Source organism: Mirounga angustirostris, unplaced genomic scaffold (assembly GCF_029215605.1).
Source record: "Mirounga angustirostris isolate CCGP_5_RB_7025 unplaced genomic scaffold, mMirAng1.0.hap1 SCAF_5, whole genome shotgun sequence".
Classification (NCBI taxonomy): domain Eukaryota; kingdom Metazoa; phylum Chordata; class Mammalia; order Carnivora; family Phocidae; genus Mirounga; species Mirounga angustirostris.
Window position 1 is genome coordinate 155,759,423 of NW_026991713.1, and position 288,358 is coordinate 156,047,780.

General features: G+C 43.7%; 6 protein-coding genes and 3 long non-coding RNA genes across 11 annotated transcripts in view; 2 read left to right on the plus strand and 7 right to left on the minus strand.

Moving 5' to 3' along the window:
- Positions 1–14,238, minus strand: part of LOC135364552 (transport and Golgi organization protein 1 homolog) — a 20,740-nt gene extending 6,502 nt beyond the window's left edge. The window contains exons 1-14 of the mRNA XM_064592717.1: positions 14,102–14,238; positions 11,440–11,505; positions 10,863–10,994; positions 7,382–7,403; positions 5,553–5,641; positions 5,242–5,319; positions 4,789–4,899; positions 4,115–4,178; positions 3,807–3,945; positions 1,715–1,816; positions 987–1,047; positions 843–878; positions 696–763; positions 478–572 (exon numbers count right to left, since the gene is read on the minus strand). Of these exons, the coding sequence (XP_064448787.1) occupies positions 478–572; positions 696–763; positions 843–878; positions 987–1,047; positions 1,715–1,816; positions 3,807–3,945; positions 4,115–4,178; positions 4,789–4,899; positions 5,242–5,319; positions 5,553–5,641; positions 7,382–7,403; positions 10,863–10,994; positions 11,440–11,505; positions 14,102–14,167 (1,129 nt within the window). The 5' untranslated portion in view covers positions 14,168–14,238. The remainder of the gene's footprint in view (positions 1–477; positions 573–695; positions 764–842; positions 879–986; positions 1,048–1,714; positions 1,817–3,806; positions 3,946–4,114; positions 4,179–4,788; positions 4,900–5,241; positions 5,320–5,552; positions 5,642–7,381; positions 7,404–10,862; positions 10,995–11,439; positions 11,506–14,101) is intronic.
- Positions 14,239–16,402: 2,164 nt separating this feature from the next.
- On the minus strand, positions 16,403–56,678 carry LOC123840738 (acyl-coenzyme A synthetase ACSM1, mitochondrial-like). The gene is given in 14 exon segments (XM_064590313.1): positions 16,403–17,527; positions 19,213–19,332; positions 20,219–20,318; positions 21,388–21,515; positions 28,415–28,516; positions 29,071–29,151; positions 31,870–31,975; positions 34,425–34,504; positions 38,136–38,295; positions 40,802–40,957; positions 42,515–42,707; positions 44,913–45,123; positions 55,070–55,272; positions 56,663–56,678. Coding segments are annotated over 14 exon segments (1,743 nt in total). The 3' UTR covers positions 16,403–17,440.
- Positions 56,679–68,332: 11,654 nt separating this feature from the next.
- LOC123842614 (acyl-coenzyme A synthetase ACSM2B, mitochondrial-like) lies at positions 68,333–105,303 on the minus strand. Of its 3 annotated transcripts, XM_064592709.1 has the most exons (15): positions 105,206–105,247; positions 104,594–104,675; positions 102,771–102,955; positions 97,522–97,732; positions 94,701–94,908; positions 93,295–93,438; positions 86,959–87,115; positions 84,717–84,796; positions 84,387–84,510; positions 83,128–83,208; positions 74,456–74,557; positions 73,415–73,542; positions 73,194–73,293; positions 71,961–72,080; positions 68,333–68,966 (listed from the first exon to the last, which is right to left on the minus strand). In XM_064592709.1, exons 3-15 carry the CDS (start codon positions 102,945–102,947, stop codon positions 68,862–68,864), a joined length of 1,737 nt encoding a protein of 578 aa, XP_064448779.1. In that variant the 5' UTR covers positions 102,948–102,955; positions 104,594–104,675; positions 105,206–105,247; the 3' UTR covers positions 68,333–68,861. The 3 variants fall into 3 exon arrangements, with proteins under 3 accessions (XP_064448779.1, XP_064448781.1, XP_064448780.1); XM_064592711.1 differs by lacking the exon at positions 104,594–104,675 and having other exon boundaries at positions 105,206–105,303; XM_064592710.1 differs by lacking the exons at positions 104,594–104,675; positions 105,206–105,247 and adding an exon at positions 103,213–103,351.
- A 16,174-nt stretch (positions 105,304–121,477) lies between these two features.
- On the minus strand, positions 121,478–241,963 carry LOC123840651 (acyl-coenzyme A synthetase ACSM5, mitochondrial-like). The gene is given in 21 exon segments (XM_064592736.1): positions 121,478–121,588; positions 122,001–122,111; positions 123,693–123,694; positions 123,878–123,937; positions 123,940–123,983; positions 124,077–124,204; positions 133,718–133,819; positions 133,964–134,044; positions 134,654–134,777; positions 136,485–136,564; positions 144,080–144,126; positions 144,129–144,232; positions 146,377–146,520; positions 148,737–148,944; positions 151,544–151,594; positions 151,597–151,753; positions 156,644–156,862; positions 158,765–158,836; positions 159,368–159,669; positions 241,382–241,540; positions 241,698–241,963. Coding segments are annotated over 17 exon segments (1,758 nt in total). The 5' UTR covers positions 156,848–156,862; positions 158,765–158,836; positions 159,368–159,669; positions 241,382–241,540; positions 241,698–241,963.
- On the plus strand, positions 171,910–205,925 carry LOC123840650 (protein disulfide-isomerase-like protein of the testis). Its single transcript, XM_064590314.1, has 11 exons — positions 171,910–172,108; positions 184,642–184,848; positions 190,660–190,793; positions 191,699–191,836; positions 194,735–194,845; positions 194,929–195,054; positions 197,801–197,998; positions 200,311–200,431; positions 202,724–202,902; positions 204,284–204,373; positions 205,603–205,925. The coding sequence occupies exons 1-11, from the start codon at positions 171,910–171,912 to the stop codon at positions 205,843–205,845; spliced, it is 1,746 nt and encodes a 581-aa protein (XP_064446384.1). The 3' UTR covers positions 205,846–205,925.
- LOC123842638 (uromodulin-like) lies at positions 213,910–219,822 on the plus strand. Its single transcript, XM_064590315.1, has 5 exons — positions 213,910–213,961; positions 216,075–216,851; positions 216,953–217,060; positions 218,538–218,632; positions 219,604–219,822. Exons 1-5 carry the CDS (start codon positions 213,910–213,912, stop codon positions 219,820–219,822), a joined length of 1,251 nt encoding a protein of 416 aa, XP_064446385.1.
- A 10,571-nt stretch (positions 241,964–252,534) lies between the features above and the next one.
- Positions 252,535–255,332, minus strand: LOC135364357 (uncharacterized). The gene is made up of 3 exons (XR_010411233.1): positions 254,965–255,332; positions 253,181–253,343; positions 252,535–252,588 (listed from the first exon to the last, which is right to left on the minus strand). It is a non-coding gene; the product is annotated as an uncharacterized LOC135364357 (long non-coding RNA).
- A 680-nt stretch (positions 255,333–256,012) lies between these two features.
- LOC135364358 (uncharacterized) lies at positions 256,013–256,401 on the minus strand. Its single transcript, XR_010411234.1, has 3 exons — positions 256,340–256,401; positions 256,193–256,260; positions 256,013–256,085 (listed from the first exon to the last, which is right to left on the minus strand). It is a non-coding gene; the product is annotated as an uncharacterized LOC135364358 (long non-coding RNA).
- A 6,353-nt stretch (positions 256,402–262,754) lies between these two features.
- On the minus strand, positions 262,755–269,663 carry LOC135364359 (uncharacterized). Its single transcript, XR_010411235.1, has 3 exons — positions 269,576–269,663; positions 266,344–266,475; positions 262,755–262,891 (listed from the first exon to the last, which is right to left on the minus strand). It is a non-coding gene; the product is annotated as an uncharacterized LOC135364359 (long non-coding RNA).
- Positions 269,664–288,358: the final 18,695 nt, after the last annotated feature.

Below are 288,358 nucleotides of genomic sequence, written 5' to 3' on the forward strand. Positions count from 1 at the left end.
GTGGCTTTATACCGATAACATTAGAGGAGTAAAATGCATGAATTTCATGGATTAATATAGGACTGTAGATGACGAATAAAACAAAAATCAAGGAACCTCCATAAAGAGTAAATAAATGCCATTTTTCTCCATTTCTTTTTTTCCAAAAAGTCTTCACCATTGCATCAAGGTGGGAAGGGAGCTCGGGCCCACAACTCCTCCAGGCTCAGCTCTTCAGTAGGTGGGTGGTAGAGGAGGTGGGAGGGTCTGCAGTCACGGGAGGGGCATGAGCTCCACCTGTCACAGGGACAGGTGCCCTGCGGCCGGTGGGCACCTGAGGAAAGCACCCTCCTGTCACCCCTTCAGACAACCCGCTGTCCTTAGGTAGTGCTTGTGATTCTCTCCAGGACACACAGTGATCACCCACAGGAACGGGAAGGACACCATGTGCTCTCCCAGCAGAGATCAGGCTGCTGCATTTCACAGCACGCTCCCTACCTCTCTGCACACGGTTCTGTGTCTCAGGTCTTCCCGGCATCGGTTCCTGCCTCATGGATCCCTCAGGCAGCATCTCTCTCCTCATCATGTGCAGTCTTGAAGACAGAAAAAGAATGGACGTCTATAAGAATGACACCACCATGTCCTCTACTAGACACTAAACAGCTTAGCCTTGACCCCTCAAGACGCCCAGAAAAAGGCACGTCAAAATCACACACCTGTGTTTCACATAGGCGTTCTCCCTCCTCTGCTGCACTATCTTCCTCTCCCAAACCTGAGCCTTGATCTGGGGGAGAAAAACACATCCACCTTCAGCTGTGCCGGACTGGGCCCCAAACGAAGAGGAGGAAAAAGAAAACACTTACCCAATTATCTAGAGCACTTCTCTCATGAGCTGCGATCTGAAAAAGTCAACACACCAAGAGCCCATGTTGGGGGATCGAAGGGCCACTTCCATCACCTGCAGGAGGCGCTAAGGGGCCAGGAGGTTGGGGCACAACTCAGGTTACCTTGTGTTGGAAGGTGAGCTCTGCCTCCTGCAGCTGATCTTGCATCTCTCCAATTTCTTGCCTGTGAGTTATAAGTGCTCTCGTCAGATAACACCCAATATTGGCTGTGATTTTAAATCATCTGCCCACGTGGCCATTCTCCTCTTATCTGTCCCCTCATACAATTGATCCTCACACAGGAAACACTTTTCACATGGTTATAATGTACAGTAGGATCAAAGCTATTGTTACCTCTTTTCCGTAATCATTTTTCTTCCCCTGCAGGGTGCAGAGTTGACATAATTTCCTTACCCATTTTCAATCTCGCCCTAATTTATCACGTGACAAGGGTGCCATCAAGTGTGCTGGGCAACTTCTATCCTCGCCATGGCTCCCAGGGCGGCAAAGACCAGCGCCATCAGATGGCCCTGCCGGGCTTATGGGTAGGATGCATCCTACGACAAACTGCTTTCCTCCAGATTAGGACAACTGACACCACCCCCAGGGACGATGGCGTGGAAGAAGGCTCCACAGAATCAGGCCAGCGCTGGGGATCAGGACATGTTTAGTAATGAAATTGCTTTGTTCTTTCTAGAGCTTAACTTTTTGTGTCTGTTAATTCTCTCCGGATATGCCTCTGAATTTTTGTTTATATTACATGTGAATTGAGTCTAAACAATGAAGAAAAGTTAAAAATACAAAGTGAACAGGGATTTCAGGAGCCGCTAATATTCAGTGTCTGAACTCACTTGTACTTGTCCGTTGCTTCTGTGATTCCTTTCAGATTTTCCATGGCAGCGGACAGCTGACTCTCTGTTGCCTCCAGGTCACAGCGGGTCTTTGCAACCTTCCTAAGACAGGAAAGGTATAGACATGGTCCAGTAGCCAAGGTCCAGAAGTTCTGCCGTCATTCCTCCCAGCACACTGGATGGCCTAGATTCCAATGTCCCTCATAAATGCACAGACTGACAACACAAGGAGGGAAATGAATTGAAGGTCCCATTTAGGGTTAAAGAAAAATCAAACTCTGGATGCTGCCAAGTCCCTTGCAATCGGAGCTGTCTTTACACTTCTCTACTTCATTATCAACTCCTCAAGTAACATTGCAGCTTGTGTCCTCTCAGAGTTGGTCTTTTGTCAGAGACGGTGAAGGCTCCTTTCAGTTCAAAGTGAAAAACCAAGCCTGACCAACTATAGGATGAAGCAGGGGACCATCGTTAGTCGTACACCTCCATGGGGAGCCCTGATCCTCAGACCAAGGCTGTGCCTGACAAAATGAACCCAAAAGGAAGCCTTCCAGAATATGGCTTCATCAGCATGGCAACTCACTCCCAGACATCTCTGGGTCTACAACTACAACCCCTGCCTCCTCCTTTGAAGAGGCCAATCTTAGTACCAGCAATATGTCCTGAAGCGCAAAAGGCTGTGAACTGTCACATAGCCAGTGTGTTATCTCCACGCAACAGATTTCAGATGGAAAACTATCAATTGCATGGAGTCAACCGACTTTAACAAGACTGAGTTCACTGATAGTGAAGGCAGCAACGTGCGATGCTTAAAAAGGCTGCTTTGCTGTGCTGCCCTCAGACTCTTTTGCTCATGGTGTTGATTTAAAGGGTTTCAAGAGGACACCTCATTTCCTCAAGATCACATGCCAAAAGACTCTTAGAAACTGAGTCAAAAGCTCCCGACAGAGAAAGACACATGCATTTGCTTCTGGTCTCTCAGGCAATCCTTCAGCAAATGCTTTCTGGAGCGGCTGTAATGGAGTGGCTCAGTTGGAAGGTGTAGAAGACAGAAAGGTGGTCAGGACACTGTACCCACCCCCAAAAGAAATTTCCAATGAACTGAACCAAGATGCCAGTGACACAGAGCAGCCCCCATCCCCGCTGTGGGAAGGAATAACACAAAGCTGAGTCTCCAGGGAAGACAGGGAACAGTTTTGCTTTTCAACGTGAATGAGGGACTCTAAGGTCCTGATCTCCTCCTGAGAAAAGAAAGGAAACACTGGACAAAAGAGCAAACTCGTGAGGGAATGCACCCAATTTCTAAAGAGTACATGAAGAAACACGAGAACCAGATGGAGAAGAAGGAAGCCTAGGAGAAAGCCAGCCTGGCAGTGGGAGCCAATCTCCCCAGGACACATCAATACATTCTGGAACAGGCAAGTGAACTGTAAAGAAGCTGAACAACTTTATGGGCATGGGCTTAGAAGGAAACGAGTGAAGTTCAGGGTCAGCCAGCCAAGGTGAGCCCTAGTGAACCCGCAGGCTTTGGCTGGGACCCAGGAGAGTTATACCTAAAAAAATCCGGTGGATGGGAAATACCCTGGCCTTCTTAGGGACTGGGCGACAGTGAGTGATGTCAGTTGTATACTGGATGAAGGCATCCAGGACTGCTGGAGCCCCAACCCACATTCCACAAGGAGACTCCCAGTGTTTCCGCAGCAAGACAATTCCATTTTTCTATCCCCATTATTGACCCAAGGCTCGTACTGAACCAAAAGTGACTGAATTCAGGGCTAATAAGAACATGTGATGACACGGAAACCAAAAGGACAAGGCAGACAGACCCAGAGGGGATCCAGGTATCAAAGGTTTTAAGGAGGGTACCTTCCCTCTTCTACTCCAAGGAGTCACACAACAAGCGTGACAAGCAGTCAGAACACAAAGGGAAATGCAGGTCACACACATCAAGGCAGCAAGGGCAGGCACAATTCTACAGAATGCATTTGGCAAAAATACTCTAGATCCAATTCTAAAAGAAATACACTTATCTAGACTGGCCGTCACCTAAATTCATACAATAGTATTGGTGACAATTCACACAAGAATAGCTTACTCTTCGGCAGCCGCTTGTCTTTGTTTAGAGAAATCCACCACGATATCCACTTTCCTCCTCAGCATTTTCAGTTCGGCTTCTTGAGTTGTTTTCAAAGAACTCAGGGCATTGCAATGGTCTTCCAACAATCGTCGACATTCTGGAAAGGATGAGTTTTCTTTTGTGTGTGTATGTGCACATGACCGGAGAACTTCGGTTTGATAGGGAAAGGAGAAGGGCAAGACCTTGAAGGCAGGAAGGCATTCCTTCCCTTCCCAATGCAAGCTCATTGCCACCATATGCGGATTTCTTCCCCCAAAAGAACATACCCTGCAGTTCTCGTTTTTTGGCCCTAAAGGCTCTCTGCTCTCCATCCTCGAATGCATCTTGGGCCTTCAAGACAGATATGAGAAAAGACATTCAGGAAATCATGATCACAGAACAACGTGAGGGTGTCTGACACCCTCCTCCTGCACAGGATCATGCAGTGCAACAAAGAAAGCCCTTAAGGCATAATGGAACAAGGAGGAAGTAAGCAAAGTGGAAAATAGTTCACGTCAAAGAACTCACAAATGACTTTCTTAGTGGCTTTCCTTCATATATATATCCACATACATACATATATACACATCTTCCCCTATTCACATTGAAAATGCTCTGTTTGGCATTAAGAGACGAAGGGACTGCACAGTTGGGTCAGCCATCGCCCTTCATCGCTCAAGTGTCTTGTGGGGATTTTCTACATATCTTGGAGGGCAGGGCTGAATGATGTGATCATTACCTCGCTGTGAAATCAACCATACTTCCTAGTCCTTATAAGAGCAAACCCCATCACGGTGGTTCTAAGTGAAATCCCAGCTCACTGCTCCGTAGGAGTTTCAGTTCCCAGAGGCCCACTCTCTACTGTGCTAAACAGCAAGCGAGGATGCTGCACTCATCTCACCCAGTGAACCAAAAGCCTGCCGGGGCCACATTAAGGTAAAACTCAACAGCCAGCTCTTACCACATCCTGATTCTTGACCTTCTTCTCTCTCTCAAATTGCAAGTGAGCCAGTGCCCAACGAAGGGTGTCATTTAAATTTTCATTAACTTCGTCAACCTTTTCGATGTTCTCCTTCAACAAAACATTTTGAATGAGTAATAATAATTCATTCCTTGGGGCACCTGGGTGGCATCTGGGTGGCACAGTCGGTGGAGTGTCTGACTCCTGCTTTCGTTTTGGCTCAAGGCCTGATCTCAGGGTTCTGGGATGGACCCCTGCATCAGGCTACACACTCAGCATGGAGTCAGCTTGGGATTCTCTCTCTCCTTCTGTCCCCTACCACTCACTCTTTCTCTCTCTCTCAAATCAATCAATCAATGTTTAAAATAATAATAGTGATAATGATAATGATGATAATTCATTACTTTTATTTCTGTTGTTAGGACACAATTCAGGCAAAGAAGGGATTCTTACCTTCAATTTAAGAACTTCCTCAGAGAGAAACTTATGTTCACTCTTAGTTTCTGCAACATGCTTCTTGCCTTCCCGGATCTATAAAACATATGAAAAAAGGAAACAGAATTCCAAAATAGCATCGTGTTACACAAACCTATCTACTAATGTGTGACTCCTTTCAAAATAGAGAGGCAGTGCTCTACATTCGTGAAGCTTCTCTTGAATCAGGACCATTTCTGGATCACATGAAATAGGTCAATAGGATGAACTACAAGAGGTGGAAGTAACCAAAATGAAATCACAAAAAGTATTTGAAAAGGCACTGATACCTTCAGCTCCCAAAGGGATATTTCCTGAGCAAGCTCCCTGTTTTCTGTCCTAAGTCGATGGATCTTCTCATTTATTTGTTGTAAGGTTACTAAAAGGAGAAAAAAGAATCGCAAAGATAATTAGCAAAACGAGTGACATTGAATAATCCCAGTGTATGAGCACCAGAGACACATTCTCTGACACTCGGGTGTAACTAACTTGTTAGCATTCCCATTGTGCCCTAAGGAAGCAAGTTTTAGCAGCATTTGAAACCCAAGACAACCTATTTTGGGGAGATTCCTACTTAAATTTTTTTCAAAGATAGAGAAACGCCCTCAAATGTCTTCTACGTTTACTCCCATCTGTAAGCACCAGTCTTGGAAAATGCAATCACTGCAAATGCTGATGTCATCCCCAGATATGTAACAGAAAAATCAAGCATCCTGTCAACTAACATTTCTCTCCTCCAATGATTAAGGTACAAAAATAGGTCCCTGCCAACAACCCAAAATGAACAAAACCATCCTTTGCTCCTGCTCAGCGCCATGTCCGTTTCCAGATCCTCCTTGGAATTCCACACAAGGAAAGCTCAAAATGGCAATTGAGTGACAACTCCAAGGCCTTCAGTGACTTTCTGCTGCTCACAGATTGCCTGTCATGAACCCTAGGCAGGGGCTCTGGAGGACAAGACCTTTGGAATCAAACACACTCGGGTACAAACTCCACATTACAGTCTCTGGAGGGCCTGGATAACTCACACTCCCTGGAACACAAGCTTTTCTCATCCCAACATGAGAAGGTTACCCTCTACCCTGACAGGAAAACCACACTCATGAAGCGCCCTATCACAGATGGATAACACATCGAAGGTCGAGAACACAGACTCCTCTAACTGGCTCCTAATTCTCTCATCTTGGGGTACCTGCGTGGCTCAGTCGGTTAAGTGTCTGCCTTCAGCTTGGGTCACGATCCCACATCGGGTCATGATTCCACTCTGGGCCCTGGGGTCCCACATCTGGGTCTGCACTCAGTGGGGTGCATGCTTCTCCCCCTCCCTCTGCCAGCCACTCGGTCTGCTTGTGCTCTCTCTGTCAGATGAATAAACAGAATCTTTTAAAAAATAATAATTCTCTCATCTTACCTCAAAGTGCAAACTTCTCTTCTAGTGGCCCAATGTGAGCGCTCTCCTGCCCTGAGATCTCTCTTCTCACCACGCCCACTGCTGCACTCACAGGGACGAACACCAGCATTCGAGGGTTTGCTATGTGCCAGGCAGCCACCCTGGCCGTCAACAGACAGCACCGTGGAATCATCACAATCCATGAGGCCCGACACGATACATCAGCCCCACTGGCACACGTTCCTTTCCACTCATTCTCCCCTGGCAGGAAAGGCTCCCTCCACTTCAGACTCAAAACCATGGTTTAAACCTCTCTTGTGACACACGCTCTGTCTGGCAATATGTGGCTCCTTCTCTAAGTGTAGCCTGCTTGTTAGACTCAAAGAGTGTTTTCTCATCTTGACATTTCGCCAAGAGCCAGGTCATGGCATAGTACTCACTCCAGACCTCAGGCTCCTATCATCGCATGCCTCCTAAACATGTCTCTGCAAAATTACTCTTTCTATTCTCCCTACTCCCATGAGGTATACCTCCTCCTGGTCTCCTAAGAGATGGCAACACCCTCCACATTGTCACTTAGACTCCACATGGGAAAGAGAATGATTTTCAGGAGTTAACAAGTCACTTAGACATCAGAAGTCACCATATTTACCCCTAGTCGAATTATACCCACATCAAACACCGGTACTGAGAATTTACGACAATGAAAACTAAAGCCAAAAAACTTACCTTCATATCGCCGAGGCTTTATCTAAGAGAGGAAGAAACAAAATGAAGTTTGATGTCAAAACGTACTACTAGGAAAAATCTCTAGTTCAGGTCAATACCGAAACAGTCATCCAAGAAAATTACAATCATCATTTTGTATAGCAGAATGACTTCACAGGATTAAAAAAGAAGACAAAATTGGAATTTCCTGATTAAGTCATCATAGTTCACAATCCATTTCTGATAAGGAGCACAAAGGTATATAACTTAGTTTTGACCCCAAAATCTATTCACATACTGTGAAATGAACGTTCAACCTGTTCAATTCTTGACAGCGGACCATGCAGACATTTAAAAAAATATTCATTAATTCATCATTTCCGTAACTTTAATGCAACCCGATATGCACACTGAGTTCAGAAACGGATTATTATAAGATCCTGAAAGAAAGAAAATGGAAGGAAGGGAGGAAGGAATGTAGGAAGGAAGGCTGGCAGGTGAGCAAAGCTCTGACAAAATTATGCCGTTTTCCTTGTCCAGAAAGCTTCTCTGAACTATTACTAAGGGTTGGCTGTTTGCTGAATTCACACACAGTTATGGCACATCAGGTGCTATGAAGTTTCCCAGACTGCTACAGAGGGTCATCAAAAAGACAGAAAAGCCATCGAATGAGAAAAAGAGTGGCACGTGGCGAGAGACGAAGCATAAGCAACAAGAGAAATGACAGCGGATGTTTCAAAAGAGGGGAACCGGGCTATCCAGATCGAGTCACCCTGATAAATTATAGCTTAGTAAACTCTAGGCAAGACCCCATTTTGACACCATTAACATATTTCCCCATTCAAAAGTTTTACAGGATGAGGAGAGGCTGAGGCCCGCCCCCAAATCTTGCCAGGATATTGGAATATCACCATGCTATCAACAAGCCAGTCATAATAACGTTGTTAGAGGAAAGTCCATCAGTGGAGGGCAAACAGAAAACCATGGTGATTCCTGTAACTTCACATGTTGCTTAGGAATCTCTGAGTTGCTCTGGCCCTTGTCACCGAGCCCCACAGGAAGGGGAAGTGAAGAGACAGATGAGCACACCAAAGACGTCATAGTTTTGTTTTCCTTTTTTTAAAAATTTTTTATTGTTATGTTAATCACCATACATTACATCATTAGTTTTTGATGTAGTGACCTATGACTCATTCTGCATAACACCCAGTGCTCCATGCAGAACGTGCCCTCTTTAACCCATCACCTGGCTAACCCATCCTCCCACACCCCTCCCCCCTAGAACCCTCAGTTTGTTTTTCAGAGTCCATCATCATCTCTCATGGTTCATCTCCCCCTCCGATTCCCCCCCCTTCATTCTTCCCCTCCTGCTATCTTCTTCTTCTTTTTTTCTTAACATATATTGCATTATTTGTTTCAGAGGTACAGATCTGTGATTCAACAGTCTTGCCCAATTCACAGCGCTCACCATAGCACATACTTGTGTTCCTTTTGAAGGGAAGGTTTCTCCATTGGCAGGGAGAGGGGGGAGATTCCATTTAGAAATAAACTCAGAAGTTTTCTGTTCTTCTTAGAAAGGTCTGCCTTCAAGTGAAACTATGTCCCCAGAGCCTAACTGGGCCTTTCCCAAAGACTACGCAATAGAGGTGAGGGGGAAAGTCTCAACTCCAATGCAATCGCCTCCCTGTCTCACCTGGGAGTAAACTCAGTCTAACCCCAGACAGATGAGTAGACAACCTCACCCTCACATCCTATTTACCTCAGTTCCTTTACCAGAACAGGAGATCTAGCTTTCAACACAACCATACAAGGCATACTAAGGGTAAAAACCACGACAGCAAGCACTAGAATCACACTACCTAAGGCATCTAAGGCAGAGATGATGGCATTGGCAGGTTGGGAATTTCAAGTCCCTTCCATACCTGATATTGGATCTAAGCAAAAAGGGGGCAGTAGGAAGAAGAGGTGATGAATGTAAGCAGAGATATGAAACTCTAAGATTTTACCGGGATTCTGGACAATACCATAACAGAAATCAAGAATGCCTTTGATGGGTTCATTAAGAGACTCAACATACCAGAGGAAAGAATCATTGTGCCTAAAGAATTTCCGGTAGAAACTTCCCAAAAGAAAAACAAAGACAAATATTAAAAAGACAGCACAGAAAATCCAAGACCAGTGGGACAATTACAAATCGTGTAACACACACAGAATAGGAGCAGCAGGAGAATGGACAGAGAGGTAGTTGAAGCAATAATGACTGAGGATTTTCCTAAATTAATATAGCCACCAAACCACAGATCCAGGAAGCTCAAAACAAGGAAAGCAGGATAAATACCAAAACAAACACACCAACAACTAACGCCAATGATGCCTAATCCAGAATGTTCAGTCACAGGTGATTAAAGACAAAGAAACAAGTCTGGAAATCTGGAGCAGGGCTTGGGTGTGGGTGGTGGAAGGGGGAAGGAGAGCAGTAACCCTTACCCAAGAGGAATAAGGATAAGGACTACATCACACTTCCGAAACCTTGCCATCAAGAAGGATGAAATGTTTAAAGTGTTAAAAGAAACATCCAACGAGAAACCTGTGGCCAGTGAAATGATCCTTCAAAACACACTACAGAGTAAGGAAAACCGTCGGGGATAATGATGGGCATTACTTCAACGGTAAAGGTGTCAATCCTCCAAAAGACATAATAATTTCTCATGTGCATGCATTAACAACAGAGTGTCGAAGTACATCAGGCAGAAACTGAAAGAATTGCTGATGGAAACAGATGAATCCCTATTATAGCTGGGGAATTCAGAACCCTCTATCAGTCATTGACAGATCCAACAGATACAGAAATTCCATGAGAATACAGGTGAACTGAAAAGCATCACCAATCAACTGGATCCATTAACATCTGCAGAATAATCCATTCAACAACCAAACTAAAGACATTCTTCTCAAGTTCCCATGGAACATTCACTAAGAGAGGCCATATTCTGGGCCATAAGATACATCTGAACGACCAAAGGAAAAGAAATCACAGGACGTATGTTCTCAGACCACAAATGACTCAAACTAGACATCAAGTACTGAAAGATAGCTAGAGAATGACCAAAAAATGGAGATTAAACAACACACTTCTAAAGAACACATGGGTTGGAGGGCAGGTGGGTGGAGGGATGGATGAAAGAGGTGAAGGGGATTAAGAGTACACTTATTGTGATGAGCACTGAGAAATGTATAGAATTGCTGAATCATGTTGTACACCTGAAACTAATACTACACTGTTGGCCAATTATGCTTGAACTTAAAAAAAAAAAAAAAGAACATATGGATCACAGAAGGCACTGCAACACAAATTTAAATCTATTTCAATCTAGGTGATCATCAAAATTGATGTATTAGAGGGATATTTCTATTACTGAATGGATATAAAAGGTCCAATAACTATAAAATTTTCTGCTCATTTATGAAGAACAGTATATATAAGCTACTTTAGTATACTTACAGCGAGGATGGTTCTCCAGATATAAATGAGAAAGACACAAACTCCCAAGGGGGCAGTGATAATGGGAAGTTTCCATAGAACTCCAACCCCATCAGGGCCAAGAAGGAAACGGTCAGGCACAACATGGACAAGCTGAAATAACACGTGAGACAATGAGGAATCTCAAAGATTTACAATGTCTCTGTCCCAAACAATCAACTTTACAAACCCTCCACCAGCCTCCCCCAGGTAAGCACACCTCTCAACTGCCTCCCCATGGAGGAGAAGGAGCACAGAGGGATTACAAAGGAACAGGGGCAAACTTTTGGGAGTGATGAGTGTGTTTACTATCGTACTGTGCTGATGGGTTTCCCTGTGTTTACCTATGTCAACTATCAACAAACTGTATTCTTGAAAAAGATGTTGTGATCATATATACATTACATAACACTGAAGCTGTAGGAAAAATCTAATAGACAAATCTTAAGAGATTTTATTTTGCCTATAAACACATGGCAAATAAATTTTCTATAGCTAACAGAACTTAAGAATTTATAAGCCAACATAAAATAGACAAGATAAGTAAATGTAAACTTACAGTAGGTAAGAAGTCACTGACTTCTATTGTACATCCATGAAGGACCTGGATAAACTCCTCTGGAACCTTTCCAAAAATAGGCCCAAAATTTATGGAAGAATGAGAAAAAGCAAGACTAAAAAATGTACTAGAGATATAAATGAGAATGTTCTATGGACAGATGTTTATAGATCAGGACATGAGTGAGAGAGAGACAGGAGGCTTCTATTAGAAGAATATGGGATTATTATTTCAACAAAAATAAATTCGAATTACTGTTTAGTTTCTGAAAACAGTGATGTTTTCTTTCAATGCCCACTTTGCTTCAGAATCACAGCCCAAAATGTCAGATTTCAGGGGTACATAAAGATTTTCATAATCAGGTGATCTTGTTTATTTTGATGGTGTCTGTGACATTTTAAATTACTTGAACACCTATCTCCAAAAGCCAATGAAAGGCATTCATGTTCCTATTTCTCAGTATTGTAACTAAATCAGTCAAGAGCAACTCTAAAATTTGATTTTTAAAAAGATTTTATTTACTTATGTGAAAGAGAGAGAGAGAGAGAGCATGAGCAGGGGAAGGGGTAGAGGGAGACAGAAAAGAAGACTGCCGGCTGAGCAGGGAGCCCAAGCAGGGCTCAATCCCAGGACCCTGGGATCATGACCCAAGGCTAAGGCAGAAGCTCAACTGACTGAGCCACCCAGGTGACCATGAAATTTCATTTCTAAAAGAATACAAAATTCCTGGATATGGACACCAAAACAAAGAACACATCTCATTTTACAAAAACTGGAGTTCCAAGTATTTTAGGAGACAAGACGCTCACAATGCAATTCCTACTAATTCACACCAAGCTTGAATTTTGTGCAAACACAACTCTCTAGAAAGTACCCCTGAAATCTATAACATTTTCATCCTCAACCCTCACAGCTGAGGTCACAAACATGTGTGCTGGTGGGAAACATACACGGTCTTGGAACAGCCGCTGTCTGAAAGAGAACATTAGCTATCTGCTCAATGGTTGATCATGGGGATCAAATGCACAAAAGACAGAGGCCATCTTGTCACAAATGGAAAACACCCCCAGTTGTGGCCACGTGGTACATCTAGCAGCTGTCTGGATGCTGACCAGTAGCTGACTCTTAACTAGATGACATCCAATGGGGCCAATAACACTAGGTTCTAACAGACAATGGCCATGAGCAGGTGGAGGAGGGAAATGCGAGACCAGGTAGTTTATGCAAGAGCTCAGAGATGAGGGAGGGTGAGAAAGGCGAAGTGCTCTATGAGATGCAGCCTAGGCAGAGGGGAATATTTCCAATAAAGACTACGAAGAAATTCCCTCCATTGAAGACTCAAAAGAAACAGAATCGAGTCTATTTTGACTGGAGGTATTCATGTGGGATGATTCTGCCTCAACACTAGGGTCCTTCCTGACTACTCCCACTTTGCAAATCCCTCTCTAAGAATCTGGTGTAGGCCGATCTAAAGAAGTCTGCTTATTTCTAGAGTGTTCCCTGTCTGTCTCTCTCTCCTGAGGGTAAGGGTTTTCTTTTTTAAGGAGTGAAATAGTCACACTAGGAACCAGGTATTTCTTTATATTTGGACAATCCTAAGGACATTCAGGAGCTTTTGACTTTGGGGAAATCAACACTCTGTACACACTGGGCCAAAGAAAGGGTAACAACTCATTCACTTCCTGATTACATCAATCCATCAGATTTTCCTGTGACAAACGTCCCAGCGAGATGCGGTCACTTAGTGTCTGCTGGGCTTCTCAGGGCTCCCACGGACCTGGTGGGACACAGAGTCCCTGGGGACAGCCTCCAAGGCCAGGAGGAAAGGGCTGACTCCGAAGTTGTTACAAGTCAACCAACCAGGAAGCACAGAGCACAAAGGACATTTCACTGTTTAACACTCAAGACCCAACACCAATGCTTAAGATACCACTGTTCCCAGGGCTGCCAAACTTCACAAATATGAACAATGTGCTGACATGAAATCAATGTAGAAGATGGACCCTAAACATACAAGGCTTGAAGCAGGATCTTCACTGGGCTTCCAGGAGCCAGTCTAATGCCCGTAGCTCCTATAAATTAGCATTCCCGACATTTTAAAAGACAATTTTAATGAGATATAATGTACATATCATACAAGCCCCCTATTTAAGACAAAGAGCTCAATGGCTTTTCATATCTTCTCAAATCCTTCCTTCTTGCCACCATTACCCTAGTATTTGCAGGTTTCCATCCTGCCAGAGCTGCTCTTTTTGGACCAAGCAGCACAGACAGGACCCAGAACTTGATGTGGACGGCTGTGGCCACAGCCCCTTCAGGCTGACCGAGAAACCTGCCCTGTGGTCCTCGGTCTTCAGGAAGAACAGCAGTTCTTCTGAAGTTCTCACCAAGAACCCCATGAAAAAACTATTATTTGACCACCATGTGAAAGAACCCAGTAGGAATGAAGACACCACTAGCAGCTTTGAGTCACCGGGGGGCTCAGGCCGTTCAGTGACGACGTCTTGGTTTGGATCAAGTCATGGTCTCATGGTCCTGAGGATGAGCCCCTCTTCAGGCTCTGGACTCACTGCACAGCTGGCTTGGGATTCTCTCTCTCCCTCCCCCTCTGCCCTTCCCCCCACACCTGTGAAGATGCCAGTGAAGTGCCATGTTTACTCACATTTGGGTTTGGGGAACCGGGACACCGCAGCAAGAGCACCAGGAACAACAGCCTCTGCACCTTCATGTCTTGGTCCTTTCAAGGGGTGCTGGGGCGTCAGGGAGGAGGTGGAGATGGGGGGTGGAGTGGAGGTAGGGGTGGGTGGGGTAGGGAGGGGTGGGAAGGGGTGGGAAGGGGATAGGGTTTTAATGAGGGTTGGGAGCAGGGTAGAAATAAAGGGTGGGATTGGGGAAGGCGTTTGTCAGGAGAAGAAGGGGTCAGCGACGGTGTCAGGGTCAGAGTAAGTACTCGAGGGGAGGTTCAGAAAGGGTAGTAGGTCAGCAGGTTAGTAAATCACTAGGTCAGCAGGAAACAGTAGCAGGTGAAGGGATTGGAGGAGGATACACTTTTCTCCAAGCCTTCCCCTGGTTGAACCATTCCTTAGCAACCCAGAGGCTTTATACTCTCTCTCAGCCAATCATCTGCCTTTGCCCCTGGTAGGTCATAATGGGCACCCCGCGTGACCTCATATTTAAAGAGCCCCTTCCCAACTGGCGCCCCACCACGTGCCATCCCAATAACAGGTCCTCTCTGGAACTTTGGCCATCCTTCTTGTTTCTGCTGCCTCCCAACCCAGGTCCCTGTTGCCCTCTTCTGGGCGCTATCTCCTTCCTTCCAGAACTCCCATCCTAGAGCCATTGGCTGAACAACATATAAAGCAAAGGAGGACAGAACTGCAACAACAAGCAAATACACAAGCAGAGTGGGAGGTTTCAACCCTCTCTCAGTGACTCAAAGCAGACAGAACATCCATAACATGTAGACCTTGAGAGCAAACCATCTGAATCCCACAGCTATCTCCGTATGTCTGTCCACATCCATAGACCACTGTGGAGGACACATTAACTTTAGGCATATAGGATACACTTACAAAAATGCACCCGATCTATTTTGGTCATAAGGGACATTTCAATATGTTTCAGAGGCATGAAATCACACAGAGCATGTTGTGGTAATATAATGTGCTAGAAATCATGGATAAAAAGCTCACTAGAAATTCCCATATGTTTAGAAATTGAGAAGTACCTCTACAAATAAAATAGGAGTAAAGAAATCCCAAAGAAAAAGCTACATTGGAACCGAATGAAATAAGCATGACAAAATTGTAATCAGATATGTCTTCTGGGCTGGTATATCCTGGGATATTAGTATGAGAAGACCGAATGGCCTCAAAATCATCCCTAATTGACGGAGACATTTGAACACCTCCAACAGCGGTAGATCTGTCGCTTATCTATGTGACCCTGCTACCCACTAGCTTGGGCTTTACGATATGAACCTCACAGGGGAAACAATCCAAGCTGACTCTCATGGGATCTCTTGGGACCTCCAGGAATGAGAGCATTTTAAGAGAAAACATTCACCAGCTTCTCTCCTGGGGGATCCAAGACAACACCCAGAGAGCTGGCAGCCCCAGGTGTGCTGGACGGGGAGAGCCAAGCAGGTGGGCAGGGCCAGGGACCCAGGTGACTGGACAAACCCCCTGTGATCATCTCTCTTGGGCCCTGTCCTGAGCCGAACCTCCTAAACTGTTTCTCTCTAGGACTAACACAATTAGTGTTATCTAATTGTGAGTTAATCCCAACTCATTCAGGCCCAAGGCAGCTGAAAATCAATGCTCTACAAACCACCACTTACTGTGTAAATTTCTTGTAAACAGGAACCATTTCAGCACTGCTAAAATAGGAACGCAGTATCTTTAACATAAATATAAATATATTTATATAATTAGCCATAAAATATAAAGAAGCCATAGAAGACACGCAAACGAAAACAAAACAAGGATAGCAAAACATTTGTATTAAATTCTGTTTAGAAGCTGCTGCCCGCCTCCAGAGCCCCAGAGTCGGGTGGTCCTGGTTATAGAAGGAGAGACCAGCTACAGAAGGGGTGGAGTCAGACTATATATATATAGGCCCAGCCTATAAGGGGGACTAGGGAATTCCAGGAAGGATGGCCGGGGTCACCCTGATTATAACTGGAACAGGGAGCAGGGAAGAAGAAGCAGTGAACAGAGTTTGGGGGCCTCGAACAGGTGAGATCACTCGTGGAGGTGAGGAAGTGTCCCCAAAGCCAGTGTCAGCCTCCTGTCTACGAAGCCCTTCGTGGCCCCTGGAAACAGGGCCGGGAGCCTAGAGTGTGAGATCCAGCTGTGCTGCTTACCAGCTCTGTGACCCTGGGCTGCTTTCCTTCAGTGAGCTGGGGCGTCCAAGCCTGTGTCCATAACTGTGCTGAGGACAAGAGGAAGCCCCGTGCTGAGCACCTGTGGACATTAGCATCATCATCTCCATGGGGCAAGTGCCTTCCCAGATCCGGTGCCTCACGTCTCACAGCTGTTCAAAGCAACACTGGTGACAACCAGAGGTCCCTCCTGTTTCAGGCCTGTGCTAAGCCCTGCCCTTTGCACACATCATCTCTCGGGCTACAGATGGCAGGAGGACCTCATAAAGTGTGGGGAGAGCTCCGGGCCCCTGGGGAGGCTGAGGGATTCCTGGGCCCTGGGAAAGGGTGAGTGATTGGGGGGCCCTACGGAGGGCTGGGGAACGGAGCTCCTGGGCTCCATGGAAGGAATGGGGGATTGGGCACCCCGGAAAGGGCTGGAGGAGTCTTGCAGGTTTCCTGGGTCCCCACAGGGCAGATCCCTCCCACACCTAAGCTGGTGCAGGCTGGGACCTGGAAGCAGCACCATACAGAGGCAGCGGGTCCATGGCATGCTGGATGGAGCGGTGAGGAATGGTCTGGCAGGCAGGTGGAACCACCAGGCTGGGCTGCCCTCGGTGCCTTCCCCCTTCCCCAGCCACCTCACTAGCTTGGCCCTGACCTCACCCTCCAGCAGGGCATGGGCAAGCCAGGCAGAGGTGGACACCTGGGGCCAAGGAAGGGTCCCTCCCCAGACCTCTGTGTTGTGGTTGTTGAACAGACAAAAGGAGTCACCCAGGGCCCCTGGAACCAGGGGGGAGAATCTGGCCCCAGAGTCCTCTCCAGTGGGGCTTGGGGAGAATCATGGAGGGACCGCATTTAGCTCTGGTTCATTCACAGAATCAAAGCACAACACAAGTCCCCTTGGATGCTCATGTCCCTTTATTACCCCAGCTACATCCTGGGCGCTCACTCGGGGACTTGGAAGCAGGAGAGTAATGGATAGTAATTTAAAAGAACAAAAATGCTGCAATGTGAGCACTCCTGATGCTCTTAAAATCAATGTCCAACACTCCCCTCCTCACCCTCCCCATAGTGAGGAAACTGAGGCAGCCAGGGATTTGGCAAAGAAGACACAGTGGTTTCTGAGGGTTTTGCTGATTACATCTGACCAAACTCCTTTTTCCGAAGGTCACTTCTTTTAATCTCGCCAGTGACGGTTTCGGGCAGCTCTGAGACAAATTCCACCTGGTCAAGGATAAAGCAAACCCATCCCAACTTAGTCCTGCTGTCATTTCTTACCAATGCCCCAGGCTCCTCCTCTGCCCCTGCACAGTCCCCCAGACGGGCTGGCACCATGTGGTGGCCCCAGTAGGCTCCACCAAGGCATGTCAGGGTGTCCCCTGACCCGGGAAGTTGGATGCAGCCCTGTGATGTGCTCTGACCAGTGAGATGTGAGTGGGAGTGAGGCGTGCCACCTCGAACAGAACACTTGAGACCACTGGGTCTGGCATCCACTCTGTCCATCTCTTCTAGCACCCGGCAGTTACCTATGGTGGGTGCTCCTTTATCCTGGTCCCAGGAAGACCATGCGGACATGTGGCCGGAGCAAGAAAGATACTTCCCTAGTAGGAGCCACTAAGACAGGGGCTACTAGTTCCTCACAGGAACATCAGCCCATCCTAACTGGCCTGCATCCTCCAGTCTACTCTCTAGGAGGCGGCAGAGCCTTACATGTGAAGGACGAACTCCGTTTTCAGATACACTGGGTTTGAGTTCAGCTCTGCCCTTTTCTTCACTCCAACCTCAGGCAATTTACTGTGAGTCTCTGAGCCTCTCCCGTTTCCATTCTGTCAAATGGATGGTTATACCATCTCAGGTTTGGGGGGATTAAATGAAATAACACATGTAGAGCTTTGAGTCCAGCGCCCGGCACACATGTTCAATAAATATTAGCTATCTAGCTTTGGGTAAACACTCAGAAAGCACAGCAATGTATTATTACAAAAGAAAGACACGTTAAATTTTTGACCCATGTATCCTTGCAAACGTGGTTTTTCAACAAGTCAGATAACATGTATATTTATTCACAGCCTGCTTTTGTCTCTTAATAATATATTTTTGTGATGTTTTTTATGTTACAAATAAGAGATCTGCATCATCTTTTTAAATTATAGGACAGCATTAATTACCACGAATAATTTAATCATTTCTCTATTGTTGGACATTTTCATAGTTCTCACATGGCACTGAAAACGAGGTAGAAAAAAAATCTCTCAGAATGTATTTTATGCTACAATAAATATTATTTTGTTACCTTTTGTTTGTTATGTATCTATATATGTATTGGGCTTCAATTTAGAATATATTTCTTACTACAAATAATGTTTTTTAAAAGTGTGGCAGTTGTTGACTTGAATGTCTTTTTCTTTTTTTCTTTTTTTCAAGATTTTCTTTTTATTTATTTGACAGAGAGAGACACAACGAGAGAGGGAACACAAGCAGGGGGAGTGGGAGAGGGAGAAGCAGGCTTCCCGCCGAGCAGGGAGCCCGATGAGGGGCTCGATCCCAGGACCCTGAGATCGTGACCCGAGCCGAAGGCAGACGCTTAACGACTGAGCCACCCAGGTGCCCCGAATGTCTTTTTCAAATTGTGAAAGATTTCAAATATCCTTCTTGGATATTTCTAGGCTCTTGGCTGATTTTTTTCTGTAGGTTTTTTGTCAGCCTTTTTGTTTTCTGACACAGGATAGAGGTTTCCATGATTAAGATGGATCTCCCCTAAACCCCTAAGTTGAATGCTTCTTCAGTAGAGAAAAATGCTCATTCCATGGGCTACGTAAGCTCCACCCCAGCCACCCCAGGAGATTTGGGGCAGCAGAGCCCAGGGCCCACTGGACGGGACCAGGCCCCATCCCTCTGCCCTCACTCACCTTCCTGGGGTACTTACACGGGGCTGGCACTGACTTCACATGCTGCTGTAGCTCCTTGGTGAGCTGGTCCCGGTCATGGGAGAGGAATTCCGGAGTCAGGACAATAAATGCCTTCACCACCTGCAGCGCAGAACCAGAGTGGAGGCTCAGGGGGAGTGGCAACCAAGTGTATAGTCTAAAAAGTAAATGTGTATTAAGTAAATGGAAAAACAAGTTGACAGTTGAGCCTCTGGAAAAGAACAGGACCAGTGTCCATACTTCCAATTTCTACTCTCTGCCTTGGAAAATTACTTCACCTCTCTCAGCCTCCATGTCCTTCTCTGATGTGGGGACAGCACGGCTTCATTCCTCAGGGCATGGCTCTCAAGATTCATCGAGATCATTCATATAAACCATGAAGCTCGTTTAAACTGATTTTTATTCCTATCATTATCATCACCATTTTCCCTATTATTATAGGTAGAGTTCTGTGGGCATTAAATCAATGGTGGTGATTAACTACGTTCCTATTATTCATGTCGCGTCTACAGGGCACAGGGCCTTGTCCAGAGTAGGTGCTCAGCACACAGTGAATCAATGAATGCTTGCTCTGGAGCCAGACTGCTCACATTCCCATTCTGGCTCCACCACTTGACAGCTTTGTGATCAGGCAACTTATTTAATCTCCTTATGCTTGTTTCTTTCCCTGTAAAAAAGGGTCTCAGAGTCCTTAATTAATGAGGTTGCTGTGAGGGGGAAATGAGCCGGCAGGTAGGAAGGGCTCAGAAATTAGGAGACGGGCAGCAGTAGCCCCAGCTGCAAGCCACATTCACAAGCATCATTTTCTGTCCCACATGGTTGAGGCCACACTGCTCTCTGGTGGCCACACAGTGTAAATGCACATGCACACCCCGGGGCCCCCCTCCACCCGAGGTCCAAGGTTGGAGAGACAGGACCAGGAGGAAGGTTTCCCGGCACCTGCCTTGGTGCCCACACACAGACACGATGACCTCTGTGTCCTCCGCACCTCCCTTCGAATTGGGTCCAGGCTGCTCACCAGAGCTGATTCAGCCACAGCCGGGTGTTCGGCCAGGGCATTCTCCACCTCTGCGGGCCCGACGCGGTACCTGCGGGCTCCTTCTTGGCTTCTGAGTGGCTGCCAGGGCCGGGTGACCCAAGCCCTCAAGTCTCATGTTTTGGAGGGTCACCTCGTCCCTTGTCACATAGGATAACTGTCACAGGAAGCCAGATACCTGTGCCCTGGCTCTCTCATGGGCCCCAAACATGAAGAATGGGCACTCCGTGCTGAGAAATACAACACTCACATGCTCCCCAGAGTTTCTCACCTCACTGCCTCTGCTCAGGGAGGAGGGTGAATATTTAGTTCTCCCCGAGCTCTGGGGCTGGGCTCAAGCAGCTTCCCTTGGCATGAAACCTACTAGAAGCCTCAGCCTTTATCTTAAACATTCATGCAAATTCTGCATACTCTTCCCCATCATATTAGCATGTTTTAGAAATTTAAAAGGTAAACACACTCAACTTCCCTGAAATAGCCAAGAGAACTTGTTACTCTGGTATAATGTGTCATTTTTTTTTTCTTTCCAAATCACGTGAAGATTTAGGGACAACTGACTTGGAGCCAGACAGCTTTGGTAAATCTGGGTTGTACCCAGCACTCTGAAACTTTAGGGAACTTTATTCACTAGTCAGTAACCCAGTTCCTTCATCTGTAAAATGGGCATAACTGCATCTACCTTCTAGCACTGAGAGCTGAGTTATATAAAGCACTGCAGAGTGTGCATCCCCATAGTAAGTGCCCCATAAAGGTTTATGTTGTTGTTATCTATTATTAAAATTTTCAGTGATTGTTGTGTCCCATTAGAGGAGCCAAACATAGAGGAAGCTTCCTCAACAATAAGGGCCTATGTAACGTCTTCCTTCCAAATCCCTTAAATTGCATAATGTCTCATTATGGTTCGCCTTGCAGACCTTCTTGAACTACATTTTGATAGACTTTTCTGGATGCAGGGCTTGGGGGAGGTGCACAGGTATCCCCAGAAAGGGGGCCCATAGACAGAGCTCTGTTCAGAGTTAGCCTGAGCTAACCATCACCAAGCTTGGATGAATGTCAGAACAAGCTAGATCCCATGAGGCAAGTGAGGGTGATGCCTCCCGGCTCAGGTCAGACATACCTACCCAGAGGCTTTGATGATGTCATCGTTCCTCCCCAGGAACCAGATGTAGCCCTCTTCATCCATAGTTGCTCTATCTCCAGAGTTGTAAAAGTCCCCACACTCCACTTTGGCTGTCTTTACTGGGTTGTCCTGCAAAGACAACAATACCCCTTTGTTGAAGGCAACGAGTTTAGAGATGATGAGCCACAACCTGGTGCTCAGATCTGGGTCTGGATCCCGCTCCTGGCTCTACTTGGCACCTGGGCAAGTTTTGTAATCTCTCTGAGTCTATTTTCATTATATCCAAGTACTCAATGAACACTACTTGTCAATTAGTGAACAATATTGAGCCAATTTTAAGGATAAGTTTTTAAAGTAACAACTCACTTTTGTGTGGCGCTCTAGTATAATAAAATTTCCACTAGAACATGGACCCTGTGTATTTTATTTATTGTTCTCAGCTTAGCATTCACATAGTGCCTGGACAAATGAGAGGTTCAATACACTTTTGTTAAATGAATTTCCTTCCCAAAATACTACCTCATCTGATCCTCCCAGAAAACCTACAAGGCTTTTATTTTTCTAATTAAACTGTTTATTTTAAGATCATTGTATATTTGCAGGGTACCTGGGTGGCTCATTCAGTTGGGCGGATAACTCTTGATTTCTGCTCAGGTCATAATCTCAGGGTTGTGAGATCGAGCCCTGTGTAGGGCTCTGCACTCAGCATGGAGCCTGCTTGAGATTCTCTGTCTCCCTCCGCCCCTTCCCTAACTAATGCACACATGCATGCATACATGTTCTCTCTCTCTCTCTCAAATAAATAAATAAATCTTTTTTAAAAAGATAATTATATATTTGCATGCAGTTATAAGAAATAACACAGAGAGATCCTGTGTGCCACTTACTCAGTTTTCTCCAATGGTAGCATCTTGCAAAACTACAGTTCAATATCACAACCAGGATACTGACATTGCCACAGTCCACCAATCTCACTTAGATCTCCCAGCAGTTTACTTTTACTTTTTTGTGTGTGTCTACGTGTATTTTATCAAATGTGCATCCACCACCAGAGTCAAGTTACAGAAGACTCCCGTCATCCTGAGGATCTCCTGTGTTGCTCTTTTATATCTACACCCATCTCCCTCATCTTTTCCCTCCCTCCAAATCCCTAAGCCCTCGGCAGGGACTGATCTATTCCCTAGTTTTATAATTTTGTCACTTTAAGAGTGTTACATAAATGGAATCCTAGAGTATGTAACCTTTTGGGACTAGCTCTGTTTTTATTTTTTTCACTCAGTATAATTTTCTGGAAATTCGTCCAGCTTCTTATGTTCATCAATACTTTGTTCTCTTTACTGCTAAATGGTACTTCATGTTATGGATGAACCCCAGTTTGGGTGTCAACCCATTGAAGGGCATCTGGGTTGTTTCCAGTTTGGGGCTATTGTGAATAAAGCTGCTCTCAACATTCATGTGCAGGTTTTATGTGAGGCTAGATTTTTATAGGCCATAACAGAAGAAATGAATGCTCAGAGAAGCACAATAACTCACTCAAAGTCACCCAGCTGGTCAGTGGTAGGGTTGGTATTTGAATTTAATTCTTGCTCCACAGCCTTTGTACTCAACCACCAAGTGTTTGCACTCAAACACTCAATGTGTTGAGATCATCCCTCTCATGAAACATGAAATGATTTGAAAAAGGTCCCGGAAAAAAAAATTAAAAAAAAAAAATTGAATGACATCCCATTTTAGGTTCCCTTCCAATTGTTCTGATTGTATTAAGGAGACTCTCTGACATGTTTTTAAAAGCTCTGGAACTACCAAGAGTAAGTTTCAGGACTGGAGCTTTTAGTGGGAACAGGGTTTAGCTAGAATTCAAGAAAAATTGTTTTGTTTGCATTATAGTTATAGTTATAATTGCCTTCTGTTTTTGGCAAATCATACTGTTTTCCATTTGTGATACTGATTAACTTTTTAAAAAACATATGTTTTATTTTTTTAAAAGATTTTATTTATTTATTTGACAGAGAGAGACACAGCGAGAGAGGGAACACAAGCAAGGGGAGTGGGAGAGGGAGAAGCAGGCTTCCCGTGGAGCAGGGAGCCCGATGCGGTGCTCGATCCCAGGACCCTGGGATCATGACCTGAACCGAAGGCAGATGCTTAACCACTGAGCCACTCAGGTGCCCCCAAAAACAGATGTTTTAAAGTAAAATAATGATTATTGTGTGCATCTGTTCTAACCTATCTGGGGGGCTGCCTGAAGGACAGGTGCAAGGAACTCACTTTATGTAACTCAGAAAAAAGCAGCAGGCCCGGCTCATAGAAGCTACCAGGCAAACTACAAAAGTGAAGTTGCCTGACGTAAGAGATTATGGGTGGAGATATACAATAGACCATCAAGGTCTGGGGGAGATGCTGGAGTGAGTTTTGGGTTTTTTTTTGTTTTTTGTTTTTGAAATTAGGATGTTCAAGACAGCTATATGCATGGGGGAATTAAGACAGCCGTGAACATGCCTGGGCAAGATGCATGCTCAGCAAAGTCCTGAGAAAACCTTAAGCTTTCATCTCAGGCTTGATCCCTAGGCTCAGAGCAAGTCCAGCTAAGTGGTGAAGGAGTATCCCAGCACAGAGCCAATCTGCACAGTGGTTGTTCTCTCTTCTTTTTTGGTTGGTGATGTTTTTCTTTGTTCATTTGAGCTCCTGCCCCTCAAGGAAATCTCTGTCAAAACATTAACTGAACACGAGCTAAAGGATCAGAAACCTCAGTAATCACACATGACAAACAATAGTCTTTAAAGAATTTGCAAAAGTACCACAACAAAGGACTACTATAGCCTTCAACAGTCCAAAATCAAAAAACAAAACAATGAAACCCCAGCAACCTCAACCCCCAGGGAAGTGGGAGAATCTGATTTCTAGAGTTCACTCATATGTGGAATTTAAGAAACAAAACAAATGAACATTGGGGAAAAAAGAGGGGAAGGCTAAGAAACTGACTCTTAACTGTAGAGAACAAAGTGATGGTAACCAGAGGGGAGGGGCAGGGGGATGGGTGAAATAGGTGATGGGGATTAAGGAGTGCACTCCTTACGATAAGCACTGGCTGATGTATGTAAGTGATGAATCACTAAATTCTATTCCTGAAACTAATATTGCACTGTATGTTGACTAAGTGGAATTTAAATAAAAACTTGGAAGAAATAATAAGTCAAACGTGTTAAGTGATCAAAAACTAAGAGAAAAAATGAACAAAGAACTAAAAAACAGAAAAAACTATATATGGACAAAAGATATTAAAGAATGATTCTATTTAGAATAGCAACAAAATGAATATAATACTAAGAATAAATTTAGTCAAGAAAGTGAAAGACGTACACTGAAAAATAAAAATTGTTGCTGAAAGAAATGAAAGAAGGTATCAATAAATGGAAAGACATACTGTATTAATTGGAGACTTAATATTTTTTTTAAGATTTTATTTATTTATTTATTTATTTGAGAGAGCGAGAATGAGAGAGAGAGAGAGAGAGTGCACATGAGAGGGGGAAGGTCAGAGGGAGAAGCAGACTCCCTGCTGAGCAGGGAGCCTGATGTGGGACTCGATCCCGGGACTCCAGGATCATGACCTGAGCTGAAGGCAGTCGTTTAACCGACTGAGCCACCCAGGCACCCTGGAGACTTAATATTAAGATGACAGTACTACCCAAAGCCATCTTCAGGTTCAATGCACTCCCTATCAAAATCTCAGTGGTATAGAAATATTCATCCTAAAATTCATATGAAATCTTGACGGATCTCAAATAGCCAAGACAATCTTTTAAAGGGAGAAGAAAGTTCTTCTTTCCAGGGAAAAGAGCTTACACTACTGATTTTTAAACTTACTGCAAAACTACACTACTGATTTTTAAACTTACTGCAAAACTATAGATTTCATATGAAATCTTGACAGATCCCAGATAGCCAAGACAATCTTTTAAAGGGAGAAGAAAGTTCTTCTTTCCAGGGAGAAGAGCTTACACTACTGATTTTTAAACTTACTGCAAAACTATACTGGAAATAATCTAAATGTCTATTAAGAAATTGATGGATATACAAAATATGGTACACCCATACAAAACTGGCATTAAAAAAAAAAAGACACATAGATGATTGTAATAAAATAGAGAACCCAGAAAGAAATCCTCACATATATGGTCAATGGATTTTAGGCAAAAATGCCAAGACCATTCAGTGGGAAAAGTCAATCTTTTCAACAAATGGCACTGAGAAACTAGGATGTTCAGATGCAAATGAATGCAGTTACCTTATACACCATATACACAAATTAACTCAAAATGGATCAAAAACCTAAACACAAGAGCTAAAATTCTGAAACTCTTAGAAGAAAACATAGGGGGAAGTCTTCCTGATTTTGGATTTGACAATTATTTATTGACTATGACACCAAAAGCACGGGAAACAAAAGAAAAAAATAGATAAAATGTTCCTCATCAAATTTTTAAAATTTTACTTGAAAGGACACTATCAAAAGAGTGAAAAGACAATGCACTGAATGGGAGAAAATATTTGCAAAGCATATATCTTATGAGGGGTTCATATTCAGAATATATAAAGAGCTCTTACAAATCAACAACAAAACAAACAACCCAATTTTAAAAATAGGCAAAGGACTTAAATAGACAGTTCTCCAGAGAAGGTACACAAATGGCCAATAAGCACATGAAAAGATGCTCAACATCACTAGTCATTAGGGAGATGAAAATCAAAACCACAATGAGACACCACATCACATGCGGTAGAATGACTATTATACACACAAAACAAACAAACAAACCTGAAAATAACAAGGATTAGCAAGGATATGGAGAAACGGGAACACTTGTACATTGCTGATAGAAATATAAAATGGTGCAGCCACTGTGGAAAACATTTTGGCAGTTCCTCAAAAAGTTAAATATAGGGGCGCCAGGGTGGCTCAGTCATTGGGCGTCTGCCTTCGGCTCGGGTCATGATCCCAGGGTCCTGGCATCAAGCCCCACATCGGGCTCCCTGCTCAGCATGGAGCCTGCTTCTCCCTCTCCCACTCCCCCCTGCCTATGTTCCCTCTTTCACTGTCTCGCTGTCTCTCTCTCTCTGTCAAATAAATAAATAAAATCTTTAAAAAAAACGTTAAATATAGAATTACCATAAGATGCAGCAATTCCACTTTCAGGTATATATCCAAAAGAAGTGAAAGCAGGAACTCAAACAGATACTTGCACACCAATGTTCATTGCAGCATTATTCACAGTAGCCAAAAGATGGAAATAATCTAAATGTCTATTAAGAAATTGATGGATATACAAAATATGGTATACCCATACAATACCATTCAGCCTGAAAAAAAAAATGACATTTGGTCACATGCTACAACATGGATGAACCTTGAAAACATGTGCTAGGTGAGATAAGCCAGACACAAAAGGCCAAATGTTGTACAATTCCACTTAATAGAGGTACCTAAAATAGGCAAATTCTTAAAGCCAAAAAGTATATTAAAGGTTACCAAATGCTGGGGATATGAGGAGGAGGGGGGAGTTATTGTTTAATGGGAACAGAGTCTCCATTTGGGATGGAAAAAATTTCTGCACATGCATGGTGGTAATTGTACAATGTTGTGATTTACTCAGTGCTGCTGAATTGTATGCTTAAAAATGGTGAAAAGGGTGAATTTTATATATTCTACCTCAGTAAAGAAAAGAAAGGAAAAAAGCAAACAAATCTCAGTGGAGGAGTGACAACATATAGTCAAGAGAGCATGTGAAATGGGGTATATATCTACACAGGTGTGGGCATAGAGGAGGACATCTTTGTAAAATAAAATATGTTACTTCCAATTTAAAACAAAACTGATGTTGCTCTGGACCATCCCAGTTTAATTTAGCCAGAATCTCTATGGTTGGATCCAAGAATTATTTTTTTAAATCTCCTCAACTGATTCTAACATACAGGCAGGGTTGAGAACCACTGATCTATATATCTGTTACTCTGTTTATTTCCTCTTTTATCCAAGCCTAAAATCGTGCTACTGTGAATTAAGGCTAGGGCCTGCATTATTTGCTTTTGGTCAATAACGTCACAAAAGGAGCAGCACCACCCACCCCCAAGGCCATAGAGTGAGGCCAACAGGGACACCAATGGTTGTTCCTGTGGAGAAAGGAGACGGGTCTGAGATCAACTTCAAGGTCTGTCCACTCTCCCCTGACCAATCTTGGAAGCTGAGAATTTGCCTGGTCAAGAGTTTCAGGTTTCTTTAGAACCTGTCACAGTTTTATGTAATCCCTGGATTTCTTACGTAGGGTTTGGGAACCAAAAAGATGTGGGTTTGAATCCTAGACCTGCCATTTATTTGACGTGGGGAAAACATACAAAGCTTCCAATTTGCAGTTTCTTCCTCTGTGAAGTGGGGGCACCACTGTCCTCTCTGGAGGCTCAGCAAGGTTAACAGATTTGTGCACAGCCTGTTGGTAAGTGGGACTGTAGGATTTGAACTCAGTCAAAGCTTCCTGCATACTCAACCTCAAGAGATCATTGGACAGGCGCCTGGGTGGCCCAGTCGTTAGGCATCTGCCTTTGGCTCAGGTCATGATCCCAGGATCCTGGGGTCAAGTTCCACATCCGGCCCCCTGCTCTGCAGGAGGCCTGCTTCTCCTTCTCCCACTCCCCCTGCTTGTGTTCCCTCTCTCACTGTGTCTCTCTCTGTCAAATAAATAAATAAAATCTGAAAAAAAAAAAAAAGAGAGAGATCATTGGAACCCAAGTCTGGGGTGCTTCTTTCTACCCTGTCAGCACTTAAGTGTCAGATGGTTTTGGACAGGAAAGGATGTGAGAACACACTAGGAGCTTAGAGATTAATTAGAAGAGGCTTCATTGAGTTGGAGTGACTGAAGAGAGGTGTGAAGAAGGCTCGTAGTACAGAGTTGTATCCACCCCCTTAGTACCCACACTGCTCCCTGAAGGGATTTGGGGGGCCTGGAAGTGGGCAGGTGAGGATCACCACTTACTTCATAGCCCATGAAGAGGCCAATGGGCTTGGTGGGCTTCATCCTGATGCCAATGTTGCCTTCAGTGTTGAACGGCAGGCTGTTGCCCTTGTCGTCAATGATCTGGAGCAACAGGCCTGTGGATCCCAACCTGCAGGGACACCCCAACACGCCGGCCCCACCCACACAGTACCTGACTATTTGTGTGACACTGGTGAGAATAAATGGGGGGAGGAGCCCTGTCAAAAAATAGATTACAGCTGTCAGAAGACTTTGAAGTCAGGAAATGGTGAAACCCAAGTTATGGGTCTCCTGGTCTCACGGATATGCAGACGTGGCAAACGTGTCTTCAAGCTAGAAAACACAGATCAGGGAAAACTAGAAGCACCAGCTGATGGAGAGAGCTGCCAGGGCTCCCTCCAGGTGCTCTGGTCCCATCTGTTGTGTATGAGGCTTCCGGCTGCCAGGCTGAGCAGCATTCATGCCCAGGATACTGCAGTTCTCAACTGAAGCCTCCCCAGGAAATCGGCGGGAAAACAGGAGGAGAGGAAGAAGGACAACAACTGGGGTGGGGGTGGGGTGGAGTGGGCACAGCTGGTTCTGTCACCTGGTGTCCCACAATTGTTCAATCCCAGCTCAGCCCTAACTGCACCCAGCAAATGCCTTTAGGACCAGACCTGGACGTCGAAGGAGGGGATGCCTTTCCCGATGGAACCCGGCTTGATCTTCATTCCACGGAGAGTGACACAACTTACTCCCTATTCATAAAAGAAAGAAAATGGGGTTGGCCAAAGAGTCCAGGCTGATTACAAAGCATTAAGAACCACACACAGCATCCTCACTCATCCATGTCATTCGATGCTATGCAAAGAACCCTTATGGGGAAGCTAGAAGGCCCAGATTCTAGGTGCAAGGCATGGACCCAATTCTGGTCAGCAGATATTCACCACACCTGACATAGACTGGGCCTGTGCGAGCTCCTGGGGCTACCGGGTCCACTGCGAGGGGCCAAAAAAGAAGCAAAGGGGTGAGCCCGGGGCTGTGGGCATGTAACGTGAGGTGTGGAGTACGCACTGTATGTCAGACATGTGTCCGTTTGCTAGAGGAAGGCCATGATATCATTTAACATTGACTCAGGCTGTTAAACAGTGATAGGAACCCTGTCTCAACGACTCAGAGCTGTGCTGAGAATATTCAGATTGTGTTGTCCCCTCTGCTAGGCAACTGCCCCACCCCCATTTATCCTCCTGATGAACTTTATTCCTCCTTTATGGTACTCTAAAATATCTTTCTAAAGCTAAGCTAGACCAGGATTTGAATCTTTTTTTTTTCTTTTTAAGATTTTGTGTGTTTATTTGAGAGAGAGAAAAACGAGAGACAGAGTAGGGGTGGAGGGGGACGGGCAGGGGGAGAGGGAGAAGCAGGCTCCCCAGCTGAGCAGGGAGCCCAATGTGGGGCTCAATCCCAGGACCCTGGGACCACTACCCAAGCCAAAGGCAAATGCTTAACCGACTGAGCCACCCAAGGATTTGAATCTTGACTCCAGCTATGTGCCACTTAATCCCCCTTCATCTTCTCTGTAAAGGGGTAATTATAACACTTAGCTCTCATAGTACCTGTGAGTGTGTGGAAAACTCTTCACACAGTGCCTGGCACACCAAGTTATCTCCATAAACAGTCACAACTAGCTATTATTCTGGCCCCAAGAAAAGTCAGTTGGGACATTCTCCTTCTGTAGTATTTTTTCCCACACTTCCATTGTAGCCAAGAGAGCATTATACTTCTTTTTTAAAAAATATTTATCCATTTATTTTAGAGAGATAGAAAGAGTGCAAGAGTGCTTGAATGGGGTTTGGGGAGCAGAGGGAGAGAGAGTCTTAAGCAGACTCCCCGCTGAGCATGGAGCCCTATGCAGGGGCTCAATCCCACGACCCATGAGATCACCACCTAAGCTGAAACCAGGAGTCGGAAACTCAACCCACTGAGCCAACCGAGAGCTCCCAATTATCCTTATTTTTGCTTGTCTGTTTCCCTCAGTGAATAACAAGCATCCTGAGAATAGAGACTGCCCCATTCATCTCTACTACCCTAGTATCTAGGGCAACACTTACTTAAAAACAAGAGTAACAGCAAGGTGAGCATGTACAAGAGGTTGGACATTGTAGCCAGAGCTTTATATACTTCCTTTCGTTTCCCTTATCACAACCCAGCGAGACTGGGTTATATTTCCATTTTGGAGACAGAGAAGCAGAGACTCTGGAAGGTTCAGTGCTATGCCAGTGGTCTTGAAGCTTGTAATTGGCAAGCTGAGATTTGAACCGGGGTCTGAGTTCCTGAGAGGGAAAGCTCTTCCTCCTTTGCTATGTTGCTGCTCACAGTACAGGCATGTGGAAAATGTCCCAGAGATGAGTCAGTGGCTATGCAAATACTTTGTGAAATACAGCACCACCTGGGTATGAGGCAGTATTCTGTTGTTGCAAAGAGTTGATACAAAGGAACCTGGATCATGGGTATATTGTAGTTCTCATCCCACCCTCCTCCTTGTCCAAATATAAACTATGAACCATACAAGAACTAACCTAGAGTCTTAATATTTCTTAGGCCTGGAAGCGGACCAATTAACTGATGATTTAAAAGCATATTTTTTTTTGCAAAAAAGTCAAGACGAGTATGTGAATTGAGGCTAAAATGGTCATTTTGCTCCAGCTCCTGAGATGGTAGTCGTCTGTCTGTCAGTTACAGGGATAACAAGGAGGCTGGGGAAAGTGGCCCAGCAACAGAAATGACTTGAGAATTGTGTTGGAAGATACCTGCCCCTGCCCCTACTATCATTAATAACGTTTTTCTGGTTTAAGACATGCCTGATACTCTGAATGTCCTGTCACCTGGCTAGTCAGTGATGCCTTTGGGAGTCACACTGTGTGTGTGTGTATGTGTGTGTGTCTGTGTGTGTGTGTTGGTATATACAGAAAGTCTCTGTTCCCTCCCCCACTCTAGCTAGTGTCCCACAATCAAACCTGTGTGCTGTCCACATGAGCATCCAGAAATGAACTTCTGGGGCCAGCTCCTGGCTGCCTGTGGTTGCCACCCTAGGAAGGAATGAAGTAGGCAGGACTTGCTGATGGTGGGCTCCATGTTACTGGAGAGAACCTCCCATCCCGCCACCCCTCCTGGGCTCCCTAGAGCTAATGATCCCAGGGATGGTAGCACCATGTCCTTACACCCCTTTTCAAAGTTTTGTCCAATAGTTTTCAGGACATTGGCCTCTTGACAAACTGATGAGCTGTGAATTGTCTTTGTGCAAATTGATTTGGGGCAAATTAGCCTAGAACTCTGAAGCCTCCCATTGGCTTCAGGCAATGTGTGAGCAGAGTGGGGCCTCTGCATATACATGGTTCAGCTCGTCTGCTGGGCTCAGTGGCTCAGCACATCCTGACTGATCAAGAAAGTACCATCTACCTACTGTTTCTACCTACTGTTTCTGACTGTCCGTAGACCTCGTAGAGCAGAAGACCTGTCCGTTTTCTCCACTGCTCTTGATCCTCTGGCAGCAGAGAGTGCTCCAGGGTAGGGAACCTGAGACTTAGGGGAAGGCAAAGTGACAAGAGAACTTGCAGTCAGGCCTTGGATGTTCTGCCCCAGGCCCAGAGTGTTAAGAGCTCAGAGCCTCGTCATCTGGATCATTCATGCTTCTGCTTCCTCATGTTCTTAGTTGCCTTTGGGGCAATTTGCTGGTGGTCAAAGCCAACTGGAAGTCACTCACTTCCTGTCAGTTCATGTTAACTCTTCTGGCAAGGGGTGGGTGGTGGCGGTGAGGCTAATGGGTTTGGATCAAAGGTTTGGATCAACTTTGGAAGTTGACATAAAAAGATGGCAAAGATGTATTTATCAGACCTTGTCTTCACACTCTCTGTGGCCATGAGGGGTATTTTATAAACTGTAAGGTGGTAGGGGATAAGATCCCAAGAGCATGTTAGGATGCTAACAGAACTGCATTGCCTTCTCTGAAGGGTAGGGTCATGTGAATTGAAGGGCTTTTGTATTTCTGAGCAGAGAATGCAAGTTAGAGGGTAGAAATGAATTGCCCAGGACATCAAGGAAGACTGGGATGTGTGTAGGAAAGGAGAGAAGGGTTATGGTAGCAGCCCTGAGAGAAAGAATTTCAGAGAGCCAAAAAGTTGGCTGTGAACATCTGTAGTAGGTACATTGCATGATGTAAATCCTCTTCTTCATTTTTCCCCATAAAATTTTCTGCTAATAAAAAAACAACCACAAAATAATGATGGATTCCCTGAAGGACGTGGGGAGAAGTGATTGAGGTCTGAGTACCAGGTGGCCTGGGGCTGAGCCGGGTCAGCTCTTGGGGATGAGAGAGGTAGCAGACATCTGGTTCACCTTCTCATCCTCATCACCCTGTCCTGGTACATCAGAGTCAGAGTCAGGGACAGGAGGGCTGAGGGTGCCTTCTTCATTTTTCTGCAGCTTTATCCAAAGTAGGTAAAATGGGCAGATTCTCTGATGCAGTCATTAGCTATGCTTTGGTTGTATTTTTACTGGGTTTGGACAAAGATCATTGACTGAGGAATGTTCAAAATGTAGCTTAATATGAGCTTTGAAATACAGATGGAAACAGGATCCAAACAGCTTGAGGCTTCATGAATAAAATCAAAACTGTGTTTCAGAGTTAGCTTCATAAGGGTAGCCACAGAACACCTTAATATTTTAATTCTATATTTACGACATGTTACTCTGATTTTTGAAGTAGCCGTTTTAATCTCAGACTCTTTAAAAGATACATAAATGCCCATAAGTTTCAAAGAGCAGATTTCAGGTTAGCTGAAATTAACCTGCAAACATGGGGAAATGCAAAAATAAAACTCTACAGTAAGATAACACTATATATCCATCAGATTGACAAAAATTAAAAACTCTGACAATAACAAATATTGCCAACGTTATGGAACAATGGGAATTCTCCTCTCCTGCTAATGGGAGCATTTCAATACTTTGGAAAATCGCATGGTAAAATGTCATGTCAGTGTGAACTAGCAATTCGTCTTCCAGAAAAATGCTACAGAAATGCATGCTTATATGCACCAGTGTACATGTACAAGAATTCAATGCAGCATTAATCACTAATAGCCCCAAAATGAAAACTACCCAGTGTCCATTAATGGTAGAACAGATAAAAAACACATCATGTTTTTATACAATGGGATATTATACAGCAATGAAAATTAACTACAGCAACATGCAGCAACATAGACACATCTTAAAAACATAATACTGAAAAAAGAAGCCAAATATTACAGAGTAATATATGATTACACACATAAAGATCAAAAGCAAGTAAAATATGATAATTTGTTTAGGGGTATTTCCTTAGGAGGTAAACTATAAGGGAAAACAAGGAAAGGAATACCATAAAAGTCAAGACAGTAAATTCCTTTAGGGAAGAAAGAGGGCCATGAAGAGATCTCTGGGGTGTGGGCAATATTCTATTTTTCTGATTCAGTGAGTGGTGACACTGGTGTTTTTCAACAATTCATTAATCTATACATTTATGTCTTATGTATTTTTCTGTATGTTTGTCCTTTCATAAGAAAAAGTTTAAAAAAGAATAAACGCACAATGATGCAAGGCTTACTGAGTGTTTCATTTGGATCTTGGAGTCCTGCTTTAATGAACTAATTATCACCACCAACAATTATCCCCCCCCCACACACACACCCCTCAAAGACCACAGTTAAAAATAGACCATGGGGGGTGCCTGGGTGGCTCAGTCGTTAAGCGTCTGCCTTCGGCTCAGGTCATGATCCCAGGGTTCTGGGATCGAGCCCCGCATTGGGCTCCCTGCTCTGCGGGGAGCCTGCTTCTCCCTCTTCCACTCCCCTGCTTGTGCTCCCTCTCTCACTGTGTCTCTGTCAAATAAATAAAATCTTTAAAAAACAAAAATAGACCATGGTACATTGGATTCCTTAAATTCCTACCCAAAGATTGTTATGACCAGCTACCACCACTTCTACTATACCTGGTAGAACTGTGCCGTAGAATCATTTGATATACAAATGGCACAGCAAAGCAGTGGGTGATGGGGTATTTGAACAACATCTAGAAAATGAGAAAAGAAGGAATTTTATTTTTATAATAAAGATTTAAAATATCAGTTAATTATTAGCATTTTAATTCTGATCTCCCCTCTAAGGAGAGCCCATTATTTATTTAATTCTTTCAATAGACCTATACTGAGCATGAATTTTGTACACGCCATGCAACAGACACTGTCGGGCGAAAGCAAGAAGAGTAAGATAACATCCCAACTGAGAGTAGGTGGTAATAGAGGAGATAAAACAGGACTCATATGGTAAGAAGGAAATTGGTAGATGTCATAAGAGAGATTGGAAGAAGGAGAACAAAGCAGAGGGAAATATTCCTTTTGAATGGATAATCCAGGGACCTCATGGAACAGGGGGCATTTAGTTGGGGTATTTAACAAATGGAATGGTGTCTACAGGCAGAGGAAGGGGGGGAGGTTCTTGCAGATAGAAGGAGTAATAGGAGTAAAGTTTCCAGAGTTGAAAAACATTTAAGTGAAGTCAAATAATATGGTTTATTTAGACAGGAGAGGAACAAGAAGTAAATTTAGGAAGATTGGGGTTAGTTGGAGCCAGATTATATAGAGTCTAAAATGTCTGGTATTCACTGTTGTTTTACTAGAGGTGGGAGTCTTTCAGTTTCAGATCAGGGTGGAGATACACTGGGAGAACAAGGAACACTAAAGAGGAGAGAATGTGGGTTTGGGGTCAGCCTGCTTGACTTCAATCCTGTTACTAATTCCTCTGCAACTCTGTTTCGTCATCTGTAAAATGAGAATATCTGTATCTTCCACACAGAACCACAGGGAGGTGTAATGGGTACTTGGGGGAAATCTGCGTCCACTTTCAGTCCTCTTTCTGAGTCCAATCAACTCTCCCTCCCTCCCTCCCTCCCTCGCCTCGCTTCCTTCCTTCCTTCCTTCCTTCCTTCCTTCCTTCCTTCCTTCCATCCTTTTTCCAGTATAATTAACATACAGTGTTATATAGTTTCAGTTGTATAATATAGTGATTCAACAATCCTATATATGACTCAGTGCTCATTAAGGTAAGTGGACTCTTAATCTCCTTCACCAATTTCACCCACCCTCCCACTCACCTCCCCTCTGGTAGCCATCAGTTTGTTCTGTATAGTTATGAGTCTATTTTTTGATTTGTTTCTCTTTTTTTCTGTGTTTGTTTGTTTCTTAGATTCCACATGAGTAAAATCATATATTTGTCTTTCTCTGACTTATTTCGCTTAGCATTATACCTGCTAGATCCATCCAAATTGTTGCAAATGGCAAGAGTTCATTCTTTTTTTTATGGCTGAGTAATATTCCATCATATCTATGCCTATCTATCTATCTATCTCACATCTTCTTTATCCATTCATCTATGAATGGATACTTGGACTGCTTTAATAATTGGCTATTGTAAATAATGCTGCAATAAACATAGGAGTGCATATATCCTTTTGAAATAGTGTTTTCATATTATTTGGGTAAATACCCAGTAGTGCAATTACTGAATCATATGGTAATTCTATTTTTAAGTTTTTGAGGAACCTCCATACTGTTTTCCATAGTGCCTGCACCAGCTTGGATTCCCACCAGACAGTGCATGAGGGTTCCTTTTTATCCACATCCTTGCCAACACTTATTGTTTCTTGTGTTGTTGAGTTTAGCCATTCTGACAGGTGTGAGATGATATCTCATTGTGGTTTTGATGTGCATTTCCCTGATGACGAATGATGTGGAGCATCTTTTCATGTGTTTCTGGGCCATCTAGATGTCTTCTTTAGAGAAATGTCTGCTCATGTCTTCTCATTTTCAATTGGATTATTTGGGGGTTTTGTGTTGAGTTAAATGGACAGTACATCTTTAGGGAGCGCCTGGGTGGCTCAGTCATTAAGTGTCTGCCTTCGGCTCGGGTCATGATCCTGGAGTCCCGGGATCAGGTCCCACATCTGGCTCCCTGCTCAGCAGGAGGCCTGCTTCTTCCTCTCCCACTCCCCCTGCTTGCGTTCCCTCTCTCGCTGTCCCTCTCTCTGTCAAATAAATAAATAAAATCTTTAAAAAATATAAAAAATGGATAGTACATTTTTAACTTAACACTCCTTCTTTCAATCAGTATCTCTCATCTTCAATAAGAGGAACTGAAGCTAAAAATGTTATCATTAAAATCACAAAAGTAACAAATGAAAAATAAATCAAAATAATTAAATTTTCAAATGCTGGTGTGTGTGTGTGTGTGTGTATGTAAATTTATAGAATTAATACTTTGAAATAATTCAAGCTTAAAGCACACTGAGACTTTGGGACACCCATGTAGTGGAGGTGGCGGGGGGAAGGTGGATTCGGTGTTTTTGTTTTTGTTTTTGATTTTGTGCAGCTTTAAGCCTCAAGGACTGGCAGGATGTGTGCAGTAAACAATGATAGAGAGGCAAATATTGACATGTGGCAGGGAATAAGAAATGGAAAATGCAGTCTGATGTGCTGGAGGGATCATCAGATGGACTTGGGGGAGATAAACAAGGGGGAATTTGCATGGAGGGAGAAGACTAGACCTAAGGCATAGGTTCAAGAACCCCCTGAATGGATGCACATGCTGGTGAAATGGAAGTAGAGGAGATTGGTTAGAAGGAAGAGGAAGGGTGAGGGCAGACCCTTGGAGGACTGCAGTGTTCAGGAGTAAGCTGGGTGAAGAGGATGTGGCTGCAGCAAGTGGAGAATGTTCTATAGAGTAGTTTGATACTAAGGGAGGAAAGACAGGGTTGGTCCAGTGTGGAGCAGGGTGAAGGGAAGGTATTTTTTAGGATGGGGAACCATGAATATGTTTATGGACTAAGGGTACAGAGTTAATGAAGAGCAAGAGGTTGAAACTATGGGAGAAAGATTTAATAAATGAAAGATTAATGAAGAGGGGCAAAGTGAGAGATTAAAAATACAGGAGAAAAGATTTAATGGATGGGAGATTAATGAGAAGGGCTCCTAAGAGAAGGACAGAGAAAAGAGCAGACTCCACAGAGGTTGTGGGGAGGGGACTGGACTTTGAGAGGTGGAGGGGCCTGTGTGCCAGCTCAGGACTAAGCACTCCACACACTTCACCTGTACCATCTCATTTATATTCCAACAATTTTGTGATGTAGTAATTATTAAAACTCCCATTTTACAGATAAAGAAACTGAAGCTCGGGGTAGCAAGTAAACCACAAATAAATGTTGAACGTGGGATAAGAAACTAGATTTGTCATTTTCCAAGGACTCTGTTTCTAAACACTTCAATAAATTGAGCAACAACAACACACACACACACATTCACACACACACACACCAGCTACCTGACTCTGGCAGATCCAGGATACCTGAGCTTACTCTGGTGGCTTTAATTTCTTAAAATGTGTTTTCAGGGTCCCAAGTCCACAAAATCTGATCCATAGGCCTGGGGGAAGGGCTTGGAATCTGCATTTTCTTCAAGGTTTCATCCAATGTGATTTAGATACAGTGATGGATTCAGTGCTCCACACTTTGAGAAACCCAGAACCAGGGTTATATTGTGCTTATGGGACCCTCTGCTAAATAAAATATTTTTCAGCAGGGTCCAGCTTTTGAGTTTGAAACATGAGTTTCTTCTAGGAGTTTGTCAATACCAGAAGGTTAGTCTTCTTACCTGTTCAACAACCTTGGGGTCAAACTGGGGCAGATGATGGATAAGGAGTGTAGCCCCTGCTGTCCATGGTTCCAACAGGCACCCAAAGACTGCCAGAATCCAGCCTGTGTCTGAAAGGCACCAGAAGATATCAGATGTCTTCAGTTGCAGCAATTTCCTGCTAACTCCAAAATACAGTGGCCTCAGGTATGTGATTGATCATGAGAGAATGTGATCAAGGGCTGGGGACTCTGGTTTTCAGGTGGTGACCCACCCCTCATTCTCAGTGCATGTGGTTTGACTGGGGCTCCAGACACACTCCCAAACCAGGTCCCTAGAGTATGCCAAATCCTATTTTCCGGCATGTGTGCCTTTAACTGGTTCAGTTATAATTATCCTTAAGGCTGGGAATATGGGGACAAAATCTGTAGCTCTTTTCTTGGATTTGACTCTGTTACTGATATAGTCCTAGATAATGTTGGCCATTTGGGGATAACAAGAGATAATAAGCCTTTCTGAGAAGAGCATCAAAACACAGCAGAAACAGGGCTGACAGATGGAGAGATGAAAACCTAATCCAGAGACTCTCTAGCTATGTCTGAAGCCAAACCCTGGAGTGCCCTGCCTCATGATCCAATAAATTCCTGTACTCATTTTTTGGCTTAAAGAGGTTTAGATTGGGCTTTCTGTCATTTGTGATGAAGAAAGACAAAGGGAGAAAGAGGGAGACAGGAAGAGGGAGAGAGGGTGAGAGAGAGACGTAATTCTTAATATCTCATCTTGGCAAAGGACTGGAAACAATTAGACAATAGGCAATAATTGGAAGGTGGAGTGGAGAAGGTTTCTCATTTCTATACCCTACCTTACTGCTTCTGCATAACTCCTTGAGAAAACACAACCTTCCCATTAGCAGGCAATGGCTTTGAGGAACTTTACTATTAATAGGGAAGGGCAATCCACCCTCCCTCATCCCAGCTCTCTTAGGATTGTGGCTCACCCGTAAGACGTTACTAGCTAGGAGGATCTGTCTTCTCAGCTTTAGACCCACTACCCACTGAACATCTCTTCTGGGGTGTCTCTCAGGGACCTCAAACTCACTAGATCCTAATCTCTCCTGACTCCCTTGGACTAATTCTTTCTCCTCCAATGTTCTCTGTATTTTAGTGAATGTCATTACTGTCCATGAAACTGTCCAAGCCCAAAATCTGACAGTCAACTTTGACTGGCCCCTCTCTGACTGGCCCCTCTCTTATCTCCCACATCTAGCCAGTAGATCCCATCCATTTTACCTCCTAAAATCTCAAATATGTTAACTTCCTTCATGTCTCTGACACTTTCGCCAAGCCACCACCATCTTGGATTATTCTAAGACCCTCCAAATGGTCTAACTCCATTCTGATTTTTCCCAACCCATTCTCCATATTGCAACTACAGTGATCTTTTATCTTTTTTTTCTTTTTCTTTCTTTCTTTCCTTCCCTCTTTCTTTTTCTTTCTTTCTTTCTTTCTTTGTTCTTTCTTTCTCTTGAGAGAGAGCATGCATGTGCACAAGTGGGAAGTAGGTGGGAGGGGAGAGAGAGAGAATCTCAAGCAGGTTCCACGTTCAGCACAGAGCCCAACGTGGGGCTCGATCTCAGGACCCTGGATCATGACTGAGCAGATGCTTCACTGACTGAGCCACCCAGGCACTGCCACAGTGATCTTTTCAAAACACAAATCTGATCAGGTCTTTCCCTTGCTAAAATATGTCGCATTGCTCTAATACCTCCTCTCTCTCTCTCTCTCAAAACAAACAAACAACTCTCTAAACACTACACTAAGGCCCACAAGATCCTACAAGATCTGGGGCCCTGCTTACTTTCCCAACTCCTCCCGTCTATCCCTTACCCCACACTCTGAGCACCAGCTACCCTCGAATCTCAGTAGTTCTATAAATGCTACTTTTTATATCTTTGTGCCTTTGCTCTTGTTATTCAGACTGCACAGAAAGAACTCCCCTTCTTCCACCCCCATTCCTCCAGGGTTTTGCTATTCAGTTGTTATCACTGTATAACTTTGCATCAGCACAGATAGCCGAGGTCCACCAGAAACCTCGTGGTGCCCTCTGGTCTGGTTAATAAGTTAGGAAATATATTGAACTTGTTTTGGTCTGAATATTACTCTGGTGGAGGGGCAGAGGGGAGAAGAGGCTTAGTTTAAAATTGATTAAATGATTAACCCAAGGCTACAGCTTCAGCCTCCATGATTGTTTGTTCTAGATTAGGGACAGTGGCATGGTGTGGCTTGGTTCCAGGTATTATTTTCCCTAACAGCTCATAATTGGGTAACTCCAAGTTTCATTTGTCCATTACTAGGGAGAGGAAAGGACCTGTTGTTTCAGGTTACATTGTTAGCCCCTTCTGTCCTTCCCCACCAAACCCTGAGTCAACTGACAGGGACACCTCCTGTCAAGGTGTTCAAGCAGGACCTAAATATGCCTTTGTCATCAGAGGCCTCTGTCAGCAAATGGTTAGGATTCCCAGCATTCTCAGATTTTCATCAGTCTGAACCAAAGAGCACAGAAGGGAGAAGCAGGATGGAGTCAATTTTGCTTAGAGCTCTTTTCCCAACCCACATGTTCACTCACACACATGCACACACCACCCCAGATGTGTGGCCCAGCCCATAACTCAGTGCCTTCTTTCCTACCTTGAAGGGAAAGAGGATCACAAGGCAAATCCATGACTGTGTTTTGCCATCTTGGGGAAGCCTGTGGTCCCACTTGTAAAGAAGATGGCCATTGGGTCCAGAGTCTTTGACTTAATACAGGTATGATCTGGGGAGGCTGATCTGCAAAGGCATTCAGTACAAAAGGGGAGAAGTCCTATTTCCTGCTTTTCCATCCCCAGAGAAGCAAAAGGAACAATATGACGCTTGGAGTCAGAAAAATGGAGGTTTCTAACACTGGAGGGGAAACCAGTTCTCCCAGTGTTAAGGATCAAATGGAGTTTGAGAGTGAGTTAGATAAGTAGTCTGACATCTCTTCATTTAAAAAGGGGGGAAATACAGTGGATTGCTTTGCATGTAACAAACACTGAAATAGCACTTCCAGGCAGTGCTCTAAGTGATTTACAAATAAGAACTCATTCAATCTTCAGACCAACCCTAAAAGGCAAGTACTGCTCTTATTGTTCCCATTCTGTGGATGAGAAAACTGAGGCTCAGAAAGGTTTTTCATAACTTGCCTGAAGACATGTACCCAGCAAGTGGTCCAGCCAGGATTCAAATTCACTCAGTTTGATCCAAAGACTATGCTCTTAATCACACTGCTAAGCTTGTTTTTTACATGAACCAACTTAATAGGAATTTCACCCCATAATCTTGGCAATGAGGGGTGGGGAAGAGGAAATGAGGATGCACATTTGCCCTGGTATAAGCTTGAGATGGAAGGTAGAATCTGTAGGGTACCCTAGTGTACCTTGATTCTTGGGGACTTCTCCTAGATTGGGAGTCTCTTGGGCTTATAAATGCAAGTTCCCTATGGTGTTTGATTGGAGAAACTGCAAATGATCCCAAGGCTGCAGGACACACTGACTCTTGCTGTGATATGATTTTGGCAATTTCAGGGAGTTTTAGAGAATATTCTTTATTTACACCATTTTCTTTTAATTGTCTGACTTTAAAATCCAGTGTAAGGCGTGACTTCAGTGTGATATTTGCCTTTTGAGGCTGAAGTAAAGGACTTTAAAAACTGAGGGGTTACTTCAAGAAAACAAACCCAGCATGGTTTGTGAGTGATATGAAAAATGCCTGAAGATCTACAGAATCAGAGTTTTGGAGGTGGAACTGGTCTTACTTACCTCCAACACTTCCCTAACCTTTCCTGCAAGGTGTCCCTAAAGTTATGCAACCTCTAAGAGATAGAAAGCGTTTGCTCCCCAAACTGCCTGACAGCCACAGCCCAATTTTTCTTATAGTCTCAAGCTTTCCCTTAAAAATTCATCCCTTAATTTTTCATTCAACCTCTTCATATATTTATTTTTTATATAAACATAATATTTCAGATTCCCTACCTACAGGAAGACACAACACAACAACCCTCTGACTTTATACATCTCCTTTACACAGGGTTGATAATACTTTAGTGACAGAGGCATGGAAGTTCAATACCCTTATTTTACAGATAAAACAATTGCATCCAAGAAAGGGGAAGGGACCAGCCCAGGGTCACCTAGCAAATCAGTGCTACTGTTTTAGTTTAGTTTAGTTAGCATTCTGTGGGAAGAGAAGGTTTCTGCCATCAGACCTGGTGAGTCTCCTCCCACTGGTTGTTTGTCTACCAGCACTTGGGAGTGAATGGCCTTCTCCTGCCCTTCCTTAGAAAGAACATTCATCAGAACAGAAACTCAATCAATGATCGTTAAGTCCAGCCACCCTTGATGGCTATGGTCAGACACCAGGAGCTTTGTTTTCAGAGTAGGACACTCGGAAGCTAAAGAACCCACCTCTGAGGCAAGGGTATCTGTGGTCACGATGCCCTTGGCTTTGGACACTTGTCATCGGTAGAGAATGTCCTTGGCCTTCAACTGGATGGTTCCTGGCATGAAGATTATTCCTGGGAATGAAAAAGGAAATTTGGGGTTTCAGGCTTGGCTTATTTGCATAGAAATCCACTAGCCTCTTGCTGTGCAAAGTATGGCCCATGGACCAGCACCATCAGCACCACCTAAGACACAAAATCTCATGCCCCATCACAAACCTACTGAATCAGAATCTGCACTTTAACAAGGTCTCCAAGCGATTCCTATGCACACTGAAATTTGAAAAGCCTGCCCTCACCTCTACTACTCTAGATGGATCTGGCCAGTAGACTGGTGGATCCTACTTTACACAGGATCTGGGACTAAGCATGTAAGTAGGACGGTGTCCCTGACATCGGGATTAGCTGCATCCCTACCTCCATTTTTCTCATCTCATTTCCCCCTCTGTCAGTCCCTTGTGTCATCTTGAATCTCCTCTCCTTCACTCTGCATATCTAAATTTAACTACATTATCCTTTGAACTGCCCTGCTTTCCCTTCCATCTTCCATCACCAACAATTAGTTCAAGTCTTCATGTGCCCCTGTTGGGTTCTAATCTCTCCACCACGTGGGTTCCCATCTCTCCACCAGGTGCCTTGTCCTGAATCTTCCTACTACCCAACTTCCATATTGTTACCTGTTCACGTTCCACAGAACACTGACTTTTCCCACTCCGCTTTTCTTCTCTTCACCAGCACCTGTACCCTCTCTCTAGGAAAACACCATACTCTCCCCAACACTGAAGGCACTGCCCACACTCTACCTTTCTCTCCTGCAAATCTATTCACTATTTCAATATGGCTGTTCTTCACACAGGCTTCTCCTGACTCCTGCCTTCTGCCCATCCTTGGAATTCTCTTCATTTGCTTCTATCCCTCTTTAAATCTGCCTATACCAGAGGGCTAAGCTCATGTCTGGATTTCCCATGGGCCATCTCTTAGCTCTACAGATGACATGGCTTCTCTATACTCTCTCTGCCATTGCTGTTAATTCTTCATTCCACATGATCTTGATGGATTAATCTAGTATTTTATTGGTGAGAGACTATATGAACATGCATTATAAAGCAAATCAAAAGAGAATCCATGAGTCCCACACCAACTCTAAATTATATAAAAAGATAGGCAAGTAAACAGGAAAGGGAAATAGCCACAGAATGCTAACTAATAAATGTAGAAAGAATAATATGTAGAAAATTTTCATATAAAATGACCATAATATTATTCAATTCAATCAAGAATCATTAATGGATTCTCAAGTCATAGGGTGAAAGACAACTGGAGAACAGGATATTCACACAGTCTCATAAGTATTACTTACTAACTATAAAGGGACAAGATGCCTTGCAAAGGTGTTTGTAAATATCACTGATGATAGGACAAACCAACTTGATGTATCCCCTGATGTAAAGCACTGAGATAGGCAAATTGTCCTTTTAGTACTCCTACTAAAAATGTTTAACTGAATGTAATCCTGAGGAAAGAGTCAGAAACACAAATTTTGTGGGATCTTCTGCAAAACAAGTGGCTTAGACATTTTCAAAATATGGTCATACAGAAAAGTCCAGATTGAAGGAGATTGAGGAGATGTGAAACTTAATGCAATGCATGATCCTCTATTGGATTTTGGATTCAAACAAAAAAATTAAAGAATTTTGTCTATAGATGTATCAGTGTTAGATGTCTCGTGTGACAACTCTGTTGTGGTTAGGTCAGGAGAATATCCTGGATCATAGCAGATGCATACTCCGGTGTTTATGGGTGTTTATCTGGTGTTTATGGATGTCACAATGTCTGCAACTGATACTTAAATGACTCAGTGTGGGAGGAGTGCAAAATGTTAACAATGGATGGATCTTTATTTTTTTTCTTTTTTTTTTTAAATTTAAATTCAATTAATTAACATATAGTGTATTATTAGTTTCAGAGGTAGAGTTCAGTGATTCATCAGTCTTATATAACACCCAGCGCTCATTACCTGATGGATCTTTGAAAAAAAGAATGAGACTATGCAGGAGAAAGTGTGTGTGTGGATGATTTAGAGAGTTGTGACGCTGTGTTTGAGGGTGTGTAAGTATGAAAGAGAGAGTGAGTGAGAAGGAGTAAAAGAATATTTGAGGGAGTCTGAGAAAGACAAAGACTGTGCAGAATATGAAAAAAGATAGGGGAATATTAATATTTCAGGACCAATTCGCTCTGGGCCAGACCTAAAGTCTGTTGGGGTCTCTTTCAGTCACTGACCTGCTCGGATGCAGCCTATGGCCACCAGCCACCACTCAGGCACTCAAGGCAGAATCAAGGCTAGACGGTCTCCCTGCTGCAGGCCACAGGTCTGGGTGAAGACATTGGCTGCATGGCGGGATAGGTCTGTCAACTCTCTGAAACTCCACTTCAGTTCATCCCCTTGGTTATTCACCCACCACAGGGCTGGGTTTGGACCGCTCTTGCCCTCCTGGTCAAGATCATACACCATGTGTTACTTCCTACTTCAAAGGAAAAGGGCACTTATTTGGCCAATCTACTACCAAAGACACATTCCAGTGAAAATGTAGCTCAAGGACTGAGATCCCATTTTAAAGCATTTATAGAACCAAGAAAAGTTGGGGATAGGGTGTGATCCAGTGAACTTCTTCTGGTCTACTGTCACCACCTCCTCTAGAGTCACATAAAACCATGAATAGCCTTCATGTCACCTATTAAAGCCTTAAAATTTCATTCTCCCATGTGTCTGTCTTAGTTCCATATGGACAGTAGGTTCTCCTCTGTGCCTCAGTTTTCTCATCTATGAAATGGGTACAATACTACCTAGAAGGCAGTAAAGTTTAAATTAGTTATTTAAACAGGTAAAGTGTATATGACAGTGCCTGGCACATCGTAGGTGCTCAATAAAATTACTATCATTAGTATTACAACAGAACAAGAGACTAATCTAATTCCTGAATATTTGGGGGAGTTTATATTTAAAATTAAGATACCTCTAGAGGTGAAATAAGCAAGAAGACAGACCTGGAAGCTCCCAAGTAACCCTTGTTCCCTCACAGAAACATCAGGTAATCAACAGACTAAAATAGCTTTGTAGGAACTCTAGAAATAGTCAAGGATCTATGGCAACCAACAAATGTCCAAACGATAAAAATTCATATTCAAAATGGTAAGAAATTTCATGTTGTTTTTGTTTACCTTTGCCCCATCCCCTCTCTGGTGTTGTGAAGTATGATCGGGGGAAGCCACCCGATTTCCAGCCCCTCCCTTGGGACAGAAGAAAAGACTGGAATTTGTTTCAACATTCTGGCTTGTCAGGACTGGTTTCTGCCTCATCTGACTTGGGAGCTCAGATAGGAACGGTGACCCAGTTTGAATAGCAGTTGGAGGTGTCTGAAAGCAGTGGCAGATGCCACAATGAGTGGAAACTGTAGACCGTGGCCACCTCAGAGAAAGGGGGGACAGGGCGGACTACAGACAGAGGAAGGCAATAGAACATCTAGGGCCCCAAGAAGAAGCACGTATGAGACTTTTAAGGAAATTAAAACATGAAAAAGTAGCAATGTATTTGGTAAAATTGAGAAAAAAGCACATGCATAGGCCTAGGAAAGACAAACGCCCGAGACCTTAAGTTTTCATATGGTTAGATTACTGAAGGCCTTTCTCTGCAAAGAGCCAGCTGCAAAGACAGAGACTGGCTGCTTTTTTCAAATATCCAATTTTCAACAACCAGATCACAAGGCCATGTTGCCCATTTGAAGGAATAAAACAAATCTCCAGAAACTGACCCTAAAGAGACACAGGTTTCAGTTATTAGACAGAGACTTTAAAATGATTGTCTTAAACCTGCTGAAAGAGCTAAAGGAAAATGACAAAGAACTAAAGCAAATCAGAAAAACAATATATGAACAAAATAAGAACCAAACAGAAATTCAGGATCTGAAAAATACAATAACTGAATTGAAAACTTTACCAGATGGATTCAACAACAGACTCAGTCAGACAGAAGAAAGAATCAGTGAACTTGAACACAAGTCATGTTAAATTATGGAGTTTGAGGGGCAAAAAGGATAAAAACAATGAAGAGAAGTGTGTAGAGCCCAAGGGACATAGTATATAAACAATGAGAGCAATATACACATTATGGGAGTCCTAGAAGAAGAAGAGAGAGAGAGAAAGGAGCGACGAGCTTATTTGAAGAAATAATGGCTGAGGAAAGGCAAAACCATATTTGCATTAAATACAGGTTTATATAGTAGTATTCATTCATTCATCCATCCATTCATTCATTCATTCAGTATATGGATATACAAATACAAAAGGCTCAATGAACTCCAAATAAGAAAGCCCAAAGAGACCCACACAGAGACACACTGTAATCAAACTACAAAAGCCAAAGACAGAAAGCAGCAAGAGAAAAGTGACTCATCATGTATAAATCTTTAATGAGATTATTAGTGGGTAGCAGACCAGAAGACAGTGGGATTATATATTTAAAGTGATGGGGGAAAACCTGTCAATCAAGAAATTCTATATTCAGCAAAACTGTCCTTCAAAAATGAGGGAAAAATTAGGTCAGATAAACAAAAATTGAGGGAATTCCTTATCAAAAATTGATGGCCTATAAGTTCATTTCTCTATAAGAAATGCTAAAAGGAAGGGCACCTGGGTGGCTCAGGGGTTAAGTGTCTGACTTTGGCTCAGGTCATGATCTCAGAGTTCTGGGATCAGCCTGCATTGGGCTCCTCAATCAGTGAGGAGTCTGCTTATCCCTCTCCCTCTGCCCCTCAACCTGCTCGTGCTCTCTCTCTCATAAATAAAAAAAAAAAAAAAAAAAAAAAAAAAGAAATGTTAAAAGGAGTCCAAGTTGAAATAAAAGGACGTCACACAGTAACTTGAATACAAAAATATAAAGTTCTTTGATAAATACATGGACAAATATAAAAACCAATATTATTGTAATTTTGGTTTGAGACTCCAGCTGTTACTGTTTTGCAGTATTTAAAAGACAAAAGCATAGAAAATAATTATAGTTCTATGTTAACTTAATATATAAGTATGTGATTTGTGACATCAATAACACAACATGGGGAGCTAAGAGGGAGCTGGAAAAGATTAGGGGTTTTGTATGCAAATGAAGTTGTTATTAGTTTAAAATAGATTGTTATAACTTTAAGATGTTATATGTAATCCCTATGGTAACCACAGAAATTATCTACAGAATATACACAAAGGGAAGTGAGAAGGGAATCAAAACATATCATTACCAAAAAATCAACTATAGACAAAGAAAGGCAGTAAGAGAGGAAATGAGAGACCAAAAGCTATGACATCAAAAAAATAATTAACAATATGGTAATAGTAAGTCTTTACTTGTCAGTAATTACTTTAAATGTAAGTGCACTAAATTCCCAAAACTAAACTAAAATCCCCAAAAGACATAAATTGACAGAATGAATTAAAAAAAGAAAACAGAATCCAACTATATACTATCTACAAAACTGTTATTTCTAAATGATGGAATATGATAAAACCATCCAAACACTTTCAGAAATTGTTTTGGAATAAAAATTTCACAGTACAATATTAATTTTAAAAAGCAATACTACATTATAATCCAAATGTATACAGTAGTATCCATTCATTCATTCAATATATATTTACTAAATTCTCATTATCTGTTAGGCACTGTTCTTAGACCAAAGGATACAATGGTGAACAAGACATACGTATACACACATATGTACATGGTTTTAAATATTTTTTTAAAGATTTTATTTATTTATTTAAGAGAGAGAGCAGAGAGGGAGAGGGAGAAGCAGACTCCCACTAAGCAGGGAGCCCGATATGGGACTCGATCCCAGGACCTGAGATCATGACCTGAGCTGAAGGCAGACACTTAACCAACTGAGCCACCCAGACACCCTGGTTTTAAATATTTACAGCCAATTATCACTTTTTGTTTAAGTAAAATTTCTTATTTTCCCTCAGTTTTCTATAATGAGCATGCTTTTTAAAAAGATTTTATTTTTTTAATTAATTTCCAAAGCATGTCCAGAGTAAAAGTGCAGGCAATGCAGAATCTTATGAACAGAAAAATTTCTTATAAATAGAAAAATGCCTTCAAGTGTCCCATCACATTTTCACTACTTGAAGGTCAACACTGATAATTATCTGGTGTATATTCTTCCAGCAATTTTTTTCCACATATGTGCAAACCTGATCCCACCATATTTGCCCCATATGATTGGAACAAAAGAGTGTACCTCACCTGAGATAAGGTAAGGTTAATATATATGTATATTCACATGTAAGTATTCATATTTATGAAAAAAAACAGTGTTATGAACAATTCTTGCCCAACAGATTACAGAATATTTAGCAAGTGTAATGACTAGTTATGTACATTACATGAGGGGAGCAGAGTATGTAATATTATTGTAGGAGTTTTAAAAATGATGGAAAAGCTGGTAGAAAACATTTGTTGCTCAGAACTCAGGCAGTATTTTAGACGCTAACTCTTACAACTTGAAGAAGATATTGCTTACACGGTGATGGATTTTTGTGTTAAGGATTAATCTGATAATGTGATACTCACATAAAGCTGTTTTCCAAGAAGATAGAAACACCCTCTAACCTTGGAGTTGAAATTTAAGTTTTATGTGGTAATGTTTGAAGCCAAAGGAAATTGTGAAATAGTTTCAAAAGATAAAATGCTTAGTATTTAACTTAGCAATAAAAAAGATGAACAACAAATACACAGCGATAAATCTCAAAAACAATAATGTTGAATCAAAGAAATCAGACACAAAAGGGTGCATCTTGTATTATTCCATTTCTATGAAACCCTAGGAAAGAGAAATATAATCTCCAGTAGCAGCTGATCAGTGGTTGCCTGGGGCTCAGAGCCGGTGGGGTAGGGACTGACTAGGAAAGAACAAAAGGAAACTTCTGGGGTGACAGAAATGTTCTAAAACTCCAAGTTTACACTAAAAAGGTGTGCATTTCATTCCATGTAAATTATACATCAACATAGTTGATTTAAATAAACAAAAACCTACATAGCTACTCCTTGCTAATCTCTAACTAAAATATACTTTGAAGAAGGAAAATTGGAAAGGTAGATCAATTACTTTCAGTATTCAAAAATGACATGATTCTTTTGGAATATCAAACACGTGAGAGGGGCACCTGGGTGGCTCAGTTGGTTAAGTGTCTACCTTCAGCTCAGGTCATGATCTCAGGGTCTTGGGATGGAGCTCCATGTAGGGCTCCCTGCTCAGCAGGGAGTCTGCTTCTCCCTCTCCCTCTGCTCATCCCTGCTGCTCATGCTCTTGTCTCTCTCAAATAAATAAATAAAATCTTTAAGAAAAACACACACACACACAAAACAAACATGTAAGAGTTTATGGCCTATAGAAAAAATTGCCTCCGTCTTATTTACAATGAAATATAAGTTGAAATTCAATGTTTTCTATAAAGTAATGATGGAATATGGTGATATTGATAGACTAATAGAATTTATATATGATAGATATATATGATAGACTAATAGAATTTATATCCTAATTGACATAGATAGAACATTTTGCCTAATAATGATATAATTCACATTCTTTTCCATTGCATTTGGAACATTTACCAACCTCAAAAAATCTCAAAAGTTTAAAATAGAGTATGTTTTCTGACCACAGTGGAATTAAGCTAGGAATCATTAACAACAAGGAAATGAGAAACCCACCCCCAAGTATGTGGAAACTAACAATATGTTTCAACATAATTTATCAGTCAGAGAAGGATCATAAGGCAAATAGAAAATATTTTCAACTGAGTGATAATAAAATATGACATATCAAAATTTGTACAATGCACCTAAAAGGAATGCTTAGTGGAAATTTGTACTTTTAAATGCATACATTAGAAAAGAAGGCAGGCCCCAAAGCTTCCCTATCAAGAAGCTGAAAAAAGAAATCAAAGGAAATCAAATCAAAGGAAAGTAGGAGGAAGGAAATAATAAAGATAAGAGTGTGCATCAGTGGAATGGAAAACAAATAACACAACTGAGAATCAGTGAAGCCAAAGCTGGTTTTGAAAAGATAAATAAAATTGATAAACTGCTAGGAAGACTTTTCAAGGGAAAAAAGAGAATAAAGATATTAACAATATTAGAAATGAAAAAGTGTAAGCAATTACAATTCTTTTTTTTAAAAGATTTTATTTATTTGTTTGTCAGAGAGAGAGGGAGAGAGAGAGCCAGAGAGTGCAAAAGCAGAGGGAGCGGCCAGCAGAGGGGAGAAGCAGGCATCCCCCTGAGCAAGGAGCTGATCTGGGACTCATCCCAGGGATCCTAGGACCCTGGGGGATCATGTCCTGAGCCAAAGGCAGATGCTTAACCAACTGAGCCACCCAGGCGTCCTTGCAATTACAATTCTTACAGACATTAAAATAGCAACAAGAGGAAAAATATGAATAATTTTATGCCAATAAATTTGACAACTAGTATGAAATGAACAAATTGCTAAAAAAAAAAAAAAAAAATTCAGCTCGCCAAAACTGATAGAATCAAAATCTTAATAACCTTGTATCTATTAAAGAAGTTAAATCCATTCTAAAAGCTTTCCTGCAATGAAAACTCCAGATTTTATGTCTAAAAGTTTTGGTGTGCATACTAAGTGTATTAAGAGTTTGACTTGAAAAACGAATGCTTTTAAATAAGTTGAGATAGGGCGCCTGGGTGGCTCAGTTCGTTGGGTGACTGCCTTCGGCTCAGGTCATGATCCTGGAGTCCTGGGATAGAGTCCCGCATCGGGCTCCCTGCTCGGCGGGGAGTTTGCTTCTCCCTCTGACCCTAACCCCTCTCATGTGCTCTCTCTCATTCTCTCTCTCTCAAATAAATAAATAAATTCTTTAAAAAAAAAAATAAGTTGAGATAATCTTGTTTTTCTACCAGCAGTGCCAAACTCAGAGGCTACAGGGCCTGGGCAAGTAACATAAATGAGAGAAGCCTGGCCACGTCCCTCTGGGATAAACTGGAGAGCCAAGTGTCTCTCAACGGGGAGCAGCCATTCAGCTCTACCAGATGATTGTTGCAATATAGGAATGAATGTTTAGTATTATGAGATGTGCCTTTACAAAAGAAACCCCAAAGCCCGATTCTGGTTCCTGTACTCTGTTGCTTTCTCTGCATGAGGGCTCCTTGGGCCAAAGCCTTCCCTCTTCGCATCTACGTATTTACAACACATCCATGAGAAAGTTAACAGCCCATTGCTAAAATACAACCAAGTTATGGCCAGACACCAACATTGCTTATCTTGTGCTGGCTGTGCAGGGAGCTGATGCATTCAAATTCATTCAACAAATAGTTAAAGGTGCCAGGTTTGTTCTACACGCTGGGGATACAACAGTTAACAAAACAGTAAAAATTCCACTCGCTCATCGAACTTACATTCTAGTGACGCTGAACCTACTCGTGTATCAGAGTTACAAAACATATAGACTTTTTGTGAATACCATGGAGGATTCCTTTATGGGATGCTGGGATAAAAGTCTAATAGTTTTAAAAGCACATGAGGGCCCTTTTATACTGTACAGGTTCTAGGAATGTTGCTAAATTCTTGTGTAAAATTACAGAATTACGGGCGCCTGGGTGGCTCAGTCAGTTAAGCGTCTACCTTGGACTCAGGTCATGATCTCCGGGTCCTGGGATCGAGTCCTGAGTCCTGCTCAGCAGGGAGTCTGCTTCTCCCTCTCCCTCTGCCACTCCCGCCACCCTGCTTGTGCTCTTGCTCTCTCTCTTTCTAATGAAAAAAAAAAAAAATTCTTTAAAAATTACAGAATTCAATTTAGGAGCAACAAAAAACAGAGTCACTGACTCAGAGAAATCTAGGCAGAACTGTTGAAAAGTAAGGAGCTTGGAATGTTTGGCAGTTCATAAATTAATTTCTTTGGGGAAATATTATGGGACAAAGAGCCAGGCGATATGGGGTAATGTCATTCATCTGTTTGTGGATGTTTTTTCAGCTGTGTGGCTAATATCTATTTGACTCTATTTATTGAGCAATGTTTAATATTAAGGTGCATCAAGGGTGGTAGGAAGAATTTGTTTCTTTTATGATTTTTGTCAAAACAAACAAAATGTAACTCCACTAACACTATATTCACCTCTCCTAAGACATGAAGCGGGGAATCACTGTCTAAAGAGAAAAACTGAAGAGTTGTACATTTTGTTCACTATCCTATCCCCATTATCTAGAATAGTAATTGGCACATGGTAGGGGCTCACTAAGTCTTAGCTGAATGAATGAATGAATGGATGAATGAATGAATTTGGACAGAATGTGACCTCTTGTGAACAGATTTGGGAGGCTGCTCCAGGAATCAATTAAAGTTGTGTGTACTATCTTAGGAGCCTAGAGTAACAAAGGATTTAATTTCCAAGAATAGTCAGGGGTTATAAATTGGTGGTCTGTATTCCATGCTTGGACATATGTTGTTTGGCTTACCAGGTACTCTCTTTTGTCTTATAACAAATTCTTTGCCAACACACACATACACACACACACACACTCAGAAGATTTCGCAAAAAAATGTTGGATTTCTAACATATTTTACAAGTAAAATACGTTGAAATGTGAGTTAAAATAAATAAATCTATTCTGGTTTTGGTTGTGTTGTTGTTTGGGCCATGGATCACTTCTTGCGTGATACCTGTTAAGTTGTAAGGGAGGTCCAGGAAGCCAGAGTGGACTGCAGTGGGCCCTCTGAAGGGTCTTTCATAGAAACAATGTCAAGACCTATGGGGCTTGTTAGGCAGGTTTCAAAATTTTTATTCCACCAGTGTTTATTGAAGGACAGCTACAGCTAGGTGACAGGCGCCATGCATCACTAGAGAGACACTGATCATGATCAAGGAAATTGGAAAAGTGAAAACAGACAGATGAGAAGTGTTGTGAGAATAAATATTAAGGGGATAAGGATCCTGGGGGGGTGGGGAGAATTTGGAGACATGGAGAAATTGGCAAGGATTGACAATGAAGATAGAAAACCCAACAAAGATGAAGCATCCCTGGGGTCTATTTACTTGGTGGTTATCTCTATAAGGACTATATAAAGATAAATCAGGAGAAAAGTGATGGTATCACTTCTTCCTCTCTACCTCCTCCCTCTCCAGCCTGTCTCATGGTTCAAAAGTTCTTAACTAGATTACTGGTCAGCACAGTGACAAAAGTCATTTTAGAGTCTGAAGGCAGAGATGTTTGGCATCATCAGATCGTGAGACCAGGTTAAATAAAGTATTATAGACTTAGCCTGGATCCAAATTCTGTTCCTTCATTTATTGGGTATGTGGTGGTTTCTGAGTGTTATTTAAACCCTTGGAACCTCGGTTTTCTTGTCTGGAAAATGGGGATGATGAGAGTGCCCATCTAATCATAGTATGAAATGCAAAGTGCCTGACATGGCATATAAAAAATGCTTTCCCTAATTGAGCCCTCTATTTTACTTGGTGTTACTATGGAAATTCAGAGAAAGGAAAAAGAAGGAGGTGGGGAGGAAGCCCCCATGGTAGTTGAATACTAACATATAAATGCAGGTTCATGGGAAATTTAAAATTATATGAACTTCCTCTTTTTTGGTAAAAATATATCATTTTACTATTTATGACCTCCGGCCATATGTTACAAGTGTAGGTTAAACATTTCTCTACCCTTCTCTTTGTTAAAAAATTTTATTTTATTTTATTTCAATTCAATTAATTAACATATTAACTTTCGGACTCCATCTTATATTAACTCTCTGATCTGTCTCTTGGGGAAAGACAAACCGAGCACTTGGGTTTTTATGCAGAGACGTGTAACCTCTAGACTTTCTTCTCTGGACAGACCCTAAAGCCATGCTCAAGTAGGCAGTTGATAGGGAGGAATCCAGTTGCACTTGACATCCTCACAGAACGACAGATGACATGACTTGCTATAGATGCCAGATGCTCATGTGTACAATCAGGTGATCTGTCCTTTCCCTATGAGAGTAGCCTGAAGTTAAGCCGAAGTTTGATGAGACAAATGCCAGTTAGGCTCATAGTCTCATTAGGTGAAGGTAAGAATTCAGACTAACATCAACTTGTTGACCTTGTGAACAGAAACTTTGCACTTGGTCACAATTATGTGATATTTTCACCCACCATCTTGTTTGTTTCTTAAATGAGATTATCCCCATTTCACAGATAAGACCACTGAGGCTCAGAGAAGTGAGAAAGTGGCCAGGCTGAGAATTGAACCCCCAAACATGAGCTTTTCCCACAACAATGGTAAGCTGATACAGAAGCCTTTCCTGGTTATGTGCCCCTCAGCCTACTGGGAGCATGATGAGGCCAGTGAGGCCATTCCTGTCCTCACCTCCCATCATGGGTGGCTCCTTACCTTCTCCATTTGAGTCCAGTAGTCTAGGACATCACTTGCAAAGTTAAATTCCTCGGGTACACTGTAGTCATTCCATCTCGGGGCTCCAACCCCTGATAAAGGCTGGCAGCGAAGGTACCCAGGGGCAGGGTGAAAGCCACGGTAGGGTTTGCAGATGCCCCAGAGGACCCAGAAATTCATCAGCCACTCCACGGTGGGCAGTCCTCAGGAAGCCGGCACAGAATTTTCACGTCACTACCTGCCTTGGGAAGAGATGACTGGTCATGGAACGGTAATTTCCTCCATAAAAGGAAGCCAATAGCTTTGTTAGAGTAATAGCTTTGTTTCAGCTCACCAGAATTTGAAAGGCACAAGGCCCGTCCGCATCTCTACCCCCTCTCTTGTTAATATCCTGTCCTGGGTTCTGTGAGCTAACAATCTTTCCCGCCTGAAATTGGGTTTCTGTCCCTTGAGACTATCAGGATACTGACAAATATACATCACCATACTCAGGACAGACCAGACTGATATCACAACACCTTCCCTAGGGGGTCTTTCCCAGGACAACATTCCAGGCAGCTATTTCCAACCCATCAGAGCTGACCCATGAAATGAAACTTGTTTGCCACTCCAGATCCCAACAAAGACCCCTTTTACATGGGAGAAGAAACTTCATTTATTATTATTGAAGTCTGATTGTGAAAATTGGCTTAAGCTAGAAGGATCTTTCCATGAGAATGTTGACTGAAGAAAACCACTCCACAAACGGCTTTGAGATCCAATCACTTTACCACCAAAACCAATAAAGCCTCCTCCCCCTTGGTTGCAGCCATCACATAATACTGCTTGACAACAGACCACAGAATAGATCAATAAAACCTGACTCAGTTTATTTTCAGCCAGTGTAGACCAATAATAACCTAACCCCAATTTTGATGCTGCCCCCAGAACCCTACTTCACATTCCTAGAAGGGGTAGGGACTGCTAAATATGCAATTGAGTTACTGTCTGCAGAAAAGAGGATGGATATATGAAAAGTTCATCCCTTAGAGTCTGCTTGTCAGCACAGAACCTTGGGCCACATGACTTAAAGTAATGTCTCCTTTTTAGTGCCTATCAATCAACTGTACCATCTCGTGTTTCACCAGAGCATTTTTGAGCAAGAAAGAGACACTAAGATCTCAGCTGGCCCAGATCTGGCCCTCAGACATATTCCTGTTGGCTCTCGGTCTTTGGAGGAAAAATTTAAATTGTCAACATTTAAACCTTGGGAAATTTCATTTAAAAGTCTTGATGGTCTCTCCTGCAAATGCAGAAAGTCTGGCAATACTGGGCCTTTATTTCAAACTGGCACAAATGGCTGGAGCTGAGAATTGTATGCTTCATTGAAAAGGAATGTTCTCCAATTTCACATGGTTACCCACCACTCCTTATTTTGTCACGCCTACTAGTTTCTCCACTTACTGTACCTGTCAAGCCTCTGGGTATTTGAGCTTAAAATATTTGATTTAGACCAACATTCCGAAAGGGGATTTCTCTAAGGTTTCAAGGCAAGTTTAGTCATAGAGCTGGTTCTAAAAGTCTGCCTTCCCTGTTCTTTTGTCTAACACATACCTCCCTCCACAAGCATGAACTGATTCAGAGCAGGAATACAAGACTCACTTGCTATTGTAAGGCACAGGTAAATAAATGACCTCAGGATCTTCTTTAAAAGACCAAGGTCAGTGCAAACAACCCCTGAATAAGCGGCTAACGACAAAAACCAAAGGGAGAGAAATAATGATGAAATTAATTAGTCCTTTATTATGGGTTAATTTGCATCCCCTCAAAATCCATCTGTTGAAGTCCTAACCCCCAGTACTTCAGAATGTGACTGTATTTGGAGATAGAATCTTTGCAGAGGTGATTAAGATAAAATGAAGTCATTAGATGGACCCTAATCCAATATGACCCGTGTCCTTATGAGAAGAAGAGATTAGGGCACAGACACATAGGGGGGAAATGACATGTGAACATGAAAATAGCTATCCACAAGCCAAGGAGTGAAGCCTCAGGAGAAACCAGCCCTGCAGATAGCTTGATCTCAGGCTTCTGGCCTTCAGGACTATGAGAAAATAAATTTCTGTTCTTTGAGCCCCCACCCCAGTCTGTGCTACTTTGTTATGGCAGCCCTAGCAAACTAATAACACCTCTTTTAACCAAATAAAACAACTTTGGTATCATCTTATCAATGTGTTTGCAATTCTAACTTCATCTTCACCACATATGAGGACCAAATACAGTGCCCAGCTGAGGACTGTGGTAGCCAGAGTGTGCCTTTAACAGTGAAACATCATAGCTTCAAATTCCAGCCCCTTCCCCCACCACCTATGTAAATGGACAATTTTCTTAACCTCTGTCTAAAACATGGAAATACCGGCAGCCCCTATTTCCTAAAGTTGTGGTGATGAATGAATGACATCCCTCATAAAGCATTTAGGCACAGACTCAGTACAGATGAGTGTTCCAGAAATGGGAGCTATTATTAGTTACCGCTCCCTCTGGGGAAACTCTCGCTTGCTTAATCTTTGGAATTCGAGTGTAAAGAGAAGGAACAGGAAAAAATTAAAGAACAATCTTTCGAATTGCCTTATTTGTTTAAAAGATTATTTATTTATTTCAGAGAGAGAGAGAGAATGTGAGTGGGGGGAGGGGCAGGGGGAGAAGGAGAGAAATCCTCAAGCAGATTCCCTGATAAGCATGCTTCATCCCAGGACCCTGAGATCATGATCTGAGCTGAAATCAAGAGTCGGACACCCAGGGCGCCTGGGTGGCTCAGTTGGTTAAGCGACTGCCTTCGGCTCAGGTCATGATCTCAAGGTCCTGGGATTGAGCCCTGCATCAGGATCCCAGCTCAGCGGGAAGCCTGCTTCTCCCTCTCCCACTCCCCCTGCTTGTGTTCCCTCTCTCGCTGTCTCTTTCACATCAAATAAATAAATAAAATCTTTAAAAAAAAAAAAAAAAGAGTCGGACACCCAACCCTGACTGAGCCACCCAGGCACCCCCAGAGTGCTTTAAAGTGCATTCTGAGGTCATTTGGCATTGTGCCTTTGAGAGGTGGCTAGGCTCAGCATTATTTGCCCAGGTACACAGTGCCTTGAACCTGCAACAGAGCTCTAATTTCACAAGTCTTTGGACTGAAAAAGCTAAGTATTTCATGAGGCAACATACTTAGTGTGGTAAAGGGGATCCTGGAGTTACATAGCCAGGTTTGGTTCTGCAGCCTACAGTCTGAGTGATCTTGGCCACTGTTTATGTCTCTGAACCTGAAGACACACTAGTAAATCTACCACCTGACTTCCCTCAGGATTAGTGAGTTAATCTGTATAAATTACATTGCCAGCTAGTGTGTCTAATATACAATAAGGGCTCAATAAATATTGAAATGCTCTCTAACTCCCGGCAAATTCTGAAGCCAAACCCCCCGAGTTAGATACTTAAAAAAAAAAATTTTTTTTTAAATTAAAGGCATTCACTTTATATAATATGAACCAACTTCTGCAGAGTGGAATTTTGTTTCAAGTGTTCATTTTCTGGGTCTTCCTACTCTCCTCTGTACCCTCCTGCATAGTCCACCACACTCAGAGCCGCCTAACATTAACCAGATCACCCTCTATATGCCAGCCACTGTGCTAGGCATATCACACAGATATTCTCATTCATCCTTCTCATTCAATATTGCCAACCTCATTTTGCATTAAGGAAACAAAGTGTCAAAGAAGTTAAGAGCCTTGCCCAAAGTCAACCAACTGATAAGCAACATTGTCAGAACCTGACATTAGGCCTTTGGATTTTTATTTTTTTTAAGATTTTTATTTGTTTATTTAACAGAGATAGAGAGAGAGCACAAGTAGGCAGAGCAGCAGACAGAGGGAGAGGGAGAAGCAGGCTCTCCGCCGAGCAGGGAGCCCGATGCGGGGCTCGATCCCAGGACCCTGGGATCATGACCTGAGCTGAAGGCAGCCGCTTAACTGACTGAGCCACTCAGGCGCCCCAGGCCTTTGGATTTTAAATTCAGGGCTCTGTAAATATTTTACTGCCCTGTGATAGACACACACACACACACACACACACACACACACACACAAACACCTCACAAAGAAGCTTTCATTTACCTGCCTTACCTGGCAGTGTCTAGAAAACAGCTGGGCTTTGTCTTGGACTGATACAGAAATGGGGACTTTACATATTCACTTCTCTCTGATCAGTAAAGTTCCCAGGAGTGCACACACAAAAAGGACTGCCCATCTCTGGGGCAGAGAACTTGGCAGGAATCCGACGATTCAGAAGTGGGAGGAGATGCTCAGAACAGGACGGAAAACAATCCCAGCCCTCCACTGAAGAGACAATGGGTTGGAAAAATAAACTATATGAAGTCATTCCAGTTCTTGTGGGACAGCTTGCGGTGTGAAGGAACAAAGTCAAATGGAGAATTCTCACTAACTCTGGGGCTAACCTGTTCTCTTTCCCAGCCCCATACCTCCAGTGCTCACATTTAAATGACAGCCAAGTGGCAATGTTGTCTAGTAGTTAACACCTGCGCTCTGGAAGCAGAAAGATGTGAGTTTAAGTAACCAGTCTGCCACCTACCATCTCTTTGACTTTCATTGACCTCCTTTCTCTACCCTCGTTTCCTTATATGTAAAATGGGAAAGATAATAGTGACAACTTATGGTTGTCTCTTATGGTTGTCTTGTTGTTATTGCATTGCTAGGATTAGAGGGAATAATTCATGACGAGCACATAGCACAGTGCTTGGCCTAATCAATATTGGCTGTTTTTATTAATTGGGGATTTGGAGAGAAACAGTTCGGTGTACTAACAAAATGCAAGGTCTTTGGAATCCCAAGGTCTTCGGCTTAAATCCTGGCTCAACCATTTACAAAATGGCCGATGGACAAGCCATTGGCCTTTTCTAACAAAACAGAGGAGTGTGGTTGTTAATAAGATTTGTTCCTTTGGATCCTTGAAAGAACAGCACCAGGTCAGGTCTGCACAATGTTTGGCTCAGACATGTAGATGCTGGGTTGATGTTGATGTTGCATTAATAAGCCTGGATTGCTCCATGAAGTGGCTTATATTGTAGTCTACTAGAGCCATTTTGGGGGTGTTGCTGGGGGATGGGGATCTCCAGGACCCTGGCCCAACTATCACAGGAACTTTTCCCTCCCACCCTCTAATGAAGCAGGGACGAAAGTACCACAATGTATTAAGGAGGGCACGTATTGCATGGAGCACTGGGTGTTATATGCAAACAATGAATCATGGAACACTACCTCAAAAACTAATGATGACTAACATAACATAATGGTGACTAACATAACATAATAAAGAAAAAGATTGCTGGAGACACCTAGAACATCCCTGCTGGATTTGAGAGCAAGCCTGGCTTCCGAGAGGTGGGTTGTCCTTCTCCTGGCCAATTCATTCAAGATCAATTTTCAGCTCAAGACAGACTTTTTAAGGAGAGGAGTGAGTGAGAAAGCAGTGCTAAGTTGACTGGCCACAGAAAGTAAAGATTAAACAGCCAAAGTATCAAAGACCCTGATACTCAAGCAGAAGAGGCAGTCACTTTTAGGAAGAAAATGGGGACAGGAAGAAAAGTCTACAAGACACTTTGGATCTCAGTGGATCTCCCATGTGGAACTGTAACTCTGGTGTTGTGGGCATAGAAGACCGGCTCTGGGCCAGGCAGCCTGGCTCAGTCTAGCTTTCACCAGTTACCAGCTCTGTGACATTGAGCAGTTTTCTTATCCTCTTGTGCCTTGGTCTGCCCATCTGTAACAATGGGTCTATGGTAGAGATAGTGGAATTCTCTGAAGATTCCATTCACACTTCTCTTTTCATTTCAAAGCCTCTTTGGTAGTCAGAATGAGGCCACTGAATTCCAGGTCTGGATAATGAACACTAGGCAGACACGAGTCACATCTGGTCTAGGGCATTTAAGAGCAGTTATGAGGTCTCTATACTCTCTTCCCCTGACTCAGGAGTCCTGGAAACCCTGTATGGAGATAGTAACATCAAAATATGGCAAAGACACTATCAGCCTCATTCTCTGTTGTATTGTATGGATGGAGGTTTCTGTGATTTGTCCTGACCGACCACCTGGAACTGCATGCACACATGAAGGCTAAAGAATGTTGTTTTGTGAGACTCCCGTGCTGCGTAAGTGACCTTGGGAGCCTAGTTAGTTATTAGACGGCATCCAGGTCAGAACTGGCCCTTCTGGTCTGGACTGTAAGAGCTATATTTTGCCTTGCATCTCTTCTGGCTCCAGGCTGGGCTGCCCCCTCCCAGAATCTAGAGGGAAGGGGAGGTAAACACACCTAGCCCAGGCTCCTTGAATATGTAAAGACATGATAACATAGGAATTCAGCTCACTCCAAACTGCACAGAGGCAGACAAATGTTTCCCTTCAGAACCCGTCATTTGCCCTATAAATATGGCCCTTATGGAGATGGTCAGCTGGAAGTTTTAGCTGAGGGGAGGACGCTCAACCCAGGCCTCTCAATCGGGACTCCAGCCTGTTTCCATCAGGCTTCCCCAGCTAATGAGGTTGGATGTTTTAAGTACCCAATTTGATGTAACTTTGCCTTTTTCTTTTTTTTTAAGATTTTATTTATTTATTTGAGAGAAAGAGAGCACACTTGAGCACAAGGCGGGGAAGGGGCAGAGGGAGAGAGAGAAGCAGACTCCCGGCTGAGCAAGGAGCCCAATGTAGGACTTGATTCCAGGACCTGAGATCATGACCTGAACCAAAGGCAGACACTTAACCTACTGAGCCACCCAGGCGCCCCACGATCCACTTTTTTTGAGAGTACCCAGACCATGGAGGGAGATGGGAGATGGAATGATAACCACCAGCAGATAGAAAAGAATGACCAAAAAAAAAAAAAAAGACTGCATCAAAAAGCTGGATCTCAGTTTCTATAAATAGCCCGGCTCTTCTGAGCACACGCCCCCTTCCTGCTCCCTCCTCCCCTTTATCCCTCCTTCGGTGACAGACTGGCTCTACCGGCCTACTGAAGGTTTGGTTAAAGGTAACTAACATAACATAATAAAATTAAATTAAATTTTTAAAAAAAGGTAACTAAAATTAAGAGCGGAGTTCTCAGAGCTGATTTGCTGTGTCCAAGCTGACTGCACCTTTGACTACAGCTGATTCTCTTGGCCCCCACTCCACCCCTCACACTGCACCTCTCAAGCATGAATCTCTTCCTAGTGCTTGGTGTGAACCCAGCCAGGTGCCTCCATGGGCCTCATCGCCCGGGGATCTCTACTGCACCTGTGTGGTGATGTTGGCGCATGACCGGTTCCCGGTGGGCGGGTCCCTGCAGCAACGGAACTAGGACTCACTCGGGTGCCTTCCACTCTCAAAGTTGGCCCCTTTCTGGTAACCATCAGTTTGTGCACTATAGTTAAGAGTCTGTTTCTTGGGGGCCGGGGCAGAGGGTGGGGGGATAGGTGAAAGAGGTGATGGGGAATAAGGAGCGCACTTGTGATGAGCACCAGGTGTTGTATGTAAGTGCTGAATCACTGAATTATACACCTGCAACTACTATCACAGTGTATGTTAACCAACTGGAATTTATTTTATTTTATTTTATTTTTAATTTTTTTTTAGAGAGGGGGGTAGGTTCAGAAGGAGAAAGAGAGATTCCCAAGTCAACTCCCCGCTGAGCCCAGAGCCCTTTGCAGGGCTCGATTTCCACAACCCCGAGATCATGACCTGAGCTGAAATCGAGTGAGCCGCTTAAACAACTGAGCCAGCCAGGCGCCCCATTAGCTAACTGGAATTAAAATTAAAACTTTAAAAAGTATATAAAAAAATAAAATTTGGCTCCTTTCGCCATGGATCCTTGGCTAGCTACTTCCTTTTAGGTGAAGATGACACTATTTGCCTTTTCTTTCAGGTTTTCATTCTGGTCCCATTCCTTCCTTCTTCTCTTGTAATCTTGTCCCATTCTTACTGTTTCTCAGACTTAGTCAGCCATATCTCACCTTCATTTCTTCTCTTTCTTTCCTTCTTTCCTTGTTTCTTTCCTTCTTCTTTTCCACCCACCTCTCCCTCCCTTCCTTCTTTTTTGCTATAACCATGCACGATTACGTCTACTCTTATTTATTCAATATTCTCCTTTACATCAATTTCCTTAAAATGTTAAATAAAACAACAACAAAAACCCATGGCAGTCCAAATGAAGCTCTGTACCACTACTATAATTAAGCAATCATTATTTTTTTTAAGATTTTTATTTATTTGTCACAGAGAGACAGAGGCTGAGCAAGCAGGGGGAGCGGCAGGCAGAGGGAGAAACAGGCCTCCCGCTGAGCAGGGAGCCCAATGCGGGGCTTGATCCCAGGACTCTGGGATCGTGACCTGAGCCGAAGGCAGTGGCTTAACTGACAGAGCCACCCAGGCATCCCTAATTAAGCAATTATTTTACTTGCCACAAGGAAGAAACTAGAAATGAATACAGAGAAAGCAAAAATTGTTGCTGTTATTAAACCCCATTTCCGATAGAGTTCCCTGCCAAATACTTGAGACCAGTCTTGTTCTCTTTTTGTTAAAAAAAGGGAAATGAAGGTTTGATCAGTTGTTTATTGCTATGATAGTATTGCATAACAAACAGTGGCACACATTTATTTAACACACATTTCTCTCTCTCACGAATCTCAGACTAGTGGCTCTTTCCATAGTGGTCAGCAGAGGCACCCAAAATCAAGCCAAACCCTGTAAGTACATTTAAAACTTCTGTTTGCATCATCTCTGTTAACATTCTATTGGCCAGGGGCACCTGGGTGGCTCAGTGAGTTAAGTGTCTGCCTTCGGCTCAGGTCATGATCCCAGGGTCCTGGGATCGAGCCCCGCATCCAGCTCCCTGCTCAGCGGAGAGCCTGCTTCTCCCTCTCCCTCTGCCTGCCACTCTGCCTACTTGTGCTCTCTCTCTGTCAAATAAATAAATAAAATCTTTAAAAACACACACACAGGGCGCCTGGGTGGCTCAGTTGGTTAAGCGACTGCCTTCAGCTCAGGTCATGATTCTGGAGTCCCTGGATCGAGTCCCGCATCGGGCTCCCTGCTCGGCAGGGAGTCTGCTTCTCCCTCTGACCCTCCCCCCTCTCATGTGCTCTCTCTCATTCTCTCTCTCTCAAATAAATAAATAAAATCTTTAAAACACACACACACACACACACACAAAACATTCTATTGGCCAAAACAAGCCACAGACGAAGCTCAACAGCAAGGAGCAGAGAGCCATATTCCTCCCTGTAGGAGGATGTGTATGGGTAGGGGGTGAGTAGAGAGCAAATATTTGCTAGAAAACAAATCTACTCTACCACACAGGAGCAGAGGACCTAGAAGTCACAAACTGAGAATTTCTAATTGACTCAATGGGAAGGGTGAGCTCACTCTGGTTCTGGACAAAATCAGAGTTCCTTTAGCAAGGAACAGGGTGGTGTAGAGGTGACTGTGGGGAAGGCCACTGAGTATGTGTATTAGTCCGCTAGGGCTGCTGTAACAAAACACCACACACTGGGTGGTTTAGACAACAGACATTTATTTTCTCACAATTCTGGAGGCTGGAAGTCCAAGATCATGATGCTGGCAGGGTTGGTTTCTTCTTGGCTTGCAGATAACCATCCTCTTTGCTACCTCTTCACATGGTCATCCGTCTGTGCAATGCACCCCTGGTATCTTTCTGTGGGTCCTAATCTGCTCTTCTTTTAAGCATGCCGGTCAGGTTGGATGAGGCCCACTCTAATAACCTCATTTTAACTTAATTGCCTCTTTGAACACCTTATCTCCAAATACAGTCACATTCTGAGGTACTGGGGGTTAGGGTTTCAACATATGAAATTGGGGGGACACAATTCAGGCCATAACAACAGGAGAAAAGCAACGTTCACCACACTTGTTCAAGTGCCTCCCTCCTCCAAAAGTTGCTTCCTTGATTATGTATTTTCTTCTGTTCCTTCCTCTTCCAATTAATGGTTATTGGACAGAGTAGACTACTTTAGCTGTTACCATCTTTTCTATATGTCATAACCCATAGCTAATTTTTCTCCCCTTATTTACTCATTGAAACTGTTGTTTTGTTTGGGGTTTTTTTCTGGAAGTAAGTTTTCTAATGTTCTTGCTTCCAGTTCTGACCCTTGGCCATTCTGGGCAATGTTAATGAACTCTTTAATTGCTCTCTTCTTTCTGTTATCACACCTTGCCTTTTCTGAGTCTTCTATCTCAATATTGTCCACAGGATCCTCTTCCTCTTTCTTCTCTTTAGATATCCTTGTCCTCCAAGGACCTATCTTCAGCGAATAGTTCTTCTCGTTTCCTATGAGCTTGCAATCTCATTCTCTCTCTCTTTCTCTGGATAAGTTCCAAAACCACATTTAAATCATGACCTCTCCCCTGAGTCCAAACTTAAATACCCAACTGATTACTAAATATATTCTGGCCTTGTTATGACCTATATTAACATGACCACAACTGAATTCAATATTCCCACCTCAAACCTGTTTCTCTCAGAAAGTGTTATAATCACCTACCCAGTGTAACTAATAAAAAATCTAGACATCATCCTTAAGTGCCTCTTTTCCCTTAACCCCACCTGCCTTATTTAGTCACTAAGTCACAAAGTTCTAAGAAGCAGAATTTCTTCTTCTAGGAATTTCTCAAATTTGGGGCACTTGGCTGGCTTAGTCAGAAGAGCATGTGACTCTTGATCTCGGGGGAATGAGTTCAAGTCCCATGTTGGGTATAAAGATTACATAAATAAATAAATATTAAAAGGAAAAAGAATTTCTCAAATTCTCCTCTAATGTATTCACCTTTCAGCTACTAAAGTAATCATTTAGAAATGCACTGTTACTCTTCGGATGAAGTCCAAACCATTTACGCATGTGTTAAAATAATCCTCCTTTTATCACTTCAGAACTTGCACCTGATGTTGAAATAATACTGAGTGTACCCTCCCAGGCTAAGTTCCTCCTTCCATATAAAAATAATGGCAGCAAGCCTAGGACACCTTATGCCACCAACACACACACAAATTGGTTAGCCTGGGGATCCCCCTAGAGCTAATGGTTGCCCAGGGAAGTTGTACACATCCCATACTGGACCACTGGGACTTGGTAACCCTTACTTCTTGGTTCTCAGGGTTACTGGGGTATCTTACAGGCTTTTGCTAGATAAGGATAGGAAGGATGAGGTGGTCTATCTTTATCTCATCCTGAAAAAGACCATATTCAATGATTTCATTATAGGCACAGGAAGCCGATCTTTGTGAAAAGGACTGGCTAAATATTATGATTACTTTATACAAGCTGTCTGGAGAAGGGGACGGAGTGGAGGGAGGACAGTCAGATGGTATACTTTGGGTAGGTCATACATTTCCCCTAAAGATACAGGTTCCCATCATCAGTCATTCCTGAGCCTATGAGCTGGGCACGGAGGAAGGGGACATGATAAAAAATGATAAAGTGTCAAAATGAACAATCTGCTCGATTTTAAATTTTTGGAAGCTGTCAGTTAAATGATGCTCCCTTAAACATAGATAAATCCAGACTGAGAAAGACAAAAAGTTTTGCTATTTGATTAGGAGACTGTGTTTCTCTACTAGGCCGAACATAAAACTCTGGTGTCATCCAGTGGATTCCAGAAGGAGCATATCACAGGATGTACACATTCTAGTGGGTATTTTTTTTCATTTTTTAAAATTAAGTTCAATTAGCCAACATATAGCACATCATTAGTTTTTGATGTAGTGTTCAATGATTCATTAGTTGAGTCTAACACCCAGTGCTCATCAGATCACATGCCTAGTGGGTATTTGTCAGGGGCTGGAAGAGAAGGCAAGTGAAAGGAAAGGATGCATAGGTGTTGTAGGCAAATGGGTCTAGGTTTGAACCTGTAGCTGTCATTTACTAGCTACGTGGCTTTGGGGAATATCACTTGATCTCTCCAAGCCTTTGTTTTCTCCTCTGGAAAATGGGAAAAATGAGAGTACCTGAATCAAGGGGTGACTGTGAACATTAATCAATATATATATTTGTTTGTCATAGTGCCTGATACTTGGCAAGAGCTTGATAAAAGATTGATATTCTTATTACTGTTGTTGCTATTATTACTAAGTATTGTGACGGAGAAGAGCCTAGACCCTCAGAGATCCTTTGCTTTCTCCAGCTCACTTGAACCTGCTAGGAAGATTCATCCTCCATCCCTGCATTGGAAATGAAGCCCCCAGAGGCCCCAGGAACAAAGTTTGTGGCTCATCATTCAGTGCCGCCCTCCCCTTCTTTACCTTCTCCAAAGACAATCCCCGTGGTCTTGATTTAAAAATGATTTTATTACTTGATTATAGGAAGAGTAGATACTACCACAAACATGAGCCAGAGGGAAGGGACACTTTCCTTGAGGTGCCTATACGGTTTCCACACCTATGTTCTGAGCTTTGTAGATTGGGCCACACAGAGGTGAAACATGATAGTATTTATAAAACGCCTAGGACAGTGTCTGGCATGTGGCAAGGGCCCAATAAATGGAGATTTCCCCCCTCTGGTCATGACTATCCTGAGATTTGGGGTGACTTGGGGAGGCCTCCAATGTCCTAACCACGTGTGCAAGCCTGTCTGTATGGAGGCCTGTCCAGGGGTGAGATGGAGTGTCTTGACCTTTCATTTCCTTCCTAAGATCCAGGATTCTGCTGGACTCTGCCACTGTCTGTTTATCTATCTGTAGAAGTAATAATTAGTTGCTCCCCCTTCTCCTGTTTTCCACCATTTTTCTTTTTCCGTCTCTCTTACTATTTTTATTGAGCTTTTTATAATATTTTTTATTGTTATGTTAATCACCATACATTACATCATTAGTTTTTGATGTAGTGTTCCATGATTCATCGTTTGTGCATAACACCCAGTGCTCCATGCAGAACGTGCCCTCTTTAATACCCATCACCAGGCTAACCCATCCTCCCATGCCCCTCCCCTCTAGAACCCTCAGTTTGTTTTTCAGAGTCCATCGTCCCTCATGGTTCATCTCCCCCTCCGATCTCCCTCCCTTCATTCTTCCCCTCCTGCTATCTTCTTCTTTTTTTTTTTCTTAACATATATTGCATTATTTGTTTCAGAGGTACAGGTCTGTGATTCAACAGTCTTACACAATTCACAGTGCTTACCAGAGCACATACCCTTCCCAGTGTCTATCACCCAGCCACGCCATCCCTCCCACCCCACCCCCCACTCCAGCAACCCTCAGTTTGTTTCCTGCAATTAAGAATTCCTCATATCAGTGAGCTCATATGATACATGTCTTTCCCTGTTTGACTTGTTTCACTCAACATAATACCCTCCAGTTCCATCCACGTCGTTGCAAATGGCAAGATCTCATTCCTTTTGATGATTTATTGAGCTTTTTTATTTCCTCCATCCCTCACTTCCTTCTTTCTCTCCCTTCCTCCAATTTTCTTTCCTCCATCCCTCCATCCCACCTTCCTGCCCTCCCTCCTTTTCGTTCCTAATGGCTTTCTTTTGCTGTTTCATTCTTTCTCTAATTTTTCTTTCTTTTTTTCTCTCTTCCCCTCTTCTTTCCTCTCTCTCATTCCCTCCCTTTCTTCTTTCAACATCTAATATGGCAAGATTTTGTGCTAATAACCAGGGAAAGACAGAAATCAGTTGTCTTGTCATAAGGAACCTCATATCCCCAGGGGAAGGCAAAAGGCCCAAAGGGAAATGGAAGTATGTAGAAGTACTGCCCAAAGGGATGCCCGTGCACGTGTCACTGGGCCACAGCTTGCCTAGATGTCTTCCACTCCTTGTCTCGAAGCTTCTTCCGCTGGATTTTCCCTGTGACAGTCTTGGGCAGTTCTGAGACAAACTCCACCTGTTGGGAAAAGTTAGTCCAGGGTGGGCCATCTCTAACCTCAGTGGGGTTGGATTTTTCAGAAGAACTGCTATAGGGTGAGAAAAAGCTCTTGAGGCAGAGGCTCCAGGTGAGTGAGGACTGAGCCTGGAACACTCCCAGGGCAGCCCCTAGGCAGTAAGAAGCTTTGGAAAGTGCTCTGGGACCAAGGTAAGAAGAGAATGGCTGGAATGGGACATAAAGGTCTAATCAATGGTGTTTGACATACCCTAGGACAGGGGAGAAGCAGCACAGTAAACACGACATGACGCAGTCCTCAGACAGCTGAGCTTTGACATCAGACTCCCTGGGCTGCAGTCTCTCCTCTACCACCTGCCTGGCTTTGGACAGGTCACTTGGCTTTTCTGAGACAGTTTCCCCACTGAGTTAACTGGAGGGCAGCAACAACTTTGTTGGGTTATTTGAGGATAAAATGAAATTATGCAGGCTAAATTCTTGATGGGTAAACACTAGAAAGGTAAACACTCAGAAATATTAGCTGTGGTTATTAACTTGGACTACAGACAGTAAATATTTAAGAGTTAGGAAACCTGACTTTGAATTCCAGCTCAGTCATTTCCTGTTGGCAGAACTGTAAAATCTCTCCAATTTCATCTTTCATATCTGTGGGGAAAAAATGTTTGATGTCGAGGACCCCTCCATCTCTAATATTCCTGAATCCTAAGATATGGACGATGAAGACAGTTCACTGAGACTGCCTGTTAGTTACAAGGCTCGGCTTGCCAGGGCATTGGTCTAGGACTCAGATGGTCATGGGTTTGATAAAAATAATAATAATAGGGATACCAATATAGAAAAAGTTATCTTCTTAAAAGCTGATGTGGGGGTCTTCCACAGGCAAGACTGGACTTTGTCGAGGAACAGGTTTGTTAAAAATCACAGTGGAATGAAGCAGGGATTGGCAAAATCCAGCCCTCCTCCTATGTTTGTAAAGGAAGTTTTATTTCAACACAGCTACACTCATTCATTCCCAATGGTCTCTGGATGCTTCAGCACTACAAGGCCAAACTGAGTAGATGGAGGGTAAAGGGTGTAGATAGAGGGTAAAGAGAAGCCATAGGGGAGATCTAGGAAGTGTTTGGTCTCAGGAAGGAGGGAAGAGATAGAAAGAATGCTGCCGAAAGCATTCTAGGGGAGAGACTTTTAAAAAGAGACACATCTATTGAGTAATATAATGTTATATTGTAGATCCCCTGGGTCCTCCAAAATATTCAGTTACAACTCGAAATTCGTAATATTTTGGGTGATTAGAGTTCTAGTTTCCTTTTAAGTACTTATTAAATGCTTATTATATGCTAGTCTTCTGAGTGCCTTATGTCTTACAAATATTAACAACTCTTCTTAGTAACAACCTGGAAAGGGGTAACACCATTTTCCCTATTTCACAGATAAGGAAACTGAGGCACAGAGAGATTGTTAAGTAAGTGATGAGGATGAATTTGGAATGCAACTGTCTAATTCCAGAGACTGTGCTATATTGACTGCCTCACTGTGAGTTTGAGGCTGAAAGTCTGTGTGGTGGACTCTCTGATGTGCTGCTCAGAGCCCCCTACAAGAATGATTTAACCCTCCCACCCCCCACCCCCCACTGCCAGACTGCTGCAGCCAAGGAGAGCTGCCCTTCCCAGGGCCACATTCCCATCCCAGCACAGCCTGCATCCAAGCCTGATCGATATGGGGCTATAAAGCACCCTCCCAACCTTGCCTGAGCTCAGGAAATTCTGAAAGGTTGTCCTAGTTGCAGAACTCCCCATGGGGTTGGCTGAAGCCCCGTGGTGAGAGAGACTACATCACAGTGCACCTTCACCTTCTGCCCAATCCTGCCCCCTTCTCTTCCTTTCCCTTCTCTTTCTTTCCCCAGTTGTTGATCCCAAAGCACTCCCTAATAAACCTCTTGTATGTTAATCTCCTTCCCAGAGTCTTTTTCTCAGAAAATCCGTCTATGACAATTAGCCTGTGCTAACAAAGCATCAGTGAACTTCTGGGTTCTGTACACATCTCAGTAGCTTTAGGCTTAACATAGTTGCTCTCATCTCTACCCGAGACTCAGAAATATAGATTTTTTTCCTTTCCCCTGGGGCAAACTCCTATCTTGTACCCACTTCCAAAAACTGGGTCCCCCTTCAGTGTCAACTTCCATGCCTTAGTTCCCTGCCCCAGAGTGAAAACAGGTAGAGCAGATTCTATGCTTTTTGCCTTTTCTGGTAAGAGCACTTCCATTTTCCTGTGGGAAGCCACCCTCCTCCCCTTTAGTCCATATCATAGGTATAGAGCAGTCTTCTCTCCGTCTTTCCAGCACATGACCCAGAACTGGCCAATCAGAATGTTCCATCACCCTGGTTCTAGGGATTATTTAATGATGGGCCCATGACCTAAATTGGTCCCATGAGAATCAATCTGAACACTTTTGCTGGTGCCTTTGGGGGGAAAGATGCTCTTTTATTACTGCGATTTACTAAATTGCTAAAAACCTGTTTTTGGAGCTGCTGGTGGCCATTACAAAGGGGGAGCATTTTAAGAAATGAAGACAATACAGAAAGAAGGTCAAGGGGTGAAAGAAGCATCCCTGACTACATCATTTGAATGCCTGGTACCAGCCACAACTAAAGCTGCCCCCACCCCTGGACAACTGTGCAAGCAATAAAGTTCGTGTTGGATTTCTGTTGCTGACAACCAAATGAATCCTGAATAAAAATAGTGAGACCCCAATGCAGAGAGTAGGAATTTGGTGAGGTATTGACTAGAACTTATTCCCATGGGAGCACCCATCTTTCAATTCAAAGCAAGCTAAAGGCTGAGGCAAAATTTCAAGCCTCCAGATAGCTCCTGGATGGTCATAATCAGGCAGAACTTTGGAATTATAGGCCTCATCCAGAGACTGAAGAAGAGAAATACAAGAAAAGAAATAGCTCTGCTTCCTCAAGTTGGGGGAACAAGGGAGCTCAGAGGTCTCACCTTCCTTGGATACTTGTATGGGGCTGTTACTGACTTCACATGCTCCTGCAGCTCCTTGGTGAGCTGGTCTGGGTCATTGGACAGAAACTGAGGGGCCAGGACCACAAATGCCTTCACCACCTGCAGCAAAGATGAGGGCCAAGAGAGAAGGGATCTGTGTGTTGTTATCTCCTAGAATAATGCAGAAGCAGGGTTAAGGCTTCCAACACAGCTACCCCCTTTATATCTCCTCAACTGTGCCTCCAGATACGTAGGTGAGAGAAAGGGAGACGGTAGTGATAACAATGGCTAAGGTCCCAGCTCTCTCTCAAGTGGCTTATTGGATGGGCAGGTAGGACTGTAAATTGAAACCACTCCCACCTCATATCCAGGGATAATAGACAGTGATAGGGAGAAACTCCTTATAAGAGAAGAGCAAAAAATAAAGACTGGGATCATAAATCTAAATGATTTGTTTAACCAATCCAAACTACAGTTTGTACATCTATAAAAGGGTGATCCAATTGTCATACTTAATTCATGGGAAATAAAATGAAATCATATATAGCAAGCCTTAGCTCAATGCTTGGCACAGAGGGATTTTCAATAGGGGATCCCTTTGGGCCTCCCTTGCCTAGTGGCTCCTGTGATTTCCATGCTGATATGGCCCATACCTGCCAGAGACAGGATGTTATTCAACTTGTACCCTGTCGAAATGTACTTGGACATTAACTCGCACCTCTGTACCTTACCTTTCTCTACACATATACCAAGTTCTGTTGGACTCCATCTGGGCCTGTTTCTATAACCCTAGCATTAAAGGGGTCTTTCTTCTTCCTTATATTCTCATTGTAAAGCCCATGGCTCTGGGGCTCTATCTCTTGCCTCAAATCCCTCCTCTGTTCTGGTCAGGAATCAAATTCTGATTCAAATGCCAACCAGCAGAATGGAAGGAATCCCTGTGGCCTCATAATAATAGACCACATATGGTCCTTGCTATGTACCAGGCCTTGTTGCAAGCACGTTATGAATATTAACACATTCATTTCTCACAATAACACCTCATCTTACAGATGGGAAACTGAGGCTCAAAGAGGCTGAGTAACTTGCCCAAGGTCACACTGCTGGTAAGTAGCAGGGCTTTCCAGCCCCCAGATTCCATGATCTTAACCACCATGCAGTGTGCCCTTGTCTCCAAAATCTGCACACCCCACCTCCCACCCTTGCACCTCCAGGCTACTGCTCCCATGTCACCTCTCCTCGGACAGGGTCCGGGCTGCTGATTACAGCTGTCTCAACCACAGCAGGATGCTCCATCAGGGCATTCTCCACCTCTGAAGGCCCAATCCGGTACCTGCAGAAGAGCCTGTCTTTCAGAGAACACTGGACACGCAACCTCTAGGCCAGCCTAAAAGTTCAGAGCCAGCCAGAATAAAGATCCGGGTTAGCCTTCCCAGCCCAGAAACGAAGCTCACCCGCTGGAGTTAATGATGTCATCTGCCCGCCCTAGGTACTGGAAATAGCCATCTTGATCCTTGATTGCCCGATCTCCAAGGATCCAAAAATCTCCTCGAATGTTGGCTGCTGTCTTCTCAAGATTGTCCTAGTGACCATAGCAAGTCATAGTCACTGTAACTGAAAAGCTGAACTCCTCTGCCCCAGGGCTGGCAGGAACAGATGTGTAGATTGAACAACTTCACATGATGATATTGCCCTGGACCTGCCAAACTCAGCCCTCAGATGGACCTGGAACTTTCTCCTTTATTTCAATTATTTTACCCAGTGTCTCTCACCTACTCCCCAGGGTCCAGTCTGATGGATAATACTGATGCATTTATTCACCTATGCTCTAGGGCATTACCTTGTAGTAAGCACAAAGTAAATGGCAGCGACTATTAGCACTGCATTTATTATTTAAGTGATTATTTCATCATCTTGGTATCAGAAGTTGTGTGTTTGAGGTCTTCCCTGTCCATTTTTTCAATAGTAGCGGTCTTGGCTGACTCTTATAATCTGACTTCACCATCCATCCTCACCTGTACAGCAAGGTGGCTGGAAGTAAGGATCATCTATTTCTAACATTCCAAGGTCTGAAGATAGGGATGCTTTCAACTATATGGTAAGTCTCAATGTCATGTCTAACATGGCTCTAAAGGAAATTGATGACATAGAGCAGGGGAGAGATACTTGGAGAGGGGCAGAGCTGCCCTTGGGAGAGTATTGCTGTATGTAGTATGGGGGCAATAAATTTTTTTGGCATGAAACAGTTTTTGGGGGGGTGGAAAAGGGTAATGGGAGAAAGATTAATTCTTCAAAAGGAATCTTAGGGGTAGGTTAAGGATGGCAGGGATGAATACCCAGTTTTTTCTCTCTGCAAAGTGCCCATTCTTGGAACACCCCTTGTCCCATGTCCTGTCATGGTTTACCTCTTGGGAGGTACATAACTTTGCCCCCCACCATCCCTCTCAGAGTCCACTATCCCCACAGGGAACAGAGGGAAGGAGTGGGTTCCTCACCACATAGCCAGAGAAGATGCCTATAGGCCTGATGGGCTTTACGCGGATGCCCAAGTCTCCCTCCATGCCAGGGGGCAAGACCTTGCCCTTGTCGTCTAAGACCTGAAGGAGGAAGCAGATAGGAAGAAGATTCTGCATAACAGGAGGTGGCTGGAGTGAAGAGCTGAGCTGGTCTGACGGAACACCCTCTTGCTCCAGTGGTGACTGAAAACAAGAACCCGAAACCAAGGGAGCAAAGAATTTTACACCTCAACTTCTAATCCATCTGCCTGGGATGGATGAGGTAAAGCTCCCTATGGAGACTGGACCAGATGAGCTTGGGAAGAATCTTCTGTCTGCAGGAGCTCAGTAAATGTAATAGCCTCCTATAATAGCCTCATTATCTTTGAGGGCCATGAACTTGAACATCAGACAGATCAAAACTCAAAGTATGCCCTACTACCCTACCAGTTGACTTTGAGCTGCCTGAGCTCTGTTTCAGTGCCTTCATTTGTCTTAACAGGGATGATAACAGCTTATGTCACAGAACTGTATGAGAATGAAGGAAGATATTTTTTAAAAGGGATTTCTAGTAGTCAGGGGGAGGGAGAAGCAGGCAATTAGAAATAACACTGAATAGAGTATAAGTTGTTATACGTCAGATACATATACCCATGCACATAACCATAGATACAAATTCTATCTCTTGGAATTTAGCCCAGTGAAATAATAAGGGAAAAGAGCAAAATTTTAGCTAAGACAACTTGCTTGTAGTTTTTACTAGTGAAACTTTTGGAAATCATCCAATGACCAACAAAAGGCATAAAGAGTAGTGGAGCCATACAATCTACTACTATATAGTCATTAAAATTCATGTTGTAGGTAGGTATTATTTGACCTGGAAAGATGGTCATCCAAGATTGTTCAAGATAAAAGAGTTACAAAATGATATGTCAAGATTCACCCTTATTTTTCAAAAATGCATATATTTATAGAAATGGCTAGCTACTTAATTTGCTGACTATTCAAAGTGGTTTTCTCTGGATAAGAATATGAGTAATTTAGGTTGGAAGCAAGATGGCGGAGGTGTAGGAGATCTGGATTTTGTCTGGTCCCAGGAATTCAGCTGGATAGGGATCAAACCATTCTGAACACCTACAAACTCAACAGGAGATCAAAGAAAAGAATAGCAACAACTCTCTGAACAGAAAAGTGATCACTTTCTGGAAGGTAGGACGTGTGGAGAAGTGAATCCGAGGCGCTATTTGGGAGGGTAGATGGCGGGGGAAGAGGCCTCTGTGAGCCGCTTCTGGCAAGTGATAGAGCAGCAGAGCACAAAATCAGAACTTTTAGAAGTCGGGTCCACTGAGGAACATTGCTCCAGTGGCTAAGCGGGGGGTGGAACCCTAGCTGGGACAGTGTGGTCTCAGGACCCTTGGGGTCACAGAAAGACCGGGGGTGCCTGAGTGTGGCAGAGCTCCCAGGTATCGGAGCAGATAAGCCGGCTGCAGAGACAGAGCCGAGGCGCGGGCTCTTAGCTCGGGGTTGTCATAAACCGTGATCCATGGCACAGTCGGGCCCCTGCTCCTCCAGCAGGGACCCAACAAGCGGCAGATATGGGGAGACTCCCCTTCCTCCCCCGGGAGGAGCGGCGCAGGAGCACACCGCAGGGATCTGCTGGGTTTGGAGACTCCACATGGGGTCGTGTGCCAGAGATAGAAACACTTGGTCACAGGCCGGGTGAGCATGGAGGGCGGCTGGAGACCAGGGAGACAGGAGTGACTGACTGCTTTTCTCTGGGGGTGCACTGAGGAGTGGGGCCCCGAGTTCTCGTGTCCTCCGGGGTGGAGCTTGGGAGGCTGCCATTTTCACTCTCCTCCTCCAAAGCTGTACGGAAAGCTTGCAGGGAACAAAAGCTCCCGAGAGCAAATCCGAGCAGATTAATTAGCCTGGACGAGCAAGGGCGGGGCAATTCCACCTCTGGCAAAGACATTTGGGAACCACGGCAACAGGCCCCTCCCCCAGAAGATCAGCAAGAACAGCCAGCCAAGACCAAGTTTACCGATCAATGAGAATGGCCAAACTCCAGTGCTATGGGAATATTGCACATAGAAATCATGGCTTTTTTACCATGATTCTTTAGTCTTTCAAAGTTAATTTTTTTTAACTGCCTTTTTTTTTTTTTTGAATTTTTCTTTTTCCCTTTTTCAACCAACATCAATCCTCTTTTTTAAAAAATATCTTTTATTTTTCATTTTTAGAGTCATATTCTATCGCTTCATAGCAGTTACCCTTATTTTTGGTATATATATATAAGTTGTTCTCTCTTTAAAATTTTGGGATACAGTTTCTTGTAACACATCAAAATATACCCTAAATCTCTAGTGTATGGCTTTGTTCTAGTCTCCTGCCTGATCACATTCTCTCCTCCTTTTTTTTTTTTTTAAATCCTCTTCTTTCTTTTTTCAACCAACTTATCTTATCAAGTCCTTTTTTTTTTTTAAAGATTTTATTTATTTATTTGAGAGAGAGAGAATGAGAGAGACAGAGAGCACATGAGAGGGGGAAGGGTCAGAGGGAGAAGCAGGCTCCCTGCTGAGCAGGGAGCCCAATGCGGGACTCAATACCGGGACTCCAGGATCATGACCTGAGCCGAAGGCAGTCGCTTAACCAACTGAGCCACCCAGGCGCCCCCTTATCAATTCCTTTTATAAAATCTTTTATAATTTTCATCTTTATAGTCATATTCCATCCCTTCATCATATTAACCCTTATTTTTGTACATATGTAAGTTTTTCTTTCTTTAAAATTTTGGGAGGCACTTTCTTCTAACAGACCAAAATATACCCAAAATCTAGTGTGTGGCACTGATCTGTGTACCAGCCTGATCATATTTGATCATATTCTGTTTTGTTTTGTTTTGTTTTAGACTGTTTTTATCTTTTTCTTTTTTCTTTCTTTTCCCCCGGTTTCAGGTCTTTTCTGATTTGTTTAGAGTATATTTTCTAGGGACCTTGTTACCCTGTTAGCATTTTATTCTCTCATTCATCTATTCTCCTCTGGACAAAATGACAAGATGGAAAAAATCACCTCAACAAAAAGAACAAGAGGCAGTACTGAATGCCAGGGACCTAATCAATATAGACATTAGTACGATGTCAGAACTAGAGTTCAGAATGATGATTTTAAAGATACTAGCTGGGCTTGAAAAAAGCATGGAAGTTATTAGAGAAACCCTTTCTGAAGAAATAAAAGAACTAATATCTAACCAAGTTGAAATCAAAAAGGCTATTAATGAGGTGCAATAAAAAATTGAGGCTCTAACTGCTAGGATAAATGAGGCAGAAGAGAGAACTAGTGATATAGAAGACCAAATGATGGAAAATAAAGAAGGTGACAAAAAGAGATAAACAACTACTGGATCACGAGGGCAGAATTCTAGATATAAGTGATACCGTAAGATGAAACAACATTAGAATAATTGGGATCTCAGAAGAAAAAGAAAGAGAGAGAGGAGCAGAAGGTATATTGGAACAAATTATAGCAAAGAACTTCCCTAATTTGGGGAAGGAAACAGGCATCAAAATCCAGGAGGCACATAGAACCCCTCTCAAAATCAATAAAAATAGGTCAACACCCTGACATCTAATAGTAAAACTTATGAGTCTCAGAGACAAAGAGAAAATCCTGAAAGCAACTCGGGGGAAAAGATATGTAACCTACAATGGTAGAAACATTAGATTGGCAACAGACCTATCCACAGAGACCTGGCAGGCCAGAAAGGACTGGCATGATATATTCAAAGCACTAAATGTGAAAAATATGCAGCCAAGAATACTATATCCAGCTAGGCTGTCATTGAAAATAGGAGAGATAAAAAGCTTCCAGGACAAACAAATACTAAAGGAATTTGCAAACACGAAACCAGCCCTACAAGACATATTGAAAGGGGTTCTCTAAGCAAAAAGAGACCCTAAAAGCAACATAGACCAGAAAGGAACACAGACAATATACAGTAACGGTCACCTTACAGGCAATACAATGGCACTAAATTCCTATCTTTAAATAGTTACCCTGAATGTAAATGGGCTCAATGCCCCAATCAAAAGACACAGACTATCAGACTGGATAAAAAAACAAGACCCATCGATATGCTGTCTGCAAGAGACTCATTTTAGACCCAAAGACACCCCCAGATTGAAAGTGAGGGGGTGGAAAACCATTTACCATGCTAATGGACACCAAAAAAAAGCTGGGGTGGAAATCCTTATATCAGACAAATTAGATTTTAAACCAAAGATGGTAATAAGAGATGAGGAAGGACACTATATCCTACTTACAGGGTCTATCCAACAAGAAGATCTAACAATTTAAATATCTATGCCCCTAACATGGGAGCAGCCAATTATATAAGGAACTTAATAACAAAAGCACAGAAACACATCAACAATAATACAAAAATAGTGAGGGACTTTAACACCCCCCTCACTGAAATAGACAGATCATCTAAGCAAAAGATCAACAAGGAAATAAAGACTTTAAATGACACACTGGACCAAATGGACTTCACAGATATATTCAGAATATTCCATCTCAAAGCAACAGAATACACATTTTTCTCTAGTGTCCATGGAACATTCTCCAGAATAGATCACATCCTAGGTCACAAATCAGGTCTCAACCGGTACCAAAAGATTGGGATCATTCCCTGCCTATTTTCAGACCACAATGCTTTGAAACTAGAACTCAGTCACAAGAGGAAAGTCAGAAAGAAATCAAGTACATACAAGCTAAAGAGCATCCTACTATAGAACGAATGGGTCAACAAGGAAATTAAAGAAGAATTAAAAAAATTCATGGAAACCAATGGAAATGAAAACACAACTGTTCAAAACCTTTGGGATACAGCAAAGGCAGTCCTAAGAGGAAAGTATATAGCAATACAAGCCTTTCTCAAGAAACAAGAAAGGTCTCAAATACACAACCTAACCCTACACCTAAAGGAGCTGGAGAAAGAACAGCAAATAAAGACTAAACCCAACAGGAGAAGAGAAATAATAGAGATCAGAGCAGAAATCAATGAAATAGAAACCAAAAGAATAGTAAAACAGATCAATGAAACTAGGAGCTGGTTCTTTGAAAGAATTAACAAGATTGATAAACTCCTGGCCAGACTTATCAAAAACAAAAGAGAAATGACCCAAATCAACAAAATCATGAATGAAAGAGGAGAGATCACAACCAACACCAAAGAAATACAACAATTATAAGAACATATTATGAGCAACTCTATGCCAGCGAATTAGATAATCTGGAAGAAATGGATGCATTCCTAGAGATGTATCAACTACCAAAACTGAACCAGGATGAAATAGAAAACCTGAACAGACCTATAACCACTAAGGAAATTGAAGCAGTCATCAAAAATCTCCCAAAAAACAAAAGCCCAGGGCCAGATGGCTTCCCAGGGGAATTCTACCAAACATTTCAAGAAGAATTAATACCTATTCTTCTGAAACTGTTCCAAAAAATAGAAATGGAAGGAAAACTTCCAAACTCGTTTTATGAGGCCATCATTACCTTGATCCCAAAACCAGACAAAGACCCCATCCAAAAGGAGAATTACAGACCAATATCCTTGATGAACATGGATGCAAAAATTCTCACCAAAATACTACCCAATAGGATCTAACAGTGCATTAAATGGATTATTCACCATGACCAAGTGGGATTTATCCCTAGGCTGCAAGGTTGGTTTAACATCCGCAAATCAATCAATGGGATACAATACATTAACAAAAGAAAGAACAAGAATCATATGATCCTCTCAATAGATGCAGAAAAAGCATTTGACAAAGTACAGCATCCTTTCTTGATCAAAACTCTTCAGAATATAGGGATAGAGGGTACATACCTCAATATCATAAAAAGCCATCTATGAAAAACCTACAGCGAATATCATTCTCAATGGGGAAAAACTGAGAGCTTTCCCCCTAAGGTCAGGAACGCGGCAGGGATGTCCACTATCACCACTGCTATTCAACATAGTATTGGAAGTCCTAGCCACAGCAATCAGACAACAAAAAGAAATCAAAGGCATCCAAATTGGCAAAGAAGAAGTCAAACTCTCACTCTTTGCAAATGATATGATACTTTATGTGGAAAACCCAAAAGACTTCACCCCAAAACTTCTAGAACTCATACAGGAATTCAGTAAAGTGGCAGGATATAAAATCAATGCACAGAAATCAGTGGCATTCCTATACACCAATAACGAGACAGAAGAAAGAGAAATTAAGGAGTCGATCCCATTTACAATTGCATCCAAAACCATAGGATACCTAGGAATAAATCTAACCAAAGAGGCAAAGGATCTGTAGTCAGAAAACTATAAAATACTCATGAAAGAAATTGAGGAAGACACAAAGAAATGGAAAAACGTTCCATGCTCATGGATTGGAAGAACAAATATTGTGAAGATGTCAATGCTACCTAGAGCAATCTACACATTCAATGCAATCCCCATCAAAATACCATCCACTTTTTTCAAAGAAATGGAACAAATTATCCTAAAATTTGTATGGAACCAGAAGAGAACCCAAATAGCCAGAGGAATGTTGAAAAAGAAAAGCAAAGCTGGTGGCATCACAATTCCGGACTTCCAGCTCTATTACAAAGCTGTCATCATCAAGACAGCATGGTAGTGGCACAAAAACAGACACATAGATCAATGGAACAGAATAGAGAGCCCAGAAATGGACCCTCATCTCTATGGTCAACTCATCTTTGACAAAGCAGGAAAGAATGTCCAATGGAACAGACAGTCTCTTCAACAAATGGTGCTGGGAAAATTGGACAGCCACATGGAGAAGATTGAAACTGGACCATTTCTTTACACCACACACAAAAATAGACTCATAATGGTTGAAAGACCTCAATGTGAGACAGGAATCCATCAAAATCCTAAAGGAGAACACAGGCAGCAACCTCTTCGACCTCAGCCGCAGCAACTTCTTCCTAGAAACATCGCCAAAGGTAAGGGAAGCAAGGGCAAAAATGAACTATTGGGACTTCATCAAGATAAAAAGCTTTTGCACAGCAAAAGAAACAGTCAACAAAACCAAAAGACAACCAACAAAATGGGAGAAGATATTTGCAAATGACATATCAGATAAAGGGCTAGTATCCAAAATCTATAAAGAACTCATCAAACTCAACACCCAAGGAACAAAGAATCCAGTCAAGAAATGGGCAGAAGACATGAACAGACATTTTTCCAAAGAAGACATCCAAATGGCCAACAGACACACGAATAGTGCTTAACATTGCTTGGCATCAGGGAAATCCAAATCAAAACCTCAATGAGATACCACCTCACACCAGTCAGAATGGCTAAAATTAACAAGTCAGGAAATGACAGATGTTGGCGGGGATGCGGGGAAAGGGGAACCCTCCTACACTGTTGGTGGGAATGCAAGCTGGTGCAGCCACTCTGGAAAACAGTATGGAGGTTCTTCAAAAAGTTTGAAATAGAGCTACCATACGATCCAGCAATTGCACTACTGGGTATTTACCCCAAAGATACAAACGTAGGGATCCGAAGGGGTACGTGCACCCCAATGTTTATAGCAGCAATGTCCACAATAGCCAAACTGTGGAAAGAGCCAAGATGTCCATCAACAGATGAATGGATAAAGAAGACGTGGTAGGGTGCCTGGGTGGCTCAGTTGGTTAAGCGACTGCCTTCGGCTCAGGTCATGATCCCGGAGTCCTGGGATCAAGTCCCACATCGGGCTCCCGGCTCGGCGGGGAGCCTGCTTCTCCCTCTGACCCTATCCCCTCTCATGCTGTTTCTCTCTCTCTCAAATAAATAAATAAAATCTTAAAAAAAAAAAAAAAAAAGAAGATGTGGTATATATATACAATGGAATATTATGCAGCCATCAACAGGAATGAAATCTTGCCATTTGCAATGACATGGATGGAACTGGAGGGTGTTATGCTGAGTGAAATAAGTCAATCAGAGAAAGACATGTATCATATGACCTCACTGATATGAGGAATTCTTAATCTCAAGAAACTGACGTTTGCTGGATGGTGGGGGGTGGGAGGGATGGGGCGGCTGGGTGATAGACATTGGGGAAGGTATGTGCTATGGTGAGCGCTGTGAATTGTGCAAGACTGTTGAATCAGATCTATACCTCGGAAACAAATAATACATTAAATGTTAAAAAAAAAAAAAAGAAGAAGAAGATAGCAGGAGGGGAAGAATGAAGGGGGGAAAATCAGAGGGGGAGATGAACCATGAGAGACGATGGACTCTGAAAAACAAACTGAGGGTTCTAGAGGGGAGGGGGGTGGGAGGATGTGTTAGCCTGGTCATGGGTATTAAAGAGGGCACGTTCTGCATGGAGCACTGGGTGTTATGCACAAACAATGAATCATGGAACACTTCATCTAAAACTAATGATGTATTGTGATTAATGTACCATAATAAAAAAAAGGATATGATTAATTTTCTTTCATCTTTCCTCCCTCCCTCCCTTCTTTTCATCATTACCCTTCTTTTTTAAATATTATTTAAATATCTTTAATTTCCATGATTTTTCCTCAGTGAACAAGGTAATAAAAAAATTCCTGAAAAATTAGTGCATTCCCTATTTTTCCCTCCCTCCTTAGAGCCCCTAACAAACCTGCACATCATAATGGGGAATAGCAGTTCCCAGGTAACCAGGTTTGATTTTCATGGTCTTGGAAACTCTGCAAGTGAGTCCCTGCAAAAGATTGGTAGACAGATTGGCAAACCTCAGGAGGAGTCACAGAAAAAAACAAAAAAAAGATTTAGCAGAGCAGAGCAGATCTTAACATAGTCCTGTTCCTGGCTTCCTCCACTTTACTGGAACCCCTACCCTGGGGGTTGCACTACATTGTTTAGAAAGCATTCCAACTGACCCCTACCCAGGGAAAAGGAACTGACAGCCACATTTTAATCTATTTTGAGGGAGCTATACTTTAATAAGGGTCCATAGGCTACAAAAGTCCTTTAAAACAGTATGGGATTAAATTACTTCCCATAAGAGAGCTAGCTCTGCTTGAATCCTAAAATGAATCCTACAGAGATGCTGGTGTTTAAAGGAACATTCCCTAAACATGGCTTTTTCTGAAAGGCTAGAAGCCCTTGCCACACATCCACTGTCCTCACCCACATTTGCAAAGCTCTTCCCCATCACAGTGCTCTCATCCATAATCCCTCTCAGGAATCCTGCCAGGGGGACCCATTAGCGGTAAAGGGGTGTAGGATAAAAGAGTGGAGAGGAGGCCAGAGGTACTGAGTGTCACAGGTAAGAGGCAAGGTGGCTGGGGAAAATTTGCTGGGGAAACTATTCCTCAGGTTGTTTTGATAAAGCAGCAGAGTTTAGAGCAATACAAAGTAAATTTTGGGGGGCCCCAAGAGGGGGCCCCAAGAGTTCCAAGAAGACATCTCAGCAGGCAAGGTGGGGGGCTTACTGGGTTCTTCTCCCCATTCCTCACTTTAGTCTGAGCAGCTTAGGACAGAGTCTGACATGCTTGATGAATTTGGGTCTCTGCTAAAATGTTACCCCATTACAGAGGACTTTCCTGACAACCATTTTGGAAATACCAGTCCCTCATCCCACGTCACCTCATGTCACCTGCTTTACTTTCCTCCACAGAACATCTCACTGTCTGCCATGTCATGTATCTATTAGTTTACATCTCAGCCCCCCAATACCACTAGAACGTAATGTCCAGGAGAGGAGGAGCTCTGGCTACTTCGTTTCTGTTCAATTGTCAATACCTATTCCACAGCAGGTGCTCAATAAATGTTTATTGAATAAGTGCATGAATAAGTAGTGGCTCATGTTTTTATTATCAGAGAGCCTTTTGAAGCCCACCGGGTGCACCAGCCCATGGTTGCCGTAGGAGCAGGTACCGTTTCTGTCTGGCCATAGCACTCTCGGATGTCCAGTCCTGTCTGGGCCCTCCAGTTCTCCAAAGTGTCTGGAAGGAGGGTCTCTCCTCCACTGAAGCAGTTCTGGAGATGTGGGAACTTGTAACTGAAGGAGAGAAAGGAGGTAAATGTTCCCCCTGAGCCTCCCTGGAACAAAACTCTGTCCAGGCCTAAAGAGGATTCCAGGTACTTTAATGATGAGGGCAACCCATGCTTAACAGGTCAGAGAGACGAGCATATGTGTATGTGGTGGAGGCAGGAGGATGGACCAATAAACCCGGAGGCTCAAACCAACCCCCAAAGCCCCATCACCTAGAAAGATCCTGTTGTACCAACATCCGGTAAACAATGGGTGCTCCTACCATGCTGTTGATTGGATAGCTGGACAGCACCTAGAGGGAGAGAGCTGGCTGACACCAACCACCAGATTAGGTGCTGAACTTATCAGCATACACAGTGGTTGCAAGCATGGGCCCTGGAGTTGGGCTCTGGATTTAAATCTTACCTTCTTTATTCTGTCTATTTCAGGCCAAATCCTCAAGCCAAAAATAACAAAGAAATAACCACCTATAATTACAGAGAAAGGGTCCAGGACTCATTTGGAACATTTTTGTCAAATCCTGGCTTACTGTTCCTGCCACTTTAATGACTCGCCCCCACTAACACACCTCTAGAATTATGTAAACCTCCAGTCACCAAGGGAAGGAGCTCAGTCAGTGTTACAAATTGGACATATGGTCTTGGTTAAGTCACTTAACCTTCCAGGACTAGCTTTGTTAACAGATTAATTCCAGCCCTATTTTCCTGAAGCTATTTTTGGGACATAATTCGGGTATAAAAGTGCTTTGAAAAGTTAAAAGCACCAGGGCACCTGGGTAGCTCAGTCAGTTAAGCAGCCGACTCTTGGTCTTGGCTCGGGTCATGATCTCAGGGTCCTTGGATCCAGCCCCTCATTGGGTTCCATATTCAGCAGGGCGTATGCTTGAGGATTCTCTCTCTCCCTCTCCCTTTGCCCTTCCCCCTGGTCACACATGCACGCTCTCTCTCTCTCAAATAAATAAATCTTAGAGAAAAAACTCAGAAGTGCCTATAAACAATTCAGTAAAAGTGTTATTAAAAATAGGTAGTACTGAATACTTGTCAGCCCTGTGCTATCTCATTGAATTCTCACGATAACCTCATGGAGTATATATTAACACCCACATTTTAAGAAGGGAAAACTGTGAGTCAGAGGGTTAAATAATTTGCCCAAGGTCATACAACCAGCAGGGAGTGGAATCAGCATTTCTGGCCCATACTTTTAACTGTGATGCAACACCACCTCCATCCCATGTTTTGCTTTGTGCATAATTTATTACAAAGAGTGATTCAGGCAAAAATGTCTAGAAAAAAAAGCATTAACATTAGCACATCACACAATTATTTCCTCTAAGTGTCCTTTTAAAAAAAACTATTTTATTTATTTGTCAGAGAGAGAAAGCACGCAAGCATGAGGACAAGCAGGGGGAGGGGCAGAGGGAGAAGCAGGCTCCCCGCTGAGCAAGGAGCCCAATGCGGGACTCTATCCCAGGACCCTGGGGATCATGACCTGAGCCGAAGGCAGATGCTTAACCATCTGAGCCACCCAGGTGTCCCTCCTCTGAGTGTTCATGATGAACTGGTATAAGTGATGAAAATTTTCTCATTTCCCTTATTGCTTTGCTTTACAGGAAGCCCAACAAACAATCGGCTACTCATTTGCTATACTTCTCCTTAATCCCCTTCATCCTACCCCCCTCAACCCACTGACATCTCCACCCTATATTTTCCTAAAATGCTTTACAATTTTACATCTGTTTTCATGTTGCTGTTTTCCACTTGTATCATTTAATAAAAGCCACTTCAAATCCTTTTCAGAAGAAGGCACTTACTCTGTTTAAATTTGTTTAAAACAGAGAATGACGGAACCATCTGAAGAGAATCTCTTGAGAGAATCCAGACCATGCCTGACCTTTTGACCTTTAAGTATGCCAACCATGCCTCAGTTTGCTCCCAGGGTCTCTGGTGCCAGCCAAACAGAAGTCTGAGTGGGCCATCAACTGCTTCAGAGACCTGGAGGCCCCAGGACATCAATGGCCCATCTCCCCATCTATGTTGTAGAATCCAACACAGGGTGTGCATTTTCAAGCAAAATAAACCCATTTCCATTGCTTTGTTCCTCCAGGGTCATGTAACATGTACATTTTATTTAATGGCTGTCCCATGAAGTTCCACAGGAAAAAGTCTGATACTCAACACCAAAGCAAGAGCCCATTAAATATTTTGAGTGAACGAATGGCCAATGATAACTGCCTCCTAAATATATTCCTTTTATCTGTATATGGGTCTCTCTCCTTTCCTGGACCAGGAGCTCAAGGAGGGCAGGGACCATTTCCATCTTACTTACCGAATACTGTCCATCCATGTGGCAAGAGTTAGTAAATATTTGCTGAATTGAAAAGAAACTGAAATAAACTGGAGTGTGCAAACCTTGGGCTACCTCTGACCTTCTGGTGCAAACTGGATCCTGTCTTACCTTTAGAATGACTACTGGGTCAAACTTTGGCAAGAGATGGATAAATGTGCATGCTCCTGCTGTCCAAGGTTCCAAAAATGAAGTCAAGATGTTCAGTATCCAAGCTGTGTCTGATATGGTCCACATTATGTCAGAGGCTTGCAGGTCTGTCCATATGCTGAGAATATAGAAGAAATACATGTACATACAAATACATGAGTGCATGATGGGGTGGGCGGAGCACGAGTATGTATGGGGGGGTAGGGGTGGGTGTGCGCAAGTGTGTGTGTGTGTGTGTGTTTGTAGCACTTATACATAAGTATAAGCAGGCGGAGGGAAGGAGAGTTGTTCTAGCCACATGTCCTATTTCAAGAAGGAGCGAGTATTCAGAAGCTGTAATCCCAGCTGACATGACCTAACTGATAATTGGGTCTCATTCTCATTTTATCCCCAGAACTTAATACAGTTTTTGGCATGAGGTAACCACCCAGAAAATGTTTACTAACAAAAGACATCTAAGTGAATATTCTAAAAAGTGGCCTTGCGACACCTCGGAGAAGAAAAGATGGCGGAGGAGTAGGGGACCCTATTTCAACTGGTCCCCGGAATTGAGCTGGATATCTACCAGACCATTCTGAGCCCATGAAATCGGCCTTAGATGTAAGAAGATCTGGATCTCTAAAAACAGAATATTGCAGGCAGTTGGTTTCGAGGTACGAAGCGGGGAGCCATGATTCTGCGGGCAGATATCAGATATCGGAGGATAAAAGGCAGTGGGAGGGAGCCTGTCCATGGGGACTCTACACCGCCGGTGAGCGACAGCCTCATGCGCTGGGGATGGGGCACAGACTCGCAGACCAGTAGCGGGGGGGAAAGGACTTTAGGGCAGCCCCCAGGGGCGGAAACCCAGAGTGGCGGGGTCGCGCATGCGAACTGGGAGCGGCTGGGGGTTTTAGAAGCACAAAGGGCAGAGACGTGCCCCAACCTGAAGGCAGGACTGGGGGCGCTGCGGAGGGGCGCACAACCCAGACTGCTGCAGTTTATAGCAGCACGGACAGAAACGGAGACAGTGTGGCCTGGAGAGCTCACGGAAGAACAGAATGCGGTCTCTCTGCTCTGAGGCAGAGGGTTGGAAATGGTCTCTTCTGCTCTGACTCGCGGAAGAGACGCGGAAAGCCGCCAGGGAAAGCTGCCAGAGAACAAAAGCCCCCAAAACTGATTCCTGCTGAGCCCATCCCCCGCCACAGGGGTCACGGCAACTCCGCCCAAACAGGGTTGCCTGAGTAACAGCGCGGCAGGCCCCTCCCCCAGAAGACAGGCTGGGAAAACAAGAGGCCAGCAACCCTAAGGTCCCAAGAAACAGGTGCATCTTGCTTGGGTTCTGGTCAATAATTTGGACTCTATACATTCCCTCAACCACCCATCAACAGAATGACTAGGAGGAGGAAACCCCAAAATAGAAAAGATTCAGAGATTATGACTTATGCTGCAGATTTACAAATGAACGCAGATATAACCAAGATGTGGGAGATGGAATTCAGGCTAGCAATTGTGAAGACAATGGCTAGAATGGAGAAATCAATTAATGGCAACAAAGAGTCTCTAAGGACAGAAATGAAAGCTGAATTGGCAGAACTTAAAAATGCTATCAATGAGATCCAATCCAATCTAGATAATCGAACAGCTAGGGTAAGTGAGGCAGAAGAACGAATAAGCGATCTGGAAGACAATATAATAGATAAAAAGGGAAAAGAGGAGGCCAGGGAAAAACAACTCAGAATCCATGAAAATAGAATCAGAGAAATAAGTGACACCATGAAGCATTCCAATGTCAGCATAACTGGAATCCCGGAGGGAGTGGAGAGAGAGAGAGGACTAGAAGATGTATTTGACCAAATCGTAGCTGAGAACTTCCCTAATCTGGGGAATGAAACAAATATTCGTGTCCTAGAGGCAGAGAGGACCCATCCCAAGATCAACGAAAAGAGGCCAACACCCTGGCACATAATAGTAAAACTTGCAAATCTTAGAACCAAGGAAACCATCTTAAGGGCACTTAGGGGGAAGAGATTCCTTATGTACAGAGGGAGAAATATCAGAATAACGTCAGACCTATCCACAGAGACATGGCAAGCCAGAAAGGCCTGGCAAGACATATTCAGCATACTAAATGAGAAGAACATGCAGCCAAGAATACTTTATCTGGCAAGGCTGTCATTTAGAATGGATGGAGAGATGCAGAGCTTCCGCGACCGGCAGAAACTGAAAGAATATGTGACCACTAAGCCCGTCCTGCAAGAAATATTAAGCGGCGTTCTATAAAAGGAGAAAGACCCCAAGAGTCATATACAACAGAAATTTACAGGGTCAATCTATAAAAACAACGTCTTCACAGGCAACATGATGACAATTAATTCATATCTTTCAATAATCACTCTCAACATGAATGGCCTAAATGCTCCCATAAAACGGCACAGGGTTGCAGATTGGATAAAAAGACAGGACCCATCCATATGCTGCCTACAAGAGACTCATTTTGAACCTAAAGATACATCCAGACTGAAAGTGAAGGGATGGAGATCCACCTTCCATGCCAGCGGACCTCAAAAGAAAGCTAGGGTATGAGTTCTTATATCAGACAAATTAGATTTTAAACTAAAGTCTGTAATTAGAGACACAGAAGGACACTATATCATTCTTAAAGGGTCTATCCAACAAGAAGATCTAACAATTGTAAATATCTATACCCCCAACATGGGAGCAGCCATCTACATAAGCAACTGTTAACCAAAATAAAGAGTCATATTGATAACAATACATTAATTGTAGGAGACCTCAATACTCCACTCTCAGGAAGGGACAGATCATCTAAGCAGAAAATCAACAAGGAAACAAGAGCTTTGAATGATATTTTGGACAAGATGGACCTCATAGATATTTAGAGAACATTCCACCCTAAAACTACAGAATACTCATTCTTCTCGAGCACACATAAACTTTCTCCAGAATAGACCACATACTGGGTCACAAATAGGTCTCAACCGATATCAAAAGACTGAGATTATTCCCTGCATATTCTCAGATGGTAATGCTTTAAAACTGGAACTCAATCACAAGAAAAAATTTGGAAGAAATTCAAACACTTGGAAGTTAAAGACCACTCTGCTCAAGAATGTTTGGGTCAACCAGGAAATCAAAGAAGAACTTAAACAATTCATGGAAATCAAGGAGAACGAAAACACATTGATCCAAAACCTATGGGATACTGTGGTCCTAAGGGGGAAATTCATACCTATCCAAGCCTCACTCAAAAAAATAGAAAAATCCTGAATTTACCAACTAACTCTACACCTTAAAGAACTAGAGAAAAAGCAACAAACGACACCTAAGCCACGTGCTAGAAGAGAAATAATTAAAATTAGAGCAGAAATCAATGAATTAGAAACCAGAAACACAGTAGAGCAGATCAACGAAACTAGAAGCTGGTTCTTTGAAAAATTAATAAGATCGATAAACCACTGGCCAGACTTATCCAAAAGAAAAGAGAAAGGACCCAAATTAATAAAATTATGAATGAAAGGGGAGAGATCATGACTAACACCAAGGAAATAGAAACAATTATTAGAAATTATTATCAAGAACTATATGCCAATAAACTGAGCAACCTAGATGAAATGGAGGCCTTCCTGGAAACCTATAAGCTGCCAAGACTGAAACAGGAAGAAATTGACAACCTGAAGAGGCCAATAACCAGTAACAAGATTGAAGCAGTGATCAAAAACCTCCCAAAAAACAAGAGTCCAGGGCCCGATGGATTCCCTGGGGAATTCTACCAAACATTCAAAAAAGAAATAATACCTATTCTACTGAAGCTGTTTCAACAAATAGAAACAGAAGGAAAACTTCCAAACTCATTCTATGAGGCCAGCATTACCTTAATCCCCAAACCAGGCAAAGACCCCATCAAAAAGGAGAATTTCAGACTCATATCCCTGATGAATACGGATTCCAAAATCCTCAACAAAATCCTAGCTAATAGGATCCAACAATACATTAAAAGGATCATCCACCATGACCAAGTGGGATTTACCCCTGGGATACAAGGGTGGTTCAACATTCGGAAATCATTCAGTGTGACAGAACACATTAATAAGAGGAGAGAGAAGAACCATATAGTCCTCTCAATTGATGCAGAAAAAGCATTTGACAAAATACAACATCCTTTCCTGATTAAAACTCTTCAGAGTATAGGGATAGAGGGAACATTCCTCAAGTTCATAAAATCCATCTATGAAATACCCACAGCGGGTATCATTCTCAATGGGGAAAAGCTGAGAGCCTTTCCCTTAAGATCAGGAACACGACAAGGATGCCCACTCTCGCCACTGTTGTTCAACATAGTACTAGAAGTCCTAACAACAGCAATCAGACAACAAAACGAAATCAAAGGTATTCAAATTGGCAAAGAAGAAGTCAAACTCTCTCTTTTTGAAGATGACATGATAACCTATGTGGAAAATCCAAAAGACTCCACCCCCAAATTACTAGAACTCATCCAGCAATTCAGTAATGTGGCAGGATACAAAATCAATGCACAGAAATCAGTTGCTTTCTTATACACAAACAACACAACTGTAGAAAGAGAAATTAGAGAAACGATTCCCTTTACAATAGCACCAAAAACCATAAGATACCTTGGAATAAACGTAACCAAAGAGGTAAAGGATCTATACTCTAGGAACTACAGAACACTCATGAAAGAAATTGAAGAAGACACAAAAAGATGGAAAAATATTCCATGCTCATGGATCGGAAGAACAAACATTGTTAAAATGTCTATGCTACCCAGAGCAATCTATACCTTCAATGCCATCCCAATCAAAATTCCAATGACATTTTTCAAAGTGCTGGAACAAACAATCCTAAAATTTGTATGGAATCAGAAAAGACCCTGAATCACCAAGGAAATGTTGAAAAAGAAAAACAAAGCTGGGGGCATCATGTTGCCCGATTTCAAGCTATATTACAAAGCAGTGATCACTAAGACAGCATGGTACTGGCACAAAAACAAACATATAGACCAATGGAAGAGAATAGAGAGCCTAGATATGGACCCTCAACTCTATGGTCAAATAATCTTCGACAAAGCAGGAAAAAACATGCAATGGAAAAAAGACAGTCTCTTCAATAAATGGTGCTGGGAAAATTGGACAGCCACATGCAGAAGAATGAAACTCAACCATTCTCTAACACCATTCACAAAGATAAATGCAAAATGGATGAGAGACCTTAATGTGAGACAGGAATCCATCAAAATCCTAGAGGAGAACATAGGCAGTAACCTCTTTGACATCGTCCACAGCAACTTCTTTCAAGATACATCTCCAAAAACTAGTGAAACATAAGCAAAAATGAACTTTTGGGACTTCATCAAGATAAAAAGCTTCTGCACAGCAAAGGAAACAGTCAACAAAACAAAGAGGCAACCCACAGAATGGGAGAAGATATTTGCAAATGACAGTACAGATAAAGGGCTGGTATCCAAGATCTATAAAGAACTTCTCAAACTCAACACCCAAAAAACAAATAATCAAGTCAAAAAATGGGCAGAAGACCATGAACAGACACTTCTCTGAAGAAGACATACAAATGGCTAACAGACACAGGAAAAAATGTTCATCATCATTAGCCATCAGGGAAATTCAAATCAAAACCACATTGAGATACCACCTTACACCAGTTAGAATGGCAAAAATGGGCAGGGAGAGAAACAACAAATGTTGGAGAGGTTGTGGAGAAAGGGGAACCCTCTTACACTGTTGGTGGGAATGCAAGTTGGTACAGCCACTTTGGAAAACAGTGTGGAGATTCCTAAAAAATTTAAAAATAGAGCTACCCTATGACCCAGCAATTGCACTCCTGGGTATTTACCCCAAAGACACAGATGTAGTGAAAAGAAGGGCCATATGCACCCTAATGTTCATAGCAGCAATGTCTGCAATAGCCAAACTGTGGGAAGAGCCGAGATGCCCTTCAACAGATGAATGGATAAAGAAGATGTGGTCCATATATGGACTGGAAGGGGAAATGCACATAGACCTTGTGCTAATCCTATTAGACACATAGCTCAAAGTACTGAAGAGGTTTAGCGATCCCAAGTTATCTGGAACAAAAATGTCCCACCAAAGGTCACTCGATACCCAGCTTGCTAAGCCATGCTCCCTCTTGCCTGGCTTCCCAACTGTCTTTCTCAGAAGCAGCAGATGGTAGCCCATGCAAAGAGAACTGGACTTGAGCTCAGAAAAGTCTCAAGCCCTGGTCATGTAGTTTTCTGTAGAGAGAAAGGGTTTCTCTTACCCAGCATCCATCTTGGCCTTGATGCCCAGGCTTGAGTGGGAGTGTTCTGCCATTTTGGGAAGGCCACTAGTCCCACTGGTGAAGTAGATGGCAGCTGCTTCTTGGCTTCCAGTCTCTACACAGCAATGAGTGGTAGATGCTTCTCTGACAAAGACACAGACTGTCACATTCTCAGATCTCCCTGGGACACTAGATGTCCCGGCGACTCATCTTTTCCCATCTTCCCTCATGCTGGCAAGTCAGCCAACCCACTTCAGAAGGGGTGCTTATGAATGATTAAGATCAAGGGATTCTGAGTCAGTCACACCTGGGCTCAAAACCCACTCAGATTTGGCACTTGATGTGACTTCAGACTATTTATTTAACTTCTTTGAGTTTCACTTTCTGTATCTGTGAAATGTCATCAGTAATATCCATCTCATAGAGTTACTGAGAAAATTAACTGTAACACAAAGAAAATGAGCAACTTGCTTGGCAAAAACTCCATAAATGTTAACCTGATTGTTGTTGGGAGCCCTCACAGGATACCAGTTAATAGTAGGTGCTCATTTAGTATCAGTTTTCACAATACAACCTCCTCTATTCCCTTGACTTCCCTCTCTTGAACATCTCCTCTAGTGTCCCAATTTCAAGTCTTTCAAAGCTGGTTGCATGTTGTCAACTTCTCTGACAGTTATCTTAAAGACCATGACATTAGAAAAAGCTTTTGTTCTCCTTAGGGGTTTCTTAGGGTCTGTGTCTCTAATGGAGGGAGTCCAGACATGTGACAGGGAAATGCATTCTTACAGCCAAGCCTGCCATACACTGCTGGAAGGACTAATAGAGTCTCTGCTTTAGAAGCCTAGCTTAGAGATACAGAGGGTGAGAGGAGGATATTCACTATATCATCCTCTGCATTTTACCTCAGATGCTCTTGGCCTCACCTCTGATTCCTGCCAGGTTTGCAGTAAACAGCTCTGGGCATTTCAATCCACTTGGTGGTGCTTCTGGTGTGGACTATGGCTGATTCACTTTGTGCCCCAGGATTTCTCTGTTGCCATGATGGCATGGGACTCTGAGCCTGATCTGCATGTATGCATATGCAGCCTGGAAGTATGGGGTAGATGATACCCACCCCCATACAACCGTCCACCAATGGGGATCAGAGGCTGATGGCTCAAAGATTGTCAGTCCTTCAGTGGATAATGCTGAGAGGCATTCTGTGAGGTCCCTGCAGATCAAGCCCACTTATCGCATGCAGTGACTCAGTAATAAACTCTTAAATTAGCTTTTCCTTCATCCCTGCTTCACACTCCCCCGTCCCACACTCTGCTCGCTGGAGCTCCCAAATAAAGCACATACACATAAGTGGTTTGTTCAGTTTCCACTTTTGGTGAAAACACAGGCTGAGACATGTAGAAACTCACCGTAGTAGTGTCTTAAAGTCCAGCCACCCATCCCGGCTTTTCTCAGATACGAGTAGCTTCATTTTCAGAGAAGGGCAGTCAGAGGCCACAGTGTCCACTACCTGGGCCACTTCATCCCCAGCCACGATGGCCCTGGCTTTAGACACCTGCAGCCTATAGAGAATGTCCTTGGCTTTCATTTGGATAGTCCCGGGCATGAAGACGAGGCCTAGAGAAGACAAATGTCTTAGAGAGAACTGGGAGGGATGGTTATCTTCTTCCCTAGAGAAGCTTGATGTAATCAACCAGTGGGGAGCAAATGGGGGAAGATGGGTTGAGGAAGGGATGACCAATGGAGAATATCAGTAGCAAGGCACCAAAGATTAGAGAGTGATTTGAACACCAATTTCCTGGGTGTGTGAGAACTGTAAGGGGTCAACCAGGACTAAGGAGAGAAAATGAGTTGCCTGATGTCATGCCATGGACAGTCTAAGTGCCTCCCCCACACACAGTGCCCTATGGAAGTTTCACGTATCCAAAGACTTTCATACAGTAATTAAACTATGGAAAGGCTCTTAGAATTTCTCCATCCTGAAACACAGGTCCTGCTCTAGGGCCTGGTTACTTCTCCCAAACCTGGAACACGGAATTTTCTTGGGCAAGAGTGCTCTTAGCTTTGATTTTGTCTTCTATCTTGATTAGACCCGTGTGATTTTGTTTATTCTTCTGGAGAATAACTAGACTTACATTTCACCATTTACAAAGCTTATTTCACATGTTCCTCCTCATGCACAGCTTTTACCCCTGGCTCACTTTCTTCCCACTCTTAACACTTCAGGATCCACACTGCAGACCTGTTAATCAACTCCAGTGTGTCTCCAACACAATGGCCATGTTGAGTCAGGCCCGCAGAAAAACAGACACATGTCTCCCACTAAGTTCTCCTTCCCTTCAGATGGTAATCTCTCAGGGTGTCATCTTCCTTGTGTGGCCTGTTCACTTTCTCCATGGGGCCTCAAGTTCCTACTTTCTACTTCCTCTGATTACGCCTCCATCTTGACCATACTTACATCTTCCTCCTTATTGATGAGAATACCTGTTACATGTGAGAGAAGCCAGGAAGGGTCAGGTGGGAATGAGGGTAGGTTGTGCAGGTGTTTCTGTGACTCTTCTTACACCTCTCCACTTCTCATCTCTTGAATCTAAAGGCTGATGATTCTTGAATTTCTGTCTCCATCTCAGATATTGTGCCCTTCAGTGCAACATCTCACTTTCCATCCCTTCTTTTCTTTTTCCCATACATATTTTAATTGGTATATAATAGACATATAACACTAGGTTTAGGTGTACCACATAATAATTTGATATACAGATATATTATTAAATGATTACCATGCTTAGCTAACATCCATCACCACACATAATTACAAACTTTCTTTTCTGGTGATAATAACTTTTAAGATCTACTCTCTTAGCGGCTTTCAAATACACGATACAGAATTGTTAACTATAGTTCCCATGCTGTACATTACATCCCCAGGACCTATGTATATTGTAACTGGAACTTCTCATCCCTTCTTGAACATCACATGGATACCTCTAACTCAACAGTTCCCAAATTGAACCTGCCATTTTACCCTGACAGCACCATATCTGCTTCTCCCTGTGGTCCTCCCTTTAGTGAAAGCCCGAAGCATCCATCCAGTTGCCAGAGTTTCTATGACTTCTCCATCTCCCTGGCTTTCTTTCTCTATCATATGTCATTCATCAAAAAATGGTATTCTGAGTTTCCTCCTAATTGCCTCTTAAATCCACCCACTTCCCTCCATCTCCACCACCCCATCCAAGGTTGAAGCCAGCATCAATCCTTGTTTCCTGTCTGGGTTTCCCAACCTACTCTAGCCCTCCATCATCCCATCTCTATGCACCATCCAGGGTGACCTTTTTACAAACAAAGTATGATCATGTCACTCAATCCATCTATGCTTTTCCATTCCTCACTGGATAAGGATGCAGAACCCTCACCATGGCCCCCAGGGTCCTGCCCATCTTTCCAGGCTCACTTGCCACTACTTTCTCCTTGCTGCCTCTAAACACATAGATATCCTTTCAGGTTTTCTCATAATTTGCAAGCTTCCTTCCTCTCTGTGCTGTTCTCCCTGCTTGGGGCATTCCTCTCTGCATCTTCTCCTGGCTGAACCCCATTTATCCTTCAGATCCCAGCCCAAATATCACTCCACTGAGACTTCAGTGACCCCTCAGATTAGTCAGTTCAGGTCTCCTTTTATCACAGAAGGTGGCAAAATTTTTCTGCAAAGGGCCAAATAGTAGCTATTTTAGGCCTTGTGGGCCAGATGCTCTCTGTCCCAACTACTCAAGTCTGCCATTGTAGTGCAAAAGCAGCTACAGACAATATGTAAACAGGGCATGACTGTGTTCTAATAAAACTTTATTTACAAAAACAAGCAGCAGACCAGATTTGGTCTATAGGTCATCGTTTGCCAACTTTTTTCTTTCAATAGGTTCTTATAAAATTCTCGTGCCACTTATCAAAATTGTGATTTAATAATTATGTGTGCAATTAATAGTTTAAAGGCTATCTCTCTCGAAAGTTTAAGCCCCATGAATGTATAGAGCATGTTTTGTCTACTCTGTATTAGCACCCTCTAGCACAGTGCTTGGTGCACAGTTTACTTAAATAATTGAACAAAGGGTGGTATTTCCATATGAGGAGAGACAGCATGCTATGTAGAGGGGACATCTTTTGGGAAGGGTGGTGGAATTTCTCTGCCAACAGATTCACAAGGGAGAGAGTGACCAGGCCAGGCAATCAATTACCAACCTGCTCGCATGCAGCCCAGGGTCACCAGCCACCACTCAGGTACTCGGGGCAGCACCACTGCCACACGGTCCCCAGGCTGCAGGCCGCATGCCCCCGAAAGGACATTGGCTGCCTGATGGCTGAGTTCCCTCAGGTGGCTGAAGTTCCACACTATTTCATCCCCATCACCGCTCACCCACCACAGGGCTGGGCCTGGAGGTCGCCTGCCAGCCTGAAGAAAGAGAAGATCTACTGATCAGGGTGGGCTGGCACACACATGCATGTAGAATAAATCATGTCTTGGAATTGTCACATCAATGCTTAGTAGACTTGTTGATCTCAGGATCCCCTCTACACTCCAAAGAACTTTTATTTATATGGGTTCTATCTATCTCTATTTACTACATTAGAAATTAGAGAAATTTTACAAATGTGTGCTTTTACAAATAACAGATGCAAACCATTATACATTATCACAAATATGATATGCTTTAATAAAGAGGTAAGTATATTTTCTAAAACAAAAAAAGGAAAAGAGTAGCTTTGTTTTACATTTTTGCAAATCTCTTTCACATCTTCCTTCATAGAAGACAGTTGGATTCTTTTATTTCTTTCTACCACTATGTTGCAGTGTTACCTGCCATGTAGTCTCTGGAAAATACCACTATATACTTGTCAAAGCATGACAGCAAAAAAGGCAAATTTATCTTAGATTTATTTATTTGTTTTCCCCTCTCTAGGTATTTATTTTTTGTTTTTCTTTTTTATTATGGTCAAATATACATACCATAAAATTTACCATTTTAACCATTTTTGGGGTTTTTTTTCCATTTTTTTATTAACATATAATGTATTATTTGTTTCAGGGGTATGGGTCTGAGTGCTCACCACAGCACATACCCTCCCCAATGTCCATCACCCAGCCATCCCATCCTTCCCACCCCTCTCCACTCCAGCAATCCTCAGTTTGTTTCCTGAGATTAAGAATCTCTTATGGTTTGTCTCCCTCTCTGGTTTTATCTTGTTTCATTTTTCCCTCCCCTCCTCTATGATCCTCTGTCTTGTTTCTAAAATTCCTCGTATCAGTGAAATCATATGATACTTGCCTTTCTCTGATTGACTTATTCCACTTAGCATAATACCCTCTAGTTCCATCCACGTCATTGCAAATGGCAAGATTTCATTTTTTTGATAGCTGCATAATATTCCATTGTATATATATACCACATCTTCTTTATCCATCCATGGAGGTTCCTCAAAAATTTGAAAATAGAGCTACCCTACAACCCAGCAATTGCACTACTGGGTATTTACCCCAAAGATACAAATGTAGTGATCTGAAAGGGCACATACACCCCAATGTTTATAGCAGCAATGTCCACAATAACCAAACTATGGAAAGAGCCTAGATGTCCATCATTTTAACCATTTTTAAGCATACAGTTCAGTGGTATTAAGTGCATTTGCATTACTGTGCAATCATCACCACCATCCATCGCCACAACTTTCTCATCTTTCTAGACGGAAACTCTGTCCTCATGATACAAGATCTCCCCAGTTCACCACCCTCCCAGCACCTGGCAACCAGCATTCTACTTTCTGTCTCTATGAATCTGACTGCTCTAGGAACCTCATATAAATGGAAACACACTACATTTGTCCTTCTGTGACTGGCTTATTTCACTTAACATAATATCTTCAAGGTTCATCCTTATTGTAGCATACGACACAAATTTCATTTTTTTAAAAGTCTGAACAATATTCCATTTTATGGATGTGCCCCATTCTGTTTATCCATTCATCCACTGAACCTACCTTTTGGCTATTGTGAATAATCCCGCTATGAACATGGGTGTACAAGTATCTCTTCAAGACCATGCTCTTCATTTTCATTATTTTTTAATTTCTTTTTAAAAATTTTTTTAAAAGAATTTATTTATTTATTTGAGAGAGACAGAAAGAGCATGAGCAGAGAGAGGGACAAGCAGACTCCCTGCTGAGCAGGGAGCTCAATGCAGCGCTTGATCCCAGGACCCCAAGATCATGACCTGAGCCAAAGGCAGATGCTTAACTGACTGAGCCACCCAGGCACCCTGTATTTTTTAATTTCTTCTTTGATTTCCTGGTTGACCCATTCATAGCATTGTGGTCAGAAAATAGGCATGGTATGATCTCAATCTTTTTGTACTTGTTGAGGGCTGATTTGTGACTAGTATGTGATCTATTCTGGAGAATGTCCCATGTGCGCTCGAAAAGAATGTCTATTCTGCTGCATTGGAATGAAATGTTCTGAATATACCTGAATATACCTGTTAAGTCCATCTGTTCCAGTGTGACATTCAAAGCCATTGTTTCCTTGTTGATTTTCTGCTTAGATGATCTGTCCATTGCTGTAAGTGTGGTGTTAAAGTTCCCTACTAGTATTGTATTATTATCAATGAGCTTATGTTTGTTATTAATTGTTTTATATATTTGGGTGCTCCCATGTTGAGGGCATAAATATTCACAATTGTTAGATCTTCTTGTTGGATAGATCCCTTTATTATGATATAGTGCCCTTTTTCATCTTTTGTTACAGTCTTTGGTTTAAAATCCAGTTTGTCTGATATAAGTAAGGCTATTCCTGCTTTCTTTTGACATCCATTAGCATGATGGATCATCCCCTCACTTTCAGTCTGCAGGTGTCTTTAGGGCTAAAACAAATCTCTTGTAGGCAACATACAGATGGGTCTTATTTTTTATCCATTCTGATACCCTATGTCTTTTGATTGGAGCATTTAGTCCATTTACATTCAGAGTAATTATTGATAGATATGAATTTGGTGCCATTTTCTTACTTGTTTTTTCATTGTTTCTGGAGATTTTCTCTGTTCCTTTCTCGTTTTTGTCACTTTGGGTCTCTCCTTTGCACTCAAAGAGTACTCTTTAATATTTCTTGCAGAGCTGGTTTAGTGGTCACGAGCTCCTTAATTTTCATTTGTCTGGGAGACTATTTACCTCTCCTTCTATTCTGAATGACAGCCTTGCTGGAAAGAGTATTCTTGGTTGCTGATTTGTCCATTACATGTTGAATATATCGAGCCACTCCCTTCTGGTTTGCCAAGTTTCTGTTGAGAAATCTGCAGCTAGCCTTATGGGTTTTCCCTTGTAAGTTAGGGACTTCTTTTGTCTTGCTGCTTTTAGGATTTTTTCTTTATCACTATAGTTTGCAAATTTAATTATAATATGTCTTAGTGTTGGCCTGCTACTGTTGATTTTGATGGGCGTTCTCTGTGCCTCTTGGATTTGGATATCTGCCTCCTTCCCCAGATTAGGGAAGTTTTCAGTTATTATTTTCTCAAATAAATTTTCTGCCCCCTTTTCTCTCTCTTCTTCTTCTGGGACTCCTATAATAGAAAAGTTATTATGTTTGATGGAGTCACTGAGTTCCCTAAGCAAGACCCTGCTTTTGATTCTCTGGGATATATATCTAAGAGTGGAATTGTTAGATTATATAGTCTTAGTTTTGTTTTGAGATAGTTTTGTTTTCACAGATTACCCTGAGTCTCAGGTATCCTCAGGGTTCCATATCATAGTTTAAAGCAGTACTACAAAGTCAGAGAAAATTTAATAGTAATTGTGTTAGATATTTAAAAATTCCTCAGAGTTGCATCCTTTTGCACTTTGACCAGTAATGCGTAAAAGTGTCATTTTCCTCATAGTCCTGTCAACACAGTATGTTGTCAAACTCCTGTATTTAACTAAACTAGTAGGTAATAATATTATTTCAGTGAAGTTTTAACTTACATTACTCTTACTATGAGTGGGGTTGAGCATTTAAGAACCATTGGAGTTCACTTTTCTTTTTTTTAAGATTTTATTTTTAAAGTAATCTCTATGCCCAATATGGGGCTTGAACTCATAACCCCAAGATCAAGAGTCACATGCTCTACCGACTGAACCAGCCAGGAGCCCCTGAGTTCACTTTTCTATAAACTGTCCATTCATATACTTTGCCCACTTGTATATTTGGTTGTGTCTCTTTATTCTTGATTTCAAGGAGCTCTTTTTATGTTGGGACTATTAACTCTTATGCTGTCATAGGAATTGAATATCTTCCCTCAGTTGTCACTAGTTTATTTTGTTTATGGCATTGTCAATGTGGTGGTTTTTTTGATGTTTATGTAACTAATTTTTTAAATCATTTCTTTTATGGATTCAGAATTCTGAGTCATGGTAGTAAAGACCTTCCTCATTATTCTAAGGAGGTATGACTTTCAAAGAAAAGCCAGAAATCTAAATTTTTATCTGAAAAATTTCAATTTTAAAATGTTGACTTATTATTATCATTTTTCAATATTTTATTTATTTATTTAAAAGAGAGCGCTTGTGCAAGTGTCCACCCACAAGTGGTAAGAGGGACAGAGGGAGAAGCAGGCTCCCCACTGAGCAGGGAGTCTGATACGGGGCTTGATTCCAGGACTCTGGGATCATGACCTGAGCCAAAGGCAAACACTTAACTGACTGAACCACCCAGGTGCCCCTACTATTATTTTTTAAGAGTGCCTGCACCATGGGCCATCTTCACCTAGAGGCCCAGCATTTGTGATCTGCACATTAAGGTTGTATCATGGTGCTGGGACCTCAGGCCAACATCATGGTATGACTCCCTTTGAGCACCATGCTCCACCTCTTTGTTCATCTTCCATGCTCTAGAATGGTGCGCAGAACTTCAGGCGAAGGCAATGGCGGAATTGGCAATGAATGGGGTGGAATTCCAGAAGTCCAGGGAGGGAAATTTCCATGTTGCTTTCTTTCTCTGATATCTCATGATGGAGCCCTTTTGAACAATCCCTGCCTAGTGGCCACCCTGTTTACACACCCCTAATGACAAGGACACATAATTTTCTGAGAAGACTGACTCAGTCTTTGATCAGTGCTGACTTTCTCTTACTAAACTCCAATCTATTTCTCTATGACCACAGCTCCCTTTTCCTTATTTTACCCTGGGAGGTCACAAGAGAGCATGTATGTATAGGCAAACTATGTGTCAGCTGCCAGCGCTGGGGTGGGGAAGTGTTCCAGATCGACCCACCCAGCACCAGCCCCCGATGGCTCCTTTCTGCCAAGCCCATGCTCTCTTGCTCCTACCCATGCTGCCTTCATGGAAGATGGACATCTTCATAGCTCATCATAGTACTTGACACATAAGTGCTCAATGAATACTTATGGAATGAATGGATGAATTAATGAACTTTGTTCAACTTTGTGCCCCTTTTCCACCCCATTACCTTCTCCATGTCAGCCCAGTGATCTATCACATCACTAGCAAAGTTAAATTTGGCAGGGACCTCCTGGTGACCCCACTGCAGGGATGCCAGTTGCTTGGTATGAAGGTGGACAGTGCGACCAGACATCTGGGTCCCCCATCGGATGCAAACCTGCTGGAGTTTCCGCAGCCAATGCATGGTCAGACCTGTGAAGCAAAGAGGTCACAGTGGTGAGTCTTTCTGGTATAGACTACTCTAGGTCAGCTGCTTAAGGAGACTCATCGCAACCTTACAGGGTTCTTCCAGAAAGGAATTTGTGGTGGTTATGAGTGAATTGGCACTCAGCATTCAGTTCTGTTTCCCTCTGGTGTGCCATTCTCCAAAAGCACAATACCCAGTCTAAATCCTCTCTCTCCAGCCCTGCTGACAGTCCTATAAACACCCAATTTCATGCAATAAATACCTTTATGTTTAAAATACTGAGGTGTGGCAGATTAAATTGCTTTTTCCAACAATGCCTCCTCCCTATAGTAGGATTATGTGTTCCCATTCATTTTCACGTGACTTGCCCAGTGCATTCTGGGGAAGAGGATGTATCCACTTCTCATTGGCTTTAGTTTGGTTTGTGGGATATGCTTTGGTCGATGCGCTGTGAATGGATGAGATTGTGTAGTTGGTCAGGAACTCTTGCATTTATGCTTTCTATTATGAGAGTAACATATCCCAGATAGGTGCTGTACCTTCAGCCTGGGTCCCTGGATGACAGCACATGTAGAGCTGAGCTGAGCCCTAACAGCCACAGCCAACACACAGACCCATGAGAAAAAATATGTATGGGTATAAGCTTCTGAGGTATTTGGGATGTTTGTTACTATAGTATATGCTGACTAATACAAACAACATCTATTTCCTTCAACTGAATCTTAACTGAGATATCTCTTTTTCCAGGCAAAGAAAAATTTAATTTGGGGAGTGAAACATTCATTACAGGTATACCTCAAAGCAATAAAGCACTTTACTAATAATATAAAGGATCTGTTATTTACCCTACTTATTAATAATCATAAATAAGCAAGTCTCTATTATCCATTAATCTCTCAGGTGGCTATCTAAACCAGTGACATTCAAACTTTTTAATTAACTGAGGTATCTTGAATACTATGCACCTAGCACATGGGGCCTATACCTAGAATCACTTTAGAAATTCCAACTGTGATAATTATTGTTTTCATCTATGGTTTGGCTCTAGGGGAAGTAGTTCCAAACCTGTGTAGGCTGGTGTCTGAATTCCAACATGTGTACCTTGATGGAGGTTGCAGGATTTAACTCTGGGACCTTTGATTCAAGGAATCTGGCTAGGAGTCCTGCTAATGGCTGAATTCCCATTCCCCACTTTCTAGGCGGCAGCAGCCAGAATACTCAAGGTATCTCCTCTCAACACTTGTGTCTCCTCTCCTATTTTCTATACAAACAAGTGAAGATACCCTTACCAGCTCCTAGGCAGGAATAGTTATTGCTTTTGTACCTTCTGGTCCCTCTCTCTTTCCTTGGCTGGCTCTTGCTCATCCCTCTGGACTCACCTCCTCAGACAGGCCTCCTTTCCTGCCATCCAACTCCCACCCCCTTTGACTGCCCTTCTCCCAGCCACCTCAGTCCCTCCCTTTGCTGTGCTAAAGACACTTTTCCTTTGCCCAGTGCTGCCTCCTCACTATGACTGGCCCTTTCAAGGTTCCTAGGGATTGCAGATTGCTTTTCCCTGGAGATTTTCACTCTCCTCCATAGCCCTGACTTCTAGAGATCAGTTAGTGACCCATCAGTCCACCATTCCTGACAATAGTGCTCACCTGCCAAGTCCTTTGGAAAGTTTCTCTGGGGATCTCTTGGTCCACCCTCCTCCTGAGAAGACAGCTTCTGAATCCCTACCACCTTTGGGAAGAAGGCAGCTAATCAAGAAGATAAGTCCAGAGTCCCTGTGGTCTTCATGGAGAGCAGAACTAATCATTAACTGTGGACGACTCCAGGGCCTTACCTGGGATGATGGCAATCCTCCCTGCTGTGTTTATGGAATGCACGGCCCCAGAGCCTTGGCAGGCATCAGGGACAGTTCTTTTAATCCAGGGGGCAAAAAGGAGATTTATGCCCAGGACTGACAGCAAGTTCTAGCTCCAACTAGGGAGAGAGAAACAGAGCTCCCATGGGCTTGATTAGGGCTGAGCACCTAATATTCTCTGTCTCTGCAAATTATCCCACTCCACCTATATTGTCTTGTCCAAGTCGATGAATATTAGCTCTTCTGCAGTTCTGTTTGGGTCATAGGGTCAGAAAAACAAAGACCTTCCCAGGTCATCGAGGGGTTAAGATGAAAGCCCAGAGTGGAACAGTACTTCCTTAAGGTCACATAGCAAATCAATCCCAGACCCAGGCCTAGAACCCTAATCCAGTAGAATGGCTCTCACCTGCTGAAGCTGCTGACTGGCAGTGGATCCTCAGACCCTGAGACAAGCGCTGGAAAGCAGAGGGCTCTTATCCTCTGAGACAAGCTGTTTTCCAGAAACACTCACCTAAGAGAAAAAATATTGCAGCTGAATAAGAGACTTCTGACATTACAGGTCACCTCAGATCTTGTATCCTCCCAGATGGAGAGAGTGCCCCAATGCCACAGAGCTTGCCTATCTGCTCTCACTCTGGCCATTATGCACCCCAAGGATCCACTCTTAAAGAGTTAGTCCTTTGAGGTGCTGACCACCAGTGGTTCATATGCTAAAAGGGTCCCCATGACCAGCAGGTACTGGGGCTCCCTAAATGCAGAGGTTTCTGTTGGAGACATGAGCTTTGGAAATGGACAAGATTAGGGTGCCAGTTACATGGCAATGACTAATCACTGAGGGCACAAAGTAACAGAGACCCACATCAGGAGACATTTGAGGAAGCCAGAGGGCTTAAAGACACTAGAAGCCAGGATCCAAGGTGAGAGTCTGGGGAGATATACCTAGAGAGGATACTAGAAGCAATTTGGTCCCTTTTTATGCTTTTCTCTGGGCAACCTAGAAATGATATGGCTCGAAAAACCTGCTGATGTTGAGCAGCCATCATGTCCTGGGAAGAATTCCTCAACTACCCCGGGAAAATTCACAGGATTCTACCACCTAGCCCCTCTGGCCCTGATAGTATCTGTCCCTTCTTAAATATCCCTGCAATAGCTATTCCTAAACATCTCAGAATCACACTGTCATGAGTCTCTTAGTTTTCTTCCAGGAAGTTCTCCCCAGTGTCTGCCCTAAACACCTCTTGCTGTTGCTGTTCTGTGCCCTCTCACCACCTACCTACAATGGGACTTCAGAGCACTAGGAACAGGAAATCAGCTGGACAACCCTTTCCCTTCTGTCCAGTCACTTCTTTTATCTTGATCACTTTGCCACAGAGGGAAGGAAAACAGGACCCCAGCACAAAGAGACCTAAATCCTGCAGAACTAGGTATCTGAGTTGCTGGCCCTCTCTAAAGCTCTGTTAAAGGACTTTAAGAAATAGTTGTGTATGGGGGGGCGGAGCAAGATGGCGGAGGAGTAGGAGACCTAGATTTCATCTCCTCTCAGGAATTCAGCTGGATAGGGATCAAACCATTCTGAACACCTACAAACTCAACAGGAGATCAAAGAAAAGAATAGCAACAACTCTCTCATCAGAAAAGCAACCACTTTCTGGAAGGTAGGAGGTGCGGAGAAGTGAATCCAAGGCGATATTCGGGAGGATAGATGGCGGGGGAGGGGCCTCCGTTGGCCGCTTCTGGCAAGTGATAGAACATGGAACACAAAATGGGAACTTTTAAAAGTCTGCTCCGCTGAGGGACGTCACTCTGGTGGCTAAGCGGGGGGTGGAACCCTCCGGGACAGTGTGGTCTCAGGACCCTCGGGGTCACAGAAAGACTGGGGGTGCCTGAGTGTGGCAGAGCTCCCAGTTAACGGAACAGGAAACCCGGCTGCAGAGGCGGAGCCCAGGCGCAGGCTCTCAGCTCAGGGTTGCCATAAACCATGATCCGGGGCACAGTCGGGCCCCTGCTCCTCCAGCAGGGACCCAACAAGCGGCAGATCCGGGGAGACTCACCTTCCTCCGCCGGGAGGAGCCGCGCGGGAGTGCACCGCAGGGATCTGCTGGGTTTGGAGACTCCACCCGGGGTCGGGTGCCAGAGATAGAAACACGCGGTCACAGGCCGGGCGAGCACGGAGTGCGCTGGAGACCGGGGAGACGGGAGTGACTGACGGCTTTTCTCTGGGGGCGCACTGAGGAGCGGGGCCCGGGGTTCTTGGCTCCTCTGGGGCAGAGATTGGGAGGCCGCCATTTTCACTCTCCCGCCTCCAAAGCTGTATGGAAACCTCGCAGGGAACAAAAGCCCCGGAGAGCCAACCCGAGCAGATTACTTAGCCGGGAGGGGGGAAGGGCGGGGCAATTCCGCCTCCGGCAGAGACATTTGGAAACCACGGCAACAGGCCCCTCCCCAGAAGATCAGCGAGAACAGCCAGCCAAGACCAAGTTCACCGATCAATGACAACGGCAGAACTCCAGCGCTAGGGGACCACTGCACATAGAATTCACGGCTTTTTTACAATGATTCTTTAGTCTTTCAAAGTTAATTTTTTTTTAACTGTCTTTTTTTCTTTTTCTTTCTTTTTGAATTTTTCTTTTTCCCTTTTTCAACCAACATCTTATCAATCCCTTTTTTTAAGAAAAACATTTTTATTTTTCATTTTTAGAGTCATATTCTATCCCTTCATAGTAGTTACCCGTATTTTTGGCTTATATATATAAGTTGTTCTCCTTTAAAATTTTGAGATAGTTTCTTCTAAGAGATTAAAATATACCCTAAATCTCTAGTATATGGTGTTTTCTATTCCCCTGCCTGATCACATCCTCTCCCTTTCTTTTTTCTTTTTTCTTTCTTTAAATCCTCTTCTTTCTTCTTCCAAACAACTTCTTATCAATTCCTTTTATAAAATTTTTTATAATTTCCATCTTTACAGTCATATTCCATCCCTTCATCATATCAACCCTTATTTTTGTACATATATAAGTTTTTCTTTCTTTAAAATTTTGGGAGGCACTTTCTTCTAAAAGACCAAAATACACTCCAAATCTAGTGTGTGGCATTGATCTATATACCAGCCTGATCATATTTGATCACATTCTGGTTTTTTTGTTTGTTTGTTTGTTGTTGTTGTTTTGTTTTGTTTGTTTATGTTTTTATCTTTTTCTTTTTCTTTTTTTTCTTTCTCTTTTTTCTCTCTTTCCCTTTCTTTTCCCACTGCTTCAGGTCTTTTCTGATTTGTTTAGAGTATATTTTCTGGGGACGTTGTTACTCTGCTAGCATTTTGTTCTCTCATTAATCTATTCTCCTCTGCATAAAATGACAAGACGGAAAAAATCACCTCAACAAAAAGAACAAGAGGTAGTACCGAATGCCAGGGACCTACTCAATACAGACATTAGTACGATGTCAGATCTAGAGTTCAGAATCATCACTTTAAAGATACTAGCTGGGGTTGAAAAAAATATGGAAGTTAATAGAGAAACCCTTTCTGGAGAAGTAAAAGAAGTAAAATCCAACCAAGTAGAAATCAAAAAGGCTATTAATGAGGTGCAATAAAAAATGAGGGTGCTAACTGCTAGAATAAATGAGGCAGAAGAGAGAATCAGTAATATAGAAGATGAAATGGTGGAAAATAAAGAAACTGAGAAAAAGAGAGATAAACAACTACTGGATCACGAGGGCAGAATTCGAGAGATAAGCGATACCATAAGACGAAACAACATTAGAATAATCGGGATCCCAGAAGAAGAAGAAAGAGAGAGAGGGGCAGAAGGTATAATGGAGCAAATTATAGCAGAGAACTTCCCTAATTTGGGGAAGGAAACAGGCATCAAAATCCAGGAAGCACAGAGAACCCCTCTCAAAATCAATAAAAATAGGTCAACACCCCGACATCTAATAGTAAAACTTACGAGTCTCATAGACAAAGAGAAAATCCTGAAAGCAGCTCAGGAGAAGAGATATGTAACCTACAAGGGTAGAAACATTAGATTGGGAACAGACCTATCCACAGAGACCTGGCAGGCCAGAAAGGACTGGCAGGATATATTCAGAGCACTAAATGAGAAAAATATGCAGCCAAGAATACTATATCCAGCTAGGCTGTCATTGAAAATTGAAGGAGAGATAAAAAGCTCCCAGGACAAACAAAAACTAAAGGAATTTGCAAACACAAAACCAGCCCTACAGGAAATCTTGAAAGGGGTCCTCTAAGCAAAGAGAGAGCCTAAAAGCAACATAGACCAGAAAGGAACACAGACAATATACAGTAACAGTCACCTTACAGGCAATACAATGGCACTAAATTCCTATCTTTCAATAGTTACCCTGAATGTAAATGGGCTCAATGCCCCAATCAAAAGACACAGGCTATCAGATTGGATTAAAAAACAAGACCCATCGATATGCTGTCTGCAGGAGACTCATTTTAGAACCAAAGACACCCCCAGATTGAAAGTGAGGGGGTGGAAAACCATTTACCATGCTAATGGACACCCAAAGAAAGCTGGGGTGGCAATCCTTATATCAGACAAATTAGATTTTAAACCAAAGACTGTAATAAGAGATGAGGAAGGACATTATATCCTCCTTAAAGGATCTATCCAACAAGAAGATCTAACAATTGTAAATATCTATGCCCCTAACATGGGAGCAGCCAATTATATAAGGCAATTAATAACAAAAGCAAAGAAACACATCGACAACAATACAATAATAGTGGGGGACTTTAACACCCCCCTCACTGAAATGGACAGATCGTCTAAGCAAAAGATCAACAAGGAAATAAAGACTTTAAATGACACACTGGACCAAATGGACTTCACAGACATATTCAGAACATTCCACCCCAAAGCAACGGAATACACATTCTTCTCTAGTGCCCATGGAACATTCTCCAGAATAGATCACTTCCTAGGTCATAAATCAGGTCTCAACCGGTACCAAAAGATTGGGATTATTCCCTGCCTATTTTCAGACCACAATGCTTTGAAACTAGAACTCAATCGCAAGAGGAAAGTCGGAAAGAACTCAAATACATGGAGGCTAAAGAGCATCCTACTGAAGAATGAATGGGTCAACCAGGAAATTAAAGAAAAATTAAAAAAATACATGGAAACCAATGAAAATGAAAACACAACTATTCAAAATCTTTGGGATACAGCAAAGGCAGTCCTAAGAGGAAAGTATATAGCAATACAAGCCTTTCTCAAGAAACAAGAAAGATCTCAAATAAACAACCTAACCCTACACCTAAAGGAGCTGGAGAAAGAACAGCAAATCAAGCCTAAACCCAGCAGGAGAAGAGAAATCATAAAGATCAGAGCAGAAATCAATGAAATAGAAACTAAAAGAACAGTAGAACAGATCAACGAAACTAGGAGCTGGTTCTTTGAAAGAATTAACAAGATTGATAAACCCCTGGCCAGACTTACCAAAAAGAAAAGAGAAATGACCCAAATCAACAAAATCATGAATGAAAGAGGAGAGATCACAACCAACACCAAAGAAATACAAACAATTATAAGAACATATTATGAGCAACTCTATGCCAGCAAATTAGATAACCTGGAAGAAATGGAGGCATTCCTAGAGATGTATCAACTACCAAAACTGAACCAGGATGAAATAGAAAACCTGAACAGACCTATAACCACTAAGGAAATTGAAGCAGTCATCAAAAATCTCCCAAAAAACAAAAGCCCAGGGCCAGATGGCTTCCCAGGGGAATTCTACCAAACATTTCAAGAAGAATTAATACCTATTCTTCTGAAACTGTTCCAAAAAATAGAAATGGAAGGAAAACTTCCAAACTCGTTTTATGAGGCCATCATTACCTTGATCCCAAAACCAGACAAAGACCCCATCCAAAAGGAGAATTACAGACCAATATCCTTGATGAACATGGATGCAAAAATTCTCACCAAAATACTACCCAATAGGATCTAACAGTGCATTAAATGGATTATTCACCATGACCAAGTGGGATTTATCCCTAGGCTGCAAGGTTGGTTTAACATCCGCAAATCAATCAATGGGATACAATACATTAACAAAAGAAAGAACAAGAATCATATGATCCTCTCAATAGATGCAGAAAAAGCATTTGACAAAGTACAGCATCCTTTCTTGATCAAAACTCTTCAGAATATAGGGATAGAGGGTACATACCTCAATATCATAAAAAGCCATCTATGAAAAACCTACAGCGAATATCATTCTCAATGGGGAAAAACTGAGAGCTTTCCCCCTAAGGTCAGGAATGCAGCAGGGATGTCCACTATCACCACTGCTATTCAACATAGTATTGGAAGTCCTAGCCACAGCCATCAGACAACAAAAAGAAATCAAAGGCATCCAAATTGGCAAAGAAGAAGTCAAACTCTCACTCTTTGCAAATGATATGATACTTTATGTGGAAAACCCAAAAGACTTCACCCCAAAACTGCTAGAACTCATACAGGAATTCAGTAAAGTGGCAGGATATAAAATCAATGCACAGAAATCAGTGGCATTCCTATACACCAATAACGAGACAGAAGAAAGAGAAATTAAGGAGTCGATCCCATTTACAATTGCATCCAAAACCATAGGATACCTAGGAATAAATCTAACCAAAGAGGCAAAGGATCTGTAGTCAGAAAACTATAAAATACTCATGAAAGAAATTGAGGAAGACACAAAGAAATGGAAAAACGTTCCATGCTCATGGATTGGAAGAACAAATATTGTGAAGATGTCAATGCTACCTAGAGCAATCTACACATTCAATGCAATCCTCATCAAAATACCATCCACTTTTTTCAAAGAAATGGAACAAATAATCCTAAAATTTGTATGGAACCAGAAAAGACCCCGCATAGCCAGAGGACTGTTGAAAAAGAAAAGCAAAGCTGGCGACATCACAATTCCGGACTTCCAGCTCTATTACAAAGCTGTCATAATCAAGACAGCATGGTAGTGGCACAAAAACAGACACATAGATCAATGGAACAGAATAGAGAGCCCAGAAATGGACCCTCATCTCTATGGTCAACTGATCTTTGACAAAGCAGGAAAGAACGTCCAGTGGAACAAAGACAGTCTCTTCAACAAATGGTGTTGGGAAAATTGGATAGCCACATGCAGAAGAATGAAACTGGACCACTTCCTTACACCACACACAAAAGTAGACTCCAAATGTTTGAAAGACCTCAATGTGAGACAGGAGTCCATCAAAATCCTAAAGGAGAACACAGGCAGCAACCTCTTCGACCTCAGCTGAAGCAACTTCTTCCTAGAAACATCACCAAAGGCAAGGGAAGCAAGGGCAAAAATGAACTATTGGGACTTCATCAAGATAAAAAGCTTTTGCAAAGCAAAGGAAACAGTCAACAAAACCAAAAGACAACCGACAGAATGGGAGAAGATATTTGCAAATGACATATCAGATAAAGGGCTAGTATCCAAAATCTATAAAGAACTCATCAAACTCAACACCCAAAGAACAAAGAATCCAATCAAGAAATGGGCAGAAGACATGAACAGACATTTTTCCAAAGAAGACATCCAAATGGCCAACAGACACATTAAAAAGTGCTCAATATCGCTCGGCATCAGGGAAATCCAAATCAAAACCTCAATGAGATACCACCTCACACCAGTCAGAATGGCTAAAATTAACAAGTCAGGAAATGACAGATGTTGGCGGGGATGCGGAGAAAGGGGAACCCTCCTACACTGTTGGTGGGAATGCAAGCTGGTGCAGCCACTCTGGAAAACAGTATGGAGGTTCCTCAAAAAGTTGGAAATAGAGCTACCATACGATCCAGCAATTGCACTACTGGGTATTTACCCCAAAGATACAAAAGTAGGGATCCGAAGGGGTACATGCACCCCGATGTTTATAGGAGCAATGTCCACAATAGCCAAACTGTGGAAAGAGCGGAGATGTCCATTGACAGATGAATGGATAAAGAAGATGTGGTATATATATACAATGGAATATTATGCAGCCATCAAAAGGAATGAGATCTTGCCATTTGCAACAACGTGGATGGAACTGGAGGGTATTATGTTGAGTGAAATAAGTCAAACAGAGAAAGACATGTATCATATGATCTCACTGATATGAGGAATTCTTAATCGCAGGAAACAAACTGAGGGTTGCTGGAGTGGGGGGTGGGGTGGGAGGGATGGGGTGACTGGGTGATAGACACTGGGGAGGGTATGTGCTCTGGTAAGCACTGTGAATTGTGCAAGACTGTTGAATATCAGATCTGTACCTCTGAAACAAATAATGCAATATATGTTAAGGAAAAAAAAAAGAAGAAGGTAGCAGGAGGGGAAGAATGAAGCGGGGGAAATTGGAGGAGTAGACAAACCATGAGAGACGATGGACTCTGAAAAACAAACAGGGTTCTAGAGGGGAGGGGGGTGGGAGGATGGGTTAGCCTGGTGGTGGGTATTGAGGAGGGCACATTCTGCATGGAGCACTGGGTGTTATGCACAAAAAATGAATCATGGAACACTTCATCTAAAATTAATGATGTAATGTATGAGGATTAACATAAGAATAAAAAAAATAAAGAAATAGTTGTGTATGATAATGTGCTGCAAATCAAAGTAGGAAATACCTACCAGAGGCTTAACTGCTTACTGTGAGTACCTGAGATCTCATTTGAAAACTGCAATGTTAATAATTTCCTAACAGTGAACCAGTGTCTCATGTTGATAACGGTGTCTTTTTCTTGAAACAAGTTGCCAAGGGCTAAAAAAAAATAGCCAAAACTGAAGAAGAAGAAAGAAGAAAGAGGAAAGAAGAAAGAAGGAAGAAAGAAGAAGAAGAAGAAGAAGAAGAAGAAGAAGAAGAAGAAGAAAGAAAGAAAGAAAGAAAGAAAGAAAGAAAGAAAGAAAGAAGAGAGAGAGAGAAAGAAAGAAAGAAAAGAAGAAGAAGAAGAAGAAGAGGAGGGGGAGGAGGAGGAGGAGGAGGAGAAAGAAGGAGGAGGAGGAGGAGGAGGAGGAAAGAAGAAATAGTTGTATCTGCTTGGGAAAGGGAGATGATGTTTTTCGAAGGAATCTGGTGGCAAGAAATAAGGATTTACCTCCTGGTTGGTTCCTAGGAATCTCAGGCTCTCTCCTGGTCTATGAGGAGTCCCAAATGACCAGCTATTCTTCCTGTTGCATCCTTTCTTGAGCGCCTATTAGAGATATCAAAGCTGTTCACCTCTGCTTCATTTACTTCCCTGGGTTAGGGCAGGGGTACCAACTTTACCCCATCCCATCCATTCCTGCTCATTGCTACTCTCCCTGCCTTACACAGCTCTCTTCTGAAGTCTGTTTGTGCTTTCTCCTGCACCAGTGACTCCCTCTTCCCTGTAAAAATACCCTCTGGTTCTTCAGCTCCAGTGGTTAGCAACCTCTTTATCCATGACTATACAGTACAGCTATATAGAAGCTATAGAAGTTCATGGTTAAGGACTGAGAACCTGAAGTCTGTCTGGATTTGAATTTGGCTTCCCCTGCTACTGAGCTGTGTGCTCTTGAAGAAGTTGTTACTCCTGCCCCGAATTTCAATCTTCTTACTTGAAAATGGGGATAGTCCTAGGAGACCATTTAGACGTGTGAGGACTGAACTTGATAGTGCACATCAAACACTCAGCACATAAAGCTGTTTAGGATACCTCTGGTACGGAGCGCTAGAAACTGGTCACCTCAGTTGCTTCTGGAGAGAGGAGCCAGTTTGATTTGAACGGATCAAAGTAGGTTTTATTATTAACTCCTTCAAATTAAATTTTTACTTATGAAAGAGGACTTCAACCTTCTTTCCAGCTTACCTTTTAACTCAGGCAAAAGACCTTGTGGGCAAAGCATCCCCTGACTGAACGGAAACTACCCCTCAAGCAATAATGACTGACCTGATGTACAAAGACCCTGCGTGACTGACTTCAAGGCAATGATCTACCTGACCTTTACTGCCCCCCTGCCTATACTCACTGAACTTTGTCCCACATTTTCCTTATATAAGCCTGGAAATATTTTCAACACTTCGGAGACTGTCTTTGAGATGCTAGTCTGCTGTCCTCGGTGCTGGCCTCACTGAAATAAATTCCTTTCTCATTCACCACCACTCGTCTCTCTGCCTTTGGATTTTGTCAGCAGTGAGTGGCTGACCTGGTCTGTTTGGGAACCCCAGAGCCAGGTGCCCTTGCACACCTTTGCCCTAGCACGCCTTTGCCCTTGCACTGATTTTTTTCAAAAAATTAATACGTAAAAGTTTTTCTTAAAAAATGCACTCACATAGTAAAACACTCAGCAAATTATAGCAAGGCTAGAATAGGATACTTGGAGAACAGTCTTTCAACTCCACACACCGGCATGGATGGAGGGTCTGGGAGTCACTGACCATTCCTATTGATCACCTGGTTGCAGCAGATTTGGGGAATGAGGGTTGTGGTCTTGGAATTGTAATTAGGGTCCACAAATTGAAGGAAGCTCAAGAAAAAGTAATTCATCCTCCCAGAAATAGGGGCAAAAGAACCAACAGACCTGTTTGGTTTGGAAGTTCTGGAGCCAAGTTCCTCTAGATAAGCCACGGAATACCATATTCCCTGGAAATATCTGGTTTGCCAATTAGTCAACAGATATTTACTGACTGCTGTTCTCAGATGGTCACAAAGGTGACTGATACAGATCTCTCCCAGTTTGGAGGCGAGATAGCTAATGACATGGAAAATGATGATGTTCATTTTAGATGCTGTTCAGATTAGCTCAGAGGTCAAATCATGTCACACCTCTGCTCAGTACCTACCAGTGAATCCTGGTTCATGCAAAAGAAATGCCCAAGTGTTTACCACAGTATCCAAGTTCCTGCATGGTCTTCACACACGTTCCTGTCCTCTCTGGCTTGATGTCCTGTCCATTTAGCACACCCTCCCACATCCAGGCCCAATGGCGCACCCTGCCTCAGGATCACTGCACCTACTGTTTCTTCTCAGACCACTCTCCCCCAGGTATCTATGGATAACCCCCTCTCCTCCTTCAAATCTTTGCCAAAGATTTTTCTCACCTTCTCAGTGAACCTTACCTTCACCACCTACTTCAAAGAGCAATCCACCCTTGAAGTGGTTCTCTCTTCCCTCCCTGACCCCTATGCAGTATTACTTTTTCTTGAAAACTCATCACTTTCTAACATATTATAGAATTTACTTATTATTTTTTGCCTCTGTATTCTTCCATTAGAATCTAAAATGCACGAGAAAGGAGATCTTTGCCTGTTTTGGAAGTGATTTAGCTCGAGAACTTAGAACTGTATCTAGCATACAGTAGGTACTCTGTAAACATTACAGTGAATGAATAAGGACTACAAAGACAAACACAGATTGCAGAAGTATGAAAAAACACCAAACACACCCTGGATGGGGCCAGGCTGGGGAAGAGGAGCCAGCTCTAAGCTGAATTTCAGTTTAGATTTAGATTGGACTAAACATTTTAATGCCTGAAAATGAGGTATGAGAAGGAATAAAATGATAAGGAATATGTCCAAGGGCATGCAGCCCTTTGGGTGAGGAAGAGAGAGTGGACATAGTGGGTCTGAATATCAGTGGCAGGAGGAAAATAATACAAAGCTATTGTCTGACTGTAGGCCATCAGGCCCAGCCTACTCAGCAACTCCATTATTTCTGCTACCATATGGCTAGGCAGGGTATCCTGGGATCCCTCAAAAAGATCCCTATGATGGGCAGCAATGAAAGTTTGCAAGAGAAATGACTTAAAAGCTGAGCCTTAGTACTGTTGAGCCCTCAGGCCAGGAAGAGGCAAAGTGGGTGAACAAAGGGACCACTTCCTTACACCATACACAAAAATAAATTCAAAATGGATTAAAGACCTAAATGTGAAACCTGAAACCATAAAAATCCTAGAAGGGAACACAGGTAGTAACCTCTTTGACATCAGCTGTTGCAACTTTTTTCTAGATATGTCTCCCAGCAAAAGCAAAAGTAACTATTGGGATTACATCAAAATAAAAGGCTTCTGCACAGCAAAGGAAACAATCAACAAAATTAAAAGAGAACCTACTGAATGGGAGAAGGTATTTGCAAATGACATATCAAAAAAAGGGTTATTATAAAAAATACATAAATAACTTAAACAAATCAAACCCAAAAAACAAATAATCCAATTAAAAATGGGCATAAGACATGAACAGACATTTCTCCAAAGAAAACACACAGATGGCCAACAGACACACGCAAAGATGCTCATCATCACTTATCATCAGGGAAATGCAAATCAAAACTGCAATGAGATACCACCTCACACCAGTCAGAACAGCTAAAATCAGCAACACAAGAAACAACAGGTGTTGGTGAGGATGTGGAGAAAAAGGAAAAGGAACCTTCCTACACTGTTGGTGGGAATGCAAACTGGTGCAGCCACTGTGGAAAACAGTATGGAGTTTCCTCAAAACATTCAAAATAGAATTACCTTAGGAACCAGCAATCACACTACTGGGTATTTACCCAAAGAATACAACAACGCTAATTCAAAGCGGTATGATAGCAGCATTCTTTACAATAGCCAAGATATGGAAGCACCCCAAGTGTCCATGGCTAGATGAATGGATAAAGAAGATGCGGTACAGATATACAATAGAATATTATTCCATAAAAACGAATGAAATCTTGCCATTTGCAAGGACATAGCTAGAGCTAGAAAGTATCATCCTAAGTGAAATAAGTCAGTCAGAGAAAAGACCACATGACTACACTCACATGTGGAATTTAAGAAACAAAACAAAGAAGCAAAGGAAAAAAGAGAGAGAGAAATAAGCCAAGAAACACATTCTTAACTACAGAGAACACACTGATGGTTACCAGAGGGAAGGTCGGTGGGGGGATGGGTTAAACAGGTGATGGGGATTAAGAAGGACACTTGTGGTAATGAGCACCAGGTGCTGTATGAAAGTGTTGAATCACTATATTGTATACTTGAAAGAAATACAACACTGCACGTTAACTACCTGGAATTAAATAAAAACCTACAAAAAAGGAAAAGGAATGGGGTGAAGATTGTGAGAAGGAGAAAGAGATGGGAACCTGGAGAAGGTGGGCAGGGGTCTTGGCAGAGACTGGAGAGGGATGGAGACCCAGGGAGGGGCTGCTATGCAAGACGTCCCCAGCTTCAGTCTTTCCAACTGTTAAGTGGAGATTCTAATACTTTCTTCTCAGGATTTGAGTGAGAAATTGGTTGGATCTATTTTCCCCAACATGGGTTTTGCAAGGTGATTTTGGTTAAGCAGCATTCACGTTCACGGTTCTTTTGGTGTGCATTGGGGGAAAAAAAATGAACAGAACTCCAGCTATATATATATATATAGATATATATATATAGCTTAGGGCAAAGATGCTTTCTGTTAAAAGTGAGTTGATTTATAGCACAGATGGTATGTGGAGAGAGTCACAATCCCAAAGGCAGCATGGGAGTGAGTGAAGGCGGGGAATAACAGAGTGGGAGGACCTCAGCAGAGCATGTAGTACAATGCCAGGCATGGAATACATTGTCAAGAGAGGGATGGTAACAGTTCTTGTCAGCACTTCCAGGGCTGGGGCTGCTGGTGGGGAAGTGTGGATTAGTAGTGCCTGGCTCCCAACTGTTCAGCCACAGCTGGGAGTTCAGCCTTTGTCCTTTTGGAGCTGAGCTGGGCTGGGCTGAGGCAACTGTGGAGAGCTGGCTTGGGGTAGGGAGGTTGGCCAAGTGCATCAGTGGAGTGGGGAGAGGGCTTGAGGGAAAATTGAGGGGAAAAGGGTGGACAGGGAGGGCTGGGGGTGGGTGGGCCTCCCCACCCCCACTCCCACCCTTCATCACCCTTGGCTTATGCTGACTGAAGTCTGGACAAAGGCCAGGGTAGGGAGCTCTGATTACAGCTGGAGAAGAACAGACAGGTTCAGCCCAGGGGCTAAGAGGAGAAGAGGCAAGGGATCATCCGCCCTGCATCTAAGATTGAGTCTAAGAGAAGGGAGCAATGTAACCACAATGACATGGTGATGGCAGGCGCCACTTCCCCTGGGGGGCATTTCCATCCAAGCCCCTGGCTTTCAAGGAACTGACATTTTGGGGGGCTCATTAGGAATTCCAGCAGCGTCTGATGCACAACTCCAAACCCCAGTCCAAGAGCACTAAAGAGGTTTCAGAGTCAGGCCTATGGGGTCTGGGCTAAATACCAAAGCCCTCTGAATTTCCACTTTTAACATAAAGAAAATTTACTCGGGGCCCCTGGGTGGCTCAGTCGTTAAGCGTCTGCCTTCGGCTCAGGTCATGATCCCAGAGGCCTGGGATCGAGCCCCACATCGGGCTCCCTGCTCAGCGGGAAGCCTGCTTCTCCCTCTCCCACTCCCCCTGCTTGTGTTCCCTCTCTCACTGTGTCTCTGTCAAATAAATAAACAAAATCTTTAAAAAAAAAAAAAAAAGAAAATTTACTCAGCCCAGGAAGGCCACAAAGACAAAAGACTTAAAGAACAACTAAATCATTTTGAGAAGTTTTTTTTTTTTTTTCTTTTTAAGGGCTATTGAAACTTTAAGGATCATTTCTCTGCCATAAACCTTCAGTGGCTCCCTAGCACTCATTGAAGACAAAATTCCTAAACCCAGTCATTCTGAACTACAAATTGCTTAACCCCTTTGTTCTACCTGTAAAATGAGAATGTCATCAGTACCTGTTCAACAAGATAGTTGAGAGTTAAAATATTTAGAACTGTGCCTGACCGTAGCTGGTGCTGAGTGTGCTGTTCTTAGAAACACAAACCTGTTTCTCCCCCCATCAGGGCCTTTGCACACGCTGTATCCTTTGTTCAGAATGCTGGGCCCCAATCTCTTTACTTAGTTTACTTCCACTTTTCTTTCAATCCCAGTTCACCAGGGACTTCCTTATGAAAGGCTGTCCTTTTACCTTGAGTCCCCCCAGTCTTGGTCAGTCCAACTTTAACTAAATTCTTTCCTTCATGGTATTTATCACAGTGGTACATTATTTGCCTTACTCTTTGATGAATAACATCAGCCTCCCCACTCAACTGTAAACTCCACAAGGGTAGTGTCATGGGCTGAATCGTGTCCCCCCAAATTCATATGCTTAAGTCCTAATCCCCAGTACCTCAAAATATGGTTGTATTTGGAGATGGGTCCTTCAAAGAAGTGATTAAGTTACAATGAGGTCATCAGGCCCTCATCCAATCTGACTGGTGTTCTTATAAGAAGAGGAGATCAGGAGACAGACATATACAGAAGGAAGATCATGTGAGGACATAGGAGAAGACAGCCGTCTACAAACCAAAGAGAGAGCCTCAGAATTAAACTAACCCTGCTGACACCTTGATCTTGGACTTCCAACGTTGGAAGGAAGGAAGGAAGGAAGGAAAGAAGGAAGGAAGGAAGGACGGACGGACGGACGGACGGAAGGAAGGAAGGAAGGAGAGAGAAAGCAAGCAAGCCTCCCAGTCTGTAGTACTTTGTCAGTCCAGACAGATTAATACAGGTGCTGACTGGGCTGGCTTTTGCTTATTGTTGCATTCCCAGAGCCCAGCACTGAGTAGGTGCTCAATAAATATTGATTGGTGGGTGAATGGAGATCTTGGGGTTTGGCTAAGCAGCACTGAAGATCACGTTGAGTTTCCATCTGCTTCGTCTCTGCATAGGGCTGGTCTCAGAGGCCCAGAGCCGCCTCTTTCTGTTTCTGGGACTGAGATGTGGTTTTGGGTCCTTGTGTATTTTGTGGTCACAACGTAATACACTAGTCTTTGAGGGATGATGTGTTGGAGGCAGAGTGTGGTTTGGGGGAATTGTTTCTTTAAGATAATTTTTTCATTACAATAGTTACACATGCTCACTGAGAAAGCTTGGAAAATAGAGAAACGCAGAGGAAAGGAGAAAACTATCATCCACTATTTTCAATACTTTTAACATAAGTATTTCCTTTCAGGCTTTTTTTCCATAGTTTTTCCTTTACCTTTCAAAGTTATGGTTCTCCACTACACATATATTATTTTTATTATGACTTAAAATTAATTTAGCTCAAGGTGGCCCCAAGGCATATTTTTAAAGGTCACATAATATGTTACTGAGTTAATCTACTACAACTTAATCATTGTCCTATTGGTTGGACATTGATTTTTTTTCTTTTTCCTTTTTTTTTTTTTTACAGTTTTAAACAATGTTCAAGTAAATATCCTTGAATCCTATCTTTTGTAGTGATTACCAAAGATGGCATTTCTGAGCAAAAGGGTAGGACCAATTTTTCATGGCCCTGGATATGATTATCAAATGGCTTTATCAAAAGGATCAAGTGGTTACACCCCCACCGGCCCTGAATGACCGGCAGTGAATGAGATCATAGGAGCCCTGACTTTATGGTGACCTGTCCTTCAGAGCATCAGCTGCTGAGGTTGCCTTCAGAGAGAGGAGGGGGAAGTCAAGGCATCAAACATATGCTAGACTGGCAGGGGCTGTGCACTCTGGGCTAGTGACATTCTTCCACTCTGTTCCAGGCTCCTCCCAGCGATTTTGGAGATGCCCATTTGAAACTGAAAGCCTTTGATGTCCATAGGGTTGAAGGGATGATGCTCTAAACAAGGACTAACCAGTGATCCCAACAGTTCCTCTTAGAAGCTTCAGAGGCCTATCGGGCCTTTCGGGGGTTGCCTCTCAACTCCCCCCACTCTTGGCTTCTCAATTTATTCCTCTGGATCTTTCCAGAAACCGTCTTGGGCAATTCTGAAACAAAGGCCACCTAGTGACCATAAGACAAAAACAGTTTGAAATCATCATTTCCTAGAAAGACTTATGACTTCATACCCTCTGTCACTTTGTTGGAAAGCCTCCATGATTCATAGTTTTCTCTAAATGGCAATGACCAAAATGGCTAGTCTGGGGCACATGACCTTGCCCGCAGAGATTCAGCACCATCCCCCCCACCCTCCCACCCCCCAAATCCAGTGTCTGTCACTTCTTAGAGTAGGAATAAAATGTGGTTTGGGGAGGGTCCAGTGAGGAAACAGGGAGAAAAGGCTGAAGGAGAAGCTCGGTTATTTGTACCTTCATCACGCACCCCCCACCCCGGGCTTGGCCCTGACTGAGAGCCAATGTAGTGTGTGCTCAGGGGATTTCTCAGCTCATCAAGTCCTAGAGCCCCTGCTGTTTACCTTCCTGGGGTACTTGTATGGAGCGGTCACCCTTTTCACATGGTCTTGGAGCTCCTGGGTTAGTTTCTTAGGATCTTGAGAGAAGTAAGCTGGAGAAAGGACAATAAATGCCTCACCACCTGCCAGAGGAAAACAAAAACAAACCCTCCAAAATCAGAAAGAATCAGGCCCTTTATAACAACTTTTTCTTCCTTTTGCCACCTAAGCATGAAAGTCCTACCAGCTCCTCTGGCTCAGCCAGCAAAATGGACAACACCATTTTTTTTCCCCTGTTGCCTCCATTCCAGGACCAACTATTGGAAACACTGGCTTTTGTGGAATGATTCCAGGATTCTACCTATTCCCCAAACTGCTCCCCTCTCCTGATAATAACAACATGAGTAGCCAACGAGCTTCTTTTCTGATGCAAATACTTTGTGGAGAAAGGAGCTTCACACACTCCTCAGGGTCCATTACTTCCAAATCGTTCTCACGGGAAAATTAGCAGAGGCTTGAATAGGCAGGATTGGGAATAATGCACACCACTTCCAAGGGGAGGTGTGTATTTCTGAGCCTGCCTGTACAAGTGTTTGCAAGCAGCAAACATTTTGCGGCACAGTTTCAGTGCCCTCTGTCCTGAGGGGACATTCTGTACCTTGGTTGTTTCTGCCTGAGCCTTGCTTTGCAGGCTGCCTCCCACCAAGGACGAGGGGTACAACAGAACATGGTTTCTGACAGGAGTGGAAGAATTCAAAGGCCAGTAGCCTGCTACCCACCTCAGCATACAGCTCTGTCAACAACATCCTGTTAGGTGGGGGTTCACCATCTTTGCATGCTTCCTAAAGGTGGGCATCTCATTACATTTCACTTTCAGATAGATCTGGTTATTAGGAAAGGCTCTCTCTGATTGTTAAAACTACCAAACATTTATTGAGTATTTTCTATGTGCCAGGCTCTGTTCTGAGTACTATATGTAGATTAACCGCACACAGCCATTTGTCACAACCCCAGCTAATTTGGGGTATACAAAGCTAGGTGTACTTTTCCAGGTGTGATTTCTCCAGAATATACATAGGGCTCCCACCTTCCTTATTCTACATCATTGGCCTCAAAGTTTAATTGGCATCAGAATCACTTGGCTAGGGGCTTCTGGTCAAAATGAAGAAGCCTTGGGCTGCATCCTCACTCACTCTAATTCAGCAAGACTGATTTGAGGTCTAGAAATCTGTATTTTAAATAAGAATCCCAGATGATGCAGCTATGAGTAGTCTAGGGCCCTGACTTAGAGACCCACTCCTCTGGCCCTGGTGCTTCTGAGAACACTGCCTGATGTTGTACTAACTTTCATAAGGTAACTACACTATACTGTAGGATTATGTTGGATTTACAGCCAGTGAAAAGCACACAGGCCTACCTATGAGCTTCATCTCTCCCATTCTATCTATTCCTCTGGGACCCATGGGAAGGAATTTGCATTTCTCCCGAGGAAGGTCAGCTTATTAAATTTGGCCCATCCTTCTGATACATCAGGGTCACTTTGGATACTTACTTTGTAATCCCTTAAGGTGGATATTCCTCCCAGGTTAGAACCATCAGCAGCCATGTCTGGTGTGCTTGCTATAGCCTCATCTGCAAATGGGAAAGGACTCTTTATTGGCCAGGATGGATGACAGAGCCTGCACCCACTGCCAAGATCTCTTTCCAACAGTCCACCTCTTTTGGACCCAGTTCTGGGTCCATTCGACCCAAAAGTATGTCTCTAAAGACAGGAGGGTAATGCTTAACCAAAAGGAATGGGTGCCCGATGGTGGCATTTCAGACTTTGTAGTACCTCGGTGGAGCTTACTCTGCTGGGTGCAAACAGGTATAGAACCAGGAGGCAATGTTCTTGGCTGGACTAGTTACCTCCCCTCTGACGGGGTCTGGGCTGCTGACCACAGCAGCCTCCAGAACAACAGGTGCTCAGCAAGGGCATTTTCCACTTCAACGGGCCCAATCCGGTAGCTGGAAGAGAAAAACAAACTCTTCCAAGTGACTGCTTCCCACCTCCCCCGCGACAAAGCTTCAAAAGCAGAAGGACAGAGCAGTCAGCTTGACCTTGAGGAATTGATCACATCATCATTTATTCCTGTGAACCAAAAGTAGCCATCCTTGTCCTTGTGGGCTCGGTCCCCTGTGATGTGAAAGTCCCCTCGTTCTGAAGCCTCTGTCTTCTGAGGATTGTTCTGGAAGACAAAGTAAGTATGTGAGGGGCCATCTTGGCACAGCCACTCAAGCCAGCCACAGCCCTCGAAGGCCCGTGCAGGAGGCTGGGGACCCCTAAAAGCAGTTCCAAGAGACCATGCTGGCCACAATTTCCCACTGGACGAGGAGCTGTGAATTTGTGCATTTTTTCCCTCTTTTAAATGGAAGGAGATGCCAGGAAATGATTAAGGACAGCCACTTGCTACCATCCCTTGGAAGGGTCCGAGGAAGCATAGTTGAATGCAGGAGGGTGGACACAGGGCCATTGGCTCTGTTTTTTAGGATAAAAGAACACACTGATACTCTTTGTGCTCAGGAATCACTGAAGGTAGAAAGTGAGCAGATGTCCAAAAGACAAGAGGAGAGGAAGGAGGAAAAACTAATCAAACTCTGAGTCTCAAAGCTTTCAAGAAGCTACTACTCAACAAGAAAAAACCAAATTACTGCTGTGTGCAACTATCCAGGTATGTCTCAAAACACACAGTTATGCTGAATAAATGAAACCAGACAGGGAGTTAAGACGGCAGAGGATCAGGGGCACCCTAAGCTTGTCTCGTCCCTCGAATACAGCTAGATAGCTATAAATCATTTGGAACACCTAAGAAATCAATCAGAGGTCTGAGAGAACAAAAACTGCAAGTCCACAAGTAGAAAAGGGGCCACCTTTTGGTAGGTAGGAGGTGCAGAGGTTGAATTTGGGGAGGCATAGCTGTGGAGGGAGCAGCAGGGAGGGAGCCCACGGTGCAGGCTACCACAAAGTATTATAAGCAGCGGAGCACAAAATCAGAACTTTTAGAAGTCTGCTACCATGGGTACATGCCTGGCTTAAGGGTGCTCAGGTGGCGAAGCAGGGCAGAACTCACATGTGACACTGTGGTCTCAGGATCCTCTGGGTCGCAAGAAGAACAGATGGCACCTAAGTGCTGCACTGTTCCCAGGCACAGGAGTGTGGAAGCCGGCTGAGAACAGCCAGTCTAGGTGCTGGCTTTCTGCTCTGTTTTGCCATAAACTGCGAATCACTCCGAGGTCCTGTGACCTCTTTCCTGGGACAGGCCTGGCAAACAGCAGAAGCGTGGGAGAGGACCAGTACAGTCCGACCTGCAGGAGTCCCTAAAATTTGGAGTTTTGAAATTCAGTTGCATGCCTGAGATAAAAAGCTCAGACACAGGCAGGGTGAATGCAGGGTTCTGATGGAAACCGGGGACACAAGAGTGATTGACTGCTCTTCTGTGAGGGCTCACTGAAGAGTTGGGGGCATTAACTTTCAACTGTGGGACTGGAAGGGGGAGGGGGGCTGCCATAGTTAACCTGCCCATCATCACTGAAAGCCTTCAAGGAGCAAAACAGCACCACCTAGTGGAGTCCAGGGCTGCTTACATCAAGCCCTGCCTCCCTGCAAACTGGAGACCCATTTCCACTAAGTAAGTCCACCTGAGAATCCTGCAACAGGCCCCTCCCCCAGAAGACCAGCACAAACAACTCGTTCACACAAAGTCTTCTGATCAGAGAGGGCTGCAAAGCTTCAGCTCTAGGGGAAAATAGTATCTAGCCTCCTTTATACTTTTATTCTTTATTTTTTTTCATTTATTTTCTTATTTTTTCAATTCTTTTAAAAAATTTTTTAATTTAAAAAATTTTTGTTTTTATATATACCATCTATATATACTATTTTTTTGTTTACTTTCATTATATTTTATTTTTTTCCTTTCTTATTTTGGGATCTAGATTCTTTTGACAAGCAGACCAAGACACACCCAGGATCTAGTTTTTTTGTTTTGTTGTTGTTGTTTTCTTTTTTCTTTTTCTTTCTTCTTTTCTTTTCTGGACAAAATGATGATATGGAGAAATTCACCCCAAAAGAAAGAAGAGGAAATAGAACTCATGGCCAGGGATTTAATCAATATGATATAAGTAAGATGTCTGAACTAGAATTTAAAACAACAATTAATAGGATACTAGCTGAGCTTGAAAAAGCATACAAGACAGTAGAGAATCCCTTAATGCAGAGATAAAAGAACTAAAATCTAGTTAGACCAAAATTTAAAATGTTATAACTGAGATGCAATTCCAAATGGAGGGCATAAAAACCAAGATGGATGAAACAGAAGAGTGAATCAGTGAATCAGAAGATAAAATTATGGAAAATAATGAAGTTGAAAAGAAGAGGGAAAGAAAGGTGATGGACCATGAAGGTAGATTTAGGGAACTCAGCAACTTATTAAAACATAGTAATATTCAAGGAAACAATGGCTTGGAATGACACACTGCACCAGATGGACTTAACAGATATATTCAGAACATTTCATCCTAAAGCAGCAGAATACACGTTCTTTTCGAGTGCACATGGGACATTCTCCAGAATAGATCACATACTAGTCACAAATCAGCTCTCAACAAGTACAAAAAGATTGAGATCATACCATACCTATTTTCTGATCACAACGCTAAGAAACTAAGAAGTCAACCACAAGAAAAAATTTGCAAAGACCACAAATACATGGAGGTTAAAGAACACCCTACTAAAGAATGAATGGGTTAACCAGGAAATTAAGGAAGAAATTAAAAAATACATGGAAAAGAATGTAAATGAAAACACAATAGTCCAAAACCTTTGAGATGCAGCAAAGGCAGTCCTTGAGGGAACTATACTGCAATACAGGCCCACCTCAAGAAGCAAAAAAAGCCTCAAATACACAACCTAATCTTACACCTAAAGAAGCTAGAAAAAGAATAGCAAATAAAGCCTAATGCCAGCAGAAGAAGGGAAATAATAAAGATTAGAGCAGAAATAAATGATATAGAAACAAACAAAAAACTCCCGTAGAATGGATCAACAAAACTAAGAGCTGGTTCTTTGAATGAATTAATAAAATTGATAAACCCCAGCCAGACTTATCAAAAAGAAAAGAGAAAGGACCCAAATAGAGAAAAATCACAAATAGAAGAGATCATAACCAACACCACAGAAATACAAACAATTATAAGAGAATACTATGAAAAATTATATGTCAACAAACTGGGCAACCTGGAAGAAATGGACAAATTCTTAGAAACCTACAAACTACCAAAACTGAAACAGGAAGAAACAAAATTTGAATGGACCCATAACCAGCAAATAAATTGAATCAGTAATCAAAAATCTCCCAACAAACAAAAGTCCAGGGCCAGATAGTTTCCCAGGGGAATTCTACCAGACATTTGAAGAAGAGTTAATAACTATTCTCCTCAAACTGTTAAAAAAAAAAAAAAAAAAGAAATGGAAGGAAAATTTCTGAACTCATTCTACAAAGCTAGCATTACCTTAACTCCAAAACCAGACAAAGACCCCACGAAAAAGGAGAATTATAGGCCAATATCCCTGATGAACATGGACGCAAAAAGTCTCAATAAAATACTAGCAAATCAAATTCAACAGTACATTAAAATAATTATTCACCACGATCAAGTGGGATTTATTGCTGGGCTGCAGGGATGGTTCAATATTTGCAAATCAATCAACATGATACACCACATTAATAAAAGAAAGAATAAGAACCATATGATCCTCAGTAGATGCAGAAAAAGCATTTGATCAAATACAGAATCCTTTCCTGATAAAAACACTTAACAAAGTAGGGATAGATGGAACATATCTCAACATCATAAAGGCCATATACAGAAAATCCACAGCAAATATCCTCAATGGGGAAAAACTGACAACCTTTCCCACACGGTCAGGAATAAGACAAGGATGTCCACTCTCACCATTACTATTTAACATAGTACTGGACATCTTATCTTAGCCTCAGCAATCAGACAACAAACAGAAATAAAAGGTATCAAAATTGGCAAGGAAGAAGTCAAACTTTCCCTTGCAGATGACATAATACTCTATGTAGAAAACCTGAACGACTCCACCAAAAAATTGCTAGAACTCATACATGAATTCAGCAAAGTTGCAAGATATAAAATCATTGTTCAGAAACCTGTTGCATTTCTATATACCAATAACGAAGCAGCAGGAAAATAAATCAAAGAATCGATCCCATTTGCAATTGTACCAAAAATAATAAGATACCTAGGAATAAACCTAACTAAAGACGAAAAAGATCTGTACTCTGAAAACTATAGAACACTTATGAAAGAAACTGAAGAGGACACAAAGAAATGGAAAAACATTCCATGCTCATGAATTAGAAGAACATTGTTAAAATGTCTATACTACCCAAAACAAACTATACAGTTAATGTAACCCTATCAAAATACCACCAGCATTTTTCACAGACCTAGAACAAACAATACTAAAATGTGTATGGAACCACAAACACCCTAAATAGCCAAAGCAATCCTGAAAAAGAAAAACAAAATGAGGCATCACGATTCCATATTTCAAGCTATGTTAAAAAGCTGTAGTCATCAAGACAGTATGATACTGGCACAAAAACAGACAAATAAATCAATGGAACAGAATAGAGAACCCAGAAATGGACCCAAAACTATAGGTAGGGTCAACTCATCTTCAATAAAACAGGAAAGAATTTCCAATGGAAAAAAGACAGTCTCTTCAACAAATGGTGTTGGGAAAACTGTACAGCAATATGCGAAGAGTGAAATTTTCTTACACCATACACAAAAATAAATTCAAAATGGATGAAAGACCTCAATGTGAGATAGGAAACCATCAAAATCCTAGAGGAGAACACAGACAGAAACCTCTTTGACTCGGCCGTAACAGTTTCTTACTAGACAATGCCAGAAAGGAAAACAAAAGCAAAAATGAACGACTGGGACTTCATCAAGATAAAAAGCTTCTGCACAACGAAGGAAACTATCAACAAAACTAAAAGGCAGCTTACGGAATGGGAGAAGATATTGGCAAATGGCATATGTGATGAAGGGTTAGTATCCAAGATCTATAAAGAACTTCTCAAACTCAACACCCAAAAAACAAACAATCCAGTTAAGAAATGGGCAGAAGACATGAATAGACACTTTTCCAAAGAAGACATCCAGATGGCTAACAGACACATGTAAAGATGCTCAACATCACTGGTCAGGGAAATACAAATCAAAACCACAATGAGATACCACACATCTGTCAGAATGGCTAAAATTAACAACACAGGACACATCAGGTGTTGGCGAGGGTGTGGAGAAAGGGGAACCCTCTTACACTGTTGGTGGGAATGCAAACGCGTATGGCCACTCTGGAGAACAGTATAGAGGTGCCTCAAAAAGTTAAAACAGAACTACCCTATGATCCAGCAATTGTGCTACTAGGTATTTACCCAAAGGACACAAAAATACAAATTTAAAGGGTTACATGCATCCCAGTGTTTATAGTAGCATTATCAACAATAGCCAAACTATGGAAAGAGCCCAAGTGTTCACTGACTGATGAATGGATAAAGAAGATGTGGTGTGTATGTATGTGTGTGTGTGTGTGTATGTATCTATCACATCTATGTATCTACGTATACATGTATATTTGGTATGTATATATGGTATGTATATATAATGGTATATTACTCAGCCATCAAAAAATGAAATCTTGCCATGTGCAATGACATGGATGGAGCTAAAGTGTATTATGCTAAGCGAAATAAGTCAGAGAAAGACAAATACCATAGATCTCACTCATATGCGGAATTTAAGACAGAAAACAGATGAACATAAGGGAAGGGGGGGAAGAAAAAAAGGAGAGAGGGAAATGAATCATTAAGTGACTCTAAATGATAGGGAATAAACTGAGGGTTGATGGAGGGAGGTGGATCGGGGATGGGCTAGATGGGCGATGGGTACTGAGGAGGGCACGTGTGATGAGCACTGGGTGTTGTATGTAAGTGATGAATCACTGAATTCTGCTCCAGAAACCAATATTGCACTGTATGTTAACTAAGTAAAATTTAAGTTAAAAAATAAAATAAGAAATGAATTTAAAAAAAAAAAAAGAAACCAGGGGGCGCCTGGGTGGCTCAGTCGGTTAAGCATCTGCCTTCGGCTTAGGTCAGGATCCAGGGTCATGGGATCAAGCCCCACGTCAGGTCTTCTGCTCAGCGGGGAGCCTGTTTCTCCCTCTCCCTCTGCCTGCCGCTCCCCCTGCTTGTGTTTTCTCTCTCTCTCTCTCTCTCAAATAAATGAATCTTTAAAAAAAAGAAAAAGAAAAAAGAAACCAGGCGTGCCTGGGTGGCTTAGTTGGTTAAGCGTCTGCCTTTGGCTCAAGTCATGATCCCAGGGTCCTGGAATCGAGCCCCATGCCGGCTCCCTGCTCAGTAGGGAGCCTGCTTCTCCCCCTCCCTCTGCCTCTCCCCCTGCTTCTATGCTTTCTCTCTCTGTTAAATAAATAAATATCTTAAAAAAAAAAAAAAAGAAACCAGACACACAAATATGAATGCTTTATGATTCCATTTACATAAAGTTCTTTAAAAAAAAAAAAGGCAAAAGTATTCTATTAGCAACACCAAATAATTTAGCAATTGCCAATGGCTTGGGGAATGACTGCTGGGGGGCACAAGGGAACTCTTTTGGGTGATAAGGATGTTCTATATCTTGATTGTGGTGATGGTCACACAAGTGTATACATGGGTCAAAAGTCATTGACCTATATACATGTAATGTAGGTACACTTACTGTATGTAAATTATGCCTCAATTTTAAAACTGCATTCAGAGAAAAAAAGCAAAAAACTAAGCTGTCAAAACCTTAAAATAGGGCGCCTGGGTGGCTCAGTTGTTAAGTGTCTGCCTTCAGCTCAGGTCATGATCCCAGGGTCCTGGGATCAAGTCCCTCATCGGGCTCCCTGCTCGGCCGGAAGCCTGCTTCTCCCTCTCCCACTCCCCCTGCTTGTGTTCCTGCTCTCGCTCTCTCACTCTCTCTGTCAAATAAATAAATAAAATCTTAAAAAAAAAAAAAGAGAGTTACACTTAAAAAAAAAACAAACCTTAAAATAAATCTCACACAAAATCTGAAAGAAGTATAAAAAGAAAACTTAAAACTCTACAAAACAGGGCGCCTGGGTGGCTCAGTCAGTTAAGCATCTGCCTTCGGCTCAGGTCATGATCCCAGGGTCCTGGGATCGAGCCCCACATCAGGCTCCCTGCTCAGCGGGGAGCCTGTTTCTCCCTCTCCCTCTGCCTGCCGCTCTGCCTACTTGTGCTCTCTCTCTCTCTCTGTCAAATAAATAAATAAGTAAAATCTTAAAAAAAAAAAAACTACAAAACAGTAAAGAAGATATAAATGGAAGGATAGAAAGACTTAATATCATAAATATGTTAATTCTCCCAAATTGATCTATAGACTTAGGAACACTCATTAACCAATTTCCATGGAATTTGACAATTTGATTCTAAAATGTACATGAGACAGTAGAGAGCCGAGAGTAGGTAAAATATTTCTAAAGAAGTTAAGGAAGAAGGAGAGGCTTGCTTTAGTAGAGTTATGAGAATGTTTTCCTGGATGAGGCTCTATGGTATCAGTCCAGGGATAAAACAAACGACCAACTAAACAGAAGAAACTGCCAAAACTTAGCTATGTATGAATATATCAAACTTTTATTTCTGACCAGGTTGACATGACAGATCACTTTTTTCTGAGATTTTTTTTTATCTTTTTATTTTTATTAGTTTTTAGCTTTTATTTAAATTCCAATTAACATAGAGTATAATATTAGTTTCAGGAATAGAATTTAGTGATTCATCACTTATCTACAACACCCAGTGCTTACCACAAGTGCCCTCCTTAATACCCATCTCCATTCCCCATCCACTTCCCCTCCATCAACCCTGTTTGTTCTCTATAGTTATGAGTCTGTTTTATGGTTTCCCTCTTTTTTCCCCCCTATGTTCGTCTGTTTTGTTTCTTAAATTCCACATAGGAGTGAAATCATATGGTATTTGTTGTTCTCTGACTGACTTACTTTGCTTAGCATAATACTGAGATTTAATGTTTTTTTTTTTTTCCCTTGGTTAAAAATGACCCAAGAAGAAAACCAACAGCTGGTGCTGAAAAGAAAAAGTTGAAAAAAGTAAAGATTCCTGTCCAGCAAATAACTCTACAAATCACTTGACTCTCTCAATGGAACGATCACAGACCCACAAGGGTCCTGTATGTGAGCCCTGTGAGGACCAGGTCTTGTCTTTCTGTCATTGCTATAGACTTAATGGCATGAAGTAGCCACTCAATAAATAATGAATGAATTATTCAGAAAAGTCAAGGATTTGCTATTGCTTACAAAAATGATTAGACGGCACAAACAATGAATCACGGAATACTACATCAAAAACTAATGGTGTAACGTATGGTGATTAACATAACAATAAAAAATTTAAAAAAATGATTAGATGGAAATACACTAAAATTTTAAAATTATCTCTGCTTGGTGTATTACTGTGTTGTTGTTTGGGGTTTTTTTTTTGGGGGGGGGAGTTGTTTGTTTCTTTATTCTGGTAGGTAAGTTTCTGTGACTTTAAATGAAATACCATGAAAGACTATCTCTCTTGTAATCACAAAAAAGCCACTAAAATACATACTCACCATTTTAAAAACAAATGGACTTATCTTTATCTCTTCCTTCTAGTGTTGTAGCTGACGGATGGCATCATATACATGCCAGATGGAATTCCTTACAAAGCCATGGTTCTCAACCTTGGCTGCACTTTCGAATCACCAGGGGAACTGATCCACATCATCAGAAAGTTTAATCTCATCAAGTGGGGCTTGAGTACCAGTCATGTTTTGAAGTTTCCAAGGTTTTCTAATGTGCCACCAAGTTGAAAACCATGTCAGTAGAGCTTTATAGAGAAGGGTCTAACAAAAAGAAAGCGCATCATAAACACCCACCAAAGCAGGCACAAGGGAGAGGTCATTCCTGGATTATCACAGAAACTTAGACTAGAATCCTAGGACACAGCCCTGCCAACAGACCCCCTCTGAGCCACACAAGACTTAAGACAAAAAGAATCCTGAAATTAGGCTCTGACACAAATTGCAGTTTGACTTTTGTGAAGTCCCTTCTCTTCTCTGAGCTGCAATTTCTCATCATTAGGGGCACCTGGGTAGCTGAGGTGGTTAAATGGCTGCCTTCAGCTCAAGTCATGATCTCGGGATCCTGAGATCCAGCTCCACATCGGGCTCCTTGCTCGGTGGGGAGTCTGCTTCTCCCTCTGCCTGCCCCTAACCCCTGCTTGTGCTCTCTTGTGCTCACTCTCCCTCTCTCAAATAAATAAAAGCTTTAAAAAAAAATTCTCATCATTAAAATGATGGGGTGTCCCGTGTTATAAATTTGCTCTCTCAGACATACCCATGCTTAAATTCACGTCCTGGACATACTAGTTGCCTGACATTGGGTAAGTCAATCTTTCTCATTTCCTTATCAATAATAGCACCTTATCAATAATAGTGCCAACCTACCTCATGCAGTTATTACAAGGGTTAAACAAGTAAGTATTTATAAATATTAGAACACAACACTCGACACACAGAAATCACTGTGAAAATGGCCATTCCCTGCCACTTACCAAATAGCAACTGAAGAAACAGAAGGGCCAGGTGGGCCTGACTCGGACAGCAATATTCCCCTCCTCTCCTGGAGATAGGATGTTGCCCTCATCATCCATGATCTGGCAGAGAGATCACAGGGCCGTGTCTGGATATCTGCACAGCCAGACCACCCCACCAGCTGAGCTTGCTGATGCTAACCAGCACATGCATTTTGCTCTCCTCTTTGAGCCAAGCCTCAACAACAGTTGGGGGAGGCTGCCTACCTGCACATCATAAGGTGGAGATGCTTTCCCCATGGATCCAGACTTGATTTTCATGCCTTTTGAATTGGCACAGATTAAAACCTGGAGAGAAAGCAGGTCCAGAAAGGTGGAGACGTATCCCTGTAGCTTCTTCCCCTTCCTGGTGTCTACCTTTTCTCTCACTCTGCCTTCTACCGCTACTTCTCCCTCCCCTCTCCGACCTGCTCTTCATTTCTCTCCCTTCCTTCTGCCTCCCTTCCTTCCTTCTCTTCTTCCCATAGTCAACAAACATTTATTGAATGCCCTACTGGACACTGACACATAAAGAACCAAATGTGTCGCTAAGCCAAAAGACTCAGTTGACCCCCAACTCTCTGCTGCCCGGATGGCTGTGGGGAATACTGGGTAAGATCCTGGGCTCTGACCAGAGACAGATGGAGGCTGTCCTGGTGGAGACAAATGGTACCTGCAGTCGTGAGAGTAGGTTTGCTGGCTATGGTGTCATTGTGAAATCACTTTATCTTTTAAACCAAAAGGGAAGAGAAGCTGATGGGATTTTGTTATCAGCTTCTCCCAGGGGGCAGGGCAGTCCCTGATGGGTGTCACAGCCAGGAAGGCAGGAGGCTCTTCAGGCTGGTCATCTCCACCAAGTGGCTGAGGGTGCAGGTGGAGATGACCTGCGGCAGGGACCCGGGCCCCAGTAGCACTCACTGTTTTAGACTGGCCATAGCCTTCATGCAGCTCCAGGCCCACCTGGCTCTTCCACTTCTCTCTCACGTCAGGATTCAGTGCCTCTCCTCCAGTCAAACAGTGCCTCAGGCTCTGAAACTGGTACCTTTCTCAGTTGGAAAACAAGACCACCCGTGTCAGGATCCCTCCAGCCCCCACGGGACCCAACAATGCTGCTCAGGTCTACACATCTAAAGCCACTGGAGGGTAAAGTCCAGGCTTTATCATCTGTTCCAAGTGCCCCATCCTCTGGCTTTGCAGGCATATTCCTCATGGGCGGATAATTTTTTTAAAAAATCAATCCTATCTGATTTTGGAATAAAATCGGAACCTCATATAAGTAGGTTTTGGCATAACAGCAAACTCCAGGTGAACTGGCCAAAATAACTTAGTTGAAAACAAACTGATAATAAATTGGTTAGGACAACCACCTGGTTAAAAAAGATAAACCAATTACATGGGGCACCTGGGTGACTCAGTCAGTTAAGCGTCTGTCTTCGGCTCGGATCATGATCTCAAGGTCCTGGGATCGAGCCCCGCATTGCACCTGGCTCCCCGCTCAGCGGGGCAACGTGCTTATCCCTCTCTGCCCCTCCCCTTCGGCTTGTGTTCTCTCTCTCTCAAATAAATAAATAAAATCGTTTTAAGAAGAAAAGATAAGCTGATTACAAATTTAAAAGGTAGGAAGTAGCCCCCTAGGAATCTGACAATTCTGACAAATGGGCCCAAAATTCCAACATATGTTGTAAAACTACCCCTCCATTCAACAAATTATCCAAAATGTAAAAAATTGGTGGTTGCAAATACATTTCAACCATTTTTTTTCCTTTGGATAAACTTGGTTTGACTATTAATTAGTATTACCTAGTACCTTTCAACCAAACTGTTCTTCAACAAGTTATTCAGAGTCTGCTTGCAGTTAAAACCTTGATCTTAAGGTATACATGACAGATGAATGAATGGGATAAATTCTTACATTAGAGAAGAATTCACCAGGGGAATCATGTAAGAACTCCCCCTTAGGTGCTTCATGGACAGATACATGGGATGAGGGGAGACAATAGAAGAGGCAAACATAGATCAGAGTCAGTAAGCTACTTAAGGTCATAGGTCTCTGTCCATACACCTCAGCAACTAGACTTGTCCTGCTAGCAGATGTTCCTTTGGATTCACCCAGGATGGGAGCCACACGTACACAGAGTCTGTTGCCTTCAGTGGGATATCCAATGGCATTCACTCGGAGAGTGGCCGAATGGAGTTAGTCTGGGCCTGAGGGATGGAACATCTACTACGGTGGGCTTGCTGGTCCCCCAAACCTAAGGCCCTGGCCACAAATCCCACTCCACGGGTGGCTAACAATTATCCAACAATTTCTCCAACCTCACAGAAGTAGAAGACACACTGCTGAGAGATGCCCTTGTGGAGAGACAGCCCACCTCAAGTGCTAAAATTTCAGACTCTCTTAAATCTATCCAATTCCATCTGGATGCAAATTCCTGGGCAGGAGGTGGTGGTGCAGAAGTTCATTTTTGGAGGGCATCTGCAAAGGATATAGATGTGTATGCTTGAGCATGTGTGTGTGTGAGATAGAGGAACACAGATATATATAATATTCTAGATATATATTCTGTATAGAAAGAATCACAGATGTATGTGTGTATATATGTGTGTGTATATATAGAGAGAGAGAGAGAGAGAGAGAGATGAGACAGAGACAGAGTTGGCCGAGAGGATGGGTGTGCATGTGTACATAAACTGCTGTATATCCACATACTTAGGTCCCCAAAGCGCCAAACAGATGGGCTGGCTGTACCTGGTGAGATCCTCCTGTACCAGCAGCCGGAAGATGGTGGGGACACAGCAGAGGGTGGTGATCGGGAATCTGGAGAGAGTCTAAACAAAAACAACGGGTAGAAGATCTTCTTAGAGGTCTGGGGTGGGACTTCGTGGAGATGGAGCAGGTGAACTGGATCTTCATACTCTCACTACCAGAGGAGAGAAGGTGAAAACTGTGTGTGCCTTCCAGTCCAAGATGGCCCTGAGTGATGTCACTTCCTAATATTTTTACTCTTGTGGGGCCCCTTCCCACATTGAACCAAGTTGGTCTGTGTGACCAATAGCATACCACAGAAGTGACAGATGCCACTTTTGAGATTATACAAAGACTACCTATCTTGAGTTACTTGCTCTGGGGAAAACAGGCCACCATGTTGTCAGTATACTTGAGTGTATACAGTAAGAAACTGAAACTTTTGGCCAATAGCCAATGAGAAACTTAAGACATCTAAAAACCACATGAGTGGGTTTTTAAATAGATTCTCTATTCCCAGTCAAACCTTAAGATAATTGCAGTCCTGGCAGACATCTTTCTTTTATATTATGGTAAAATACACACCACATAAAATTTACCATTTTAACCATTACATAAAATGTACACTCTAATGGCAATAAATACATTTACATTGTTGTGCAACCATCACCACTATCCATCTCCAGAACTTCAAAAAATCTTCCCAAATGGAAACTCCGTACCCATTACATGATACCTCCCCGTTTCTTCTTTCCCCCAGTTCCTGAGCATTCTACTTTCTGTCTCTATGACTTTAACTACTCTAGATACATGATATAAGTGAACCATACTGTATCCATCCTTTTGTGCCTGGCTTATTAGCTCACTCAACATAATGTCGTCAAGATTCATCCATGATATAGCACGTGTCATTCCTTCTTTTTAAAGGCTGAGTAATGAGGAGGGAAAAGATGACGGAGTAGGGGACCCTATTCCAACTGGTCCCCGGAATTGAGCTGGATATCTACCAAATCACTCTGAACACCCACGAAATCAGCTTGAGATGTAAAAAGATAGATCTGGATCTCTACAAACAGAATATTGCAGGCATTTGGTTTCGAGGTACGAAGCAGGGAACCGTGATTCTGCGGGCACATATGGCAGGATAAAAGGAAGAGGGAGGGAGCCGAGCCATCAGGATCCTACACCACCAGTGAGCCATAGCTTCCCGCGCTGGGGACTGGGCACAGACTTGCAGACTGGTAGCGGTGGGGCAAGGACTTTAGGGCAGCCCCCCCGGATGGAAACCTGGAGCGGCAGGGCCAGGCACATGAACTGGGGGTGGCTGGCGGTTTTAGAAGCACAAAGGCCAGAGATGTGCCCGGACCTGGAGGCGAGGACTGGGAGCACTACAGAGGGCGCATAACCCAGGACTGCATTTTATAGCAGCACAGACAGAAACGGAGATAGTGTGGCCTGGAGAGCTCACTGAAAAACAGGCTGTGATCTCTCCGCTCTGAGGCAGAGGGTTGGAAATGGTCTCTTCTGCTCTGACTCTAGGAAGAGATGCAGAAAGTAGCCAGGGAAAGCCACCAGGGAACAAAAGCCCCAAAAAACCAGTTTCCACTGAGCCCATCCCCCGTCACAGGGGTCACGGCAAATCTGCCCAAACAGGGTTGCCTGAGTAACAGTGCAGCAGGCCCCTCCCCCAGAAGACAGGCTGGGAAAACAAGAGGCCAGCAACCCTAAGGTCCCAAGAAAACAGGTGCATCTTCCTTGGGTTGTGGTCAATAATTGGGACTCTGTACATTCCCTCAACCACCACTCAACAGAATGACTAGGAGGAGGAACCCCCAAAATAGGAAAGATTCAGAGACTATGACTTATGCAGCAGATTTACAAATGGATTCAGATATAACCAAGATGTTGGAGCTGGAATTCAGGGTAGCAACTGTGAAGACGATAGCTAGAATGGAGAAATCAATTAATGGCAACATAGAGTCTCTAAGGGCAGAAATGAAAGCTGAACTGGCAGAACTTAAAAATGCTATCAATGAGATCCAATCCAATCTAGATAATCGAACAGCTAGGCTAAGTGAGGCAGAAGAACGAATAAGCGACCTGGAAGACAATATAATAGATAAAAAGGGAAAAGAGGAGACCAGGGAAAAACAACTCAGAATCCATGAAAATAGAATCAGAGAAATAAGTGACACCATGAAATGTTCCAATGTCAGAATTATTGGGATCCCTGAAGGGGGTGGAGAGAGAGGACTAGAGGATATATTTGAGCAAATCATAGCTGAGAACTTCCTTAATCTGGGGAATGATACAAACATTCGTGTCCTAGAGGCAGAGAGGACCCATCCCAAGATCAAGGAAAAGAGGCCAACACCCTGGCATGTGATAGGAAATCTCGCAAATCTTTAGAACCAAGGAAACCATCTTAAGGGCAGTTAGGGGGAAGAAATTCCTTACGTACAGAGGGAGGAACATCAGAATAACGTCAGACCTATCCACAGAGACATGGCAAGCCAGAAAGGCCTGGCAGGACATATTCAGGGTACTAAATGAGAAGAACATGCAGCCAAGAATACTTTATCCAGCAAGGCTGTCATTTAGAATGGATGAAGAAATGCAGAGCTTCCAAGACCGGCAGAAACTGAAAGAATATGTGACCACTAAACCGGCCCTGCAAGAAATATTAAGGGGGGTTCTATAAAAGGAGAATGACCCCAAGAGTCATATACAACAGAAATTTACAGGGTCAATCTATAAAAACAACGTCTTCACAGGCAACATGATGACAATTAATTCTTATCTTTCAATAATCACTCTCAACGTGAGTGGCCTAAACGCTCCCATAAAACGGCACCAGGTTGCAGATTGGATAAAAAGACAGGACCCATCCATATGCTGCCTACAAGAGACTCATTTTGAACCTAAAGATACATCCAGACTGAAAGTGAAGGGATGGAGATCCATCTTCCATGCCAACGGACCTCAAAAGAAAACTGGGATAGCAATTCTTATATCAGACAAATTAGATTTTAAACCAAAGACTGTAGTTAGAGACACAGAAGGACACTATATCATTCTTAAAGGGTCTATCCAACAAGAAGATCTAACAATTGTAAATATCTATGCCCCCAACATGGGAGCAGCCATCTACATAAGCCAACTGTTAACCAAAATAAAGAGTCATATTGATAACAATATGTTAATTGTAGGAGACCTCAATACTCCACTCTCAGCAATGGACAGATCATCTAAGCAGAAAATCAACAAAGAAAAAGAGCTTTGAATGACACACTGGACCAGATGGACGTCATAGTTATATATAGAACATTGCACCCTAAAAGTACAGAATACTCATTCTTCTCGAGCACACATGGAACTTTCTCCAGAACAGACCACATACTAGGTCACAAATCAGGTCTCAACCGATACCAAAAGACTGAGATTATTCCCTGCATACTCTGACGGTAATGCTTTAAAACTGGAACTCAATCACAAGAAAAAATTTGGAAGAAATTCAAACACTTGGAAGCTAAAGACCACTCTGCTCAAGAATGTTTGGGTCAACCAGGAAATCAAAGAAGAACTTCAAAAATTCATGGAAACCAATGAGAACAAAAACACATCGGTCCAAAACCTACGGGATACTGAAAAGGCGGTCCTAAGGGGGAAATTCATACCTATCCAAGCCTCACTCAAAAAAATAGAAAAATCCCGAATTCACCAACTAACTCTACACTTTAAAGAACTAGAGAAAAAGCAACAAACGATGCCTAAACCACGCATTAGAAGAGAAATAATTAAGATTAGAGCAGAGATCAATGAATTAGAAACCAGAAACACAGTAGAGCAGATCAACGAAACTAGAAGCTGGTTCTTTGAAAGAATTAATAAGACCGATAAACCACTGGCCAGACTTATCCAAAAGAAAAGAGAAAGGCCCCAAATCAATAAAATCATGAATGAAAGGGGAGAGATCATGACTAACACCAAGGAAATAGAAACAATTATTAGAAATTATTAGCAACAACTATATGCCAAAAAATTGAGCAACCTAGATGAAATGGATGCCTTCCTGGAAACCTATAATAAACTCCCAAGACTGAAACAGGAAGAAATTGACAAACTGAATAGGCCAATAACCAATAACGAAATTGAAGCAGTGATCAAAAACCTCCCAAAAAACAAGAGTCCAGGGCCTGATGGATTCCCTGGGGAATTCTACCAAACATTCAAAAAAGAAATAATACCTATTCCCCTGAAGCTGTTTCAAAAAATAGAAACAGAAAGAAAGCTTCCAGACTCATTCTATGAGGCCACCATTACCTTAATCCCCAAACCAGGCAAAGACCCCATCAAAAAGGAGAATTTCAGACCAATATCCCTGATGAATATGGATTCCAAAATCCTCAACAAAATCCTAGCTAATAGGATCCAACAATACATTAAAAGCATCATCCACCACGACGAAGTGGGATTTACCCCTGGGATGCAAGGGTGGTTCAATACTCACAAATCAATCAATGTGATAGAACACATTAATAAGAGGAGAGAGAAGAACCATATCATCCTCTTAATTGATGCAGAAAAAGCATTTGACAAAATACAGCATCCTTTCCTGATTAAAACTCTTCAGAGTATAGGGATAGAGGGAACATTCCTCAAGTTCATAAAATCCATCTATGAAAAACCCACAGCGGGTATCATTCTCAATGGGGAAAAGCTGAGAGCCCTTCCCTTAAGATCAGGAACACAAGGATGCCGACTCTCGCCACTATTGTTCAACATAGTACTAGAAGTCCTAGCAACAGCAATCAGACAACAAAAAGAAATAAAAGGAATTCAAACTGGCAAAGAAGAAGTCAAACTCTCTATCTTCACAGATGACATGATAACCTATGTGGAAAATCCAAAAGACTCCACCCCCAAATTACTAGAACTCATCCAGCAATTCAGTAATGTGGCAGGATACAAAATCAATGCACAGAAATCAGTTGCTTTCTTATACACTAACAAAGCAACTGTAGAAAGAGAAATTAGAGAAACAATTCCATTTACAATAGCACCAAAAATCGTAAGATACCTCAGAGCAAACCTAACAAAAGAGGTAAAGGATCTATACTCTAGGAACTACAGAACATTCATGAAAGAAATTGAAGAAGACATAAAAAGATGGAAAAATATTCCATGCTCATGGATCGGAAGAATAAACATTGTTAAAATGTCTATGCTACCCAGAGCAATCTATACCTTCAATGCCATCCCAATCAAAATTCCAATGACATTTTTCAAAGTGCTGGAACAAACAATCCTAAAATCTGTACGGAATCAGAAAAGACCCCGAATCGCCAAGGAAATGTTGAAAAAGAAAACAAAGCTGGGGTCATCACGTTGCCTGATTACAAGCTATATTACAAAGCAGTGATCACTAAGACAGCATGGTGCTCGCACAAAAACAGACATATAGACCAATGGAACAGAATAGAGAGCCCAGATATGGACCCTCAACTCTATGGTCAACTAATCTTCGACAAAGCAGGAAAAAATATGCAATGGAAAAAAGACAGTCTCTTCAATAAATGGTGCTGGGAAAATTGGACAGCCACATGCAAAAGAATGAAACTCGACCATTCTCTAACACCATTCACAAAGATAAACTCAAAATGGGTGAAGGACCTCAATGTGAGATAGGAATCCATCCAAATCCTAGAGGAGAACACAGGCAGTAACCTCTTTGACATCGGCCACAGAAACTTCTTTCAAGATACATCTCCAAAGGCTAGTGAAACAAAAGCAAAAATGAACTTTTGGGACTTCATCAAGATAAAAAGCTTCTGCACAGCAAAGGAAACAGTCAACAAAACAAAGAGGCAACCCACGGAATGGGAGAAGATACTTGCAAATGACGCTACAGATAAAGGGCTGGTATCCAAGATCTATAAAGAACTTCTCAAACTCAACACCCAAAAAACAAATAATCAAGTCAAAAACAGACACTTCTCCAAAGAAGACATACAAATGGCTAACAGACACATGAAAAAGTGTTCATCATCATTAGCCATCAGGGAAATTCAAATCAAAACCACATTAAGATACCACCTTAGAAAGGCAAAAATTGACAAGACAAGAAACAACAAATGCTGGAGAGGTTGTGGAGAAAGGGGAACCCTCTTACACTGTTGGTGGGAATGCAAGTTGGTACAGCCACTTTGGAAAACAGTGTGGAGGTGCCTCAAAAAATTAAAAATAGAGCTACCCTATGACCCAGCAATTGCACTACTGGGTATTTACCCCAAAGACACAGATGTAGTGAAAAGAAGGGCCATATGTACCCCAACGTTCATAGCAGCAATTTCTGTGGAAAGAGCCGAGATCCCCTTCAACAGATGAATGGATAAAGAAGATGTGGTCCATATATACAGCGGAATATTACTCAGCCACCAGAAAGGATGAATACCCAACTTTTACATCAACATGGATGGGACTAGAGGAGATTATGCTAAATGAAATAAGTCAAGCAGAGAAAGTCAATTATATGTTTTCACTTATTTGTGGAACATAAGGAATAGCCAGGAGGACATTAGTAGAAGGAACGGAAAAGAGAAGGGGGGGAAATCAGAGGGAGAGATGAACCATGAGAGCCTATGGACTCTGAGAAACAAACTGAGGGTGTTAGAGGGGAGGGGGGTGGGGAGATGGGTTAGCCCGGTGATGGGTATTAAGGAGGGCATGTACTGCATGGAGCACTGGGTGTTATACGAAAACAATGAAGCGTGGAACACTATATCAAAAACTAACGATGTATGGTGATTAACATAACATAATAAAATTAAATTTAAAAAATAAAGGCTGAATAATATTCCATTGTATGTATGTACCACATCTTGTTTATTCATTTATCTGCCGATGGGACTTGGGTTGCTTCCACCTTTGGGCTATTAGTAATAATGCTGCTCTGAACATGGATATACCTAGCTGACATCTTGACTACAACCTCATGAGAGGTCCTAATTCAGAACCAGCTGTTAGGCTGCTCCCAGCCTCCTGACCACCGGACACTGAGATGATAAATGTTTGTTTTAAGCTGTTAGGTTTTGGGGTAACTGACTACCATAGATAACTAATACACCATGTAAGGGCGGGGGGCCAGTAGAGGGACATGGCACACACTGGCTGATAAAGCCCTCAGTTGAATAATGATGATGGTGAGCTTGACAGTGGCAATAATAATCAATATGTGTTAAGAACCCACTCTGATTATCATTTTCCCCAAAGTTTTGAAAAATAACTACGGTTTTAACAGGAGCATAGGGAAGAAAGTGGTGGAAGGAGAGGCACCCAATGCAGAAAAAATAGATTATGCAGATGTTTAGAGATATGAAATGGTCTTATGTCTAGGGATCTAGTTAGAGGATAGGCAATAATCGAAGGTAGACAGGTAGGCAGGAATCAGATTACTGAACGTCCTGGGAGCCATGTTTTTAATATCCACACTAAAGAAGCCTTATGGTCACTTATCCATGCCTTTTCTCCTGCAAATTCAAAAACTATATTCTATTCATCTCATTTACATCCAACACATAAGCCATGTTGTTTCTTACATTCAGAATAATCTTGGCATCGACTCGGGGCAGCTCATGCACAAAATGCAAGATCCGTTAGACCAGGCAGAGAAGAGGGTCCAAGCTGCCTTTACCCAGCCAGTGTCAGACGTGTTCCAGAAGATGTCTGATTTGGTCAAGTCCACCCACCGTCTGCCAAAAAATTAAAGAAAGTCAGAACCCTCAGCAATGCTTCTACCTTTAAAAAGGATTACATTACCCCTGTTACTTTATTTGGAACCTTGCCCATAGTGGGTACTCACTTATAGTTATCAAATCTGTACAAGAACCATAAAGTCAATCTTTGTCTCAACAAGCATTCATTGAACATATTCTAGGTATTTATGCCCTAGGTGAAGGATATAGAATTAAAAAGACAGCTCCCATGCTTTTAAGAGTTCACAGTCTAGTGGGAGTGATCTATAAGGGAACACATCAGCTCCATACAATGTGATGAGGGCACATTCTTTATTCAACACTTATTCTGGACTTGTCATCAGAGTCTAGGAAAGAATGATTAGTGTTGCTTTGGGGGGCTTATAGGTTAGTAAGTATCAACATCCAGGAGGCCTGTGGAGAGCAAGCTTTCGTAGAGTTCAACACAGAGCTTTATGCAATTACAGAGAACGGGCACCTAACCCAGAGAAAAGTTGGAGATGGGGTCTGAGAAATGCTTCCCCAGAGGAGGTGAGGTCTGCGTGAGATGTAATGATGCATAGGAGCTACCCGGGGGAGGCTGAGAAGGAAGGACATCCCAGGAAGGGGAAGCAGTGCTTGTGAGCATAGAAAAGTGATCATGTTCTGCACTTGGATTCTGGGACACATGGTCTCCTGGTCCTCAACCTACTCAATGGCTGCTCCTTCTTGGTCTTCTCCTCTGAGTTTTCCTTGCTTCTCCCTTCATTGTGGAAAGGCCTCAGGCATTCAGCGCTGAGGCCTCTTCTCTTCTCGGTGTCCATTACTTCTTCACCGATCTCATCCAATCTCATGGCATTAAGGACCACCTTGCTGATAATTCCAGCATGAATCTTTCCCACTACTCTACACATGAATCTCTCCAACTGCCTCCCCAGTATCTCCATTCTTAACTTAGGGTATGGAGATGTCTACTAAGCATCTCAAACTCAGAACGCCAAACACAGACTCCTCATGTTCCTCCCACCAGACAGCTCATCCCAGTCTTCCTGCTATCAGTTAATGCTTCTGGTTGTTCAGGCCATAAAACCTGGCGTCATCCCTGACTCTTCACTTTCTCTCTTGCTTCATGTCAAATCTGTCAGGAGATCTTATCAGGCCTACGTTCACAATACATTCAGAATCTTAGCTCCTCTCACTCCCCGCCCCGGGGAAGCCTCCACCTTTGCCTCTTAACGCGACTGTTCTCTGAGGTGGGCCTCTGCTTCATCTCTTGCCCCCTACAGTTTATTCTCAACCCAAACTCCTGCAAGATCCTTTAAAAAAAAAAAAAAATCAGATCACGTCAATCCTCTGCTCAAAATACTCCAGTGTTCCTCAGAAAATTAAACATAGAATCACCGTACAATCCAGCAATGCCACTTCTGGGTATATGCTCAAAAGAATTGAAGGCAGAGTTTTGGAAAGACATGCTTATATACCCATGTTAAGAGCAGGACTAGTCACAACAGCCGAAAAGTTGGGGAGCACCCCAAGTGTCCATCCATGGGTGACTGGGTAAACAACACTGGTATGTCACACACATGGTAATATTGTTGAGCCTTAACAAGGAAGGAAATTCTGACACCTGCTACAACGTGGATGAAACTTGAGGACATTATGCTAAGTGAAATGAGTCAGACATCAAAGGGAAAATACTGTATAATTCCCCCTATAGGCAGTTCCCAGAGTAGTCAAGTTCATAGAGACAGAAAGTAGAATGGCGGTTGTCAGGGGGGAGCAGGGAGGGAATGGGAAATTATTGTGTAATGTGTATTGGGTAATGTGGATTCAGATTTGCAAAATGGAAACGTTCCCGAGATGGATGGTGGGGATGACTGCACGACGTGAATGTCCTTAATGACACTGAAGTCTACACTTAAAAATGGTTAATTTTATGTGAAGTATTTTTTACCACAATTAAAAACAAAAATAGAAACAAAAAACCTCCAATGGCTTCTCACCTCTCTCAAAGCAAAGCCCAAAGCCTTCAGATTCTACCGGATTTGCCACTTTGTTAGCTCTCTGACCTCACTCTTGCCACTGTGCACCTTACTCACATTCCTCCAGCTCACTCCCTACTTTCTTTCCTTGGACCCAGCAGATGAACTGTCCCCTGGTACCTTCCACTGGCCAGAAAACCCAGTCCGTAGCTGGCCTGGGAGTGCTCAACCATCTTGGGGGCCCCGGTGGTGCCACTTGTGAAGTAGATGGCCAGAGGGTCTTGACTCTTGGTCCTCACACAGTTGTGCTCTGTGGATGCCTCACTGTAAAATATAAAAATCCTCGGTAGCATTACAAGTAGTAGAAATAGTCATCATAATAATATTTATAACAATACTGGCCACCATTTTAATAAATACTCCATGTGAGGCACTGTGCTAGAAGCTCCAGCTTGCATCTCTGGGCCCTACGATGACCTCCCGGCATAGGTACTACTCTCATTAGAAGCCTTTGTAAATAAGGAAATGGAGGCTCAAAATTGGTGCAGTGACTCACTCAAAAGAGCCTGTGCTCCTCCAGCAGGGCAGGAGGACTTTCTGGTGGAACACGCACGTTTCCGTGACTATGCTTCTGCACAATGGGGCACAGCCTCACGCCCACCTCAATTCCCAATAGTTTAGGGCTGAAGGGTTCCCTAAATTCAGAGATTTGAGATCTGCATAATTCCTGAAGGTCTGTGATCTGGAGAATCTTCTCACCGACTGGTTCTCAACCCTGGCTACACCATAGGAGCACCAGGTGAGTTTTTAAAAGAAATACCATTGCTTGGGCCCCACCCTGGAGAAAAACCAGAATCTTCAATGGTGGGCCTAGGCATTGGGGGTTCTTTTGTGGTTTTGTTTTTGAGACAGAGTGCGTGTGAGCACTTGAAGGGCGGTGGCAGGGGGAGGTGGTAGGGGGAGAGGGAGAGAGAGAATGTTAAGCAGGCTCCATGCCCAGCGCAGAATGCAACACAGGGCTCTGTCCCATGACCCCTGAGATCATGACCTGAGCTGAAATCAAGAGTTGGATGCTTAACTGACTGAGCCACCCGGGTGCCCCTGTGGTTTTTGTGTGTGTGGTTTTTTTTTTTAAAGCTCCTCTGTTAATTCTGATGACAGGCGAAATTGAGAATCACTGGTCTAGGCCAACCTGACAGCTCACAGAAATCATCTGGGCAGATCTCTTACAACACAGAGTCCCAGGGCCTTAGCTCAGATATGTCTGGTTACATAAGTCAGATGGGGGGGGGGGGGGCCTTAGAACCTGAATTTAAAACAGCACCCGGAGATAAATAGCTAAATAAAATTTTAAAAAGAGAATTTTCCATAATCTTAGGGTAGAAAGTTTGCATTCTAGGGTAGGCAAGAACAATCTGAAGCGTATTTACCATGTCCGCAAACTTAGAAATATATCTTTTGTACTTAACTTCATTACCTATACATGTTAAGTATCTTCTGTTTCAGTTTCTGCTGCTAATCACTACATTGAAATATAATAATATAGAATTTTTAAAAAGCCACATGTTGGAAATACAGTATTTTGGAAAATACAGGATATATTATTTATAATGCATGCTTGTGGGTCTTATCCTAAAAATTGTGACACATTTAAGAGAATGTGGCACATAGTTCTTTTTCAAATGAAGCTACTGATAAGAGACAAATGTTGATATTAGTAAAAAAATAAATAAATAAAACAAAGTAGAACAATACCCAGGTGAATGTGAGACAGCTGGTCTGTGGGATGGGCATTTGTGACTTAATGGTGCAGGCCCCTGACAGGGCCCCTTTTTGCTTCTGCTTCTGATCAAGACAAAATCTCAAATTCCCAGGTAGGCTTCCACCAGGGCATTGCTCAAAGCAAAGGGCTTTTGGTTCTGTCCCAATCTGATGTAACTACTTGTTAGCATCTTGCATAAGTCACTTTACTTATCAGTTCTTCACCTGTAAAATTGGGTTAAAGTGCATTTCATAGGGTTTTTTCCAAGGATTAAATAAGACGAAGTCTGATTCATTATTGGGCTCTGAGCACCAAACACAATGCTTATAACAAAATAGATGTTCATTACACCTTGGTGCATGAATGAATGTAAATAAATGCTTACCTAGCACTATGCCTGGCATACACTAAGCACACGATGCATGGTAGCTATTATTATATTACTAATTGATCACCTACTATGTCCTAAATGAATCCTATGGGTTATCTTGTTTACTCTGGCTAATAGCTTTGCAACCACCACCACCATTATTGAAGTAAATGACGCCCAGAAAAGCTAATGATGATTCTAGTAGCTAGTCACTGCCTCAGCGAGTGACTTTGAAGGATCTTAAAGTGGTCACCAGAATTAGATCTCAAGTCCATCTGGCCCCAGTGAGTGCTCCTTTCTGGTTTACTCTCTTCCTGAACAATCAGTGATGCATTCCATCTCCTATTACTTAAAGGGGAAAAGCCTTGGCCTCGTCTTTATGTTGTTCTCTGGAGAGCCCCAACTTACTGGAGGAGTTCCCTGAAGTTCATCCAGCCTGGTCGACTGCCGTCTGACACCAGTAGCTTGGACTGGAGGGAGGGACAGTCGGTGCTAATGGCGCCCACCCGCGGAGCCAGGGAGTCACTGGTGATAATGGACTTGGCCCCGGACGCCTGCAGCCAATATCTGAGGTCCTTCTCCGTCAGCTGAGAGACACCTGGGATCATGACAGCCCCTGGAATCACACAGAGAAGGGATGTTGACTGGGCGACAGGGGAAGACCCCTGTGAAGAGGTCCAGACCAGATTTCCCCATCAGAGATAGGAACAGGAAGGGACTAGAAAGAGATGGAATGCCTGAACTGGCAAAGGTAACAATAATGATAATAATGAAATCCAGACTGTGTTTATGGAGCACTTACACATGCTAAGAACTATACATGCCTTATTTTATTTAATTCTCACAACCCTGGAGAGTAGATGCTATTATTACACCCATTTTGCAGATTAAAACAACAACAACAGCAACAATTAAGACAGACCCTGATGCCTTAATTAAATGGGATAACTTGCCCAAGGTCACATGGCTAACATTTTGTAGAGCTGGGATAGTGAATCCAGGAGGTAGTAAGCCTAGGCGTCCATGATCTCGAATATTATATTATATTGCCTTAGAGATGACCTAGTTCAATGGTTTTCCCTGCCTGCAAATAAAAGGCTATGACAAATCCTAGTGTTGAGAGTGGATCTCTTGGGGTGGGAGGCAGGAGGGCAGATATAGTAGGTGGGAGCTCCAGGACTCATATAACTTCAACCAAAGCCGTGCTGAAGGTACCTGAGTCCATCTTTTCCTAAGCGGAAAGGATGTGGAAGTGGAAATCAGCAACAAATTTTAATCAGACACGTGAAAAACCACCTGAGTATCTCAGAACGGAGGATGTAAACACCCCCATGGAACCAAGCACTCTCATTTCACAGATGAGAAGAGATCCTAAAGGAATCGATCATCCTGCCATGGCCAGTGAGTGAGGCCAGTAAACAGAGGAAGAGGCCAATCCCAAATGGTGTAGGAGCCAAACCAGAGTTCTCATTACCCTTCCCTTTATTTCCTAAACTTTTACAGGATTTAAACCCCAGCATGAACACTTTTGGAGCTAAATGGTGTTTCTTGGGTTCATCTCTCTGCTTTAGCTATTTCCAGAACAAGTCTGTCCCACCAGAGTTGTGTGTGGTGCTTTGGGAGCCCAGTCAGAGGGTGGAGAGCTGGGGCTTTCAGCAAGAGAAATGAGTCCAATACCTTAGACTGGAAGAGAGGTGATCAGTGCACATCAGGAGAACGTGAGAATGTGAGAATGTGAGGACATCCAGCTTGGGTATCCTCTAAGATGTTGGAGAGGATGCTGGGCTTGACATAGTCATATGTGTTGTTGTCTTGAGTTATTTTATTTGGACATCAAAGAAATGGGTGAAGCTGCCTAACTGGGGGAACTGGAGACATTTAGGTAATAGGGAAAAGAATGAAAATAATACCCCAAAAGGAAGTTTTGATCATGCAAAGTGCCCAACACAATGCCTAGCATATAGTAGGCCTCAAGAAAAGTATGAGGGCTCCCTTACCTTGGCCCTCATTTAAATAAACCTTATATGTCATGTAAGAATATGGAGAACTCCCCAAACCTGTGTGCCTCTTTCTTTTCCTCTAGCTGGATACACTAGAATGGTGTTCACTTTTATATATTGTGCAAAAATATATAAAAATAAAATGAAAGTTCCTGCTTTTTTTTTTTTTTTTTTGACAATCCAGTCACAAAATGGTTGACTAAACTTGTTCATATAAAAAAGCTAATTCTCTGGTGTGAGTTTGTATCCCTCTGTTTTGCAAACATTATTTGTGAAAACATCTGTATTTCAGGTAGATTGTTCTGTGGACATGATTGGGAGGGGGTGGACATTTCAAGTGGTAGAAAGTTCCCAGTGGATGGAGAAACCAGCTCTCCACCAAAAGTAATTGTCTTGTTTTTGTAAAATCAGCAAAAAAAACGCCCAGCCCTTCCAATAAGAGCATCAGACAGGGTCAGCAGAGGCTCTCTGAGTTCTATGGACTGTCCTTTTGCCTCCTCTGCTGGAAGAATCATCCCAGGAAGATCAATGGCCCACTGCCTTGGCCATTCATAACAGCAGGAGGAGGAACCCTCAAGGGATAATCTTATTGCTTTGATTATTTTGTCCTTCTCTTCTTTCCCTTGGGAGCTGGTAAGATGCTGCGGTGGTGAGAGCCATAAAGTCTAAGAGTGAAACTAATGTAGATTGATTATGAAGATCTCTTATCCATAACTGCATTACTCTTCACACACTAGTGGCTTCTAAACCAAAACCAGCAAAAAAAAATATGTTTGGTTTGTCTACTCAGAATTTTTTAAAAGTTTATTTAGTTCTCAACAGTAAAAGATCAGAAGTTGTTTTTTGTTTTGTTTTGGTTTTTTTTTTCATAAAAATCCAGTTTTCTATCACAAAGTTAGAAGTGCTGGCAATACTGTCCCTCCTTCACACCTGGAAACATCTGGCTGGGTCGAGAAGCACTTGTCCCTGTGTGATGAGGCATGTGAGCTCCAGTTTACTGCAGTCCCCACTGCTCCCTACTGCCTCACACTAACCTACTTTCATCAGTTACATTACCATCTGACCCTTGTGCTCAAATTTGTGATTGTGGGGCAAAGGGGAGGTAAACAAAACTCCACACGGTTCTCTTTGTTCCATCTCCCAAACCATGTGGACTATGCAAAACTCTGGCAGGTGTGTCTACCCCAAATGGTAGTCTCAGCCCCGCTCACTGACCTGTCCGTATGCATGCCACGCTGACCAGCCACCACTCTGGGAGCCGCGGAGCACCAGCATCATCCTGTCCCCAGGCTGAAGGCCACACATGTCCTGGAGCACATTAGCCACATTCCTGGACTGCTCCCCCAGCTCCTCAAAGTTCCACTTGACCTCTGTTCCCTTGCCATTGACCCACCAGAATGCGGGGATCCGGGGCCAGTGCCCAGCCTGGACAGCAGTGTAGGCAGAAAAGAAATAGAAAACATTTGTTGAGGATTTTTGTTTGCTTGTTGTTTTTTTTTTAATTTTATTTTTCTGTAGTTATTACAGTCACCGGGTTCCAATTCAAAACAACAAAAAGATGCATTGAGAAGGCTTACTCCCATCCTTGCGCCCATCTATCCTGTTCTCCACTTCACCTGCCTCAATGTGTAACCAATATTATTAGTTTCTTGCATATCCATTCAGTGTTTCTTCAGGCAAACAGTAAGTATATTCTGTTTTCTGTATCACCTTTTTAATGCAAAAGGTAGCATACGATTCATACTGTTCTGTATCCTCCTCTCTTCTTGAGATATAATTCTCATGCCATAAAATTCACTATTCTGAAGTGCACGATTTAATGGGGGGTTTTTTTTTGAGATTTTTAACACTTTATTATAAAGTAGCCTTTCTGCTAGATAGTTTTGCCATCTAACTGACATAAGTGTTTTGAGCATGTTGAAAGTAGGCGAGGCTATGCTATGATGCTCAGTAGGTTAGGTGTATTAAATGCATTTTCCAATTATGATATTTTCAACTTACAATGGGTTTTTTTTGCTTTATTTTTTAAATTTTCTAATTATGTTCTGTTAGCCAACATATAGTACATCATTAGTTTTTGATGTAGTGTTCAATGATACAAGAAGATCTAACAATTATAAATATCTATGCCCCCAACATGGGAGCAGCCAATTATATAAACCAATTAATAACCAAAATAAAGAAATATATTGATAATAATACATTAATAGTAGGAGACCTCAACACTCCCCTCTCAGCAATGGACAGATCTCTAAGCAAAAGATCAACAAAGAAACAAGAGCTTTGAATGACATATTGGACCAGATGGACTTTGTAGATATATACAGAACATTCCATCCTGAAACAACAGAATACTCATTCTTCTTGAGTGCACACGGAACTTTCTCCAGAATGGACCACATACTGAGTTACAAATCAGGTCTCAGCAGATATCAAAAGATTGAGATTATTCCCTGCCTGTTATCAGACCACAATGCTTTGAAACTGGAACTCAATCACAAGAAAAATTTGGAAGGAATTCAAACACTTGGAAGTTAAAGAGCATTCTGCTAAAGAATGATTGGGTCAACCAGGAAATTAAAGAACTTAAACAATTCATGGAAACTAATGAGAATGAAAGCACATTGGTCCAAAATCTATGGGATACTGCAAAGGCTGTCCTAAGGGGGAAATACATAGCCATCCAAGCCTCTCTCAAAAAAGTAGAAAGATCCCAAATGCACAAGCTAACCTTACACCTAAAAGAGCTGGAGAAAGAACAGCAAATAAAGCCTAAACCGATCAGGAGAAGAGAAATCATAAAGATTAGAGCAGATATCAATGAAATAGAAACCAGAAAAAGAGTAGAACAAATCAATAAAACTAGAAGTTGGTTCTTTGAAAGAATCAATAAGATTGATAAACCTCTAGCCAGACTTATTCAAAAGAAAAGGGAAAGGACCCAAATTAATAAAATCATGGATGAAAGGGGAGAGATCACGACTAACACCAAGGAAATAGAAACAGTTATTAGAAATTATTACCAGCAACTATATGCCAACAAATTAAGCAACGTGGAAGAAATGGATGCTTTCCTGGAAACTTATAAACTACCAAGACTGAAACAGGAAGAAGTAGACAATCTGAATAGACCAATAACCAGTAACGAAATTGAAGCAGTAATCAAAAACCTCCCAATAAGCAAGAGTCCAGGGCCAGATGGCTTCCCAGGGGAATTCTACCAAACATTTAAAGAAGAAGTAATACCTATTCTACTGAAGCTATTTCAAAAAATAGAAATAGAAGGAAAACTTCCAAACTTGTTCGATGAAGCCAGCATTACCATGATCCCAAAACCAGGCAAAGACCCCATCAAAAAGGAAAATTACAGACCAATATCCCTGATGAACATGGATGCAAAAATACTCAACAAGATCCTAGCCAATAGGATCCAACAGTCCATTACAAGGATTATCCATTACGACCAGGTAGGATTTATTCATGGGATGCAAGGGTGGTTCAATATTCGCAAATCAATCAATGTGATAGATCACATTAATAAAAGACAAGAACCATATGGTCCTCTCAATTGATGCAGAAAAAGCATTTGACAAAATACAGCATCCTTTCTTGATTAAAACTCTTCAGAGTGTAGGGATAGAAGGAACACACCTCAATATCATAAAAGCCATCTATGAAAAGCCCACAGCAAATATCATTCTCAATAGGAAACCCTTAAAGTCAATTCAATGGTTTTTAGTATATTCACAAAGTGGTATAATCATTGCCACAACCTAATTTCAGAACATTTTCATTATCCTAAAAAGAAATACCATACAGATTAGCAGGCACTCCCTATTCCCCCCTCTCCCTAGCCCTTGGCAACCACTAATCTACTTTTTGTCTCTATGGATTTACCTATTCTGGATATTTCATATGAATGGAATCATATAATATGTGCCAGCACCACTAGCTGGAAAGATGATTTTTTTTTTAAAGATTTTATTTATTTATTTATTTATTAGAGAGCAAGCGAGAGAGAACAGCATGAGAGGGGAGAGGGTCAGAGGGAGAAGCAGGCTCCCCTGCTCAGCCGGAAGCCCGACGTGGGACTCGATCCCAGGACTCCAGGATCATGACCTGATCCGAAGGCAGTCGCTTAACCAACTGAGCCACCCAGGCGCCCTGGAAAGATGATTCTTTCCCCCTTGAATTTACTGGCACCTTTGTTGAAAATCAACTGACTGTAGATTTATGGGTTTATTTCTGGACTCTCAATTCTATCCCATTCATCCATATCTATCTTTTTACCAGTGTCACAGTGCCTTTTTTTTTCTCATACAGGCTTTATTACTGTCACTTAGTAGTAGGTTTTGAAATAGGGAAGTGTGAGTCCTGTTGTGTTTATCAACACTGATGTGGTTATTATGGGTCCCTTGTCTTTCCACGTGAAACTTTGGACAAGCTTATCTATTTCTGCAAAGAAGTCTACTGGGATTTTAATAAAGATTACTTTGAGTATCTAGATCAATTTGGAATATGTAATCATTTTTTTGCAACTTTATAATTTCTCCTTCAATGGCAATCAAGTCTAAAAAATGTACAGTTCAACTCTGTCAAGGGCAGACTTCAGTAAGGGCTAAATGCATACATAATGGAGAGGCTAATATTTTCTGGTGGTTCCTGTTTCTGAAAGTTGAACTTCCTCAGATGTGTTTTAGACTTTTCCCAAAATTGTCACTAAGGGATACGTTACTTTTGCATAACAAGGTAATATCTCAGGAGCATTCTGAGATTCACCCAAATCTTTAATGAGTGCTTCTTTAATAAACACTCCCTGAGCTAGTCCAGCCTTTGGTTAATTTCCAGAGTTCTATGAAGTAGATTCTGGCAATTTTTCCAAGGTTTTTTATTGTTGTTGTTTTTAGAGAAGATAAAATTTTAGAAAGTCCTTATTCCACCATTTTTGCTGATATAAGCCTATTTGTCTTATCTTTAGGAGAAGTCTTCCAAGGACGATCCCAGTGTGGGAAAAGAGCTCAGATTTTGTAGACAGGAATGGGGCACCCCAGCTCCATCTCTTACACACGCTTCTCATTTTATTCTCACAACAACTCCCGGTGGCAGATGGTATGACTTCCATTTTATAGATGAGAAAATTGAGATCCAAAGAGCTCAGGGCATTTGTACAAGGAACCATGTCTATCTGACTACAAAGCCACCTTCATACTTTACTATATCGACTAACAGTATACTTTTACTGAATCTACTAATAGTAGTATTTTCCTCATTGTTTTTCTTTATACAAGCTCTTCTTAAAATTAACGTAAGTAAATTGTGTTGAGATAAAGTTTATAGTCTCCTACTATAAAATAAAAGGTTAGCATCTTTAACATAAATAAAAAGTGACTATAAAATACAGAGAGATAGGGCGCCTGGGTGGCTCAGTCGTTAAGCGTCTGCCTTCAGCTCAGGTCATGATCCCAGGGTCTTGGGATCGAGTCCCACATCGGGCTCCCTGCTCCGCAGGAAGCCTGCTTCTCCCTCTCCCACTCCCCCTGCTTGTGTTCCTGTTCTCGCTGTCTCTCTCTGTCATATAAATAAATAAAATCTTTAAAAAAAAAAAAAATACAGAGAGATACACAGCAGACACCTAAAGAGGAGGGGAAAAAAAGGAAGTATATGCTCAGAGACACACAGAGAAATCAAGATGATTTTAATTCAATTCTACATATCTGCCGTGATCTGTAAAAAGCTTTGAGCCTCAGCCATGCTCTCTCCTTATTTAAAAGGGAAGTCCAGGGACACCTGGGTGACTCAGTCAGTTAGGTATCTGACTCTTGATTTCAGCTCAGGTCATGATCTCAGGGTCATGAGATTGAGCCCCATGTGGGCTCCACATGGGGTGTGGAGCCTTCTTAAGATTCTCTCTCTCCCTCTCCCTCTGCCCCTCACCTCTGTGCTCTCTCTCTCAGAAAAAAAGGGAAGTACACAACAGTGGGAGAAATATTAACGAAGAGTAGAAGCAGAACAGAATTTTCTCTTTTGCTTGATCAGAATGATGGGAAGGGAATCAAAGGCAAAATTGTCTCAACTATGTGATTTGTGTTCAGGAATATGAGACACAGCAGGGATTGGGCTAAGTGTCTAAGGCTCACGAAACTTGGTCATAATTCTTTTTTCTCCCTAAGGCTTAAATGCTAACCATTTAAGTTTTAGGACTTGCAAAATTCCCAGGTCAAAATGCTCACCTGTGTTGTAGCCTTTAGTCACACTGCGGTAACTGAGGGCAGCCTCTGAGACCCAAGAGGGACACTAGGACACAGTGGGCTTCACCTTTTCCAGCTGACTCCACATGTCCAGCACATCATGGGCAAAGTTGAAGTACTCAGGCACTGGCTGCCTCCCCAGGCTGATGGCTTCCCAGGTGGCCACAATTTTCTGAGGGTCAGGGAGAGGTGGTTGCTACCCGTGGGGCCCACAGAATCCCCGGGCACTTCTCAGCACCTTGAGGACCCATCCTCTTAGCCATGGCATCATGTTATTGCCTGCAGCCTGTCACCAAAGAGAAGAGAGAGAACACGATCCTGAATTCTGGGCTCTGTGGAGAGATTGAGCTGGAGGAGAAACCTGTAGTCAGCCCCAATGGTGACTACAGTACACACTGACTTGTAAACATAGTCTTGGGCCTTAGTCTTAAATCCACCGTGTGATTTTGATCATTTCTTCTCTCTGAGCCTGAGAGCCATCCCTTCCACCTCTCACTGCCTATGGATCTCTGTGGGTCTCAGAGCCCACTTCTCAAGGCTTCCCAAGCCCACTTTCCCAAGGTAAATCCTGAACTGGCCTGACAAAGCCAAAGAAAGCTCTGGGGCAACACTATCCAATGGAAATGTAATGTGAGCCACACCCGTAATGTACAATTTTCTAGTAGCTTCATTCAAAAAAAAAAAAAATTAAAAGAAACAGGTGAAATGAATTAAAATAATATTTTACTTAGCCAGTATGAAAGATGAAATAAAATGGGGTCATATATGTCAAGGGGTTTTAAAATGAGCCATGAGGGAGGTGGGCTCCTCACCAGTAGAACCATGAACTTTTGAACTATGCCAAACCACAGATACTCTAAGGACTCAGCCTGAATACCTGCAACTTGCTACAGTAGGAGACCTTAGTGATAGCCTTAGCCATCAATTATATTCAGTCAAGATTAGTTTTCTGCCACCAACATCAGTCAAAATTCTTTGTAAGCAACATATACAAACATTCCCTTTTGTCTTTAAAAACCCATGCTTTTGGGGGCACCTGGGGGGCTCCATCGGTTAAAGGTCAGACTCTTGATTCCAGCTCAGGTCATGATCTCAGGGTCATGAGATCAAGCCCTGCCTTGGCCCCCTGCAGTGGCTCCATGCTGGGTGTAAGCCTATTTAAGATTCTCTTTCTCCTTCTCCTGACCACTTCCTCTCTCTCTTAAAACAAAAACAAACCTTGCCTTTTGTTCCCTGGAGTAGGGGGTGGGGGTGGGTGGCACTATTTGAGTTGCTGCCCAAATCTGCATTCTCTGAATGGCAATTCTGAGGCCCCAAATAAACGTTTTCTTTTCTTTTTATTTTAGCTTTCCCTCTTTTCTTGGTCAGCACCGCTTATATATATCCTACAATTTCAACATGTAATCAGTGTAAAAAGAAACTACTAAAGAGAGATTTTACGTTCTTTTTTTTTTTTTTGTACTAAGTCCTCACAATCCAACACTTACTTCACACTCAGCGCACACCTCAGTTTGGACTAGCCACATACCAAGGGCTCAACAGCCGGGGGTGGCTAGTGGCTACCGTATTGCACAGGGCAGTCTCGGGGTCCTGCTGTTCAAAGTCTGGTCTATGGGACAGCAGCAGCAGCATCACCTGGGACCTGTGACACCTGCAGAAGCCCAGACCCCACCCCAGACACGTGGAATTAGACTCTGCACTTCAACAGGAGCCCGAGGGAGCTGCGTGCGCTTTGCTTAAAGAGAACTGAGAAGCAGATGCAGGTGCTTTCCACCAAATTCCTCTTGGTCCTAATAGTAACAACAGGATGTGGTACTGTAACTGCCAGCGATGAAAAGTTTGAGCTTCCCCCAGATTCGTTTATTAAATCCTAACCCCCAATGTGATCGTAGCAGGAGGTGGGGGCCTTTGGGAGGTGATTAGGTCCTGAGACCTCAGAGAGCTGGCTTGCTCCTTCGGCATGGGGAGGACAGAGCAAAAAGACGCGTCTATGAACCAGAAGCGGGCTCTCAGCAGACAGGAATCTGCCTGCCGCAATTTGATCTTGGAATTCCCAGTCCCTAGAACTGTGAGAAATAAATGTTGTTTAAACCACAGCTGCCCAAACAGACTAAGACAGTGACCAACAATAATAATGTGTCGCAATAACGAGAAAAACAAAAATAATCGCCATCTACAGAAGGCTTACCGTGTACCAAGCTTTGTAGATGTTATTTCCTTAAATCCTTACAACAACTCTATGATATAAATGCTCTTCTCTCTGTTTTACAGATAAAGAAAGTCAGGTTTTAAGAGGACAAGCGACTCGCAGGTCTCACTTCCCAGGAATGCCTAGGCCCCGCCTCTGTTGTGGCTACCAGCTCTGGGGCCTCGGACTCCCCTCCTCTGGCCCTCCCCCACTCCTCCCCTCCCCCCAACTCTGCCCCAAGCCTCTTCCTCTGCCTCCCTCCCCCCGATTCCTCTGCCCCTCGACAGCTGACGATTAGAATCCCCTGGCCTCCCTGCTCACCCAAGGCCATTTCAGGCATGCCCCTCGTTTGAAGCAGCGAAGGCCTCAGGGGCAGCGGACACCTGTCCTTGAAAAGATTTCTCTCCACATCACCTTGCTCTTTTTTTTTTTTAAGATTTTATTTATTTATTCATGAGAGAGAGAGAGAGAGAGAGAGGCAGAGGGAGAAGCAGGCTCCCGCGGAGCAGAGAGCCCGATGCGGGACTCGATCCCAGGACCCCGGGATCATGACCTGAGCCGAAGGCAGACGCTCAACCATCTGAGCCACCCAGGCGCCCCTACCTTGCTCTTGAGCCCAAGAAATGCAAAAGGGCTTCAACGTTCTGTTTCAGCTGAATGCAGGCCTTAAACATTCAAGTTCCTCCAGGACACTGGAGAAGGCAATTTGCTGACTTGACCTCCCGCCTGGAACTTTGGCCCCAAACGCAGCCGAGAGAGAGAAGAGCCGGAAGCCAGCAGAGGACGCAGTGGCTTCGACCGGCCAGCTCGCCTGGAGCCAGCGCGAGCGGCCCCGCCCAACTATTCCCACAGCTCGCGGTGGCTCTGGTGGACGTCTTCCCTGAAAATTCAGGTCACCGCCTCATCTGAAGAGAGAACAGGAATTTCATTGTGTTCTACCGGAAAGGATACAGTCGTAACAATAACATAAGCTAACCATGTTCCTTTTCTCCTCCAAAGCCTCCAATGCATATAGACAGAAAGGAGATTAGCAGTTGCCTGGGGCTGGGTATGTGAACAGGGAATGACTGCAAATGGACACAAAGGCTCTCTTCGAGGTGACAGAAATGTTTTAAATTTGGACTGTGGTCATGGCTGCACAACTCTGTAAATGTATTACTACTACCGATAATAATAATAACGATGATGACGATGGCATATTTGAATGAATTTATGGTATGTAAAATCAAACCTAAAAAAAAATTTTTTTTTTGTAAGCCTCCTATGGCCCACTATCTGGCTCACAGTCCAAGCCGATGTTCCAAGAGCAGTCTGCAAGGCCCTACCTGATTTCCTGGCTCTCCACTCCTACCCACCTCCTAGCTCGGCTCCAGCCACACTGCACTGACTGGTCTGCCTGCCCTTTGTTCTCCCTGCTGCTGGTAAACTGAATCTCTGAGAACAGCAAAAAAGATCCTGTCTCACAGTGTTTGCCTATATCTGCGGTTAAATAGTCCCATGGTGGCCAGGCCAATTTCAAACAACCAAAGTTTTAACAACTGGCTTGCAAAATTCCTGATTACTAATGGTCCCTGGTACGCCCCTGTGAGCTGGCTCCAGCCAGTGCTGCTTCCAGCCTTTGTCCTTGTTGGCTTCCCTGCCAGGACGTTCCTTCCACACGGTTCACTGCCTCACCACTCACACACAGGCCCTATTCAGTGTGCCTTGGGCCACCGCCCCAACCCCAACTAGAACCTTCTCCCATCTGACACTTCCCACCCTCCCTTCTCTCCTTGATTTTCCTCCTTAGCCTTCATTCAATGTATTTTATTAAAAAAAAAAATTTATTTTTTTCCAGTTTTATTGTGGTATGATTGACAGATAAAATTCCATATATTTAAGGTATACGACATGTACGTTATGCAGTTAAGCTAATTAATACAACCATCACCTCTTATACTTGCTGTTCAATATTTTCTATTAACTCACTGTGTCATCCGTCCCCTGCCACACATGTACGCTAGAATATAAACTCCACAAGGACGGAGATCTTAGATTTTCAGTACAGCTCTATCTTCAGGACAGTGCCCTGCCACGTAGTGAGAGTTCAGTAAATATTTACTGAGCCAGTGAAGAGTAAATGAGAACTAAAAGTTAGTGAACAGTTTTTATCTGCCAGACATTGCTATGTGTAGGAGGTGAAAACTGACCTCCAGCATTCTAGGTACAAAGTTTGCTTGTTTTTTCTCCTCAGAATCAAACCTAGGCTGGCGTAAGCTCTCAGTCTCCAGGATCTGTGGGAACTCCAGGCTCACTTACTCTTCAGAGCACCTTCCTTACCTATCCTTAGAAGTGGCTCAGGGTCCTTCCGATGGAAGAGAGGCTATGGGTGCCTCATGGAGAGGATGCTTACGTATCAGCCTCCTCGCTCTGCAGTAGTTAGCAACACACTGGGTGCTGGCCCTCCGCTGTGTTTTGTTCCCCTGTGCCTCTGGCTCATTTCCTGGCCAGGCCAGGGTGGCCCATTTCCATGGAGGCAGCAGCTCCTCTCCCTCCCCACCAAGCGTGGCCACAGAGAATCATCTCTTTGGCCTTCAAATTCCATTTCCCCTCAGTGCCCAGACCTCTCTACTGGGTCCCAGGCAACCATTCTCATCTGCAAATCTGCAGCCATATCTAAAGATACAATCTCTACTCTCAGGGAGGTGGATGGACAGATGACCTGCTCTTCAGGCAGCCTGGTCTCAACATCACTGCTGTCCATCAGTATTTGGTAAGAATCAGGCAGCACAGAACTGGGGCGGGGTGGGAGGGGAGCTGCAGACTGACAAAAATGATGATCATGCTAACAATAACAATAACTGCCTTCCGTTTAGTCATTCAACAAAGATTCTGGAGCATCTGTTACCTGCTAGGCAAAGTAAATTATAAGGAATTTAGAAGGTCCTGTGAAGAAAAATAAAGCCGAGAAAGAGACAGAAAGTACCCGAGAGTGGGTTGGGGAAGTTAATGGTTTTAAGCAAAGTGATCGGAAAGACCCAGCCTGAGAAAGTGATATTTGAGCAAAGACTTGCAGGAGATTGAGAGAGTAAACCTGAATACACCTGGGTGAAGAGCTGTCAGCAGAGGAAACCACAAGTGCCCCTGAGGTGGGAGTGTGACTGTCACACTGGAGGAACGACAGGAAGGCCAGTGTGGCTGGAGCAGGGAGTGGGACAGAGGCTAGGAGGTGGGACGAGGGCCGGCTTTCTGCCCTCGGGGTACCCTGCGCTCACTTGGCTCATGTCAGCTTGGCTAACCCTTCCGACAGCCCTGTGAGTTCAACCATTTTACACGTGAGAAAATGACTCAGAAAGGGTCAGTGACAGGTCCAAGGCCACATAGCTGATTAGGGACGGAGCTGGGATTCCAATTCTAATGTTTAGGCACCAAGTTCTGAGCCCCCCTCCTGTGCCACTCCCAGCACCCCAGGGTGTGTTTTGTTCCTGATGCCCCCTGTGACCTCCAGCCCCACCCCTGTCCTTGGCACGCTCCTCTCAGCAAAGGCAGGGCAGGGTCTTCTTACCCAACAATGGTCATTCTTCCCCAGGGCCACCCTGGTCCTCCAGAACCCCAGAACTTGGAACACTGCTGCTCAGGCTGTTGCAGCCCCAGTGTGTCCAGGAAAGAGGGACTTCATTTCTGCCTCTGGATTTCTTTATAACACCCAGCGGCCTGTGGCTCCTTCTCCGTCGCAAAGGGAAGCCAGGAGCCTGCTCTTCAGGCCACGACCTGACCTCCCTCCTCAAGTGCCCTGGAGTTTGCTGCCTAGCTGGGCCCCAGCAGGTCTGAGTGTAACTAGGCTTCCCACAGGTATGCGCTTGAGTGAAAAGGGCAATTCTGACCACCGGGCCCTGCCCAGGCCGCCTTCCTTCTGCCAAGGTGGTTACAAATTTAAGTGTAGTTTACTGTGTAGATGGCTACACATTAGTATTACCTGAGGGGCTTTAAAAAAGAAAGGTGCCCAGACTCACCCCATACAGACGAATGAAATCAGAACCTAGAATGTTTGGGCTTGAGCATCAGTATTTTCTTGAGGTTCCCCAAGAGATCCTAATGTGCAGTCATGGTTGAAAATCACTGAAATGAACGGTGAGGTTTGTGTGAGAATTAAATTAGGTCATTTTGTTCATTCATAAATTCAAAAACATTCACTAAGCTCCAGATCTGGACCAGGCACTGTTCTAGGGGGTGGGGAAACAGCTGTGAACAAAGACACTCACATGAAGAAGTTTAGAAACATACACACTGGATACTCAGAAAGAATAATACAGGATTTGAAGCAAACAGGGGTGATGTCGCCAAGAGTGCTGGAGGCAGAGGTGGCGGTGGGGGGACAGAGCAGCCTGGGAAGACCCTTCCTCGGAGGAGCTGGTGTTTTTGCTGGGACCTAAATGACCAAAAAAGGCTGCAGATCAGGGTAAGGGTGTTCCAGGTAGAAGCAAAGGTCCCAGGCAGGGTGTGCCTGAGGAAAGGGAAGGAACCAGCATGGCTGACATGCTGTGAGTGGGAGGGAGAGCAGAGAGCTGAGGTCAGAGGGTGAGGATGATGGGTGCAGAGCTGCAGTGGACTGTATATGATGGCAGGCCCCTGGACTCTTCCATAAGAGAGTGATGTGATCTAAGCTATGTTTCAGAAGGAAATCTCTAAATTCTGTGTGAGGAATGGGTTGGGGGAAGGCAAAAAGAATAAGCAGAGAGGAGGCCACTGTTCTGACCAGACCAGACACAATGGTGGCCGGGACAGAGGGCTGTTGGTGGTGGAGACCAGGGACATTTCGTGCTCAAAGCAGTGGCAGGTGCTAGCAAGCCCTTCTGCCTTAGCTACTCTTATTCTTATTTATTCTTACTCACAAAAGTTTCCTATCATGGCCCTCCTCCGTCTGTGGGGGTGGGGGGTAGAGATGCTGGAACTAGGCTTGAAATGTGTGTGGCTGGGGCTGAGCTTTCCTCAGAGGGACACAGAGGAGCCACTGGGTCATCAGGCCAGAGGGGTGGGTGCAGGGAGGGGCTGGGTTCCTGGGCAGGGGCAGGGGCAGGGGTCTGGGTGGGGCTGAGGGCACAGCGACGGGGGTTGGAATCAGAATGGGGTCCAGAGTTTGAGGGGGAGCCCTGTCATGAGCTGAGCTGTGGCCAGAGAGGGTCTCAGGAGAGAGAGCAAGGGGTTGTGTGTGGAAAGGGGGTGGGGGGGTGGGCAGAGAGAGAGAGAGAGAACCTGCCCCCTCGCACTCTTTTCCCAGAAATGCATATAATTCACTTTCTTGCTCCCTTCAGTCTGTTGAACAAAATAAATTTTAAAGATCTTATTGGCTTTGTTCAGTAATTCATGAATCAGGCAGCATCCCATCTAGCAGATGGAAAGGAGCTCTGAGGAGCTGTATAATATGAAAGACTTTTATAAGCTAAAGGGAGCAGGAACAAGGAAATTATACTAGACAAAAAGTCTGGTTGGTAATTACAAGGTCGCCTTCCTTTAGGGGGTGGCAGATGATCTAACTAGTGCTGATCAGGTGACTGCTGATTGAGTGGTTTAATATTCCATTTCTGGGAGAGCCGAAGACTGTAACTAAGTTAAGTCTCAGTTTGGTGACATGGGACTCACCACAAGTGACTCCATTTGGGGCCTGTTGTCTTGCTTTTAACGAGTCAAACAGCAACTTCTGAGTGAAGTTCTCATGGTCGCCCTATTTAAAGTGTCAACGTGCCCCGTTTCACAGGCTCAATTTCAAATCTTCCCTGATGGGCTTTTTGTCCTTAGCGCTCATCAGCATCTGACAGATAGTCATATATTCTTATTTCTTTATCTCATTCACTATGTTCCCCCTCCTGTAGAGTGTAAGCTCTGCGAACACAAGGGGTATTGTCTATTTTGTTCACTTCTCTATCCCCAGTGCCTAGAATGGTACTTAGCATGTATTTATTAAGACCTCAGGATATATTTGACCTTGTTATATATATATGAATGAATGAATGAGTGAGTGAATGAGTGAATGAATAAAAGTTGTCACCAGGGTCCACAGGAATTTGACCATGGAGGGATTTCTCCACCAGGTAGGGACCTGGTGGAGAAGTCTCCATCCTGTGAGGGCTGAAGCACTGAAAGCCTTCTAGGCTTGTACTCAAACCTGCCCAGGTTAGCAGGAAACCTGCTACCTCCTCAGGGCCCTCCCATTACCCCATCTCCATGAATTGATCAGGAACCCCTGAGAATACTCTGTTTGTTTAAAGATTTTTATTTATTTGTCAGAGAGATTGAGAGAGAGAAAGAGCACAAGCAGGGGGAGCGGCAGGCAGAGAGAGAAGCAGGCTCCCCACCAAGCAAGGAGCCTGCTGTGGGACTTGATCCCAGGACTCTGGGATCATGACATGAGCCAAAGGCAGACGCTAAACCAACTGAGCCACCCAGCCATCCCTGTTTGTTTTTTTATAAGTATTTATAAGTTTTTTATTTTTACATTTTTTTTTTAAGATTTTATTTATTTATTTGACAGACAGAGACCCACAGCTAGATAGGGAACACAAGCAGGGGGAGTGGGAGAGGGAGAAGCAGGCTTCCTGCCGAGCAGGGAGCCCGATGTGGGACTCGATCCCAGGACCCTGGGATCATGACCTGAGCCGAAGGCAGACGCTTAACGACTGAGCCACCCAGGCGCCCCTATTTTTACATTAAGTATAATTAACCTACAGTATTATATTAGTTTCTGGTGTACAATATGATTCAACATTTCTGTACATTACTCAGTGCTCATCATAAGGGTACTCTTAATCCCCATCACCTGTTTCACCCATCCCCCCACCAACCTCCCCTCTGGGAACCATCTGTTTGTTCTCTGTATTTAAGAGTCTGTTTTTTTGTTTGTCTTTTCTTTTTCTTTGTTTATTCATTTGTTTTGTCTTTTAAATTGTACACATGAGTGAAATCTTATGGTATTTGTCTTTGTCTGACTTATTTCACTTAGCATGATACCTTCTAGCTCCATCCATTTTGTCGCAAATGGCAAGATTTCATTCTTTTTTGTGGCTAATATTCCATTGTGTATATATATGTATATATACACCACATCTTCTTTATCCATTCATCTATGGATGGACGTTTGGGCTGCTTCCAGATCTTGGCTATTGTAAATAATGCTGCAGTAAACATAGGGTTGCATTATCTTTTCAAATTAGTGTTTTCGTTTTCTTTGGGTAACTCCAGTGGTGGAGTTACTGGATCACATGGTAATTCCAGTTTCAACTTTTTGAGGAACCTCCATATTGTCTTCCACAGTGGCTGCACCGGTGCACATTCCCACCAACAGTTCACAAGGGTTCCTTTTGCTCCACATCCTCACCAACAGCTGCTGTTTCTTGTCTTTTTGATTCTAGCCATTCTGACAGGGGAGAGGTGATATTTCCTTGTGGTTTTGATTTGTATTTCCCTGACTATGAGTGATGTTGAGCATCTTTTCATGTGTCTGTTGGCCATCTGTATGTGGGAATATTCTTGTCAAAGGCCTGTGAGGGGAGAACGGGAGGGAGAGCCCAAAGTAGCCGTGGCTGGCCGGGCTGACACTTAAATGTTTTACTGTCCATTCTGGCTAGATGACTTGCCTGCATTGATTTCATTTGACTGTGTGGTTCTCAACCTACAGACTGCGAGACAGAATTACCTGGGGCTATCAATGACAACACATGGATCTCATTTGGATCCTGATTCAAACAAACCTTAAATTATGAGATAACTAGGGTAATTCTCATACTGTCTGGATATTTGATAAGAGGTTGTCGTTCATTCTGTTAAGTAGGACAATGGTATGGTGGTTATGTTTTATTAAAAAAAAAAAACACCTATCTTTCAGTGATTCATAGTGGATTATTTGTGGATGAACTAATGTAATCCATGGGACTGGCTTCAAAATAGTCCAGGGCAGGGAGTGACAAGAGTAAGACAGACTGGTGGTGACAGTAACGCAAGTTGAGTGACAGGTACGTTGGGAAGCATTAACCATTTTCTCTATTTTTGCTTACATTCAAATTTTTTCAAATAGAAAGTTAAAAGAAAAAGATCATTTGGGGAGCTTTTAAAACATACAGATAACTGGGCCACACCGAGTGATTCTGAATTAATTGGTCTGGGTTGAGGCCTGGCCTCAGCACTGTTTAAAAAAGCTCCCGGTGGGATTTTAACGTGTATCCCGGGATAAGAAGTGCTAATGGAATACAAGTTTTTTATCATATCCTTGCAACTACCCTGGGAGGCAGGCACTATTCACCCATTCTACAGATGGAGATGCTAAGCTCTAATAGTGGACTCACAAATTTGAGGAGTCCAAGATCTGAGTCAGGGTGAGTGTGAGGTGTGGGCACGTGGGCAGTGTGGTATGGTGACTTAGACCTGAGGTTTGCAAACTTTTCTGGGAGAGGGCCAGGTGAGAAATATTTTTGGCATCGCTGGCCCACAAATGGTCTCTGTTGCAACTATTGAACTTGGCCATTGTAACAAAAGCAGCCATACAACAGCAAAAGAATGGGCGTGGCTGTGATCCAATAACACTGTATTTACAACAACAGGCAGTGGGCCAGTTTGCGGAACTCTGGTTTAGAACATAGACATTGGTACCTGAGCCCATGTGCTCCTTCATCTACCTGCTGGCTGGTCATGTAGGAATCTCCACCTTCATGAATGGGGCATCATAATTATACCTACTGATGTAGGAAATGTTGGGTTTGGAACCAATGGCCAAGAAGGAATTCTTGAGGTGTCTTTGGTGCAAAAAGGTGGTTTTATTAAAGCATGGGGACAGCACCCACTGGCAGAAAAAAACTGCACTGGGGTCATGAGGAGTGGTCAATTATATATTTTCAAGCTGGGAGGAGGTTAGGGATAGCTTAAGTCTCTAAAGAATTTTGGAAGCAAGGATTCCAGGACCTTGAGGGGGCTAGCTACTGTTAGGAAAAGGTCATTTATTACTGTCTGGTAAAACCTTAGTCATGAGACCCTTCAGATGTATATCAGTGGGTCATATGCTTGGAGGATGATTGTCAACATATATCTTGGGGGGTAGAGATAAAGGAAGTTCCCAAAGTAATTTTTGTATGTTAAAGTAGACTCACAGGATCCTAGGGATCGGGCTAAGATTGTCTTTTGCCCTGAGCAAAATAGTAACACCAAGGCAGCTGAATTCCTAGAGGAATGTCACTCTGTCTGTTTCAAGGACTTGTTAATGGACTGTAAGTAGTAAGGAAATTTAATTTTTCTTTTGCCTTTGCTTCCTACATCACTTACCTCATAGACATGCTGTGATGGTTAACAAGATGGTAAGTGTAAAGCTCAAATACTAGCTTAATACATAGTGATTTGTACTTAGTATTATGGGCTAGAATGGTATTGGGTCTAAAATGGTCAGCAAAGAGTCAAAGTTGGGTTTTCAGTGCAGAGGAAAAACAGTAGGGCCGCTGTGATACTGTGATTTGTAGGTGTTAAACAACAAAATTCAACCTAGTAAATTTGAAGATCTAGTTGGCTTTATTAAGCAATTCATGAATTGGACAGCATCCAATCCAGCTAGTAGAGAGATGCCCCCAGGGGTTGTACAAAATGGAAGGTGGTTATAGGCAGGAGGATGTGGGAAGATGTTATTAGTAAAAGAAAAGAAAGGATTTTTTCAGGCAAGGACATCTTTTGTGGGAGAAGGGAAAGGCAGGGGTTTGTTTGTTTTGGGGGGGTTTTTTCATCAAGCAGATTATCTTACCACTGCTGAACAGGAAATTTCAGGTTGACTTTTGGAAGGTCATATTCCTAGGATAGGCTGAAACCGTAATTAAGTCTTGTTTGCCATTGGAGAGGGGAGGGACTCAAATGATTCAATTTGGGGCTTTTTTTTCTGTTTTAACATTAGAAATATATATATTTGGGCATTCAGATGACCAAATATATTTCTCATGTAGATTTGGTCTTTATCCATAGTTCCTGGCTCACAGCTCTCAAAACCTTGGAATTTCCTAAACAATAAAATAAGAGCAATGGAGCATCTTTTGTTACAGCATTTGGTCTCTTGTCCTCAGTTCCTGAAAAAAATGCTTCAGAACATAAACCATGAGGGACTCAAGAACCTCTTTCTTTCAAAACAAGAACAAAAACAAAAAACACAACCCATTTTTGCAATTGAAGCCCTGGCTTGCAAGTGCCTGGTCCCTGCTATGAGTTTCAAAAGCCCATTTCATAACCCCAAATCAAAAATCTGATTCTGTTCTCTGCTGCAGTCTCAGCCCACCCGTCCTGAGGCAGGACTCCATTGAAAGATGGAGGGTAAAGTGTATCAGGGTGGGGAGCTTCCATTAAGGTCTCAAAATATTGTTCACAGCATCCATTTTTTTAAAAAAGATTTTACTTATTTATTTTAGAGAGCATGCACATGCCGGGGTGGGGGAGGGGTAGAAGGGGAGGGGAGAGGGGGGGAGAGAGGGACAAGCAGACTCCATGCTGAGCTTGATGCCCCACGTGGGACTCAATCTCACAACCCATGAGATCATGACCTGAGCTGAAACCAAGAGTCAGACGCTTAACTGACTGTGCCACCTGGGTGCCCCTGTTCACTGCGTCCATTTTGCAGTGGGGCACTAGAAAGGCAATACATCATTGTGGTTAGGGGCATGGTTCTATAGCTAGACTATCTGCCCCCAAATGTGGGGCAACGATGGAGTGGAAGCTGGTGGCACAGGGGTTGAAAGGACTCACCCTAAGCAGAACAAAAGAGACCGAAGTTTACTGAATACACCACAAGGGAGTGGCAGGCAGGACAGCAGCGAAGAGGCTGTCTGCAAGGAGGTGGTGGGTGGGGGCTGTTTTAAAAGGGGAACTATGAGGCATGGCGATGTAAGGAATTTCCCCTTGTTTGGTAACGGTGCCTGGTTGTAAGTAGCCCATTGATTAGTTAGGGCCTATGGATATTTTAAGATGGGTCATCTAATGGGCCTGTCTGTATTCAGCCAGGAGGTCGCTACGGGCTCTGTCTACACTCTATTGCTCAAGGCTGTTTGCCTAAAAGGGGCCTCAAGGGGCACTGCACCCCAATGTTTATAGCAGCAATGTCCACAATACCCAAGATATGGAAAGAGCCCCGATGTTCACTGACAGATGAATGGATAAAGAAGATGTGGTATATATATATAATGGAATATTACTCAGCCACCAAAAAGAATGAAATCTTGCCATTTGCAACAAGGTGGATGGAACTGGAGCGCATTATGCTGAGTGAAATAAGTCAGCCAGAGAAAGACAGATACCATATGATTTCACTCATATGTGGAATTTAAGAAACAAAACAGATGAACATAGGGGAAGGGAAGGAAAAATAAAATAAGATGAAAACAGAGAGGGAGGCAAACCATAGGAGACACTGAACTCTACGAAATAAACTGAGGGTTGCCGGAGAGGAGGTGGGTGGGGGGTAACTGGGTGATGGGCATTAAGGAGGGCACTTGATGGAATGAGCACTGGGTGTTATATGCAAACTGATAAATCACTAAATTCTACCCCTGAAATTAATAATGCAGTATATGTTAACTAAATTGAATTTCAATAAAGAATTTTAAAAATAATAGTAAATAAATAAATATGGCCTTTACACCTACTAGCTGTGTGGCCTTGGGCAAATTACTTAACCTCTCTGTGCCTTACTACACTCATTAAATGAGGATTACAATAGTACTATCCCTACCTCATAGGGTTGTCGTAAGAGATACAACAGTATGGAAAAGCACTAGAACAGTGCCTGGCACATGACAAGCACATTAAGCTATAGGTACTTATAAAATTTAGTGCTAGAATTGGTCATGATTCTCTACATTTTAGGCCAAAAAATTACATTAGATCTATTTTTTAAAAACGTTCAGATAGTTTGACAAACATACTTCCCAGGCAAATATCAAGTATTCATTCATTCATTCACGTATTTATTCATGCCACTTGTTCATTTTCCTACCATAAATGCCAGCAGTCAATGAAGTTGAGATCCTTATAAATTTAATATGAAGGTGTTACCTAGAATATACTGCTATAGGTCTTCTTATTTAAGACACTCATATAGTCTGTGCCACACAGAGAAACAGCTCTGTGCTTGAGGAATACTTGCGAAGATCTGAGGAGGTGAGTCCATGCGCTAAATTGTTAGGGAAGACATAATGAGGGAAAGTCAGAAAGGAAGCTTCTGACCCAGACCATTCTAACAGTTAAAAATTGCTAAATAAATAAATAAATAAATAAAATAAAGGGAAAGAATTAGGAAAGGAGATCATGTCACAGATCTAAAATGTACTTTTATACTTTTATAGGATATATACAGGGTATATTTCATATATATAGGACATATTTCATATTATTAAGAAAATCAGAATGCTGAACAATATGCATTAGCTGACTCCATTTGTGTTTAAAATTGTACATTCAAATGTGCATTTATATAGGAATTTTCAACATGTATAGGAATTCATTCCAAACTGTTAATAGTAGCTTTCTCAGAGGTGGGATTATGAGAGAGATTTTATTTTCTACTTAACATTTTTATTGTATTGTTTGGGATTTTTACAAGTGTGACTTTTTATGTCACTTTTTGTTATGACTTTTAAAAGAAATATTTACAGTTGAGAAAATCTGTTCAAATAGCAAATGGGGTACATTAATGGGAAATGAGGTAGTAAGCTTCCCATCATAAAGGGGCATTCAAGTAGGAGCTGCAAGAGCATGAAGCAGAGGCTGTGATAGGGAATTGGACCAGTTATCTCTGAAGCTCAGAGGCTCACCCTAGGACTCTGGAGTGGGACTCATCTCTGCAAAAGTCTCCCTATTGTCTGGGAGAGCCAGTGGGCTCAAGTGGCTGGAGTGCAATTTGGATTCTTGCTGCTCTGATTGAGGCCCTGCTGTTCTGAGCTATTCCTGTGCAATTTACACAGGGGCTGAAGTTAAGCTAACACTTTGCCTCTCTTCCAGTGCCACTGCCAAGCTGTGAGCACCACTAGGGAGGCAGTGGGCCATGCTCAGACCATGTTCTCCATACATAAACTGGCTGGGCAGGGAGTGATGACGTGGCACTTGCCACCTGCACTGATAAGGGCTCCTGTTCCTCTTTGTGCCCCTGAAGGACAGCCATGAAGCTGCTATGGATGTCCCTGCTGCTAGCGGCCTCTTGCGTCTCCACTGTCCAGGGCTTGCCAGAGGACGTCAAAGAAGACAGCATCAACATATCCCAGCCCTTGCATATCGTGGAGGAAGGCAACCTGTTAGTGCTAACACCTGCTGGCCTGACCCAGATGCTGAACCAGACCCGCTTCCTCATGGTGCTTTTTCGTGAGTGTCCCCTACTCCTGGTGGGCGATGGGTGGGGTGAGATCTGCCTCCTTGCTCCTGGCAGCCAGGGGAATTTTATATATTGCTAAACACACAAGAACACATATTATTAACATATTTTAAAATAGTATGTATATACTCTCATTCCCAATTTCTAGATGAGAATACTGAGGTCCAGGGAGGTTAAGCAATTTGCAAGATACGATGTTGCCACTTTAGTCTTGATTTATATGTTGCTCCTCAGTCCCACTGAAGGTAAAAAGTCAAGCTTTACTCTTAGGTATCTTTATATTCTGAAACTCAACTTTCCCCTCTGTAAAATGGGCATGAGCAGCATGACCATACTGGGCTGTTGTAAAGATGAAATGAGGTAATATGTCAAGTAGCTGGAATGCAACCAGAGAACAATAAATGGTGACAGTTATGGGCAAGCTCTTAAGCAAAAATTTGCAGACCATCACCTTTATCTGAACTCTGCCTGTCCACTTTTGTTCTTTGGACGTTGTTCTTTGCATCAGTAGACATTTCTTCTTTTCCTTAGGCCCTGGGCACAGAGCAGTGCCTTGGGGCAGGGTAGGAGGGATTTTCACGTCAGCTTTCACATAGTCAGCACTTACTGTGTGCTGGGCATTGTCCTGAGTGCCCCACTACATGTTAAGTCAGTTAATCCTCACAACAAGCCAGTGTGGTGGCACCATTTGTCTCCCTATTTTATAGCTGAGGAGACAGAAGCTCAAAGAGGCCAAGCGATTTGCCCAAAGTCACACAGCTCACAAGTGGGGACCACAGACGCTGTGCTACACCACTTCCCACCTGTAAGGATTGCAAGGGTGCAGAAAGCAGATGTGAACACTGGATTCCAGAATCCTTCAGAGCCTCTCCTGGGGAGTGTCTGGATCCGTGTCAATCCCCAAGGCCTGCTTCCAGGTTGTACCTGGCCTGACTAGCACCCAGGTTCCTGGAGGCCAGGCAGTGCCTGAGGTTCCAGAGCTGGGCAGGGCAGTGCAGGGTGGGTGCTGCCCCTTTCCATGCAGCCTCTCCTCCCCTCTTCTTGGCTGATGCTCTGGTGTAGCCTTTTCTCCCGTCTGTCAGTTTGCCTTCCTCAAACACTGACCCCTCACAGGCTTCCTTTTCTCTCCAGTCTGACCAATGCATGTACTGGGATGAGAGGTTCATGGTCCTAGGCTCAAAAGCTGGGCTCTGCCACTTATTGGCGAGGTGACCTTGAGCAGGTGACCTTGATCGCTCTGAGCCTCTCTTTACTTGGCTGTAAAATGGGGAATTTAATAATATGATATAATTCCTAGGGTGCTTAGCACAGTGCCTGGTGCATAGTAAGAGCTTAAGAATATATTGGCTGTCATTCCTTTTATCATCATTTTGAGATTCCTCCTCTGCACAAAAGCGTTAATGATTTTTGCCTTGCTGGTTGTTGTGGTGATGAAAATGGGCTCAAACATGCAGTCATTAGTGCCTAGTGAGCATTCATTGGGCAGAAACTGTTATTATTGCATTCCAATTCACCCCACTTTTACTCAGCTTACTCAGTGCCAGGCCTTGGGTGGGCTCTTTGGGAGCCCCAGAGAAAAGGGGTCTTGGTTTCTGCTCTCAAAGACTGTCAGAAGTCAGGACTGTCACAAAGCAGGAGAAACTCTTTAAAATGATATTCATGCCATTAGAAGAGTCTAAAACGGTATACATTGGGTGCCTCACAGAGAAGTGACAGCTTGGACTTGTCCTGAGAAAGGGTAGTTTTGGCTGCACACCAGTTGGGCAGCCTCCTTGGTCTTGGCTCCTGCATCCTTGCATCCTGGGATGCACATGGGTCTCCAGGTCAATGCAAATGCATCTTGAAGCTTGAAGTTTGGCTTGAAGTGAGAGAAATCTTTGTTATTTGGCCCCTCAGTGGTGCCCAGTGATGGACAATCTGCAGCCAGAGCAGTGGAGTCAGCACTCTGAAATCTATTGTTGCTGACATCAATAATTATCAAAGACCACATGCCAAGCACTGGTAAATCCTAAAGTGTTTTTTTGTGGGTTTTTTTGTTTGTTTATTTGTTTTTTAACTTGAATCACCCACACACTTTTGTCTGTAAGTGACATCAAGGTTTGGAGTAAAGTATACAAGTTTGGGAGCCAGGCCAGCCTGAGTGTGAAACCCAATACTGCCATGACCTAGATATGTGGCCTTGGGTACATTTCTTTGTGTCTCACCTTCATCTGTGGAGTGGGAATAACAGAAGTGGTGGAGTCATTGTAGGGATTGACTGAGGGTATCTGTGAAAGATCCGACACAGGGAAGATGTTCAGTAAATGAGTCCTCATCTTCCCGTGGCCCTGGGGCACAAAACAGATCATCAACTTTCTGTCAGTTAGGACTGGGTTCAGCTTCAAGGAATAAAGAATCTGCTAATGATGACTTAAATGCAGACCAGGGATAGGCAGTCAATGGCTGTCCTAGCAGCTTCATGGTGTTAAGGATGCAGGCTCCATCTATCTTCTTGCATCACCCCTGACACGTTGTAGCTTGTGGTCATAAGATGGCTGAGGTACCTCTTGTGATGTATTGTGCATTTTGCTAGGGGAAAAGAGGGACAGGCAAAGAGCAAAAGGACAAAATACGTATCAGCTAAGTATGTGCCTTGGAAAAAAAAATCAGAACTTTTCCAGAAGCTCCACCAGTGACTTTTGTTATATCTTATTGGCTAGAACTGGGCCGTGGCTGTTCCCAACCTGAGGAGTCTGAAACAGAGAATGTTTTAGGTTCCTATCGCTATGGTCCAGGAATGGTTGATTCACAGTATTTGCCACAAGATCCAAGGTTGCAGGCTAACTTAAATGGGCCAAATATCTTGTTAGTTCTTTGCATACTGTAGGCAGTTTTTAATGGTAGATGAATGAAGTCCTTTAATCAAATAAATTCTAAAACTGGTTGCCTACTTTTGTACCCAAACTCTTTTGTTGTTCTGATTTTTTAAAAAATAAATATGTAGACAGAATACGTGCAAGCAGGCAGAGGGGCAGAAGGAGACAGAGAGAGAATCTTAAGCAGACTCCATGTACAGCGTGGAGCCCAAGGCAGGGCTCAGTCTCAGGACGCTGAGATCATGACCTGAGCTGAAATCAAGAGCTGGACACTTAACCAACTGAGCCACCTGGGCGCCCCTCATTGTTCTCATTTTGATTAGATATTTTAAAGATCACTGTGTTAGGGAAAGCTAACTGCTATATCAACTCCCAAATCTAGGTTTGCAAAGGTTGACTTCTCAAATCTTAGTCTCAGGCAGGTCTGCAGAGGAGCTTAGCTCCATATAGTCATTCAGTCAGCCAGGCTGCTTCCATCCAGTGCCTCAAGCATCACTTAGGGCCTAGAGTACTCCACTGAGTCCTCTGCCTCCAGCCAGCAAATGGATTGAGAGACAGAGGACATGCTTCTGAGCCAGGCCAGCCCTGGAAATGGTGCACATCCGTGCTCCTTGAAGTGCTGCCTGTGGACCAGCAGTGCCAGCATCACATAGGAGCTCATCAGAATTGCAAAATACCGGGCCCCATTCTAGACCTACTGAGTCGGAGTCCCAGGTGATTCACACGGACATTACCGGGTGAGAAGTACGTGTAACTTCTGCCCATGTTCCATGGGCTGCAGCTCTGCAGGAGAGGCTGGGAAACTCAGTCTGGCAGTGTAAATGAAAAGGAAAAAGAAGCAGGGTTTGGGGAACACATGGCATTTTCTGCCTTAATCACACTGCACCTTAAAGGAACCTTGACACGGCCTTTGATTCAAACACAACCTGAAGCTGGGCTGGCTGAGAGGCGGCTGGGCTGTGTAAGCTCTTCCAGACACTAAACCACCAGGAAAAGGCTTCTCTTCTGGGCAGCAATGTCAACAACGATTTCCTGCATGAGGCTGACTTTATGGACTGTTTGCTCAGGTTAACGTTCCAAGGACACCTGGTTCCCAAATCCAATAGGCACTTGTCAGTCCTCACCTTCCTTGACCTCTTTGCAGCCCCAACCTGAGACCCTTTGCCCTTTGGTGCCCATGAGCCCATTCTCTTCTGGTTCCCTTTGATCTCTCTGGCTCACTTCTCAGGTCTTTATGGCTCCTCTTCTTTCCCATAACCCTGAAATCAAGGATGTAACAGGCAGCCCATGGACTGAACACAGCCAGCAGGGGGGTTATGTTTGTGCCGTGCACTGTTTTAAAAATTGAATTTCACAACTAAAATTGAATTTACATCTGCTCTCGAAGAAACAGAAGATCTAGAGGCACAGGCCCACATTCTTGCAATGTGCAAGTAGCTGGAGCTGAGTAATGATTTTTTCTTTTGATCAGAAAACATGCCTGTCAGTTTGCCACATCCCTACCCAGCCAACCCCCACAGTCATACCCTGCCTCGCCCCTGTAGCATTTGAGTCTGTGTCCGCCGTCTGAAATCCAGGTCTCCTAGTCTCTTCTTAGTGTAGTCTCTCTGAGTGGTGTTACTTCAGTGGGGGAGTTTGGGTATGTGACAGCCTCAGCAGCTCGGTTGCCCTGGGTCCCAGAGCCTCCTCAGCTGGCTTGTGCAGCCTCTTCATAGCAACGTGGAACAAAAACATTCTTTTTGTGCCCTTAACCTTGATGGTTCCCAGAAGGGAAAATCTGATTGGGTCATTTTTGCTTCCATCCAACATAGAGCATGCCTGATGCATAAAATTCCATCAAAATAGTTCCAAGCTTCTGACCTCCATCTAGCCCAGACTGTTAATGGTTTCTTTCACTGTGCCAGGGTGCATGCTGGATTTTACTTCAAGCCTATGGAACAAAACCTTATAGGGGTGATCTGGTTTGGGCCATTTTCTTAATACAAGCCTGTGACCAGGGCAGGCACTTCTGCTTTGCTGACTGACTCCTCCAGCCGATTCCCCATATCCCTCATCCACCCCAGGACGTGGGCCACCACTTACACATCTGTTTCATGGTCTCCTTCAGGGAAGAACTGAGAACCCTGCAGCTCTACTCTACCTACTGTAGAACTGTAAGCTAATGGTTAGCACAGGTCAGACATCCAAGAAGAAGACATCCATCTTCTTTTTTTTTGCTGCGGTCCTAATCTCTGATCCTGGACCCTCGATGTTGAAGGAACTAGAGCCACACGCTTTGCATGATACAAGGTACATCTCAACACACATTTACCCTTCCAAAAATGGCGCAGCAGGTGGACAAGGCAGAGGAACCTGTCCTGTTTGCATGAGAATGCAAATCTCTGCCCAGTGACTGTTTTAATCAGGGCAGAAGGGGGAGTCCATGGCTCTTTAGGGCTTTAACTGACATAACTTGGGGATTGACGCTGAATCTGGGGCTACAGAGAGAGCCAACCAATTTTACATTCTTTTTTTTTTTTGAGAGAGAGAGAATGAGAGAGAGCATATGAGAGGGAGGAGGGTCAGAGGGAGAAGCAGACTCCCCACCCAGCAGGGAGCCCGACGCGGGACTCAATCCAGGGACTCCAGGATCATGACCTGAGTCGAAGGCAGTTGCTTAACCAACTGAGCCACCCAGGCGCCCCCAATTTTACATTCTTTAATGACATTAAATGACAACCAATTTGAATACTTGAAACTTAAAGCATTCCCACTGGATGGTATTTCAAAGCAGTAAACACCAGCAGAGATTTTGTTATCTAAAAGAGACACTCAGGCTCATTACATTTGAATATCTGATTCCTTCCAATACATGTTTAAATCAAAATGAGTTCTCAAAAACTGGCAGGCCTTCTAAAGTGACCTTTGGAAAAACTAATCACTTGGGGAAAGCATTTTAAATGTTTTCTTTTTTCTAGGAATAAATAGGCTCTTTACAAAAAGGATTTTTCCAATATTGTCCCAGGAACATACTGTATAGTAACTCTCAAATCCTTAGCTGCTGCCCACTTTCTTAGCTCTCTGAGGACTCCAGGCTCAAGAGTCAATGGTGGATGGGACCTTTCCTCTTGCATGTTCCTCACGTGTCTCCAATGCCACATGTGTTCAAAACAGAACTCAGCATTTTTTATTTGCTCCCTACAACTTGCTTTTTCTCATGCCCTGCCTTAACCGACAGCACCTCTCTCTACCCAATGTCAAAATCAGAAATCTCAAGGTCATTCTTGACTCCTCTCTATTGTCCCATTTAACCTATCACCAGGTCCTTGTTTAAACCACCTCCTAAAGCCCTCTGCAATCTTCAGTCTTCCCACAACCTTGCCACTGCCTTCATTCCAGCCAGTGTTCCCCACCTGAAACACTGCACCAGCCTCCTAGAGCATCTGCCCACCCCTTCCAATGCTGTCCTTACAGCACACCCAGAGATATTTTTTCTTTTTTTTTTTTTTTTTATTTATCTGACAGAGAGATAGAGGGCACAGATAGGCAGAGCGGCAGGCAGAGGGAGAGGGAGAGGGAGAAGCAGGCTCTCCGCAGAGCAGGGAGCCCGACGCAGGGCTCAATCCCAGGACCCCAGGATCATGACCTGAGCCGAAGGCAGCCGCCTAACCGACTGAGCCACCCAGGCGCCCCAGATATTTTTTTCCTAAAATGCAAGTCTGATTGGGTCACTTCCTGATTAAAAACCCTCAGTGATTCTCTAAGACCCCAAACTCCTTAACATGGCTACAGTGTCCTCTGCTTGGACTAGCCTCAGCCAGCTTCCCCACTTCACTTGAGAGCTATGCTTTAGCTTCTGAGTAATTTGTAGTTGCTGGATAGGTCACACTGGCTCAAGCCCCAGGGCCTTTGCACTTACAATTCCCTCTGACCATTGTGTCCTCCTCCATTTCCTTGCCTCGATTGTGAGGTTTAAGCTCATGAAGCCACCTTGTCAGGAGGCTGTGTCCACCCTTACTCCCACCTACAGTAGCTAGCAGGCCCTTCCATGATGACGCAACCCTCTGTACCCTCCCTTTCATAGCACTTCTCACACTGTATTGAAACTGCTTTCTAACTTGTGGGCTTCATGGGGGACAGGGGCCAAATCTCATTCACCTCTTGATTACTAACATCTGGCATTGTGCTTGGTAGGCATGCATGAGATGTTGAATGAATGACGGAATGAAATGAGCTTTCTTTTGGCCCATAATGTTCTGCATGAATGAGGCAAGCAGAAAAGAATAAGCTACCCTTAGTGGGAGAAATCAAAATGAGGTATATCAGAAGCTGTCTCTAGGGTCATTTAAGAAGTACCCCTAAAGAAGAGACAGCAAGAGTCCAGGGAGCAGGTTACATGATAATCATGGTGATGATGAAGATGGTGATATGGATGAGGATGGTGATGAAGATGATGATGATGGTGGCCATTTATTGAGCATCTGTATTCCAGGCACTGTACTTGGTCTCACTGTCCCCATCTTACATATGAGGCAAAGACTTCTCAGAAAGGTTGGAAAATTTGCTGAATTTTAGACCAGGTCTGACACCAAGACTGGTATTTAATCCATCTTACAAGACTGTGCTGATAACTGGAATAGTTATTTATTTATTCATCATTTATTCATTCATTCACTCAATATTTATTGAATACCTCTTATGTGTCAGACTTCTAGGCATGAAACAGATGGACATCCTTGCTTCACGGAACTTATGCCCTAAAGAGGGGAGATTGAGGTAAACAAATAAGTAAAGAATGTAGTATGTCTTCGGGTTAAAAGCACTATGGAGAAAAACAAAGAAGAGCAACAGAGAGAGCAAAGAGTTAGTGGAAGTGGGGCTGCAAATTTATATAGAGTTGTCTGGGAAGGTGACAATTCAGCAAGGACCTGAAGGCAGGAAGGCAGCAACCTATGCAGATAGCTGGGAGGAGAGCATTTCAGGCAAAGGGAACAGCAAGTGCAAAGGCCCTGGGGTGGGAATGTGCCAGGATGGCTAAAGCTGAGGTGCTGAAGAGAAGTGGGAGATAAGATCCGAAAGGAGGTACAGTCCTTTAGGGCCTTACTGGCCATTACAATGATCAGAGGAATTTGTTGGCTAGTGCTTGAGGAACTAGAAGGGATTGGTTACCATCCTAAAGCTCCTATCATCTGCGAGCACCTCTATACACTATAATGGCCCTATGGGATGGGTAGAGGATTATTCTCAGAATATTTTTCCAAGCTTGATCTAGAGCTTGGTCTAAAGTAGGGTTTCTCATCCTCAGAGTTATTAACACTTTGGCCGGATGGATAATTCTTTCTTGTGTGATGCATTATAGAATGTTTAGTGGCATCCCTGACCTCTACCCATTAGATGTCAGTAGCACTCTAGTTGTGACAATCAGAAATGTCTCCAGATATGGCCAAATGCCCCCATTGAGAACCAATGTCTAAAGAAAGGCATACTCCAGCTCCCTGTGCTGAGAGCTAATTTCCAATCCCTACAGTCTCACTTTCCCGTCCACCAGCCCCTCCCCTGACTCACACTGGCTGCTCAGAAAAGGGAACGTGAGGTTATCTACTAAAGATGCAGGCAAACATTGATTCTAGGTCTATTAGCCATTAACACATCTACACATCAGGTAGCCATTCAGAGAGTCATTCCCTCTTCTAATATGACCCTGGGTCCCATTTGCTTATTCCAAAACCCACATGAGAGCCACACAATAGGCCCAGGCTTGTGTTGGATGACTTGGTGTTAGTCACCCTTGTCTCTCTTTCCCCAAGAACCAGAATATCTGCAGAGGATCCTGACATTTCCATTAAGACCCTCCCTTCACAGAGAGAACCTGGTCAGGGCAAGATCAAGGGTTCTCCACCTATGCCATCATAATGGTTAACGATTTGGGGGCACTTCTGTGCCAGAGCTTTGCACACCCTGTCTTACTATGTAGGATCATCTTAAGGTGTGGGATCAATTAGTATCCCCATTCAGCAGATGAGGAAACAGAGGTACAGAGATGTTTAAAAAACAACCTGCCTAGGCCACAGGTGCTGTAAACCACCATAACTGCCTGTTTTATGAGACAACCTAATGAAGTTCACTGAATACCATATGGCAGTCAGACAATGAGCTCTACCTAGATAGAACTTAGGACCCAAGGAAGGCTGTACTTGCAAGAGCTCTCGCCTCACAGCAGAGGACTCCCGGCCCACCCACAACCCACTGGGCTCCACTCTGCCCAAGCAACAGTGTACATCGGAATTGTTTCCAAACCCCAGCCAAACTGGCATTTCCGGTTGGCCAGGGTAGGACATAGGCACCAAGACCTGAGAGGCATAGGCATTCATTTCACCTTTGCAAACTTGGGTTTGCAGAGCCCCAGCAGTAAAACCAATTTGCAAATTTTAAAAAGAAACCAGAAGACAGGACTGTAAATCATAAAAAGTGAATTTGCCTCTACAGATTCTCTCTGCTCTGATGGAAACCACCCCAGAGCAGGGGAGATGGAAAACCCACCCCCATCCCTCCCCTCCAGGAAAAAGGAAACTTTTTTAGACCAGCTCACCCATATGGTCAGTTAGAGTGTGAATCTGGGAGTCAGTCAGCCTTGGAGTTGAATCTCAGCCTAACCGCATATTAGCTATAAGACCTCTGGGCTTCTGTTTCTTGTCCGTAACATTCCTCACCTGGAATGGTAGATAACTCAGAGGCTGTTCTGAGGATTAACCAGGATAGCAACGGGGTTGGCACAGTAAGTGCTCAATAACTTGTCATTGTTGTTACCTTGTTATCATTACTGTCACCACCACCATCATCACCATCAGCCGCAGGAGCCATCCAGCTGCTCCGGTCAAGACCTCAGAGTCATCCTTGACTCCTCTCATTCATTCATACTCCCCATCCAATCTATCATCTCCTCCCATCTAGCCAATCTATCACCAGTCATCTCCTCCTTCAAAATCTCTCAGACCCTGACCACTTCTCACTCCCTCCACTGCCACTACCCTGGCTCAAGCTATTACCATCTCTCACCTGGATTATTACAGAGGCCTCCAACTGGTCTCCCTGGATCCACTCTCTTTCCCCTTTGGTCTAATGTTCATGTAACATTTAGTACAGTCCAGTTAAAAAGTAAGTAGGATCGGGGCACCTGGGTGGCTCAGTCGTTAAGCGTCTGCCTTCAGCTCAAGTCATGATCCCAGGGTCCTGGGATCGAGCCCCACATCGGGCTCCCTGCTCAGCAGGAAGCCTGCTTCTCCCTCTCCCACTCCCCTTGCTGGTGTTCCCTCTCTCACTGTGTCTCTCTCTGTCAAAAAATGAATAAAATCTTTAAAAAAAAAAAAAGTAAGTAGGATCATATCTAACTCTGCCCCAAACCCTCCAGTATCTTTCCACACTCCTCAGAGAGGGACCAAAATCTATTCAGTGGCCGACAAGGCCCTATGTCATCTGACCCCCAGGCCCCTCATTCTGCTCCACTTCTTGTCATTCCTCAAACATGCTGCACATACTCCCACCTCGGGGGCCTTTGCACTTATGGTTCCCCTGCCTGGAAACTCTCTTCCTCCACATACCCACATAACCTGCTCCCTCACCTCCTTCAGTCTTTATTAAAATGTTTCTTCTTGGTGAGGCTTCCTTCAGCCTCCCTACTTAAACTCAATCCCCCTGACACTCTTAACATCCAGCTCTGCTTCTTTTGTCTCCGTAGCACTTAGCATCTAAGATAGCATATACTTGTTCACTTTCTGTCCTCTACAACAAGAACAGGGATTTTTGTCCATTGATTGTTAAATCCCCAGTACCCAGAACCGTGTCTGGCACGTGGCAGATCCTAGAAAAGATCTGTCGAATGAATGATGAATGATCGGATGAATGGATGGATGGATGGACGGATGCGTGGATAAATCGCCATTACTATTATCGTTAGATCCTATCCAGCTAGCTTTAGGAGCCCAGCATTCCTGTTATCACAGACTGTTTCTCTCACGTCCATTCCAGATACCCCGGAGCACTGGGCTGTGTGTGGGACCTCTTCAAGCTCCACCATTTAGACAATCATTCCATGTGTTTTTCTTGCCCGGAGCTGCTTCCCTTAGAGACTCAGATTTGGACACCATGTCAATCAGCCACCCCCTGAGCCAGGCAGGGCCAGATCCACAAGGAAGCCCGGGGAGAGGCCTGAGGGCTGGAGCAGGGGCACCGGGCCAGCAGCTGCTGGCGGTGATGGGTCAGCGGTATCAAAGACAATGATGGTGACAAAGCAGGTGGTGGGGAGGCAAAAAGTCCCACTTCCTGTGCATTGATTGGGAATTTAATGAAAACAATCATTCACTTTTGGGCTCCATCGCAGGAGCAGGTGTGCTGACTGGCAGTGGGGCATGTACCAGCTGTCCTGGAGCTGGCTTTCTGGCTTTTGCTTTACAAAAGCCCTCTCTGTTGGAACTTGGAAATTGCCCAGGAAGGGGAAGTGATTTGAACCTTCTCCAAGTGCACTCCAGATGGACAGGGCGGAGGGGTGGGGACTGGCACAGGGCATGCGTTCTGACTTGAAAGGGAATCAGTGACCCCGGGCCCTGGCTTGGCCCACCTGCTGCAGACATCAGGGCGGTGAGGGGCCTGCAATCTCTCAGTGTTATCAGGAAGAAGGAAGGCAAATGTGAGTGCCTTTTAGTCCTCTCTCATTTAGGCCAGGAATCCCACGCCAGCTCCCTGAGGCCGTTTTCCAGATAGGGGCTCCCCACTTGTAACCCCCACCTCACTGCCCAGCAATATGAGGGGCCAATGAATCCTAACCGACTGTGTGAGGTCTCTTTAACACCAGTTACCCCAAGGGGGGGGCAGGCTCACAGTGGGGGGGCATCGTAACCGCTTCTCACACCTGACCTTCCTTACTTGAGAGTCCCCTCATGTATTCATGCTACAGGGTAACGGGAGTGGCTCAATTTGGCCTGTAACTCTGGAACTTTCCACCAGATGGCGCGCATACTCCCTCATTCTTTCTCCTCTGACTTCTGACCATAGAAATTGTACAATAATAATAACAGCAGTAATAAGAATGCATTATGTCCTTATCATGTGCCAGGCACTGTGCTGAAGGTTTGACACACCAGTGCTGGGTAGAGAGCCGATTGAGTGGTTCCAGATCCTGGCTATTATCTCTCACTGCCACAGGACCCTGGGCAAGTAGGACATTTGCCTTCCCATCAGTTTCCTCATCTATAAAATTGAGATAATAACCATACCTACCCCATAGGGGTGCTGAGAGGATTAGGTGGCTCAATCCATGGAAAGTCTTAGAAATTAATAAGCACTGTATTTAAGCATTGTTAAATAAGTCTTACTTGGCTGAGAACTCTATGGGATAGTCGATACTATTTTTCTCATTTTACCCATGAGGAAAGTGGGACTCACAGAGTTGGAGTGAGTTGCCCAAAGTTGTATTGCTTCCAGTGTTCCTGAACCCAAAGAACCCTGATGTGCCTCCCAAATGGCAAATTTCATGAAACATGTGCCTCCCATCCTGCCACATTTCTGAAAATCTACCTAGTACAGCAGAGCACGAAGAAGGCCTGGGAGCTAAGAGGGTGAAACCCAGCCTCCTTCTCGGGAGTTGGGGAGCGGGAGAGGCTCTACCAAGTTCTGATTTATACTGGCTCTTTCAGACAACCCATCCTCCAAGCAATCCAGGAACCTGGCTGAGGAACTGGGCAAAGCTGTGGAAGTCGTGGGCAAAGGCAAGAACGGGCTCGGCTTTGGCAAAGTGGACATCACGGTGGAGAAGGAACTTCAGAAGGAGTTTGACGTTAAGAAGGCCCCAGAGTTGAAGCTGTTTTTTGAGGGCAACAGGTCAGAACCCGTCAGTTGCAAAGGTAACAGCCCTTGTGTGTCAAGGCAGTGCTAGCTCTGGAAACAAACACCAGCATTTCAGTGGTGTAATAGAATTACGAGTTTATTTCTTGCTCATGTAGAGCCCAGCTGGCAGCCAGAGGGTGGAGGTGGGTGGCTCAGCTCCACACAATCTTTCAAGGACCCAGGTTCCTTCCAGCTTGTGGCTCTGCCCTCCCTTAGGGCCTCTGAGCCCCCTGCCATTTTCTCTGTATCTAGCCAGCAGTTGGGTCAAGGAGGTAGAGGATCACCATTGGTGGTGCTCATGACCCAGGCTTGGAAGTGGCAAACATCACATCTCATTCCAATGACCAAAATTCTGTTACATGGCCCCACTCAACTGAAAGGCTGAGCAATATGGCCCTGATCTGTGTCCATAAGGAAAATAAAATTTTGGTGAACACACAGCTGCCTCCACCACAGCTTGCATCTCAGTTGGTGGGCCTCAGAAACACCATGAGGTGGGATAGTGAGATGCATGCCTCACAAACTGCCAGAGACCAGAGAGTGAGTTCCTAACTCCACCTCCTACCTCCTGCCCCAATCTTCTACTTTAGAATGGTTTTGACAGGGTCGCAGGCCAAGAAAAGGGACACTGGGAGATGATGAAACAGATCTGGGACAGGGTGACTACCAAACACTTGAGCTTTATCATCATCCATTTCATTCATTAACTCATTCATTCACTTATTCAATGCTTTTATTGAGAAACTACCCTGTGTCAGGCCCTATCTCGGTGTCAAGAATGCTTGAAGAATTATGTGACTCAGTGTGGCACATGGTAGGTCCTAATTTTTAAAAATGCTAGGTATACAAATGCATAAATGTGTGTAAAACTGATGCACGGATGGAACGAAACTGACAAATGCCGATGTGCCTATTACAGCCTGTTCTATGCTAGTAGAATGTTCCCATTATATGTGTGAATGATTGAATCAGGAAACTGAGATAGTCTTTTGCAGGGTCTGGCATTTAGCAAGTCTGCAATAAGCCTGTTTGAGTTTTGTTGCAAAAACTAAAGGGTCCAGAGAGAGCTACCACCTGCAGGGGCTGCAGTTCTCATAGTGGACACAAGGGGGCATGAGACACAGGCCAGACTTGCAGGGGAAGGAGCCGCAAAAGTGCCAACTTCAAGGCGGATTACGTACAAAACCAGGCAGTGCAGTGGCTCCCAAGGGGCTTGTGGGACAATGGTGGCCTGGGGGCGGGGGGGGGGGGGAGGGGACGTGAGGTCTGACTCATCTTTGAGGCAATAAAGGTGACAATGTGGCAACTTCCAGACTGTCTGAGCCCCTTTTGGTAGGAGCCAGTGCCCGGGACCACCTCTGCAATGCAGGAAAGCTGCATCACCGCCTCCTCCAGCAAGTCCCCTTTGACTGCCCAGATCAGGGTGCCAGCCCTCCTCTGGAGTCCCACAGCACCTATGCTTCCTCCTCAAGGCCCTCATTTCACAGAACTGATTCTGTTCTTTGTTGTCTAGTGAGAGCACAGGGCAGGAGCCAATGTCACTTCTTCTCCTGGGTCCTCGGAAGAGGCTGCCCAAACTGGCAGACACCACCTGGCTTTATATCCTTACCACATGCCTGAAGGAAGGACCATCGCTTCCCTCTTGTCAAATCTTATTTTTCTCCTCTGTGAAATGGAGATGGTGGAAGTATCTCCCTCCTAGGGTTACTGACGAGGTGAAACCAGTCTGTAAGGCACAAGCCCTGACATGGATCTGAACCATTCACTGTGCTCCATCACTCTTCTGGGCCCCTTTACATATGTCACAACAACCCAGCGTGGCAGGTGGTTTTACAGATGGGAACCTGCAGAGAGAGATGGAACAACTTCCTCGAGGCCCCCCAGCTAATAAGCACTGCGACCCACAAGTGTTTTCTGCAAAGGGCCAGATAATAAATATTTTAGGGCTTAAAGCCAAGCTATCTCTTTCCCAACTACTTAACTCTGCTGATACAGTGGAAAAGCAGTCCCACATAAACCGATGGGTGTCAATAAAACTTTATTTATAAGGTCAGCTGTCAGGTCAAAATTGGCCCATGGGCTGTCATTGACCAACCCCTGCTCTACGTTGTACTGCACTCAAAATAAATGGCCAAAGTGGCTCTTGTTATTATCAAACTATGAGTTTTCTGACCCTTGTGCAGTGCCTGGAACACTTAGGTTCTTCATGAATAGTTTCTGAGTTTGAATGGGATGGAATTGCAAGGACCCACTGCAGGCAGACTTGGGGTAAGGAACCAGCCCATATTTCTACTAGGCTTGCCCATCCCTCCTCCTCTTCAGTGTTACCTCCAACCAGGGAGAGAGGCAATGGGGTGCTGGGAGGGAGCCAGGGCCTGGATTTAGGACAAACACTAGTTATCAGAATTTGAGCCAGCCTTCCAATTTCTCATTTCCTAAACAGGAGAGTAATGCCAGTTCTGCCAACTTGACAGGGCTTCCCTGAGCTAAGAGGGGCGACAGAGCTTTACTGGTCCCCTGCACCAGCTTTTATGAAAACCTTCCCAGGAGGCAAGTAGGGTTTAGTCCTTGTTGGGTCAAAGCTAGAGTTCTGATTCTCCTCTAGTCTCCCAAGGATTGATGATGGGAAACTTGGTTATGCCCCTCTCTCTGGAGGGAGGGAAACTCAGGTTGGCTCCAGGGCCTCAGTTAATGATGCATTCCCAGCTTGTGCTTGGAAATATGCAGTGGAGAGACAGCCCCAGTCAATCATTGACATAGCGTTCACACCTCAGTTGTTACCGCGTCCTCTGGCTCAGAGCCAAGTGCCAGGGGAGACACCTGCCCAACAGGGGCAGTGACCAATCTGCAGGCATTCAGGAACAAATTATTTGTCAAATTCAGAGCTACCTCAGCCCCACGGGGTTCAGAGGGGCAAAGAGAGCTCAGACATCCCAGAGAAGATGGCCCAAGATCAAGTTCCTTCAAGCCAGCTTATGATATGATTCATCCACCTCATTCATCCTATAATTATTTCTTGAGCACCTAGTATGAGCCAGACATTACAGGAGCTAGTGAACAAGCTAGCCAAAAATCATAATTTCAGAAAAAGATTCAGTGAAGAAAATGCAACAGGTCATAAACTAGAGAATGATAGGATTGATGGGAGGGGGGTGGTGGTGGTAAGAAAAGTCCAAACCTCAAACTAAATAAGCCAGAGGAGTTGCCCTGACCGCTGAGGAAAAGGTAGCTCAGGCAGAGGGACTGGCAGACACCAAAGCCCGGTGTGCTGGAGGATGGGGGTGTGGCTGCATTGTGGACCACAGGAGAAGTGGCTGGCACAAAATGAGATCAGAGTGATGGTTCTGATGACCTGAAATTCAAATGCATTTGGAGGAGTTTTGTTCACCTTTTTTAGTATTTTCAGGACTTTGGAACCTGTTCCTTCCAGAACACTTATAATTTTTTTTCAGACAAATGCCTATAAGAGAAACTGTTTCCCTGCTATGTGCTTGTTTCTTCCTGAAAGATGGCTGGGAACACTGAAAATAGAAACTCAGCTTTGGGGCTGAATCCAGGAGGAGAGGGGGACTGCAGCAGGGTGGAGTGCTGTGGTCTGGGGGTGGCATGAAGCTTCCCCCACCCCTCTCTGTCCCTTGAGGCCAGGACATCATCCTTCTATGAACTTCTATGGGCCTGACTCATTGTGGCTTTTAAGATGGCCTGATCGGTATCTACTAAAGCTGAATGCAGCATCCCTATGACCAGAAATTCTACTCCTGGGCATGTACCCAACAGAAATGCATCCAACGTGCCCCCAGAGACATGCACGAAAATTAATTCTTAATAGTCCCAAACTGGAAACAACCCAAATGCTCACCAACAGAGGATGGATAAGTAAATTATAGAATATTCACACGACAGAATGCTACACAGCACATGCAACAATATGGATGAATCTCACAAACGTAACAAAGCCAGACCCCAAAACACATACTGTGTGATTCCACTTGTGTGAAGTTCAAGAGCAGGCAGACTAATGCCTGCTGTTAGAAGTCAGAAGAGTGGTTACACTCAGGTAGGGGTGGGTGAGGGGCTGGCAGGGGGCACAGTGGGACTTCTAAGAGCCTGGTAATGGTCTCTCTTGATCTGGTTGGTACTCAGGTGTGTTCATTCTGCAAAAATTCACCAAACTATACATTATAATTTGTACACCTTTCTGTATGCAAATATACTTCATTGTAAGTTTTTTATTTTTAAAAGATTTTATTTATTTATTTATTTGAGATAGAGAGTGAGAGTGAGAGAGAGAGCGAGCACAAGCAGGAGGAGCGGCAGGCAGAGGGAGAAGCAGACTCCCCACTGAGCAGGGAGCACAATGTGGGGCTCGATCCCAGTGTCCTGGGGTCATGACCTGAGCTGAAGGCAGACACCTTCACCCAGGCACCCCTCATTATAAGTTTTTTAAATGGCCTTATTAAGTTCTTAGGAAGTGTAAGCAAAGACACTGAAAATAGAGTCCTTTGCAGTCGATTTACCCACTCTCATTCATCAAGCCCCATGCAGCAATTTGTCCTGCACAGGCTGCTTGCTCTGCCTGGAAGCCTTTCGCTCTCCTTCCTTCTTCAATTCCGTTCTTCTTATTGTTGCCTACTTATTAACTCCTATGCATCCTTCAGTATTCAGCTCATAAGTGATCTCCTCCAGGAAGCCCTCCTTGACTTCAGAGTCTAGGTCACGTATCTTTGCTACAGGCTCATTGAACTTTGCTTTTGAATACTTACTTTGGGTGTGATTATATACTTGTTTGTGTAATTACTTGACAGCTGTCCTACTCAAAAGAATGAGAGCTGCAAAACAGTGGGACTGTGTTTGCTTCTGCTCACCATTATATCCCCAGGACCAAGCACAGTACTTGATAACATAATAGGTACTCAGTACATATTTGTCAAATGAGTGAATGAGTGAAGGAATGAATGATGAATGAAGGAATAAAGTCCTATAGATGTAGTCCAAAGCTACTCACAATAAACATTGCTTTATCTCAAAAATTCAGTTTAAATCCTCCATTCTATTCTATAGCAGTCTTTGATAGAAAATAATATTTTACATTATCTACCATCATGTGGAATTGATGATCCTAACAAACACATGTCCATCTGTAGCCTAATGTAATTCTAGCACACTGTTACATCTCCCCAGATATGGTATATGTTTCCCAATTTTAAAAGCTAAGATTTTTGTGTGCTTGGCACCTCCCATATGATAGCTGAGAAATGGAAGTCGGGATCTATGACCTTAGTGGACATCCGCATCTCAGCTGAGGAACTGGAAGCAGGATAATAACAGGCGATAATGGAATTTCCCCAAGGTCACAGAGCTAGCTGGTATTTTTATTTACATTTCATCCATTTATATTTTTTAAAATAAATCCACCTTCCTGTCACTTTGGAAGGGGTAGATAAGAAGACTGAGCATGCTTCCTTCTGGGTTTAATTCCGAGGTTCACTAGTGGGTGGCTATTGGCAAGTCTAACCTCAATTTCCTCATCTGCAAAATGGGGAGAATAAGAATATCCCATAGGGTAGGGTTGTTGCAGGGATGTAATATATGCAAATGGCTTAGCACAATGCCTTGTCCTTGGTAAGTGGTCCGTGAAATTAGCTGCTGCTGTTAATGTTCATGCCTTGGGGCTGGAGCGGGAAGGAGTGGAAGGACTGACCTTGGCCTTCAATGGGTGGGAACCCAAGACCAGAGGCTTCTGCTCATTAAACTTGGAGAAAACAGGCCTTGGTCCAATTCAAGAGGAAACTGCTATGGGATCCATTTAACTGTCTCTCTCTCTCTAGGAGTGGTTGAATCTACTGCCTTGGTCGTTTGGCTGAGAAGACAAATTAGCCAGAAAGCATTTTTGTTCAATAACACCCAGCAGGTGGTAGAGTTTGTGAACTCTAGGCCTTTGGTCATCATTGGCTTCTTCCAGGTACTGGGGTCAAGAGGTGGGAGGTGGCTTTTTGACTGGTGAGGAGTCCTGTGTCTGGGTGGGGGTGGGGTAAGGAGAGGTCTTCATTTGGGTTAATACCATACCCATTCTTCCTTTTCCAATGAGCTGGTTTTCCAAGTAAATGCAGTGTTAAAATGAAGAAGGAAAGAATGGAAGGTGACGTGGTAGGAGAAGCTAACCAGAAAGGTGGACAGGAATGCAGAGAGAGGAGAGGAGATTGACGTTTATTAAATTGGTTTTGATAGTATAACTGATCTTGTGGAGGTCCATTTAAAATATCGCTGAATAATAAATAATTTGCAAATCGCTTTTCCTTGTGGAGAATGAGTTTCTTATATATCTTTACTCATTTCCTGTAACTTGGATGGCTCCTCCCTTCCCCCAGCGGAAGTCAGAACTTTGGCATTATATTTTTACACAGGGAGTGTATGTACCTCTTTCTGTCTCATCTCACTTTTTGACAGCCCCAATTTTCTTTCAAGTTATAGAATGAAGGCTGTGACTACAGCCATATCTTGATACCAAGTTTATATTTGGTGATCCATGTGGTCAAACCAGCTGCCTTTTCTGAAAGCAATTAAGGAATAAATGTTTAAAAGTCTCAACCTGTGTGTTAGAACAGCCTTACTCTAGATACTTGGAAAGAGTTGGATTTATCAATTCTTTTCATTAATCTCTGTGGATTTGCCTATTTTGGCTTTAGTCATAGCCACAGAAGTATTCTGAGTATGTAACATTCATGAAAGGGGACTTAGGGAACCCAGGAAAACCCTAGAACTTGGAAAGGTGAGGAGATAAATTGGTCACCATTTCCACCTTGACCTTAAATAAGCCAGACGTTTTGCTTTCTACCAAAACCTCACCAAACATCCTTCCCCAAACAGGATTTAGAGGACGAAGTAGCAGAGTTGTTCTATGATATGATCAAAGACTTCCCAGAACTAACGTTTGGAGTGATATCAATTAGCAATGCTATTGGACGTTTCCACGTCATCCTTGACAGTGTTCTGGTGTTCAAAAAGGTAAGACTTGGATTTTATTGCTAGTGAAGGGTCTCCAGCTCAAAATAGTGGACTATGCATGGATCTACAGGCTTTGGGTACAAATTCTGGTTCTGCCACTTGTGAGCTAAGTGGCATTGGACTAGGCAGCTTTTGTGAGATCACAGTCTCCCAGAGTTTCTCTGGCCTTTCTAGACATCTTCCATTGTTAGCTCCTCCTCCTTTTCTGAACCAGTAAATGCCATTCATTAAGGCTCAGTCCTCTGCCCTGTGTTTTCTTCTGGTCCCTGCTCTCTCACCCACCCTCCATCAGCAATTACCACCCATACACCCATGACTTACAAATCTCCCATTTCCAGCCAGACTGCTCTATCTCCAGACTTTCATATCCATTACAGATGTCTCAACATGACCAAGCCTAACATCATAACCTCTCCTCCAAATCCTCTTTCAGTGTTTTTTCTTTTTCTCTCAATGAATGGTGTCATCATTTCTCCAATGTCCCATCTGAGCAAAGCCAGAATACCCAGGCATTATTCTAACCCCTCCCTCTTCTCCATCCTTCACAACCAGTCCATCACCTCAAACCTATTGGTTTTAAATCCAAACTATCCTTGAGTCTATTTCTCCTGCTACCATCCTAAGTCAAGTGACCATCATCTCCCATAGCTTAATGCAACATCTACCCAACTGGTCTACCACATTCTCTCTTATCCCCTAAAGAATAATCTTTCCAAAACTCAAAAGTGATGGCCACCTACCTCCTTCCCACCAAAAGCCCTTTAATGGCTTCCTATTATTCTTAGGATAAAGACTCAAGTCCCTAACAAGGCCCACAAGGCCTTCCTCAGTCTAGCCTCTATTACACTTCTTCCTTCTCTCCCTCTCTGGGATCTGAGAATAGATCATCCGAGCTTAATAGGGCAGCTACTAGTCACATATGACTATTTACATTAAAACTAATTAAATTAACATTTTAGCTCCTCAATCAAACTAGCTACATGTGGATAGTGGCTACTATATTGGACAGCATAGATTTACAGAGCATTTCCATCATCACGGAAAGTTCTATTGAACAGTGTACTCTAGAAACTGTAGGCTGGTTCCTGGAACATGCCTTACTCCCTCACCACACAAAGCCAAATCCTTACAATAATCATGTTATTTATAGATATGGCTTAGAGAGGTTAGGTTACTTGCCCAGGGCCACATAGGAGGTGGGTAAAGTGATACCCAGACCTGCTTAAGACTGTGAACCACTTCATTTTTACTTGGGCTCTTAGAATTAATTATAAGGTTTTAAGTTGAGAATAAATTAACCTGATTTGTGTCTGGGAATGGGACAGCACAGAGTCCCAAAGGAGATCCAAATACATATGGAAATCTAGTATATGATAAAGATGATATTTTAGATCAGTAGGGAAAATATGTTATTCAATGACTAGTGTTGAGAGGATTGGGTAGCCATCTAGAAAAAAAATAAAGCTAAATCGATATATCCTCCTTCCACAGAGTTGAATCGAAGACTGATTTCCGATTTAAAAATATAACAAAGAAACAACAGGGGACTTTACTTTCTAAACTTGGAGCTGGAAAGTCCTTTTATAAAGCATGACAAAAACCCCAGAAACTATGAAAAGAAATACTGATAAATTTGGACCACATAAAAAGTTAAAAGTTCCACAGAATAAACCTCATCACAATATCAAAAACCAAAGAGCAAACTTGAAAAATGCACTTAGGACAGAGTCAGTCTATTTTAATGGTTAAGAGCATGAGCTCTAGAGTCAGACCACTGGGTTGGAATCTTGGCTCCCCCTCTCACTCACTTAGCAACCTTGGGCAAGTCACTTCACTTTTCTGTGCCTTGATGTCCTCAACTGTATAATGCGAGAAATCATGATTCATAACTCAGTAGAATATTATGAGGATTAAATGAGTTCTTGCATATAACATATTTAGAACGGTGGTTGGTACAATATGAGCTCTCCATAAGTCGGATTAACATTATCAGACTATTGTCATGACCAGAAAAGAGTTTCAGCTTTGTCCAAAGGACAACAGGGGCTATGAAGTATTTGAGCAAGACAATGACATGAGTTGCTTTCTAAGAGCATCACTCTGGCTAAAGGTGGGGGGTGGGTTGGAGGGAAACAAGGGGAGAAACTGGAAGACCATTAGGCAGATTTTGCAGGAGTCCAGGAAAGAGGTTTGGACTAGAGGGTAGGCTCTGTGAAGGTGAAGAGAAACAGACAGCATAGGGAGAAATCAGCCGGAGAGAGCTACGTCTTTGTTCTCCTTCTCCCACAGATTTTGATCCCGAGCTACAGAGAATTATTTCCTTCCCTGTGTTAATCCCAGTCCTTCTGAGAAGCAGTCATCAAGCAGGATTAGACATGCAAAAGATTAGGGGGAATGCTTGTGAAAGGAAACAGAGGGAGCTGGGGGAGACTCATCAGGCCACTATGTAGGTCTGACCCTTTGGAAGGAAGGAAGGTCCCCTGCCTGCAGAGAAGTTCTAAGAAAGCTGGTCAACGTCACCTACCAGAGAAGTCCTGCATCTCCCAGAAATGGGCTTGCCTTAGTATCACTGACACAGGGTCATTGGTTAGGAGCAGTGTGTAAGAAACTGCATCAGCACAACTATTTGGATGGATTTCAAAACGAAGCAACTGGCTACCCATTGACCATACTCCCTGCTTTGTAGATTGGAGATTTTCACAGCTGCCACAGACCCATATTTCACTCACAGGCTAATCCGCCAGGCTGTTCATATTTACCAAGTACCTAGATTATGGATTACACTCGTCACTATGGTGTTCTCCTTTTGTCCATGGGGAAAATTGTGCTATTTATATTTATTAAGTGTCTACATTATGGAAGCTACTACCCTCCAATACTTTTCTCCTTTTGTCCAAGGGAAAAATTGTGAAACGCGAGGAGCTTATTAATGACATTACCAACAAACATGTCCTCAATCAAGTCATAAAAGAGCACCTCACAGATTTTGTTATTGAATACAACACCGAGGTCAGTGAGCCAAAGGGTCCCTGGGAGAAGGGTAGGGTGGGGCAGCTGTGTGCATGGATGACCTGTTTCCCTGGTAATTTCAGAACAAGGACCTGATTTATGAATTGCACATCCTGAATCACATGCTGCTCTTCGCCTCCAAAAGCTCGGAGTCATTTGGTATGATAATGCAGCATTATAAGTTGGCATCAAAGGAATTTACAAACAAGGTTTGTGGAAAGTGCTATTGCCCTTATTGGATGGGTATCCAGGACCCACAGACGCTAATGTCATTTGCCTGCCCTGCTGATTGTAAATTGAGCCCAGGATGATTTGTATATCCATTTGCATACCAGTTTCCTTATTTGCATATTGATGCTACATATTATTTCCTACTTAATTTTAAACCAGGCTTCCTCCCTTCTTCCTGCCCAGTGTCTCTTCCTTTTTTTTTGCCATACCTATGCTTCTTCTTTCCTCATCTCTTTGGGTTTTTTGTTTGTTTTTTAAGATCTTATTATTTGACAGAGAGAGACACAGCGAGAAAGGGAACACAAGCAGGGGGAGTGGGAGAGGGAGAAGCAGGCTTCTCACTGAGCAGGGAGCTCGATGCGGGGCTGATCCCAGGACCCTGGGATCATGACCTGAGCCGAAGGCAGGTGCTTAACGACTGAGCCACCCAAGCGCCCCTTTCCTCATCTTTTTGAAAAGTCTACTATGGGAACATGGATAGTTTGGCTGCTTTCTTGATGGACGATGCTCTAGCAGGAGTGAGGGGCTGTAGTATGGGTGGTCTTTGGCCTGGACGTGAGGGGGAGGCGAGAACACCCCTGCCTGAGGTCAAGGAGTCTGAACAGCCTGCAGGTGTGAAGCAGCACAGGTTGTCTGATAAGTAACTGCTGAGACAAAAGGCTTTAGCATTGCACAGACCTGGTTCAAATTCTCTTCCTCTTAGAAGCCATTTTGTTCGTGAGTTTCTTAGCCGCTGAGTTTCAGTGTAAAATGGAGAACTTCATGGAAGAAGTAGAGGTGTCACAGGTAAAGCAATGAGCAAATGTACAGTGAACAGTGCTATCACCGTTAGAAACAAATCTGTTTTTCTCAAGCACCATACCTATCCTATATGTACCACCACCTGGACTATGGGGGGAATTTACTTCACTTTTCTCTTTATTTTTTGTAAAAAGTACAGTAATGGCAGATTATTTTCCTTTTGATGAAAATTACTCTAAAATTCAAATGAAACAATTAAAAACTTTGAAACCCAAAATAAACACACAGTAAAGCCACTAGGGTGTGAACATAGTTAATGTTCGTGCTACATCCCACCACACTATTCTCCAGGGAGTTTGTTCCAATTACAGAAATACCTCTTGTAAATAAATTTCCTGGTTTATTCAATTTTAAATTTTTGATGTAATTCAGCTGATCACGATCTGATTGCTTCCGTCTATTTCTCTTATAGTAGTCAATATGGAGACATATTTCTTCCAGATTATTATTTTTTTATTTAACTCTTTAATCTAGGTGGAGTTTGTTTGGGCATACATTGTGAGATAAGGTTCTAAAATAGCCTTTACCCCAACTATCTACCTTCCTAAATGCCATTTGATTGTAATCAATTTTAGAGCCAAAGATAAATGGATGAATATTATTCAGACAGGTCATTCCCCCATATCTTATCTTGTTCATGGCTAGTCAATATTAGTTGAAAATATACAAGGACGGTTCTAATGCTTTGCTTTGTTTTCCACTCCACAGCAGAGGGAAGAGCATTGGGCACATAATAGGGCCCTTAATATTTTGACAGATGAATGACCTGAGAGTATCAGTGTTTCCTGTGGCCTCCCTGCTTCCCCTCTTGCTTCTTCTCTGCAACCAGAGTCATCTTTTAAAAATTATCGTAGCACTTTCTGGCTCTCACTATTCTTTAGTGGTCTTCCATCTTATTCAGATAAAAGCCAGCCTCCTTACTGGAGCTCTGATCTCATCTCACACATCTCTAACTTTGTCGCCCTTGATTCTCCCTCATGGTGCTGAAGCCACACTGGTCTTTCCTTAGAATCTGTGGATGCAGATTCTAAGCATTGACAGTTTCCACTGCCTGATTCATGTTCCCCTGACTTGTTACCTCATCACCCAGGTCCCAGCTAAAATGTCACCTCCTCAGATACTCCTGACCTTCCTACCTAACAACGGGCTCTGACCTCACTCCACCTGTATGGTCATTCTCTATCATGGGGCTCTGTTTTACTGTCTAATTGACACTCATTGCTATCTGAATTTATTAATTTTTTACTCCTTTGTTGCCTGTCTTTTCCACTAGAATATAAACTCCATGAGGGCAGATCTTATCTGCCTTGGGCAGTTTATATCCCCAGTGCTTAGCAAAATGCCTAGTAGGCACTCTGCAAATATTTGTTGAATGATGAGTGAATGAAGTCATGAATTTCCTTGACAGAAGAATAATCTAGAATAATAATGAGCTGACATGTATTGAGCATTTTTACCTCCCAGTTACTGAACCAAGCCTTTATACACATTGTCCTGTTTAATTCTCTCAGCGACCCTATAAGGTGGATACTCTTATAATCACCACATTACAGGTAAGGAAACAGGCATAGAGAGGGTCTGTTACTGTTTTGCCCAAGGACCTTGATGAAAGCTCAGGACACCTCCTGACTTCCTGTGGTTGTGTGGATGGTACCCTGCACAAGGATGGTGAAACCAGGCTGGTGGCCAATCCCTGTCTGTGCCCTGGGGCACAGGGCTGCCCCTCTCTGATGGAAAGGAGCCTCTTTGTTCTGTCTTTCAAATGCAAATAGCCATAGACCCTGCTATTCACATTCCCTTAGTGCTCTCCCAAGGTTTCCCAAGTTTCTCTCCCTCAGTAAGGGATTCCTTAGCTAATTTCAATCTTTACCCTTTTCATGACCTCCAATCCCAGAGAGACTCAGGTTTTATTTTATTTGGTAGATCCTTTTCATCCTTGTGGATGCAGATGAACGCAGAAACGGAAATATCTTCAAATACTTCAGGATTACAGAGGTTAATATGCCATGTGTCCAAATCCTAAACTTAAGCTCTGATGCAAGGTACAAAATGCCTTATGAGGAGATAACCTATGAAAATCTCAAGAAATTTGGCCGCAGCTTCCTGAATAGAAGTGCCAAGGTACGTTTGTTTTTAGACAAAGTTTACTCAGAACCTCAAAATTTCATAATTTTGCTGGCTTTGGTCATCTGAATGGGGAGGCAGAATCTCATGGTTCAAAGTGGGGAAATACCTATATCTCTCCATCTCCAATCTTTTCAACTTTTGACCTGTCTTGACCCTATAATTCCACCATTAATTCTTTATTTTGAAAGGCATTTCCTTTGCAGGAACTCCCAACAGAAATGCAGGAGCTCCCGGGGCCAACATTCTCTGAAAGAAGACACTTTTCCTCCTTCCTTTGAAGGATAGATAGATTTTTGGGGAGAGGAGATAGGGTGGTGAGGTATTAAGCAATCAGGATTTAGCCTCAAAGGTTTCATGTACCTCTTATTGGGAGATTAGAAAGGAGCCTGTTTTGCTAAAAGGGAGGAGAGGCTGTAGAAGGATCAGACATAACACAGTATCTCCTGTTCATGTAGCACTTATAATGTCCCCCAGTCACCCTGCTGAATTAGATGGCCATATTTTTTATTTTCCAAATGGGACCACTTTTGAGACTAATGGGGGGGGGTGCATTCTTTAAAAGTATTCTGGAACAACAGGAATAAATTGGAACTTTCCAAGCAAATCAGAATATTTGGTCACCTTCCCTCTGAGGATTCCCATTACCTTCTGTCCATTCCTGTACAGATACTCCTTCTCAAGTGAAAGCCATTTTTTCTCTGATGCACAACATCATCACAGGCCAGGTGGTGAGGCTGGTATCTTCCATGTCATTTCTCCTCCTCCTCCCTTCAAAACTCCAGATCCCATGCATTTGGACTTTAGATTGCCTGCTCCCTCCCTCCATTTCTGTCCTCTAGTCATGTCCCTTTCACTGTTGGGGGACTTAAGTTCCTCATTGCAGACTTGCCCTCCATCTCTTCTCTGCCATCATTTCCAGAGATGCCAGTATCCAAAACCCTGGTCTCTCTCTTTTCTCATAATTGGTGTGTCCATGCCATCCCAGCCACCTGCTCTGTGGCCACACACTAGAGATGGCAGCCCCTCTGAAAATCTGACTTCAAGCTTCCCATCTTCTTAATTTTTTTTTCTAATATCCACATTGCTACAATTCTTTGCCCTTCTCATGGCCTCCAATCTCCTGATCCCCTTTCACAATCTCTTTTCTGCCTTCCTTCATGAACTTGGGATTCCACGGTTCACAGCTCTGCTGATGATTCCCTTAACTTCCTTATTCCTTTATCCACCTTCTACCTTCTTTACACCCTGTAGAATTTACAAGGCAAAACCACAACTCTGGTTGAACTGACTTAATGTCCCTACTTCTTCCAGGCCAATGCTGGAGAAAAAGAACACCACCATGAGGCAGGCTGGCCTCATAGAATCACAAACCTCCCATGAGCTCTCTGAAATGTCCTGACATTTCTGTATAAATTTCTCTTAGTGTGTTCATTCTCTGAATCTCCGAGTCTTTGTCCTCATACCCCATTCCTATTCCAGTCTCAGCTGAGTACAAGACCATGTATCATTAAGACAGGGGCCCCTCATTTTCCATCACCACATCTACAAACCTACCTGGAGCTCTACCTCAGGAGGTGTCTGTCTCCTCCTCCCATGCTCTTGCAATAGAGATGACACTTCACATGACTTACAAGATGTCACATGCCTGATCTGGCCCATTTCTAATTTCCATCATTTCCCATCTCCCATGCCCAGCCTCCACCCTCCTTTATGCTCCCTCAGAAAGAATCTTCCCTTCTAGAGGCTGGTGTGGGGATGAGGGAAGTATTGTAAATCTGAGTTAACTGGATAAAGAACAGAGAGCAGGAATGAGGAGTGGGGAAGGCCCTCCAGGCAGAGGAATGGCATAAACAAAAGCCTGAGGTGGAAGAAGGCTAGCCCTTTGGGTAAACAGAAGATCAGTATGGTTGAAGAAAGCAAGGAAAGAATGGTAATGAGCTTGGTGAGGCTGGTAGGAGCCAAAGTGTGATAAAGGCTTTATAGGTCATGTAAATTACCTTGGGTTTGATTCTGGGAGTAATTGGGAACAGCTAAATTTTGGGGGGAGGGAGGGAGAAACCAGTTAAGATGTTGAAGACATGAACCCCACTCTAGAATTCATCCCAGTTTGAAGCCCTGCCTCCTCCCCAACCCTCTGATCTCAATTTGCCCTGAATAATCCGGTCTGGACATCAAGCATTTCAAACTCTTTCCCAAGGTGGTTATAAGAACAAGAGAAAATTTTCCATTGTTTCCTGTCAGGGCAGAGAGCCCCAAATGCCAACCCCTTTCTGGAGACTGTTAGACCTCTCAAATTTGCTTCCTAGAAACATCAATCCAGTGAAGACATTCCAAAATATTGGGACCAGGGGCCAGTTAAGCAGCTCGTTGGGAAGAACTTCAACATAGTGGTCTTTGACAAGGAAAGGGATGTATTTGTGATGTTCTGTAAGTATCTCTGCAGAGGCCATAGAAGGCAATGGCCCAGACATTACTCTTCAAGTGCTGCTCCTGAATTCTGGGGCCTCCAAATCTCCAAAATCTATCAAAGCATCATGCCAAGGATGGTCTTCAAACATCCAAAGAGTTTGGATCAAGATGCTATCAGCTACAATGCAACTCTCCCCGAAAATCTAATTCTTGGAACATACCTTCCATATAATCCAGTCCTGTGGCTTTTATAGCAATAATAATGCTGATGGCTAACAATGATTCGATGCTATGGTATACCAGGCCTTTTGCTAAGCCATTCTATACTTTATCTCATTTAATCCTCACAACATGCTTTTGAAAGTAGCTACTATTATTGCTCCCACTTTGCACAGGACTAAACAGAGTCTCGGGGAGGTGAAGAAACTTCCAAAGTCAGGCAGCAAGTAAGTGCTGCAACTGGGATTGGATCCTGGGCAGCCTAACCCCAGTGCCTCGGCTGGTCACTGCTATAAAGAACGGCAGTTCTGGCTTTATGTAACTTATCAAACGGCCCATATTTAACCTACCTGAGTTGGTGTGGCCAAGCCGGAGACTCAAATCATGCAGGTAAAGGGCTTAGCAGTGTCTGGCATGTTGCAAGTACTTGATAAATGACAGCTATTATTATTCCTATTGTTGTAATTATTTCCAGTACTTGCCTAAGAACTATTGCCCTTTCTCTGCTGTTTCTGATTTGCACATGAGAGTCATAGCCAGGGACCTCTTTCCCACCCTGAGACACAGAGAAGGATAATGCTGAAGTTACTTCAGACATCTCTTGTATTTTACCATTTATCGAGCACTGACATGAAGCCAGGCATGAGTTGGCTGTGTACACACCTGCTCTTATTTCCTCCTCAAAACAAGCCTCTTAGGAAGGTCCAGTGTATTTCCCCATGATACAAATCAAGGAACTTAGCCTCGGAAAGATTAATTACCTTACCTCAAGTCACACAGTAAATCACTTGAAGGCAAAAAGTTCAAATCAAGCTCTGATGTCATTCCTTCCTGAGGGCTGCACTGCATCATGCAGGCCTTTAAAAATCTCATTGAAATGGACTCTCATCTACAGGGCGAGGTGTTTAAAGTTCATGTGGTTGAATAACCATGATCTGTTGCCTTTAAGTGAGAGGCAGGGCGGCTTTTCTATACTTAACTGACACCAGAGCTAGGAGAATGCCCATTTGGTTCTGGTAAAAGGCAAAAGGAGCCTCATTTTCTTGGAAGTAGGCTTGTCAGATTGGCCCCCTGGGACTGCGACCATTATGCCCCCTCCTGCTCCAACCCAGGCCCATCCGGCTCCTAGGGAGCTGCGGGGAGAACAGATGGTCATGGAAGTACTTGGTTTCTAAATGGAGGGATGATCATCCAAATGTAGAGTGTCGGGGCCCTCGAGGCCACCCCTCCCACAGAGCCAGAAACTTTAAGGGGATGATGAGCAGGGAAGGTTAGAGCTGGTCCCCGATTCTCTCCAGAGGGCTAGGTGCCTGGGCCTGACTCAAAGCTAAAGGACTGGCCCCTAGAGGCTATAAGGCAGTGTGGTATAATGGTCACCAGTCAAAGCAGCCTGACCTCAAATCCCACTTCCTCTGCTTAATTACCTGGGTGACCTTGGGCTGTGAGCTTAACCTCTGTTGAAAAACTCTTGTGCCCTCTCTCTCTCTCTCTCTCTCTCTCTCTCTCACACACACACACACACACACACACACACACACACGATTTCTGGCAGAACATGAGGAATCGTCTAGTGTAATGTTTTTTCCTTCAACTGGAGTGGAAAGCCATGTTAAAAAAAAAACAGAAGAGGGCGCCTGGGTGGCTCGGTTAGTTGAGCGACTGCCTTCGGCTCAGGTCATGATCCTGGAGTCCCGGGATCGAGTCCCGCATCGGGCTCCCTGCTCTGCAGGGAGTCTGCTTCTCCCTCTGACCCTCCCCCCTCTCATGTGCTCTCTCTCTCTCTCATTCTGTCTCAAATAAATAAATAAAATCTTTAAAAAAAAAAAAAAAACAGAAGAAAATGTCCCAGCATGCTCAAAGTGTTAGTGGCTGGGTAGCGGGGACAAGATTATTTTTTTTTCTAATTTATTTAATAATGACCAGGTACTGCGGTTGAAATGTAAAATAAGGTAATATACTATTGAAAGAAAGACGGAATGCAATTTGCAAAATAGCAGGACCATTAGTAGAACACGGTGACAGTGTTTCTGGGGTAGCGCTGGCTTTCAGTCTTTATTAGTGTGAGCTTGCACAACATCCCTTCTCTTCCAGATGCACCCTGGTCGGAAAAGTGTAAGGCACTGTTCCCAGTGTTGGAGGAATTGGGCAAAAAGTATCAAAACCACTCGACAGTCACCATTGCCAAGATGGACATCACGGCAAATGACATTCAGCTGATGTACCTAGACCGGTACCCCTTCTTCAGGCTCTTCCCCACTGACTCTCAACAAGTGAGGGGCTCTTGGGACCCACATACCTGAAAATATCATTATGTCATTATCATGGACCCAGTTTCTCCTGATCTCCAGCTCTGCCTTCTACCAAATCAACTTCATTCTCAGCTCCAGCCCCCATTATCCTCTCGTGTTCAATTTGAAGAGTGTTTTCCATTAGCTTCCCCCAAAGTCCCAAGACTTCCTAGAATTGGGTCCAGCTTGGGTCAGCTGTTCTTCCCTGACCCAGGCATTGTTATAGGAAGATGTGGGTGTCTTGATGAGTCAGGCCTGGTTCCCTCTGGTACTGGGGCTGAGCTCTACCCAGACTCTATGGAATAAGATGGGGGTGGGGAACTCCACGTGAATCTTGGGGGTGGGGTGCTACGAGAAGAAGGAAGAACACATGATAGAAAAACAGGTCAATGTCTTTTACATACCAGTATCACAATCACCAAGCTTTGCCAGTGTCATGGAACATACTCTCTGTGCTGCTTTGGCACCTGGGGAAGGGTGTCCATCAAAGCACTGCAAGCAAAGGTTCCTGCCCCAAGAAGAGTATGACTGAGAGTGGAAGAGAAGTCATGATGTGGGCCCACTTCCACTTGCAACTGGAATTGAAGGGGACAGATTCTGGAGCACAGATATTCCATGCAGACATGGAATTTTAAAGAATGCTGACGATTTAAATCAGATTAGCAGAGGGGTGTGAACTATAGGCAGGAAGTATAATAGGCATGAGGAGGTGGGCAGAAGGGTGGCCACAGCCCTGTGAAGGAGAGGCCATCCTTCTGGTACAAAACATGCACGTGGGGGAGTTGTGGAAAATGAGGCTGGGTTGAGAGGGTGGAGCTGTCACAGATCTCCCATTATCTGAAAAGGAGTGTAGACAACCAGTGGGCAGTAAGCAGCTTCATAATCTTCTTAAAGACTGAAAGATGAAAGGGAACTAGGGATGGCTAAGCAATGATCATGTATCAGAAGCTTTGTAAAATAATAACTAGTCATAATAATAATAATAACTGTATGTAGTGCTCACTGTGAGTCGGGTACTGTTTTAAGTGCTTTTCATATAGAAACTCATTAAATTCTCATAATAACATATGTCGTAGGTAATATCATCTTTACATTCCAGATAGCGAAACTGAGTCATAGAGAGGTTACACAGGGTTTGAGCCCTGACAGTGTGGCTCTGAGGTCCGTGCTCTGAACCTATGATGGAGGAATTTTTATTACCCTTATGTTAGAGCCATGCTAATGGAGGCTCGGAGAGGCTAAGGAATCTGCTCATTGTACTCAGGTTGTTAGGAATTTGACCCTGGATTTATCTTATGTAGCAATCCCTGAATATTTTGCAGGAAGAAGCTACCATTTTGACCTTGTTCTGTTTTCTTCCTAGGCTGTACTGTATACAGGAGAACACACCCTGATAGGCTTTTCTGACTTCCTGGAAAGTCAAATCAAGATCAGGATTGAGGATGAGGATGAGGTAAGGCAAAAATGGCAGTACCCAGGATTATTCTGTTCCACAAAGAATCATCAAGAACTCAAACAACTAGGGAAGAGTGTGCCAAGAGTCCCATAATCTTGTGTTCTCTGGAGCTCTCTGACGACGGGTGAACAATGACCTATACTGAATGACTTTATTTCAAGGGCACTTACTACAAGGAAGCAGAAATAGCAGACTTTAGAAACAGACGGAAAGACTGTAAGGTCTCCTAAGGCTGCTTCCCTGGGTCCACCGTTCCCGAGTTGGTAACCAGATGTCTTGATGGATCCAGCTCTTTGGCATTATTTTCCTGATGGATGGGATAACCATCCCCATTCTCTCCGAATCCCCAATCCCATTCATGCCTCAGTGAGGCCATCTGTAGGAAGGTGCCATCTATATTAGTTAGGACCCTTTCAGTTGCAAATGTCAGAAACAATACTCTTTGGTTTAAGCAATAATGGGAACTTCATCCACATAACTGGTAAGAACATCAGGCACAGGTGGATCCAGGATCTCAAACTCATTTTCTGTCTATCCATCTCTGCTTTCCTCTATGTTGGCTTTATTCCCAAGCAGTCACTTCCCCATGGAGGATCAAAGATGGCCCCACAGTTTTAAGCTAATACCCTCCCAGCTTAGGAAGCAAGCACCCAGGGTGCCTGGGTGGGTCAGTCGGCTAAGTGTCTGCCTTCTGTTAGGGTCATAATCCCGGGGTCCTGGGATCGAGCCCCGCTTCGGGCTCCCTGCTCATCGGAGAGCCTACTTCTCCCTCTGCCTGCCTCTCCCCTTGCTGTGGGTGGTGGTCTCTCTCTCTCTCCCTCTCTCTGTAAAAAAAAAAAAAAAAAAAAGAGAGAGAAAGAAAAAGAAAAGAAAGCAAGCACCTACTTCTTCGTAGTCCTAACAAATGTCCTGGATAGGGATTTCATGAGAGGCCTGGGTCACACGTCCAGCCCTGGAGCTAGACCTGGGGCAGCCACACGTGTGGCCTTCGAGTGGAGGAATGGGGTTTTCCAAAGGCCCTATTTCTGGAGGGGCAAAACCATGGTTGGGAACTTCTTCACCTAAGCCAAATGGGCCTTTGCATCTATGAGGATCCTCCAAGTGCCTCTCTCTGGGCATTTCCCGTAAAAGAAGGCTTGGTAATTAGAATCACAATTATCACATATTTCTTGCCTCTTTATTTCTTTATCCTATTTCTTCCCTCCTTCCCTTCTTTTCTTGAATAGCTGTTGTCTGTTGAGCAAAGTGAAGTGACAGAAGAGGAGGCATTACCTAAGGAAAAGAAGGTACCTTTTATCAAGGAAGAGTTACCTGACCAGAAGTTGCCTGAGCTAGAGAATGTGACTGTGCTGGAAGAGCCAGCTGGACAGAAGGAAACAGCCGAGGAGGAGGAGGAGAAGAAGAAGGTGGCTAAGCCAAAGGGACCTCCAAAACAAGGGAAGAAACCAAAAGTGAAGGAAGAACTGTAGCTTCTTCAAAGCCAAGAGCCATTTCCCAGATGCTGACATCATTTTCTAAGGGGAATCTACTCCAAAAAAATTATATATCATTGTGGTGGATGGAGGCTAGATGATTAAAAACTCCTGAATGTTTTTGGCCCTGTTCTGCTCATTGCCTTTTTCCTGATTGGAGCTACCTTAGAAGAGCCGTTTGGTCTGGAATTCATACAGGGTTGCAAGCAAAGCCATAACTGCAACAATTAATGAGTATTTACAGCATGCTGCTCAGTCATGCGATCCTCACAACTTCACTTTCATTACCCCCATTTTACATATGGGGAAACTGAGGCAAAGAGAGGTTAAGCAACTTGTCAGGATCACACAAGTTAGGAAGCCCTTGAGATTATGATCCTAGGCACTCTCACCCCAGAGACTGCATTTAACCACTATGCACACACCATCTCCACTAGGTTGGAGTCCCCAGGGTGGGGACTGATTTATTTATGCTGCATTTTGACACAGTAAGAAAGAGATCCAGCCCCAAACATGTCCCCAGTCTTCTATATCTCAGTAAGTGACCCACTCTCTTAAGCAGCAACGTGCTAGCATAATGCTCAAGTCCCTTCGTTTACTACCGTAAAAGTAACTCCACCAATTGGTGTGACTCCACCCACTTGCACTGACTCCACCCCTTCCATCCAGTGACATGCCCCACTTATCTCCACATGACTCCACCCACTTCTTTCCATGTGACTCCACCCACTTCCCTCCACCTCCTCCCACCATTCTCAGCCCTGGAAGTCTCCCGAATTGTGTGCTTCTACTGCCATTCTGTACCTCCCTGCCCAACACCCATCCATATTCCATGAAGTTGCTGAAATTATCTTTTAAAAAGCCATAGTCTTGAAGGCTTGCAACACCACCTGTTTTAACTCTATAATGGAATCTTTATCGCTTTTAGAATAAGATCCAGTCTGTTTTACCATGCCTTCAAGGCCTGGAAAATTCTGGCCCCACAGATCTCTTCTGCTTTTTCCTCTCTCCCTCTCATTTTCTAGGCTCCAGCCATGCTTCCTGTCTATTCTTTGAACAGTTCAAGTGCTCTCTCTCCTCATGGTTGTTACTTCTGCCTAAATGCACACGTAATACACTCCCACAGATCTTCATGCAGATGTATTTTTCATCCTTCAAACCTCAGTTCAAATGTCACCACCTCAAAGAGGCCTTCCTAGATACCAATATTTGAAAGCATCCTATTTTGCTGTGCACTAATATACTGCTTGCTTCCCCCACTGGTGGGTAAGTCCCTGGAGAGCAGATGTATCTATTTTGTTCCACTGTATTTCCAATGCCTAGAACACTGCTTGGACACACTAGATGCTCAGTAAGTAAGTATCCATAGATCAAATGAAATTTCGTATCAGGCAGCGCCCCACCTCTGAGATACATGATTTCACTGTTCATCCCAAAAGGGGGAGGTGCTGACAGTGTTACCTGGAGACACAAATTAGATTCTGTATTAGTTTCCTATTATTGCTCTGATAAATTGCCACAAATTTAGTGGCTCGAAGAAGTACCAACTTTCTTACAGCTCTGAAGGCCAGAAATCAGAAGTCAATTTCACTGAGCTAAAGTCAAGGTGTCATCAGGGTTGGTCCCCTGTGGAAGAATCCCTTGACTTGCCTTTTCTAGCTTCTGGAGACTGCCTGCATTCCTTAGCTCACAGGCCTGCCCAGACAACCTTACATCACGATCCTGAACTTAAATCCTACTGCAAGGTCCCTTTTGTCATGTGAGGTACCATTCACAGCTGCTGGGGATTAGGACATAGATGTACTGGGAAGTCATCATTCAGCTGACCACAGATTTCATGCTGCTGATCTGTGATAATCATTTTGGCCAAGTGATAATAGGGCTCCTCTTGGGAAAAGAGGGGCCTATTATTTTACAGACCAAGGTCTCTACAAACCGTCTGGGCCTTTCTACTTTCCACCCGTCATGTAAGAGAAAGGCTGTTTGTACTCCTTCAGGCCTCCTGACCCAGCTCCTGGGCCTCCCTCTTCCCCCCCCCCAAACCCCCTGGCCTGTCCACATCCAGATGAAGCAGGGAACAGCCTGGGGCCCTGGAACTCACCTGAGCCAGACTGCCCCAACAGGGGCAGGTGTTAGTATTCAGGACATGGTGTGAGGCTCACCTGCCTCAGCCTTCAGGCTATGTGGCTGCTAGTCAAAGGAGGGGTTCATGGGGACTGTTAAGAATAAATCACGCGGAACAGAGTCCCTGACTGGCCACCAGCCAGAGAATGCATGTGCTACCTGCAGGTCCCCCATATGTATCTGGGGCCTCAGGAAGTGGGGGCTCAGGTTGGGATAAGCAGTTATAGGTAAGTAAGGCCAATGATGACCCTTCTGTTGGGAGAGTTGTCTCCCTTGGCTCATTTTTTACCAACCCCCCCACCCTGCCCCAACACACACTACTCTCACAAAAATCCTTTCTATTCTGTTGAGCAAATTTCTCCACACCTTAGCTTCACTCCCTCAAAAAAAGACCTGAAACCACTTATCCCTCATGGCTGAGCATGGAATGCTTTTTACCCCAAGGAGCGCAACGCATCATAGAAGTAAATCTGAATAAGGTAAGGGCTATAGTATGGATTTACCACGGGCTAGCTGGGTAATCTCATGGAAGCAACTCAATATTTCTGAACTACAATCTTCTTGGTAACATGTGTTGTGGCTCATTGTCTGAGACAATAAATGTAAAAGCATTCAACATAGTCTCTGACCCAAGAGAGGCACTCAGTAAGTGACAACTGTCAAGATTATTTTTTTTTTTAAGATTTTTATTTATTTATTCATGAGAGACAGAGAGAGAGAGGCAAAGGGAGAAGCAGGCTCCCAAGGAGCAGGGAGCCCGATGTGGGACTCGATCCCAGGACCCTGGGATCATGACCTGAGCCGAAGGCAGACACTTAACCATCTGAGCCACCCAGGTGCCCAACTGTCAAGCTTATTAAGATCAAGTTTCTTACCCATGTTTAAAAGTTAAGAGGGGAAGAGCATTCCAAGAAGATGGGAACTTTTGATAAACTGAGTAAGGTTTGTTCAGAAACAAATATTTTTTGGCTACTTTTCTGGAAGTAAGCTAAAGAAAAAAAAAACAGCGATTGAATTTGGCAACGTGGATGTCTTTGGTGATCCTGATGAGCAAGGTCAACGGAGCTGGCAGTTCAGGAAGCTTACCAGAATGAATGTGAGTGGAAAGTGTGCAGATAAATCTTTTGTGAAGTTCGGCTATGAAAGGATGGAAAACAGGATGGTGGCTGGAGGGAGTGTGGGGTCAAAGGAAGCTTTCCACAGAAGGGACTAGCAGAAAAAAATAATTAAAAAAGGAAAGAAAGAAAGAAAGAAAGAAAGAGAGAGAGAGAGAGAGAGAGAGAGAGAGAGAAAGAAAGAAAGAAAGAAAGAAAGAAAGAAAGAAAGAAAGAAAGAAGAAAGAAAGAAAGAAAGAAAGGGACTAGCAGATGAGAATACTCCAAGTGCTTATGAGAAGAGGAAGTTACAGGAGGAAGGGGTAGGTGAAGGTGAGGAAAAAAGGTTATCAGCCCAGGAAGAAGGATGCTGCTTCCATTATGGGAGAGGAGAAGTGGAAGGTGAATCCAGAGGCAGGAAGACGGAGAAGTTGAGGGAGGCAATGCTTAGTGACTCCAGTGAGAATGCCATGATGTCATTAAATGTATGGGGCTGGGCGACGGTAGGAATTTTGAAGAAAGAGTGGAAAAACAACAAACTAGAGGAACACCACAGGATGCTCCAGCTGTGTTGAGGGCAGGTGATGCTTACTGTTTTAAAATGTAAGTTTTGTTATTATTATATGACAAGGCTAACAGATGAGAAGATGAATGCCATTGAAAACATAGTTGATTAGATTCCCAAATCACAAGAGGAGGGGGCACACGAAGAAGTACCAGGGTCAGTCAGGAGGCCAAGGGATAGGGGAAACATGAGCAAGAGCCTTTCTTGTGGTTCCCATGGGAAGGAACAGGAGAGGCAGGGAAGCAGGTTGAGGACTGGATAGTTTGAGTAATTTCAGCAGGTCTTGGGATGAGGGACCGGTCCCGGTTGTCTGGTGCCTGGCCCTGGGGTGATGAAGGCAGGGGAATAGTGGCCCTGAGTGTGAGAGCCCCCAGCAAAGGAGGGCTGGTGGTGGGGGGGGGGGGGGGCCCTCTGGGTGGTCAGTTTGCATATAGAAGGCAGATCTCTAGCCAGCTGTTGGCAATCTCTAGGAATTAGTTAGCCTGGGAGGGGCAATCCCTCCAGGGTCAGCAAAGCCCCAAGATGTACAAGCATCAAATACAGAAACTGGAAAAATGTGGTTATTAGACTTATGAGTAATCTATAACACAAATGCCCCATATTCCTGCCTATGGCCTTTGCCCAGACAACTCCAGGAGCCACCCGGAGCCTCCATTTTAATCCTTTAAGGACACCCGAACTCAGGTTTAGACAGGGCCTCATATGCACCAACCAGAAATTATATTCACCATCCAAAAATGGAGAAAAAGAATATTAAGAACTTTTATTTTCTTCTTAAGCAGTAGGGGGAAAAAAGAAAGAAAGACACAGCCAATTCAGAAAAGAAGAATAAGTAACACACATGAAAAGATAATGATTTCCCTTTTCACTGAAGAATTACAAAAGTAAGCAATGAGATTTCTCACTTCTTTTTTTGACAAAGATGAAGGAAAGTGTACAACGCTCAGGATTGGTACTATGGGATTGTAAACTAGTTTATTTTTTTTAAGATTTTATTTATTTATTTGAGAGAGAGAGAGAGCACGAGTGGGGGGAGGGGCATAAGGAGAGGGAGAAGCAGGCTCCCCGCTGAGCAGGGAGCCCAACACAGAGCTCCATCTCAGGACCCCAAGATCATGGCCTGAGCCGAAGGCAGATGCTTAATTGACTGAGACACCCAGGCGCCCCTAAAGTAGTTTATTTAAAAAAAAAATCTCTCTCTGGGGGTGCTGTTTGGGAAGAGGTATCAAAATTCTTAAAACTGCACCACCTCTTTGACCCAGAAATTTCACTCCTACAAAATTATCCTGAGGAGATGATTGCATAGTGCTGATGGTTACCCGACCACTAAATGAGACAGGATAAGAAAGATCCTGAAAAAGTAAATGCAATGGGTCATTGTTCTATTTCCTGCTCAGCCCAAGTTTACACATATTCAATTTTTCTCTATGGGACTGACTCTTAGACTGGATTGCCATCTACATGGGACTGCGTCAGGAGCCATGGGGTTGAGCCCAGTCTCTGCCATTTCGACCCCTGTGACTGTACATCAGCAAAGCAGCACTGACAGTGACTTCCACGGGTAGAATTGTTACATCACCTCTGTTCTTGCATCTTCTCCTTTAACCACCATAACAACTCTAAGAGATGGGTGCTTTCCTTTCACAGACAACGAAAATGACCTCAGGAAGATTATTAAAGAAATGAGTCCTCTGGCACACAATAAATGGCTGATCAGGAGACAGGCGGACGGACTCAAAAGTCAGTCTACTCAGTCACAAAGTTACCCACCTCCCAAGGGGGCCTATCCTCATGGGAACTCAGATTCTTTGTTTCGCAGAGTGGGTCTGGTCTGGTGATGTCTCAGTTATCTTCAGGCTTTGACTTTCAACCATTGTCACCTCCTCTCCTGCTCATGTCCGGACCACAGAGGAGCTTGCTGAGCCATGAGGATGGAGTGTACTTCAGCAGGGTGCCCTCCCCAGGGCAAGAAACCCAAATGGCCACAGGTGCATGTCCTAATGGGGGCAATAAAAACCCCCTTTTGCCCCAGCGCAGCCTGGCTTCAGATACAGGCCTCTGCCGGGCTCCTTAGGTCCACCTTGTCCTTCTCAATGACCAATAAAACGCCTAGTACCTTGGCACTGCTTTTCCGGTTAATTTCTAAGGAATCTCTTTATATCAAAAGGTGCAAAACAGAGGCCTTATATTTGCGGGCACAAGTTTGACCCCCAATGTCAGTCATTTGGGGCGTCCACATATTAGGAAAAAGAACAACAATCTGACAGCCTAGGAAAGGAAAACACTGTGCCCACAGGGGAAAATATCCTACCCTCAAGAATACGATCTCGGGCGCCTGGGTGGCTCAGTTGGTTAAGCGACTGCCTTCGGCTCAGGTCATGATCCTGGAGTCCCGGGATCGAGTCCCGCATCGGGATCCCTGCTCGGCAGGGAGTCTGTTTCTCCCTCTGACCCTCCCCCCTCTCATGTGCTCTCTCTCTCTCATTCTCTCTGTCTCAAATAAATAAATAAATAAATCTTTAAAAAAAAAAAAAAAAGAATACGATCTCAAGAAACAGAACCAGAGAATAATTGGAGGAAAGACTGCCAGCCAGGGGCAGATGTATATATAGGAGGCACACACTTGGAAACAGACTAATTCTACCTCTCTGGCTTCAGGTAAGGCTATCTATGGCTCTCTCTTCTCCCCCACCTAGTTCTCTGCTAATTCCCATTCTGTTTGGGAGAGGGGGGAAGGAAATGAAGAGATTGGACACCTGGGTCAGACCTAGATTGGGTCATTCCTCTGCTGACTATTGGCTTCATTATCTTCAGTTGGTCAATCTCCCTCCCTTCAAGGCTGCACTTTACTAATAACAATGACTACTATTTCTTCACTCATTCAACAAATATTAGCAAAGTGCCTACTATGTACTAGGCACTGGAGATATAGCAGTGAACAATAGCATTTGCTATGTGCCAGGCCCTGCTTTGCTTATATCATCTTAGTTAATCCCCATGACAATATGCAGTCAGTTATCATCTGCCACAGTGTTTTCACGACCCATTAGCAGATCATGAAATTGTTTGTGGGTTATACCCAAAATTTTCTTTTAATTAAATGTTAGAGACTATGTCAGCAAGCAATGCATACAATACTAAGATTTTTGTAAAACTTATTATTTTGTGTGTGTGTGTGTACCCATGCACATACACAAGCAACTACACCAGGTTATGGCAAAAAGTATTTTCCTTATAGCAGATCGTGATCATAAAGGCTTGGAAAACACAGCTCCAGAACACAAGTTCTCTGATCACAGGGACTTCAAACTGAGCCTGGCACATCATAGGCACTCAGTTTGTGAAAGCAATGATCCATATTTCATAGATGAGGAAACTAATTATTAGCGAGTTGAAATACCTTGCCCAGTGTTACACTGTCAGTGATTAATAAAACAGGGATTTGGATCCTGGTGGCAGGCTCCAGGTCCCACACATTTAACCACCACTTACTACCCTAGTTTGCTGCTGTAAAAATTGAGGCAATAGTAATACCCACCTAGGATTATTTCACCAATTGAGTGAAATAATAAGTGACTGCTCTGGAAACACCAAAATCCATTGTGAAGGTTAATCATCTCTGGAGTTGCTTATCTAAAGCAACTTCTTTACAATATGGGTTGCATGAAGTCAGGGATCTTGCCTGTCCTATTCATGGCCTTCCTCGGTGTGTAGCTCCCTGTTTGGCACATGGTAGCTACTCAGTAAATGTTTGTTGAATGGATAAATGGATCTGGGCAAGTTGAAAGTATCCCAGCAGGGGATCAGGAGTGGCTGTGAAAACCTAAAGCTGCCTCCGGTAAGATGAGGAGTCCAGAACACACTACCCCACCTTGCTGCTTCCTGTTCCAAATGAGACTCAGTTCTTCCAGATTCGCTGAGACTCGGGGAGCAGAGGCTAATATGGGGGTGGGAGGATGGGTGGGGTAACAGAAGGAAAAACAACAAAGCAAGGGCCACAACACTGTACACTTCCTGTAGTTCATATAAATGGCACCTTCTGGAGTTGTGCAGTGCAGGACCAAAGCACTCCTCCCAACTGTGGGGAAGTGAGTTAGATCATGCATCTATCCCATCCATCTCTGTTCCACAGGACTCCAGGCATCACAGACAGGGAGGAAATCCCAAGGGGTCAACCTGTCTTTGCCTTTGGGCAGGTTCTCCCCAGACCAGAAGAAGCTGTGAAGAGCAGAAAGAATGGGGCAGCTTTCCTCTCTGATCTCGGTGTGGATGGTAGTCATGGTAACCTCTTGGGTCATCACAGCTGCATCCACTGACACCCTGGAAGCAAGTAAGTGGGGGGAGGGGGGTGTTTGTGTGTGTGCGTGTGTGTGTGTGCAGGGAACAATGCTGCTGTTAACAGAGGAGGTCTGGCTTCCTCTCCTATCATGCTTAGAATTTATTTTTTTTTTAAGATTTCATTTATTTATTTGACAGAGAGAGAGACACAGCAAGAGAGGGAACACAAGCAGGGAGAGTGGGAGAGGGAGAAGCAGGCTTCCCGCCGAGTAGGGAGCCCGATGCGGGGTTCAATCCCAGGACCCTGGGATCACGACCTCAGCCAAAGGCAGATGCTTAACAACTGAGCCACCCAGGCGCTCCTCTAAATCCATTTTTTATACCTTAATGTATACAGGACTCACATGGGAGTTTTGCTAAAATGCAGATTCTGATTCAGTAGGCCCTGCATAGGGCCTGAAATTCTGCATTTCTGACAAACTCTCAGGTAATACTGATGCTGTGGTCCTTGGATCACACATTGGAGGCAAGAGACTACCACTAGGTCCCCTGGCAATTTACTGGAAGGTCAAGATCTGAACACACCAAAGTGGCTCCCAAACACCTTCCCCTGCATTCTTTTTTTTTTTTTAATTTTTTTATTCTTATGTTAATCCCCATACATTACATCATTAGTTTTAGATGAAGTGTTCCATGATTCATTGTTTGTGCATAACACCCAGTGCTCCATGCAGAATGTGCCCTCCTCAATACCCACCACCAGGCTAACCCATCCTCCCACCCCCCTCCCCTCTAGAACCGTCAGTTTGTTTTTCAGAGTCCATCGTCTCTCATGGTTCGTCTACCCCTCCGATTTCCCCCGCTTCATTCTTCCCCTCCCGCTACCTTCTTCTTCTTCTTTTTTTCTTAACATATATTGCATTATTTGTTTCAGAGGTACAGATCTGAGATTCAACAGTCTTGCACAATTCACAGCGCTTACCAGAGCACATACCCTCCCCAGTGTCTATCACCCAGTCACCCCATCCCTCCCACCCCACCCCCCACTCCAGCAACCCTCAGTTTGTTTCCTGCAATTAAGAATTCCTCATATCAGTGAGATCATATGATACATGTCTTTCTCTGTTTGACTTATTTCACTCAACATAATACCCTCCAGTTCTATCCACGTCGTTGCAAATGGCAAGATCTCATTCCTTTGGATGGCTGCATAATATTCCATTGTATATATATACCACATCTTCTTTATCCATTCACCTGTCGATGGACATCTTGGCTCTTTCCACAGTTTGGCTATTGTGGACATTACTGCTATAAACATCGGGGTGCACGTACCCCTTCGGATCCCTACTTTTGTATCTTTGTTCCCCTGCATTCTTAAGAGGTCATTCCATTGGGTCTTGCATTATCCTCATCTAGCTTTCAGCTTCTCCCTGGGGAAGGGAGCTGGGCGTCTCCCCTGAGCTGGAGTACTTTGGGGCACAGTAAATGCCATTTCAGTGTCATGGTAAAGAGGTTAAGAGCATATACTCTGTGGTCCTGCCACCCAGGTTTCTGTCCTGGCTCTGCTGCTTACCAACAGAGCAAGTGGCTTAAACCCTCTGAACCTCAGTTTGCTTATCTTTAAAATAAGGGTAAATACAAAAGCGATCCCACAGGGCCATTGGGGAGGATTCAATGAGATAATGAGTGAAAAGCATACATCCCAGTGTCTGGCATATTGTAAGTGCTTAATAAACGACAGCTCGTTATCTTTACTGTGTTTATTGTCATGGAGGATGTCACACAAAGTGCGACTGTCAGGGAGAGTTGGGGAAGTCTTCAGAGGGGAGGCAGGGAAGATCTGAGCAAAAGGCATTAAATGTTCAAAGGTGGGGAAGGGGCGACAGGGTCACCTAAATCCTACCAAAGTGTCAAGAACTCTTTATTATTCCTCTGGATGTGGAAGCGTGGATATTTTAAAAGAAGACATACTTTGAAAGCAATGCTTAACAGAGAAGAATGCACAGTGGAAGCATCGGGGGAGTTTTGTTTAGTTGTTTTGGAGGGAGTCATCCAGGGACCAAGTCTTAAAAGAACATGGTACCCTAATGGATGCAGGAGGACTCTCTGAGTGACCACTGGCCCAGCTGCCCCCATCTGAGGCCGGATTCTTCTGTCCACAGGAAACTGCTCTGAATGTCACAGCAATGCCACCTGCATGGAGGACGGGACTGTCACAACATGCTCCTGCCAGGTGGGTTTCACTGGTAACGGCCTTGTGTGCGTGGACCTGGATGAATGTGTCATCCCTGGGGCCCACAACTGCTCCGAGGACAGCAGCTGCGTGAACATGCTGGGCTCCTACTTGTGCACCTGCCCTGACGGCTTCCGACTGATGCCCGGGCTGGGCTGCACCGACGTGGATGAGTGCGCAGAGCCCGGGCTCAGCCACTGCCACGCCCTGGCCACCTGTGTCAATAGCAAGGGCAATTACTCGTGTGTCTGTCCTGAGGGCTATCTGGGGGACAGGAAACACTGCGAGTGCTCCCCGGGCTCCTGTGGGCCGGGACTGGACTGCGTGCCCGGGGGCGACGCGCTGGTATGCGCAGACCCATGCCAAGAGTACCGCATCCTAGATGAGTACTGGCGCAGTGCCGAGCACGGGGCGGGTTACACCTGCGACATGGGCCTGAGTGGCTGGTACCGCTTCGTGGGGTCGGGCGGTGTGCGCCTGGCGGAGACCTGCGTGCCGGTCCTGCACTGTAACACGGCCGCGCCCATGTGGCTCAACGGCACGCACCCGTCCAGTGACGAGGGCATAGTGAGCCGCACAGCCTGCGCGCACTGGAGTGGCCACTGCTGCCTGTGGGACGCGCCCGTCCAAGGGAAGGCCTGTGCTGGTGGCTACTATGTCTACAACCTGGGCGCGCCCACCGAGTGCTATCTGGCCTACTGCACAGGTGAGTGGGCATCTCCCCCTACGCCCCACTCCAGACCTGGGTGGGCCCCACGGGAGACCGGGGAGCATCCCTGTTGACTGACAGTGTCTGTGATCCTGCAGACCCCAGCTCCGTGTTGGGGACATGTGAGGAGTGCAGTATAGACGAGGACTGCAAGTCGGATGATGGCACATGGAGCTGCCAGTGCAAACAGGACTTCAATATCACTGGTGAGACCAGTAGGAGGAGGGCAATGTGTTGAGAAATGTCAGCAAGTGGGGGAGGCACACATTCCTACGCGCGAGTTGGGGACATACGGGGATGATGCAGGGATGCATATCATCCCATCTGAGTGAAAAGTGGGTCCAGTAATATCTGTTAAAACCAGGAGAAGCTCTCTGGGCTCCTGGGATCCCTTTAGTGGACGCCAAAGCTCCCAGAGCTTGAGGAGCCTCCTTAGCCCCAGCCTTCTTCCTGAGGCTCCCACACCATAGTACAGGTGGCTGCCACTTGTTGGCCAAAGGCTGCCTAAGCCGGATTTCTGCAGCTCAAGAACACAGGACTGGTGGGGCACCTGGGTGGCTCAGATGGTTAAGCGTCTGCCTTCAGCTCAGGTCATGATCCCAGGCTCCTGGGATCGAGCCCCACATCGGGCTCCTGGCTCAGCGAGGAGCCTGCTTCTCCCTCTCCCTCTGCCTCTCTCCCCTGCTCATGCTTTCTCTCTCTCTCTCTGTATCTCTGTGTCCCAAATGAATAAATAAAATCTTTAAAAAAAAAAAAAAAAAGAACACAGGACTGGTGACCAGCCTGCGGTTTCTAGGGCTGGGCCCTCCTCTGATCAGCAGAGGATCCCGAGCAGGGCTCTGTGGGTCTCCAAGCCTCAATTTCCCCATATGTACAATGACTGAAGCAGGATAGTATTTCCCAAACTTCAGTCATGATTTTAGTACCAATTTTATAATTTCGTTTTATCCAAGTACTACCTAGACTGTGGTTTTTATTATTAACTTGTTCTTCTTTAAGTTGGTTGAATCCTTCTTCTTTTAAATAAACTTGGGACACTTACGGCCACTGCTGCATCTATCTGTGGCAAGTAACTCTTACCGTAGATAGAAGGTAACAGTAAAAATAAATACAATGAAAGAAAATTATTAAATTCCAGCAGCTGTGTAATACTTCAATTTAAAAAAGTTTAAAAAAAATCCACCTGGATGTCACTGTGTGCCCCAAACACTTAGCCTGATGTCTGCACTCTGTTGTTTTAAAAGGGAAATTAGCAAGTATATAGCATTAAAAACATTAGTAGCTAGTGTGGACTATCTCTTTGATATACAAAGGATGGAAAGATACTGCGATTAATGTGTTAGTGTGTTTGTTGTTTTGTTTTACTGAGATTCAATGTATTTAATGCTGGCAGGGGGGGCAGTGAATGACCTGAAAATAATATTGTTTTTTGCATACAATCCACACTTAGGGTAACATGGAGCTGATGGTTGGCCATTTGGATCCATCCAGTGATGCTGGGAATCCAGTCTTGCGTCTCCGTCCCTCTGAGAGAGGAGACCATGGCAAGATGAGACGGGGCTAAACTGAGCACCGCCAGCTAGTGAGTGGCCAGCCTGACCAGCTGGGCCTGGGCCCTGGGGATGTGCTTGATGCTGAATTGTGGTCCCAGGTTTCCAATCCTGCCTTCCCTGCCCATTTCAGATCTCTCCCTCCTGGAGCGCAGGCTGGAGTGTGGAGCCAATGACATCAAGGTGTCCCTGAGCAAGTGCCAGCTGAAAAGCCTGGGCTTTGAGAAGGTTTTCATGTACCTGCGTGACAGCCAGTGCTCAGGCTTCCATTAGAGGGGCGACTGGGACTGGATATCTGTGGTGACCCCAGCCAGGGGTGGCCCCTGTGGGACAGTGATGATGGTATGTCCTGGCCAACATGGGACAGGGTGGGAGCACTGCCTGGTTCAAGCCCCAGCTTTACCACTTCCTAGTCATATGAGCCTGGCTGTGCCTCAGTTTCCTCAACTGTAAAATGGAATAATGATACTAGTACCTACTTCACAGGGTTGTTAAGAGGATTAAATGAGTTAATGTGTGTGAAGTGATTGAGACACCGGCAGGCACAGTGTAAGTGCTCAATAAATGTTAGCTTTAAATAAAGAGAATGATCCGTGGTGACAGTGCCCCATTTTACAGATGGGAACGGAAGGGCCCAGATAGGACAGTGATTCTTCTCAGCCAGGAGGTATCAGCACTGGGCTCAGAAGCAAGTCTGCCTGTCTTGGGTGGTCCTCAGAGGCAAGGTCTGCATCACCACTGTTCAGAGAACCAGGACCTCACCTCCAGAAACTTCCTCAAAAGGGACCCAGAGGTCAATATTTGAGTGGAATACTGCTTCTCCAACTCCCTCATCCCCCAGAAAGAAAAGGAAAGAAGACAAAAGAAAAGAAGAAAGAAATTGTTATTTGCTTAGCACAGCGTTTGAAATTCCAGCATTAATAATGAGTCTGGAGGTGGTTTTTAGTGTTTTTAGTGTTTGAGAGGAAGCGTGGCCTAATTTGGAGAGCTCAGGCTTATTAGATCCCACATACTGTGGGCAAGTTACTCAAGAGTTACTCAGCTTCTATGAACCCCCATCTCCTCATCATGAGGCAGGGAGATAGTAGCCCTGCCTCTTAGGGTCATTGAAGAGGCTAATGCAGTCATGCAGGACCAGTGTTTAGCTCAGGGCCTAGTTCATAAATGGTTGCTGTCCTTGTAACTTTTGATTATGACAGCTGGGAGGGCAGCTCACAGGTGGCCATAGAAACCCCTTTGACTTTGAGTCCTACTCAGATTCTCATGCCCCTTTCTCCCGCTCCCACCCCCCAATACAGAGGAATGAAACCCATGCCATATATAGCAACACCCTCTACCGGGCAGATGAGATCATCATCCGTGACTGCAACATCAAAATCAACTTTGCGTGTTCCTACCCCCTGGACATGAAAGCTTGAAGACCTCCATGCAGCCAATGGTCAGGTGTGGCCAGAGAGGGTCCCCAGTACCCCCGGCCATCTCTACCCCGACAACCTCTTAACCACCAGGCCCTCAGCTTCCCTGTTAACTGCCATCCATATGTTGCTGGGTGGGGGAGCTGGGAGGCAGTATTTTCCAATGGAGGAGCCCAGTCTGGAAGGAAGGAGCCCAGATTCAAATCCAGGCTCTGTCACATACTAACAAGATGGCTCTGGAAATTGACAGCCCCACTCTGGGTGTCAGTCCTCTCATCTGTGAAATGGATTTAGCAGTACCCATACTGCCTTTCTTAGAAGCACAACAGGGCTTGGCATGTGTGAATTAAATATTAGGGCCTCTGGCTTATCAGAGGGGCAGGGTGGTTGGACCAGATGGAAGGAGGGAGGGCTCTTGGTCGGAGGGAGGGCTCTTGGTCCAGACCTGCTATTTATATGATATATAAATCATGCCATATTTGGACCTTAGTTTCCTTCCTTCTCTATAAATAGGAATTTGATAAAAAAAAAAGGGGGGGTTATAAATTATGCCTCTTAGAGTTTGAGGGTCTTTAAGGAAGTACGTTTGGGGATGCCTACAGGGTGAACCAGAGACGTTCCACCCATATTGGGTGTCCCACGAGATTTTATTATTAAAAAAAGTAGTAAAAGGATCCTGTTGCTAAATAAAATTGGAAATCTCTGACTAGGACGAATCACAGGCCAATGATGCAAATGTGATGTTGGAAAAAATTACAGTTGTAACTATAACAAGCACTTATCAAGAGCTGACTGTATGTCAGGCATTGTGTTAACTGCTCTACAGGAAACCTCTCACTGAAATCTTAAGAGTACCTTAAGAGCTGTAAATATTACTATTATTAGTAGTGTTCCCATTATACAGATGTGGAAATTGAGGCTCAGAGAAGACTGAGTAACCTGTCCAAAGTTAGAGTCTAGTAAGTGGCAGAGCTGGGATTCAAACCTAGGGCATTGTGCCCAGAGCCCCCACTCTACCATGACCTTCATTATGAAGCTCATCCACGGCTACATGTTCTTTGGGCCAACCAGACTCAGGGAAGGGCACGGCACTGATGAGGGTGCATGGCTGACCTGGGGGAAGAAGGTTGCTCATTGTCTGCCTTTGGCTGGAGAACCACCTGGCCAAGCAGTGCCCTGGAGCACTGTGGCCGTGTCTCAGGCCTGACAGACGTCAAGGAGCAACACATCTATATGGAGATGTCTCTCCAGTTTGAGCTGGAAATCTTGCCCTAGTCCAAATCTGAGTCCAAACCAATAACCCAGTTCTCACCTGCAAAATGGACTTCTACATTACTGAGTTTTTATCATGTGCCTTACTTCCTAGCGTTATCAGTCTTACAGGGTCCTTTATTGGCTCATTCTGTGAAGTCTCATCAGTGTAGCTATTTTCAATGTGGTGAAAAATAACCCATTTACAAAAAACCCCTATCTTCTGCTGTAGGTGGACCCAGAACTCTGACCTAGGCCTGTAGGACTCATAGCCATCCCTTTTAACTGCTCCAGGTTAAGACCAAAGAAGGAATGTAGGTGACTCCCTTGAGAATTTGTTTATTGGACTCCTTGAAGGCAAGAGTCCCCAAGTGAAGGGGATGGGCATGCTACAAAAAATGTGGTCTGTGGATCAGCAGCAGCAGCATCACATGGGAGCTTGTTAAAAATGCAGAACCTTGAGCCCCACCTGAACCTACCAAACCAGAACCTGCATTTCAACAAGATCCTGAGGTGACCCATGTCTGCTCATCACAGTTGGCAGCCATTGCAGTGGTTGGTGGGTTCCAGTCCTCCTGCTAAATAAACACGCAGAGAACTGCCAGGGATGGCCTGGGACTGCAGACCAGAAGGGGTGGCCCATCTGTTGCTGTTCTCAGCTCTGGTTTTCTCACCAGCTCCTCTCCCCCTGTAGCGTCCTAAACATCAGCGTGGGAGGGACAGGCATGTTCACCATGCGGATGGCACTCTTCCAGAGCCCTGCCTACACACAGCCCTACGAAGGCTCCTCCGTGACCCTGGCCACAGAGGCCTTTCTCTATGTGGGCACCATGCTGGATGGGGGTGACCTGTCCCGGTTTGCACTGCTGATGACCAACTGCTACGCTACACCCAGCGGCAATGCCACAGATCCCCTGAAGTACTTCATCATCCAGAACAGGTAAGTTCCGTAGATGGAATTCTGGGGCAGGAGGGGGCAGCCTTTGGATTTGGATTTGGGGGCAAGTACATCTTTATATTCACAATGTCTAGCTGAAATTTAGCATCACCATCCGTTATGAACATAGGCAACAAACCACAGTATTAGCAGGACACGTGAAAACATTTACACATGTCAGTACTTTTTAGTTACTAGAGTATTAGAGTTTCTACTAGAAATTATTATTTAATGTGTTATCAAATATACATCCTTACAAATATGTGTTTATATATAATAGATATGTAAATATATAATGCATATATCAAATGCTCTAATATTTTAAGAACTATACTTCAGTTGAACTGGTTTCCTTTATAATCTTAGGTACTTTATGCACTTAAAACATTATTTTTGAAGAGGGAGGCATGGGCTTCACCAGAAGGTTGGAGGTGTCCAGGACTCAAGAAAAGGTTAAGAAACCTGATTGAAAGATGCACTCACCCAGGGTAGGAAGCAAGATGGCACTTGGCTGGGAGGAGTGAGCTGGAGACACAGTTAACCAAGGACCAGTTGTAAAAGGGGGGACACAGGTGGCACTGGAGAACCGTGGACCACACTGTGAGGAAGTAATTCATGTCATTCAAATCAGAATAGATGTCTTTGGAAGCTTGCTGTGTGCCAGGCTCTGTGCATAGCACAGTGAATAGAAGGGACAAAACTCTCTGCCCTCATACAGCTGATATTCCAAGAGGGGGGACCAATAATTAAACAAGAGAAATCTGTAGCATGTCAGTGGTAAGGGGGCTATAGGAAAAACCCAAAGCAGGGAAAGGGGAGGCGCATATGCTATTTAATAGCATAGTCAGAAAAAGCATCCCCCAAAGGCACTGACCTATTCCTGTTTCTGTTCTTAGAACCTGCCTGGTTACATCAAGGGAAGAGTATCAGTTGGGTGCTCATCTGACACTTATACCTCTCTGTTATTGCTCATTCCCTTTGCAACAGAAAGAAGTCTTTTTAGGGCCTTCTGCTCTGATGGGAGCTAAGATTTAATAGCACTGTTTTACTTTGTATTTATCTGTAAATGGTCATGTTGTGCTTATGGCAAGTGATGCTGGTTTGTTATTTGTGGTCAGGATCTAAAGATTCTTCTAAAAAATAGATGTATTCCAATAAAAATATATGTATATTTAAAGCAAATAGCAAGTAAATTATAATAATACAGATGCTGGGAAACACAGGAAAACATACACGAAGGTGGTTTCTAGGTAAGGCCAAAAAAGCAAATTTGGAAAAGGGCATTGATGGAGATTGGAGCATCATGGAGATTTGGGTCCACATCTTGGCTTTGCTATTTCTTAGTCTGGAGACACAATTCATCTCATCTCTCCAAATATTCATGTTCTCATATGTGAAATGGGCATAAATAATACCTACTGTGCAGGGATTTGTAAACTTTTTTTTCCTGAGTAAAAACATTGAGCATGTATGTCATGGGACACTTGGAAAGTTTTGGAAAAGAAGCAGGAAGAAATGCTGAGTGTGCCTGTGTTCTTCTGTCTGGGCATGTGTGGGAGCTGGGTTGGGGAGCACCAGTCCAAGAGGGGTGGCGAACATCCCAGGATGTGTAAGGAAGAGCCGGCTGAGGAGACAGCAAGGGGCTGGAGGGGACACTTGGATGCCCTGCTCAGGTTGCGTGCATGGGGCTTTCAGGGGGTGGGTCCCCTGAGCCTCAGAGCTTTTATTGTGCCAGGTGGAGTCTGCACTTTTACAAGCCGATCTGAATTGTTTGCACAAAGCAGGGAGTTCCCTTCCCAGTTCTTCGTCTGTGCAGTCAGCATTCCGCCCCTCTCCTAAATCAATTTTGAGCAAATCTTATGTAAAATAGCGGAGAAAATGCCCAATTTGCCTGCCCTTGTACCCTGATCCAGCCCAGCACACACACGAGTCTCTTCATGTGCAATTTTGAGTTTCGGTACAATTGTGTATGTCTATAGATGGGCGCCGCGCACGCACGCACACGCACACACACACACACTCACTCCCTTTTGGTCACGGCCCCTCAGGACTTAGAAGTGTCCACTGTTATCATCAGAACCGGGCACATAGGAGATAGCCAACAAATGGTAGCTAATGATCCTGAATGTCATTTCCCGGGAAATCAGAGGTGCTGACTTTATAGCATAGTTTCAACCCTGTGCTGATGACATTTTTATTTCAGCGTTATATATATGCATTAAGGTATGTAGCATCTACTATGTGTCATATACTGTAGTACGCTCTTGGAAAAGTTAACTCATTTAATCTTCCCAGCTATCTTATGATATGGGTTACAAATAGTATTTCCTGTATATAGATGGGGAAATTGGGGCACAGAGAGATTAAGTTGCTCAAGGACACATAGCTAATAGGTGGTGGAGTGAGATTTGAACTCAGGAAGTTTGGCTCCAGAGTAGCTGCTTAACCAACCACGTTATATGACTTAACCCTCCCAGATGTCCACACACTAAGGACTCAACCATCCAGGTGGTGGAGAACGGGGAGTCCCCTCAGGGCCGATTTTCTGTTCAGATGTTCCGTTTTGCCGGGAACTACGACCTGGTCTACCTGCACTGTGAAGTGTATCTGTGCGACACCTTTACTGAAAAATGCAAACCTGTGAGTTGCCTCTCCTCCCTCAGGCTGCCTGCCATGATTTCCCCCTTGCCCGTCTCCCATAACCAGACATTTGGCCACAACGTCTAAAAGAAAACAAACATTTCTGCTGTGTTTCTCTTTTAGTCCAGGAATAGAATGAGCAGTAAGATGGGGTGGGCAGAGCACGGGAGGAGACCTAAGCTGTTAGGAAATCAGGCGGAATCGGTGCAGTGTGACAGGCTGGTAAATGCTCTGGCTTATCTGCAGGCTTGTGTTCTGGTAATAGAAGCTGACATTTTAAAGCACCAGGTGCACCTTATCTGTGTTAACTTTTTAATTCTTTGCAGTAACTAAAGGGGAGGCATTTTATTAGCTCCCTTTTCTATACAGGGAGAGCAGCTCAGAGAACTTAAGTGACTTTCCTAAGATCATAAACCTAACAGAAGGTAGAGGTGGGGCATGAGCCTAAGTATACAGATCTCCTGACAACTCCTGCCTCGACCATCCTCAAGCCCCAACCTGAGGCAGGAGGAGGCCCCTGTGAGGAGTGCAGCCCACTCCCCATGGCAGTCTCCCTCATGGAAAGCTTTCTTTGTTGCCCTCTTCCTGCAGACCTGCTCTGGGTCCAGATTCCAAGGTGCGGGCAGCATAGATCAAACCCATGTCCTGAATCTGGGTCCCATCACATGGAAAAGTAAGAGAGCCACTCCCTCCTCCATGTTTCTGGTAGGGAATATTCTCTGGAGATGATAAGGGATGACAGAACCTGGCACGTGGAACTTACTGGGTTCTGAAGAACCTGAACAAGTGGATTCTGTGGGGCAAGGTGGACTATAAGCTGCCTTCCAAAATTTTACCAGTTCCTAGTCATTCATTCATTCCATTGCACAAATTTGTTTTTGTACCTCCTGTGTGCTAGGCCCTGTGCTAGTGTTTGGGGATCTTGTGGTGAGCAAAAGCAGAGACAGACCCGGTTCACATGTAGCTTATAGACCAGTGGAGCAGTCATTATTCAGACTGAGGAGAGATTAACCAAGAGGTGTCAGGGAAAGGGGGTGAGGGGAAGAGAATCCCAGGCAGAGGGTACAGCATGGGCAAAGGGCCTGTGGTGGGGGGGCTAAGGTGGTGGGTAGCCTAGCCTGCTAGAAGAACTGAGAAAAGGCCAGGCAGGCTGGAAAGGGGAGGAGATTGGTATGGGATGAGCTGATGCAGGTGGGCCCAGACCATGTAGGGACATAGAGTTGTTGCTAAGGTTTGGGGTCTTTCTCCTGAAAGTAGCAGGGAACTCCTGAAGGGTCCAAAGCAGGGAAGTGACATGATCGGATCCGGTTTCAAAAAGACCACTCTAGCTGCAAAGAGAAGAGCAAACTGAAGGGATATCTCTCAGGCTTCTTGCCATCTGCATGCCCTCTCCTTGCACTGATCCTTCTCTTTCCCTTTACAGGTGTCCAAGCAGTAGTCTCGAGGGCTGCTTCCAGCAGCCTGGGTAAGTTCAGGTCCTCTTTCCAGGGAGACCTCCACTAGAACCTTTCTCTGGGGCTTTTATATGTGGGCCCAGAATGTGCTGGAGTGCCTGGCCTGCTTGGCCTGAGCTCTGAAGAGGTGACTGCATCTGTAGAAACGCCTGGTTCTGGGGCTGTCCATAGGCACATACACCTGTGCAGTCCCACAGTAGTGCATATGTGCACACAGACACAGGCGTGCCCAGACGCAGAATGTATATCATCCAGACATGTTTGCACACATACACACACCAGGTCACATGCATATGCTCATATTTGCACACACAGATGCACAGATAGCTGGAGTTGCATGCATGCATATTTGCAGGGACAGACATACACATACTCATACAAACTTATACCCAGTAGACATGCACACGCTAGGTCTGTACCTTGAGCACTTCCTGAAGCTTTGTGATTCATCTCTAACACCTTTTTTAGGATTCACTCAACAGGTGACAAATACATGTTGAGTGCTACTACATGCCAAGGACCAGGCTTAGTTCCGGGATGAACATCACAGACAAACAAGAAACCCTGTTTCTCTGCCTCTCTGACCACAAAGGCTAGGGACAGGTGGCATTTTATGGCCTTTGATTTTCACAGACACTGACTTGTCTGAAAATCTGGATGAAAAGTGAATTCATGTAACTGTTGCCCTTCTTGGCTCCTGGCATCTAGATCTGAAGGAGTTGTTATACCAACCTAGTGTTTTACCTGAGCTAGGCCAACTCTGTACCAACTCTGTAGTGAGCTTGGAGCTGAAGATTCAAGATGTTCCTAAGAGGCTTGTCCTCTGTGAATATCCCAAGGTCACCAAGGATGGTTGAGTAGGTTGGGCACTGTACATGAATGTCCTTTTGAGGGGCTACCAATCCTAGTGCCAGAAGAAAGGCTGTCTTCTTCAATCTGGTCCACCTAGGAGGGCACCTTTTTCCTATTTTTCCACCCCGAGTGGCACCTTGTTCTAATTGGTTTTCAGGGCAGATAAAGAGAAAGTTTCCCTTTTCTAACTGATCAGCCCAGATAGGGTGTCCTTTCCTAATTGGTCAGTCTAAAGGTGGCATCTTATGTTAGTTTTGCACACAGGCACATCAGTGCCAGCAGCAGCCCTATAATTGCTTTCTTTGCAGGGTTCCTGAAGGTCTGGCTGCCTCTGCTTCTGTGGGCCACATTGACCCTGATGTCTCAGTGACTGGCAGCTGGAAACCCTGTGCTCTGTGGCTTCATTTCCTGCTGGCTGATTACCCAAGGGGAGGGGATGAGTGAAATGTGATGGGGATTAACGAATACACCTGCGATGAGCACCAAGCGTTGACGTTGATGTCATTAGGGGCACCTGGGTGGCTCGGTCAGTTAAGCGGTTGCAGCTCTGCCTTACTTTACTTAACTTGCCCAGGCAAGTTACTGAGCCTCACCATCTCACCATGACTGAGTTTATCTGTATGCAAAATTGAAATATCACAACCAGCTATTACCTCATGTGACTTTTTTAAGGCTTAAGTGAGTAAATTCATATCAAGCATTTAGAACATTGCCTGGCACATAATAAACACCATGTAAGTGTCAGTTTTGAATATTAGACTCTAAGATCTGGGAGGGTTGGGATCATACCTCCTCTGAAAATGACCATATACTCAGTGTTAATGAAGGGTGTGGATCCTGAGTGATAGATGCCTTGTATTTGGGGGCCTTGGGGAGGCGTGTGTACCCCTCCCACTGTACTACGAGATTATAACTTTTCTCCATCCCATAAATTTCAAAGTAACTTGGTGATGTCCTAGAAGGGAGTGAAGAATATCATAATTTTTTTGAAATATTAGTGTATGACACCCAGTTTGTATTTATGAAACACAGGCTGATGTTCAGTTAATTTTAAAACGTTGTATCAACGTGTTGAGTCAACACATGTTTGAGGGAGATAGCAAACAATGAACACCATAAGTGCCCTTGCTCATATATGAGCTCCCTTTTCTGTGGCTGGAGCACTAAGCTGCAAACATTTGTTTGTTCTCTATAATTAAGATTCTGTTTCTTGTTTTTTAAAAGTTCTAATATTACAAAATTTCTTGAAGGGATAATGCTTAATATTTTCAAACTTTGACAAGATAACTCAGACACACTGATACCAAAAAAATCTTTCTCCCCCATAATATAGAGATTCCAAATAAGAGATTCCAGCATCTCATACACCTATTTGGATTATTATGCTACTTGAGAAGGAGTTGCTTACACAGTTTTACCAAAATTCATTAGAACTTTAATAAGCAGATTTTTTTTAGATACAAGAACCTAGACTAACTGGTCTTGTGGTTTCAATAGCAGGCAAGTGCTGTTAGAATCTGTGGATATTTGGGGCACTGGGTGGCTCAGTCGGTTGGACGTCTCCCTTCAGCTCAGGTCATGATCCCAGGGTCCTGAGATCAAGCCCCATGCCGGGCTCTCTGCTCAGTGGGGAGTCGGCTTCTCCAACTCCCTCTGTGCTCTCTCCCTGTGTTCTTTCTCTTTCTCTCTCTCTCTCAAATAAGTAAAATCTTTTTTTTTAAGATTTTATTTATTTATTTGACAGAGAGAGAGAGCACACAAGCAGGAGGAGTGGGAGAGGGAGAAGCAGGCTTCCCATGGAGCTGGGAGCCCGATGTGGGGCTGATTCCAGGACCCTGGGATCATGACCTGAACCGAAGGCAGACGCCTAACGACTGAGCCACCCAGGCGCCCCTAAAATCTTTTTAAAAAAAAATCTGTGGATACTCTACAGAATGATCAAGCAAAATGAGGTTGTCTGTGCTAAGGGGTATTTGTACTAATCACTCTGTTGTGTTTCTGGTGTAAGAACATAAATCCAAAGTCACCTTCTGATAGAAAGCCATGTACAGTGTGGAAATTAAAGGCACAATTTAAGAGCAGTGATTGTGTTTGATGGATGATGAGCCTAAGAAAATAGAAGCCAGCATCCCTTGCACACACGGCCACTGGCCCTATGCTAAATGCTATAATTGCATTGCATCATTTCAGCCTCAGGAAAAAACCTCTGGGTAAAGTACATTCCTTATTCCTGTTTCCAGATGGGAAGGAAAAAAAAAAAAAAAGACCTGGTGCTAACAGAAGTCACCAACAAAGATCTATGTGGGTTTTCTCTCTGGGAAGCACCTGGAGAGTGCAGATTTTGTGTTATTTTTCTCTATCTCCCTTCAGGGCTAGCACAGGGCTCAGCTCATGCCATTAAATGATTGTGGAAGTAATATAGAAGATGAAATGATGGAAAATAAAGAAGCTGAGAAAAAGAGAGATAAACAACTACTGGATCACGAGGGCAAAATTCGCAAGATAAGCGATACCATAAGACGAAACAACATTAGAATAATTGGGATCCCAGAAGAAGAAGAAAGAGAGAGGGGAGCAGAAGGTATAATGGAGCAAATTATAGCAGAGAACTTCCCTAATTTGGGGAAAGAAACAGGCATGAAAATCCAGGAAGCACAGAGAACCCCTCTCAAAGTCAATAAAAATAGGTCAACTCCCCGACATCTAATAGTAAAACTTACGAGTCTCATAGACAAAGAGAAAATCCTGAAAGCAGCTCGGGAGAAGAGATATGTAACCTACAAGGGTAGAAACATTAGATTGGCAACAGACCTATCCACAGAGACCTAGCAGGCCAGAAAGGACTGGCAGGATATATTCAGAGCACTAAATGAGAAAAATATGCAGCCAAGAATACTCTATCCAGCTAGGCTGTCATTGAAAATTGAAGGAGAGATAAAAAGTTTCCAGGACAAACAAAAACTAAAGGAATTTGCAAACACAAAACCAGCCCTACAGGAAATCTTGAAAGGGGTCCTCTAAGCAAAGAGAGAGCCTAGACCAGAACAAAGCAACATAGACCAGAAAGGAACACAGACAATATACGGTAACAGTCACCTTACAGGCAACACAATGGCACTAAATTCCTATCTTTCAATAGTTACCCTGAATGTAAATGGGCTCAATGCCCCAATCAAAAGACACAGGCTAACAGACTGGATTAAAAAACAAGACCCATCGATATGCTGTCTGCAAGAGACTCGTTTTAGAACCAAAGACACCCCCAGATTGAAAGTGAGGGGGTGGAAAACCATTTACCATGCTAATGGACACCAAAAGAAAGCTGGGGTGGCAATCCTTATATCAGACAAATTAGATTTTAAACCAAAGACTGTAAAAAGAGATGAGGAAGGACACTATATCCTACTTAAAGGATCTATCCAACAAGAAGATCTAACAATTGTAAATATCTATGCCCCTAACATGGGAGCAGCCAGTTATATAAGGCAATTAATAACAAAAGGAAAGAAACACATCGACAACAATACAATAATAGTGGGGGACTTTAACATCCCCCTCACTGAAATGGACAGATCATCTAAGCAAAAGATCAACAAGGAAATAAAGACTTTAAATGACACACTGGACCAAATGGACTTCACAGACATATTCAGAACATTCCACCCCAAAGCAACGGAATACACATTCTTCTCTAGTGCCCATGGAACATTCTCCAGAATAGATCACTTCCTAGGTCATAAATCAGGTCTCAACCGGTACCAAAAGATTGGGATTATTCCCTGCCTATTTTCAGACCACAATGCTTTGAAACTAGAACTCAATCCCAAGAGGAAAGTCGGAAAGAACTCAAATACATGGAGGCTAAAGAGCATCCTACTGAAGAATGAATGGGTCAACCAGGAAATTAAAGAAGAATTAAAAAAATACATGGAAACCAATGAAAATGAAAACACAACTATTCAAAATCTTTGGGATACAGCAAAGGCAGTCCTAAGAGGAAAGTTTATAGCAATACAAGCCTTTCTCAAGAAACAAGAAAGGTCTCAAATAAACAACCTAACCCTACACCTAAAGGAGCTGGAGAAAGAACAGCAAATAAAGCCTAAACCCAGCAGGAGAAGAGATATCATAAAGATCAGAGCAGAAATCAATGAAATAGAAACTAAAAGAACAGTAGAACAGATCAACGAAAGTAGGAGCTGGTTCTTTGAAAGAATTAACAAGATTGATAAACCCCTGGCCAGACTTATCAAAAAGAGAAGAGAAATGACCCAAATCAACAAAATCATGAATGAAAGAAGAGAGATCACAACCAACACCAAAGAAATACAAACAGTTATAAGAACATATTATGAGCAACTCTATGGCAGCAAATTAGATAACCTGGAAGTAATGGATGCATTCCTAGAGATGTATCAACTACCAAAACTGAGCCAGGATGAAATAGAAAACCTGAACAGACCTATAACCACTAAGGAAATTGAAGCAGTCATCAAAAATCTCCCAAAAAACAAAAGCCCAGGGCCAGATGGCTTCCCAGGGGAATTCTACCAAACATTTCAAGAAGAATTAATACCTATTCTTCTGAAACTGTTCCAAAAAATAGAAACGGAAGGAAAACTTCCAAACTCATTTTATTAGGCCAGCATTACCTTGATCCCAAAACCAGACAAAGACCCCATCAAAAAGGAGAATTACAGACCAATATCCCTGATGAACATGGATGCAAAAATTCTCACCAAAATACTAGCCAATAGGATCCAACAGTACATTAAAAGGATTATTCACCACGACCAAGTGAGATTTATCCCTGGGCTGCAAGGTTGGTTCAACATCCGCAAATCAATTAATGGGATACAATACATTAACAAAAGAAAGAACAAGAATCATATGATCCTCTCAATAGATGCAGAAAAAGCTTTTGACAAAGTACAGCATCCTTTCTTGATCAAAACTCTTCAGAGTATAGGCATAGAGGGTACATACCTCAGTATCATAAAAGCCATCTATGAAAAACCTACAGCAAATATCATTCTCAATGGGGAAAAACTGAGAGCTTTCCCCCTAAGGTCAGGAACGCGGCAGGGATGTCCACTATCACCACTGCTATTCAACATAGTATTGGAAGTCCTAGCCACAGCAATCAGACAACAAAAAGAAATCAAAGGCATCCAAATTGGCAAAGAAGAAGTCAAACTCTCACTCTTTGCAGATGATATGATATTTTATGTGGAAAACCCAAAAGACTTCACCCCAAAACTGCTAGAACTCATACAGGAATTCAGTAAAGTGGCAGGACATAAAATCAATGCACAGAAGTCAGTGGCATTCCTATACACCAACAACAACACAGAAGAAAGAGAAATTAAGGAGTCGATCCCATTTACAATTGCACCCAAAACCATAAGATACCTAGGAATAAATCTAACCAAAGAGACAAAGGATCTGTACTCAGAAAACTATAAAATACTCATGAAAGAAATTGAGGAAGACACAAAGAAATGGAAAAATGTTCCATGCTCATGGATTGGAAGAACAAATATTGTGAAGATGTCAATACTACCTAGAGCAATCTACACATTCAATGCAATCCCCATCAAAATACCATCCACTTTTTTCAAAGAAATGGAACAAATCATCCTAAAATTTGTATGGAACCAGAAAAGACCCCGCATAGCCAGAGGAATATTGAAAAAGAAAAGCAAAGCCGGCAGCATCACAATTCCGGACTTCAAGCTCTATTACAAAGCTGTCATCATCAAGACAGCATGGTACTGGCACAAAAACAGACACATAGATCAATGGAACAGAATAGAGAGCCCAGAAATGGACCCTCAACTCTATGGTCAACTAATCTTCGACAAAGCAGGAAAGAATGTCCAATGGAACAAAGACAGTCTCTTCAACAAATGGTGTTGGGAAAATTGGATAGACACATGCAGAAGAATGAAACTGGACCATTTCCTTACACCACACACAAAAATAGACTCCAAATGGTTGAAAGACCTCAATGTGAGACAAGAGTCCATCAAAATCCTAAAGGAGAACACAGGCAGCAACCTCTTTGACCTCAGCCGAAGCAACTTCTTCCTAGAAACATCGCCAAAGGAAAGGGAAGCAAGGGCAAAAATGAACTATGGGGACTTCATCAAGATAAAAAGCTTTTGCAAAGCAAAGGAAACAGTCAACAAAACCAAAAGACAACAAACAGAATGGGAGAAGATATTTGCAAATGACATATCAGATAAAGGGCTAGTATCCAAAATCTATAAAGAACTCATCAAACTCAACACCCAAAGAACAAAGAATCCAATCAAGAAATGGGCAGAAGACATGAACAGACATTTTTCCAAAGAAGACATCCAAATGGCCAACAGACACGTGAAAAAGTGCTCAATATCACTCAGCATAAGGGAAATCCAAATCAAAACCTCAATGAGATACCACCTCACACCAGTCAGAATGTCTAAAATTAACAAGTCAGGAAACGACAGATGTTGGCGGGGATGCGGAGAAAGGGGAACCCTCCTACACTGTTGGTGGGAATGCAAGCTGGTGCAGCCACTCTGGAAAACTGTATGGAGGTTCCTCAAAAAGTTGAAAATAGAGCTACCATATGATCCAGCAATTGCACTACTGGGTATTTACCCCAAAGATACAAAAGTAGGGATCCGAAGGGGTACGTGCACCCCGATGTTTATAGCAGCAATGTCCACAATAGCCAAACTGTGGAAAGAGCCAAGATGTCCATCGACAGATGAATGGATAAAGAAGATGTGGTATATATATACAATGGAATATTATGCAGCCATCAAAAGGAATGAGATCTTGTCATTTGCAACGATGTGGATGGAACTGGAGGGTATTATGTTGAGTGAAATAAGTCAAACAGAGAAAGACATGTATCATATGATCTCACTGATATGAGGAATTCTTAATTGCAGGAAACAAACTGAGGGTTGCTGGAGTGGGGGGTGGGGTGGGAGGGATGGGGTGACTGGGTGATAGACACTGGGGAGCGTATGTGCTCTGGTAAGCGCTGTGAATTGTGCAAGACTGTTGAATCTCAGATCTGTACCTCTGAAACAAATAATGCAATATATGTTAAGAAAAAAAAAAAGAAGAAGGTAGCGGGAGGGGAAGAATGAAGCGGGGGAAATCGGAGGGGTAGACGAACCATGAGAGACGATAGACTCTGAAAAACAAACTGAGGGTTCTGGAGGGGAGGGGGGTGGGAGGATGGGTTAGCCTGGTGGTGGGTATTGAGGAGGGCACATTCTGCATGGAGCACTGGGTGTTGTGCACAAACAATGAATCATGGAACACTTCATCTAAAACTAATGATGTAATGTATGGGGATTAACATAAGAATAAAAAATAAAAATAAAAATAAATGATTGTGGAAGTTATGTAAATTTAGGTTTCCGAATTTGTTCTTCTCTCAGGTGAGCTGGGAGGAATATGCTTCAGCGAGAGTCCACATGGCTTACCTCACAGGGGACAGAGGGATCATGGATGAAGATGGTTCCCTCTGGTGGACTGGTAGAGCTGATGATGTCCCAGGTGTGCTGGGGTCAGAGGTGGTAAATGCTTGTGGTTACTGCTATTGAGCGTGGGGCTGTGGTGGTCTGGGGAGGGCTCTGGACCACCTCAGATACATAAGCATTATAGAAAGTTTAGAAAATGCAAATAAACAAAAATAAAAAATAAGAGTCATTCACCATCTCATATTTTGGTGTATATTCTTCTAGTCTTCTTTCTTCGTATATAGAAACACTTTTTTAGTAGAAGTGAGTTCAAGGAGAAATGTTCTAGCATAAGTTGTCTTTTTCATTCAGCAATATAAGAGAAATGTTTTTCTGTGCAATAATGCATACTTACATAATACCATTTTAAAATTTTTAATTAAGTAAAACATACATTCAGTAAGTACACAAATCTTACATGAACAGCCCAATGAATGTTTACATGTTTATGCACCTGTAATCACATTTAGATTAGGACATAAGATATTCCCAGCACACTAATAGGCTCCCTCATGTCCTCATGCCTCTGTGAAAACTGAACTCCTCCTTTTATGAACTTAGAAGTAAATTTCTGTACCTAAAAGCAGTTTCAGGAATTGGGAAAAGTCCATTAAATCCTAAGAGCACTAAATTCTGAGTGGCAGATGCCTGCAAGCAGATTCCATGGGCCATCCCAATTCAGACCTGGCCAACCACAAAAGTCACAGGAATGTTAAATATGACAAGCAATTTGAACATCCCACTCTCTAAATCACAAACCTGCTTTCCCAGTGTTTTGACACAACTTAAAAAACTCAACTAAAGTTTGCTCAGGAAGTCTCTCCTCTGAGCACTCCCTACTGGAGTTAACTCTGAATGAAGCACTTCCTTTCTTTACCTTTAACTGGTCTCAAGGTTTACCTTTAGCCTCTCTTTCCATCAGTAACTATTATTCTGACTTCTAAACCCATAGATTAAGGGAGCAGATTTGCCTGCTCCCTTATACAAATGGAATCATCCCATCTGTACTCTTTGGTGTCTGACTTCTTTCTCTCAAAATAATGCCTGTGAGATTTATCCATGTCATTGTATCTGTATCAATAGTTCATTCTTCTTCATTGATATGTAGAATCTCATTGTATGAATACACCTAAAATTTACTTATCCACTCTACTTTTGGTGAGAGAATGGGATTGATTCCAATCTGGGATAACATGAATAAAGGTGCTTTGAATATTATTCTACATGTCTGTTGCTGAATATATGCAAAGACTGATGATTAATATAGATCTAGGAGGGGAGATGCTGAATCATAAGGTATGCATATTTTAAGTTTGATTAAGATATTACCACAGTTTTCTAATTCCCAATTTATACTCCTACCACAGTGGAAGCTGAATAAAAGTTCCATTTGCATAATTATGCTAAGCGAAATAAGTCAGTCAGAGAAAGACAAATATCAGATGATTTCAATCATATGCGGAATTTGAGAAACAAAACAAATGAGCATAAGGAAAAAGAGAGAGGCAAACCAAGAAAGAGACTTAGAACTATAGAGAACACACTGATGGTTGCCAGAGGGAAGGTGGGTGGGGACATGGGTGAAACAGGTGATGGGGATTAAGAAGCACATTTGTTGTGACGGGCACTGCATGTTGTTTGGTTTGCTGAATCACTAAACCCTACACCTGAAACGAATATTATACTGTATGTTAACTGGAATTTAAAGAAAAACTTTTTTTAAAAAAGTTAGATTTGCTCCATACCCTCAACAACACTTGTTACTATGAATCTTTTAAACTTTAGTCATCCTGGTAAGCCTGCAGTATTATTTCATAATAGTTCTCATATAATTTTAAGGGACATGTAGTAGTTCATTCTGTCAAGATGATAAAGTTTTTTACTTTACTAATCCCTTATTGTTGGAGGTTTGGTTTTTTTTTTTTTTTTCAATTTTTTACTTTACAAAACACTTGGATGATCATCCTTTAACATAACATTTTTGTGTGCCAATATCAGAAATAAAAAAGGAGTTATCGCTACAGATCTTACACATATTAAAAAGATAGAGGTGCCTGGGTGGCTCAGTTGATTAAGTGTTGGCCTTAGCCAGTTTTGGCTTAGGTCATGATCTCAGGGTCGTGGGATTGAGCCCCATGTTGGGCTCTTCACTCAGTGGGGAACCTGCTTGAGATTCTCGCTCTCCCTCCCCCTCTCCCCCTCTACCAGTCTCTCACATTCTCTCTCTAAAATACATAAATAAATCTTTAAAAAAAAAAGATAACAAGAAAATACTATGAACAGTTTTAGGTCAACAAATTCAACAATGTAGATGAAATGGAAAGATGCCTCAAAAAATATAACCTACCACACAAAATAAAACAAAAATCTGAATGATCCGGTATCTATTTTAATAACTGAAATAATTAATAACAACCTTACCAGAAAGAAAGCCCCAGACCCAAGTGGTTTTACTGGTAAATCCTATCAAACATTTATGGAAGAAATAACATGAAACTTACAAAAACCCTTACAGACAGTAAAGGAGCAAGTAACATTGGATAGTATCAGGTTTTAAGTCTTTGCCAATGTGAAAAGTGAATAATCTTAAAAAAAAAAAGTGAGTAATTTTATTTGTCCTTTGATTACTAGTAAGATTGAAGTTTTTCTCCTGTTTACTGTCCTTTTTCCATTTTAAAATCTGAATGGTTATCTTTTTCTGACTCATTTTTTTAAAGATTTATTTATTTATTACAGAGAGAGAGTGCATGAGATCGAGGCGGGGGAGGGGAGGAAGTGGGGAAGGCAGAGGAAGAGACAGACTCTCAAGCAGACTCCCTGCTGCATGTGGAGCCTGACACTGACGCAGGGCTCAATCCAACAACTATGAGAACATGACCTGAGCCAAAATTAAATCAAGAGTTAGACACCTAGCTGAGTGAGACTGCGCATAGGGTGGTGTGCTGATGATGAAACGAAAAGTCGTCAATTTGCAGTCCTTCCACCTACATGCTATGGCCTATAATACCTGCTTGCCATTAGAGCACTTTTGAGTTAAGGTATTATCTCAAAGATCAAAACTGTGGGAAGAATGGATCATGGATCCAGTCCTTCCTCTATACTGGAAATCACTTACTAGATTTTCAGTAGCGCCCTGAGGCACAAGGAGACAGGATAGTTTGGTTTTGATGGAAAAATGAGATAGGTCATGAAAAACCAGAATATAAAACCCATAAAACTCCACAGTACAGGGACACCTGGGTGGCTCAGTCGTTAAGTGTCTGCCTTCGGCTCAGGTCATGATCCCAGGGTCCTGGGATCGAGCCCCCACGTCGGGCTCCCTGCTCGGCGGGAAGCCTGCTTCTCCCTCTCCCACTCCCCCTGCTTGTGTTCCCGCTCTTGCTGCGGGTCTCTCTGTCAAATAAATAAATAAAATCTCTAAAGAAAAAAGAAACTAATGATGTACTGTATGGTGAGTAACATAACATAATAAAATTTAAAAATTTTTAAAAATTTAAAAAATGGCTCCTATGTCCAAAATTCATCAGATGCCATACTTTTGCCTGCAGATCTAGCTATTATTAAGGTCCCAGGGGTATTCTGCACTTGACTCTCTGGAGGCCAGAGGAAACAGCCTTGCTGACATTTCTGCCAAAAAATCTGCTCAAAAGGAGCTTGAGAGTCAGGCCTCTGTCATGTTCTGAAGGGATGTCCTACCAATTGACAGTTTGGAAAAATTGATCAGACATGCCCAACAACTGGGCCCAGAGAAGGAGAAACAATGTTGGGAATCTAATGACTGATAAAAAGAGAGAATTCTGCCTTGGATCAAGTAACAATCTGGTCCTCCCCAAAATTCTAAAATTCCCATGCCTAACAATAGTACAAACATTAAACCATTAGTCTAATAACAAACTGATAGTGTTCATGAACCAATATTGGTGGGGAAATATTAAGAAGGCTGCAAAAAGTGCCTACCTTGCTCGTCCCATTGGTCCAAAATACAATCCTGGGAAAGAAATCCATACCTCCCCTGGGCATTTAAACTGCCCAATGAACCCTTTGAGATTTGGCAAGTGGATTTCATGCCACTTCCTCATCTCATGGAAATAAGTGTTAGTCAATGTGCCTATGTTTCCTCACTGGACCAAAGCTTTCCCTTGGAGAAAGGCCAATGACTCGTGTGTAGCTAAAATCCTGTTAGAAAAAATTATCCCTCCCAGGGAAGCCCTCTTGAACTACACAGTGACCAGAAAACCCATTCTACCGTGCAGGGCCCTCACCCCGTTTGTGATGTTTGGCCAGTTTTACAACACTTTCATTGTACATTACTAACCCCTATCTTCACAGATGGTCCAATGCAATAATGGCAATACTGGGGACTCAATGAGCAAAATGTGCAAATTTTCCAACTACCTGGGACAAAGGCATTGCTGTTACTTCTTCAAAATCTCAAGTCCACACCCTTTGGAACTCAGACTCTCACCCTTGGAGACAGTCACTGGACATCCATGCATTCGACCACTGCCCCTTTTGACCTACAGGTGGGGCAAGGGGGTATATTTCAATAATGCAAACATCTAGTTGCTTCTATTAAAACTAACCATGTTGTAGCAGAGCAATCTTTTCACAGGCCACTCCCAGGGGACACTTACCTTGACCATCACACCTTGCAACCTGGAGAGTCTCTCTATTGGAAAAGACACCTCCACAGAGATTCTCTTCAACCTCCCTTGAGAGGCCCTTATCACATACTGCTAACCAAACCTTGTGCTGCCAAATCCCAGGGGATGGACTCTTGGGTCCATGGGACACATTTAAAGAAGGCACCAAACCCTGACTGGACTTGTACACCAGCTGGTGACAAGAAGGTAAATACTTCCCAAATTGAAATAGAAAACATCCGGGGGAGACAGCTTGCCCCACATGTCCAGACCAGGCCTGCATTCCTTTTCTCACTGTTGCTCCTTCTACCTCTTTGGTGCAAAGAACATGCCATTTTCTGCATATCCCAGTCTCTTGAAAAGGAGGAAACCTCTTTGGATTATGATCTTCCCTAAAATCGCCTCCTTTTGATCTTGTGAGCATTTCTAGAGGTTTAGAAGGTTCAGAATTCAAAAGTCTTTCTTTTACCTCAACTACTAACTGAATCCTGATTCTAATCCAAATGCATGGTTTCTGAATTTACAACATAACAGACCACTACTGATAACCCATATAGTTCTAAACAGTTCTTTTGAAAGAACAATACTGTTTTGAAACGTCCCAGAAGTATTGCTATTCTTGGAACAAGTTCTTTAACTATTGCTTCATGTTCTTCAGTGTACTCTATGTTCCCTAATGTGCTCAGTGATTTCATTCAGTGCATTCCTGCAGTATTTGTCTGTTTTGTTCCTACCAACTGGGGGAGGACACTTCCAGGAGACATACAGGACTCCGGGTTTGCCTTCAGTCCAAACAAGTGCCAATAAATATTTTCAGTTGGCTCCTTTCAGACCTAGGGTCCTGGATTAAAACCAGCATATGGTTTGGAATTGTCATCTTGTTTTTGATTCTGTACTTGCTGTCTCTCAGTCCTTTGTAGAAACACTGTCTCCAATGAAGTGATGCTGGCTCACTGGTCTCAGTCTTGAGCAGATACAGACTTCACATGGGAAGTTCGTGAGAGTTTCTCCCATCTAACCCTCCCTGTTCCTCAGGTGTCACTTGAGTAGTTTACAACTGCCATGCACATTCCCTCCAACATGAGACATGCCAATCTGAAAAAGCTTTGCTGGCACTGAAACACAAAACCACGAAATACAAAGAACTTGACTGTTGATCAGGAAGCCTTCCAGGGACACCTGGGTGGCTCAGTCGATTAAGCGTCGGCCTTTGGCTCAGGTCATGGTCCCAGGGTCCTGGGATTGAGTCCCACATTGGGATCCTTGCTCAGCGGGGGCCTGTTTCTCCCTCTGCCTCTCTGCCTCTCTGTCTCTCTCTCATACATACACACAAATAAATAAAATCCTAAAGAGAAAAAGAAATTCTCCCAAGGAAACTTTTTTAAAGTTCTTATTTACAATTAGTCCACATACACTATGATACTCATTTCAGGTGTACAATCTAGCGCTTCAACACTTCCAGGCAACACCTGGTGCTCATCCTAATCCCTATCACCTATTCAACCCATTCCCCCAAACACCTCCCCTCGGTAACAACAGGTTGTTCTCTCTACTTAAGAGTGTTTCTTGGTTTGACTCTTTTTTCTTCTCTTGGCTCATTTGTTTTTCTTTCTTCATAAACTCCACAGATGAGTAAAATCATACAGTATTTATCTTTCTCTGATTTATTTTGCTCATCAAAGCAAATCTTGATCAGAAGGAGTGAGGGTGTTACACAAATACAATGAATCATGGAACACTACATCAAAAACGTACTGCATGGCGACTAACGTAATAAAATTTTTTTAAAAGGGTAATTTTGAAAACTCCTAATGGGAAATGTCACAAAACACAGGCAGGAGGTTTGGGCAGGGGGAGCCCCCACACCCTACCCCTCCAAATAAAGTGGGGACCCAACAGGAAGACATGGACTTGACCTCGCACATGGATACTCCACTACTCCAGCTAGCAGAACTCTATTCTCATCTCTATATCCCCCCCTCACCTCCTCCAACAGGGCTCACCCACGAGAAGCTACAACACTTGGAACTCCCAGATGCCACCAATGGACCTTCGGTTCTTAACAGCCTTCCAAATTGCCCCCTTTCCTCCTGAAAACAGGGAGCCTCTCTGATATTCCCCAATGTGCCTACGGTTGAATCACAGCTTCTCTGTCCTGCATTCAAGTCTCTTTCCTTCCAAAGAAACCCGACCTGGGCTGATAATTCCCTGAGAGTTTCTACCTTTAAGGTTACAAACTGGACGGTACTTGGTTTTTACCTGGGGCTCTGGTTCCAGCAGAAATCAGAAAGTGGGATCCCAGCTCATTCTTCTAGAAGGTCCTGAGAGGCAGCAGTTAGCGTCTTCACCTCCCATCTAAATGCTGCTCCCCTTCCTCTTAATTGGAGTCAGGATTTCTCCCCAGAAACAAGCCTGCATCTGTAACAAAACCACCACAGCATCTCTGACGTGGCGTCGCGGGACCCCTCCATCCACGGATGCCCGAGTCAAATACCTCTTGTTCAAATACCCTCAGGGAAAATAAGGACCAAACCAGGGCAACAGCGCCCCAAATGCAAGCGACTGTGCTGCTCACCTACCAGCAGGGCCTGGGAAGCCGCCCAGAGCCCCCTGCTCAGCACTCAGCCAACAAGGCTGCTTCTCCGTCGCTCCTCAGGAGGCACCAAGTTGCTGCAAAGGCCCCAGGTTCTCCCAGGGCGGCGGCAGAACTTGCTGGTAAACGCAGCCCTGGCTCTCGGAGGGTAGTGGGTCCTCGGGGGGCAGCAGAAACCTCTCCTGCCCTGCGGTGCCCTGGGTCAGAGAAGGCCATGAAGTCTTCCTACAGCAGGCAGTTGCTGCGCCCTCAGGGAAACCGCCCCCCCCCCCCCGTCGGAGGTGCGCGCGCGCCCCCGCCCCCCCCCGTCGGAGGTGCGCGCGCGCCCCCGCCCCCCCCCGTCGGAGGTGCGCGCGCGCCCCCGCCCCCCCCGTCGGAGGTGCGCGCGCGCCCCCGCCCCCCCCGTCGGAGGTGCGCGCGCGCCCCCGACCCCCCCCCGCCGGAGGTGCGCGCGCGCCCCCGACCCCCCCCGCCGGAGGTGCGCGCGCGCCCCCGACCCCCCCCCGCCGGAGGTGCGCGCGCGTCCCCGCCAACCCCCGTCGGGGGTGCGCGCGCGCCCCCTGCCGGCTGCCCTGGGAATCCCTACAATTCTCCAAGCCATGGCTGCTCAGCTGCAGGCACTGAGGGTGCTTGGGTCCTGCCAAGCCTGTTCTCCAGACTGAGACAGAGCTTTGTGACGGTGCCTCAGACACAAAGACATCTGTACCTTCTCCCTTCTGTGTCACTGAAGAATGAAACCGATTTTGTCAATGTCACTAGGGAACTGCTAGGGCTGCCACCACTCCCCTCCAAAATACAGACTGCAAATTGACATAATGCAAACTCACGTGCTTGGGTTTACCCACCAAAAGGTTCCTAGTACATAAAACACTGACACCCAGTACACTATCTGAATTTTGCTTTCAATCTTCTCCCTCTTAAGAACAGAATAATTTCCGGTCAGGTCAGGATATTGAAATTCCATTTATGTAAGACATCATCTAGCACCATGATCTTGATTGTGACAGCGCAGTTTCCACTTTGCCAATCAAGTGTTTGGGGACACATAGGTGACAGGGTCCAAATGCAAACCTAGAGGGAGCTACACATGCCTTATGAATTACTGCATGTCTCCTGAGATAATGTTTTCAATGAAAAGTGATTTAGACATGGAAGATGGATGAAATCGTTTCCATCAGTCTGGGAAGGAACCCATTTTACCTTCAAATACTAATTGCCATCCGGTCACAACTAGAAAAAGCTTGGTGAATATGACGTTTCTGCTTCGATGTAAGAGAATGCTTGGGGTTTGTTTTTTGGTTTTGTTTAAGATTTTTTTTTGACTTGTTCCCTCTCTCACTCTGAATGAGAGACAGTAAGAGAGGGAACACAGGCAGGGGAGTGGGAGAGGGAGAAGCTGAGCCGGGAGCCCAATGCCGGGTTTAATCCCAGGACTCTGGGATCATGACCAGAGCCAAAGGCAGACGCTTAAAGACTGAGCCACCCAGGCGCCCCGAATGCTTGGGGTTGGAAACTGTCCACCTACCATCCTGCATCAGGATCCACAGTGGACATGAGGATAGCAACCCCCCATCCTGCTGCACATTGCTAGCTCCAGAGGGAGAACACGGACCTTATTTTCGAATACTTTGGGTCGAGATCAGCAATGCATCTGTGCCAGTTCCAGGCTGCAGGATCTGGGGCCTGGTTTTGGAAATTGAGCAAGGCCCCTCTGGTATAGGAGGGCTCCCTGGCCCACGGCCTCCACATACCTGGACCACCTCCCCCTTTCCTCCTTGGAATTCCTCATTGTCCCTTCTTCTCTCGACCCCTATCTCCCTCTGATTCTTCCTCACCCTCTCTCAGGTTCCTGGTGGTGCCACACTCCCTGGGTGTTGTCCAGAAGTCCCTTGAGAGAGAAGATTATGAACTTTATGAATTAAAATGGTCATGGAGATCCCACACAGATCAAGCATGAGATTCAGCTTGGCATTTTTCCATTTATGTGCATAATTTAAACCCCACACTAACACCTAATAAGGTGACAGAGATAAGGGGCATTTCTAGGGATGTTTAACGTGTAACACCTTCTCCCTTAATATGAGATGATTTGAACACCATAAATCTTTCTATCGAAAGGCAAATTCCCAAGACAGAAGAGGTCTATTTTACTGCCATTTATTCAGTATCATTTTCATCCAGTTCACGCTGATTTTTCCTTTCAGATTTCCTTCTGTAGTTTTGTTCAAAAGGCTATTCAATTACCAAACATATGTGGCAACGCTAGTTATCATTTCTTCAATGATCCAGCACATTTGCAACTGTGATCAAAGAACATCCTTTGGGGGTTTCACTCTTCTGAAATATATTGAGACTTGCTTTATGTCCAATTGATGGTTAAATTTTATAAACATATGATGTGTCCTTAAAAATAATGACTTTCCTTTATCTTCTTGGTAAAATAACCTATAGATTTCTGTGTATAACTGTATGTATTAATATATATACATATTTCTGTATCTGTATCTATATATTCATTTTAAACAAAAGTAGAATAGTTTTATTTTTTTTATTTTTTATTTTTTTTTAAGATTTTATTCATTTATTTGAGACAGAGAGAATGAGAGACAGAGAGCATGAGAGGGAGGAGGGTCAGAGGGAGAAGCAGACTCCCTGCCGAGCAGGGAGCCCGATGCGGGACTCGATCCCGGGACTCCAGGATCATGACCTGAGCCGAAGGCAGTCGCTTAACCAACTGAGCCACCCAGGCGCCCCGAATAGTTTTATTTTTTAACTTCTATTTTATCTTATCTAATATCTAAATGTATAATTATTATACATGTATTTTATGTCTTTATTTTGTATCTCCTTCTATATGCTATGTACTTTATATGATTATGTATCTACCTCTACATTCAGATGTTTTAATTGTCCAATCTTCTGTATCCTTACTAATTTGGGGGCTGCTGAGAGAGGGCTGTGAAAATTTGCCACTCAAGGATTTTATTTTTCCTGCAGTTTTTTTTAAAGATTTTATTTATTTATTTGAAAGTTAGAGCAGAGAGAGAAAAAGCATGAGTGGTGGGAGGGGCAGAGGGAGAGGGAGAAGCAGACTCCCGCTGAGCAGGGAGCTGGATGTGGGGCTCAATCCCAGGTCCCTGGGATCATGACCTGAGCTGAAGGCAGACGCTTAACTAACTGAGCCACCCAGGCGCCGCAAAAGCTTGCCCTTGTTGGTCGGTTGGTTGGTTTAGAAAGTTGTGGATTTTTATCTGGATCTTTTTGTCCATTCGCATTCAATGGGACTTTTTCTCCTTGACTTTACATTTATCATCTCATGATGTGTGTTCTATTTGTCCAGACTTCTCTATTTTTTCTTCTCCTTTTAAAATCTGTTACTATCTGATATTATGCCCTTCACTTTGATCCTGCCTCATGAGCCACATGGAAAAAGTCTAGTTTCACTGTAAGTAAGTGGTGTTAAGTTCACCGTGGTTCCCACAGTCCATATCTTGTGCCCTAACATCATTTCACCTAAAGACCATCTACTGATAACTGGTGGCTGAATTGTTATGTTTTTTTAAAGGTGATTTCTTCTTTCCAATGTCTACTTGTATCTTTAATTCTGAACAATCTTTTGTAAAGATCTTTCCCTTCTCTCAATCTCGATTTTCAAAGCTTTTCTTAAGGAGTACTCTAGACTCATGGATTATCATTCAGTATTGGAAACTATTCCTGCCATGATTCATTTTGATCTGCAGGTTGTCTTGATTAGGACAGTGGTGACCCTTTCAAGCTGGTTCCTGCATCCTTTTCACATGAAGAGGTCCTCATTCTCGGTCCTCAGAAGTTCAGGCACGGAAACCCAGAGCCTGAGAAAGGATTCACATCTGCTTGATAAAAAAATCTCTCAGTCTACATCAGAGTCCAGTAAGTTTGGGGAACAACCTGATGGGTCCGATAAAGGTTCTGTTTGGTAAATAACCTCATCAGAGGTGGAGTAAGAAGCCACTGGCCTGAGGTCAATGCTGAGTCTTCCCCCAAGACAGGCCCTCTGAATCTATTCTTCCCGGGGTAGGCCTTTTATTCTGTTTTCTCTTCTCCACGAAGAATATTTTGAGTTCTATGAGGATTTAAATACCCCTTTGCTCCCTTCACCAGAAAGAATCAAGTGGCATGTAGCTCTATAAAAGCTCATAGAGTCTTGGGTAGAAGGGAAGGCTCTCCGTTGGTTGGAACCTTAGCTCCCTCACTCTCTAGCTGTGTGCCTTTCTCTGAGCCTCAGCATGCTCATCTCCAAAATGGGGGTGACAATGAGATTTTTCTACTGTAGGGCACTGTCGCCTGAGAGCAGAATGATTACTGACGCACACCTGACATAAAGCACTCAATAAGCCTGACATCCTATTCCTTACCTTTCCTTGCCTCGCATTTTTTTAGCTACTGTCTTTATAACTGGACCATTTCTCAGGGCAAGGCCTAAGCACTGGGTGTGTCTCCCGACCACCACCCCTCCCAAAATATGCTGGTGCTCTTCCCAGTGCCTGGCAAAAGCCTAGAGTTCAACGTAATTGTGTTGAAATCAATTACTTCTTTGCCATAGATCAATATCCAGGCAATCCAGGACTCCAGACTGGGGCCCATTCCCTCGTGCAGTCCCAGGACTTAAGTAAAGGCAGAGCAGGACCTTCAGTCATACTCACATCCCCTCCTACTAATCAGAGGGGATCAGGAGAGATGGAGGACCCAAGGAACCTCTGACAGCTGAAGGGTGGGAGTCTGGAGCCAAGATGGATCATGGGAAACCTTGGGGAGCAGAAAAGGAGGACGTGACACAGAAAGTGGGAACAGGGGAGGTGGGGTTGGATGACAGTGAGTCTAGGACTGGAGACAAAGATAAGGACTGGGGATGTATCTAGGGTGGGCATATAACCACAAAGTACCCTTATGGACAAAACAGGAGTCAAAGAAGAACCTTCAAAGGCTAGGGTATTTGAGCTCAATAATAGTGCCACTGATAATGATCCTACAACAAATGTCTCCTTCCAGCCTGAGCATTCCACTTTGTGTGACAAGTTGAATAATCTCACTGTGATCTATGTCAGTCCACCACCTTGTATGTGTGGCTTTTAAGTTTTCATACACAAGGGAAAAATGTAAGTTGATTCTCATGACCCAGCTTTGAGATCTCCCAAGGACGTGTGTCTTTTAAAAGCAGATTCTCTCCTGGGGCACAGAGGGACAATACCCACGATTCTTGGCAGCACCAGGAGTTATGAGTGGTTGGGTTCCTCAGAAAGTGACTCTAAGACAAGGATGTGGTATAAGTAGTTTCTCTGGAAGGGTCTTCGGGAAGCAATGACAGGAGCTAAGACGTGAAGGAGTCGAGCCAACACACAAGACGGTATTAGTTTAGAGGTCACGGCTGTGGGCAACTCTCCGTCTACTGGGAACGTCCAGAAGACTGTGCAGAACAGCCCTGAGTCATCCCGCCCATGTATGAAAAGACCTGCATGGAATGAGTGCTGCTCTCGTGGACATGAATTACCTGGCAGAAGAGCTCACTGCCCCAGCCAAAGAAGCCATTAGGAAGCCAATGGACACCCTCAGGCAAAGAGCTGCCGGCAACTGCAGTAGGCAGTCACTGTGTGTGCAGGACGGGGGGTGCCAGTGATGACAGCAGGGCACCAACCCTCTCCTCACTTGTGTATATTCAATATCATGACCCCTGGGATCTGAAACATTGAGAAATTAGTGCAGTGCTCCACGTCACATGCCAAAGGACACTTCCATACACCTAGACCAGCAACCTCTTTTCATCCTTGAAATTCCTCTTCGTCTCTGCTTCTCTCTACCCTGTATCTCTCTCTTTGTTCCTCTCGCTTTCTAGGACTTGCCCAATCCTCCCACCACTCACTCAGTGTCTCTCCCCCTGACAGTCTCTTTCCCTATCTCTCCGCAGGCCCTCAGGCCTTCTGCTCTGTGCAGCCCTGTCCAAGACCACAGGGAACCACCTCTCCTGTCTCTCCCTCTCTCCTGCCATCATTCGGCCCAGACCCTGCTCACAGGGCATGGCAATCGCATTGTCAAAGGCTGCTCAGGCTGACCTTGACTACAGCAGTGCAGTTACCAGCCACTCCTGGGAAGCATGTGGACAGACAGACCTGGACACCTTGGTGGCCCAGCCACGACCTCAAAGCTACTGGAGGATGGCTGCTTCCACAACCCGGGAAGAAGGAGGGCTTTGCAAGACCCAGGAGTTGTGGTGCAGAATGGATTGGAGTAAAGGACTAAAAAGTGACAGAAGCATACACCCAACTCCTGCTGTGTGGTGAGGGAGGAATGGGTCTCTTGTCATTGGCCTCTGCCCTGCCCATCCCTCAACAAGGAAACTGGGGGCGGATTATGGGGCATCGTGGGTCTTACCAAGAAAACTGTCACCATCAGCCCCCCTCAGAGCCCATCTGCTGTTGGGGGGCAGCTGGTAAGGTGAAACCAGTGCACAAAATCTGGATTAATGCAGGGCCTCCTCACCGGTCTCCCAGGGCCACTAGGGATGCTTCGTTCATTCCTCACCATCACAACAGACCACTGCCTGGGGACAGACACCTGTCCTGCTGATCACCACACACCCCTTAAACTAGCAGGCGCCATGTGCTCAAGAGTATCTAGCACCAGAGTTCATACAACCACCAACAGACTTAAATACATGTTGTGTCCGCCTCCCCAGAAGGATTTCTTACGCCCCTTGCAGTAAAGATACCACAAAGGGGACTCTTGCTACTATTCTCCGTCACCACCATTGCTGCCGGTTTGTTTTCTGTGTGTACGGGCTTCACAGCGTGCACTCGAAGGGGAGCGACTGTAGGGCGTCCTGATGGCAGACGCTGACACAGAGACAGAACCGTGGAAGGTTTATTTGGGGGATCCCAGGAGAGACAGAGCACAGGGGACAGGATGGGCAGGGACAACATTCAGGACATTAGGCTGATCTGACAATTTTCTAAATATATGCACACACAGCCTGGTTGTTACTGCTCAGGGAGGTCTTCAAATAGCAAATGTACTGTCCTGTAAGGCAGACGGATTGGGGTTAGTACACTGTGACCTTATGTTTTCCTGAATGCATTTGCTTCCTCTGGTATATCTGAGGCCTTGAATGAACACCTGAGGGTGTGGCTGCTTCCGTGAGTCTGTATGTAATAGAAAATAACTGTCTTCACATCTCAGATATGAATCTCTGAATATACATGTTCTCATAATGATCTTTTACTTCATTCTTGGCTAGGACCTAAAATTTAATAGAAAAAAAAGGGGGGGGTCTTTGCCTTATTTTTGAAATGAGGATGCCAATCTCTGGGCTGAGGTGTTATACTCTCAGTGTAATGTTGTGGACTTAAATGAACATCTTTTGATGATCATCTGATGGAGCCATTTTCATTGAAACAGTGAGAAGGGGGAGTGGCCAAGAGCCCAGATATTTTGCATATTCTTTTTCTTTTCTTGAGATAGAGACTGAAAAAGGGCAAATTTGTGCTGGAAAGGCGGCGTGGGGGGCGTGGGTGGTGGGTGGGGAGGACAGAAATTCCTAGATAGGCTCCACACCCAACGCCGAGCCTGACTTGGGGCTCGATCACAGAACCCTGAGATCATGACCTGAGCAGAAATCAAGAGTCCGATGCTTAATCGACTGAGCTACCCAGGGGCCCCTGCAGATTCTTTATGTACTTCAACTCCTATTCTTCTAATGACCTCAGAATCCGACAGGCTCCCCTTTCACAGATAACAGAGCTGAGGCTCTGAGTAGGCCCCACGGAGAGCTGGCATTTGGGCAGGAACACAGGTAAATCCCCGCAGGATACTGTGACCAAAGTTCAGGGAGATGCAAAGTGCAGGCAGGGCGGTGACTCAGATGCAGAGGCGTAGTGACAGGGATCCAGCGAGGGTGGCTCCTGGTCAATCCTGAATGCCCCACGAAGAGTCTGACTCGGGCTGAAGGCCAAGGCAGCCACTCTGCTGATCTTGGTCCCGTCTTCACTTTTTCTCACTGGGGCCCACAAACTCAGGCAGACAAGAATCCCCAAAGGAACCGAGTTCAATTTCCCAAGTCTCCACCACATTCTTTCACCCAGTTCAGAACCTTCAGAAATTCAGAGGAAACAACAATCCTTATAGATTATGAACGAACAGCTTTATGGCAACCATGACGTTCTGATACAAATAATTGCATCATCCACGCTGTGTGACAGACACAGGCAGCAGCTCGGTGTGGATCTCACGGTGTCCTCACACTCACTGCTCAAGCTGCTGGCCTGCAGGAACGGCCTCCGCTCTACCCGAGAGAGGCCCATCCACTCCCCTGAGCACCTGCATCCTGCTCATCCACAGCCTCCTGTTTCTAGTGACTCATGGCTCCCTCTCTGGTCCTTCAGATCCATCGCTGGGGCTTCCCTTATACGGAACACAACCTCTCTGTCGTTTAATGAATGTGTCCCTCGCTGCTCTCAGACCCCTGAAATTCCCTCCTCATCCCTCCCAGAGCACAGAATAGCGTCTCTGCACAGTGTGCATGCGCATACCTGCTGTGCCCAGCTTTTGGAGAAGAGCGGCTCTCCTTCACCACAAAGGGACCTGCCCACCACCTCAGCATGAGCGAAAGACAAAGTCCCTCAAAGGCGTCTCCTGAGCAACCTGAAGGAAGTGATCATGTCCTTAGCAACATCCACTCTCCCATAACATGAGAGGCCTGCATGCAGGACTGCTATTCCTTATGGAGGATGCCCCAGCGTCTGTATCTGACCCACGTCAGAGAAAAGACGGAAGACCATCCCACTGGAAGTGACTGAGCAACATTCCAACAAACCGTCTACACCTGCCTCCAGCATCTGCCACTGTTTCTCATTCTCACCTCCCTTACCGGACAAGAGGGTTTCCCACAAGTATCCACTGACTGCCGAGGTCAAGGGACAGACCCCTGCCCTAATGATTAATCAAGGGACCATGGCCCTGCTTCAGGTGTTTATATAACTGAGGAAATGAGAGCTCAAACTCAACACGCTGAAAGCAAAGTGAGAGGTGTGTTTCATCCCACCCAGAACAACAACTGTGGACTCTGGACGTGCACGACGGTAAGAAATATATGTCTGCCATTGTGCGATAGAAACACTTCCTTCCCAACAACGGCACCTCCCCCCGCTCAGTGTGTGGAAATTGCCCAGCACAACACCTGTATGTCCTGAGAAACTTCAGGATGTTACAGCGCCCCCAGGCGGTTTTCCCCTCCCAATGTCAAGGCCTCAGCACAAACTTGGCCTTTGCCCCACCAACTCAATAAGAAAGAAGACAATACAGATTATAAGTCAAATCATACAATTCATATCATCAAACCCTGTGGTGTAGGTTCGGGTGCAGGGTAAGGATGCAGAGACCACTGGGTGGGTGGAGGGAGATGTGCCCCAGGGCTCCAGGATGGTGATGAAGGGGGATTCATGGGGTACGGTGGACCCAGTGGGCCAGGTACAGGAGCAGGTCCTCTTGCATCCACAGGGTTCTGCAGAACAGAAACCAAAGGAATGTTGCTATGACAGACAGAAGCAGAACCCCCATCAACCTGAAACCCGAAGAAGCAGGGGTCAGCACGGTGAGAAGTCCGGAGAAGCCCAGTGTCCACACGTGGAATCACAGCCCCTCGTGGGTCCAACTGCTGCCCACCAGCCCCCGCCTGACCCTGCTCCGCTTCCCTCCCTGACAAAGGGGTCTTCTTCTACTCTCCCAAGTGCTGTCCATGGCCACAGACACCGCTCAGGAGACGGGAGTTTCTGGAGTCCTGCAGCGGACCGGGAAAAGTGCTGAGAAGAACACGATCCCGATGAGTTCGTGAGACCCAGCTCTGTGGATCTGCGTCACCAACATTCCCATGCCCCTCAGCTCAGGCACAGAGCAAATGCATAGTGCTTGGTGCCGAGAACCACTGAGGGGCCCATTCTGCATCCCCGGGTGCAAACCAATGTGTCTGGAGAGCAGGCGTGACCCTCCCAGGGTGGATCAGGAGAGACGCTATCAGTCGGCACAGCCAGCAAACCGCATCAGAACCCGATCACGGGAGCATGACTGAAACGTGTGTGAGCCGTGGGCCCTGCAGGGAGTCACCGGGATTCCCTCTTCACGGCTGTGCGCCGGGGGGCGTTTTCTACCACACAGCTGGTCCCTGGCAGAGTTCACCTTCATCTCACCCAGGGAGCAACTGGAGGGATTCCGGGTCGCGTCTTTACCCACACAGATGGAACGCACGTGAGGTCGCAGCTCACCTTGTCCACCAACACTCACAGCTGCCCAAAGCACGTGGCACAAAGTGTGAGGTAGGGCATGGTTTTTCCTGTTTCCACCTGTGAGGATTACCGCAGACATTCTTCCAGCTTAGTCTCCTGACCCAAAAACCAACACCACTACCGCTCCCGCGGGAAAGCAAACTGCAAGGAGTCAGCGGGACTGGCCGACTTCAGTGTGGAGTGAGATATTGCTCTCCTCCAGGGGTTTACACACACACACACACACACACACACACACAAAGGCAGGGTCCTGCTCTCCTTCATTTCTAAGCATGTGGAGCTTCAGGACGCCCCGCGTAAGGTGATGATTTGGAAACAGAGAAGTCTGTAGGCTCCGAATGAAGACTGGGCATATTGAAAGGTCAATGACACCACACACAGATCCCAGGACATACCCAATAGACACAGGTCAGGACAGGGTGCTGCCCAGACAGGAACAGCATTCCAGAAATGGTTACAACTGAGAAAAGACACAGTATTTACCTAGTCCTTCTGTGGGACCTTCTTGGGCGGAGTGCCACTGTTGTCCCCTTGAGAGCCACAGGTTTCTGAATATGACCGAAGCCCTGCAAGGCACGGAGGTGGATTCAGACTGGCCTTGACCATGCAGGATGCAAGCCAACCCTCTACACCTGCCCCACCCTATTCCACGCTCTCCCACTCCCACATCCCTTCCAGATTCAGAGCATTTCTCACAGGTCTCCTCTCACCCCTGCGGACAAAGGAGAGACAAGTCCCCCACAACTGAGGATGTGATCAGTCCACCCAGTGACAGATGTTTTCAGAGCTAGTGAATAACACTGGACAACTGGGGCCTCCACAAGTAACAGTGATCTGAGGTTGTGCTTCATCCATCCCAGGGCCCAAAACATTGTGTCTGGGCAGTGCCCATGGGCAAAGCTTTTATGTCTGTCCTTTGCAAACTGTCACTTTTCTTCTCTATGGCAGACACCTGCTGCCCATTTCTGTAGGGTGAAACAAGACAGTCCATGAAATGGATGTCCACAGAAAGGTGACGAATGCTACTATGTCCTCACTCAGGTCGATCCTTGCATTGCAAAGCCTTCTGGTACCTCCTCTACATCTTCTCCACCAACAGAAGTACTTAAACTATGAATAGGCTTTACAATTCAGGTCATCCAGTTCAGATCATCTTACCATGTGTAGCAGGAACGAGCTGTGGTTGAGGCCCCCATGTCCACCCATGTGGAGGAGGTGGAGGTGGCCCATAGCCAGGGAAGCCTGGTAAACCCTGCCCCATATGGTAGGGCATATGGGGGGGCCTTGGAGCATGAGGAAACCCTCTCACATCTGTACCGACCTGCAGAACAGAGGACAAAATATTTGGGTAAGACAGCCAAAAGTTGCAATACCAAGAGATGAAACCCAAAGAGCGAGCTCTCAGCATCTGGTTCCTTCCCCAATACCACGTTCCAGGAGAGCCACGTCATGCTAGAAAACTTTGTCCCTCCCAATTGCTGCCTACTATCATAAGGGCGGGGGGGGACGGGGAAGGAGAAAGGATGTTACAGGAATAACCTACTGTCATCAAACATCACTACCCAAGTCTGCCAACATTCACTACCAAGAAGTAGTGTCTTAAAGGGTGAAAAGGGATCACTGGAAACAAGTAAAGCAGCCCACACTCCAGACAGGGAGGCATCGACATCATGGACAATACTTCATCTTTCCTCTTCAACCACCGCAGAAGATTTGGGTTTGTTAAGAATAGACAGAATGTGATGAAACTGAATGCCCTTTCTCCACAAGGATTCCGAGCCACTCGAGGTGAATCCCTTGCCTGCAAAGCCCCTGACTGTCCCCACCTGCCTCACTTCCTGACAAAGCCGTCTTCTACTCTCTGCAGTTTCTGTCCAGGCCACAAAGACCCTTGAGGATTTAGGGGCCTGTGGTCTGATAGGGGACCTGGAAAAGGGTTTTCTGAGAGGAACATGATACCAATAGCCATTATTTACGTGCAGCGGCTGTGTTTATCTTCAAACACAGTCATTGGAATTTTCCATACACTGAATTCCAGAGCAATTTTGTCCAGTGGGAAATTAAGATGGGAAGGCTAAATAAGGCTAACTTTTGTGAATTTTGAGAATTCACAAAAATGTGTGTGCTTTCTGACGGACAACTCCAGAGCGTGTGATGAGAGAAGAAACCAGCTCTCACAGTGACCTAAGACCAAAAGGACCTGCTCCTAGAAGCCCAACTGCAGGGCTTGTGAGGCCCGGGTCATGCAGCTAATCACCGACATCCCCGCTTCAGAATGTGTGTGCCAGGACACCCCCCACTTTGGAAATTCACAACAGTCGTCGAAAGGGTACAAGTAGAGGGATTCTGTACAGCATTTGTACCAGCAGAAGGAAAACAGGGATGACTTATGAAACTTGCCCTATCTAAGAACATTCCAAACTGCAAAACAGACAATAGAAAATGGAGAGAGAGTTTCCCCTAGTTTCCAGTTGTGAGGATTACCACAGACCTTGGCACAGGTAAATCATCGAACCCCAACATGAACACTACACCAATTGCATCTGATCGGAACCTACTGACTGGCAGTCAGGCTGGCCAGAGACTTCACTGTGGAGTGACGTGTCATCCTCCTCGAGCTACTTTCCCACAGGCATTGTGCGTGGGCAGGGGTGGACGGATGGACACACACACATACACGCACACACACAAGCACACACGCACACACAGTGAGCGCCCTGCCATCCTTCACCTCTAAGCACCTGTGGCTTCAGGAGGTGCCACTGAAGGTGAGGATCTGTAATGGAGAAGCCTGTCAGCCCCTGGGTGAACTGCTTGTATTTTGAAAGGTGAACGACACCACAGACAAACCCTAACCCACCCAACAGACACAAGGCCAGGACAGGGTGCTGCTCAGAAAGGGAAAAGTTTCCGGAACACCTGGTAGAGGCCACAGTAGTTACCTTGCTCATCCCTGGGTCTCTGTGAGGCTCGGTGCCCCTGTTCCCCATGGGAGACCCACCAGTTTCAGCATCAGACCAAAGCCCTAGAACAGATGGAGGTGGATTCAGACCAGCACTGACTGTGCAGAAATCAAACCAACCCTCCAAACCCGCCCCTAACACGTTGCCCTCTGTCCCACTCTTGGGTCCCTTCTCAGACACACAGCATTTCTCAAAGGTCTCTGCTGACCCCTGAGGACAAGGGGGAGACCTCTGCCTCTCCCCCTCGAGGATGGGACCACCATCGCCCAGCTTGCTTCAGGTGTTTTCATAGCTAAGGGGACAGCAGTAGACTGCTCTGGGCTCAACCAGCTAAAAATGGATAAACCCTCAACATGAACGGCATGCATTCTCTTCTCAGGCCGCCTGTTGATGGTTCAATCCTTCAGTCTATAGATGAGGCCTAGCATGTGTGGCTGGCTATTACATAAATATTGAAGAGAAGAATTGGAGTACACTAATCGTACAGCCAGGAGCAAAGTAAAAATAGGCAGATTGAGAAGTAAAGCTGTGGCTTTATACTGATAACATTAGAGGAGTAAAATGCATAAATTTCATGGATTAATATAGGACTGTAGATGACGAATAAAACAAAAATCAAGGAACCTCCATAAAGAGTAAATAAATGCCATTTTTCTCCATTTCTTTTTTTCCAAAAAGTCTTCACCATTGCGTCAATGTGGGAAGGGAGCTCGGGCCCTCAACTCCTCCAGGCTCAGCTCTTCAGTAGGTGGGTGGTAGAGGAGGTGGGAGGGTCTGCAGTCACGGGAGGGGCATGAGCTCCACCTGTCACAGGGACAGGTGCCCTGAGGCTGGTGGGCACCTGAGGAAAGCACCCTCCTGTCACCCCTTCAGACAACCTGCTGTCCTTAGGTAGTGCTCGTGATTCTCTCCAGGACACATAGTGATCACCCACTCGAACGGGAAGGACACCATGAGCTTTCCCAGCAGAGATCAGGCTGCTGCATTTCACAGCACGCTCCCTACCTCTCTGCACATGGTTCTGTGTCTCAGGTCTTCCCGGCATTGGTTCCTGCCTCATGGATCCCTCAGGCAGCGTCTCTCTCCTCATCATGTGCAGTCTTGAAGACAGAAAAAGAATGACACCACCATGTCCTCTACTAGACACTAAACAGCTTAGCCTTGACCCCTCAAGACGCCCAGAAAAAGGCACGTCAAAATCACACACCTGTGTTTCACATAGGCGTTCTCCCTCCTCTGCTGCACTATCTTCCTCTCCCAAACCTGAGCCTTGATCTGGGGGAGAAAAACACATCCACCTTCAGCTGTGCCGGACTGGGCCCCAAACGAAGAGGAGGAAAAAGAAAACACTTACCCAATTATCTAGAGCACTTCTCTCATGAGCTGCGATCTGAAAAAGTCAACACACCAAGAGCCCATGTTGGGGGATCGAAGGGCCACTTCCATCACCTGCAGGAGGCGCTAACGGGCCAGGAGGTTGGGGCACAACTCAGGTTACCTTGTGTTGGAAGGTGACCTCTGCCTCCTGCAGCTGATCTTGCATCTCTCCAATTTCTTGCCTGTGAGTTATAATTGCTCTCGTCAGATAACACCCAATATTGGCTGTGATTTTAAATCATCTGCCCACGTGGCCATTCTCCTCTTATCTGTCCCCTCATACAACTGATCCTGACACAGGAAACACTTTTCACATGGTTATAATGTACAGTAGGATCAAAGCTATTGTTACCTCTTTTCCGTAATCATTTTTCTTCCCCTGCAGGGTGCAGAGTGGACATAATTTCCTTACCCATTTTCAACCTTTCCCTAATTTATCACGTGACAAGTGTGCCATCAGGGGTGCTGGGCAACTTCTATCCTCGCCATGGCTCCCAGGGCGGCAAAGACCAGCGCCATCAGATGGCCCTGCCGGGCTTATGGGTAGGATGCATCCTACGACAAACTGCTTTCCTCCAGATTAGGACAACTGACACCACCCCCAGGGACGATGGCGTGGAAGAAGGTTCCACAGAATCAGGCCAGCGCTGGGGATCAGGACATGTTTAGTAATGAAATTGCTTTGTTCTTTCTAGAGCTTAACTTTTTGTGTCTGTTAATTCTCTCTGGATATGCCTCTGAATTTTTGTTTATATTACATGTGAATTGAGTCTAAACAATGAAGAAAAGTTAAAAATACAAAGTGAACAGGGATTTCAGGAGCCGCTAATATTCAGTGTCTGAACTCACTTGTACTTGTCCATTGCTTCTGTGATTCCTTTCAGATTTTCCACGGCAGCAGACAGCTGACTCTCTGTTGCCTCCAGGTCACAGTGGGTCTTTGCAACCTTCCTAAGACAGGAAAGGTATAGACATGGTCCAGTAGGCAAGGTCCAGAAGTTCTGCCGTCATTCCTCCCAGCACACTGGATGGCCTAGATTCCAATGTCCCTCATAAATGCACAGACTGACAACACAAGGAGGGAAATGAACTGAAGGTCCCATTTAGGGTTAAAGAAAAATCAAACTCTGGATGCTGCCAAGTCCCTTGCAATCGGAGCTGTCTTTACACTTCTCTACTTCATTATCAACTCCTCAAGTAACATTGCAGTTTGTGTCCTCTCAGAGTTGGTCTTTTGTCGGAGACGGTGAAGGCTCCTTTCAGTTCAAAGTGAAAAACCAGGCCTGACCAACTATAGGATGAAGCAGGGGACCATCGTTAGTCATACCCCTCGATGGGGAGCCCTGATCCTCAGACCAAGGCTGTGCCTGACAAAATGAACCCAAAAGGAAGCCTTCCAGAATATGGCTTCATCAGCATGGCAACTCACTCCCAGACATCTCTGGGTCTACAACTACAACCCCTGCCTCCTCCTTTGAAGAGGCCAATCTTAGTGCCGGCAATATGTCCTGAAGCGCAAAAGGCTGTGAACTGTCACATAGCCAGTGTGTTATCTCCATGCAACAGATTTCAGATGGAAAACTATCAACTGCATGGAGTCAACCGACTTTAACAAGACTGAGTTCACTGATAGTGAAGGCAGCAACGTGCGATGCTTAGAAAGGCTGCTTTGCTGTGCTGCCCTCAGACTCTTTTGCTCATGGTGTTGATTTAAAGGGTTTCAACAGGACACCTCATTTCCTCAAGATCACATGCCAAAAGACTCTTAGAAACTGAGTCAAAAGCTCCCGACAGAGAAAGACACATGCATTTGCTTCTGGTCTCTCAGGCAATCCTTCAGCAAATGCTTTCTGGAGCGGCTGTAATGGAGTGGCTCAGTTGGAAGGTGTAGAAGACAGAAAGGTGGTCAGGACACTGTACCCACCCCCAAAAGAAATTTCCAATGAACTGAACCAAGATGCCAATGACACAGAGCAGCCCCCATCCCCGCTGTGGGAAGGAATAACACAAAGCTGAGTCTCCAGGGAAGACAGGGAACAGTTTTGCTTTTCAGCGTGAATGAGGGACTCTAAGGTCCTGATCTCCTCCTGAGAAAAGAAAGGAAACACTGGACAAAAGAGCAAACTCGTGAGGGAATGCACCCAATTTCTAAAGAGTACATGAAGAAACACGAGAACCAGATGGAGAAGAAGGAAGCCTAGGAGAAAGCCAGCCTGGCAGTGGGAGCCAATCTCCCCAGGACACATCAATACATTCTGGAACAGGCAAGTGAACTGTAAAGAAGATGAACAACTTTATGGGCATGGGCTTAGAAGGAAACGAGTGAAGTTCAGGGTCAGCCAGCCAAGGTGAGCCCTAGTGAACCCACAGGCTTTGGCTGGGACCCAGGAGAGTTACACCTAAAAAAATCGGGTGGATGGGAAATACCCTGGCCTTCTTAGGGACTGGGCGACAGTGAGTGATGTCAGTTGTATACTGGATGAAGGCATCCAGGACTGCTGGAGCCCCAACCCACTTTCCACAAGGAGACTCCCAGTGTTTCCGCAGCAAGACAATTCCATTTTTCTATCCCCATTATTGACCCAAGGCTTGTACTGAACCAAAAGTGACTGAATTCAGGGCTAATAAGAACATGTGATGACACGGAAACCAAAAGGACAAGGCAGACAGACCCAGAGGGGATCCAGGTATCAAAGGTTTTAAGGAGGGTACCTTCCCTCTTCTACTCCAAGGAGTCACACAACAAGCGTGACAAGCAGTCAGAACACAAAGGGAAATGCAGGTCACACACATCAAGGCAGCAAGGGCAGGCACAATTCTACAGAATGCATTTGGCAAAAATACTCTAGATCCAATTCTAAAAGAAATACAATTATCTAGACTGGCCGTCACCTAAATTCATACAATAGTATTGGTGACAATTCACACAAGAATAGCTTACTCTTCGGCAGCTGCTTGTCTTTGTTTAGAGAAATCCACCACGATATCCACTTTCCTCCTCAGCATTTTCAATTCGGCTTCTTGAGTTGTTTTCAAAGAACTCAGGGCATTGCAATGGTCTTCCAACAATCGTCGACATTCTGGAAAGGATGAGTTTTCTTTTGTGTGTGTATGTGCACATGACCGGAGAACTTCGGTTTGACAGGGAAAGGAGAAGGGCAAGACCTTGAAGGCAGGAAGACATTCCTTCCCTTCCCAATGCAAGCTCATTGCCACCATATGCGGATTTCTTCCCCCAAAATAACATACCCTGCAGTTCTCGTTTTTTGGCCCTGAAGGCTCTCTGCTCTCTATCCTCGAATGCATCTTGGGCCTTCAAGACACATATGAGAAAAGACATTCAGGAAATCATGATCAAAGAACAAGTGAGGGCACCTAACAGGACAGGATCATGCAGTGCAACAAAGAAAGCCCTTAAGGCATAATGGAACAAGGAGGAAGTAAGCAAAGTGGAAAATAGTTCACGTCAAAGAACTCACAAATGACTTTCTTAGTGGCTTTCCTTCATATATATATCCACATACATACATATATACACATCTTCCCCTATTCACATTGAAAATGCTCTGTTTGGCATTAGGAGAGGAAGGGACTGCACAGTTGGGCCAGCCATTGCCCTTCATCGCTCAAGTGTCTTGTGGGGATTTTCTACATATCTTGGAGGGCAGGGCTGAATGATGTGATCATTACCTCGCTGTGAAATCAACCATACTTCCTAGTCCTTATAAGAGCAAACCTCATCACGGTGGTTCTAAGTGAAATCCCAGCTCACTGCTCCGTAGGAGTTTCAGTTCCCAGAGGCCCACTCTCTACTGTGCTAAACAGCAAGCGAGGATGCTGCACTCATCTCACCCAGTGAACCAAAAGCCTGCCGGGGCCACATTAAGGTAAAACTCAACAGCCAGCTCTTACCACATCCTGATTCTTGACCTTCTTCTCTCTCTCAGTTTGCAAGTGAGCCAGTGCCCAACGAAGGGTGTCATTTAAATTTTCATTAACTTCGTCAACTTTTTTGATGTTCTCCTTCAACAAAACATTTTGAATGAGTAATAATAATTCATTCCTTGGGGCACCTGGGTGGCATCTGGGTGGCACAGTCAGTGGAGTGTCTGACTCCTGCTTTCGTTTTGGCTCAAGGCCTGATCTCAGGGTTATGGAATTGACCCCTGCATCAGGCTACACACTCAGCATGGAGTCAGCTTGGGATTCTCTCTCTCCTTCTGTCCCCTACCACTCAACTCTTTCTCTCTCTCTCAAATCAATCAATCAATCAATGTTTAAAATAATAATAATGATAATGATAATGATGATAATTCATTACTTTTATTTCTGTTGTTAGGACACAATTTAGGCAAAGAAGGGATTCTTACCTTCAATTTACGAACTTCCTCAGAGAGAAACTTATGTTCACTCTTAGTTTCTGCAACATGTTTCTTGCCTTCCCGGATCTATAAAACATATGAAAAAAGGAAACAGAATTCCAAAATAGCATCGTGTTACACAAACCTATCTACTAATGTGTGACTCCTTTCAAAATAGAGAGGCAGTGCTCTACATTTGTGAAGCTTCTCTTGAATCAGGACCATTTCTGGATCACATGAAATAGGTCAATAGGATGAACTACAAGAGGTGGAAGTAACCAAAATGAAATCACAAAAAGTATTTGAAAAGGCACTGATACCTTCAGCTCCCAAAGGGATATTTCCTGAGCAAGCTCCCTGTTTTCTGTCCTAAGTCGATGGATCATCTCATTTATTTGTTGTAAGGATACTAAAAGGAGAAAAAAGAATCGCAAAGATAATTAGCAAAACGAGTGACATTGAATAATCCCAGTGTATGAGCACCAGAGACACATTCTCTAACACTTGGGTGTAACTAACTTGTTAGCATTCCCATTGTGCCCTAAGGAAGCAAGTTTTAGCAGCATTTGAAACCTAAGACAACCTATTTCGGGGAGATTCCTACTTAAATTTTTTTCAAAGATAGAGAAACGCCCTCAAATGTCTTCTAAGTTTACTCCCATCTGTAAGCACCAGTCTTGGAAAATGCAATCACTGCAAATGCTGATGTCGTCCCCAGATATGTAACAGAAAAATTAAGCATCCTGTCAAGTAACATTTCTCTCCTCCAATGATTAAGGTACAAAAATAGTTCCCTGCCAACAACCCAAAATGAACAAAACCATCCTTTGCTCCTGCTCAGCGCCATGTCTGTTTCCAGATCCTCCTTGGAATTCCACACAAGGAAAGCTCAAAATGGCAATTGAGTGACAACTCCAAGGCCTTCAGTGACTTTCTGCTGCTCACAGATTGCCTGTCAAGAACCCTACGCAGGGGCTCTGGAGGACAAGACCTTTGGAATCAAACACACTTGGGTACAAACTCCACGTTACAGTCTCTGGAGGGCCTGGATAACTCACACTCCCTGGAACACAAGCTTTTCTCATCCCGACATGAGAAGGTTACCCTCTACCCTGACAGGAAAACCACACTCATGAAGCGCCCTATCACAGATGGATAACACATCGAAGGTCGAGAACACAGACTCCTCTAACTGGCTCTTAATTCTCTCATCTTGGGGTACCTGTGTGGCTCAGTCAGTTAAGTGTCTGCCTTCAGCTTGGGTCATGATCCCACATCGGGTCATGATTCCACCCTGGGTCCTGGGGTCCCACATCTGGGTCCGCGCTCAGGGGGTGCATGCTTCTCCCCCTCCCTCTGCCAGCCACTTGGTCTGCTTGTGCTCTCTCTGTCAGATGAATAAACAGAATCTTTTAAAAATTAATAATTCTCTCATCTTACCTCAAAGTGCAAACTTCTCTTCTAGTGGCCCAATGTGAGCACTCTCCTGCCCTGAGATCTCTCTTCTCACCACACCCACTGCTGCACACAGGGACGAACACCAGCATTCGAAGGTTTGCTATGTGCCAGGCAGCCACCCTGGCCGTCAACAGACAGCACCGTGGAATCACCACAATCCATGAGGCCCGACACGATACATCACCCCCACTGGCACACGTTCCTTTCCACTCATTCTCCCCTGGCAGGAAAGGCTCCCTCCACTTCAGACTCAAAACCATGGTTTAAACCTCTCTTGTGACACACGCTCTGTCTGGCAATATGTGGCTCCTTCTCTAAGTGTAGCCTGCTTGTTAGACTCAAAGAGTGTTTTCTCATCTCGACATTTCACCAAGAGCCAGGTCATGGCAAAGTACTCACTCCAGACCTCAGGCTCCTATCATCGCATGCCTCCTAAACATGTCTCTGCAAAATTACTCTTTCTATTCTCCCTACTCCCATGAGGTATACTTCCTCCTGGTCTCCTAAGAGATGGCAACACCCTCCACATTGTCACTTAGACTCCACATGGGAAAGAGAACGATTTTCAGGAGTTAACAAGTCACTTAGACATCAGAAGTCACCATATTTACCCCTAGTCGAATTATACCCACATCAAACACCGGTACTGAGAATTTACGACAATGAAAACTAAAGCCAAAAAACTTACCTTCATATCGCCGAGGCTTTATCTAAGAGAGGAAGAAACAAAATGAAGTTTGATGTCAAAACGTATTACTAGGAAAAAATCTCTAGTTCAGGTCAATACCGAAACAGGCATCCAAGAAAATTACAATAATCATTTTGTTTAGCAGAATGACTTCACAGGATTAAAAAAGAAGACAAAATTGGAATTTCCTGATTAAGTCATCATAGTTCACAATCCATTTCTGATAAAGAGCACAAAGGTATATAACTTAGTTTCGACCCCAAAATCTATTCACATTCTGTGAAATGAACGTTCAACCTGTTCAATTTTTGACAGCGGACCATGCAGACATTTAAAAAAATATTCATTAATTCATCATTTCCGTAACTTTAATGCAACCCGATATCCACACTGAGTTCAGAAACGGATTATTATAAGATCCTGAAAGAAAGAAAATGGAAGGAAGGGAGGAAGGAATGTAGGAAGGAAGGCTGGCAGGTGAGCAAAGCTCTGACAAAATTATGCTGTTTTCCTTGTCCAGAAAGCTTCTCTGAACTATTACTAAGGGTTGGCTGTTTGCTGAATTCACACACAGTTATGGCACATCAGGTGCTATGAAGTCTCCCAGACTGCTACAGAGGGTCATCAAAAAGACAGAAAAGCCATCGAATGAGAAAAAGAGTGGCACGTGGCGAGAGACGAAGCATAAGCAACAAGAGAAATGACAGCGGATGTTTCAAAAGAGGGGAACCAGGCTATCCAGATCGAGTCACCCTGATAAATTATAGCTTAGTAAACTCTAGGCAAGACCCCATTTTGACACCATTAACATATTTCCCCGTTCAAAAGTTTTACAGGATGAGGAGAGGCTGAGGCCAGCCCCCAAATCTTGCCGGGATATTGGAATATCACCACGCTATCAACAAGCCAGTCATAATAATGTTGTTAGGGGAAAGTCCATCAGTGGAGGGCAAACAGAAAGCCATGGTGATTCCTGTAACTTCACATGTTGCTTAGGAATCTCTGAGTTGCTCTGGCCCTTGTCACCCAGCCCCACAGGAAGGGGAAGTGAAGAGACAGATGAGCACACCAAAGACGTCATAGTTTTGTTTCCCGTTTTAAAAAAATTTTTTATTGTTATGTTAATCACCATACATTACATCATTAGTTTTTGATGTAGTGACCCATGATTAATTGTGCATAACACCTAGTGCTCCATGCAGAACGTGCCCTCTTTAATACCCATCACCTGGCTAACCCATCCTCCCACCCTCCTCCCCTCTAGAACCCTCAGTTTGTTTTTCAGAGTCCATCATCTCTCATGGTTCATCTCCCCCTCCGATATCCCCCCCCCTTCATTCTTCCCCTCCTGCTATCTTCTTCTTTTTTTCTTAACATATATTGCATTATTTGTTTCAGAGGTACAGATCTGTGATTCAACAGTCTTGCCCAATTCACAGCGCTCACCATAGCACATACTTGTTTTCCTTTTGAAGGGAAGGTTTCTCCATTGGCAGAGAGAGGGGGGAGATTCCATTTAGAAATAAACTCAGAAGTTTTCTGTTCTTCTTAAAAGGTCTGCCTTCAAATGAAACTATGTCCCCAGAGCCTAACTGGGCCTTTCCCAAAGACTAAGCAATAGAGGTGAGGGGGAAAGTCTCAACTCCAATGCAATCACCTCCCTGTCTCACCTGGGAGTAAACTCAGTGTAACCCCAGACAGATGAGTAGACAACCTCACCCTCACATCCTATTTACCTCAGTTCCTTTACCGGAACAGGAGATCTAGCTTTCAACACAACCTTACAAGGTATACTAAAGGTAAAAACCACGACAGCAAGCACTAGAATCACACTACCTAAGGCATCTAAGGCAGAGATGATGGCATTGGCAGGCTGGGAATTTCAAGTCCCTTCCATACCTGATATTGGATCTAAGCAAAAAGGGGGCAGTAGGAAGAAGAGATGATGAATGTAAGCAGAGATATGAAACTCTAAGATTTTACCGGGATTCTGGACAACACCATAACAGAAATCAAAAATGCCTTTGATGGGTGCATTAAGAGACTCAACATACCAGAGGAAAGAATCATTGTGCCTAAAGAATTTCCGGTAGAAACTTCTCAAAAGAAAAACAAAGTCAAATATTAAAAAGACAGCACAGAAAATCCAAGACCAGTGGGACAATTACAAATCGTGTAACACACACAGAATAGGAGCAGCAGGAGAATGGACAGAGAGGTAGTTGAAGCAATAATGACTGAGGATTTTCCTAAATTAATATAGCCACCAAACCACAGATCCAGGAAGCTCAAAACAAGGAAAGCAGGATAAATACCAAAACAAACACACCAACAACTAACGCCAACGATGCCTAATCCAGAATGTTCAGTCACAGGTGATTAAAGACAAAGAAACAATTCTGGAAATCTGGAGCAGGGCTTGGGTGTGGGTGGTGGAAGGGGGAAGGAGAGCAGTAACCCTTACCCAAGAGGAATAAGGATAAGGACTACATCACACTTCAGAAACCTTGCCATCAAGAAGGATGAAATGTTTAAAGTGTTAAAAGAAACATCCAACGAGAAACCTGTGGCCAGTGAAATGATCCTTCAAAACACACTACAGAGTAAGGAAAACCGTCGGGGATAATGATGGGCATTACTTCAACGGTAAAGGTGTCAATCCTCCAAAAGACATAATAATTTCTCATGTGCATGCATTAACAGCAGAGTGTTGAAGTACATCAGGCAGAAACTGAAAGAATTGCTGATGGAAACAGATGAATCCCTATTATAGCTGGGGAATTCAGAATCCTCTATCAGTCACTGACAGATCCAACAGATACAGAAATTCCATGAGAACACAGGTGAACTGAAAAGCATCACCAATCAACTGGATCCATTAACATCTGCAGAATAATCCATTCAACAACCAAAGTAAAGACATTCTTCTCAAGTTCCCATGGAACATTCACTAAGAGAGGCCATATTCGGGGCCATAAGATACATCTGAACAACCAAAGGAAAAGAAATCACAGGAAGTATGTTCTCAGACCACAAATGACTCAAACTAGACATCAAGGACTGAAAGATAGCTAGAGAATGACCAAAAAATGGAGATTAAACAACACACTTCTAAAGAACACATGGGTTGGAGGGCAGGTGGGTGGAGGGATGGATGAAAGAGGTGAAGGGGATTAAGAGTACACTTATTGTGATGAGCACTGAGAAATGTATAGAATTGCTGAATCATGTTGTACACCTGAAACTAATACTACACTGTTGGCCAATTATGCTTGAACTTTAAAAAAAAAGAACATATGGATCACAGAAGGCACTGCAACACAAATTTAAATCTATTTCAATCTAGGTGATCATCAAAATTGATGTATTAGAGGGATATTTCTATTACTGAATGGATATAAAAGGTCCAATGACTATAAAATTTTCCGCTCATTTATGAAGAACAGTATATATAAGCTACTTTAGTATACTTACAGCGAGGATGGTTCTCCAGATATAAATGAGAAAGACACAAACTCCCAAGGGGGCAGTGATAATGGGAAGTTTCCATAGAACTCCAACCCCATCAGGGCCAAGAAGGAAACGGTCAGGCACAACATGGACAAGCTGAAATAACACATGAGACAATGAGGAATCTCAAAGATTTACAATGTCTCTGTCCCAAACAATCAACTTTACAAACCCTCCACCAGCCTCCCCCACGTAAGCACACCTCTCAACTGCCTCCCCGTGGAGGAGAAGGAGCACAGAGGGATTACAAAGGAGCAGGGGCAAACTTTTGGGAGTGATGAGTATGTTTACTATCGTACTGTGCTGATGGGTTTCCCTGTGTTTACCTATGTCAACTATCAACAAACTGTATTCTTGAAAAGATGTTGTGATCACATATACATTATATAACACTGAAGCTGTAGGAAAAATCTAATAGGCAAATCTTAAGAGATTTTATTTTGCCTACAAACACATGGCAAATAAATTTTCTATCGCTAACAGAACTTAAGAATTTATAAGCCAACATAAAATAGACAAGATAAGTAAATGTAAACTTACAGTAGGTAAGAAGTCACTGACTTCTATTGTACATCCATGAAGGACCTGGATAAACTCCTCTGGAACCTTTCCAAAAATAGGCCCAAAATTTATGGAAGAATGAGAGAAAGCAAGAATAAAAAATGTACTAGAGATATAAATGAGAATGTTCTATGGACAGATGTTTATAGATCAGGACATGAGTGAGAGAGAGACAGGAGGCTTCTATTAGAAGAATATGGGATTATTATTTCAACAAAAATAAATTCAAATTACTGTTTAGTTTCTGAAAACAGTGATGTTTTCTTTCAATGCCCACTTTGCTTCAGAAACACAGCCCAAAATGTCAGATTTCAGGGGTACATAAAGATTTTCATAATCAGGTGATCTTGTTTATTTTGATGATATCTGTGATATTTTAAATTACTTGAACACCTATCTCCAAAAGCCAATGAAAGGCATTCATGTTCCTATTTCTCAGTATTGTAACTAAATCAGTCAAGAGCAACTCTAAAATTTGATTTTTTAAAAGATTTTACTTACTTATGTGAAAGAGAGAGAGAGCATGAGCAGGGGAAGGGGTAGAGGGAGACAGAAAAGAAGACTGCCGGCTGAGCAGGGAGCCCAAGCAGGGCTCAATCCCAGGACCCTGGGATCATGACCCAAGGCTAAGGCAGAAGCTCAACTGACTGAGCCACCCAGGTGACCATGAAATTTCATTTCTAAAAGAATACAAAATTCCTGGATATGGACACCAAAACAAAGAACACATCTCATTTTACAAAAACTGGAGTTCCAAGTATTTTAGGAGACAAGACGCTCACAATGCAATTCCTACTAATTCACACCAAGCTTGAATTTTGTGCAAACACAACTCTCTACAAAGTACCCCTGAAATCTATAACATTTTCATCTTCAGCACTCACAGCTGAGGTCACAGACATGTGTGCTGGTGGGAAATATATACGGTCTTGGAACAGCCGCTGTCTGAAAGATAACATTAGCTATCTGCACAATGGTTGATCATGGGGATCAAATGCACAAAAGACAGAGGCCATCTTGTCACAAATGGAAAACACCCCCAGTTGTGGCCACGTGGTACATCTAGCAGCTGTCTGGATGCTGACCAGTAGCTGACTCTTAACTAGATGACATCCAGTGGGGCCAATAACACTAGGTTCTAACAGACAGAGGCCATGAGCAGGTGGAGGAGGGAAATGCAAGACCAGGTAGTTTATGCAAGAGCTCAGATATGAGGGAGGGTGAGAAAGTCGAAGTGCTCTATGAGATGCAGCCTAGGCAGAGGGGAATATTTCCAATAAAGACTACCAAGAAATTCCCTCCTTTGAAGACTCAAAAGAAACAGAATCGAGTCTATTTTGACTGGAGGTATTCATGTGGGATGATTCTGCCTCAACACTAGGGTCCTTCCTGACTACTCCCACTTTGCAGATCCCTCTCTAAGAATCTGGTGTAGGCCGATCTAAAGAAGTCTGCTTATTTCTAGGGTGTTCCCTGTCTCTCTCTCCTGAGGGTAAGGGTTTTATTTTTTAAGGAGTGAAATATTCACACTAGGAACCAGGTATTTCTTTATATTTGGACAATCCTAAGGACATTCAGGAGCTTTTGACTCTGGGGAAATCAACACTCTGTACACACTGGGCCAAAGAAAGGGTAACAACTCATTCACTTCCTGATTACATCAATCCATCAGATTTTCCTGTGACAAACGTCCCAGCAAGATGCGGTCACTTAGTGTCTGCTGGGCTTCTCAGGGCTCCCACGGACCTGGTGGGACACAGAGTCCCTGGGGACAGCCTCCAAGGCCAGAAGGAAAGGGCTGACTCCGAAGTTGTTACAAGTCAACCAACCAGGAAGCACAGAGCACAAAGGACATTTCACTGTTTAACACTCAAGACCCAACACCAATGCTTAAGATACCACTGTTCCCAGGGCTGCCAAACTTCACAAATATGAACAATGTGCTGACATGAAATCAAAGTATGTAGAAGATGGACCCTAAACATACAAGGCTTGAAGCAGGATCTTCACTGGGCTTCCAGGAGCCAGTCTAATGCCCGTAGCTCCTATAAATTAGCATTCCCGACATTTTAAAGGACAATTTTAATGAGATATAATGTACATATCATACAAGCCCCCTATTTAAGACAAAGAGCTCAATGGCTTCTCATATCTTCTCAAATCCTTCCTTCTTGACACCATTACCCTAGTATTTGCAGGTTTCCATCCTGCCAGAGCTGCTCTTTTTGGACCAAGCAGCACAGACAGGACCCAGAACTTGATGTGGACGGCTGTGGCCACAGCCCCTTCAGGCTGACTGAGAAACCTGCCCTGTGGTCCTCGGTCTTCAGGAAGAACTGCAGTTCTTCTGAAGTTCCCACCAAGAACCCCATGAAAAAACTATTATTTGACCACCATGTGAAAGAACCCAGTAGGAACGAAGACACCACTAGCAGCTTTGAGTCACCGGGCGGCTCAGTCCGTTAAGTGACAACGTCTTGGTTTGGATCAAGTCATGATCTCATGGTCCTGAGGCTGAGCCCCTCTTCAGGCTCTGGACTCACTGCACAGCTGGCTTGGGATTCTCTCTCTCCTTCCCCCTCTGCCCTTCCCCCCACACTTGTGAAGATGCCAGTGAAGTGCCATGTTTACTCACATTTGGGTTTGGGGAACCGGGACACCACAGCAAGAGCACCAGGAACAACAGCCTCTGCACCTTCATGTCTTGGTCCTTTCAAGGGGTGCTGGGGCGTCAGGGAGGATGTGGAGATGGGTGGTGGAGTGGAGGTAGGGGTGGGTGGGGTAGGGAGGGGTGGGAAGGGGTGGGAAGGGGGCAGGGTTTTAATGAGGGTGGGGAACAGGGTAGAAATAAAGGGTGGGATTGGGGAAGGCGTTTGTCAGGAGAAGAAGGGGTCAGCGACGGTGTCAGGGTCAGAGTAAGTACTCGAGGGGAGGTTCAGAAAGGGTAGTAGGTCAGCAGGTTAGTAAATCACTAGGTCAGCAGGAAACAGTAGCAGGTGAAGGGATTGGAGGAAGATACACTTTTCTCCAAGCCTTCCCCTGGTTGAACCATTCCTTAGCAACCCAGAGGCTTTATACTCTCTCTCAGCCAATCATCTGCCTTTGCCCCTGGTAGGTCATAATGGACACCCCACGTGACCTCATATTTAAAGAGCCCCTTCCCAACTGGCGCCCCACCACGTGCCATCCCAATAACAGGTCCTCTCTGGAACTTTGGCCATCCTTCTTGTTTCTGCTCCCTCCCAAACCAGGTCCCTGTTGCCCTCTTCTGGGCGCTATCTCCTTCCTTCCAGAACTCCCATCCTAGAGCCATTGGCTGAACAACATATAAAGCAAAGGAGGACAGAACTGCAACAACAAGCAAATACACAAGCAGAGTGGGAGGTTTCAACCCTCTCTCAGTGACTCAAAGCAGACAGAACATCCATAACATGTAGACCTTGAGAGCAAACCATCTGAATCCCACAGCTATCTCCGTATGTCTGTCCACATCCATAGACCACTGTGGAGGACACATTAACTTTAGGCATATAGGATACACTTACAAAAATGCACCCAATCTATTTTGGTCATAAGGGACATTTCAATATGTTTCAGAGGCATGAAATCACACAGAGCATGTTGTGGTAATATAATGTGCTAGAAATCATGGATAAAAAGCTCACTAGAATTTCCCATATGTTTAGAAATTGAGAAGTACCTCTACAAATAAAATAGGAGTAAAGAAATCCCAAAGAAAAAGCTACATTGGAACCGAATGAAATAAGCATGACAAAATTGTAATCAGATATGTCTTCTGGGTTGGTATATCCTGGGATATTAGTATGAGAAGACCGTGCCTCTAAATCATCCCTAATTGACGGAGACATTTGAACACCTCCAAAAGCGGTAGATCTGTCGCTTATCTATGTGACCCTGCTACCCACTAGCTTGGGCTTTACGTTATGAACCTCATAGGGGAAACAATCCAAGCTGACTCTCATGGGATCTCTTGGGACCTCCAGGAATGAGAGCATTTTAAGAGAAAACATTCACCAGCTTCTCTCCTGGGGAATGCAAGACCACACCCAGAGAGTTGTCAGCTCCAGGTGTGCTGGGCGGGGAGAGCCAAGCAGGTGGGCAGGGCCAGGGACCCAGGTGACTAGACAAACCCCCTGTGATCATCTCTCTTGGGCCCTGTCCTGAGCCGAACTTCCTAAACTGTTTCTCTCTAGGACTAACACAATGTTTCCCCAACTCATTCAGGCCCAAGGCAGCTGAAAATCAGTGCTCTACAAACCACCACTTATTGTGTAAATTTCTTGTAAACAGGAACCATTTTAGCACTGCTAAAATAGGAACGCAGTATCTTTAACATAAATATAAAGAAGCCATAAAAGCCACACAAACAAAAACAAAACAAGGATAGCAAAACATTTGTATTAAATTCTGTTTAGAAGCTGCTGCCCGCCTCCAGAGCCCCAGAGTCGGGTGGTCCTGGTTATAGAAGGAGAGACCAGCTACAGAAGGGGTGGAGTCAGACTATATATATATAGGCCCAGCCTATAAGGGGGACTAGGGAATTCCAGGAAGGATGGCCGGGGTCACCCTGATTATAACTGGAACAGGGAGCAGGGAAGAAGAAGCAGTGAACAGAGTTTGGGGGCCTCGAACAGGTGAGATCACTCGTGGAGGTGAGGAAGTGTCCCCAAAGCCAGTGTCAGCCTCCTGTCTACGAAGCCCTTTGTGGCCCCTGGAAACAGGGCCGGGAGCCTAGAGTGTGAGATCCAGCTCTGCTGCTTACTAGCTGTGTGACCCTGGGCTGGTTTCCTTCAGTGAGCTGGGGGTGTCCAAGACTGTGTCCATAACTGTGCTGAGGACAAGAGGAAGCCCCGTGCTGAGCACCTGTGGACATTAGCATCATCATCTCCATGGGGCAAGTGCCTTCCCAGATCCGGTGCCTCACGTCTCACAGCTGTGAAAGGCAACACTGGTGACAACCACAGGTCCCTCCTGTTTCAGGCCTGTGCTAAGCCCTGCCCTTTGCACACATCATCTCTCGGGCTCCAGATGGCAGGAGGACCTCATAAAATGTGGGGAGAGCTCCGGGCCCCTGGGGAGGCTGAGGGATTCCTGGGCCCTGGGGAAGGGTGAGTGATTGGGGGGCCCTACGGAGGGCTGGGGAACGGAGCTCCTGGGCTCCATGGAAGGCATGGGGGATTGGGCACCCCGGAAAGGGCTGGAGGAGTCTTGCAGGTTTCCTGGGTCCCCACAGGGCAGATCCCTCCCACACCTAAGCTGGTGCAGGCTGGGACCTGGAAGCAGCACCATACAGAGGCAGCGGGTCCATGGCATGCTGGATGGAGCGGTGAGGAATGGTCTGGCAGGCAAGTGGAACCACCAGGCTGGGCTGCCCTCGGCGCCTTCCCCCTTCCCCAGCCACCTCACTAGCTCTGGCCCTGACCTCACCCTCCAGCAGGGCATGGGCAAGCCAGGCAGAGGTGGACACCTGGGGCCAAGGAAGGGTCCCTCCCCAGACCTCTGTGTTGTGGTTGTTGAACAGACAAAAGGAGTCACCCAGGGCCCCTGGAACCAGGGGGGAGAATCTGGCCCCAGAGTCCTCTCCAATGGGGCTTGGGGAGAATCATGGAGGGACCGCATTTAGCACTGGTTCATTCACAGAATCAAAGCACAACACAAGTCCCCTTGGATGCTCATGTCCGTTTATTACCCCAGCCACATCCTGGGCGCTCACTCGGGGACTTGGAAGCAGGAGAGTAACGGATAGTAATTTAAAAGAACAAAAATGCTGGAATGTGAGCACTCCTGATGCTCTTAAAATCAATGTCCAACACTCCCCTCCTCACCCTCCCCATAGTGAGGAAGCTAAGGCAGCCCGGGATTTGGCGAAGAAGACACAGTGGTTTCTGAGGGTTTTGCTGATTACATCTGACCAAACTCCTTTTTCCGAAGGTCACTTCTTTTAATCTCGCCAGTGACGGTTTGGGGCAGCTCTGAGACAAATTCCATCTGGTCAAGGATAAAGCAAACCCATCCCAACTTAGTCCTGCTGTCATTTCTTACCAATGCCCCACAACCCTCCTCTGCCCCTGCACAGTCCCCCAGACGGGCTGGCACCATGTGGTGGCCCCAGTAGGCTCCACCAAGGCATGTCAGGGTGTCCCCTGACCCGGGAAGTTGGATGCAGCCCTGTGACGTGCTCTGACCAGTGAGATGTGAGTGGGAGTGGGGCGTGCCACCTCGAACAGAACACTTGGGACCACTGGGTCTGGCATCCACTCTGTCCATCTCTTCTAGCACCTGGCAGTTACCTATGGCGGGTGCTCCTTTATCCTGGTCCCAGGAAGACCATGCGGACATGGGGCAGGAGCAAGAAAGATACTTCCCTAGTAGGAGCCACTAAGACGAGGGCCTCCTAGTTCCTCACAGGAACATCAGCCCATCCTAACTGGCCTGCATCCTCCAGTCTACTCTCTAGGAGGCGGCAGAGCCTTACATGTGAAGGACGAACTCCGTTTTCAGATACACTGGGTTTGAGTTCAGCTCTGCCCTTTTCTTCACTCCAACCTCAGGCAATTTACTGTGAGTCTCTGAGCCTCTCCCGTTTCCATTCTGTCAAATGGATGGTTATACCATCTCAGGTTTGGGGGGATTAAATGAAATAACACATGTAGAGCTTTGAGTCCAGCGCCCGGCACACATGTTCAATAAATATTAGCTATCTAGCTTTGGGTAAACACTCAGAAAGCACAGCAATGTATTATTACAAAAGAAAGACACGTTAAATTTTTGACCCATGTATCCTTGCAAACGTGGTTTTTCAACAAGTCAGATAACATGTATATTATTCACAGCCTGCTTTTTTCTCTTAATATATTTTTGTGATGTTTGTTATGTTACAAATAAGAGATCTGCATCATCGTTTTAAATTATAGGACAGCATTAATTACCACGAATAATTTAATCATTTCTCTGTTGTTGGACATTTTCATAGTTCGCACATGGCACTGAAAACGAGGTAGGAAAAAAATCTCTCAGAATGTATTTTATGCTACAGTAAATATTATTTTGTTACCTTTTGTTTGTTATGTATCTATATATGTATTGGGCTTCAATTTAGAATATATTTCTTACTACAAATAATGTTTTTTAAAAGTGTGGCAGTTGTTGACTTGAATGTCTTTTTCAAATTGTGAAAGATTTCAAATAACGTTCTTGGATATTTCTAGGCTCTTGGCTGATTTTTTTCTGTAGGTTTTTTGTCAGCCTTTTTGTTTTCTGACACAGGATAGAGGTTTCCATGATTAAGATGGATCTCCCCTAAGCCCCTAAATTGAATGCTTCTTCAGTAGAGAAAAATGCTCATTCCATGGGCTACATAAGCTCCACCCCAGCCACCACAGGAGATTTGGGGCAGCAGAGCCCAGGGCCCACTGGACGGGACCAGGCCCCATCCCTCTGCCCTCACTCACCTTCCTGGGGTACTTATACGGGGCTGGCACTGTCTTCACATGCTGCTGCAGCTCCTTGGTGAGCTGGTCCCAGTCATGGGAGAGGAATTCCGGGGTCAGGACAATAAATGCCTTCACCACCTGCAGCGCAGAACCAGAGTGGAGGCTCAGGGGGAGTGGCAACCAAGTGTATAGTCTAAAAAGTAAATGTGTATTAAGTAAATGGAAAAACAAGTTGACAGTTGAGCCTCTGGAAAAGAACAGGACCAGTGTCCATACTTCCAATTTCTACTCTCTGCCTTGGAAAATTACTTCACCTCTCTCAGCTTCCATGTCCTTCTCTGATGTGGGGACAGCACGGCTTCATTCCTCAGGGCATGGTTCTCAAGATTCATCGAGATCATTCATATAAACCACGAAGCTCATTTAAACTGATTTTTATTCCTATCATTATCATCACCATTTTCCCTATTATTGTAGGTAGAGTTCTGTGGGCATTAAATCAATGGTGGTGATTAACTACGTTCCTATTATTCATGTCGCTCCTACAGGGCACAGGGCCTTGTCCAGAGTAGGTGCTCAGCACACAGTGAATCAATGAATGCTTGCTCTGGAGCCAGACTGCTCAGATTCCCATTCTGGCTCCACCACTTGACAGCTTTGTGATCAGGCAACTTATTTAATCTCCTTATGCTTGTTTCTTTCTCTGTAAAAAAAGGGTCTCAGCATCCTTAATTAATGAGGGAAAATGAGCCTGCAGGTAGGAAGAGCTCAGTAACTTGCAGCCCTAGCTGCAAGCCACATTCACAAGCACCATGTTCTGCCACACATGGTTGAGGCCACACTGCTCTCTGGTGGCCACACAGGGTAAATGCACATGCACACCCCAGGCCCTCCCTCCACCCTTTCTGGCCTGTGAAGTCTCTATGGACAGATCCCTTGCGAATTTGAACTCTCTTCCCTTGTAGGTTAAGGACCTTTGTTCCCTTGTTGCTTTCAGGATTCTTTCCTTCTCTGGGTAGTTCATGAATTTGACTATGATATGCCTTGGCAATGGTCGGCTTTTGTTGAATTGAATGGTAGTTCTCTGTGCTTCTTGGATTTTGATGTCTGTGTCCTTCCCCAGATTAGGGAAGTTTTCAGCTGTAATTTGTTCGAATAAACCTTCTGCCCCTGCATCTCTCTCTTCGTCTTCTGGGATTTCTATGATGATATGAATGTTATTACATTTTAATAAGTCACTGAGCTCCCTAAGTCTACCTTCATAGTCCATTACCTTTCTCTCCCTCTTCTTTTCAGCTTCATTATTTTCCATAATTTATCTTCTATATCACTGATTTGCTCCTGTGCTTTGTCCATCCTCATTTTGATGGTCTTCACTGCATCTCGGTTATAGCATTTTTCATTTCAGCCTGACTAGATTTTAGTTCTTTTATCTCTGCAGTAAGGGATTCTCTAGTCTCTTCTATGCTTTTTTCAAGCCCAGTTAGTCTCCTTATAATTATTGTTTTAAATTCTAGTTCAGACATCTTTCTTATATCTGTATTGATTAAATCCCTGGCCATGAATTCTACCTCGTGTTCTTTCTTTTGGGGTGAATTCCTCCACCTTGTCATTTGTCCAGAAAAGAAAAGAAGAAAGAGAAAAAAGAACAAAAAAGTGGGGGTGGGGGGTGGGGGTGGGGGTGGGGGTGGAGGAGGAAACAAGGAAAACAAAAAACAAAAAACAAGGAAACAAAAAATAACTAGATCCTGGATGTGTTTAGGTCTGCTTGTTAAAAGAATCTAGATCCCAAAATAAAAAATTAAAAGTAAACCAAAAAATTTTAAAAATATATAAACTATATATGTAAAAATAAAAATTATAAAAGTATTTTAAAAAGGAATTGGAAAATATAAGAAAATAAATGAAAAAAAGAATAAAAAAGAATAAAAGTGAAAAGGGAAGGTAGATCCTATTTCCCCTAGAGCTGAAGCTTTGCAACATTCTAGGATCAATAAACTTGGTGCTAGTTCGTTGTTTGTGCTGGTCTTCTGGGGGAGGGGTCAGCTGTGCTGATTCTCAGACTGACTTGTTTCAGTGGAAAGGGCCTCCATGGCACCGGGGGGGGGGGGGGGGGGGGCGGGGCTAGGTGTACACAGATCTACCCTCCATAGGTGTGGCTGTTTTGTTCCCTGAAGGCTTTCAGCACTGATGGGCAGGATGAAAATGGCTGTGCCCTGCTCTTAAGCCTAAGAGCTGAAAGTTAACACCCCTACTCTTCAGTGAGCCCTCACAGAAGAGTGATGAATCACCCTATCTGTGTCCGCGGTTTCCATCTGACCCCTGCATTTACCCCATCCGTGTCTGAGCCTTTCAGGGACTCCTATGGTGTCCACCCGCACTGTTGATCTGAGAGAGGATCTTGCCACACTTGCCAGCCAGTCCCAGGAAAGCAGTTGCAGGACCAGGTGATAGTTCACAGTTTATAGCAGACAGCTGACACCAAGACCCCAGCTCTCATCCCAGGAAAGCGGTCGCATGACATGCCATTGGAATTTTCATAGGAATTGCATTGAATCTACGGATTGCTTTGGATAGTATGGACATTTTGAAAATGGTAATTCTTCCAACCCATGAGCATGGGATATGTTCCCATTTATTTGGGTCTTCTTTGATTTCTTTTAGCAGTGTCTTGTAGTTTTCAGTATACAGGTCTTTTACTTCCTTGGGTAATTATATTCCTAGGTATTTTATTCTTATTGATGCAACTGTAAATGGGATTGTTTTCTTAATTTCTCTTTCTGATAGTTCATTTTTGGTGTTTAGAAACACAACAGATTTCCCTATATTGATTTTGTTTGCAATTTTACTGAATTGATTTATGACTTTTAACAATTTTGGGTAGAGTCTTCAGGACTTTATATATATATATATATATAATGACATGATTTTTTCCTTCATTTTGTTAATGGGGTGTATCATGTTTATTGATTTGTGGATGTTGAACCATCCTTGTATCCCTGGAATAAATCCCAGTTGGTCATAGCAAATGATCCTCTTAACATATTGTTGAATTTGGTTTGCTAATGTTTTGTTGAGGATTATTGCACCTATGTTTATCAGGGATGTTGGCCTGTAATTTTCTTTTTTGTGGTATCCTTATCTGGTTTTGGTACCAGAGGAATGCTGGCCTCATAAAATAAGTTCAGAAGCATTCCTTCCTCTTCAATATTTGAGAAGAGTTTGAGAAGGATAGGTACTAAATCTTCTTTGCATATTTGGTAGAATTCACCAGTGAAGCCATCTTGTCCTGGACTTCTGTTTCTTATGAGGTTTCTGATTACTGATTCCATCTCCTTGATATTAATTGGTAAGTTCAGGTATCCTATCTTGATGATTCAGTCTTGGAAGATTGTGTGTTTCTAGAAATGTATCCATTTTTTCTAGGTTGTCCAGTTTGTTGGTGTCTAATTTTTCTAGTAGTCTCTTAGGATCCTTTCTATCTATGATATCAGTTGTAACCTCTTCTCCTTCATTTATGACATTACTTATTTGAGCCCACTGTTTTTTTTTCTTGGTGAGTCTAGGTAAAGGTTTGTCAATTTTGTTTATATTTTCAATGAACCAGCTCCTAGTTTCATTAATCTTTTCAATGGTCTTTTTAGTCTGTATTTCATTTATTTCCATTCTGATTAACATTTCCTTACTCCTATTAACTTTAGACTTTATTTGTTCTTAATTTTCTGGTTCATTTAGATGTATGGTTAGATTCTTTATTTGAGATTTTTCTTGTTTCTTGAGGTAGGCCTGTATTGCTATAAGCTTCCCTCTTAAAAGCACTTTTGCTCCATCCCATAGATTTTGGACTATTGCATTTCCATTTTCTTTTGTCACTAGATATTTTTTTAATTTCTCCTTCGATTCCTTCATTGATCCAATTCTTGTTCAGTAGCATGTTGTTTAATCTCCACATATTTGTGATTTTTCCAGTTTTCTTCCATAATCGATTTCATGTTTCATACCATTGTGGTCAGAAAAAAATTCTTGATAGGATTTCAATCTTTTAAATTTATTGAGATTTGTTTTTTGGCCTAACATGATCTCTCCTGGAAAATTTCCCATGTGCTCTAGAGAAGAATGTATATTCTGCTGTTTTTGGATGGAATTTTCTCTGTGTCAAATAAGTCCATCTGGCTCAAAATGTCATTGAAGGCCAATGTTGCCTTACTGATTTTCTGTATGGATGATCTATCCATTGATATAAGAAAGGTATTAGAATCCTCTACTACTGGGGCACCTGAGTGGCTCAGTCGGTTAAGCATCTGCCTTTGGCTCAGGTGATGATCTCAGGGTCCTGGGATCAAGCCCTGCACTGGGCTCCCTGCTCAGCGGAGAGTCTGCTTCTGCCTCTCCCTCTGCCCTTTACCCCCACTCATGCTCTCTCTCTTGCTCTACTCCCACTCTCTCAAATAAATATAGGAAATCTTTTAAAAAAAGAATCCTCTACTATTATTGTTTGCTGTCGATTTCTTTTTAGGTCTGTTAATATTTACTTTCTATATTTAGGTGTTCCTATATTGGGCACATAAACATTTAATAGATTTTTGCTTTGTGATTAAAATGAGTTGCACATACAACATGCTGCATATATATATAACAGTCTGGAAAACTCTTTATCTTTCCTTCAATTCTGAATGATAACCTTCACAGGTTGGAATTTTTTCCTTTTCAGCATTTTGAATATATCATGCCACTCCCTTCTGCCCTGCAAAGTTTGGGCTGGAAAAATAGCTGACAGTCTTATGGGGTTTCCTTGCATGTAACAAATTGTTTTTCTCTTACTGTTTTTAATACCCTCTCTTTAACTTTTGATATTTTCATTAGGTGCCTTGCTATGGATCTCTTTAGGTTCATCTAATTTGGAACTCTCTATGATTCCTGGAGCTGAGTGTCTGTTTCCCAGGTTAGTAAATCTTTCAGCCATTATTCCTTCAAATAAATTTTCCACTCTTTTCTCTCTCTCTTTTTCTTCTGGAATCCTTATAACGTGAATGTTATTAAGATTGATGTTGCCCCATAGTTCCCTTAATCTAGCTTTACTTTTTAAAATTCTTTTTTCTTTTCATTGCCCTGTTTGGGTGGTTTCCATTGCCCTATCTTCAGGTCACTGATCCATTCTTCTTCTTTGTCCAGTCTGCTATTGAGCCCATCTAGTGTATTTTTTCAGCTCAGCTATCATATTTTTCAGCTCTGTGACTTGCTTAATACTCATGTTTCTCATGTTTTCTATCTCTTTACTGAAATTTTCACTGTGTTCATCCATTCTTCCCCCAAGTTCGGTGAACATCTTTATGACCATTACTGTCAACTCTTTATCAGGTAGTTTACTTATTTCCATTTCATTAAGGTCTATTTCTGACCTTTTCCCTCGTTCTTTCATTTGGAACATATTCCTCTGTCCCCTGATTTGCTTAACTCTCTGTGTTTGTTTCTATGTATTAGGTGAACCAGCAATCTCTCCCAGTCTTGAAGGAGTGGCTGTGTAGAAGATGAAAGTTATCTTTCAACCTTGCTCTGGCTTTTGATTATTTCTTGGACCTTTGTAATTGTCGAGTAACTTGATTGCTCTTGATGGATCCTGGTTGTTGAGGGTGTGCTAAGACCCATCACTGTTCCAAAAGGAGGGATCTCAGGTGGCACCTAGTTTCAGACTAATTGTAAGCCAGATCCTCAGGCAGCAGTTTTTAAATTATGTGAATATATACAGTCTTGTGAGTCCACAGTTGTAAACCCTGATGACTTCCAGAACAGGAGCTCTAGGGGTGTCCTTCGGGCAACAGCATCAAAAATTGTGGCTTTATAGCTATGTATAAGCTTCTTTCTGGGACGTATCAGCAAACTGTGGCAAGGCCAAGGGAGGATGTTAATATGGTATCTTCCTACTCATGTTCCCTGGGAGCTCCTCTGTAACTTCTAGTTGAGTGACACACCTGAAGCCTGCCCCTCAGACTAAAGCCCCAGGACAATAAAAGAGGCCTTTTCCAAAGACTGGGGGCATGTTTCAGTCTGCTGTTTGTGCAGTGCCCTGGGGAAGAGAGCCTGTCAAGCACTATCTCTTTATTTCAGACCCTGCAATCCTTCCTGGCCACCAGAGCCAGGTGCCCAAGAGGCATCTCCTGTGTGGGCTGCATGTGCCTGCTGGCTGTGGCAGAACAGGCCACGCTGTGGTGCATGGGGACAGGGTGTGCAGGCAGCCTAGCTGGGATGGCCAGCTACAGCTGGGATGTGCCAAGTAAGGTCCTCCCACAGGGGTTAGTGGGCTGGGAGTGTGGGGGTTGCAAAAATGGTGCCCAGAAGCACTGGCACCCACAAGACAGGAGAATGCAAAAATGGTGCTTACCAGCACCTTCGTCCCTATAGAGAGTCCCTATGAGTTCCTGCCTCTCTGGTAGAAGCTTTAAGATTAACAAATGAGTCTCCTTTGCATATGGTCTGGGCACCTTTCAAATTCTTACTTTGGGGCTGGGTCCCAGGTGAGTGTACATTTGTATGTGAGCCCATTTAGAGCAGATTTTCTTTTCCTTAAAGCCCTATGGTTCTTCAGGAAGTAAGCCCTATTTTTTTTAATAAGGCCAGATGCTTCAAAGGCTCATCTTTTTGGTATAGGGCCCAAGAACTGGGGTACCTGATGTGGGTCACAAATCCCTCACTCCTCAGGGACATCCTCTGTATTATGAGATCCTCCTGACTATGGGTCACCACACCTGTGGTAGGGTTTCTTGTGAGCCCATGTCTCTGCCTCTCCTACCTATCTCCATGTGGCCCTTTTATCCTTTGTTGTGGAGACACTGTTCAGCTGGGTTTCAGGTTCTTTTCAAAGGTAATTATTCCATATGTAGCTGTAGAATGGTATTCATGGGAGGAGGTGAGTTCAGGACCCTTCCATGCTGCCATCTTGACCCCAGCTCCACAGTCCATACTCTTAACCACATGTAAAATAATACTTTTTAAAAAGATTTTATTTCTTTATTTGAGAGAGAGAGCACATTCATGAGTGGGGCGGGGGGGGGAGAGGGCAGAGGGAGAAGCAGGCAGGGAGTGCAACATGGGGCTCGATTCCAGGACCCAGAGATCATGACCTAAGCTGAAGGTAGATGCTTAACTGACTGAGCCACCCAGGCACCCGTAAAACAATACATTTTTATTTTTTTATTTTTTATTTTTTATTTTTTTCCAAAGCTTTTATTTATTTATTTGAGAGAGAGGATGAGAGAAGAGAGAGAGCACATGAGAGGGGGGAGGGTCAGAGGGAGAAGCAGGCTCCCTGCTGAGCAGGGAGCCCGATGTGGCACTGGAGCCCGATGTGGCACTCGATCCCGGGACTCCAGGATCATGACCTGAGCTGAAGGCAGTTGCTCAACCAACTGAGCCACCCAGGTGCCCAACAATACCTTTTTAAAACCACTATTTGGGCAAATAGCAATGACATGGTTTTTGGGTTTTGTTTTTGTTTTTGTTTTTGTTTTGAGAGAGACAGCATGAGTGGAGGGCAGGGGCAGATGGAGAGGGAGAAAGAGAATTGTAAGCAGGCTCCATGCCCCAACACAGGGCTCAGTCTCACATCCCTGAGATCATGACCTGAGTGGAAATCAAGAGTTGGGTGATGAACCAACTGAGCCACCCAGGCACCCCTGATATGTTTCTTCTTAACACTTAGTCTGAAATGTTATCAAAAGTCTAGAGAATGAAAATCACTGAGCTAGATGCTGGTGTTATAAAGGTGAATAAGACAATGTTCTTACCCTTAGAGAGGCTGAAATACCCCTAAGGGAGGTGAGATCAATGAAGGAGCAATTTAATGCAATCAGGAAGGTCCTAGATAAATTGCTAAGGAGTTCAGAAAGAAAAGAAACTCCTTTCAGCTAGAGAATCAGGAAAGAATTCTGTAAGAAGGTAGCGCAACACTCACATTCCCACTGCAAATAAGCCTCCCTGGGGGACTATACCTTTGTTTTAACAGTATTGCTTCTGCTTAAAAATATTTGATGATAATTCTTTGGGAAAAGGTTACCAAGAAAAGCAGCCTCATTACTTTAAAGTTTATTTTGGTATTCAAAAGTATATTCCCCAGTTGGAGATTTAAATGTCCCACTTTTATTAATCATCAATAGAACAACTAGACAAAAGGTCAAAGAAATAGGAGATGAACAGCACTATAAAACAACTATGTTGACATAAAATAAACAAACCTTTCTTAAAATTTTAAAGAGAAAGGAGAAGAGTTTCATTTGAGCCCAAGATAGCTGCCCAGAATACACAATCTTCACAAAGCAGAGAGTGCTCTGAGGAAGGAACATTTGGTGCAGGGTTATATATGGTTTTTACATAAAGGGTTACAAATCATCACACCAAGGACATTCCAGAAAGTTACAGACTTTATCTTATGTTTTTCGTATGTGCAGCAAAGTTGTATGACTTTAATCTTACGGGAACCAGGTGTTTTTTTCTTTTTCTTTATGTTTGGAATGTTCCTCTTTGATTATATTTTTAATGAAGCAGATATACAATGTGTGCTGTGGACAGAAATAGAGCCAATGCTTTGAGGTTTTGCTGAGTCATTATGACCTTGGTAAATGTTAAAGTAGAGCTTCCCTGGGAGCCCAGAAGCAGGGCCCACATACATGAAATTTTCCTTTCTTTTATCAACTAGAATGAATAGACCTATAGAACACCCTACCACACAACAGTAGAACACACATTTTCCTCAAGTGCACACAAAACATTCTCCCAGACAGACCATATGTTAGGCCAGGAAGCAACTCTCAATAAATTTAAAAGGATTGAAATAATAAAAAGTATGTTCTCTAGCCATAATGGAATAAAATTAGAAATCCACAACATAAAGAAATTTGAAATATTTACAAATATGGAAAATCAACATGAACACACACTGCCAAATGATCAACGGGTCCAAGAAAAATTTACAAGGGAAATCTGAAAATACCTTGATGAATGAAAGCAAAATACAACATACCAAAACTTATGGTAAGCCACTAAAGCAGTGCTGAGAGGGAAATTTATGGTTGTAAACTCCTACATTCAATAACTATGAAAGATCACTCATCAATAGCCTAATCTTTCATTTTAAGAAACTGGAAAAAAAAATTTTAAAAAGAGCAAACGAAACCCAAAGCAAGCATAAGGAAGAAAATTTAAAAAATTGAAAACACAGAAATATAGAAAAATAGAAAATTTTAAAAATATAAGGAAAATCAACTAGAGACAAAGAAAAAAAAGAACAAAAGAAAAAAAAATCACCTGAACAAAAATTATTTCTTGAAAAGATTAACAAAGTTGACTAATCCTTTAGATAGGATGACCAAAATAAAAAGAGAGAAGACTCAAATTACTAAAGTCAGGAATAAAATAGAGGTCATTCTGACCACACAGAAACAAAAAAGATTAGAAGGAAATACTATGAACAATTGTGTATCAACAAGTTTAATAACCTAGATGAAACAGACAAATTCTTAGTAAAACACGACTACCAACAAAGACTTAAGAAGTAATTAAAAATCTGAATAGACTGACAACAAGTAAGGAGATTCATCGGGAATCAGAAAACCTCCCACAAAGAAAAGCCCAGACCTAGATGGCTTCACTAGCAAATTCTACCTAAAGTTTAAAGAAGAATTAACATCAATCTTTCACAAACTCTTCCAAAACATATGAGACCATTTATTTTGAGGACTGGCCTCAAAATAAAGCCTAGGTGGCTAAGTCAGTTAAGGGTCCAACTCTTTTTTCTTTTCTTTTTTTTTTTTATGTTCAGTTAGCCAACATACAGTACATCCTTAGTTTTTGATGTAGTGTTCAATGATTCATTAGTTGCATATAACATTCAGCCCAGGTCATTATCTCAGAGTTGTGGGATCAAGCCCAGCATCAGGTTCTGTGCTCAGCATGGAGCCTGCTTGTCCCTCTCCCTCTGCTCCTCCACCGTCCTCTCCCCGCCACCCCACTTGTGCTCTCTCTGTCTCTATCTCTTAAAATAAATAAATAAATAAAATCTTAAAAAAAAAAAAGAATGTGTGTTTAAGAAACCTCAGAGGAGGGCATCTGGGTGGCTCAGTCTTAAGCATCTGCCTTCGGCTTAGGTCATGATTTCAGGGTCCTGGAATCGAGGCCCGAGTAGGCCTCCCTGCTCACCAGGGATTCTGTTCCCTCCCCCAAATTTGGGCTCCCTCTCTTGTTCTCTCTCTCAAATAAATAAATAAAATCTTTAAAATCATAATAATACTTTAATATTATCTAATATCTGGCCCGCATTTATATTTTTCCCTTTCTACTCAAAATTTCTTAGCTTTTCTAAATCCAGAATTCACTCAAGGTTTGTGCATTTAATTCATTCTAATGGCTTGTTAGTTTTTTTCCATCGAAAACAAGTTCCGCCAACTTTTTTGTTTTTCATGGCACAGACAGTTTCAAAGAATAGAGGACTGTTGTCTTGTAAAATGCCCCACATTCTAGAGTCTCGGGATAAACATTTTTGACAAAAATACTTCATAGATGATGCATATTTCTCATTTCCTCATCTTGGGGGAAACATTGTGTTGTCCCACTTTGGGAGCTATTAATTTTGGTCCTTTGGTTAACCAAGTACTACCATTTCTCTCCATTGTAAACGCACATTTTCTCCTTTATACTTAATAAGTAATCTGTGGGGTAGTGATTTGAGACTCGCTGAATATCTTATTCTCCAATCAACTTTCACCCAATGATTTTAAGCATGCACTAATGATTCTTTCCTGAATCAATTATTAAAATGGAGGATGCAAAATGGTGCTTTTCAGCCTGTCATTCCATACATATTAATTAGGTGGCATTCCTCTATAAAGAGATTTCCATTTTTTCTGTAAAGGGAAGCCTCCTTTTAACTACTTTTAAATATAAATATTTATTCAACTTTTCTAATAATAAAACTCTATGTTATATATAGAAAACTTTGAAAAACTAAGAAAAAGGCCAAAGAAAATTCTTTTCACTCATAATCCCACCATTACTACTCACTGTTAATGTTTGGATATATGTCCTTCTCTTATTTCTCTATGTACATATATTATTTTATAAAATTGGAATTACATTCTACTTACTGGCTATCAATCTTGCTTTTTTACTTAGGATTTTCAAATATAGGTAAATCTTTTTATGTAACAGAAAATTTTTTTTTAAAGATTTTATTTATTTATTTCACAGAGAGATACACAGCAAGAGAGGGAACACAAGCAGGGGGAGCAGGAGAGGGAGAAGCAGGCTTCCCGCTGAGCAGGGAGCCCGATGTGGGGCTCAATCCCATGACCCTGGGATCATGACCTGAGTGGAAGGCAGACGCTTAACAACTGAGCCACCCAGGTGCCCCTATATAACAGAAAATTTTATTAATTTCACAGTATGCTACCAAAAGGAAATATCATGATGTATTGAACATATCCACTATTATTGGAAATTTTCTTCATTTCCAATGTTTCATATTAAACATACTTTTTCAGTGAGTAACCTTGTTAACTCTTTAAATGCCATTTTAATTATTTCCTATCAAAAATTATCAAAAGCCAAATTTCTGAGTTAAAGGCTGGGTAATTTTTTTTCTACTCCCTGCTAAGCAGGGAGCCTGAGGCAGGGCTTGATCCCAGGACCCTGGGATCATGACCTGAGCTGCAACCGCTTAACTGACTGAGCCACCCAGGTGCCCCTAATGATTCAACACTTTGATACAACGCTTGGTGCTCATCACAGGTGTATTCGTTAATCCCCATCACATATTTCACTCATCCCCTCCCCTTGGGTAATCATTTGTTTGTTCTCTATAATTAAGATTCTGTTTCTTGTTTTTTAAAAGTTCTAATATTACAAAATTTCTTGAAGGGATAATGCTTAATATTTTCAAACTTTGACAAGATAACTCAGACACACTGATACCAAAGAAATCTCTTTCTGCCCCATAATAGAGAGATTCCAAATAAGAGATTCCAGCATCTCATACACCTATTTGGATTATTATGCTACTTGAGAAGGAGTTGCTTACACAGTTTTACCAAAATTCATTAGAACTTTAATAAGCAGATTTTTTTTAGATACAAGAACCTAGACTAACTGGTCTTGTGGTTTCCATAGCAGGCAAGTCAAGTGCTGTTAGAATCTGTGGATATTTGGGGCACTGGGTGGCTCAGTCGGGTGGACGTCTCCCTTCAGCTCAGGTCATGATCCCAGGGTCCTGAGATCAAGCCCCATGCCGGGCTCTCTGCTCAGTGGGGAGTTGGCTTCTCCAACTCCCGCTGTGCTCTCTCCCTGTGTTCTTTCTCTTTATCTCTCTCTCTCAAATAAGTAAAATCTTTTTTTTAAAAGATTTTATTTATTTATTTGACAGAGAGACAGAGAGCACACAAGCAGGAGGAGTGGGAGAGGGAGAAGCAGGCTTCCCGTGGAGCAGGGAGCCCGATGTGGGGCTGATCCCAGGACCCTGGCATCATGACCTGAGCTGAAGGCAGACGCCTAACGACTGAGCCACCCAGGTGCCCTTAAAATCTTTTTAAAAAAAGAATCTGTGGATACGCTACAGAATGATCAAGCAAAATGAGGTTGTCTGTGCTAAGGGGTATTTGTACTAATCACTCTATTGTGTTTCTGGTGTAAGAACATAAATCCAAAGTCACCTTCTGATAGAAAGCCATGGACAGTGTGGAAATTAAAGGCACAATTTAAGAGCAGTGATTGTGTTTGATGGATGATGAGCCTAAGAAAATAGAAGCCAGCGTCCCTTGCACACACGGCCACTGGCCTTATGCTAAATGCTATGCTTGCATTGCATCAATTCAGCCTCAGGAAAAAAACTCTGGGTAAAGTACCATCCTTATTCCTGTTTCCAGATGGGAAGAAAAAAAAAAAGACCTGGTGCTAACTGAAGTCACCAACAAAGATCTATGTGGGTTTTCTCTCTGGGAAGCACCTGGAGAGTGCAGATTTTGTGTTATTTTTCTCTATCTCCCTTCAGGGCTAGCACAGTGCTCAGCTCATGCCATTAAATGATTGTGGAAGTTATGTAAATTTAGGTTTCTGAATTTGTTCTTCTCTCAGGTGAGCTGGGAGGAATATGCTTCAGCGAGAGTCCACATGGCTTACCTCACAGGGGACAGAGGGATCATGGATGAAGATGGTTCCCTCTGGTGGACTGGTAGAGCTGATGATGTCCCAGGTGTGTTGGGGTCAGAGGTGGTAAATGCTTGTGGTTACTGCTATTGAGCGAGGGGCTGTGGTGGTCTGGGGAGGGCTCTGGACCACCTCAGATACATAAGCATTATAGAAAGTTTAGAAAATGCAAATAAACAAAAATAAAAAAATAAGAGTCATTCACCATCTCATATTTTGGTGTATATTCTTCCAGTCTTCTTTCTTCATATATAGAAACACTTTTTTAGTAGAAGTGAGTTCAAGGAGAAATGTTCTAGTATAACTTGTCTTTTTCATTCAGCAATATAAATGTTTTTCTGTGCAATAATGCATACTTACATAATACCATTTTAAAATTTTTAATTAAGTAAAACATACATTCAGTAAGTACACAAATCTTACATGAACAGCCCAATGAATGTTTACATGTTTATGCACCTGTAATCACATTTAGATTAGGACATAAGATATTCCCAGCACCCTAATAGGCTCCCTCATGTCCTCATGCCTCTGTGAAAACTGAACTCCTCCTTTTATGAACTTAGAAGTACATTTCTGTACCTAAAAGCAGTTTCAGGAATTGGGAAATGTCAATTAAATCCTAAGAGCACTAAATTCTGAGTGGCAGATGCCTGCAAGCAGATTCCATGGGCCATCCCAATTCAGACCTGGCCAACCACAAAAGTCACAGGAATGTTAAATATGACAAGCAATTTGAACATCCCACTCTCTAAATCGCAGACCTGCTTTCCCAGTGT

Coding starts and splice junctions, on each gene's coding strand:
- LOC123842614 (XM_064592711.1), bottom strand. CDS start 102,947: ATGCATTGGCTGCGGAAACTCCAGCAGGTTTGCATCCGATGGGGGACC. Junction 93,439..94,700: donor GACTTTAAGACACTACTACG/GTGAGTTTCTAC, acceptor TGTCTTTGTCAG/AGAAGCATCTACCACTCATT. Junction 73,543..74,455: donor GCATCTTCTCTGGCTATGTG/GTGAGGAACCCA, acceptor TATGGTCACTAG/GACAATCTTGAGAAGACAGC.
- LOC123840650 (XM_064590314.1), top strand. CDS start 171,910: ATGAAGCTGCTATGGATGTCCCTGCTGCTAGCGGCCTCTTGCGTCTCC. Junction 190,794..191,698: donor TCATCATTGGCTTCTTCCAG/GTACTGGGGTCA, acceptor TTCCCCAAACAG/GATTTAGAGGACGAAGTAGC. Junction 202,903..204,283: donor TCCCCACTGACTCTCAACAA/GTGAGGGGCTCT, acceptor TTTTCTTCCTAG/GCTGTACTGTATACAGGAGA.
- LOC123842638 (XM_064590315.1), top strand. CDS start 213,910: ATGGTAACCTCTTGGGTCATCACAGCTGCATCCACTGACACCCTGGAA. Junction 213,962..216,074: donor CACTGACACCCTGGAAGCAA/GTAAGTGGGGGG, acceptor TTCTGTCCACAG/GAAACTGCTCTGAATGTCAC. Junction 217,061..218,537: donor ACAGGACTTCAATATCACTG/GTGAGACCAGTA, acceptor TGCCCATTTCAG/ATCTCTCCCTCCTGGAGCGC.